The sequence below is a fragment of the Schistocerca americana genome, chromosome 2, assembly GCF_021461395.2.
Source record: "Schistocerca americana isolate TAMUIC-IGC-003095 chromosome 2, iqSchAmer2.1, whole genome shotgun sequence".
NCBI lineage: Eukaryota > Metazoa > Arthropoda > Insecta > Orthoptera > Acrididae > Schistocerca > Schistocerca americana.
The window spans coordinates 103,922,775-104,211,132 of NC_060120.1; the positions used below are offsets into that span (position 1 = coordinate 103,922,775).

The 288,358-nt window shown below is 42.5% G+C and overlaps 1 protein-coding gene and 2 pseudogenes across 1 annotated transcript; 1 reads left to right on the forward strand and 2 right to left on the reverse strand.

Moving 5' to 3' along the window:
• Positions 1-4,644: 4,644 nt before the first annotated feature.
• LOC124595947 (clavesin-1-like) lies at positions 4,645-224,955 on the reverse strand. The gene is made up of 8 exons (XM_047134869.1): positions 224,814-224,955; positions 167,234-167,384; positions 116,534-116,628; positions 80,578-80,728; positions 37,406-37,599; positions 32,833-32,943; positions 10,752-10,896; positions 4,645-4,933 (listed from the first exon to the last, which is right to left on the reverse strand). Exons 2-8 carry the CDS (start codon positions 167,370-167,372, stop codon positions 4,872-4,874), a joined length of 897 nt encoding a protein of 298 aa, XP_046990825.1. The 5' UTR covers positions 167,373-167,384; positions 224,814-224,955; the 3' UTR covers positions 4,645-4,871.
• Positions 81,116-81,233, reverse strand: LOC124597477 (annotated as a pseudogene).
• Positions 224,956-285,578: 60,623 nt separating the features above from the next.
• LOC124597191 lies at positions 285,579-285,692 on the forward strand (annotated as a pseudogene).
• The last annotated feature ends 2,666 nt before the right edge of the window (positions 285,693-288,358 follow it).

The following is a 288,358-nucleotide window of genomic DNA, read 5'->3' on the forward strand; positions in this document are numbered from 1 at the left end:
TGTATAAAGTGTGCACATCATTCAATCGTTAACATTTCACCATCATGCTCTGTTACACGATGTACTTCAATCCTTCTCAGGAATTTTTCTGGGAGTAATAATTCAAAGTTGGACATACACAACTCTAGGTGCCCTTGATCAGCATTCATGAAAAATCGGCATTCAAATCTTTACAAGCAATGATGCTGCAGTTGAATCTACATAACCGTATTAAAATGTTGATCACTATGGCCACCAAAAGACATATGGCATCAAACATGAGGCTTTGCTGTTGCCAGCAGCTGATTTGTTGCAGTCAGTGTGTTAAAACTGTTTCTAGCTTCTTTATGGAGCTTAAGATATTTCCAGTTTGTGGCCTATATGTCAGTACTGTAAGTCTTTGTTTCATCAATCAGAATGGCCTTGCACTTCACACTCCTGTTTTGCATTTGTAGCCAATCCTCTTTCTTGTTATTGGTTTTACAGTAGTATATTAGGTTGTATTCATCAAGAAGATTCTATAAAATTTAACTGATTTCCGTGTGGTATTCTGCTCTTATTCCATTTATCATTTTTTCTGTATGGATTCATTAAGTTCTTCCTTTTTATTAATAAGGATTCTGATACCTTCATGGATGACTTCAAAAGAATTTTCTTATTACCCATGACTTTGCTCAAGCTATAACATCTTGTTTTGCAACTACATGTTTCAACTATAACCAATTTATTCTCCAGCTCCATCATTCAGATATGGATGTAGAATTTACCCTAAAAAGGCATACACAGCATTTTGGAAATCATTGGTGTGAAATGGATACTGCTTTGATGAGACTGGACCTTGTCCATTGTTGAATATCTTTTCTGTATACAAAAAATATTTAGCAATTAAGGTTTAACAAAAACTTATTACATGATCTTTTGCCATCTACGCAACAAAAGAGAATGTATTATTTTATAAAAGAAACATTTACATGTTGTATGCATCTTACCAAGTCAATTAAATGTCAGACCACTATGTATTTTTAATGAGAGATAATTCATATAAGTGTTTAGCTGACAGTGCACTAGTGGTTGGGATTTGGTTAAGTTGTATTCCCAACATGAGTTTAGCATGTGCAAACATTTCAGTAAAACACATTAACACAGTTACTTATTTTTCATGCTCCAAATAAACTGAAAGCTGTCAACTCTCTTTACAAATAGCTCTTTATGGAATACAGATCACTGTTACTTTTGTACTTTTTTCCTTGGGAAACATTACACCAAATTCTAGCAATGTATAACAAAGTTTTATTCTCTTTCTGAGCTCAAAATCTCACTCATTATGGTGGGATGCTGACTCAGTTTTTCAGAAAAGCAAATGGCAAGTTGCAGTGTGCAAAATTAAAACTTGAGGTAAGCTGATACACTGATAGCAAAAACGTTATAACCCCTGCTTAACAGCATGTTGATCTACCTTTGGATCTCAATACAACAGCAGATTTGTGCAGCATGAATCTGTCAAGTCCTTGGTAAGTTTCAGGAGGTAATCAGTATCAGATGACTACACAAGTCACGCAGTTCCCATGGCATAGGCTAATGGTTTGTGTGCATGGAGTTGGTGCCCAAAAGCATTCTGTAGGTGTTCTGTTTGGTTCAGATCAGGCAAATTTAGTGGCCAAGACATCAGCATAAATTTGTTGACACACTCCTCAAACTGCTGCAGCATGATTGTGGCCTTAAAGAATAGACAGTTATCGTTCAGTAAGATGTCATCTCCATCAGGGACCACATCAACCACAAAGTTATGTAGGTGATCTGCAACGATGTTCAGCTGCTGTGGTGCCTTCAATTGCTGCCACAGGTCTCATGGAGCTGAGGTGAATGACTATTCCCCCTCCCTCTAGTGTAGTACTGCCCCTACTAGAATTTGTTCATAGAGTAATGAGCGTACTGAGCAGCCATTTGCCTCGATGACATCTCCGAGGAGAACCATCGACCTGGCACAAGAAACATTATTCATCCAAAAAGGAGTTATTTCTATTGATCTACAGTCCAATCTCAATGATTCTGTGCCTACTGCATTTGTAAATGGGTCAATTGTCTGCTGCAGATCTCCATATTCAACAATGCACACAGGACGGTGTGCTCTGAAAGACTTGTGCTTGCACAAACATTTTACTCTTATCAGATGTGCCACAGACTGCCACCTATCCTGCTTACAAGTGTGGACAAGCCTCTGACTTCCATACTCAGTGATGAGGCATTGACATTAAAACCTTGTTGGCTACTTGTCGTTTCACTGGCCTTCGACAGTTTCCATAGATGTGTACCACAGTAGCACAAGAACAGCTGACCAACTTCACCATTTCTGAAACAAGATACGTAACTTAGCCTTGTAGCATGGAAGAGAATATTCATTAGTGTCCACAACAATTGGGAAGTAGCTTGCTGCATCAGTAATTCTGGGGTATGTGAGTGGCAGCTACCACTTTGCACTAGTGGCACTTCTGTTCAAGCTGTTGTGCCGATGTTCTCTTGGCCTGGCATGCTGTTGGGTTAATGTTTTAGTCACTCTCTGTGGTGCATCCAATATAAACATTCAGGGGAAAGTTGCTTTACTCTTAAAAAGTTATTTAGTGGCAAATAATTGAAAATGTGACAAAAAGTATTAATAAAAATTACAAATCTAGTTGTATTACATTTTTTCCATTCTTAACTTACACATCTTCAAAATTAAAGTGATGGTACAAATCTTCTTGCTGTGACGTCCTTTGAAAAATTTGGTCTTCTTACTTGGAATGAAAAGAGAATAAAAAATCAGGCCTTTATCAAAATCAACAGTAGGGAAACTTAAAAATAGTATTGTTTTTAAGAGAATGATCTTATATTTGGAAAGATGAGATCTCCAACCCCATCCAGCCATCTTAATGTAGGTCTTCTAAGGTTGTATAAATTACTTCAGGTAAATGCAATGATGGTTCTTACTATTAGGACCCACAGACTATCTGCTTATTCTTGTCAAACTAGATTTGCAGTAAAGCGAATGTCTGTATATATGACAATTCTTTTGTTTTTAAACTCTAATTCTGTAACTATTCATGCATGCTTTTAAATGTGATCCACAGACGAATAAAACTATTACTACTATAATACTTACCTTTGTTGTCCTTGTGATGATGTGTATTCTATTTGACAATTACAATAGGAAAGTTCAGATAGAATGTAAATAATTTAGGAGTAAAAGGGACAACTCATCAAACAGCAGAAGCATGGAGTTATGAACAGGCTCACACAAAAGAGAATGAAAACTTGCTAGCTTGTAGCATAACTCCTTTGTTGAGCTAGAGTACAAAAGCAAATGATTCATTCAAAATGTGGCAAGTTTTCTCTCTCTTTTGTGCATGCTGATAACTCAACGCTTCTACTATTTGATTAGCAGTGTCCTTTTCTCCTAAATTATTATCAGTTACTGTAAGAATATGCATCCTGACACTTCCATAGCTGCACAAATACTAAAATTCGACTTATAATTAACTACTGCTTCTATAGTAATTGGGACTGTATGGTTTACACATTAGTTGAGCTATTAGTTCAGCTACAGGGAAGTTAAATGTGTTAAAAGCTGCACATAGTGTACTTGATACTGACAAAAAAAAAAAAAAAAAAAAAAAAAAATCACTTGCCCAGGGCTTGATGAAACTGTTATGTTTAAATAATATTATCATCACAACTTGTGAGTCTAAGTGCACCTCTGAACTGTTAACTGGTGAATATTTCCAAGCCTGAGATGGTATAAATTGAGATTTGTGGTGATTAAGCAAGTTCTGAGATTTATGAAAATGAGGTCCAAAATTTCTAAAAGATAAATTTTTAGAATGGGCTGTTCCACTCACTTGTCATATCATTACTTGGTTTCTTCAGGCACTCTGAAATAATGAGGTGTTTGAAATCATGTGTAATGGTTCATTTTCAATATAATCATTTTATAACATGAGTGAACCTTTCTCTGGAACTGTATGAGAAACACTAATGCAGTGTAAATAATTGAACAGTTTACTGTACTATTTAACAACAGCAGATGCAATATAAATTTTCAGTATATTTCAGTGATACTCTACCTATTATTTCATTTTTTTAACTTAATTTTTATATATGTATGAGATAGTCTGGAAATGAAACAGTAACAAATGCAAAGAGCATTTTTCATTTGTATTCATTTAGAAGCATTTGAGAACAATTTTTTTTTTTGAGACTTAAATACAGAATATTTCTGGTTTGTAAAACCCTAAAATAACCAGTGTTACAAAAAACAGTGTTTTCCTGTTGTTATGACAGTGGTGGGGGTGTAATAATGCCATATAAGTTATGAATAACTAAAACTGATTTTTGGCTGCAATACTTTTTTATTTAAAGAACAATTTAACTCAGCTGAGAATTATTCTTATGGATCATTACCAGATGTGTTTCAAAATTTTAACTTTTTTCCCTGGTATATGTGCTGTCCACCTCCACAGACAGTGTACTGCTGTTCACTAATAAACTGACATTCCATTCAAAGAATTATGATGCCTTACAGGGGTCATATCATGTACGAGTAATATGTAATATGGCTGTGGGGTAACTGTCACTAAGAAATTAATTTGGTAGTAGGGCTGAAGTCTGTATATTTACAATTCAAACTGATTTTTACTCTCATTAAATATTTATTAAAATACACTTGTAACAAAATTACTTATACTCAGTATAATACAAAAATTAAATTTACAAAAATCAGGCACACTTGGCAATGCAGGAAAAGATTCATATACAACAGTTGCAAGACTAAGATATATAGATAAGGCACTACTTAAAGGCACTTCAACATTGGCCAGCATTGACTATTGTACAGTAATTGCTAAAACATGTTGAACTCAGGAAGAATCTGATGGGAGTTCTTCCTCATCTCCTCTTGTGTACCCAAGGGACTTCAGCTCTGAAACACAATTTACACTGTAGTTAATTAAGGTACAATGATGTGAAATTGGGATAATTGTACTTGTTATTGGGAATATTTCCATTTGAAATTTACGTATTTTAAAAAACTTTGTCTCCAAATTGTTTTGTGTGTGTGTGTGTGTGTGTGTGTGTGTGTGTGTGTGTGTGTGTGTGTGAGTGATGGAGAGGTTTCAAATTAACATGGTGCAGCATCCAGTTTAGTGATATGTATTAATACAAGAAGAATGACTCCCATTCATGCAGTGACTGAGTAGTGTTGTTGATTAACAGTAGCAGAGACAAAGTAGCATGGGCAGTGCTGGCAAGAGATGGGGTGAATTAGGCAAGCAACACAGGATGAATAAATGTTTGGCAAATTAATAAGTGCTAAAGGATATTTTTTTAAATCTAATTTGGTGATGAACTTATTCTGGACCACTCTCAAATGGACACACAAAATTCCATTTACAAAATAGTTATTTGTAACTGAAAAACAATGTTTTTCATTGACAGTTAGTGTAGTATAGAACTTGTGATAAGGAATATTCATTTGGGCTGATTTCGTCTACTCACTGCAATTATCTGTATTCAACATCTCTTATTAGTTCAGAAAATTTAATAATAATAAAAATTACTTAATAATACTTAGTTTAAGTTTGTTCACATTTTTATAGCATACAATAGCAACTTGTTACATTAAAGCTAATGGAAATTATTCAGAGACTGCAATACTTACCAACAACATCATCAGTGGTACCTGTATCATCATCACAGAAAGTATCTCTAGGAGTGACTAATGGAGAATCAGATACAGTAACAGAAAATGGAGCAGAAGTACCTAAAGAAGCAATACTAACAGAAGTGGAATCAACAGCAGCGTCAGAAGAACCACGTTCAGTAACAGCAGAAGTAACTCCTCCAGCATTAGAGCAAGCTCCTACAGCAGTAACACCATCTCCCTCACCAGCAGTAACAGCACAAACTACTTCACCAGAAATAGCAGAAGAAACACCATCAGCAACAGCAGAAGCAACTCCTCCAGCAGTAGAACCAGTTCCTATAGCAGCAGCACCATCTCCCACACCAGCAGTAGCAGAACCAACTCCTTTACCAGTAATAGCAGAAACAACTCCTCCACCAGCAGCAACTAAACCAACTTCACCAACAGCAGAAACAGTACCAGCTCCTCCTCCATCACCTTCAAGAGTAGCAGAAAAGAATACACCAGTCACAGTAAGTAAAGTATCATCTTTGTCTCATGATGAAGGGATACCAAATGATTTGGGAAAACATGTTCCTATAAAACTTGTGGACAGTAAAGTGAAACAAACTTCCAACCGTGTTTCAAACAGACCTAAAAAATTACCAAAGAGAAATGAAGATTTTTTATGGTTTATCCCAAGGAAGTCCAACCGCCACCTAACATAGATTCCAGGGCTGAAAAAACAATTAAATGTTCTCCATTGCCCCATAATACTGTACACCTCCCCTCCTGTGACAGTAACTCTATCTTATTTCTGCACTTAAATGTCAGGTCTCTGAAAAATAAAGCTGATGAGCTTGGTATACTATTAAAAAGTAAGAAAAGAATGATTTTATGTACAAACAAACATTGGTTAAAGGAAGAGGATATAAAACTGTATGTACCATCAGGTTTCAGATTAGCTACGTACTTCTGCAGACCCAGTGAATCCTATGGGGGTTCATCCATATATATTAGCAATGATCTAGACCTAAAGTTTTCTGTTCTTGAAGTTAGTGACCTATGCACTAAAGGTGTTTTTGAAGCAGCTGCTTTTATTATACCTAGTATACAGCTCATAACTGTGTCTTTATATCACACTCATGAAAGTAATGTAGAACAATTTATAGAACGTTTAGAAAAACTTGTGATCAGTTTACAAAAATATACTAAATACAAAATTTTAATCTTTGGGGATCTAAACATAGACATTAGGAAAATGACAGCCAGAAATGTTAAGGTCCTATAATCTCTTTTGTGCTGATGAAAGTCCTACAAGTCCTACAAGGCACTCCTCCTGTCTTGACAATCTAATAACAAATGTGTACAAATGTGATTTTGAGCTAGGCTTACTTAATGTCGATTACCTGTCAGACCATAGAGGTATATGAGTGAAACTAATTACTAAAAAACCAAAAGAAGACGAGGAACAAACTCAGTGTGTCAGACTATCTACAGATACAAATATTAGCAAGTATAGAGAAGAACTTAAGTCTATAGATTGGAATACTGTTATACATTCCTCCAGAAATGTTGATGAAGCCTTCAGCACATTCCTCAAAATCATTTCTGAAATCTTCCACACATGCTGTCCACTGGTTAAAAAACAAAAAAACAAAAAAGTTAGGAAAACTAACTACTCAACTTTACAGAAGTGGTTTTCACCCCAATTACAAAAACTGAGACTATTGGTGATTACTTGTCATGATAAGGTCAAAAAGGGAGCAGTACATAAAGAAACTTACAAAAACCTGAAAAGAAAATATAGATCTGAAATTAAAATAGCCAAGTGTAAGGCAAATGGTGATTTCATTAAAAAATCACACAATAAATGTAAGGCTGCATGGAAAGTAATAAAAGCAGAGCTAGCTATGGATATAAACTACAAAGACAACACAAATGCTGCTAACGTCACTGCTGATGATTTCAATCACTTTTTTGTCAACTCTGCCAATCTTAGCCTTCCAACCCATAGCAACCAGAATTCCAATTCAACACATACACCTATTTCTCACCCCATATCTGGCAGAAATTTTCAACAAAACATTACAAACATAGTGTCAGCTTGTAAATGGAGAGAAGTACAAGTAACTGATATAATTAAAGCAACCTCTAAATTAGGATACTCTAGATCTGAAGATGTGTATGGCCTGTCAAACTATGTAATTAAAAAAGTTGTAGATCTCATAACATACCCTCTTTGCATACTGATAAACTGGATGCTCTCGAGTGGACACTTTCCAGAATGTCTCAAAAAAACAGTTGTCATACCATTATACAAAAAGGGTGACAAGTCCTGTATCAATAATTATAGACCAATTTCACTTGTGCCTATTCTCTCAAAAATAATAGAACATTGCATAATGCAGCAAATATGCATACACCTATCAGATAATAATATATTAAATGATTCTCAGTATGGATTCAGGTCAAACTTATCAACAGTCAAAGCAGTTGAAAACCATATCTCTTTTGTACTAAGCGCATTTGAGTCAGAATTATCTGCTGAAGCCATTCTAATTGACTTGAGTAAGGCTTTCGACTCAGTTAACCACAAATTATTATTAGATAAACTGTGTTGCTATGGAATCAAACACTTGGAACTCTCACTAATTGAATCATACCTCAGCAATAGAAAACAAATAGTAAAGCATAATGACCAACAGTCACAGACTTTAAGTATAAAACGAAGTGTTCCTCAGGGCTCAGTGCTTGGCCCTCTACTATTTATATTGTTTGTAAATGACTTTCCGAACAACTTACCCTGTAAATCTATCCTCTATGCTGATGACACAACATTAGCTAATTCTGGAAAGGATATAAACATATTGAAGGAGGAAAGTGAAGAGTGTCTCAAAATATCTAATATCTGGTTTAAAGCTAATGACTTATCTATGAACCATGAAAAGACTGTCAAGATAATCTTCAGTTTATCAAACAGTAACATGGAGTTATCATCTGTTAAACTACTAGGAATACACATAGACTCAAAATTAACTTGGGACACACATACAGATTATGTATGTCGAAAGCTATCACGAGTTATCAACCTACTAGCCAAACTACACACATGTGTTACACAAGATTTATTGCTTCAGTCATACTATGCCTTCTTTCATTGCCATCTACAATAAGGCATTCTTTTATGGGGTAACTCTCCAGGAGCCAAAAAAATTTTCACTTGGCAGAAGAAAGCAATTAGACATTTGTACGGAATCACTGACAACAAGACCTCATGTAGACCTTATTTTAGAGACTTAAAAATTCTCACAGTCCCATCTCTTTACATATATTGTTGCCTATTAAACATAAAAGAAAACTTAAACCACTACACTATAAGGAAATCAGTTCATCAACACAATACTCAACAAACAAATATGATTGATATACCCACAACCAGGCTTAAGAAAACCCAATCTAGCTATGAATACATAGGCATAAAATTATTCAACACTTTACCCGTACAGGCTCAATTGGTTTCAATGGATATTTTCAAAACTAAAACCAAAGTGTGGATGAAGAAAAATACTTTCTACAGTGTAGAATAATTTCAGAATAGTTGTAAAGATGATCTAATTTATTGATAAACTAAGGCTTACTGTTATGTATAGTTATGGATGTAGAGGCAGCTAGCTATAAGCTAATAGGGTACAACCCTATCTTTTTTTTCCATGTAATATTTTTGTTGTATGAAACATAATGTACAAATAGCTGTAATACTTCTGACAACATTGATTGCATGTTAATGCTGATAAATTATGGCTTACTGTTATGTATGGATCTAGGTGTAGAGGCTGTTGTAAGCTAATAGTTTACAACATTACTATATTTTTACTATGTAATATTTTGGTATGTAAAACATAATGTACAAATAGCTGTAACTCTTCTGACGACATCGATTGCATGTAGGTGCTGAAAGATGGATAAAATAAATAAATAAATAGCGCTGCACTTGCCCTGCAGATGACACTGTTTTGAAGATGACTGCAGTTGGCTTTAAGCAAACAGTCTTCTTGAGAACTAAAAGTGTTCATAGCCTAAGGAATCAAGGTAGCTATAAAACAGCAGCAGCAGCAATGAACTATTACTATTATTATTCACTGGCTCACTGATTTCTACCCATGTACAGGCCTTTGAAAATTCAATTTTGAGAAAGACTTTTGTAAATGTTCTCCAGTACTTAAGAATTAGTAATGCACAAAATACTACTGACCTTACAAGGGAGCTGCACTTTGACATTAATAATAACAGTTGTTGTAAGTAATAACAGGGAAACTTGTAAATTTAGTAGACACTTGGCTCCAGAATTTATTGAGCTATTAAAATATATTTAGAAATATTTCTATCATTTACATCCCAATTGTGTTTATATGTAGGCTCATAGTCAAATCTGAGAGAGCTGCAGAAGTCACATGGACCTGGAGTCATGGAATCACACACTGATTGCAAGAACAAATCTGACCAACAATTGTACCAATAGACTGACAGCTAAGGAAAATGAAGATTACTGTTACTAAAAGAAACATTCATTTAGATGTGTTTCATGAGAACCTTTCTTGTCATCACATGTAACATCTGATGTCTTCATCATGTGAAAAGAAGTATTTTGGCTGCTTGTAGTGTGTGTTTTTATGTGAAGAATAATTTACTTTGAAAGAAAAGTGTCAGTAGTTATTTTAATTAGATTTTCTGAGGATGCACTTTGATTCACAAGAGATGATCCAAACCACATTAATAATTGTTTTAAATACATAAAAAGATAGAAGATTCTTCTTCAGAACCAGAGAAATTTTGTCCACAGTAGCAGTGGAAATTATGTTTTAGTACCATACAATTACAATTTTTGTAAGTTGTTAACAGCTGTGTTTCCACTTAATTATGCAATTAGAAGAGGAAGAAAGTTAACCTTAATCTATTTATTCATTTTACTTTCTTTAAAATAAGTTTAGAAAGTAACAAGAAATAAAATTTTATTCTATGGTTGTAGCACTTACAATGGAGAGTTCCTCAAGTCATATCCAAGGCAGAAGGGAGGGAGAAGACACGGATGCAGTGTTGTGTGAAGAGAACTTACCCTTGATGATCAGTGGGTTTTGGCTGAGTGAGTCCATCCACTGTCGGTAGGAGTACTCTGGCCTTGTGCCGCCATACTTCTCGGGCAGGAACTTGGGGTCAATGTGCGCATGTAGGCTCTCCAGATTGGATCCATGTATGTGGATCTGTAACAGCCAATAGACAGTCTTCCTTCAATATTCATGGTTATGGCCCTTAAAGAGCTTGATGGTGTTGGGAATGTCTCATAAGGCCATTGTTTATTAAACTGTATGTGAAATGCAGAAGTCATGAATTAGTGGTGTGAGATGTATTCAGTTCAAAACCAACTATGTGGTGATGAGGTAGTGCAATTAGGTCTAGAGCAATTTGAAGTGATGTGATTCAGGAAGCACTTAAACAGCAGTTAATTGCTTTTCTTACTGCCACTTGTGATTCTTATACCTAGTTCACTAGAATAGTAGGAACAATTATCCTGTAGAATATGACAATGTAAGCTGGAGATTTTCATTCCTTGCAACTAGTAAGTACCAATTTAACAGAATTATTAGTTTTTGTTAATTATCTTTGCTTTCAATGTCATGTTAATTCATGATTTATTACTGATTTAATTAATTCCCCCATGTTAGAGCATTTAAGTATCTTGGTAGTATGATCAGTGAAGACTTGAAGTGTAAATTGGGACATCTGGATTGCTAAGGAGGAAATTACTATCTGGCAAACTAGAAAAAGGCCTAAGGGAAGGCTTGGTAAGTATTTTGTTTGGAATGTGGCACTCCCTGGGACAGGAGCGTGAACACATACAAGAGGGTGATAGACGTGAGACAGTAATAACAGTGTTGTGTGTGTGGCCGAAGAGTAGGAAAGAATACTTGGTAATCAATTCAGTGAGATATTGCAAAGAGATAGTACTGAGTTGACAGCTATTTCTTTTAATTTGATAAGATAGTAGAAAGTGAGAGAACATAGATTCTAGTTGAGGACAACATCATTTTAGGTGAAATGTAAATAATAATGGACAGAGGTCAATAAGATCCACTGGTGTGATGTACTACAGCTACTGACAGTCCAACATTGCCTTTTGCTGGGATGACAATATTTTACTTTTACAGCAGTTTAAAATACATTTATAATCGTACTTCATGTAAGGCCTAGTTAAAGGTTGGTACTACAGCATATGCACATCTATGTAGGATGGGGAGAGGGGATGTGATTTCCTAAGTTCACAGGTAGAACCAGCAAACGATAGGAAGATGAGCAAAGGAAGACAGAAAAAGAAAGAACCTCAATTAAGAAAATAAACAGAAGACTGGCTTATTTAACATAGGTGCAAAGGACTGAAAGAATCATCATTCTCTCTAATTACAAGCTCATGTAGCCGTAGACTTCAGACCTGTGTTCACAGTCATGGTACTAAGTGAAGTACTGCTAACTTTGATTGAACACTTCAATTTTATACTGTGTAAATCATGATGTTGTCAAAGTTAAAAGAGCTTGTCAGTTTTTAGTTCCTAAACTAAGAGTATCAGACATCCTCATTTCAAATTTTTGGGCAAATTCAATTTCTTGGATTCGCCAAATACTAACCCCTCCAGATTTGAACCTTGAATCTGTTCCTGTAACACTAGCATATGTAATCACTTGGTCATTATACATTATGGTGGACTGATCTACAAGTAGTAGATGAATTTTGCCCTTAAGCAGAAAATAAGTGACAAGGGCTGAAGTTAAAAGAATATAAAATGATGTCTGGCAATAGCAAGAAAAGCATCTTTGGAGAAGAGAAGTCTGGTAACATATTGTTTAAATTTAGGTGCTAGGAAGCCTTTTCTGAAGGTATTTATCTTATGTGTAACTTTACACAAAAGTGAAACATTGACAATAAACAGACATGAACGGGCCAAAAGCTTTTTGAATGTGATGCTACAGAATAATGCAGAAGGTCACAGAGATATATCAGGTAATTAATGAGGAGGTACTGAATCAAACTGGGGAGAAGATAAATTTATGGCACAATTTGACTGAAAGAAGGCATCAATCAACAGAATATGCACCGAGGCATCATGGAATTGTTGATATGACAAGGGATGGATATGTGGGGGTACAAATTGTAGAGTGAGACCATGACTTGAATACAGTTAGCAAGTTGAAATGAATGTAGGTTGCAGTAGATATGTGAAGGTGAAGCTTGTGTAGGATAGACAACTGTGGAGAGGTACATCATACCAGTTTTCTGACAGAAGATGCAACAACACAACATTGTTCTTCACAAAATGAAAGCATTGTGGCATCATCCAGAGATTGCAATGCCACACCAATCAGCTGCAACCAATGGGAGACACTCCTGAAGACATGCCCTTCGTCTCAGTATAGCAGTGGCTTCATGCTTAGGCCAAGCATGCAAGAGCTCTCTCCAGTTTGTGACCTCATCTGAAGTACTCATCATAGTGTAGGACCAATGAGTTGCTAAAGTTTCTGATGAACTTTTAGTTTAGGAAATGTTGGACAGTGTACCTCAAGAGGACAGTTTGTTAACCTGTGCATCAAATGATGCATACATAGTCAATGACAGTTGTAAATTATCCAGTATTCCTGTGGCAAAGAAGTGTATCAGAGTTAAATAAATAATTTATTAATTAATGTAATAAAGTCAATTAATATTTCTTGAGTTCAGTTCTTATGTGCCATCTCACCAAGCAATCAAAAAACCCATAGTTATGGCCAGACGAAAGTAGTTTCGCTTGGTCATAACAGTCCTACATATAAAAATTCCTGGTGTTGATATGGAAAAACTATGATGGATCCAAGATGTGCATAAACTGATCATGAAGTTCATTATACTCATTTGAGAGTGTTGCTCTGCTTCATTACACAGTTGCCTCCCACAATATACCAAAAGATGAAGCAGAAAATTAGGAATCTCCACAAACTCTACATACAATTGGGAAAATAAGTCATCAGTCACTGCTATAAGTTACCCGAATGTAAAGCACTAATTAAAATACCAAATGATAAAGCTCATTGTCAACAGGCTTGTATCCATACAGCAGGTAGATAACTCTAATAATCTCTGATAATTACAATTGTGCTCATGCAAATAATAAAGGGTGGGTCCCACTGAAAAATCCATGATTGATATCTATTCGTGGCCAATGTGAGTTGCAGTCACCTCTCTAAAATTGTGCCATCTACATCTACCATAGTTCCTTCCTTCAATATTCAGCACAATGTATGCAGCAGCTACTTAATGCAGCTAAGGAAAAAGCTGCTTTTTTTACCGAGTAGCGCCTTTCCTGCTAGTCATCACATCCACATTTACACGCTTTTCAGTGGAATCTGTTAACTCTTTCAAGCAACTGGGTGTCCAGTTTGTAGCGATGGAACAGTCACGTAGGTTCAGTTGTAGCTAAAAGTGGTGGATTTCAGCCCACTGCCAAAATACTATGAAGATGCAACCAGTCTATAAAGAAGATTGCTTACAAGATAATCAGGTGACCCATCTTATAACATTGCTCAAAAGTGTAGGACCCATACCAAACAGGACTAACAGGGGATATTGAATACATACAGAGAAGAGTAGTGTGGAAGGTGACAGGTTTGTTTGACCCGTGGGAGAGTGTGACAGATACTGAAGAACCCAGAGTGGCAGATACTCTGAGATAGATGCAAACTATCCTGAAAAAACCTACTTACAAAGTTTCAAGAACCAGCTTTAAATAATTGATGTAGAAGAGTACTACGACCCACTACATGTCACTCCTTTAGGGATCATGAGAAGAAGATTAGATTAATTACAGCCTACATAGAGATGTTTAAACAATCAGTTCTTCCTGTGCTCCATAGTTGAATGGAATGGGAAGAAGCCATAACAATTAGTACAGTTGGATGTGGGAAGTCCTCTCTGCCATGCATTTCAGACTGATGTGCCAAGTACTGATGCACTTGTAAACAGAAGGCACAGCAAAATAACTTTTAGATATACTTCCTTTGGTATAAGATGCATTTATGCATGAATGAATGAAATTATAGAATATAAATGTATGAAGAATATAGAGAAAACCAAGTGCAATAGTTGAAGCACTGATTATACGTCTACTCTGAATGAAGAAAGAAATCATTAAAAAATGGACGTGCATTCAGAAGGAAGAAGACAAACCTCCATCCACCGAATATACAGATGTGGGTTTCCAAAAGAAATTCTGCAGGTCAGGAAGCCGCATCAATAACGCTAAGACAGCTTCACGACCTAAGGCTGTGGTCGCAGGGGCGCCAATATTGGTGGATTCTGCATATGGCCGACATTGGCTGGAGACAGCCGATTTTTTCACATCAGTACACCACTATGTGCACAGCCACACCGTAGCTGATCTTATCTTCCGAATGTACAGACTTCAAAAGACAATCGGCAAAATTCAAATCAGTTTGTTTTCTTCAGTCAAATCGACAGATGTTCTCCCACACTAAATATGGAGTGTGAGAAACTGATTGTAGTCTAAGAAAGAGTGAGTTTGTGGGTCCTGAGAATGAAAGTATCGTAATTGGGTTATAGCTTGGAATCTACGGACCGAAATCGCGCGTTTGTTCGAAACCTTAAATACGCAAAATCTTTATTGAAAATTTTAGGTGTAGATTATAACCTCAAAAAATAATTTGTTCAAGAGAAAAGGGTCACGTATCTTATTTGCGTATCACAACTGAAGCGTACTGGATCTTTTTGTGGTAGGTTGCCATTAGTTGTCAGCAAATTATTACTACTGCTAAGTGGTGTTTTATGCCAGTTGGGTAGCGATTCTGTTAATATGAAGTAGTTTGCAAATTTGGAGACTATGGCGGTCAATCGAGGCTCGTACGCATGGTATCTGGGTACCCCAGAGCCAGAATGCGGTCCGCTAAGTGCTCCTCCAGGACATCAGACATTCTCCTGCTTCAATGGGTTCTTGCATGAACAACATCTTGTCGAAATCAGGGTCACTTTGGGTAATGGTGATGAAATAATCTTCCAAAACCTTCACGTACCGTTCGGTAGTCACCATGCCATCAAGAAATATCGTACCTATTATTCCGTGACTGGACACTGCACACCACACAGCCACCCGTTGAGGGTGAAGAGACTTCTTGATCGCGAAATGCGGGTTCTCAGTCCCCCCAAATGAACAAAATTTGCTTATTGACGAATTCATCCAAATGAAAGAGGGCTTCGTCGCTAAACTACACCATGCATACATACTAACTCCCATCATGCCCCGAGCCCAACTCTGCAGTCTGAACGCAAACCGTTCAGAAGTGATGACGATTTTATTTCATATAGCTCAATAATTGTCACCCAGTATTTAAAAAAAAAAAGAGGACATTCAACATTCTGGCCGTTACCCGTAACTAACGTACAAGCATTTCACATTTGCAGTGGCTTATCTCCCCCTACCATTAACCTGTGATCTTGCAATGTTAATCACTTAAATATGTTATCTAGAAAATGTATTCCCGAAACTTCATTACCCTACATTAATTGCTTTTTTGTGTTGCGATTTGTTTCGTCTTTGTAACCAAAAAAATCTTAAACTTCATTTTATTTACGATGTAATAATAAACTTGTCACAAAACTTGTGAACTTAGAATACACTGAGTGCGTATGGCAATTCTTATGTTAATGCAGACACGCATCATCAAACAGACAATCGCTTTACAACACTCGTTTGTACTAATCACATTACTGTACTGAAGATCTGCAGAAGTCACAGTTTGCATAATACTAGAGTTATTTTGCTCATTATTGATAACATATACATAAATCGGTTCCACCTCGTCCATGGATGATCTGGTCACCACTAAGTCCTTTAGGCTCATTTTAAACTGCACGTTATTTGTTGCTGAACTTTTTATGGCTGCTTACAAGTGTGTGAAAATGTTTGTTCCTAAGACATTCCAAAGCTCCCTTCCTTGTGCGTGAACACTTGCTACAAGACAGAATATTTACTTGTGCTAATTTTCCGGTGAATAACGTGCCCCGCACGCCGTTTGTCCTATAACCCTTAACTGTCCCTGGATGTAAGTGGCTAATTGAAGGGCGTAATGGCGTTACGCAGTGCATTAACATACCAAATAGGAGGTCGCAGGTAACAGCCGTATTCACTAACGGTTCTTGCTGAGTCAACGACCTCGGAGCCTTAAACCCGCACAACGCCGCAAAGTAATCCAGACGCACATTTGTTTTGTCTATGAATACAACACGCACGTCATGCTGAGACTACTTGTCCAGATAACACCACCTGCAGCCCGGTGCCACTATTACCTGCGAGTCCCGTTACAACACACTGGCCCCAGGCGCGGCGCCTCGCGTCTGACGTCACAGCTTCCTGCTCTGCAGGTTTCGCGTATTTGGGACGCTGACCCATCGTATGCTTTTCGTGCTGGTTCATCTGGACGTAAATGTGTGTGATCCACAGGGCAGGTCACTTACGTTTTTATACGAGGAAGAGGGGCTCTACAACTCGTAGCATTCTGGCACCGACCGGCCGTCACCGTCGGCGAAGTTCGTCTGAAAACGTCGGCCGTCATTATGGTCATATTGCGTCTGATCGCCGTCAGATTTCGGCAGTGTCAAGGAGGTCAGGTTAGGTCAGGTCAGGTTACGTTATAATCTATTTTATGTATGAAGTATGTTAGATTTTAACCTCTTAGGGTGGGATGGATACCAGGAGGCCTCTGTCCTTGGAAAGAAGTGCTGCATAGCGGCTTCTGCTACTAAAGAGGCGCCAAATGCATGTGAATGAGCTTTCCTGTCTCGTAAAGAACGTGGCTGATACTACACACTCTGTCCTCTGTTATCGGAGTAACAAGGCAGGTTTTATGAATATGTGAGATGACGTGAGAAACGTTCTATTACATTCTTGAGGCAATTCGTGGTGACCTTGAAAAGCAAATTATAAACACACTGTTTTGCAGTATATGTTTAAAGTTTTGCAGGCGTACGTCAATAAACCTTCAATGACTGCCATTTAGCACACGTGTGAAGGACAAGCCTAAAGTGTAGCATAACATACTGTGAAAACCATTGCTGAGCGGGAAACAGCCATTCAGAAGGTCGTCGACACCATCGATGTCCCGACACTTCAGAGGGTCAGGCAGAATTTCGCTATTCGTCTGAGCCACATCACTGCCAAAGATAGCAGGCATATCTGTAGTGACGTTTACATGTTGATTAAAATGTGTGGGGTCGTAGTTTGCAACCAATTTACGTTTTTTTTCCCATATAGTTCAATAATTGCACCCTGTATGCACAATGCTTCCTTTAAGGATTTTTCGCTTTGGATCTATGGTACTAAAGTGTCTTCATCTGTACTCTGCAACACACCGTGAAGTGCTTGGCAGAGAGTACGTCCCTTTGTACCAGTTACTAGGGTTTCTTCCCATGCCACTCACATATAGAGCGCGGGAAGAACGACTATTTTAATGCCTCTGCGAGTGCTGTAATTATTATAATCTTGTTCTCATGATCCTTGAGTGTGCGATACAGAGGTGATTTTTGTGTACTCCTAGTTTCATCATTGAAGTCTGGTTCCTTAAACTCAGTAAATAGGCTTTCTCGGGATAGTTTATGTCTTTCTTCAAGAGTCAACCAATTCAGTTCGTTCAGTATCTCTGTGACACACTTCCGCAAATCAAATATTCGTGCTCCCTGCCTCTATATAATTCAATATCCCCTCGTACAGGTCCCACATACTTGAGTAATATTCTAGAATGGGTCGCACGAGTGATTTGTAAGCAATCTTCTTTCTAGACTGATTAGACTTCTCCAGTATTCTGCTAATAAATATATGTAATCTAGATGCTACAGGGATTATAGTCGAGATGACATTTGAAGAGATCAATGAACTTAAAAACTATTGAAAAATCTGATTACAGGTTCCCAAGGTTGCCCTGAATCAGTCCAAGTGAAAGCCAGGATTGCGCTCTTAACATTCCAAAATAAATTTCTTTTCCTTTTCTTGCTCATTATTAGGACTTACAAAATTCAGTTCTTAAACTGTGTTTATTATCATCATTCATATTACTGTTACTGTTGGCATCGTCGTTTTCAGACTTAGTTTACTTTTAACGTCTCACAGTTTCAAGCTTCGTTACTCTGTCTTGTTCTGTCTTTTGTGATGTGACTGTGTTTCACTAACACCGAGATGTCCGAAAGAAAAATAAAAAATGTAAGTAATTAAATTAAAATGTTACACAAAAAAGAAATACATCTGTTACCAGTCCCTACCTGCACAATTTATTCAGAAATACTTGCAAAAGAAGTTTTGGAAGGGACGTATACAATATGAAGTTCGTATTCTCATATGGAAACTAAACGAGGCGCTTGCAGGAGGAAAGCAGGTTATTCAGACGTATTGTAGATCAAAACTAAACGCTTGAATAGAAAAAAAATGATCCGTTGTTCATTGCTAATTCAAAATCTTTCTCGAAGTTTACTCTTTTTTAGGCTTCTTTACAGAAAACTAATTAACTAGAAAAAGTACAGCCCTGTACTGTAAAAACGGAAGAAAGGACGAATCTCACGATTCTCTTGTAATGAACATACATTTACTCGACTGAACATTAGAGATATTCAACAGGCTGTGACTCTAAACACTTTTAGCATTCTTTTTTGCAGACCTCTCGCGAGAACTCTGTTTTCTATTGTGCCTTTTCTTGTTTGCATTTTATTTCCCTCGTGATAATTATCATTTATAGCTTGGCTTCTTACGTATGTGTGTTTCTAACTTTTTATTATGAATTAGCTGCACAACCGCATCGTTTGGTAGTTGGTGCATGAAAAGAAAGAACTAATAAGTAAATAATATGTCAAAAATAAAACTTCTCAGTTTACATTAATGGATGCATTTTGCCACTGTTTTATCATTATGGTTTTATTACATATCTGCTTTAGTTACTAAAATGTTTTTTTATTAATCCACGACCCATTTCAAGTTTTGTATTGAAGTTATTTTCCAGTGAAATCCGAGAACTGTATTTTAGTGAAGTAACGTAAAAAAGGTAAAGAAAATTAACACCGACTGAAGTTTAACGTTCCATCGACTTGAATACCTCTCGAAGCTCTAGCTCAATGGAAAAAGGGTGGTCAGAAGCGGCCATGCCGATGGAACCATGCCGTCATGCGCCGCACGTTGTTTAGGAATTTAGGAAAGCAACAGAGAAACCCATCGGTAAGTCGAGAAGGGAATTCTGTCTCCTCCTTCCAAAACCAATCTGCCACTTCGTACAGTCCCACAATAAAATATTTTAGTCTGCTCTCGAGCCTTGTCATATTTTTTTAAAATTTAGAGTTATGCAGTATTTGTTGTATTGTACTATTGCTGCACAATGAAAATTTTCGATTTGACTTCAATACACATCGCACCCAGAAATATGCCTGCTCAGATGTCAGAGCACGGTTATCAGGCCCAGTCAAGTGGTTGGATCTGTTACCGATTCTCCTTCCTCCCAAACAAAGCAACAGTCTCCTCCAAATCTACAGGAGTGTCTCTCCCAGGAGAAAAACTAAAGCACTGCTTCGCAGTAGTTACTCGAATGAAATATTGTCCTGCGGGCTTGACCAGGAAACTTACGAAAATACGAGTACGGACAGCTAACGAGAAATTTATGAACTTGCAAATCGCAATCTCGATTCACGCCTTCCACAGTTTCAATGATTCCCTTCATGAGAATATTATAAGACCGCTCTGGCTTGACCCAAATCCTTCAACTATGTAAGAGTTCCGTCTCCAGTGACCTCTACGTCGATAACCTCTGAACTCTAGCATTTATTCCGTCTTCATTCTTTATGCTTGCAATCTAATGGGGAGGCACAATGATAATACACTTCATCCATATTCGGCAGGGCGGCGGTTCAAATACCAGTACGGGCGTCCAGATTTAGGTTTTCTACAGTTTTCTTAAATAGCTCATGGCAAATGCCTACGCGGTTCCTTTGTAAAAAACGACGCCAATTGTCTCCCCTACCCTTGCTGATTATCTCTGAGACTGTACGCATTCGCAGCTGACCTGTTGACGTGGCTGACCCAAACAGGTGACTGACATGGGATTTTTCTTGGTTTGAGAGCTAGGACGTGACTAACTATGTTTCATACTAACACCAGAGCAGCCCGAAAGAGGTGGAGAGTTTCTGGCTTCGAAACCAACTGTATCGATCGGACGAGCTAGCCTGTCACGCGCAATTCTCTTAATTTCGATGCAACTACTGTGGTCTAACCACAAAACTAAAATTTAGATGGTCTTCCAGCAATTTATGTTGTTACGAGACATGTTTTTTAAGTGAGTACCGTTTTGAAATTAAAAAAAAGACGTGCTAAGATATCTCAATTTTATTTTTACATGAAAGGCTGTACGTTAATCTACTTTTCTACAGAATTTCCGTCAATAATGAGGCACTTGTCATAACGTTGTACCAGATTTGAATACCCTCCTCATAGAAGTCTGCCGCTTGACTTGTTAACCACTGCATCACCACTGTTTTGACTTCGTAACCGTCTTGAAGACGCTGACCGCCCAGGTGTTTCTTCAAGTGCAGGAACAGATGGTAGTCACTGGGCGCAAGATAGGGGCTGTACGGAGGATGATCTAGAGTTTCCCATCGAAAAGATGTGATGAGATTTGATCTGATACGCCACATGCGGACGGGCATTGTCTTGCAACAAAACGATGCCCTTACTCAACTTCCATGGACTGTTGCTTTGATTCTGGTGTGACGTAGGCCACCCATGTTTCATCGCCCGTAACAATTTGGCATAAGAAATCATCACCGCCGTTGTGGTACCGCTCAAGGAAAGGCAACGCACTGTCTAAACGTTTGGTTTTGTGCACATGCGTCAATATTTTCGGTAGCCAACGTGTGCACAATTTTCGGTAATTTTAATGCTCGGTCACAATGCCATACAAAACACTACGAGAAACATTAGGAAAGTCATCCAGCAAGGAGGCAATCGTAAATCGTCTGTTTTCTCTCACTTTATTGTCCACTTCCTGCACCAAACTTTCATTAACGACCGAAGGACGCCCACTCCGTTGTTCATCATGCACATTTGTGAGGCCATCTTTAAATGCTCTCACCCACTTTCTTACCATTCCATCACTCATAATGTTTTCTCCGTAAACTCCACAGATCTCACGATGAATATCGATCGCTTTTAGGCCTTTAGCACTAAGAAATCTTATAGCACCCCGTACTTCACAGTCGGCGGGACTCATGATTATCGGAGGCATCTTAAACACTCAGTACACAACGTAAACAAGGAAGGATCAGACTGTAATGGCGTCAGTGCGTGGATTAAGGTACAGGCTTTCATGTGAAAATAAAATTATTGAGATATCTTAGCACGTATTTTTTCAATTTCAAAACGGTACTTACTTAAAAAACACGCCTCGTACAACCGAACAGTCCAAGTGTGAGACGTCATTTCTGAAACACAGCAGGGTTGCGGTCGCGAGTGAAGAAGAAATCACATTATTGTATTTGCTTGAACAGGTGTGTGATGTAATATGACGACAATCCGTTTCACAAAATGATCTGGCACCGAAGTTTTCCCAAGGTTTCATGTGTTTCCTGTTATGTCTTTTCCTTCTTCCAAGCTCAACATTAATCATCCAGATTCACTGTTTTATTCTGTCTATGTCCTTTCTCCTACAACCCCACTCCCACCTCCCTTAATCTCCGTCACTAAAATTGTGTGACACGAATTAGGGATAGAAAAGAAAAGTGTTAACGAAAAACATTCATTAAACAGTCACTAAAATACAGTTTTTAGCAGTCACCAAACGTTTCGGAGCTCTAGCCCCATCTTGGTGATTAAAGAGTGCACATTTGTAAGACTGTTTTTGGAATCTTCTCGTTCTTTCAACAGTTTCAAGTACGACCACAAACGCAGCCTTTATTATAATATTGTTGTACGCAAAGAACAGGTAAGTTTAAGTGAAGCTCTAAATATGTAGAAGAGAATGGAAAAACAAACGTATAGATCACAATGTGAAATAAGGAATAACGAATACCTTCCGTAGACCTTAGGCGTAACATTTGCGACAGTGTTGGAGCATTCTATTACATGCCACGGAGGTAAATCTCGCAAGCCTTTCACTTTGCGTCACAGAGAAGTAATGTTAGAGTGGCTGGGTAACATTTGGCGAGTGAAAGCAACCGAAATGCTTAGCAGACAAGATTTATCCGATGAATCGCCGCAACATGGGAGACTGGGCTGTGACTAGAAGGTGGTCTGGCAACTATTGTAGAGTTTACAGTTAACGCCAAAGACGATGATGACACTAACAGGCACTGTTCAGCCACAACTTTAGGTCCTTTTAGTGATATTTTGAACTCGCCAGGAAAGGAACCAGGCGTTGTTCGTCGTGCTGTGAACTATCATGTTTTCACAAGTGATCAGAAGTAAATGCTTAAATTATCTGTGAAATATTATCGCAACTCCTGTAGAGCAGTAATAATTTGTGAACTCTGAGAATGTACTTTATGAAATCACGAATAGTTTCGTGGGAGTTGATAAATGAGGAATGTGGGGGCCAAGAAATCTATTTTCCCTCGATCTACTCTGCTTTTGGAAATTTGAAAATAAACCATCTGAAGCAGTACTGCCACACGAATGAAGTTTTAATCAACTGCAAACACAACCGTTGCTGAGGAGAAAAGAAGCTGTCATATGTCATAGCGAATAGCTACTGATGTGTCAGAACTACGTAGAAACGGTACAGAAGTGTTAATTGACTGAGCCAAGGGGCAGGCCAGTTTATGGAGAACGAGAAGGTCTATCAGCTGGTAACGAACGCAGCTAAAAATGGAATACAACGAAGATTTGTTCCAGAAGATGAACTAAATGTTCTAGTCGGAGACGTGGCCACGATAAGTGGGTGACCAAAGATCTACACATGGGTTCAAAATGGTTCAAATGGCTCTGAGCACTATGGGACTCAACTGCTGTGGTCATCAGTCCCCTAGAACTTAGAACTACTTAAACCTAACTAACCTAAGGACATCACATACATCCATGCCCGAGGCAGGATGTGAACCTGCGACCGTAGCAGTCGCACGGTTCCGGACTGCGCGCCTAGAACCGCGAGGCCACCGCGGCCGGCTCTACACATGGGCATCAGATACAGGCAAATCCACTAACTTACACCGAAAGCACAATGGTTCAATGAAATGCAGGGTATGAAACGTGGCTCTACTGCCGAAGGGGAGAAGTGGTTTGTAATGATCATTGCAGCTGCTAACATCACTTCCATTAAAATTCGCGCCGTGCTATTACAGCATTGCGATTGTGGGGAGATCTATGACGTCAAACGCATATACTTTGGCTGCTCTAGACACAGAAAGGAATCTGACATGCTACTTAACGAGCTGGTAAAGCCGAAACAAGAATTTTCCATCGAATGAGGTGATAATCTTACCGATATTGATTATCAACATTTATAAAGATCTTAAGGAATTCTTGTTAAAAGCTGGCATTAAAATAAAAACTCGTTTCTTGATTAATCTAAGACAGACACACCTTCGGCTGCTGTACTTGTTTAAGTATTATCATTAATGTTAATGAAAACTGTTTTGAAGTACCTAGCAACTGGTGGAAATGTAACTCTTATAGTCTGAACAGGCCGTAGTGGCGTGTCCATATATGGGAAGACTATCTTCGTACAGTAGTTTCTGTTCTTTTACAATATCCAGTAACTACAATCTCGTTCCGCGATCATGTATACAGTATGTAACGCCGGAAATGCATATCCTTCTATTTCTATCTGCTGCACTATAAATTTTTTCCTTATTTTGTTACCTGAAGATACAACATTTCTGTGTCTTTGTATATTGTAATTGTTTTACTATTTGTATATCTATGCATTTATGTCGATGTATAATTGGTTTGTTTTGTGAATATTATTTGTATTTATACGCTGGGTCTGGCCTAGGGAAAACTATACTATCGAACGAATACATATATAGGTCGTGTGGAGAACCCAAGTGTTTAGGATCTTTGGTAGTGTTAACTCTGTCGCGTGGAGCGCGGGCAGAGAGAGGGAGTCTGGCTGGGGTGGTGCAGTGGAGCAGGTGTGGTGTGTGACGCTCTCGCGAGTTGCCGCGCTTTCGGGATTGGGCAGCATGTAATTGCGCTCGACTTGCTATGATAGTTTCTGACACGGTGTCGCGGACGGGAAGCATTAGCTGGCGCAAATCAAGAGCCCGTTTCGCCTGGTGACCGTGTCGAGAAGAAGGCGTGCCAACATCGAGCTTCTGCAACAGCGACGGCCGATAATGAGTGACTGTCGCCACCTCCTCGATCGACGGCTTCAAACCTTCAATCAACCAACAAGGAAGACTGGAAGCACGTAAAGTTTTAGAACTGTATGGCAGACCTCAGCTTTTAAAACTGTTCAAATCACAAAATTACAGCAACGTAGCATGAACCTTTGTTGCTCATTGTCCCAATTGCATTACCAAGCAGGGTCGCTTCCTTTTCCGGAATGAACCCGAGTGTCGTTGAAATTCAAACGCCAGCATCATTCGATTTCACTGCTTTAATTTTAAAGTTCAGTTAAGGTATTGATAGCTGGCTACAATATTTAGATTACACAGTCATAAATTAAGAGTGCGAGTTTTGTTACCGTATTTTAGATTACCTGTGACTGCAGCTCAGCTTGGTACGTACTAAATTTTACTATCGTTAATTGTTCAGAATCATTTAATTCAAGATCAAAGTTAAATCTCTTATTTCTAAATTGCGTAGATTCAAGTAGCTTTTGAAATGATTGTTGAAGTAGTCCAAGACTAACCGTATTTTACTGAATTTCGATGTGCTTCAGAAAGGAAGCTCACTATTAACTTCAGTCACTAAATTAACTTTCAATTTTCCGGTTTTATTAATTCTTTTGCTAAATTTGGTCAGAGTGTAGCGAAATTTATTACTTCTGACAAACTTTCAGTTTTCACACTACATGTGTCAACCTTCAGTTGCCACGCTTCTAGTGCTAATTATATGTGTAATAACCTTTCTTTTTCAGTTACTATAGTAATTGTCCATAGGACTGGCGACCGTAATTTCCCCCAAATTTCAAATATCTAATTACCGCTAGTTAATTGTTAACGTAACGGCCGCACATTCACTTTCTTTATTAACTTTACCCCTTTTCAAAATTAATTTCCACCAGTTTCATTGGCATTTTTCCTTTCATTTAGATGTAACCCTTTCCTCCCTCTTTACCGACAGATTAACTTCGGTGACGATTGCTTTTCCCCAAATTTCCATTAGGTACATGCGGTTTAATTTTTCACTGTCATTAAGGTCGATAAGTGAGGGGGAGGTTACAAGTAGGGACAATCAGACGTATTCAGTGCAATTTTGAAGGTGATTATTCCACACTCCAACTGTTGCCGCAGTTGGTAAAGCAGTACTGCTGGACCAGATACCATGTCTTGTCTGGTGATCAGTTTAACTGGGTAGTTCACGAAACTGCGTTACCGAATGCGCTTTGGAAGTAGACTGGTATTGCACTGAAACAGCACGTCACCCTGACGTCATAGACCCGGCAACAAATTGGACTAGATGGTGGCGATGACGCGTCTTCCACTCTCTGGTGATCCCTCAACAAACGCCCAATATGCACTGTCACGTATGCCTCTCCATCAGCCTGTCTGCTAACTCTCCGGTAGTTGCACTCACGGACTGTACTATGTTGCACTCGCAAATGACCACTACTGCCGCCATGCGATACTGTGCTCTCATCAATGTTCAGACCAGTTTCATTCATCTCACCACGACGTCCTCTCCTATGCCAGTCTTTGATCTCAGACGCATTTACAGCCAACGGCGTCAGTCATTTGAGTCGCTTATTTCAACAGCTGTCTTCGACTACAGCTTTTTCCCCTCTATGGCTATCTCTAGCACCATCGAAGTCATTCCCTGGTGTGTTAAAGCATGTCCTACAATCCCGTTCTTTCTTCTGACCAGTATTTTACACTAATTCCTTTCCTTGCCTATTATGGGGAGAACCTATCTCTTACCAGTCCATGGTCTGGCGCAACCCGCCACTATTTATTTTATTTTGAAGTATCAGTGCCTTTAGCATGAAACCGCCGATGCTACGAATGTGGGGTTCCGTAACATCGGTGGTTTCATGCTAAAGGCACTGGTACATCAAAATAAAATGAATAAAATGGGGCATTGCAGCAAAAATCACTGCAGCTCAAAGCGTTAACTTGCAGTAACTTTTTGCAACTCTACATCTCGAACGTTTAGATTCTCTTTTCCCGCTTTCTCCCGGCACATCATTCACTTCCAGATGTACCTCATCAGAAATTTTTTCTCACGCTAACGCTCATATTTGAAATTACAAAACTTATTTTGTGGGAGCCATGTTCTTTGGCTGTTAGTTTGTTTCATATCCACTGCTTCGCTCGTCCGTTACGGGTTATTTTGCTCCCAGACACAGTTTTACGCAACTCGTACCTCCAGTGTCGTTACACCATTAGAATCTGGCTACACAGTGATGGGCTGAGAGTGAGTATGGAAAGAAGCGTCCATGCTCGAAGACCAACTGCGAGCAAGCAGTTTACATTCTTTGATAACACGTTGGTCCTAATCCGCGCTGCGGTTGCCGTGCGATGAACTATGGTCCTCCATGTGTGATACTATCTGTCACGACAGTCCGGAACCAAAATAACGCACTTATGCCGCTCCCTTGGACCAATGGTGCTAACAGTGATACACAGCTGATACCCCACATCAAGCACGTTGGGAAGGAATGAAGGAAGGAAGGAAAGTTAAGATCATTCACCTAAGATGAGTTAGGGAAATCGCTTATAAGTCACAACCGAATGACCAGACGAGGAAATGAACAACTGTCCTCCAGAAGACGAGTCCTGTGCCTTATTACTGAGCCACCTTGCTCGGACTAGTCCGTGGGGCAATCCGTCATTATTGAGTTTCCAGATTAAGGCATACTCACAACCTTGTGTATCAAAGGTTAATACTTGGTCCGATATGCGTAGGGTTGCAAAAATTCCCTTAAAACACGGAATAATCATTTCTGATCAGAAGCATTGGGATGCAAAACGGAAGTATGGAAACTACTGCATTAAGAATATGGAAAGCATATACACACAGGACATCTCCACTGATCCATTGTGGATAAGCTACAGTGGCCGGTCAAATATTTACCAAGGAAAAACGTATGTTTCGATAAGTTATTTTACTTAGACAACCATCTTCAGGTCCCTGCATATTGTCACGTAGAAGGTGTAATCAGATGAATGACGAACACTAACTTCACTTACGAAGGTTTATTCAGCACTTGCACATACAAGAGCGCGGAGCGAACTGCCTCCGGCCAGAACACATACAGTATATATACAGCTACAGAACATTCGAGTACAACGATTCTTCACATTTGTGGATCTTCTAGAATGTACTCGAAACGAATATAGAAATTAAAATTGTTCAGTCCACGCGAGTTTTGAACTCTCGACCCTCCATGCAACAGTTTAGTAACATAACCACTACACCACGGTGCTACTCAGCTTTTTCTGCGACAATATTAACGAGTACTAACGTGTAAGGACCTGAAGATGGCATTAATGATGTGCCGAAACTGGATGTCTAAATAAAATAACTTCCCAAAACATACGGCTGTTGAGCAATTTTCCTTGGTAAATAAACATACAGAACTTGTGGCCACTAACTGAAAAAGTGTTGTGGTGTCCTCTCCGTTGGCAGTATCTCTAATAGTCTTCCATTTAGGTCATCACCAGAAAAGGAGAGGGTCGAAATTCCCAGTAGGCAAGTGTTCATACAGGAAGACTGATATGGCAACGACACGAGGGAAGGAAGGAAGGGTTTAACGTCCCGTCGACGTCGAGGTCATTTGAGAGCGAGCACAAGCTCGGATTGTGTCAAGGATGGGGAAGGAAATGGGTCGTGGCCTTTCAGAGGAACCATCCCGGCATTTGCCTGGAGTGACTTAGGGAAATCATGGAAAACTTAAATGACAGGGTACGGGTCTGAACTGTCGTCATCCCGAATGCGAGTCCAATGTGTTAATTGCTCGGTTCTAACGAAAGGGTAGCATTCTTACAGTGGGAGTGTGGAATGTGAAAAGCCTTAATACGATATGGAAGCTAGTAAATCTGGAAGGGGACATACAAAACGCTCAACTTGAACATAGTTTCTAAAGGAACAGATGTCAATATCGATACGATGTCGGAATCTTATCTTTATCCTTCTCGGTTGGACCCAAGATCACAGCTAACTTGGGAGATAGATGCCCCTTTGCCTCAGAAATGGGGAGCGAGCATCTGCCGATTGCGGGAAAGGCGTGTTAGGCCGCTTGTCTTAGGGGTGTGCTCACTCAGTGAACAAGTACGGCTAGGGGGCGTGGATGGCGTGGATGTGACGGAGTGAATAGGAACGCGAAGTACTTATTTTATGATTATTACTGTGCAGTATTCTCAAAACATCCTCTTTTTACTTGTCGCTTCAAATCTGCGCAAAATCTCTAACTTTCGGCGAAATCTTCCATAGTCTTCCTCAGAAACGAGTGACTGTCGTGGCTGTGTGACAATCATTTACTCGTATGGGCCGCAGACGGCTTGTGACTGATCAGTGGACGTCATAATTACGTCATGCTGCCAGAGATTGTCTGCACAAGTGATTCCAGCCTTCTCGGAGGAACGTTAATTGGAGACTGTTCAGCAACTGCTGGTTTCTCAAGTTCTAGAATTTTGGTGTTCCTTTGGTGTCTTGCACTGCAGTTTGAAGGGCACGCCAAGGTTCGTCAATGTCGTTGCTTCCACACTCATAATCAATCACTACGGCGGCCGAACGCAGTAAGAAACGGCAATGATTAACTCAAGTGAAAATGGGAATGGTGTACGTGTTCATGAACCCTGAATTGACATAAGATCGACGTAGGGACCTTTTCATACTCTCAAGACGAAAGCAGCCCAGTGTTAATCATAACATGGTTTAATTTCAAGTTCTTCTTTCATCATACTGTGATAATTGATTTAGATATATTGAAGCGTGGCAGTAACAGATGGAGAATGCATACTTCGGCGTTCTGTTATGGAAATTATTACAGTTGATACGTGGTGAACGCAAGTTGTCCAGAAATGATGTCTACAAACGATTCGATAACGAGTCAATACAACAGTAACCAACAGATTAAAAGACATAGTGAGCCAAAGAACAGGTTATAAAATCGTTAAAAGACCGGGCAACTTACCAGTTGCAATAAGTGAAGTGAAATAGAAAGAAAATAATGTGGTCAGATGAATACAGACTAAGTTACACATATCACATACACACTCAGATCTGAAATTAGTAGGCTGAAATTTCAGCGGAAAGTCAGGAAGAGTCAACAAACAAAGGAGAGAAATACTGAAGTACTGAGGAATGACGATGTGTGTACTAAGGTCACTGAGGCAATAGATATAGTGATAACGAATATCAGAGGCCACGGAAAACTCTAGAAAGGGATCATCAAAGAAGTTGGATCCGAAAAAAATAGATATGAAGAAGGTAACTGGAAGTAAATTGTTAGTAACCGAAGAAATATATCAGTTGACTGACGAAAAGAAAGAAGTGCAGCATTGAGAAATAAAATCTGTAGGATATTCAAGAAAAGTAAAGCGAAATGGCTTCAGGAGAAACGTGACAATATCGAAAGAGAAACGGTAGTCTGAAGGAAAGATTCAGCGTATCGATAAGTCAAATAATTTTCTGAGAATTCGAACGCAAGAACTTCAAACACTAAGAGTGCAAATGGAGATGCGGCAACTACAGTGTCAGGTTTGTAGCTGAAGTATCCAAATTGCTGAACAGAATAACATACAATACGGTAAGGAAAACTGAAGGTCTGTTAAATGACTATCACTCTGCATTTAGGACATGTGACGACACGGGGGAGGCAGTTCTGACGTTGCGCTTAATGGAGGCAATACCTAAGAAAAAAATCAAGAAGTCCCCTTTGCGTTTGTCGATCCAGAAGAAATGTTCGTAAAACGGGGCAAGATGCTTGAGAGGCCCAGAAAAACAGGTAGATGAGGTCATCAGTCCACGAGAACTCAGAACTACTTAAACCTAACTAACCTAAGGACATCACACACATCCATGCCCGAGGCAGGATTCGTACCTGCGACCGTAGCAGTCGCGCGGTTCCAGACTGTAGCGCCTAGAACCGCTCGGCCACTTCGGCCGGCAAAACAGGTAGACTTTAGGGGGTAAGAGTGGTAATATTCAGTATGTACAAGACCCAAGTGAGAAGTGCTCGGATTCGAAGGGGCTTAAGGTAAGGATACAGTCATTCTTCACTACTGTTCAACCTGTTTATCGATGATGCAATGACGGAATTTACAGAAATTCAGGAGTAGGATAAAACTAAGGGCAAACGTATATTAATGGATTCGTTAATAACATGCTGTCCTCTGTGAAAGTCAGGAAGAATTATAGGGTCTGTTGTGTGGAAACTGGTTTGAGCACAGAATGTGGTTTGAAGATAATCCAAAGAAAGATGGAATTGTTGAGGGGTACTATAAACGAAATTAATGACAAACTTATCAAACTGAAGAACACGGAGCAGAGAAACCGAAGGAATGCCTCTACTTCGGAAGCAAAATTATGAGTGACGGACGAATAGAGGATGATACAAGAAGCAGGCTTGCACAGGCGAAGAGAGCGTTCCTCGCTGAAAGAGGTCAACTAGTATTAAAAAAATCTGACCTAATTTGGAAAAGAAATCGTTTAGATTGTACGTTGAGCACAGCACGTTTTATGCAAGTTAAGTGCCCTGTAGGAAGACCAGAAAGAAGAGAATAGAAGCAACGTGTAAGGTTTTATGGAAAAGTGCTGAAAATTAAGTCAACAGGTAAGATAAGAAAATGGTTCAAATGGCTCTAAGCACTATGGGACTTAACATCTGAGGTCATCAGTCCCCTAGACTTAGAACTACATAAACCTAACCAACCTGAGGACATCATACACATCCATGCTCGAGGCAGGATTCGAACCTGCGACCGTAGCAGCAGCGCGGTTCCGGACTGAAACGCCTAGGACCGCTCGGCCACAGCGGCCGACGGTAAGATAAGAAAAGTTGTCTGCACAATCGGCGAGGAAAAGGAAAATATGGGAAACACTGAGTAAAATTATGGAGAGGATGAGAAACGTGTAAATACGTCAGGGAAAGAGGTAGATTTGACTAAATACATGACATAATTTAGGCTGTTGGATGTAAGTGAAACTGCGAGAGGATGAGTTTGGCACAGAAGAGGAAATCATGTCGACGGGCATACATGTCCGAGGACTGATTACAAAATGGTTGCCACGGCAACACACGTTATCTCTCTTGGTCACGATGCTTTCAGTAATAACTGCATTTTCTTCCATGTATCAGTGCCCCTTGGACAAGTTGTGACTCATTTTTCTGTTTCACGTAGTGTATAAAAATTCTAGACATGTCGTATGAACATCTGCCCTAATCGAAAACAGCGTATGTGGTGAAGTAGATATTGGTCATCAAGGGAAACAAGCGATCAGATAATGTTCTTGACGTAATTTACAACCTTTTGTGGGTAGAGCAAAGGAGATTCAGCTGAGTTTTTCCTGTGCTATAATACTGCCAATACGCGCCTGCATCTACCCACGCTGTCAGTGTCTTACACGTTGTCCTTGACGAGGTATCCCAACAATCATGGAGTTGCTGTACGAGGATGGCCGGATAACTCGTTCCACTGTTCAATGGTCTTATCTCAAAATCACCATATTCACACTGATAGTAACTGACGATGTCATTATCTCTAGAAGGGCTCATATATGTATTTCATACGAAGGCCCATTTGTTACAAGATGCCATTTACGGCATGCTACAATGCGGTATTGTTTGAGTAATTGAGGGGGGCGGGTGCTATCTAATTACTTCAAGTGTAATGACTTTTCACAATCTTTTTTCGTTACTGCCGTAATCTTTAAGACTATGTTCGTTACTCTGTCACATAATTTGAAATAATGGTCTTACTGAAGTAGCTCAAATCAACATTGCATTTCACTAGTGATAACCGATATACTTACCCTCTCACGCATCTTCTCTTGCAGGAATGGCTTAAACATAGAGAACACTATGTCGAACAGCCACGACTGGTTGACTATATGGATGGCGTGGATCCTCATAGGAAAGGCCATCTGCAACAGATAAAAAAATATCGAGTTAGAGCAGGAACAGAAATCTGTCTGCTGCAAGTAAACTTCTGTCAGTATTTGTCACATCAAATTTAATTGCTTACTAACTCAGCAGACTATAAAGAATTTTGTGTCATCAGTCTTCTGACTGGTTTCAAATGGTCGATCGTGCCAACATCATCATCTCAGAGCAGCTCTTGCATCCGATGGCCTCAATTATTTGTTGGATGTGTTTCAGTATCTGTCATCTCTTATATTTTTTAGCTTCTATAGATCCCTGTAGTACCAAAAAGTTATTCCCTAAGGTCTTAACATATAACCTATCATACCAATAATCAAGCCACTTGTTTGTTTCCTCTAAACGATGCCGTGATCCAAACGTAAATTCTTAGAAATATCTTCCTCAAATTAAGGTTTTTGTTTGATAGTAGTAGACTGCTCTAAGCCAGTAATTGGCTTTTTGGTGCTGCTAGTCTGCTTTTTTATATCCTCCTTACAGTTCATAGAGAAGAAATAAAGACGTTGAGGTTTGCGACGATATTTTAATTAGAGCAGAGACGACAAAGAACTTAGGAAATAAAAGGAACGGAATGGTTCGAATCTAACAAGTTTCGAGAAACTGAAGCAAAAAAGGGTAATGGAATGCATCCTAACTGATTTGACGATGCTGCGTGAGAGAGATAGACGTAAGAGAGACTGAAAGCAGTACGTGAGCTTTGCTATTTGAGCAGCAAAATAACTGACAACAGAACCAAATAGCACGTAAAATGCAGACTGACAATACCAAAAAGCGAAAAATATTAATATCGAATACAAATGTAAGTGCTAGGAAGTCTTTTCTGAAAGTATTTAGTTGGAATGTAGCCTTATGAAGCAGTGTAGGATGGAATACGGACAAGATAAGTGTACAAGAATGCTGAAGATAAGAGGGGGTAGACAGGATGACGAATCAAAGAGGTACTGAATTGATTCAAGACAAAGGATCCTTATGTAACACCGAAAATGCAGATAAAATACATTCTCTACCATCCAAAATTTTTGGCCGTTTAATAACCGTTGATAACTTATAATGTACTTCTGATTGTGCATATGTAAACTGTTTTACAGGAACTGTAGTTAATATGTAATGGATGTAATAGGATATTTCTGTCAATATATAACTGGTTGTAATTATAGTGTCGCTATTGTAAATTGCTGGGTAATAGGCAAGGGAACTTTATTTAAAAGTATCGGCAGCAACGATGAAAAGGCAGTAGCTGTGCCATTGTTTATCTTTGCTTATGGGAGTCTGTCGCGCTGCGAACAGGGAGGGCAGAGCAGCTTGAGTCATGAAAGAGTGCGAAAGTGTGTGCTGGGCGCTCCCGCGGATGCAGGAGTGGACAGGCGAAAGCAGCTGCAGTTCTATTGCCTATCCCGTAATTATCCGTGGCTCTGTAGATGACTCGTGCTTCATAAGCAGCAGCAGCAGCAGCAGCAGCAACAACAGCAGCTCAGCGTTGTCGTCAGCACAGCTACAGCATCGTAATACTCTTTAAGGTACGAAGTGTAACTAATATTGTAGAGGCATTACTCAGTGGCATTTCTTTCACAATTTTCGACTAATTGTAATTAACAATAACCAGAAATAGTTAAAACATGTAGGACTCTTGTGTTATTGTCCTCAGACATTATTACCAAACAGTCCGCCGCTGGAAGCTGAGTGGTCAGCGCGGTGGAATGTCATACCTAACGGCTCGGGTTCGATTCCCGGCTGGGTCGGAGATTTTCTCCGCTCAGGGACTGGGTGCTGTGTTGTCCTTATCATCATTATTTCATCCACATCGGCACGCAAGTCGCTGAAGTGGCGTCAACTCGAAAGACATGCACCAGGCGAACGGTCTACCCGACGGGAGGCTCTAGCCACATGGCATTTCCATTACCAAGCAGGGTCCCTTTCTTTTCCATGCAGTCACCGAGTGTCGTAAAAATATGAACATTGATTAGCTACTTACTGCCAGTACTATTGTTTGCTAATGACCAGTTTCAGCCTAAATTTTGTCGCCTCAGTAACTGTTCACTCTTGTACTCCATAACAGAAACTTCGCTACTTATTTTCAGTTTTAACTTCACTCACTTAAAGCAAGGTAAAATTTCACTGGCAAGACTAACAAGTAAAGATAAAGCAAAAATTAAGAGTGCACAATTTTACTTAGTCTGTGTTTAGCTTATCGAGTGACTTCTGTTGGCTTGGTGTCTTATTGTTCTGATATTAAATCAGTTGCCCATTTTCTTCAATTCAGTAGTTCAATAATTAAAAATAAATTGCTTGCCCTTTTCCAATTTTGTATTACGTCAAGATGAGGTTACTGAAAATCATTTTTTACGAAACCAAGTTTCTGTTACATCCAATCATTTATTTAACCAGCAACTTCATTTAATTTTACTTTCAAAATGTAGTATTTCAGAATAAGTAACTGCAAGCTCAGTGCTTTCTGATTCATTTATTTTCTCGTGAAATTTTGTGTTGTGGAAAAGCGACACAATATTTTGTTGCCACGCCAGTGATTATTTGCTTTACTTTCTTTACCATTATCCTTCCTTGGATTTAGGATATTCATTGCTCTAGTAGGCTGGCGACCGTTTAATTATCCCTCTTTTGCTAATCAGTATTTTTTTATTATCAATATTTCCTTTGTATTAAAAATATTACATGCTACCGTTTTCCCCCATGTGGCTCGTGAGCGACTGCACTAAATTTCCACCCATTTCCAAATCATCAATGTTTAGGTTAGGTTTAGAATAGATTCTTCCTTCAGATGGGTCTGTTGTACACTTTCCTACTACTATCTGGTATTATTCCCCTTCGGTAACGATAGCCTTACTCACTGTAAAAGTTCATTAGACATACGCGATCCCGGTCAACTTTATCACAATGCAGTAGGCCGATTAGGAAGGGTCGATTTGGTTATGGGCAGAAGTATGGGGGTAAAATTTGCGGGAGACGGCCAAGGATCTACTACCTTAAGCAAATTTTCATAAGCTGCAGTAGCTATACATAACTTCATCACAGTATTCTTAAGACTGAGGATAACAACATGGACAAATGTTGGTGTACATAAAGCAAGAGATGTACACTGCTGGCCATTAAAATTGCTACGCCACGAAGATGACGTGCTACAGACGCGAAATTTAACCGACAGGAAGAAGATGCTGTGATATGGAAATGATTAGCTTTTCAGAGCATTAACACAAGGTTGGCGCCGGTGGCGACACCTACAACATTGCTGCTCGCGTTGGTCGAGATCCAATGAGTGTTAGCAGAATATGGAATCGGTGGGTTCAGGGGGGTAATACGGAACGCCATGCTGGACCCCAACGGCATCGTATCACTAGCAGTCGAGATGATAGGTATCTTATCCGCATGGCTGTAACGGATCGTGCAGCCACGTCTCGATCCCTGAGTCAACAGATGGGGACGTTTGCAAGACAACAACCATCTGACGAACAGTTCGACGACGTTTGCAGCAGCATGGCCTATCAGCTCGGAGACCATGGTTACGGTTACCCTTGACGCTGCATCACTGACAGGAGCGCCTGCGATGGTGTACTCAACGACGAACCTGGGTGCACCAATGGCAAAACGTCATTTTTTCGGACGAATCCTGGTTCTGTTTACAGTATCATGATCGTCGCATCCGTGTTTGGCAGCATTGCGGTGAACGCACATTGGAAGCGTGTATTCGTCATCGCCATACTGGCGTATCACCCAGAGTGGTGGCATGGGGTGCCATTGGTTACACGTCTCGGTCACCTCTTGTTCGCATTGACGGCACTTTGAACAGTGGGCGTTACATTTCAAATGTGTTACGACCAATGCCTCTACCCGTCATTCGATCCCTGCGAAACCCTACATTTCAGCAGGATAATGGCCGACTGCGTGTTGCTGCTCCTGTACGAGCCTTTCTGGATACAGAAAATATTCGACTGCTGCCCTGGCCAGCACATTCTCCAGATATCTCACCAATTAAAACGTCTGGTCAATGGTGGCCGAGCAACTGGCTCGTCACAATCCGCCAGCCACTATTCTTGATGAACTGTGGTATCGTGTTGAAGCTGCATTGGCAGCTGTACCTGTACACGCCATCCAAGCTGTTTGACTCAATGCTCAGGCGTATCAAGGCCGTTATTACGGCCAGAGGTCGTTGTTCTTGGTACTGATTTCTCAGAATATCTGCACCCAAATTGCGCGAAAATGTAATCACATGTCAGTTCTAGTATAATATATTTGTCCAATGAATACCCGTTTATCATCTGCATTTCTTCTTGGTGTAGCAAAATTAATGGCCAGTAGTGTATTTTTGAAACTTCAGATGCAAGTGACATCGAGATATTTATGCAAACCAGTGACATGATTGGTGTTAGCGTGTCTGTATTTCGTCTCTTTGATCGCCGTTAGAAAATACAGAAACTGCTTTCGTTTACGCACCCCCATGAGAGCCATGACCTTGGCGGCGACGGAGGGCGTGAGGTACCACGTCTGCGACAGCGAGAGGCCCTCCAGGTCGAAGATGGCGATGCCGCCCAGGATCTGCGCCCTCTGCTCCAGGATGCCCAGCTCGAGCACCGCCAGCGACGCCTTCAGCAGGTCCTCCACCGAACACCTGCCCGGGTCCCAGTTCCCTGCAAACACACACGCGTTGCACACTCCACTCAACAAATGAGGCTGTTGCAAGCGGTACTTATCCCATATACATAACGAAACGTGGGCAACACAAGATTATACGTTTCTAATTTACTAGTGTTCAGCAAATAACTGTGTAAAATTTATGTTGACTGGCATAACTGCATTTTCATTACGTATTGTACAGAGCAATTCAGTTTATTTGCTAATTTCTTACACTGTCGTATTACTTGTACTCTGGTGAGCAAGATGTATGAAACAGGCGAAATACCCTCAGACTTCAAGAAGAATATAATAATTCCAATTCCAAAGAAAGCAGGTGTTGACAGATGTGAAAATTACCGAACAATCAGTTTAATAAGCCACAGCTGCAAAATACTAACATGAATTGTTTACAGACGAATGGAAAAACTAGTAGAAGCTGACCTCGGGGAAGATCAGTTTGGATTCCGTAGAAACACTGGAACACGTGAGGCAATACTGACCTTACGACTTATCTTAGAACAAAGATTAAGGAAAGGCAAACCTACGTTTCTAGCATTTGTAGACTTAGAGAAAGCTTTTGACAATGTTGACTGGAATACTCTCTTTCAAATTCTAAAGGTGGCAGGGGTCAAATACAGGGAGCGAAAGGCTATTTACAATTTGTACAGAAACCAGATGGCAGTTATAAGAGTCGAGGGACATGAAAGGGAAGCAGTGGTTGGGAAGGGAGTAAGACAGGGTTGTAGCCTCTCTCCGATGTTATTCAATCTGTATATTGAGCAAGCAGTAAAGGAAACAAAAGAAAAATTCGGAGTAGGTATTAAAATCCATGGAGAAGAAATAAAAACTTTGAGGTTCGCCGACGACATTGTAATTCTGTCAGAGACAGCAAAGGACTTGGAAGAGCAGTTGAATGGAATGGACAGTGTCTTGAAAGGAGGATATAAGATGAACATCAACAAAAGCAAAACGAGGATAATGGAATGTAGACGAATTAAGTTGGGTGATGCTGAGGGAATTAGATTAGGAAATGAGGCACTTAAAGTAGTAAAGGAGTTTTACTATTTGGGGAGCAAAATAACTGATGATGGTCGAAGTAGAGAGGATATAAAATGTAGACTGGCAATGGCAAGGAAAGCGTTTCTGAAGAAGAGAAATTTGTTAACATCGAGTATAGATTTAAGTGTCAGGAAGTCATTTCTGAAAGTATTTGTACGGAGTGTAGCCATGTATGGAAGTGAAACATGGACGATAAATAGTTTGGACAAGAAGAGAATTGAAGCTTTCGAAATGTGGTGCTACAGAAGAATGCTGAAGATTAGCTGGGTAGATCACATAACTAATGAGGAAGTATTGAATAGGATTGGGGAGAAGAGAAGTTTGTGGCACAACTTGACCAGAAGAAGGGATCGGTTGGTAGGACATGTTCTGAGGCATCAAGGGATCACCAATTTAGTATTGGAGGGCAGCGTGGAGGGTAAAAATCGTAGAGGGAGACCAAGAGATGAATACACTAAGCAGATTCAGAAGGATGTAGGTTGCAGTAGGTACTGGGAGATGAAGAGGCTTGCACAGGATACAGTAGCATGGAGAGCTGCATCAAACCAGTCTCAGGACTGAAGACCACAACAACAACAAACATTATTTGTACAAAAGACTTGTTTGAATCGTCATATTACCCCTCAAAGTATGGAACATTGTGCTTAACATATGCTTCAACCACTTAAAAATGGCGACGATATGTATGCATTTTAGAACACACAAAAAGACAGATCTTTTTCATTTTTTAAATGTAAGCTCTGCAAAGCAATAGGTTTCTGTAGATGAGCATTCATTAATATCACGTTGTGCTGTTCGTAATTTAGTATTTGAACATTTAATAGATTATCATAATGATTGTAAAACACACGATATACACGAACGTTATGCTCCAGGTATGAATGCATGAACTTTATAAAAGTTTCCTAGTGAACCCATAGCTAAGCGTAAATGAATGTGTAGCAACACGCCACAGATCTGTTAAGTGATAAACATACTTTAATTGTCCTTTCTGATTACAGGCACATCTGTAAGAAGTGGAAAACAATCCCTGAATCGAAGATTATAAATTGACAAGCATAGGATCACAAATTGATGTGCCAACACAAAATAGCACTGCGTGGGTTGACGTATGATCCAACGATATCCAGAAATTCGGAGTTTGTAGTTATGTACAGAAAGTTTATTCCCTATCTCTAAATCAGTCTATTGGAAATGCAGCATTTTAAAGTAAATATTAACACACGATTCTTATTTTGACGGAGTGTGACTTCATTTGAGGGACTCAGTCCAGTCAGTCGAAACAAAGCAAATCACTGTGTTACGGTCTACAGGACGCTTTGCTAGTTCTAACCTATGTACAACCTTCAGAGCTATGGCGTATGGTGATTATTTTCTGTGACAGAATTTAATGTCACCAGGTGGCATGAGTGAATATACAAGATGATAACCAAGGTAATGAGTAGAGAATTGAAACATAGTTATAACTTTTCGCAACTGCAAGAAAGTCTGTATTTAGACCAAAGGCATATTGGTTTTATATAAAATGCTAGAGAGCAGTAACAGTTGTGATTTGGCCAACAAATTAAAAATGTATTATTTGCGCGACTGTGGATGTAACGCAATAAAATAAAAAAAATATAGTCATTCAATGTTTCGCAGTATTATTCACAACCAGATGCAGTATGTTTCATTTTGAGAGGGGTAAATTATTTGGTACTTTTTTCAGGTGGCAACTGACACAGAAAATTCGCTTATACTGACCACTATAACATAAATTTTTAATATTTTGAGCGTTAAAAGAATTAATAAGCGTTTCGCCGCAAAAAGATTTTCCTTTAATTTTGAAAAAACTCAGTACGTTCACTTCTAGACAAGAAATAGTATGATATAACAATTAATGTCAGGGGTCAGTGTATAGGGCGAATGCACCAGTTTTGGATGTATGGATGAAACCCTGAAATGGACGGAACATAAGAAGTTTCTCAATGCGCTTAATTCAGTAACTTTTGCGTACTGCTTAATAGCTAGTTATGTAATACTTCACTGATTTTACTCAGCGTCTTACGACTTGGTTTCCTGTTATATCTTTAAGTCATCACTTAAGTAAGAAGTACTTATTGTGCAAAAGTGAAGAGTGAGAATTAACATAAAGTGTTAATCAACAACTATCTGGTAGCTGCTTCTTCAGCTTTATGCGTTCTGCTAGCAGCTTCACAATGTGTGTTAAGGATCGCCTGACGCATTCTTTCTGCTGTTTCGGCAGACACTTTCAATTTAGCATGTTTTTGTAAAGCGCAGATGCAGCTCATCTGAAGAAACATTTCTCATCATGCGTTTCATGTGACGCCCACGGTCAGCGAAAAATGTCGCTTTGTTTCTCCTTACAAACAAAATATTTTTAATTGAAATTGTATGTCCCAATTCGATAGAAGTTTCTTCAACAAGAGCGATATTCGGTTTAACGATGTGTGTGAAGAGGACAACAAAACACGAAGAATGACCGGTGCTTCAGCAGCGGCCGAGTAGCGCCGTTGCAAGGCTGACAGACAGACCATGCGATGTGAGCGAACAAACGATAGAAGGGACAAGTCGCATACGAAAGCAAATGTTTACCAATCTTTATCAACTGAATTAGAGTGTGATGGAGAGTGAAAAAACGTAGCACTGAACAAATACAGTCCGATAGAGTTTAACTCTAGATACCGTATTTGCCCCACGGAGTCCTGATGTTTCAGTTTTCAGACTCCTAACATGATAATATCTCCTGTATTTTACTGAGCTTCTGGGCTGTAAAAAAACTAGCTCTAGTGTTATGGCGCTCTTCATATAGGTAAACATCTGTTGACCGCACTTTTAGTAGCAAGAAACAAACCGACATCCGACATTCTCAGTTAACACGGACCCTCAGATGAAACGCTAGAAGAGCATTATTTGTTTGGGATGATACGATCTATGAATTTCAGAAAAATTGTAGATATCGGCCAAAAACGGGAGAAACTGCGCCTGGCCTCTTTTATGAGACGCAAGTACCAGCTGACGAAGTTAGTTATAAAATAATATATCTAAATTTCAGAAGTGTGTTAATATTCACAGATACAACTCTTGAACAACTGATCTCTGAGTCAGTATTAAGCTCCAAAAATCTTTTTAATCGTTTTCAAATGGTTCAAATGGCTCTGAGCACTATGCGACTTAACTTCTGAGGTCATCAGTCGCCTAGAACTTAGAACTAATTAAACATAACTAACCCAAGGACAGCACGCACATCGATGCCCGAGGCAGGATTCGAACCTGCGACCGTAGCGGTCACGCGGTTCCAGATTGAAGCGCCTTTAACCGCACGGCCACACCGGCCGGCTCATCGTTTTCGCAACAACATGAAATGCCTGTTGGGTAGCAAAGCAAATTTTAACTTAATCTCAATTCGTTTCTTCTGGAGAACTCTCTTACAACAGTAGGATATTGAATTAAACGCTGGCAGTATGTGTAGTATTTAGTAATGAATTTGTGTTTCACTTTTACTATGAATAATGACGAAGACTAGTATGTTCATTTCCTGTTAAAAGTTATGCCGCTGTGCTATTTTGCAGTTATTTATAGCTAGCATGTGGCTCTACCCACAATCAATCGTGTACGAGGATCGCTCAATGAATAATGCCCCTCATTTTTTTAAAAGCCATTAGTATAGACAGGCAAACGTCCTTGGTGGTGCTTCACATTTGATGTTTGTTCTGTGCGCCGGTGAAGTTTCGAACCGTTCTGGCAGATGGCAGAGCCGTAGTACAGCGTCAAAGTGGCGTCCACATACGGCCCACGTTACAAGCAGCGTTCTGTTATTGAATTCTTGTGTGCAGAAGAAGAAACCGTGGTAAACATCCATAAACGTTTGTGTGCATCGTGTGGCGATGTTGCAGTTGATAGGAGTATAGTTGGCCGATGGGGAAAGAAAGTTACAGCCTCAGGAAATGGAGAAACAGAGCTCCATGATCAGCCACGCTCGGGGCATCCCGTCACAGCCACTATTCCAGAAGTGCTGAATCGTGCAGATGCCATTATTTGTGCCGAACGGCCCATCACAATTCGACAATTGGCTCTACATTTCTCGGTCAGCATTGTAACTGCGTCTGAATGATCAAGACTCTCGAATATTTAAAGAGGTGCTTACGATGCGTTCCACGAATGCTCACAGCAGACCACAAGATTCATAGAAAGGCCGCCGAGCGAGGTGCCGCAGTGGTTAGCACACTGGACTCGCATTCGGGAGGATGACGGTTCAATCTCGCGTCCGGCCATCGTGATTTAGGTTTTCCGTGATTTCCCTAAATCGCTCCAGGCAAATGCAGGGATGGTTCCTTTGAAAGGGCACAGCCGACTTCCTTCCCCGTCCTTCCCTAATCCGATGAGACCGATGACCTCCCCCCCCCCCCCCCCCACACACAAAGAAAGGCCACTGCGCCGCGCGGGGTAGCCGTGCGGTCTTAGGCGCCTTGCCATGGTTCGCGCGGCTTCCCCCGTCGTCGGAGGTTCGAGTCCTCCCTTGGACATGGGTGTGTGTGTTGCCATTGGCGTAAGTTAGTTTAAGTTAGATTAAGTAGTGTGTAAACCTAGGAACCGATGACCTTAGCAGTTTGGTCCCACGGAACTTACCCCAAATTTCCAAAAGAAAAGGCCATTTCATCTGAATTGTTGGAGCGTTTTGAGACCGACGGAGAGGCCTTACTGCCACGGATCATTACGGGGGACGAAAGCTGGGTGCACCACTTCGCGCCGGAAACAAAAAGGCAGTTCATGCAGTGGCATCATCCTCATTCACCACAAAAGAAGAAATTCAAGAAAACCCCTCTGCCGGAAAAGTCATGGTGCCAGTCTTCTGGGATTGTGATGGCGCCATTCTCGTGGATGTGATGCTAAGAGGGTCAACCATCAAGTCAGAGGCATGCGACAAGAATCCAGCAGAAATCTTGTTGCAATACGATAATGCACGTCCAGCTACAAGTCTGAGAGCCCGGGAACCAATCGCCAAATAGGGTTCAGCGTCATTGCCTTATCCACCCTACAGTCTAGACCTGGCACCCTCGGACTTCCATCCCTTTGGGCCGCTTAAAGATTTTCTACGGGGAACACACTTTAAAGTGTCAAGTGATGCAGTGAAAACGTGGCTACGCCTACCGGACAAGAGCTTTTACCAGCAGGAAGTACACGCGCTTCCACAACGTTGGCGTACGGCCATAGAACGTGATAGAGACTACGTAGAAAAGTAGGACATGGACATGTTGATTTATATTGTCAGCAAATTCTGACTTAACAATAAATATGTTCTGTGAAAAAAATGTGGGGCATTACTTATTGAACGACCCTGGTATATGCGGCATGTAAACTAACTAATTCCATCTCATTTTCTGAAGAAATCGAGCAAATTATCCAGAGTCCGTGTAACGAAACTAAGAAACTAGATCTTAAGTAAACCAGGTCAGGAAAGCAAATTCCATGTGCAGCTCATCAAAAATGGCTCTGAGCACTATGGGACTCAACTGCTGAGGTCATTAGTCCCCTAGAACTTAGAACTAGTTAAACCTAACTAACCTAAGGACATCACAAACATCCATGCCCGAGGCAGGATTCGAACCTGCGACCGTAGTGGTCTTGCGGTTCCAGACTGCAGCGCCCTTAACCGCACGGCCACTTCAGCCGGCCTGCAGCTCATCCATCTTATATTGACGTCTGCATCCGCAAATGAGGTCGCTTCTTACGTATCTTAGTGTGTTGTCACTTGACCAGAGAAAATGTGGATCGAGTCCTAGATGTGGATAGATTTGCATCGCAACTAGTTTGAGCTTAGAGATGCGGTGGCACGCAGTCTCTGCTTTCTAGACAGTATACTGATATCCCGGGTTAAACCACAAACCTATCCGCCGCGCCTCCAGGAATGAGAACAGCTGCTGCTGTTGTTGTTGGTGCTCCGTCCTTTGGACTTCTATTTTAATTGGCGTACTGATGCATCGCAGCGTTTAACATGTGGCCCATCGAAGTGCTTTATCAGTGAATCAACGAAATTTAAAGTGTGCGTGTTACGTATGCATGTAAGTGTGAAACAAGGAGCTACAAGTTACAGAATGAAAGGCAGATTCAGCATTCAAAACAGTCAACAGAAACGTAATTTTGATGAAGATGTAAATGTTTTATGTCAGCAGAAGATGAATACCTGATACAAAATGGTTCAAATGGCTCTGAGCACTATGGGACTCAACTGCTGAGGTCATTAGTCCCCTAGAACTTAGAACTAGTTAAACCTAACTAACCTAAGGACATCACAAACATCCATGCCCGAGGCAGGATTCGAACCTGCGACCGTAGCGGTCTTGCGGTTCCAGACTGCAGCGCCTTTAACCGCACGGCCACTTCGGCCGGCAATACCTGATACAAATCTTGGCATACATTACGTTATGTTGAAACTAGGTGGTTGCTGTATTTCTTCAATTAATGTAATCTATAGCCATGGAACTCAACCACTATTGTCATGGATAAATTAATACTGAGGAGTTTAGCACTTTTGAAGCAGTGTTTAGCGTAATGGCCCTGAGCACTATGGGACTTAACATCTGAGGTCATCAGTTCCCTATAACTTAGAACTAGTTAAACCTAACGAACCTAAGGGCATCACACACATCCATGCCCGTGGCAGGATTCGAACCTGCGAAGGTAGCGGTCGCGCGGTTCCAAACTGAAGCGCCTAGAACCGCTCGGCCATATCGGCCGGCTGTTTAGTGTAATCATAAACGATAGTGACTGAATTGAAACGACAGTGACAACGGCTTAAAGAGACTGCTTCGAAATAGGACGCTGTAGATAAGACAGTCGGATCTTAGGACGGAGGAAGAGGCGGAGAAGGTTGAACTGGAGTCAGTTGTTAGCCGAATATGTGGATGAGATGGCTATTGTGATAAGTGAACTATTAGCCCTCTCTTGAAGTTAGAATGGAGATGGAGATTTTGAGGAAGATCGTTTCCAAGTTGGATTCCTGAAGGAGAAAATCATTTTGGAAACCATGGCATACCTAAAACTCACGTTCACACCAGAATCGGTAATCATAATCACGTCAGTTCCTACACTATGGTGGCCACCTATGCTGGCGCTGAGTCTGAATACACTATCCTTTCGCTTCTACTGTCATCTATAACATCACAGAATGTACTCGGGAAGCATTCATCACAACCGACCACAGGACGACATACGTACACACACACAGACACACACACACACACACACATTGAAGTACTTCCCACGAACACCATTGAGAAACATTTAGTTTGGATTCGAACCACTGACTACGCGTTATTCTGTTTATGTTTGTTCCTGGGTTTTGCTCCATCATTTAATTTAAGCACAGTACTTAGATTTCGAGTTTGCTGCAGGGAAACATGTACTGAAAGTTATCACTGTCAGTCATAAACATCACGCTAAGCCTGTTCTCGGAGAATGAATTCAGACTTTTAATCGACAATGGCTTCCCTGTGTCACTAAACTGCCTTTGGCCTATGTTACACATAACATTCGGCATTGTTGCCCAGTATCTTCCTGTAGATGTAAAGTGAAAAAAGAACCTGAAACAAAGTTGGTAATCTTACGCGACTGTGACAGTTCGTTCAAATTATGGCATTGACAGTGAGTAAGAAGTCCACACTGTCGCACCATCTAGAATACAGTTGCGTAACAATTTTTTGTACCTAAGCTGCAGACATTACAGCAGCTGTGATTGGCGCATACAAATTACTAAATGACTGAATCACACACTTAGTTATTTCCAGTACCGGCTGATCCACATTGCAGAACAATTACTGACGTGTTCATCCTTGAAGGGACTGTGGAGTACTCATGCTTGACACTGTGCTATGATAAGCTTCATAGTGTAATTGACGGCGTTTCATACTACTGTATCGTTGCCTGATGCCAAACTGTCACCACAGATTCTTATGTGGTAGAATGGTTCGTATCGTGGTCTACTGAGCCTCATGTCTTCGACGTTGGAACTTGCAGTTATACGGAAGAGTAAACTCTGCACAGTGCTCCCCCCCCCCCCCCTCTCTCTCTCTCTCTCTCTCTGTGTGTGTGTGTGTGTGTGTGTGTGTGTGTGTGTGTGTCTGTCTCCCGCACACGTCTTCAGACTTGGTGAACATTATAATGTTTTCCACGACAACTTACCCGCACGAGAGCTACTTTATGAGGTTCACTTATGAGCGTGTACGAGGAAAAGTTGAAACTAAGCGACTTCTAAGGTTCTGACAGGAGAATTGCATTAGGAGCATGTTTATTATGGCGACCTGTGTAGTACTGATGAGGTGTCGGACGCGAGATGTCGTTTGCAGCAGGTAAAGGATCACGTGGAAGGAAGGAAGGAAGGAAAAATTCGGGTTGCCGTCCCGCTGACGAGTAGGTCATATAGGCCAAGCACAAGCTCGGATGGGGAAGGATGGGGAGAGGAATATGGTCACTTCCATGGAATCCTGCGGCAGTTGCTATAAACAACTTACGGAAACGAACGAAATCTTAAATCTGGATGGTCAAATAAGGATTTTAAGAGTCGTTCTCCCGCGTACACGTTAATCTTACAACTGCATCATTTCATTAATAAAATAAAGAGGCAACCATTGTTTCAAAGTTCTGTCCTCAAGTCCACACTGTCCATAAATAGCAGTGTTGGCAACTTCTTTTGGGGAGCACAAACTTATCGAACTGGTTCAAAGAGTTTAATTCTTAATGTTATTGTTTGCAAACTCTCCGTACCTCCTCCCTCCTCCTCTCTTTTCTTCCCTGCTACAGTATTAAAGGACTACACAAAGCCAGTTCCGTTGTTATATATGCTTGCTTTGTAAACATGCACTTAACTATACTCTGGCTTCGAAGTTTTCTTTATGGACGGCGAACAACAACCTCCTTATTCGCTAGCAGAGCTACTGAGTAACCGCTAACTGCCATGCACAACAGTGTCGAAGCATCAAGAATATGGTGCATGTACAACGTTGTGTTGTCGACAAGCACCGCTGTCGATTGAGGAAAGAGCCACTTGCAGTTCGCAAGCCGCATTGTGACCACCCCTGTTAATCAGGGTGAACCCTATGCTGACAAAATTTCGAAGACTTTTGGAGATAATTTTCTGAGTGTTTTGGCATCAGGAATTTGTGCTATCTCGTGGAGCCTTACAGAGTAATTGCATTTCGCTAGATTCTTTATTTACGTTTTTCTTTGTATCTGTACCGCACTGAAAATTTCTGCACAACTGTGTAAATGTCGACGGTATGCGCTGTGTGTCTTGGTCGCAAACAAACTTCGTTCTTGGCAACAGCGACGCCCACTCTACTCGTACATTTCGCTCTCAAGTTTGCATTCACTACTGCGCGGTTCTGTCTAGGGCTTATTTTTTTGGAATGGTTAGTTCTATGTTAACAGTGATACACAGCAGAATGGACAGGCTTATTGTTCGAGGGTTGGCGGGTAATCGCACCGTGTATGGGTCAGTGAATGCAGTGGAAGAGCTGCGCTGAATTGTTTCCGTAACGACGGTAACCACAGTACTTTTGCTTCTGTACATAGGAGTATAATAGAAACCGTGTCATCCTGCTTTTTATTGTGCGTTTCGATCGTTGCACGTGACAGACGTTTTCACCGTTGTGCAGTTACTTTCATGGGAACAAAAGTAGCTGGTGTAAAAAAACGAATAAATTATAATTACATTATGAATGAAACAACACGTGTAATATTCTTCACTATTTATTATTTATTTCACAGACCGGATTTTAGCTGTTACGCCATCATCAGGAACGAAGATGAGTAGGTGGTGCAGTGAAATTTTGTTGGATCAAAGATTATAAACTGCTTCATCTACAGAGAATCTCCATTTCCTTAGATGAAAAATGTTAATGTTAGAATTAGGAATAAAACAAGAGGGATTATTTCAGTATACATGTGATGTAAGATTATTTAACTACGATGAAATACGTGACACAATAACTAATGAACTACAGGCAAATTACAAGTCTTTCATAGAAGAAGCGAACTGAACAAAGTTTGGTGACGTATTCCACAGATGTGGCTGAACAAAATAATCTTGTCTTCAATAGGTCTTAAATTACAAACAGATAAGATATAGTACTGATATTAAGTGCCGGCCGCGGTGGCCGTGCGGTTCTGGCGCTGCAGTCCGGAACCGCGAGGCTGCTACGGTCGCAGGTTCGCATCCTGCCTCGGGCGTGGATGTGTGTGATGTCCTTAGGTTAGTTTGGTATAAGTAGTTCTAACTCTGGGTGACTGACGACCTCAGATGTTAAGTCCCACAGTGGCTAGAGCCATTTGAACGATTTGACAATATTGTAATATCTGTGGTGGTAGGTTTCCTACAAATCTCGGAAGTGTGAATACGGTCACTTACGTCTACTGTTAGATGTGAATAATTTATGCGGTTACCCAAAACTCCATTGTGAATTTTATACCGTTATATTTAGAATTCAGTTGCTTGAGGAATTTTTGAAGTTGTGAGGTAGTACTTGTCCGGGAGCACAACACATCATCAACATACCCAAACTAGTATCCAACCATGGGGGAGAGTGGATTATTTTCCAAAACCTGTTTTTCAAAAGTATCCATGATGATTTCAGTAAGGACTGGACTGAGGGGGGCTCCCGTACCTAGACCATCCAGCTGTTTGTATATCCTGCCATAGAAACTGAAATAATTTTGTGTTATGCAAGTTTATGTAGTTAACCTTATGTTATCTGTGAATACCAGGTTAACTCCTGATTTACTTAGTAAATCTGTGAGAATGTTTAGGCATCCTGAACAGGCATATTAGTGAAGAAGTTGCCGACATCAAAAGAAACTGCGCTTGGCGCTAGGGTGGATTTGCAAGTCTTTTAAGTTGTTCACTAAGTCAACTAAACTAACGAAACCATGACTAGGTTTGAACTTTGTTTTGATCTTATCAGGTCATTTAACGCTCTGATGATGGAGTAACGGCCGAAAACCTGTGTGTGATATAAATAATAAATATTGTAGACCATTACATCGGTGTTATGTGTGTTTCATTCATAATGTATAAAATATTCTACTGAGAAACGACGGAACAGTCAGTCTATATAATTAAATAATTTACTGCGTAATGATCCACCAGAGATCACAACTCTCTTGTACCAAAATATTCAGGAAATATCGGCGAAAAAATCCAAGTTTTGTAAACTTAGTTCAGGTTCACTCTGTGAATCTAAGCACTACTCACTTCTGATTCCATTCTCAAATTGCCTTTGCAAATATAGCCGTACAACCAGTTCATAGTTTTTGCTACGTAAAATAAGCAAGGATAATTATCAACAAATTCACTCTGTTTGCTGCCATTTAATCTCATTAGTACTTTGGAAACATTCTTTGACGAACTCATTTAGGATGCGCGACGAGACACGGCAACTCGCGATTAACAGGGCAGCAACACCGCTTAAGTGGCCAACACCGCCCTGTAGGATCCAAGTTCATCAAAACACTGTCGTTATTCCGTAAGTAGTTCGAAAGCTTCTCACGTGGAACACCTGAATGTTTTTCGGGGAGTGGTGACTAACGTCAGCTGTAAATTTCGACATAGCATTTAACGACGGCAGTTTCCATCTCCGCTGTGGCACTCAATAACAGTCGGTAGTCCTGCTCGAATGGTCCGTCACAGGCACGAATGTTGGTAAAGAAATGTCAAGTGCATTATGATGTTTCTCTACGGTGTCTTCTTCTTCCTTCTGTTACAACATCTGCGTCTGTATCTGTATTCCGCAAGCAACCTTACGGTGTGTGGCAGAGCTTGCGTCTGGTCCCCCCTGTCTTTTCCTGTCTTCTCTCTTCCAATCGCGAATGGCGCATAAGAAGAATGATTGTCAGTGAACCTCTGTATCAGTTCTAAATTCTCGGATTTTCTCATTTTCATTTCGCGAGACCTGCGCGGGAGGAAGTAATGGTTGTTTGGTTTGGGGGATGGGACCAAACAGCGAATCCATCGGTCCCATCGGATTAGGGAAGGGTGGGGAAGGAAGTCGACTTTGCCCTTAAAAGGAACCATCCCGGCATTTACCCGAAGCGATTTCGGGAAATCACGGAAACAGGATGGCAGCGCACGGCCGGCCGGAGTGGCCGAGCGGTTCTAGGCGCTACAGTCTGGAACCGCGCAGACGAAATTTCAGGCCAGAGCACCACAGAAGCGACCACGACCAGATAAAGTGGTTTCCAGAATATTAACAACCGCGGATGTGGATACCAATAGCAATTTTCTGTTCTTCTCAGACCTCTATCTGCTGTCTGTTCCCTTAACTATCGCATGACTCGGGTCTGCTTAGGTGGCGACCAAGGTCGTGGCGCTTAGCAAACGACCGGAGCGTGAAACCAGCTGGCTGTGCTGGAGGAACACGGAAGCTCGTGAACACGCAGTAATCTGGAGGCGGACGACAATTTGTCGAAGTGTTCTGAAGGATGCGTTATATAAATTGCGGGACCAGCGATTTTCCGTCGCTTGGCTTCTTGAACAATGGCTTCCCCCCAGCTTCAGGGTCAAGGTTCCCGGAGCACCTGTGGAGACGAGTATTATCCGTCGTATTGCATGTTATGTACATTGCATGACCGACTCTATGGTTACAGCAGTAGTGCTCTAACTGTTAATAACGACAATTGCTACTTACCTTCTTTCTTCTGTACCTACCGTACCGTGAGTTTGTGAGGAGATTTCAATGGTGGTGATTGATGAAACAGCATCCTCAGCTGTGAAGGTTGAGGCCGGAAAATGACAGACTTTCATTAAGACGTTCGTCTCTACAAGTCTTTTGCAGCTTAAGAAATCACACAGAATGCAATGGAGGAGAGGACAAATATGCAGTGAGCCTTTTATACAGTATACGAAATCCATCCTTGCCGAACTCTGTGGTGTACCAACGAAGTTCTACTAAAGAGGTTGCACATTAGTGTACCTTTAAGAGTTACTATCAAACAGAGCAAAGCATGTCATTTTCAAGAGAAGTCTTCAGAAGCAAAAATAACTTCAGGCGCTAATGCTATAGCACAAATACCTTCCATTATACACGGTGAGTCACTAACTATTGCCACCAATAATAACTCAAAGTATGATAGGAGCTGAAAAGTTTGTGGGACCAAAGTTGCATGAGAGAACTGGGGCCATAATATGACGTTGGTTTTTTGTTGCTAGGTGGGATCGCTTCAGAGATACGAAGGTCAACTTTTTTTTTTTTTAAATGGGATGCTATAGTTTGGTATTTATTTTCTGATAGCGGTTATCGAGACGTCGAGACGAATCCAATGATGTGTAACAGTAAGGTCTTTGAAGGTCAACGAAGGTCACAAAGGTGGCATGAACATCCATTTACAGAAGGTGTTCGAAGTGAAACCCATTGCTGTGCTGTGCTGCAATCTTCTTATTATGGATTGAGTGGTATTTCTTATCACATCGGCACTTATCGAAGCACATGCTCTGACAATTCTCTCTCGCATATCTTCAAGTGTAGTTGGAACGTTTTTATAGACAATGTCTTTTACGAATCCCCACAAGAAAAAAATCCAGAGCCATCAAGTCTAGCGAACGAGGCGGCCATGACATATTTCCTCCACGTCCAATCCTAAGATTTGGGAATTGTCTCTGCAGCTGATTTCTAGCTATCAGCGAAAAGTGTGCTGGACACCCATCGTGTTGATACCACATTCTATTCTTTGTTCCTAAAGGTATTTCTCCCAGTAACAGGCCTAATGTTTCTTGCAGGAATGTGGTTTACTTCCTACCATTAAGATTTCCTTTGATGAAATACGGGCCTGTAATTCTGTCCTCCAGAATGTCACACCATACATTCACCGACCACGATTTTAGGTGTGCAACTTTCCGCAGCCAACATGGATTTTCAGTTGCACAATAATGCATGTTATGCAAGTTAACATTTCCATGGCTCGTGAATGTATCCTCGTCAGTGAATAAAATCAAGATGGTAAATGTTTCATCCCTCTGAATCTGAAGTCGAGCCCATCGGCAGAATTCAATGCGACGCATACAACCCGTACCAGTTAATTCTTAGTGGAGACTGATATGGTAACGATGATATTTATGGTGATGCAGAACACGAGCAATACTACTCTGGCTCATGCCAGATTCCCTTGCGATTTGACGTGAACTAACACAAGGATCTCGAACCACAGTGGTGAGAGTACCAATTTTCGTCTCCTCGTTAGTAACTTTCCTTTGACGGATATGTTTCCGATGCGTTAAAGATCCAGTTGTTCTCAATTTATCATACACGTATTTTAATGTACGACGTGTAGGGTGAGTACATTGAGGATATCTTTCAGCGTATAAGTCTGTAACTCTCACTGAATTTCGTTGGCATTCTCCGTAAATGAGAAGCACATAAGGAATACATCATTCACATTCGGTTGATTCGACGATACTAGTCTTACCGTTCCTATTAGTCTTGTATTGCGAATACCACTCAATCCATGATAAGAACATTGCAGCACTGCACTGATACCAATGGTCATCACTTCAAACACCTTCTGTGAATGGACGTTCATGCCACCGTTTTGACCTTCATTGACCTTCAAAGACCTTACTGTTACATCATTGGATTCGTTTCGATAGCCGCTATCAGAAACTAAGAACAAACTATAGCATTCCATTTTTTAAACAAACAAAGTTGACCTTCATATCTTTGAAGCGACTCCACCTAGCAACAAAAAAACCAACGTCATATTATGGCTCCCGTTGTCCCAAGTAACATTTTCCCCACAAACTTTTCAGCTACTATCATACTTTCGGAGTTATTCTAGGTGGCAATATCTAGTGACTCACCCTGTATATAAAAGGCCTACTACATAAGGTCCGAAGTCCCATGAAGCTCTTGCGGATGATGCTAATGCAGGTAGACCCACATAGTGTAGACGCTTGGTGCAGGGAGTGGCAAGTGATCCACAAAATAAACATAGCCTAGTGCACCTACACAGACATAAAGACCATTTGTTGCATGACTACAAGAATGCAGCACAACCAGGGGAAGCAATTCCTTCCACAAAATATCTAGATGTACGTGTAATTGCGGTTGAAGTAAATGCCCGACATATTCACTGAATGAATCCTCAGGAAATTTAATTCATCAGCATAGGAAGCAGCTTACAAAATACTTGACTATTGGTCGTGAGTTTAGGATCCATACCAAATTAAGTTGGTAGAGGAAATACAGAAGATCCAAAAATGAGGAGCACGTTTCGTTACAAGTTCATTCGGTTAGCGGGAAAGCGTGAAACACGTATGTAACATAGCAGCGATGGCGAGGCATTGTAGCATCTGTGACCAGAGAGTATGCGCTTGACCGCGCGAGTGTTGCGAGCGGTTCTCAGTCAGTAGTCTGTCGTTGCGAGTCAGTCAGTAGTAGTCGTTGCGAGTCTGTAGCTCTGTCTAGTTGAGAGCAGTACTCAGTCTGTAGTCGTCATGCAGAGCGGTCGGTCAGTAGTAGCAGCCCAGTGCGGTTGTGTGATGTAGGCGGTCGGCAACACTGGTCAAGATGAGGAATAAGGTATACTGTTAATTAATATAATCATTAGATAATGAAAAATTTTATTTATTGTAATTATTCTCCAACAAGTCTCCCAATAATAATTTTTTTATTTCAAAAGCATTTTCTCAAAAATTTAATTTTTTATTGAACTCAAGATTTCGTTGCACTTCCCATTTCATTCCACTTCTTTTGAAGAAAAATTCCACTAAAATCACAAAAAAAGAGAATATTATTATTTGCAATGCAGTTCCTCCAAGCGGTGCGCAACAACAAGAGCAGATATGTGACATCCATTTATTCTGAGGTAAGACTTTAATTCTGATTGTTTTACACAGGGCCAAAGACCGATATTTCGGTTTAATTGAATTTTCTTGTCACTGAATGGACTTTAATTTTTTGAAGGATTTATATTTGAGTCAGATTGCGAATTTCACATTTTTGTTGCCATTGTCAGTACATTTCATTGTGGGCAGGTTACGCATAGAGCCATGTCCATCAGCATTTCTAATTAGTACCGTCCTTTTCTTTTAAAATTTTTGTGGGGAGGTTACACTTGGCTCCCATTTCTATTAAGTATTGCTTTATTTTCTTTTAAAATTGCGGTGGGGAGGTTACACTTGGCGACACCCAGTCCAGGATCGTATTTCGTTGAGAGTCTTTTGAGCAACAGTCAGATATCTGCTCTTATTTGCTTAAGTATAATTAGGATTTGGCGCTACGCTTTTATTAATCTTGTGACTTTCTCTCTACAGGTCAACGGCAATTTGTGCTTTGTTGTATTTGTGTGTTGCTTTTGCATTGTGTTGATTTGTTTTGTGAAAAATTTTGACTATTGTAAAAATGCCGCGAAAGACTGTGAATAGTGTATCGCGAAGTATTGTGAATGAAATTACCGACTTAAACAACATGACCGATAGTAATTGTGATACGCAGCGTAATGATGACAATCCTGCGTTCACTAACAATCAGTGCATTCCAACCACTAATGATGACTTTCACCTTAATGATGAACAAACGAACTCAATTGTCTCGTGTGTTAACTTGACGACAATTGATGACGCGGAGCGGTCTATAGTAATGAGCGCTGCCGAGCTTAACACACCCGATTTAGAAAATCCAAGTAATGTACAGACAAATTTGTCTAATGAAAATGAACAGGATACTGAAAGTACGACGGATTTATTTAATTCCGAAATAATGTCTGACAGTGTACATCCGACTGCTCAGAATAACCAAATGGTTACAGTAAGCGTGAAAGTTCCAGATCCACCACTAAACAGCACAGAGAGTATAAACGCTAACTTTGGCTTTGAACAAATCATGGTAAGATTGCTACAACAACAGAGTGAAGATATCAAACAACAATTTAGTGAACAGGATAAAAAATTTAATAAAATCGATGAAAATTTCAAACAACAGAACGAAAAACTTGACAATAATGACAAAAAACAAGACAAACTTAGTGAACAGGTCAGACAACAGAGTGAAGATTTTAAACAACTTAGTGAACAGGTCAAACAAGATAATGAAAAACTCAATCAACAGTTAAATGAAAAATTAGACGACAGTTCCAGACAGCTTAGTGAACAAATAAGAGCCGTTGCCGCGCAGTGTCATGACACTAAGGAACAGTTGCGAGTGGAAATTGAGGCTTGTTCACGAAAAAATAGCGAAGAAATTAAGTCTGTTGCGCAAGAATTAAGAGAAATGCAAACAGTCGCAACAGAAACACTCAGAGACGAAATTAGCGGAGTCGCTAAACAATGCTCTGAAAAAGCTGCACAATTACGGGACGAGTTTAAAGCAATGACGGTAGAACTTTCGCGCACTATGGACGCAAAGATAGACGCGAAATTCGAACAGCAGAACACTCAGATTAACGAGCGCTTTAGTCAGCACATACAGAACAGTGATACGCGTTTCCGCAGATTTATTCAAGATCAAAACAAAGTAAAACGACAAGTCATGGAAACAATCACTGTACAAAGACAAGAGGACAAACGTAAAATGTTCGCGAAAGCAAAGACGTATGTAGACAATAATATTACCACAGTGTCCGACAAAATTAATACCATAGAACAATTGAACGCGGAATTACGGGATGAAATTTCTGACCTTAAATCAAAAACAGATACACACACAGTAAATATTCAAACAGTGACAGATAGATTCGAACAATTAGATCTAACACAGGATTGTGATGTTATCAAAGGTGATGTTAAAAAACTGAGCGAAACTACGCGCAAGTTGCAAAAACAGATTAATGCGTCTGATTCTAAAACCGATGATCAGGTTAAAATACTGACTGAAAAATGTGATGAATTGGCCAGTCGTATTGATGCTATCGAAAATACTAATGACAATAAATCAGACGATACTGCACCGGTTTCATTTATCCAAACGCCTGAATTTCAAAATTTACAGCAGACAATTAATGAGATCGATTCATCTAACAACACGTTACGTAGGAAGTTATCAAATTTACAACAAGAAGTAACAGAAATGAAAAACACTTCTGTTAATAATACACAACAGACGCCACTTTATGAACATGTGTCAGACTCACGCAGCGCGTATAATTTGGGTAATCTGCAGAGAGTACGGGACTTAGATTCCGAACAACCACAGTTCAATAGATACTCTTACGATCCTGAACCTGTTCCATCATGCAGAGATGATAACTTTGACTACAAACATTTTCTGTCAGTGAGAAAGTTTAAGGTTTTCAAAAACGATAGAACGCAGATTCACCCACTGGATTGGATTCAACAGTTTAGTTTTGCTCTTCCACCGACTTGGCCTGTAACACATAAACTTGAATTTATTTGCAGTTTTTTGGAAGGCGAACCGGCAACTCGTATGAGACCGATCGCGAGACAGTGTTACTCGGTAGAGGAATTTCAGAATGCTTTTCTGTCAGCGTACTGGTCGAAGACGACACAGCGCGGAATTAAAGACCAACTAATTAGTTTGCCAAACTACGAGAACTCAAATTTTCCCAGTGTAACGCAATTTTTTGAGCACATGGTACAACAAAACCAGTACCTAAGTGAACCGTACAGTGAATCTGCACTTATACAACTATGCATCTCTAAATTACCACGGTCATTACGAGTGTCACTTCTAACGGGCCAGCAAAAAGAAAACATCTCAGCATTCAGAGATCTTTTACAGCTCTTGGAAGTACAGCAATCCGATTATTCTTTTGTAAACAAAAACTTTTCGAGTAACAACCAAGGTCAACAACAGTACTGCAATTATGATCAGGGACGTAATTCCAATCGGAAAGATAGCAGACGCTTTAGGAACAACAACTACCAAAACTTTAATAACAGGCAAAATTCTAATTATCAATACCGTCAAAATTTTCAGCAACAGGAACAACACTTTAGTAACAATAGAGGTGTTTCACAACAACAACATCAAAACCAGCCGGTTAACATACCTAACCAACAATGGAATACACAAGGTCAACCAGGCTTTAATGTTTCGCCGCGTGGACGTATAGCCCCTGGTCCAACAAATAGTAACGTACGTCAGCAAGGAAACAACTACGTACAAAGAAGACAGTATTTCAATTCCTATCGTAATGCACCGTATAGGAATGACTATTACGACAGACGTAAAAATAATGAGGACAATTTTCAGCGAACATCTAACAACAGTCGGTCATACCAACAGCAAAATCATACGCAAGAACATATTCTCATGAATGAACCCGACAGTAGGTACCATCCAGAGCGTAACACGCCTGGAAGAAGTAATAGGACAGTTCAAATAGTCGAAATGCCACAGAATCCTCCTAATAATAATAACACGTCAGATAGAATCTGACTAAATACTGCACAGGACGCATCTTCTAATAACACAAGCACTACCTTAGACACGCAAAATGTTGTTCACGAAAATGTAATTACTTTTGACGACATCAGAGACACTCTTTTACAGGAAAGACCAGTTATTCAGAAAACCATTTCACATCCTGTTATCGAAATTAAAATTGGTTCATCGAAATTTTCAGCAGTAATCGATTCTGGATCACCTATATCAGTAATTAATGAGGAGACTTTCAACGAGTGCAACAAAGAGAATACTTATCCGACGTTACCTTTAGGCAAAACAAAAGTGAAAGGAGCAGTATCGAGTAAAGGTGTAGACGTTAAATTACAGACGCATTTATCATTTTGTATTGGAGGTCATACTTTCCACTCTAATTTTTGGATTGTTCCTTTATTGACAACAGACATAATTTTAGGCACGAATTTTCTGGTACAACACGACGCAGTTATCGACTTTCAGAATTCTTATTTAATGTTAAAGGATGAAAATGTACAATTGGCTTTAGAATTTCAGCACTCTTTATCTGCGGAAGAACAAACAATTAACCGCACAGAGGTGATTTCCGCAACACGTAACATAGACTGTAATCCCACATTGTTCACGGATACGTACGTACATAACTATAATACTCCAGACGAAGCTGACTACGACGTTATGCAGTTAATTTCTGATAAGGTTAAAGAGAGCAGTGCAACTACAGACGACGAACGAACGCAATTACACAAAATTCTTTTACAGCAAGCTCCAGTTTTTGACAACATTCCTGGTACTATGTCCGGCTTTATGTATGAATTTCAAGTCAAACCGCACGACACATTTAAAGCAAAGCATTATCCCATTCCATATATTCACAGAGAACAAGTTAAAAAAGAATTGCAGGATATGCTCGACCAAGGAATTATTGAACCGGCAGTTAATCCGTACATAAACCCGCTACATATTGTTAAGAAAAAAGATGGCTCACTTCGCCTTGTACTTGATTCACGTCACATTAATGACATTATTATTAATGAAACAGATCGACCACAGACACTAGAGGAACTTTTACAGAAATTTCACGGTACAGCTATTTATTCCACATTAGATTTGAAATCGGGATTTTGGCAAATTCAACTTCATCCGAATTGTAGAAAATATACAGCTTTTCTCTGTTTTGGTGACTGTTATCAATTTTGCAAATTACCATTCGGCTTAACTATTTCTTCTGCAGCTTTTATTCGCGGTTTGAACACTATACTTCCGACAGAACTTAAAGACAGAATTACGACGTATGTAGACGACATTCTTATCGCAGAAGCTAACTGGTCTGAACACAATCTGATTCTTGAACAACTGTTACAAACTTTTCATGCACAAGGACTTACAGTTAATCTTAGTAAATCACACTTTGGCAAAACTTCCATAAAATTTCTTGGACATGTAATTTCAGCAGAAGGCATTGCACCTGATCCGGAAAAACTTCAGGCTCTACGTGACATTACTGTTCCTACAACAAAGAAGCAATTACGCAGTTTTTTGGGCTTAATTAACTTTTTTCGCAAATTTATTCATCACACTGCTTTAGACACACCCAGATTATGCCAATTAACAGGTAAAAACACTATTTGGTCTTGGGATAAGCAAGCTCATTCTGAATTCATGAACCTGAAACATGCTCTGTTGAATGCACCACTTTTATCGCACCCAGATCTTGCCCGAAATTTTTCCATTGCCACCGACAGTTCCAACACCGCTTTAGGCGTACACATTTTCCAGGAAATTGAAGAGGATGGCTCAATAGCAATTAAAAACATCGCATTTGCGAGTCGCATTTTGTCACCTGCTGAGCGAAATTATTCTGTTACAGAACTTGAAACATTATGTGTTGTATGGGCTTTTACGAGATTTCGGCACTTTCTTTACGGCAGACATACCACAGTTTACACAGACCACAGAGCGATACAATTTTTACTCTCGGCTAAATTTACTCACGACAGGTTAAGCAGATGGAAACTATATTTACAGGAATTTAATTTTACGATTGTTCACATTCCCGGTACACAAAATGTTATAGCAGACGCACTATCGCGTTCTCTCGGCAACAATCAGCAAGACGTAGCAACCAACTTCTGCAAAACAAATTTCAGTGTCATGTACATTCAGCAAGTCGCATTTGAAAACTTTATTTCATCGTCACTACAGGACATAGCGCAAGAGCAAAATAAGGACAATGTGTGGAAAGGAATTAAACACCTTTGGTTAGATAAGAATAATGTTACGATTAGAAACCACTACACTGTACGCAATGACGTTCTGTTTCGCCGCTCTCATCCTGACAGCAACAATTGGTTATTATGCATTCCTGACGAACTGGTTAACAAATTAATTTGGTACACTCATTTAAGTTACGCACATTACGGAGCACGAAAATGTTTTCTTATACTGAGACAGAACTGTTATTTTGCCAACATGGAGAAACGTATACGACGAGTTTTAGCGTCTTGTAAAATTTGCCAGAAAGCTAAATCAGACACCACTTCACATATTCCTCCTTTATATCCCATTATACCTGTTAAATTAAGACACATGGCCGCAGTAGATATTTTTGGTCCGATTCCCAGAACTAACAGAGGTTTTTGCTACATATTTGTCGCTGTTGAGCTCACTTCAAAATTTGTTACTTTCACTCCGTTACGCAAAGCTACTGCTAAAACTGTTTCGAAAGCATTTGTAAAACATTTTCTATCTCATGTAGGGCATGTGATGAAAGTAATTTCTGACAATGGATCACAATTTCGTAGTAGTGTATGGACACGCATGTTACGAGCCAGAAACATTTCTCCGATCTATATATCCAAGTACCACGCTTCTTCGAACCCTTGTGAAAGATTAATGAAAGAAATTGGTAAGCTGTGCCGAATATACTGCCACAAAAGACATATTGATTGGGATACGCACATACTCTCATTCCAAGATGTAATTAATTCCATTCCAAATGAATCCACTATGCTATCTCCGACTGTTATACTGAAAAACGTTGAACCACCGAACAAAATTAAAGAATTAATAGAATTTCCCAAAAGTCGTCGCCTACGACACCACGAAATAATTGACATTGCGCTGAACAACATCAAACGTGCCGCAGAGCGCCGGAGAAGACAGCAAAAACAGGTTTGTACACGCCGCGTCTTTCACGTTGGACAGAAGATACTAGTACGTACACACTATTTATCCAGCAAATTAAAAGGTAAGTGCAGTAAATTTGAACTTCTATACACAGGTCCATATCGGATTCGCAGCATCCCTCACCCCAATGTTGTACACGTCGAAACTTTGAGAACCAGAAAATCGAAAGGCAATCACCATATCTCAAACATTAAACCGTTTATTGAGTGAAACCACTGTATGATTCAACACACTATGATGCCATTTACTAATGCAATTAATTCACCTGACTAATTACTGATGATTATCGTATTTTTTCTTGGCAAGTGCCCGGCAAGGTAAGGTTAGCAGGTCGCTCTTCTTGTCGTTACACATCAGACCGTGCATATTTTTCCAAATGAATTTACACATTTATGACTATTTCTGCAATTATATTTATGTGACTACTTATTGATGATTATCGTATTTTTTCTTGGCAAGTGCCCGGCAAGGTAAGGTTAGCAGGTCGCTTTTCTTGTCGTTACACATCAGACCGTGCACATTTTCCATTTTTTTGTGTATGTGACTGTACTCCAGTTTTGTTTGTATGGACTATGAAATAGTTAAGATATAACACACACCAGTCGATTTTGACATTTTTTTTGCCTTATGACATCTCAACATCGTGACTGTTTCACATTTTTTTTGCTGCTGCATTGTATTATTCTGTGTATAATTTTGTTTTTGAACACTGTCAATGTTTTTGACATATTACGTTTTCTGTCATGTTATGCTGTAGGGTTAATTATGTTACCATAAACCAGTCATTATCTAGAGGGTATATGATTTAAATGCAGGACATTAATCTTTGTTCATCAATTTCAGAAAGGAATGATGATTCTAAGAAATAAATTTAACATAAATGGGAATTTCACCTACGGAATAAACGAAAGAAGATGCAATAACTTTATGAGGAAGAGTAAATGGATCAGGATTAACAAACATTAACAAGAATATACTATACTCATCGAAGAATAGCAGTCTTAACTAATTTTTTCTTTCAGAATACAAGGTGATTGATGCAGGCTGTCAGACTGAACTACACATCTTAGTTTTAGTGATGAAATATGCTAGAGATAAGGAATAGTTATGAAATGAGTAATGAAGTGATTTTTTGCAGATGATAATGAATACTGATGAATAATGATGAAGGTTATGATGATATGGATAATGAAGTTTTTTTCTTTACAGATGAGGATAATGTTGAAGTAATGTATTTATGCTACGTAGTTATTTAAGTATTTGTTGCAGTTTGCTTTGACAGCAGGTGTTACATTGCATAGTAGGATGACTGAAAGTTTTGGAAAGGACAGCTATGGAACACATTTTTATACACACTTCACTGCCTGTTAATTCGAAGTTCACTACTTTTCAGCATAGTGTGCGTTTCTTCTTTCAGGTCAATAATCCGTTTTTGTATTTTTTTTCCAGGAGAAGTTTTTCATGACACTTACTAAACCTGTTACTTATTGTACCTGTTCTAGTACTTGCATTTTTATATTTTTTACCCATTTGTGTTTATCATTTATAAATGTGATCACATGTACTGCCTTGTTACATAATCTTGCTACAGCTGACTCATGACGAATGACGTTACCTATCCTCATTTGCAGCAATAGGTCAAAAGCAAAAAGTATTATGCCTCAGCAATTAATTATCGATCCCAACGCAATGCATTGCTACCAAAAAAATGTATTACCAGTCCCACATAATGTCACTAGTTTATGATAATTCTGAATAATACTGATCAACTCTGAATAGCATGTCACTTGAGTAATGACCTCTTAATGAGACTATATTCAAAATAATGCTTTGTCACTAGCTAATAACTGCCACTTTTTGTTGTAATGATACTACTTATAATGCTTGTGATTACTAATGATTTGACTGTAATTAACTGATTTTAATAATGCCTTTGTAATGATCTGAATACTACTGAATGAGGAACACTGTTTATTGTAATGAGTACTTGTAATGCCCATGATTATTAATGATTTGACTGTAATTAACTGATTTTTAATAATGACTTCGTAATAATCTGAATAATACTGAATGATGATTCTATTCAATACTTGCTGGCCACTGAGTGCCAATAATTAATGTCACTCCACGAATTGTTATTAATTATGCCATTGATTAGCTCTTGTTTCCAATGTTGATACTTTGTAATTTGAAATGAATGTGACTGTTTCATAATGCTTTGTAATTAGGAAAAGACTAATGATTCTTAATAGATTGGAATGACACATAATTAATTAACTATGGTACTGTTTAATAATGCTTTGTAATTAATTAAGGCTAATAATTCTTACTATATTGAAATGACAAATGATCAATTAATTAACTGTAATTAGACAAATGATTAATTAACGACAAATGATTAATTAACTGTAATTAGACAAATGATTAATTAACGACAAATGATTAATTAACTGTAATTAGACAAATGATTAATTAACGACAAATGATTAATTAACTGTAATTAGGCAAAGGCTAATGATTATTATTGGAATGACAAATGATTAATTAACTGTAATTAGGAGAAGGTTAATGATTCTTAATTATACTCTGTAACTGAAAAGAATGCGATTATTTCATAATATTTTGTAACCAGGAAAAGAAGGCTACTGATTCTATGTAAAACAATTAATGAACATTTTTCTGTAATACTACATACTTGGTACAGAAATGTTCAATAACTGGGCTATGAATGCCACAAACTAATTAAGTCTCTAATTGTCAATATTATGTGACTTGATGTCCTTCACCTCATAAGCTAACTACCCTGAATTACTGCAATGTCCATTTGTCCTGTTTATCCTAGTGATCATGGAGCACTATATTTGGTTTTGCACTAATTCTACGTTGGTGTGCCTTGTAAGAGTGTGGTGTTGACACGACATGCTGTCCACCACCATGAGCGATGAAGACATTATTATGGTCCCACTGTTTGGTGTACCTAATGTACTGCCAAAATGAAAACATGGAACATTACTACGACAGTTCAGTGTCTTGGCTACACTGATAAATTCTGATGGGAAAAGAACTTCAAGTTGTGTCACTTGGTGTTGTACTTCTGTGGAAAGATATGGACTTTCAGAGCAGCTGTGTGCAATCTAAAGTGCTACAACCATGATGCAATCCTTCCCTTTCCTATCCTGATTCTTGCCACATAGTTCATAGGTTATACATTTTTCGATTCGCTGAACTCCAATGCGAATACACTTATGTCACTTGTCAATATAATATTTTTGCCAGTCTGTTTATTTGTTCTGAATATGCTAAAGAATTTTTTCAGTGCCTGTGCACTTTATCTGTCAAATAATTTGTATATACTTTTCTGATTTGCTACTATGTTTTGTACTCACATTTTGTCTTTGTCTGATATATTTTGTACTTAGTGCGTGTGCACAACATTTACTTTATGTACTACATCTAATTATTCTTGCCAGTCTGTTTATTTGTTCTGCATATGCTAAAGAATTTTTTCAGTGCCTGTGCACTTTATCTGTCAAAAAATTTGTACATACTTTTTTTCTGATTTGCTACTATGTTTAGTATTCACATTTTGTCTTTGTCTGATATATTTTGTACTTAGTGCGTGTGCACAACATTTAAATATTCTGTAAGTTGTAGAATTTTGTTAGTTAAAGAAAAATTTTGCCGCGCTTGGCAAGTCCAAATGACTCACCATCGCTGCCAAATTTTTTCCCCCCCAGTGGAGGGTTATGAAACACGTATGTAACATAGCAGCGATGGCGAGGCATTGTAGCATCTGTGACCAGAGAGTATGCGCTTGACCGCGCGAGTGTTGCGAGCGGTTCTCAGTCAGTAGTCTGTCGTTGCGAGTCAGTCAGTAGTAGTCGTTGCGAGTCTGTAGCTCTGTCTAGTTGAGAGCAGTACTCAGTCTGTAGTCGTCATGCAGAGCGGTCGGTCAGTAGTAGCAGCCCAGTGCGGTTGTGTGATGTAGGCGGTCGGCAACACTGGTCAAGATGAGGAATAAGGTATACTGTTAATTAATATAATCATTAGATAATGAAAAATTTTATTTATTGTAATTATTCTCCAACAAGTCTCCCAATAATAATTTTTTTATTTCAAAAGCATTTTCTCAAAAATTTAATTTTTTATTGAACTCAAGATTTCGTTGCACTTCCCATTTCATTCCACTTCTTTTGAAGAAAAATTCCACTAAAATCACAAAAAAAGAGAATATTATTATTTGCAATGCAGTTCCTCCAAGCGGTGCGCAACAACAAGAGCAGATATGTGACATCCATTTATTCTGAGGTAAGACTTTAATTCTGATTGTTTTACACAGGGCCAAAGACCGATATTTCGGTTTAATTGAATTTTCTTGTCACTGAATGGACTTTAATTTTTTGAAGGATTTATATTTGAGTCAGATTGCGAATTTCACATTTTTGTTGCCATTGTCAGTACATTTCATTGTGGGCAGGTTACGCATAGAGCCATGTCCATCAGCATTTCTAATTAGTACCGTCCTTTTCTTTTAAAATTTTTGTGGGGAGGTTACACTTGGCTCCCCATTTCTATTAAGTATTGTCCATTTTCTTTCTTTTAAAATTACGGTGGGGAGGTTACAAGCGTCACAGAGATGCTGCAGTGAGGCGTTACGCATCACTTTGTGGTTTACTGTTAAAGTTCCGGTAGCGCAAGTTCCTAGAAGAGTCAATCAATATGCTGCTTCCTTACCAGCAGCTCTTCTTCCAGAGACCGATGCGCGACAGAGACAGGAACAACAAAAAGGGGGATGTGACGCTAGTAAACGAAGTAACCTCCGTGACAATCTGTGGGATGGCTAGCCGAGGACTGATGCAGATGTAGATCTTCGTCGTTATTTTCTGCCTTGAGCAAGTCTTTGTAATTCCGCATAATTTCTTTAGAGAAACTGAGACAGCTAACGCTGAGTGGTATAAAATGTTTTTCCGAAAGTTACAACTGCAGTCAGGAAAAATAACCGGAAACTTCGCATCATTCTTCATCGTGAAAATTCCAGCTGTCATATAACAAATCAAATGATAGTTTGACGTAGAGAAACAGCGAGTTATGTCCCAATGCCCGTATTTCCTGATTTATCACCTAACGACTCCTTTTTTTCTCCTCATGTCCACAAAAAGAACAGCCTGGGTAGCACTTTTCGTCAGATCTAGAAGCTGATGAGTCTTTCGAAAAGGATATCTGTAGTACAAACAAGCCGGCTGGAGTGGCCGAGCGGTTCTAGGCGCTAGAGTCTGGAACCGCGCGACCGCTACGGTCGCAGGTTCGAATCCTGCCTCGGGCATGGATGTGTGTGATGTCCTTAGGTTAGTTAGGTTTAAGTAGTTCTAAGTTCTAGGGCACTGACGACCTCAGAAGTTAAGTCCCAGAGTGCTCAGAGCCATTTGAACCATTTTGAACATACAAACATCACAGTGGAAGAATGTAACAAATGTATAAATTTTAAAGATGAAGACTGAGAAAACAAGAGGTTTGTATAAAAAAATATTTTCTTTCACGTGGTCGTCCTAAGTGTGTGAAGTTCAGATTTTCCCTTGATCCACTGTGAATCACGTGCCGTTCGACTAACTTTCCGTCCACCAGCAGCAACTGTTGATGGCAATACAGCAGGAAGAAAGCAATGTCATTTCATTGTACACAACGAGATATGGTTAGTTTGACTGAAGCATTTAGTGACTTAGCACTACAATTAAATCGCATTAATGCTCCATGATCATAATTAGTATTTTCGTTTACGTTCTTTGTCGTCCATGTCCTCACCCATACACTGCTGTGCAAAACTATAGCATGAAAGCAACTTTCGCTTGACGTGCCACTGCCTATTAACATAGCTTGATCACAATTGGATCACACAAAGAACGAACTGTTACAGTACAGCACACAAGGTAACAAAGAAATACGCACTCAGACGAACATGAACGATACTTTTACTCAACCAACCGTTACACTGAAGTGTCTTGGCACTTATGATGGTCCCCTGGACTTGCGTAAGTCGGGAAATGATTCGTAATAGGATGTGTGACACCATGGATAGCAATGCATACTCTGGATTGTAATCACATACTGGCCACAAGGTTGGTAAAAAGTTGTTTTGGTACGGCACTTCGCTCCTCCATCAGCGCAGTTGACAATTGCTGAACCGGCCTTGGTGCATGTGAACGTGCTCCAATACCTCTCTCCAAGCATTCCACACGTGCTCTATGGGTTTGAAATCGGGGAAATGGGCATCCGTCGAGTGTCTTCTCCTTCCAACAGCTTCTGTACCGCCGCGCGGGATTAGCCGAGCGGTCTCAGGCGCTGCAGTCATAGACTGTGCGGCTGGTCTCGGCGGAGGTTCGAGTCCTCCCTCGGACATGGGTGTGTGTGTTTGTCCTTAGGATAATTTAGATTACGTACTGTGTAAGCTTAGGGACTGATGACCTTCGCAGTTAAGTCCCATAAGATTTCACACACACTTATGAACATTTCGAGCTCCTGCACCTGCGCAGTTCGATGCGTCGCGCTTCGTCATCCATAAAAGTGAAGTGAGGCCTAACGTACCTCTGAAAAGATGCACATGGGGAAGGAGTACAGTGAAGTTAAAATCTTCTGGGTCATTAGGCCGCGTCATATTTCTACTAAAATGGTCGACGTTTCGACCCCTCTGCTGGGATCTTCCTCGGGATCTTATGATGTCCACTACTGCTACAACACTGTGTTCTAGCAGTACTGGACACCATAAGATCCCGAGGAAGATCCCAGCAGAGGGGTCGAAATATCGATCATTTTAGTAAAAATATGACGCGGCCTAATTACCCAGAAGATTTTAACTTCAGTGACAACGGCCACGAAAGCCTGCAGAATTACATAGGGAGTACAGTGTCAGGATAACATTGGACAGTGAGTGTACCGTGTTCGAAAGATTTGGAGGTCAGTACGGCCCCACAACATTATGCCCCCACACCAAAGCATCTGGACCACCAAAACCATAATTTTTGACAACGTTCCTGAGTGCATTACGTACTACCACCTCCGCCATATGAGGGTACGTAGTGCCCCAAGGAACAATGTCGAACATGTCCTGCCGGCCGCGGTGGCCGACGGTTCTAGGCGCTTCAGTCCGGAACAGCACGACTGCTACGGTCGCAGGTTCGAATCCTGCCTCGGGCATGGATGTGTGTGATGTCCTTAGGTTTAAGTAGTTCTAAGTTCTAGGGGACTGATGACCTCCGATGTTAAGTTCCATAAAGCTCAGAGCCATTTGAAACATTTTGAACGTGTCCGTACATTCATATATGCAACAGGAACTGAACAACCACCTTCTGGTCAGCAATGGGGCACATTGCGGAAAAAGCACTGTCGTCTATGAACAATCACTTTATTAAAAAAACCATATCCCGTCTTTTGTAATGTCCAGGCAAGAATGGTGGTAAATTCAGTGTAATAATTATTGTTGTTGAATAGAAATGTCATTTCTGTTTGACTCATTGCATATTACTTTCAGCTAACTTTCGTGCAATAATGTAGCAGTTCTTTCGTGGGTGATCCAAGTTCCATAGAGCTGTGTTACTTGGAATAACACATCGTGCGAGAGTTACTTTCGTTCGTAAGTTTTGCACACCAGTGTATTTGACTACTTAGCTCGTTATGCATCCCCTGCAGAGAAATGTATGTCATCTTCAGACTAACGTTGAAAGACAAGCAAACTGCAGACATGGCTGTCGCGCAGTACCATCACTGTGTGTTGGTGTGCACTCAAACTCAGGATACGTGTGAGGGTCGCCCAACCATTCTAAATATGTTGATATTTTATAAAATATTTTCTTGTATTATTCAGTTATAATTCTTTACAGACGATTGGAAAAACTGGTAGAAGAAAACCTCGGGGAAGATCAGTTTGGATTCCGTAGAAATATTGGAACACGTGAGGCAATACTGACCTTACGACTCACCTTAGAAGAAAGATTAGGGAAAAGCAAACCTCCGTTCCTAGCATTTGTAGACTTAGAGAAAGCTTTTGACAATGTTGACTGGAATACTCTGTCTCAAATTCTAAAGGTGGGAAGGGTAAAATACAGGGAGCGAAAGGCTATTTACAATTTGTACAGAAACCAAATGGCGCTTATAAGAGTCGAGGGGTACGAAAGGGAAGCAGTGATTGGGAAGGGAGTGAGACAGGGTTGTAGCCTCTCCCCGATGTTATTCAATCTGTATATTGAGCAAGCAGTAAAGGAAACAATAGAAAAATTCGGAGTAGGTATTAAAATCCATGGAGAAGAAATAAAAAGGTTGAGGTTCGCCGATGACATTGTAATTCTGTCAGAGACAGCAAAGGACTTGTAAGAGCAGTTGAACGGAATGGGCAGTGTCTTGAAAGGAGGATATAAGATGAACATCAACAAAAGCAAAACGGGGATAATGAAAGGTACACGAATTAAGTCGGGTGATGCTGAGGGAATAAGATTAGGAAATGAGACACTTAAAGTAGTAAAGGAGTTTTGCTATTTGGAGAGCAAAATAACTGATGATGGTCGAAGTAGAGAGGATTTAAAATGTAGACTGGCAATGGCAAGGAAAGTGTTTCTGAAGAGGAGAAATTTGTTAACATCGAGTATAGATTTAAGTGTCAGGAAGTCGTTTCTGAAAGTATTTGTATGGAGTGTAGCCATGTATGGAAGTGAAACATGGATGATAAATAGTTTGGACAAGAAGAGAATAGAAGCTTTAGAAATGTCGTGCTACAGAAGAATGTTGAAGATTACATGGGTTGATCACATAACTAATGAGGAGGTATTGAATAGAATTGGGGAGAAGAGGAGCTTGTGGCACAACTTGACTAGAAGAAGGGATCGTTTGGTAGGACATGTTCTGAGACATCGAGGGATCACCAATTGAGTATTGGAGGGCAGCGTGGAGGGTAAAAATCGTAGAGGGAGACCAAGAGATGAATACACTAAGCCGATTCAGAAGGATGTAGGCTGTTGTAGGTACTGGGAGATGAAGAAGCTTGCAGCATTGAGAGCTGCATCAAACTAGTCTCAGGAGTGAAGACCACAACAACAACAACAACAATTCATTGTGATATACGTTCCAAGAAATGTTGTCGCCTCGGCAGATGTGGTTTGTTCTCTTGAAATACTGATGTATTCTTTGTGTATAGCCAGTAGGGGACAATGGGTTGGAATCATTTGCTGACTGCTGGCTGCCGCATGGAAGTCAACCGAAACAGAAAGCTCTCTCGAGCGCCGTGTCCTAGGTACCTAGTATGCGTTTCCTTCCTGATTTCACTGTGGACCTAGTTCCAAATTTCTATACTACGACTCAGTCCCGCAAAAGCTTGCTGGAGGAGGACTTGCAAACCGGTCGCGCCCAGCTGTAACACATAAACGGCTCGTCCAGGAAAACTTAATCTTCTATATAAACACTCCTCAGATAAGCCCACACCTTTCCTATCCTGACCACGCACCCGCTGTACCTGCACACACCACGAATCTCATAACGTTTTGCAGCCCCACTACAAATAACAACGCCTCACACGTATCCTACTAGCTGTCTCACGGAAACAAACATCTAATCGTGGTTTTCTTCTGTGACTAAATGGAAAGACTACGTGTTCAGCTTGGTGTAAGCACAGCCTCGCGGAAGTGTGCTATAATTTGTGATCATCGTATACCGCTCTTGCACAAAAACTCCCTTAGTTAATACGCGTTCGAAAGCGCAGCAGTAATTCCAGCCACGGTGCCGCTACCTTGCATGCTGGACGGTTGGACGCCGTTCTAGTAGAGCGGAGTGGCTGTGCGGTCGGCGTGTGTCACTGGCAGGCTGCACAACGAGCGGCCTTGAGCCGCAGCTGTCCGCGTGAGTCTGACTGTCCAGGCAAAGTCAGCTGTGCGCCACGCGTGCAGATGTGTCACAGGCGGCCTCTCTACGGCAGGCAGGAGAGCGCCAGGACAGCGGTTACGGCGTAAGCGCTAACAAAGTCTCCTACTTAAGTACCACGCCTACTTGAGTTTTCCAAATAATTTCCGCATCTATTGCATTCTGTTACATCTACTTCTGGTGCTGATCGTATTTTGTATGCATTGCACGAGATTTGTCAAAGTAAGTATTATATTTCTTAATGCGTCTTGGATGTTTATTTTGGGACTCATGCGAGGAGGCGTTTGCGAAATGCTTATAACTGGATGGTTGATACGGGGGAGGGGACCAAACAGCGAGGTCGTCGGTCCCACTGGATTAGGGAAACACGGCGAACGGAGTCGGCAGTGCCCTTTCGAAGGAACCATCTCGGCATTTGCCTGAAGCGATTTAGGGAAATCACGGGAAACCTAAATCTGGATGGCCGGATGCGGGTTTGAAAAGTCGTCCTCCCGAATGAGAGTCCAGTGTGCTAACCACTGCGTCACATCGCTCGGTAATGCTTATAGTATTTCTGATATTGTCTCCCATTGGAGTTTGTAAGCTTCTTCCCCCACTCCGACCTATATTCAAATGACCACTATCAAATTCAAGTTTAATTAATGGAATCGGATTTTGTTTACTTTGAAAGGGGGTATGTTGAACTTGCTACAAGAATAGAAGAAGGGTGAAGAAGGTGGGGGGGGGGGGAATAGTGCCAGATCTATTGTGTTCCGTAGTGCTGTCACGACGAAAGCACTACGCGTTTGGTACAGAAATAGAACATAATACTTTTAGGACTTTTTCCACAGGAGTACGTATTATCACAGGACACTCGCCGTATGCTGGACCACGCTCACGATATACTCTTCTTCTCAGACAACCAGTTTCCTTTCGCAGGGACATCATTATCTTCAGTCACCATCGTACCCTGTAGCTTGGTTTGAATGTCGTGTTAAAAGTTCCAACTATTTCTTTCAACCACGACTTACTATGCCACATCTTGTGCTCTAATACACACAGTACTACGTACAATAACGTGTCACAGCGATGTCAGCTGCAGCTTAAGGCAGAGCGAAGGAATCTTAGTTTTGGTAATGTGACATACACGTGTCTTTATCCAACTGTTGTTATTCTGCAGTACCATTACCCTCAGTGATAAATGAAGGCGCCGCGGCTGGTCGTGGGCTCTTCTCTCTAGTTACAAATGGAGCGAGTTTGTTTAAATTCTGCATTCTACAGGCCGCGGTTGTAAAAGCAAAATACAGAAATTTTGTACGGTACTCATCCAAATGAAGAATGAAGAAATCACCTGAGTTTTTCCCTTCGTATCGAATGTCCAAATAACTTACGGGAATGCAGCCTGGTAATGTCCTCGACAACCGCGTTATTCTATTTCTTTAATTCTTTTGTGCCTTTAACATTGCAGGGTGCTCATCTGCCGAAATACCGGCGGATCTCGAGGACGTTATCCTGCTGCATTGCCCTAAGCTCGACAAACATTTTGAAAGTGAGCGAATCAGTTGCAATAAGTGAATAAAAAGAACAAGGTAGACACTAGAAATTGAGGTACGACCCAAAGGGGAATTTAAAATAAGTTTTGACGCCGACAGCTTGACCCTGAGAGTTAATTTGCCTCTCAGTACCATCTGAATGTGCTTAAGCCATATGAACAATCTTGTCTACGATCTGCGCAGCCGGCTACTGAGGCCGAGTGATTCTAGGCGCTTCAGTCCAGAACAGCGCTGCTGCTGAGGTCGCAGGTTCGAATCCTGTCGAGGGCATGGATGTGTGTTAGGTTTAAGTAGTTCAAAGTCTAAGGGACTGATGACCTCAGATGTTAAGACCCGTAGTGCTAGGAGCCATTTGAACCATTTGATATGCGCAAATTCTCTAGAAGCACTTACCGACTACCAGCACAATTGTAGCATAATTTTCTCCTCAGGTCAGGAGACAATTAGTGCAAGTTCAAAAAAATGAATGCGAAATATAAAAGCAAATCACATAAAATCTTTAAAATTTCAGTATACCCTAAAATCAGTATTATCGTATTTATAGCCGTAGCCTCTAATCGAAAAGACTCACTTTCAACCGTACTTTTTGCTGCATTAAAGACTATTTAAAATCGAAGATTGCTACGGTCTTTTACAACACAGTTTTGTGTTGAGAAAACTAAAAATATCTTTCTACTGATAAGAATAAGAATAATCGCATCCCCATAATGTAAGCAGTACTCTCCACAGACAAACCAGTGTATTTGTGTTATATATGCATTGCAGTCATTCATTTAAATTGCAATTTTTTTCGATCTTCTTAAGGAAAATTATACTGCAGAGTCCAAGTGATTCATGAAAGTAAAACACTGAATCGATGCAAGAACTGCTGTGTGTATTAGTGATCCAGCTCAAGAGAGAACTCATGGTTGTCGTCTTTTTTAATCGAAGGTTATGAAGACAACAGACTGGAACATTAAAATGTACTGCGTCTATGGTCACCGTTACAGTAACAGTTAACTAATACAAATATGTTAAATATTCTCAGATAAAACGCTGTCCAATAATATAGCATGTTTCTAAACCAAATTCTATCACCTGAATGGGATTTTAAAGGCATTTATTCATCACAAACTGTCATATGCATCATTTCTGCAATTTAAGGTATGGAAACTGTAAAACCATAAATGAAGTATACGAATGATATACATGGTGAGTCACCTAACGTTACCGCTGGATATATTTCGTAAACCACATCAAATACTGACGAACCGATTCCACAGACTGAACGTGAGGAGAAGGGCTAGTGTAATTGTTTAATACAAACCATACAAAAATGCACGAAAGTATGTTTTTTAACACAAACCTACGTTTTTTTAAATGGAACCACTTTAGTTTTGTTAGCACATCTGAACATATAAACAAATACGTAATCAGTGCCGTTTGTTGCATTGTAAACTGTTAATTACATCCGGAGATATTGTAACCTAAAGCTGACGCTTGAAACCTCCGACGTTCAGTTGCGTGTTGTAACAAACAGGGGCCACGGTCGGCGAGCAGCATCTGCAGGGACATGTTTACGATGACGACCGTGTTTACGAGTGTGGCTGTAGTGCACTGTTGTGGTTTGGTCTAGCTGTCGCAGTGTCCGCATGTAGCGCTTGCTGCTATTGTTATTCTGCATTCGTCTCCGCACGCAGACCAACTGTAGTACACCGTGTTACCAGACGTCTGTGATAGTGTAGTGTTGTAGGAACTGTGACCGTGGTGTATTTGAACTAATAAAAGGCAGAGATGATACTCAACTATGGCGAGTGTCAACGAAATGCAGCTGAAGCCTGCATTGTGTATGCAGAACAGTACCCGGACAGAGAGCATCCAACGTGCCGCACATTGCAAAACATCTACCGCCAACTGCATGCAACAGGTATGGTCGTAGCACGCAAACAGGTCCGTAACAGGCCCGTCACAGGAGAAGCGGGTGCAGTTGGTGTGTTAGCTGCTGTTGCCATGAACTCACACATGAGTACACGGGACACTGCGAGAGCCGGTGGACTGAGTCAAAGTAGTCTCATGCGCATTCTGCATCGCCACCGCTTTCACCCGTTTCATGTGTCGCTACATCAGCAATTACATGGTGATGACTTCAATCATCGAGTGCAATTCTGTCAATGGGCATTAAAGGAGAGTGCGTTGCAGTTCTACCTGTTTACCGATGAAGCGGGTTTCACAAACCACGGGGCAGTGAATCTACGGAACATGCATTACTGGTCCGTGTACAGTCCTCGCTGGCTCAGACAGGTAGAGCGACAGCGACCGTGGACTGTAAATGTCTGGTGCGGAATCATTGGCGACCACCTCATTGGCCCTCACTTCATTGCAGAGGCCCAAACAGCTGCAACATACATCGCGTTTCTACAGAATGATCTGCCAACGTTGCTCGAAAATGTCCCACCGGAAACGCGTCGAGGTATGTGGTTTCAGCATGATGGTGCACCTGCACATTCCGCAATTAACACTAGGCTGACCCTTGACAGGATGTTCGACGGGCGTTTCATAGGACGTGGAGGACGCATAAATTGGCCAGCCCGTTCTCCTGATCTTACACCTCTGGACTTCTTTCTGTGGGGTACGTTAAAGGAGAATGTGTACCGTGATGTGCCTACAACCCCAGAGGATATGAAACAACGTATTGTGGCAGCCTGCGGCGACATTACACCAGATGTACTGCGGCGTGTACGACGTTCATTACGCCAAAGATTGCAATTGTGTGCAGCAAATGATGGCCACCACATTGAACACCTATTGGCCTGACATGTCGGGACACACCCTATTCCACTCCGTAATTGAAAATGGAAACCACGTGTGCACGTGTACCTCACCCCTCATGGTAATGTACATGTGCGTCAGTGAAAAAGACCAATAAAAAGGTGTCAGCATGTGGACGTAATGTGCTGTTCCAGTCTCTTCTGTACCTAAGGTCCATCACCGTTCCCTTTGGATCCCTACGTAATTCGGTGCTCTCCGATACACACGATCGAACAGCGGTGGAGTGGTACTCAAGCGTCAACTTTAGGTTACAATATCTCCGGATGTAATTAACATTTTACAATGAAACAAACGTCACTGATTACGTATTTGTTTATATGTTCAGATGTGCTAACAAAACTAACGGGGTTCCATTTAAAAAAACGTGGGTTTGTGTTAAAAAAATACTTCCGTGCATTTTTTTCTGGTTTGTATTAACCAATTACACTAGCCCCTCTCCTCACGTTCGGTCTGTGGAATCGATTCGTCAGTATTTGATGTGGTTTACGAAGTACATCCAGCGGTAATGGTAGGTGACTCACCCTGTAAAAGTTATATACCAATGAAAGAGGGGTACGACTTCTGAATAGGCAGAATTAAAAACAGATGTGGTGCCGGGATTGGAAAACACCTTAAGACAGCCAAAAATATCCATTTACACGACAAAGAACTACTGAAGAGTGCTGAACGACGCATGATGTGTTTAGCAGTGGTCGTAACACGAGAAGTCTCTCTGGCTCGTCGATCCCGAGGGGAGTCATTTGAGGAAGTATCAGACTTTATACAGCAGCGAATAATTGACCTTTGTAAATATCGTATACAATATAGAGAATAGCAGCCAATACAAGTTGTAATGATACTACACATAAACCGTACGCAGGTGGTAGACGTTATAAACCGGTGAACCTTATGAGCCTTAATTTAACGTCAACAGAAATATTACTCTCTTCCTCCACATAACTGTAATAGGTAGAAGAACTTCAAGTGGAGTGTTCATGCAGAGACTCTGCATGTATATTTGAGAAACAGTACAGGGTTGCATTATATTTTAGAGTGCGTTATCCAGCATTTCGACTGGTCCAAACTCAAGGTACTTTGGAAAGCAAAAACTACATCAAGCTCAACGTCAATTAGAGCAATCGAACTAGTTCAGAGGTAGGCATGTTTAACACAATATTTTGGGCACTGGTTTTCACTGTTCCAGGGGTATGCAACGTGGTGAGATTTGTGATAATGCTTTATAAGGTAACAACAAGTTTCCTTGTCTCTCATAACGTAAAAACATAAAACTTCACCCTCAAGCCCCCGTTAGCCCATCGGTATCGACCGGCCGCTGTGTAATCCTCCGCCAATTACGTCATTGGATATAGCATGGAGGTGCATGGGGTCAGCACATTGCTCTCCCGCTCGTCAGTTTTCCAGACCTGGAGCCACCACTTCTCCATCAAGTAACTCCACAGCTGGCATTACGAGACACAGCAGCCCTTTCCAGTCCTCCCACCTAGGAAGACTCCCTGGCAGTGCCGGGAATCAAACCCGGTTCTTCCGCATGGCAGTTATCTGCGCAGATTGTTACGGAGGCGGACTTGTCTCCCATTAGAGATAGAAGTGAACTTATGCCACAACAGACATTTAGCATAACCTTCTAATGATGTGTGGTTTTTTCCTGGCTTCCGAATGGCTCAGTGAGAACGAACAAAGGCCCCTACTAAAGGGACGAAAAAGCGTGCACACACACCAAGTTTGGCGGTCATAGTGTGCGGAGGTGTTAGGCGCATCGAACAGCAGAGATTAGTGTACTTAAGTGAATACATATTTTAACAACGCTGTGGAATTTCCTGCAATTTTTTTAAATTTCCAGTTGAAAGAAAACACGATGGCTGTTGATGGTTTTATTTGTTTTTCCAGGTGTGTGACCCGTTGTCGCACAATAAAAAATTGTCTCGACATCCTAATTCATTAATTAAAATCGTAGTAATGCATTTTATTTCTGTAGGTTGACTTTAAGTGATCGATACATTGCAAGATGCCGAGTCTTTACTCGTTCCCTGTAATGGCAGTTACGTCCTCCTCAGAACTGCCCAGTCTTCTATATTCAAATAATCACAACAATTGGTAAGTTTTTCAGAGATGTTCATACACGATGCTTCAATGCTTCACCAAAACCATAAGTTCGTACTTAACTAACAACGAAAACCAGCTACGCCTATTTTATAGTAAAACTTTTATTCATTTTCATGTATTTAGCAGAACGTCTCGCCTTTCCTTATGATACTGCTTCTCTTATCAGTTCCGTTTGTAAATATTTTTAATGGTTAACTATGAACCGGAGCAGAAATATTATAGTCTGTGTGTTGCCCTGTCTTCTATGAAGAGGACTGCAAAGCATCAAAAGCGGCCAAAACCCAAGAAACTGCTGAAGATTCGTCGACGGTGCTCGTAATCACGTTTCAAGCGTTGCTGTTGCGTGGTAGTTACACAGATGGCCACAATTTACCGTTAACTAGCGACCTCGGTAGCAGTATTTCGGGAATTATACGTTCTGAGACGAGTGCAGTAAACTGCCCCTGTTATTATATAAATTCACTTGCGCGCCTTGACTGCTAGTTGTAATGGTAGGTTCCCACTTTTGCACCCCCCCCCCTCCCCTCCTCTCCTCGCGTAATTGTGTAGAAAGATCGTTCGCTAAAATCTTGACGGAGAAGGGCCCTACATAACGAGACTGAGGAAGGACTGCACGGAGTATGTCCACCAAGTGCTCACTGTGATTTTCTGATAAATGGCACCCAACGACAGCCAGTGTTCTTCCCAGCAGACTGATCTCGTGCCCGTGGTGACAGAAAGGTCACGTATTACAGTTCTGCCAGCAGTATGGGCGTGGAATTTCAACACTGCGATCCGGCGAGGTTTCGCTCTTTTTTTAATTACATTGCTGAAAATCTCTCACTGGTGTATCAATGTCTGATACCGCAGGTTACAAGGGGAAATGCTTAAATAAGCATAAATGCTTAAATAAGTCACGAGGTCAATGCAATTTTTTTTGGGCATTATTACTTTGATGCTTGGAAGAATTTAGAGTTCGTTTCTTGTGCCATGTCCCTCACTTTGTTTGCAGCGAGCATGGAATTTTCTTGATCATCTAATGGAACGCCAAAATTGGCAGCAAGCGAGAGCTTGTTTTATGGCCAACATCCATCAAAAACTAGAAGACCCTGTTGAGGAAACTCGTAAGGCACTGTTTTCTGTCCTGTCAATATCAGGGGATGAGATCAAGTTCACGAACTTCCATCCTAAAGGTGAAATATGATGCATGAAAACTAATCATCTTCCAAACTGGGATGATACTATATGCGATACGATACGATGCAGTTCCCCATATGACAAGAAACAAGAAAGACAGCACGAATCACGTTTCGGTGTCAGTTTCAGTTACAAGCATGAGCTCTTTTGAAAAGACGTTATTGTGGCTTATTATTCAAAGCTCAAGAAATTGAGAAAAAAAAAGAAATTTTAGGTGCAAACGTACAATGCTATAAATATCGAACATTGAACAATGTGGCTTCCTGATAGTTCTCCACACATCAACACACATTCCACGAATTCTACGGAGTGAGTCCAGTTTCCACTTTTCGAGCAACTACAGTCAGCTACTCTGACATAGCGGGACACAATTTTCTACTTGCTATTTCTCCCGCTGAGAAGCCACTCATTACAATAACGTAAGCTGCTGAAAATGTGTGAAGAAAGATTCAAAGATGGAAAGTTTATTTTTTGTACAAAAATCTATTATGGTACTTCACGGTTGTACACACATAAATAATGGTTATAGACTGGTAAAGCTAGGATAGTATTTCGAGAACTATTTGATTTGAATAATAGTATATAATGCAGTTCGAGGCGTATTCAGAATGTCTTTTCATTTCAGTAAGTTTTTCCATCTCTCTCTCTCTCACACACCCACACCCACACACACATATACACACATACCAGTCACCTAATTTCCTAATTTCCGTAAATTCCGGGGTGGAGAGGGGCGGGTGGGGGGGGGGGGGGGCGACGAGCCTTGACGCCACGTTCAATCACATCCCAGGTGTGTTCCATCGAGTTCAGATCTGGAGAGTTGGTGGCCCAGCACAGCAATCGCCATTGTGTTCCTCGAACTACTCCACACTCCTGGCCTTTTGGCATGGCGCATTGTCTTGCTGAAAAATGCCACTGCCGCCGGGAAAAATTATCGGCATGGTCTGCAACCAGTGTACGATACTGATTGGCCGTCATGGTGCCTTGCATTAGTTCCCATGGATACATGGATGTCCACTTTGATGTTCCCCAGAGCATAATGGAGCCGTCGCCAGCTTGTCTCCGTCTCACAGTACAGTTATCAAGGAACTGTCCCCCTGCAAGACGACGGATTCGTGCCCTCCCACAGGCATGAAGAAGAAGGGATCGGGATTCATCAGACCATACCTCTAGTGGCTGCCTCTGGATCACGGAGTCCCGGGTTCGATTCCCGACTGGGTTGGGGATTTTCTCTGCCCAGGGACAGGGTGTTTGTGTTGTCCTCATCATTTCATCATCATCATCATCATCATCATCATCAGACCACACCATGCAACGCTCTGCCACTGCGCCAACGTCCAGTGCCAATGTTCATGTGCCCATCATTTCAGTCGTCGTTGCAGATGTCGTGGTGTTAACACTGGCACATGCATGGGCCGTCGGCTGCGGAGGCCAATCGTTAGGACTGATCGGTGCACCGTGTTTTCATACACACGTGTACTCTGCCAGCATTGAAGTCTGATGTTAATTCGGTCACAGTTTTCCACCTGTCCTGTTTTACAAGTCTGTCCAGCCTACGACGTCCGACATTTGTAGTGAGGGGCGGCCGCCCAACCACAGGACATCTGGACGTGGTTAAGTAATTACTACTACAACCTAGCCGAACATTTTTCGCACCTAGCGCCTCTCCTGCGGTCTGTCCCGTTCCGTTAACTCTTCTACGTGACCTCCCCGCCCGTTACTGTGTGTTTACATCAAGAGCGCATTGCAGCAGAGCGTGTTGTAGCTGCATCTCGCGGCTCGTGGCCAGCGAGGGAAAGTGTTCTGCCAGCTGCAGGCGATGGATGCAACCTTGCTCCGCTGGCGCCTGGGCTCAGCTGCTCACCTATGCGGTAGTACATGATGCGGCGGCCCGTCTGCTCGCGGTACGGCAACACGCCCAGCACGTCGTCCTCGCCGATGAAGTCCAGCTCCAGCAGCGACACGCCCTTCTGGATGTACGGGTTCTCCTCGATGAACTTGTAGTAGCTCACCAGCTGCAACAAAGTCAACCACTTGTCATCTACTAGAGCAGTGGTTCCCAACCTGAGGACACAATGAAATTTTCTGAGTGGTAAAAACTAAACGATTCGATTCTGCTTCGGTGACGAAATTAAATTATTTTCAAAAGATCATTGCTATTATTACAGTTTTGTAAGACTCTAATATGCGTTGTATATGAGCGCTCCGTCTTCAGGCCACAATTGGCCCTTCGGGACCATCCGACCGCCGTGTCATCCTCGGCTGAGGATGCGAATAGGAGGGGCGTGTGGTCAGCACATCGCTCTCCCGGTCGTTATGATGGTTTTCTTTGACCAGAGCCGCTACTATTCGGTCGAATAGCTCCTCAATTGGCATCACGAGGCTGAGTGCACCCCGAAAAATTGCAACAGCGCATGGAAGCCCGGATGGTCACCCATCCAAGTGCCGGCCACGCCCGACAGCGCTTAACTGCGGTGATCTGACGGGAACCGGTGTATCCACTGCGGCAAGGCCGTTGCCAATATGCGTTATGTAAGTTATCAGTAATTACTTTTCCTCAGTTGGCAGCGTTAATGCGATGGAGGTTACAGGTTTCTCACATAGTCCACCCACTACAGACATATGTCGTACTTTGTCCCGTACATCGTTGATGATAAAAGTAAAGAATACACGTAACAAATGCTAAATATCCCAAGAAAATGTATTCTCCATGTTGTAGACAGTACCTGCAGTAGTCCAGAAATTCCTTCATTACTCGCTTCGGAACAGATAAGTGAATTAATTGACAGCACGCCACTGCAGTAACTACATAAGGGCTACTATAGTGCTGTACAGAGGATGGTGAACACAGTGGTATTACTACTACTACTTCTACTACTACTATTAGTGGCTGTGGGCAGGAACAAAACATTAACAGCCTGAAATTGGAAATTTCTGGTAAGTCCCTATCTATGGGACCAAACTGCTGAGGTCATCGGTCCCTAGGCTTACACACTGCTTAATCTAACTCAAACTAACTTACGCTAAGGACAACACGTACACCCATGCCCGAGGGACGACTCGAACCTCCGACGGGGGAAGCCGCGCGAGCCGTGGCAAGGCGCCCTATGACCGCGCGGCTACCCGGCGCGGCATTAACAGCCTGAAGTCTTCCAATTTCTGCCAATTGAGAAGTAAGCAGTGCAGTAATCAAGTGATCTACGAGCAGTAAGTATAGTGCACACATTTTAACTCGGTTGATTTTAAATGGGACTGCAGTGTGCAGCTCAAGCAAGTATCGCAACGGAGAGCAAGAACGCAGGGGAAGTTGTTTTGTAACAAGTGTCTACCCTCACTGTGGATAATTACCTTTCCTATCTGAGAAAGCGCGACTGGTACGGTCGCAGGTTCGAATCCTGCCTCGGGCATGGATGTGTGTGATGTCCTTAGGTTAGTTAGGTTTAAGTAGTTCTAAGTTCTAGGGGACTGATGACCACAGATGTTAAGTCCCATAGTGCTCAGAGCCATTTGAACCATTTTATCTGAGAAGAAGTTGTGGGTAGCACTTGCGATGCACCATGGGTACCTTCGTCTTTCATTCTAACCCCCCCCCCCCCCTCCCTAACACACACACACACACACACACACACACACACACACACACACACAAACTAAGTATCATTCATCCTTCATCATTTTAAAAATAAATGTGTTCCAACACGAAAAATCTTTCATCCTACAGTTTAGTTAAGTGCTAAATTTGGTAATAATGTGGGAGAGGGGGGAGGGGTGCAACAGACCGCAGGAGGAGAGGGGCAGGGGGTACTATCTAATGTCTGGTTGCACTCAAGGGTAATGTGCTAAGAAAGGTTAGGAATCACTGTACGAGAGCGAGTAAGTGGACACACTAAATACACTGACGGGAAAACATAATTAATGTAGCGTAAAGAAATTTCGAGAATACGTTTGTCTAGGTAACACATGTAAGTGATTAACATTGCAAGATCACATTTTAATCGAAGCGCGAGATAAGCCATTGCAGATGTTATATGCTCTTCCATTAATAACTGGTGTAACCGAAGGAATGTTGAGTGCAAGGGTGAAACGTGCATGTATTGTGTTGCGCAGACGCCTGACGTCAGTTTGTGGAATGGAGTTCCATGCCTGTTGCAATTGGTCAGCCAATACAGGGACGGTTAATGGTGTTTGTGGAAGACGGAGTTGTCGTCCGGTGATGTCCCAACATGTGCTCGATTGGAGACAAATCTGGTAACAGAGCAGGCCAAACCAAAATGTCGATACACTGTAAGGCTTGTTGTACTACAACACCGGTAAGCGGACAAGCGTTATCCTGTTGGAGAACACTTGTAATGCTGTTCATGAATGACAGCACATGAGGTCGGATCACCAGACGGACATAAAGATTTGAAGTCAGGGCGCGTGGGATAGCCACGAGTGCTTCTGCTGTCATACGAAACCGTACCCCAGAGTGTAACTCCGGATGTGGGTACAGTGTGTCTAGCACACAGATAGGTTGGTTTCAGGCCCTTTACTGGCCTCCTGCTAACAAATACACGGCCATTACTGGCACAGAAGCAGAAGCACGTTTCATCAGAAAACACAAAAGACCTCCACCCTGCTCTCTAGTGAGCTTCACACCGCTGAAATCGCATATGGGGGTAGTTCGGGATAAGTGGATTGCACGCTACAGCGCTTCTAGATAGGAGTAGTCCTTAAAGTAACACATCTATAACAGTTTGTTGTGTCAAAGCAGTTCCAGCCGCTGCTCAGATTGGTGCATTCCTCCAATATCGCAGAAAGAACATCCACCTTCCTTTAGCCCTATTACACGACCTCTTTCAAACTCAGTGACCTGTTGATAACGGCATCTTTGTCGCCTGAAAGGCATTCTTGACTAATATCAACTCACCATGTCCAATCTCAAAGTTAACTAACGCTCACGAGCGTTACAGCGCGTGTTTAAAGTAAACCTGATTTGCATCCTCATACTGGCCCTACTAACGCCACTTTTATGCGACTGGCGCGGAATCTGTAAAGACATGTTTCAGATGTAGAAATACGCCTGCCAACTTTCGTCTGTCGAACAACTCCTCCTTGGTGCTACGATTTTTTTTTCCGCAGAGAGGGAAGAGAGGCGTGTCTCACTCAAATGTAAAATAGACTGCAGTGCTAAAATTTCACGATGGATTAAACCGGTATACCAAGCGTGAAGTCCAATCCGTACCACTACCAATAGCTGGCAAGAATCTCTCAGAGTGAGCTATGTGAACATTCATGAACGTCCAGCTAAAAACTTCGATAAACTTCGATCTGCCAATGTTGTTGCTTTCATGGCGCTGTTTTATTGTGAAGACTGAAGACTACTCTGTTACTACATTTCCACTCAGCCGTGTTTATTGTTTTGAATTATTTGTAATCCACTTCGAATCAACTATGGCATTATTTACATGAACTGAGCAATGTTACCGGTGTGATTCAGTACCGCAAGTATATCCTGCTAATACACCTCAGCGTCCTCTAGTAAGAGAACTCCTAGTTTTCAGGACAGAGATTCTGGATTACCTCAACGGAATATACTTCCTGAGCTGTATCATATAGATAACAACGTTCCAGTACCTGAAGTTAGAGGCGAATTTGCTTCGAAATCGAGTTCACATAAATCATAACAATAAATCATAACAAACACTTGGGTGGAAAAGTAGTAAGAAGATAATCTATGTCCTCTATAGAAAACTGAATTTGCAGTAAATTTCATCTGCATTCCTAGTTTCAAAGTGTCTCGTCTGCTTGTCTTGTATGATTACTGTGCTTTGGAGAGTTCTAGTGACAAATAAGAGCTTAGGCCCAGGTCGTTAGGAATGTTTCCCCGAGCCATTTGGTGACAGCATTACTAGCGTGTGTCCCGGATGCTTGTCTACCACACAGTTTTACTCTGTCACGAAATTCCATTTTAGTATGAAACCCACTCTAAAGCGAAAGAATCATTCTTGCAAAACTTGTTTTGCAAGAAATAATTTTTCCACCTGTGCTGCAAGTGTATCAGTCAAGGAAGTCTATCGACTTTATTACAGTTGAAGAACGCAGTTGCCACTGAGATGCCAGTGCATTAAGTGAAATCAGATATTACAGATCTCGGTGTACGCTCAGAACTATACGTTCTCATTGAACTCTACTTGACTTCAGTAGATGTAGTATCCACGAACAATTTTTTCCTCTTCGAAATTGGTGTTGCTTGGTTGGCTGCCGTAGGGAGGCGGAGGGAGAGGATTAACGATTTAAACAGCAGTCCCTCGTTCAGGGAATAGCAGTAGTATATCTGGAGTTGGTGACAACAACCAGGCCGGCCGGTGTGGCCGTGCGGTTCTAAGCGCGTCAGTTTGGAACCGCGTGACCGCTACGGTCGCAGGTTCGAATCCTGCCTCGGGCATGGATGTGTGTGATGTCCTTAGGTTAGTTAGGTTTAAGTAGTTCTAAGTTCTAGGGGACTGATGACCTCAGTATTTAAGTCCCATAGTGCTCAGAACCATTTGAACCATTTTTTGAGCAACAACCAGGAATATCATCGAAATATCATAGTACGCAGCAATGGTAAAGTCAAGTTGCCGAAAGCAGGTGAAATGTAATTAGAGATGAGAGAGCAAAAATAAGTGTTGGGCTGGTCTGCGAGAAACGCCCCCCCCCCTCCCCCCCCCCCCCCCCCCCCCCCCACTCAGTGCCTCAACTGCGGCGAAAGGCACCACTCCACGTCTGATGGCGACCGACTGGATGCAGTGGTAATAAAATAAAGTGCAGTCGCAGAAAGAGCTAAGCATCTGAAATTAAAACAGAGTAAAAGAGAAATCAGTCCGACTGGCGGAGGAGATAGGGTCGTTCCTAACATTAAAGGTAAGGAATCCGGAAGAACATGACTGGCGTCGAGAGCAAGGAGGAAGGGGCAGTCCAACATGATATGAGCTAATATCTTGTAATGCTCCGCTACGGCAACGTGACTCATTACTAAATATAGAACTATGGGTTAATCTGGTATGGCCGATAGGGTGGCGACATACGACGGTGGATTCCTTGCGGGAGGAATGGAAGGAGGGAGTGCCACGTAGCCCGTCTCCTTCTTTGCGAGTATTTTGTTAGAGGGAACAGTAGCGCATCAGATTTTCCATCTCCGTATCTGAGATGGAGGCCGTATCTGTAAAATGTTGGGCAAGAAATCTTTTCTCTAACCAAACGGTCGGCCAGTTCGTTCACGAGGATATCCACATAATTTGGAGGAAGGAGCTGGTGTCAAATTCACTCTGGGCTACCTTCAATAGCAAGCAGTAGCAACCAAAGATTCTTACAAAGAACGAGCCTCAATCATAAAATTACTGTTACGTCATGGAAGTAGCGAAGTCATGTCTCCGTGCCGGCCGGTGTGGCCGAGCGGTTCTAGGCGCTTCAGTCTGGAACAGCGCGATCGCTACGGTCGCAGGTTCGAATCCTGCCTCGGGCATGGAGGTGTGTGATGTCCTTAGGTTAGTTAGGTTTAAGTAGTTCTAAGTTCTAGGAGACTGATGACCTCAGCTGTTAAGTCTCATAGTGCTCAGAGCCATTTGAACCATGTCTCCGTATAGGTAACTGCTTGTACTTTTCGAACACTATCTGTTTTAGTCATAAAGCGAGTGTCAGTTAGGCTGTTAACTTAAAACATTTCCGTCATAATGGAACATATCGAAACAAAGTTGTCAAAAAGCCATAGCTGTAAAGTTTCGAGTATTTTCTGTGTGGTCGATGCTTTGACATGGGACACCCCAATGTTCGCAGTGGAAGTTACTTTACGAACAGTTTGTAAGCATACTGAATGTGAGGCGTAAATGACGTCACATTCAGCTTAATCCCCGTCATGTTAACATTTTTACATGGTAATGTGCCGGTACTGGGATCCGTCAACCTGACATCAACCTCGTTTCCAGATAATTTTGCAGAAAGTATCTTAAGGTCTAGAGCGTCTTCTCTACAAAACACCAGTACTGCAAAAGAAAACATTTTTAAAAATGACTTCTCTTGGTTGGAGTTCACAGTCATGTCGAATTTTTTTAAGTGCCATCATATTCGCCGTTGACCGTAGAAATTATTTATTTCATAATTGAAGTTTCGGCCTTTGGGACATTTTCAAGTGGTGCTGCGAAAGATTTTCCTTCAGCACATGTTAGACTTTAAAATCCTACGGTATGTATACATGTCATCGTCAAAAATAGGCCTCTTGTTTTCTATCTGGGAAGACTTAACAGGTTATACGCGCAGTTAAATTTATCGAATAATTAAAACAAACTCTAGCGGAGAGAAGATATTTAGTAAATGGCAGAACACCTAGTACTGTCGCTGATGACAGCAACCAGAGCGGAAGAAATCGTGATGTAACACGTGAAAGTAGAATGTACTCGTTCTCTCGCACTAATTCTCACAACTGCAGAAATAATTGGACGTTATCTTTCTTGAGCTTTTGACAGCCTAGTATGTAGAGAAGGTGAGAAATTCCTCTCAGTGAAAGCACTTTACTTTGGTGATGTCAGAAAGGCAGGCAGAAAACTGTGAACTACCAGATGAAACAACTTCACAACTTAAATGGCAAACTTTTCAATAGTCTGGAATTACATTTATGAGAAAATCAAGTTCGGTCTGCGAAAGAGGCAGACATGATTTGTGCTTCAGCTAGTTTTTCTCTTTGAGATACGTCAGAAAAGAGGACGCAGTGAAAAGACGACGACAGAAAGCGCTTTGAGCCCTGCCTTGCGAGCCTTGAAGCGCTGCATGCCTGACATCAGCAAGGAAGAAGCTAATTAGCCTAGCCTTATTCTTTGTAAGTATTCTGCTGTCATTTTCATTGTCGCCTTCGTGCTGGGGAATACCATTTCTTACTTTTAGTGTTCATGATGGATGAATTATTACGCCAAAGAAAAGAATGGGCTGATGGGCGGAAAGGTGGGATTTGGAAGACTGCTATATTTAACTGCAAACGATGTGAAAACTCTCAATCACGTTACCTGGTATTACCGGACTTGTGAGCTCTTCGTATTATTTACTGAAGCAGATATGCTCCATCATACGTCAGTTTCACGTACCCTACTGCTCTACAGTTATGTAATACGCTACTTACATTTATTCAGTAACTCATGTGTGGCGTAATAGTTGTCAAGGTGAAACAACTGTAAACTGTAAACAATCACTTTGTTACTGCTTTCAGTTGCCCTGGGTAGACCTCAATTGTATTGTCGAGAATGTTTGTGGTCTGATTAAGACACTGGATTCTTATTCGGGACGGCATTTAAAATCCCTGTTGGACCATCCTTATTTCTGTTTTCCGTGATTTCCCTAAATCGCCCGATGCTAATGCCGGGATGGTTCCTTTGACGGAGCACGGTCGGTTTACGTCATAATCCTTCTCCAGTGTGTGCTTGCACTGTCCTTAATGACTTTCGTCGACGGGACGTTAAACCATCTTTTTTTTCTAATATACGTATAGTTCAGCAAAATACTGGTGTGAGACCGTAGTCAAGATTATATACTGCTTAAATGCGAACTATATGTAGCCTACACATGCGAATCCAAACGGTGTTAATTATTGTGTTTACTAATTTATCGATTTTACTGGTTTTTGAGCTGTGGATTATTTTAAGAAATACAACACCAGCCACATTTTTATACATTTTTTTTGCAAGAGGTGTTTCGAGCTTTCACCCATCTTCAGTGACGTAATACATAATTAATCTTCAATTGGTACATCGCTAAAACAGATTTCTATTCTGCTTGTTGTTCTAATTTTTCGCACTTGCAATGGTGGCATGAACAGAATATTTTTGAGTATTATTACGAAACATAGCGGTATCAGTAAAGTTGCAGATTAATAAGTAATACATTTCTCTTTCCTCCAGTTCGATTAAATACCTCGTCATTTGTTATTCGATCTACCAATCCATTCTCCGCATTCTTCTCTAGTATCACATTTCCAAAGCTTCAGTTCTCTTGCTGTCTGACTGCTTATCGTCTACGTTTCGTTTCCGCCTATGGCTTGACTCCATAAAAAAGCCTTAAAAATATATTCTGACACTTCAGATTTTACTAGACGTTAACAAAGTCCTGCTTTTCAGAAGCACATTCTTCTTATTGCTAGTCTGCGTTTTGTATGCGCTCTACTTCGGCCATCACCAGTTATTTTGCTATCCAAATAGCAAAACTTATCTACTTTTATTGTTTCATTTTCAGATTTAATTCCCTCAGAACCGTGTGATTGAATTCGATAACTTTTCTTTAACCTTGTATTATTCTGTTCGCCTTTATTTTATAACATCTTTTCAGGAGATTGCCCCTTCTGTTCAACTGCTCTTCCAATTTTTTGCCATCTATGTTAGAACTACAATGCCATCGTCAATTCTTGAAGTTTTTATTATTTACCCCTGTACTTCAATTCACTTTCCAAATCTATTGTTGTTTTCCTTTACTGTTTGCGCAATGTACAGATAGAGAAACATTGGAGATAGGTTGCAACCATGTCTCACTCATCTCAAGCAAAGCTCCCTTCCATGTCCTACGTATCTTGGAACCGCTGTCAGGTTTCTGCACAAGTTGTACGTAACCTCTCGCTCTTTACATTCCACGCCTTGCACCTTCAGAATTTCAGAACGTTCTTTAAATCCACAGTTGCCATAAACTTGGATTTGTCTTTCTTCATTTTGATGATGGTGATTTGAGGGGCACTAAACATCACGGTCATCAGCGCCCTTATGAAAAGTCAGCATGCCAATCTCTTGGGTGGGGATGAAGGCTGTCCCCACATGCGGAGCAGTGAGTAATTTTTTAAGATCTGCCTCCCTCTTCCAGCAATTCAGGGATGAGGCTTGACAGTTCACAATATTTCACCACTCTTTTAACACTGGAATTAGTATCGGTGAGGATGGTGGGCAGATCTCCGTAGAGACTGAGGTCTCCCCTAATATTATTATATAGGACACACATTGCCAAAACTTTCCGAACTGAAAGTGGCACACCACAAACTTCGTAGAGTGGGGTATCCTCCCGCCCATGTGTCAGAGGGCTATGTACGATGCGCAGCCTGATGAGCAGAACCTCCCTCCAGTGGAGAGGCTGACATGAAGTTCTCTATGCCTGTGTGGTCGGTTTAATCTACCACAGTGTTTTCTGTCTCCTGCAACCATTCTTCCTTCATTGTGTCTGCTAAGGTAAGCAGTACGGTCAGTATTCCCTCATGTGTTCCTACTTTCCTCCGGAACCCAAACTCATTTTCCCCGCGATCACCTTCTACCAAATTTTCCATTCTTCTGTTTAGTGCAAATGCATATGTTTTGTCACTGAAGCGTTATACGAATATAATTTCAGAGAAGTTATCAGTAGACGACATTATAAAAAATAAGCTGACTTACTGATTTTTTTGTCTCAACAGTAGCGATTAATATGAAGGCAAAAATAGTTGCAATAGTTACCATCTGCAGCTGGTACTGCCCTTATAGGTAAATCTTCTAGCACTGTCTGTAGAATATCTTGCAGTTCTGACGTGTCCATTCTAAACGTACTTGCCATTGTCAACCCTGTCCACTGTACATCGTGACAATTCGGAATCGCACATAAAGCAGGTAAATAGGGTGATAACGTTCTACTGCACCGTATGCGAGATGCGTCGACTAGCAGTATGTATTGTAGCGTACGGCTTGATAATGTCACTCTAATGCATCGTCGTAAGATCTCTACTGTCCTCTGCAAAACCTCAAGCATGGCTGTTGTCTCCTAGGTGGGTCTGTGTTGTTACTATTACTACTTCAGACAATTATTAGTATTTAGTTTCACATAAGGTTTGTTCAAGATTAGAATCGCATGCTACTAAACAATTGATGTAAACCAATATTTTCTGTATTTGTGGTGGCTGGCTCTGGCTCTGAGCACTATGGGACTTAACTACTGAGGTCATCAGTCCCCTACAACCTAGAATTACTTAAACCTAACTAACCTAAGGACATCACACACATCCATGCCCGAGGCAGGACTCGAACCTGCGACCGCAGCGGTCGCGCGGTTCCAGACTGTAGCGACCAGAACCGCACGGCCACACCGGCCGGCTGTATTTGTGGTAATTATTTTTACTCAGTCTAGGCAGTGAATAAGACTAAGCTCACCCACTCAGCCATCAGCGTTCCCAGGTGGAAGACTAATGTGTAGCGCTACAGTATTTTGTTGCTTCCCCGAGTCAGACGGTAGCAGTCTTAACTGGGCACTTACAGAACTAACGACCGCAGTGTAAACAATGCGGAAGTCATTGCGTCGGTGGCTCAGAGAACTATCTGCGGTCGAGACACCGGCCCTAGTCACTGCTTTTCTCGTTGTTTTGTATCTGTAATTTCCGTTCACTTCAGAGACAGCTGAAAGTTGAAAGTGTGGAAGATGGTAGTGGGCGAGAAGAAATGCACAAGCTGTTTGCGTGGTTGCGGTAGAAATAGAGAATCGTCGTTCAAGTGTACAAACATTTTCTAGTTTAGTGCATAAATTTCACTGCTACTGACTTCTATGTGTTATGATTTCACATGCCAAGAAAGTGAAGAGCTAGACGGAAATTTCTGTTTGCCTGCTGCAGCTATAAAGTATAAACTTCATCGCATATGGAAAACATGGTTCATATAACAATTATATAATTTAGACTGGAAACATCTGGTTAAACCGAAAGAACATACAGAGTGGTTATAATTAAGCTTACGCTACTTGAGAGGGCCCCCATGAAAAACGAGTGATAGTATGTCAACGACACTTTGTGGAAATATTTGTAAGAACATGCGGAATAGAAATAACGAATAAACCACTGAAAGAAATATTTTAATTTCCGCATGAGAGGATAACATTGTGTAACTGTGCATCATAATTACCTTGGACCTGGCGGCTTGCTTCTCTACACCAGCATCGCCTACCATAATGTTCTCCATACGCAAGTCTGCGCGGCACTCAAACGACGGTGTGGTCAAAAGTATCCGGACACTGGCTGAACATGACTTACAAGTTCACGGCGCCCTCCATCGGTAATTCTGTAATTCAATATGGTGCTGGCCCACCCTTAGCCTTCATGACAGCTTCCACTCTCGTAGGCATACGTTCGATCAGGTGCTGGAAGGTTTCTTGGGGAATGGCAGCCATTCTTCACGGACTGCTGCACTGAGGTATCGATGTCGGTCGGTGAGGCCTGGCACGAAGTAGGCGTTCCAAAACATCCCACAGGTGTTCTATAGGATTCAAGTCAGGACTCTGTGCAGGCCAGTCCATTACAGGGATGTTATTGTCATGTAACCATTCCGTCACAGGCCATGCATTATGAATAGCTGCTCGAGCGTGTTGAAAGATGCAGTCGCATCCCCGAATTCCTCTTCAATAGTGGGAAGCAAGAGGGTGCTTGAAACAACAATGTAGGCCTGTGCTGTGATAGTGCCACGCAAAACAACAAGAGGTGCAAGCCCCCTCCATGAAAAACACGACCATACCATAACACCACCGCCTCAGAATTTTACTATTGGCACTACACACACTGGCAGATGACGTTCACCGGGCATTCGCCATACCCACACCCTGCCATCGGATTGTCACATCAGACTGCCGCGTTGTGTACTGTGATTCGTTACTCCACACAACGTTTTTTCACTGTTCAATCGTCCAATGTTAACGCTCCTTACACCATGCGAGGCGTCGTTTGGCATTTAACGGCGTGATGTGTGGCTTACGAGCAGCTGCTCGATCATGAAATCGAAGTTTTCTCACCCCCCACCTAACTGTCTTAGTACTTGCAATGAATTCAGATGCAGTTTGGAATTCCTGTGTGATGCTCTGGATAGATGTCTGCCATTACGACCTCCTTCAACTGTGGGGGGTCTCTGTCAATCGGCAGACGAGGTCGGCCTGTACGGTTTTGTGCTGTAGGTGTCCCTTCATGTTTCCACCTCACTATCACATCGGAAACAGTGGACCCAGGAATGTCTAGGGGTGTGGAAATCTCGCGTACAGACGTATGACAAGTGACACCCAATCATCTGACCACGTTCGAAGTCCGTGAGTCCCGCGGAGCGCCCCATTCTGCTCTCTCACGATGTCTAGTGACTACTGAGGTCGCTGATATGGAGTACGTGGCAGTAGGTGGCAGCACAATGCACCTAATATGAAAAACCTATGTTTTTGGGGTTGCCCCGATACTTTTGATCTCATAGTGTATGTGCGATGCTCCTGGGTAAACCATTTGTTAAACGTGAAATTTAAAATTTCAGCTTTTCTTTTGCTGTCTTCTATTGCCGCACCAGACTGATCAACGAGTGAATGGATAGAAGCTTTCGAAGCACATAGTGATTTTACGTGTGATCAGAATTTTCTCGAACTCTCGGCAAGATCTTTCGGGAAAGTATGACTGGAAGCAGTTGTATTCTTCGCCTGTGATGACATCATCATCACTAACCGCTGTCTCTAAACTGACACCATCGATAAGGTCGCCGCGCGGGATTAGCCGAGCGGTCTGGGACGCTGCAGTCATGGACTGTGCGGCTGGTCTCGGCGGGGGTTCGAGTCCTCCCTCGGACATGGGTGTGTGTGTTTGTCCTTAGGATAATTTAGGTTAAGTAGTGTGAAAGCTTAGGGACTGATGACCTTAGCAGTTAAGTTCCATAAGATTTCACACACATTTGAACATTTTTTTGATAAGGTCGAGCCTGTTCGTAAATATAAAGTGTAAAATATTTCCATGGCTTCTGGGTTGTCTAACGACCTGTTCAAGGTCGTTTTCGCAAAACGTGTTCAAAATTACTTCACCAGACTCCCCGTACCACCTGTTGTGAATCCATAGGCGTCGTCGTCTGTACTCGACAGACTGAAATCGGCTCCAACTAATATGCACGATATGGGTAGCTGTTGTGGCGGAATGGGTTGGACGGTAGAAACGTTTAATAATTAACTTGAGTTCACCTAGGCCTGCTAGTCGTGTCGAGGTCCTTCAGTCAGATTCGGTTCCGACCTTGATAGACAATATTTTTGTCGATAGCAATGAAGGTTCCACCTCATATGCCGTCTAACGGCCTGACTAGCCAGCAGAAGTAGCACCCGAAGACTCTTAGAAGGAAAATAGCACCGGAGCTGTCATCATAAAACCTGAGGAGTTCCCTGAAGGGAAGCAACCTGGCTGTCAAGGGCGACTGCTTGAGTGACGTTGCGCGAGACGTACTGCCCTACTCTGCGTAACACGAGCTTATGTTGGCTTGCTGAACATACAGGGTGAACATGAATTTCATGACTTGCTCGGAGATATTTTATGATTAAAAATCTTATACATGGCTGCGAATCAGCAACTGTGCAAATCTGAAGAGACTGAAAAATCAGCCAACCAGTTGCAAAACAGAAAATAAGCCAGTTTGAATATACACAGTATGCGGCGTGTGTCTTGTTTGGAATCGAACTTTTTCGACTCACTCACGGTACTTGCGGCTGCCAACAACAATATTCATTTTACTCTTCATCCTCAACCTGATCTTTAGTACAGTTTGTTTCTTTGTGGGGTATATGTCCCCGGCAGTATCAGCTGTCCGTTAACACTGATGCTCAGCAGTATGGATACATTTACAGATGAACATTTGGCCGGTAGGGATCTCATGCATGGGTTCTACATCTACATCTACATCAATACTCCGCAAGCCACCTGACGGTGTGTGGCGGAGGATACCTTGAGTACCTCTATCGGTTCTCCCTTCTATTCCAGTCTCGTATTGTTCGTGGAAAGAAAGATTGTCGGTATGCCTCTGATCTCCCTGATTTTATCCTCATGGTCTCCTCGCGAGATATACGTAGGAGGGAGCAATATACTGCTTGACTCTTCGGTGAAGGTATGTCCTAGAAACTTCAACAAAAGCCCGTACCGAGCTACTGAGCGTCTCTACTGCAGAGTCTTCCACTGGAGTTTATCTATCATCTCCGTAACGCTTTCGCGATCACTAAATGATCCTGTAACGAAGCGCGCTGCTCTCCGTTGGATCTTCTCTATCTCTTCTATCAACCATATCTGGTACGGATCCCACACTGCTGAGCAGTATTCAAGCAGTGGGCGAACAAGCGTACTGTAACCTACTTCCTTTGTTTTCGGATTGCATTTCCTTAGGGTTCTTCCAATGAATCAGTCTGGCATCTGCTTTACCGACGATCAACTTTATATGATCATTCCATTTTAAATCACTCCTAATGCATACTCCCAGATAATTTATGGAATTAACTGCTTCCAGTTGCTGACCTGCTATATTGTAGCTGTATGATATGGGATTTTTCTATGTATTCGCAGCACATTACACTTGTCTAGATTGAGATTCACTTGCCATTCCTTGCACCATGAGTCAATTCGCTGCAGATCCTCCTGCATTTCAGTACGATTTTCCATTGTTACAACCACTCCCCTGCGGCACACCTGAAATCACTCTCACTTCGGAAGCCTTCTCTCCATTGAGAATGTCATGCTGCTTTCTGTTATCTAGGAACTCTTCAATCCAATCACACAATTGGTCTGATAGTCCATGTGCTCTTACTTTGTTCATTAAACGACTGTGGGGAACTGTATCGAACGCCTTGCGGAAGTCAAGAAACACGGCATCTACCTGTGAACCCGTGTCTATGGCCCTCTGAGTCTCGTGGACGAATTGCGCGAGCTGGGTTTCACCCGATCGTCTTTTTCGAAACCCATGCTGATTCCTACAGAGTAGATTTGTAGTCTCCAGAAAAGTCATTATACTCGAACATAATACGTGTTCCAAAATTCTACAACTGATCGACGTTAGAGATATAGGTCTATAGTTCTGCACATCTGTTCGACGTCCCTTCTTGAAAACGGGGATGACCTGTGCCATTTTCCAATCCTTTGGAACGCTACGCTCTTCTAGAGACCTACGGTACACCGCTGCAAGAAGGGGGCAAGTTCCTTCGCGTACTCTGTGTAAAATCGAACTGGTATCCCATCAGGTCCAGCGGCCTTTCCTCTTTTGAGCGATTTTAATTGTTTTCCATCCCTCTGTCATCTATTTCGATATCTACCATTTCGTCATCTGTGCGACAATCTAGAGAAGGAACTACAGTGCCGTCTTCCTCTGTGAAACAGCTTTGGAAAAAGGCATTTAGTATTTCGACCTTTAGTCTGTCATCTCTGTTTCAGTACCATTTTGGTCACAGAGTGTCTGGACATTTTGTTTTGATCCACCTACCGCTTTGACATAAGACGAAAATTTCTTACGATTTTCTGCCAAGTCAGTAGATAGAACTTTGTTTTCAAGTTCACTGAACGCCTCTCGCGTAGCCCTCACTGAATGCAGTGATAGAGGCAGAACGACGGTAACGTATCTATATCTTGATGTTATGACTACTCTGCAATTCACAATTAAATGCCGGGCAAAGGCTTCTTCGAACCACCTGCAAGCTATTGATCTATTGTTCAACTTTCGAAAAGTGTGTCGGAAAACGGAACGCTTAAGTCTTTCCATGTAAGCTCTGATTTCTCGTATTTTATTATAATGATCGTTTCTTGCTATGTAGAACGGTGCCAACGAAGTATTTTCGCATTCTGAGGAGAACGTTGTGACTGAAATTTCCTGAGAATATCCTAACGCAACGGAAAAGACTTTCGTTTTATGAGTGCCGCCTAATTTCACTTATCATATGGGTGGCACACTCACTCCTGTTTCGCGATAATACAAAACGAACTGCACTTCTTCGAACATTTTCGATGTCCTCTGTCAATCCCGTCTGGTAAAAATCCCATACAGCACAGCAATACGCTGGAAGAGGACGGAAAAGCGTAGTGTAGGCAGTCTCTTTAGTAGATCTGTTGCGCTTTGTTCTGCAAACGAAACTTCGTCTTTGATTTGCCTTCCCCACAACATCGTTCCCTTTTAAGTTCTTCACAATTATAATCCCTTTGGTGAAAATTTCGGAAAACCGTGTCTAGTAATTCTTCTTTAGCGGCACTGCCTTTAGTAACATTACCATTGCTACCACGCAGTGAAGGTATTGTTTGTGTCTTTCTGTTGGTGAACTTATACAAACGACCAGAACCGCTTTGGATTTTCTGCCTGATTTAGAGACATCTGATCTGTTTCCGCAGTGACTGCAACCACACCAAAGTACTGTAAAGTTTCTTTCGTCCGTACTTGGGAGCTCGCGTAGCGCCGTGCGGAAACACACTCGCGGCCACGGCTAGAATCCACGCACTCTTGGCGATGTGCGTCGCATGAGCAAAATTTAACGTACTGCTCCGTGGAGTTAATGGGAGAAGATTACTGGTGGACCCGGCTTAATCGTCTGCACCATTACACCACACAAGCAGTTTTAAATGGGGTCGCGACTCTTGCTTTGTCCCGAGAGACAGGGTTAAACTTCTCGTTACTTCGAAGTTAATAATTAGAGGGCCTGTAGCACTCTAGCCACTTTTGGAAAGATACCGAGATAGGACAAACTGACTGGATCATTTACACCGTTAACAGTTCACACATCACCGTAAACTGAGAACAGCACAACAGGAACGCAGTTCAGAGTTAGTAGGGAAACAACCATATAGAAACAGCACTTCCATGGATTGTGACCGGAGCTTACGTGACTGGCTTACAGGTCGAGTAACTTCCCGAGACGGCTGCTGTGTTACAGTATCTTTGGCAAAGGAACTAAGAGGTGCATTCAAATTGTAACATCTTCGACTTTCCTTTTCAGGAGTCGAAACAGAAACTGGTTGTTTTGAAAAGAGATACGAGCTGGTTGTAAATGTGTGGCAGAGATGGCAGCACTGTACGACACAGAGGTCTCTGGCGGCAGCTGCGAGATTTTTTTTCTTTTTTCTTTATTGATTTTCAATCCCCCCCCCCCCCCCCCGCCCCGAAGGGGGCGGGGTGGCAGCAGCTTAGTACGCTGCTCTACAGCCTACAGAAGAAGAAAGAAACAAGAAAAACAGGCGATAAAATGGTGACTTGAAGTGTAAAATGGCGTAAAAATGCGAAAAGTTAAAACAGAAAGCAAAAGGGGTTGGCAATGTTGATGACATACACAGGAATCAGACAAGTAACATAGTAGACACACAATTAAAAAACATGGCGACAGTCTGGTTGCTGTTCGCAAGAGGTAAAAAATCACACCCAGCGACAGTATGATGGCTGTTCGCTACACTTCCCAAAAGACACAACAAAGAACACTCACTGTAAAACACTGCACAAAAATGGCGGCACAAATATGACACTCCCGAGCCAAAGGCAGATGGGGGGGGGGGGGGACCTGGAGGAGGGGAAAAACAAGGAGGGAGGAGAGGAAAAAACGAAAATGGGGGGGAACCAAGAAGGGAGAGGACTCATAAAGAGGGGGAGGGGCAGGGCAGACGCGAGAGGGAATGAGAAGAGGCAGAGGAGGGAAATGCAAAAAGGACTCGAGGGAGAGAAGGGGGCAGAGAGAGGGGAGTTGGGAAAAAAGAGGAGGGAAGGGGGGGGGGGGGAGAGGGAGCCTGGGAAAAGGACAGAGGAAAGGAGGGGGAGTGAGGATCAGAGTTGATAGGAGGGATAAATGGAGGGAGAGAGGGCATCATCCGGGAGGGGGAGTTGATGGAAGCCACCTTGGGAAAGGAGATGAAGGGTGTGGAGATGGAGGGCATGGGGGACATAACAGTGAAGACGTGGCACGGGGTGGGGATGGGAGAGGAGAGGAGCAACCAGGGGGTGAGGGGGATCAAGGCGGCGGGAGGTGTAGAAGATGCAGATATGTTTGAGGAATAGGAGCAGATGGGGGAAAGGAATGAGGTCATAGAGGATCCGCGTGGGGGACGGGAGGCGTATACAGAAGGCGAGGCGGAGTGCATGATGCTCAAGGATCTGGAGGGACTTATAGAATTTGGGGGGGGGGGGCAGATATCCAGGCGGGACTGGCATAACAGAGGATGGGACGGATTAAGGATTTGTAGGTGTGGAGGGTGGTAGAGGGGTGCAACCCCCATGTCCAGCCAGAGAGGAGTTTGAAGAGTCGGAGGTGGTTGTGGGCTTTGGATTGGATGGAGCGGAGATGAGGGATCCAGGTGAGGTGACGGTCAATGGCGAGGCCAAGCTAGGTGAGGGTGGGGGTGAGGCGAACAGGACGGGCGCAGACAGTAAGGGAGAAATCCAGGAGCCGGAAGGAGCGAGTGGTACGACCTACGATGATTGCCTGGGTCTTGGAAGGATTGATTTTCTGGAGCCACTGGTTACACCATGCAGCAAAGAGGTCAAGGTGATTCTGGAGAAGGCGTTGGGACCGTTGGAGGGTAGGAGCGAGGGCGAGGAATGCGGTGTCATCAGCATATTGCAAGACGTGTACTGGAGAGGGGGGGGGGAGGGGTTGGGGCATATCTGCCGTATACGGAGGTAGAAGAGAGGGGAGAGGACAGAGCCCTGGGGCACACCTGCAGAGGGGTAGAAGGTGTGGGAATTGGCATTGTGGACAGTAACATAGCAGGGGCGGTGGGACAGGAAGGAGGCCATCAGACGGATGTAGTTGATAGGAAGGCGTAGGTTTGGAGTTTAAACAGGAGAACGGGATGCCAGACACGGTCGTAGGCCTTTTCGAGGTCAAGGGAGACAAAAATGGCGGAGCGACGGGAGTTAAGCTGGAGGGAGAGGAGATGAGTGAGGCGGAGGAGTTGGTCATCGGCAGAGAAGGAAGGTCGAAAGCCACATTGGGTGTTGAGGAGGAGGTGGTTTTGGCGGAGGTGGTGATGGATGCGCCAGGAAAGAATGGATTCCAAGAGCTTGGGCAGCGGCGAGAATAAGAACTGTTTCTTTATACCTAAATAGTGACATTTTAGTTACAAGAACAGTGGATAATCCATGGTTTTCTCCGTTTGCATGGTGTGCCACTGACTGAAATTCGTAAATGAGAGATGTAGTGACGGAGTCATGGATACGTCTGATGTGGGCTTACATTCGTGGGTGCAACAGTTTAAAAAAGGGAGCACGTCGCGTGAGAACAAACCAAAACAATCTTGGCTTCGCACGAACCGATCTGACGTCGAGATAGAGCGAATGGAGAAAGTTGTTCTTGAAGATTGCCGAATGAGTGTGGAACACGTCGCTCCCCACGAGAACAGCACAACAGGAACACAGTTCAGAGTCAATAGGGAAAGAACCATATAGAAACAGTACGCTCATTTGGGCACGAAAACAAATGGAATTTATTGGCCTGAATTAACCCGTCACGTTTAGCGTATTAACACCTCCTTCAGCTTGCTAGTGGCTTCACACACTGCTCTAATCTGTGTATCCTTTACTGAAGAGGTACTAGCTCACTATACCACAACGCTTTCCGTGAAAGACGATTAAGTACCTAAGCACAGTTCTCCTCCCGCCCCGCGAAAACGCTTCGTGTTCTCTTTCTGCTGTACTGCAGCAAGTAACCCGGTTATTCACGAAGGATCAGCTACTCTAGCCTTCAGGAATTCACTACGAGAACACCAGCTCCGCCACCAAGGGCACACCACCCTGTTTCCACACCCTACGAGGGCTACTAACCGACTTCTCGATCTCATGAGCTCCAAGCAGAACGGCGTCTTTTCACTGGCCATTTGCTACTACCGCTAATAGTGCTTGTGTATCATGCGGCTTCCTGGTAGCACTTAATACGAGGTGCGTTCAAGTTATAACACCTCCAATATTTTTCTCACGTGCTAATCACATGAAAACAAACTTGGGTCACTTCTGTACCTAATCCCCCTCCAGCCGTACAGATCTTTCACAACGTAGAAGTCGTGATTCCCTCATCGCTGCGAACGCTTTTTAGTAGTCTGGTTTGACCACTGGAAAATCGCTGACACAATAGTATGGGAAGGGAGACTGCCTTTCATTGTTGGAGACAGCCAAAAGTCGCTGGGAGCCAGATCAGGTGAGTAGGAAGCATGAGAAACCTTTTCAAAGCTGTTGTCACGAAGAAACTGCAACGTTCCACCTGGAGGACACTTCGTATCTTCAGGTATCCCCACAGGATTACGTGCACAGATATCACGGAAATGTCAGCGCTGGGAGCGATGTGTTCCACACTCATTCGGCAATCTTCAAGAACAACTTTCTCCACTCGCTCTATCTCGTCGTCAGACCGGTTGTGCGAAGCCAAGATTGTCTTGGTTTGTTCTCACACGACGTGCTGCCTTTCTTAAACTGTTGCATCCACGAATGTAGGCCTACATCAGACGTACCCATGACTCCGTCACTACATCTCTCATTTACGAATTTCAATCAGTGTCACACCACGCAAACGGAGAAAAGCATGGATTATCCACTGTTCTTGTAACTAAAATGTCACTATTTTAGGTGTAAAGAAACAGTTCTTACTCTCGCCGCTGCCGCGAGATATCTCTGTGTTGTGTAGTGCTGTCACCTCTGCCACGCATTTACAACGAGCGCATATCTGTTTTCAAAACAACGAGTTTCTGTTTCGAGTTCTGGAAACAAAAGTCGAAGATGTTACACTCTGAATGCACCTCTTAGTTCCAGAATGAAATTTTCCCTCTGCAGCGGAGTGTGCGCTGATATGAAACTGCCTGGCAGATTGAAACTGTGAGCCGGACCGAGACTCGAACTCGGGACCTTTGCCTTTCGCGGGCAAGTGCTCTACCAACTGAGCTACCCAAGCACGACTCACGCGCCGTCCTCACAGCTTTAATTCCGCCAGTATCTCGCCTCCTACCTTCCAAACTTCGCGAAGTTCTCCTGCGAAACTTCCAGGTTCAAATGGTTCAAATGGCTCTGAGCACTATGGAACTTAACATCTATGGTCATCAGTCCCCTAGAACTTAGAACTAGTTAAACCTAACTAACCCAAGGACAGCGCACAACACCCAGTCATCACGAGGCACAGAAAATTCCTGACCCCGCCGGGAATCGAACCCGGGAACCCGGGCGCGGGAAGCGAGAACGCTACCGCACGACCACGAGCTGCGGACGAAACTTGCAGGAGTAACACTACTGGAAGAAAGGATATTGCGGAGACATGGCTTAGCCACAGCCTGGGGGATGTTTCCAGAATGAGATTTTCACTCTGCAGCGGAGTGTGCGCTGATATGAAACTTCCTGGCAGATTAAAACTGTGTGCCCGACCGAGACTCGAACTCGGGACCTTCGCCTTTCCCGGACAAGTGCTCTACCATCTGAGCTACCGAAGCACGACTCACGGCCGGTACTGACAGCTTTACTTCTGCCAGTACCTCGTCTCCTACCTCCCAAACTTTACAGAAGCTCTCCTGCGAACCTTGCAGAACTAGCACTCCTGAAAGAAAGGATATTGCGGAGACATGGCTTAGCCACAGCCTGGGGGATGTTTCCAGAATGAGATTTTCACTCTGCAGCGGAATGTGCGCTGATATGAAACTTCCTGGCAGATTAAAACTGTGTGCCGGACCGAGACTAACTTTTGTGAAGTTTGGAAGGTAGGAGACGAGGTACTGGCGGAAGTAAAGCTGTGAGGACGGGTCGTGAGTCGTGCTTGGGTAGCTCAGTTGGTAGAGCACTTGCCGGCGAAAGGCAAAGGGCCCGAGTTCGACTCTCGGCCCGGCACACAGTTTTAATCTGCCAGGAAGTTGGCCTACAGCCACAGGAAGAGCACAAAGGTACGGCCAGAAAATATTTACAGAGCTTTTGTATCTGAGAGTTGTCACAGTATTTTGTCTTTTGCGTTTGTACGTATTTTTGATTGCACGTAACAGACCTTTTTGCGTTTGTGAAGATAGTTTCACAAAAACAAAGGGAAAATCGAATGAATCAATTACAAAATTTACTTTTTTGTTAATGAGGCACTGGAGACTGCGGCTCGCTTGTACCAAAGTATTCAGAAAATGTCAACAAGTTCCGATATTTTGTCAGTGGAGTTCGGAGTCACCCCGTAGATGCACAGCTCGGGCGCCAACCCATGCATTCAGGTGGCGCACGTACTGTAATTTTCCGCTTATGCAAGGCGTCCAGCGCGAAACAAATTGCTCGCATAAAAAGTTAGAAACTGATACTTCCGGAAGGGAGACAGAGAGAAAGTGTGGAGGAGGCTCGCCTCTGAAGTCGGTCCTGAGGCTGCGGAGTGTGGACGGAAGTAGGAGGAAGCGAACGGCCAGCGGAGAAAGCAGTCGCGCAACTCGCGGAGGGCGTGTGGAACCTGCTTGCGTCGCCGACAGCAGCCCGGCGAACAGCGCACGGGTCGCTACACCCGCTGACCCCTCCACAACGGCGCAGAGATACGAAGGTCACTGTCCCATCTGTCACAATGCGCGGTTCGGGCATCCGCTACGCCATCTCGTGTGCCGAGTAGAGATGGGTCGAACTCGTTCATTCCCGTGAACTACTTCATTCATTTCACTCTTTGCCGTGAAGCGTTCAAATGAAGTAGTTCATTCATGAAGTACGAAAGCCTGGCGAAGTTGCCCAGTTCGCCGCTCAGCCGCGGCTACGCTCGCTTCGCCTCGCTCGTACAATGAAGCTTCGTAATACTTCATAATTTTACCAACAGATGGCCGAACTATGCAGTAACGTGCACGCAACGTTTTAAGCTCTTACAGCGTCTGAGTTAAATAGAGCATGGTCGAAGGGGACAAAGGAAAAATAAACAGAGAAGCCTGTCACATATAAAGAAGGTATATTGTATTTAATCTTGCTCGACATTTTCTCATGAAGCGCCCAAAAAAGTCTTTATCTGCCGAATGAAACATTATTTGTTGTATTCATGGACTGAAAACTAGGGCTACCAACGAAATGCAGTCCAATTGTATGTTCCTTTTAAAATTTAATCCAAAATAGAATGAGTATGTTTACCACTGTCACAAAGTCTATGTACCTACGTTAAGTAATTATTCAGAAGTTTTCCTGTAGATTTTATTTTTGTTGAGAATAGTAACCCTCCTTCAAAACGTAAAGTGTCACCTGTAGTCATTGGTACGATTTCAGGTAAAAACCCTTTTTCAGTGTTATTAAGAAACCTTTTATTTTCATGTTGGCTGTGCGTGCTCACACAGCCAGCCTCTTCGTTTGTATCTTTAATATTCATTTGTCTGCAAGCGCTGCCAACGGTAGGCTACCCGTAGACGCTAAGTATAACTGCACAAATAGTCACGGTTAATAATGTCAGCACTGCAGAAAGCAAACTGACGCCGCTTTCCCCTCGCCCCTCACCAACCCAACCCTCGTAAACCTATCGTTCTCCACAAACACCGCGCGATTCGTCGACAGGCAATAGAGGGAGGATTGAAGTGAAGGGAGGATGAGTGACGTAGCGCAGATGTAGTGGGAGAGGGAGAGGAGAAGAGAGTGAGTGAACTAGAAAAAAGTGAGGAGTGTGCTATCTCTGAAGAGTTTGAAGTACCAGTTTATTGAAACTGAGTGGTTAGTTCACACTTCACTGGAGTGAAGCGTTCATTTGAACGATTCATTCACGAGCTCCCCACCACTAGTGCCGAGCTCTTGCACGCGTGACACGTAGCTTGTGTCCCAGGTGTACTGTATTACGATGAGGATTCTGCTTCACTGCCAGGAAAGGGTAAAACCATCAGCAATGACGGCCGAAGATTTCCGGCACACCGTCTTACTGCCAACGACCTCATCAAAGAGGACAAAGGAGCTAACAAAGGTTCAGGGCATCCTTTAGCACCTGCGGAGAAAAACTGACCGTAAAAGGCGGAATAATAAGCAATGATCAACGACATGAAGATGCATAACCGCAATGGAAACAATTGAGGTACATATTCCAGAATGAGATTTTCACTCTGCAGCGGAGTGTGCGCTGATATGAAACTTCCTGGCAGATTAAAACTGTGTGCCGGACCGAGACTCGAACTCGGGACCTTTGCCTTTCGCGGGCAAGTGCTCTAGCGTATTGTGTATCCGCAGAGCATGTGGCCTGCAATTGGAAAGTGTCATTATGATTTTTTGTTGGTGAAACATTCCAGATTAGTCCCCCATTCGGATCTCTGGGGGGGGGGGTTGTCAGGGGGAGGTGACAATGAGGGAAAAACTGAATAACCGGTAACAGGATAATGGTCTACGAATCACAACGTGGAAAGCCAGAAGCCAATCTGGTATAGAAGCTAAAAAATCTGAAAGGCAGATGCAAAGGTTCAGTCTAGATATAGTGGGAGTCAGTGAAGTGAAAAAGGGAACAGGATAAGGATTTCTCGTCAGATCAGTATAGGGTAATATCAACAGCAGCAGAAAATGGTATAATGGGAGCAGGATTCGTGATCAAAAGGAAAATGGGGCAGAGAGTGTTATTATGGACAGTATAGTGATAGTGCTGTTATTAGATTCGGCTGCAAACCGACGCCAACAACAGCGGTTCAGATATACATGTCGACGTCACAAGCAGAAAGTGAACGGATAGAGAAAGTATATAACGGGTAGTTCAGTAAAATTTAATAGTCCTGGGGACTGGAACGCGGTTATAGGCGAAGGAGTAGAGGAAAGGGTTACAGGAGAATATGAGCTCGGTAGTGGGAATAAGAGAGGAGAGAAAGGTTCAGTTCTCCAATATATTTCAGCTAGTAACAGCAAATACAGTGTTCCAAAATCACAAGAGGACGACGTATAATGTGAAACAAACTGGACACACATTAAGTTTACAGATGAGTCAGTCCCACTGAGGCAGAGATTCAGACGTCAAACTGTGCACTGAAAGCCGTGAGCACGAACAGATATAGATTCACATCACAATTTAGTAACGAAGAGTAGACCTAAGATTAACACATTAGTCTGGAAGAATCAACGTGGAACTGAATTAGATACTGTATCACTGAGGAATTATGATGTGTTTCAAGCTGCCTAAGGCAGTAAATACTATGATATTCGTTATCACAGCAAGCAGTTCAGCTGAAGAGGAGTGGATATCTCTTACGAGGGCATCTTAGAAGTTGGAAAGAGGTATTTATGCCTAAGGAATATAACTGAAAAAAAGAAAAAAAACCTTTGGGTGCCAGAAAAAATACTTCAATTCATCGGTTGAATGAAATAAAAACATGCTAAAGAGAATAGTAGAATACAGCAGTGCAAGACACTTAGGAATGAAATAAACAGAAAGTGTAGGAGTTCCAAGGGGAAATGACTGCAGGAAAAATGTGCAGAAATCTGAAAAGAAATGATTGTCGGAAGGACAGATTTAGGACACAGGAAAGTCTTAACAGTCTTTCTTTGAAATTAAAAGCGAATGCGTCACATTAAGAATGCAGTAAGGTTTTCACTGTTAAACGCAGAGAAATAGCATATAGGTGGAAAGTACACTGCCTCTACGAAGGGGAAGAACTGTCTGATGACGTGATAGATAAGGGAATGGGAGCCAATGTGGAAGAGATGGGGGGATCCAGTATCAGATGGTTCAAATGAATCTGAGCACTATGGAACTTAACATCTGAGGTCACCAGACCCCTAGAACTTAGAACTACTTAAACCTAAGTAACCTAAGGACATCACACTCATCTATGCCGGAGGCAGGATTCGAACCTGCGACCGCAGCGGTCGCGCGGTTCCATACTGAAGCGTCTGGAACCGCTCGGTCACAACGGCCACTGCCGCACGGCTTGTACTGAGTACGGCCACTGCATTGGAATCTGACCTTGACGCCGAAGTAGTATCCTGGGACAAAACGCTTCTATACGCCACGATTTCTCGGCTGTTTAATTCCGACGGATGCTAATTGACGATTCTGCATGTTAGACCAGCCATAACACGACGTTCTCAAAAATTTTACTAATTTGAAAATAAGATCACATAAATGGATTACAATTTTGTTTAAAATTTCCTGTCTTTCCCCACTCAGACATCAAATGGGCCATGTTTGTCAATGAGGTAACCACATACTTCGCAGAACAACTAACATGCTTGGAACAGCTGTCACACGCATTGCAGGGTTATATCACCTCTTTTTGAGCAGCACCCGGTAATTGCATGACTCAGCACACCGAGGGCAATCTAGACTTGCAACAGTTACAGGGCGGCAGTGGGTGTAGGTGCGATTTAATAGCGGGCCTGTTCGTCAATCTCCGGCATTTTTATGACTAATTAGGACAAGGAAGTAAGACTGCTGTTTTTCAGAAGTGACATTTCTACAGCTATCTCTGCTGTCTGGAACCAATTAGCTTAATTTTTATTCTGTAGAACATAATCGCCAATTAAACTTTTAATGAAAAACCGAAGACGAAGATCGAACAGGAGGGAGCAGGGGCGGATGCACTGGGGACATATTTTGGAGGGCTATAATTCAGCTCCACATCCGGCCACGCAGATTTAGTTTCTCTAGGATTTACCCTAAAACCGCTTAAGGCAAATATCAGCATGGTTCCTTTGTAAACAGGGTCAATTCCCTTTTCCATCCAACCCCAGAATCCGTGCTTATGCTTCGTCCCCGATGATCCGATCGTCGACGGGACATTAAACCCAGATCATCCTCCTTTTCGAAGACCTAGAGAGAAACCACAATAGCTTATGTGCTACGTAAGTACTTTTAGCGTCTATTTTGCATTAGTGATCATTACACTGAATAGCTCGCTACATAACTGTTGAAACTTGCGGTCGGATTAAAACTGTGTGCCGGACCGAAACTCGAACTCGCGACTTTTGCCTTTTCCGGGCAAGTGCTCTACCGAGTTCTAGTTTCAGTCCGGCACACAGTTTTAATCCGCCGGGCGAGGTGGCGCAGTGGTTAGCACACTGGACTCGCATTCGGGAGGACGACGGTTCAATCCCGCGTCCGGCCATCCTAAATTAGGTTTTCCGTCATTTCCCTAAATCGATCCAGGCAAATGCCGACTTCCTTTCCCGTCCTTCCCTAATTCGATGAGACCTATGACCTCGCTGTTTGGTCTCTTCCCACAAACAACCCAACCCAACCCCAACCCAGTTTCGTTCAAATGGCTCTGAGCACTATGGGACTTAACTTCTGAGGTCATCAGTCCCCTAGAACTTAGAACTACTTAAACCTAACTAACCTAAGGACATCACACACATCCATGCCCGAGGCAGGATTCAAACCTGCGACCGTAGCAGTCTCGCGCGACAGTAAGTGACCGCGAGTCGAGTGACATGGTCTGAACACGATAGTAGGTGCTGTTGTAAAAACATTTTCATGAATGCTACTACTTGAAAATTGTCACTGACTAACAGTTTTGACTGACGTAAATATATCAGGTTGTGCTAAGTCTTCAGTGCGCCAATACTTCCGAAAAGATATCGGTCAAATCCTCCAGTTACATGTGTAGGTACCACTAACTGCAGCATCAACAGTTTATTAAGACTGGTGCTGTGTAGGCAACTACATAAATTATTTTTTTGCTACGATAAATGTTTCGTTTTAGTCTTTTCAAAATAGCCAATGGTAGGATTTTCTCGTCCATTTATTTTATTTAATGTGGATGATACCTGCATTCACGTTTCACTAGAATATTCCGCTTCAGCTCTGGTGCTGTAAATGAAAAGTGAACGACACACAACAAGGCGGACGTTACAGCCTACTGGTAAAGTAGGAGACCAATAACACAAATAGGTCTATGGACAGTCGCGGGACGGAGAAGAGAGCGATAGGAGGGACATGCTCCTCCGGGCCTCTTATTACCCCTTGCAGTCAACCGTATCAGCTGCCCACCGTACCCGCTGTCTGGACTCCAGCCAGACTGAAGCAGTGCTACCGTCGCACTGCTATTTATGGGCGAGTATGACTTCCGGTGCGCACTATGCCCACTGATACATCTTCGCAGAAAATCTGTTTTTCAAAGCTCCGCACTGTTATTCCTTGAAACCAGCGTTCATTCTGTGTGTTGCAACTCTGATAAATGAGATGGTCGCCAAGATCTTAATAAACTGAAGGGCTTTCTTCAACTGAAGCCCTCCCCATTTATTGGGTTTTCTGACGTGTATGTTTCCATAAAATATTTAATTGCGTTGTCCTAGAATCTTTACATTTGTACCACGATTATGTCTTCTTGCAATTCATTTCACGATTATACTCTAAGCAGTGCTCGGTGACAAAGTTTTCTTCATTGTCTTAGTCCCGTGTGGCATTGATCTTTCTGCACATCTCCTCAACTGTTCTAACATTCTGCCTCACTTAGGACAGGCCACACTCGCGTCGAGTGCGGTACACGCCAAGCTTTCGGAGACCTACACCGACTTTCATATTTTAAACGGAGAATAAAATACATATAGTGCCACGTTACTGCATAATTAGTCTACAGTTTACACTAAGGTATTTGATACATCGTGTATAACACCAGTTTCAGACCACTTCTAGTAGCATGTGAGAAAAGGGAATACACAATTCCGTGCGATCTGTTGTTTCTCTTATCACGATCCTAATTTCTCCCTATGTAGATGGGAGCCACCCAAATATTTTGGCATTAGGAAGACAAAGTTCGTGATCGAAATTTCTTGAAAAAGCTAGTAGCAATGAAAACTGCCTTTTTTTTTGTGAATGCCACCCCAAGTTGTTTATCGCCGGCCGCTGTGGCCGAGCGGTTCTAGGTGCTTCAGTCGGAACCGCGCTGCAGCTACGGTCGCAGACTCGAATCCTGCCTCGGGCGGGGATGTGTGTGATGTCCTTAGGTTAGTTAGGTTTAAGTAGTTCTAAGTCTAGGGGACTGATGACCTCAGATGTTAAGTCCCATAGTGCTCAGAGCCATTTGAACAATTCTTTTTGTTTATCACATTCTTGACACTTTCTCCTAGTTAGTGATAACGTAAAACGAGCTGCACTTCTCTGTATTTTTCGACATCCTCCGTCAATCCTATCCGGTACAGAAATACTCCAGAAGACGACGGACAAGCGTAGCGTAGGCAGCCTTTTCTAAGTAATTTTTTAATTCGTTGTGTTGTTCTGATGACTTTACCTTTGACGGTCAACTACAGCATCATCTGTAAACAACACAGAGAGCTACTCAGATTGTCTCCTAAATCGTATATACAGGGTGATTAGGAACAGTCTGTAGAGCTTTTAAGCTTGTTGTAGGGGACGTTGTGATGAGAAATAATTTTTAAGAAAAAAATAGGATATTTTGCCCTTTTTCCGAGTTATTTAGCGTTGAAGTTAGCCAATCAGGTTGTTACGAGCGCTATTTCAAGCACTTTCAAGCGTTAAAATGTGGTCTCTCTCTCTCCGTCCGAACAGGACTTGGAAGGCCCAACGGTACCGACGGCCGCCGTGTCGTCCTCAGCCCATAGGCGTCACTGGATGCGGATGTGGAGGGGCATGTGGTCAGCACACCGCTCTCCTGGCCGTATGTCGGTTTACGAGACCGGAGCCGCTACTTCTCAGTCAAGTAGCTCTTCAGTTTGCCTCACAAGGGCTGAGTGCTCCCCGCTTGCCAAAGCGCTGGGCAGACCGGATGGTCACCCATCCGATTGGTAGCTCAGCCCGACAGCGCTTAACTTCGGTGATCTGACGGGAACCTGTGTTACCACTGTGGCAAGGACGCTGGCCGTTAAAAATGCGGTAATGCACAGAAATCTATAGATCCCTGAGTTACCACATGTTCAAATGCCCATTTCCAGTTAAAAATGTGCCGTTTTCTAAAGTGTCAGTTTTAAGCTAGTTGTACGCAAACCACGTTTGTTCGGTTTGAAGAAATTTAACTAAAGAACACGTTTGGCAACACTGTCTCTGGCAGGCAGCCTAAATTTCTTAAATTTATTTAACTTCAATGTTAAGTAACTCAAACCGCGCAACGCACGAAGCTTGTTTCGGAATAGTTGCTTCCCAGCACAGCCTCCCCTACAACACCCTAAAGGTTTTCGGACTGTTTCTGACTACCTTGTATAGATTAACAACTTCATAGACATATACCGATCTTTGTGAAGGTTGGGCCAGCATGAGGCAGATAAGTTATCCTTGTCTTTTTCTTTCTCGGTCTTATCCTCTTCGTTGGTCGTCGTTTATTTAGACTGCAACGCCAGTTCAGTTTACCGATCTGAGAACCTATTTCTTCGTAACACTATCCTTGTTTTAATTTTGTAGTCTGTATAAGACTGTATGAAAGCATCCGAGCTTTATGGCGCGCTGAGTCTGTAACATGGAATTGTTTGTGACGGGATCCTGTCAGTTATGTAAACAGCAGTCTGACACCAAAAATACGTCACTGTTTGTGAAATATTCACTATCGCTCGAGGTCTCCAGCACCACTTACACTATATTTTGGAACGAATGCAGCTACACCAGTTAAAACTGTAATGTAGGAGATGAGCTCCGTCATTGAAGTCTGAAGCATTTTGTCCCTGTCCATCTGTCATCCACTCACCCATCCACACTGTACATAATACAGGGTGTCCAGCCAAGGAGACCGTGATTAATGTCAAAGATGTTACAATTTTATACAGAAGTTGTGCAGAAGTTTCGAAATAGTTCGAAAAGCTAATAGACGGCACTGTACGCTGTCCACTTTTTACAGTATCAGCGTGAATAATTGAACTTGTCCTCTGCAAGCAATCTTTGCTGTCTCATCGCAGTCTTTTCGACAAGTCCATCACTCGCAGAACAGAGGTGGAGCAAACGAACAACGAAATTTGCCATTACAACCTGTAGTGTCTCAATGGAAATTTAAGTTCGTCCAGCATGGTGGGATGGTTCCGGTAGAGAGTGTCTTTTGATGTGCCCCCACAAAAAAATGAGCACAAGAAATCGAATCAAGTGAATACGCAGCCCGATCCATCCCTGCGCCAGTGAATTTGCAATAATCCGACGCAGTGACTCTATTCTCGAAGTAGGCCTATTCATCAAGAACACAACACACCTGTTCTCTGCAACGTGATCTGGGCCCATCCTTCATGAATCACTCCGTGGCTGGTCGATCTTCTGATGTTAGCTGTTTTGAGACAAAATGTTCCAAAATTACAACGCAACGTTCACCAGCAATCGCTTCTCCCTTGAAAAAGGGGCTAATAATGCGCCTGCTGCATCAAGAAACCCAAAGAGTAACTGTCGGAGAATACAGTGGTTTCGCTTCACACAAATGCGTGTTTTTTGGAACTCCAAAATCATCAGTTTTGTTTCCTCACGACTATTCAGGTGGGAGAGTGCTACATCTATGAATCAGATACAGCCAATATCAAATCCACCACTATTAACCATTGCGATAATCTGGGTCGCAATGTCAGCCCTCTGTCGTACAGCTCGTATACGTATGGTCTGGTGCCTTTGGATTGAAACAAGTTTAGCCTCTTTCTCACCATTTTCTGCGTCCTGGAGCGCTTCAAATCAGCATCTGCTGCTGTTCCGACAGATTTCCTTGGCTTTTGCTCAATAATTCCAGAAACTGTGTAGACATTTTCAGGAGTAGCTACGGTTTGCCTGGGGTCAACATTCCACGCTAGATCTGTGGTGTCACCGCCAGACACCACACTTGCTAGGTGGTAGCTTTAAATCGGCCGCGGTCCATTAGTGCATGTCGGACCCGCGTGTCGCCAATTTCAGTGAGAGCAGACCGAGCGCCACCACACGGCATGTCTAGAGAGACGTACTAGCACTCGCCCCAGTTGTACGGACGACGTAGCTAGCGATGCACACTGACGAAGCCTCGCTCATTTGCAGAGCAGATAGTTAGAATAGCCTTCAGCTAAGTCAATGGCTACAACCTAGCAAGGCGCCATTAGCCTTACATAGCTTGTATCTAAAGAGTCTCACTTGTAGCGCCACAATCTCCAGATGTACAACAAGGATGGATTAAAGTTAAGTATTCCAGAAGCTACGTACTTTTCTTTATAGCATTCATTACGTATCCTGTTTCAGACCTCACGCCATCCTTCGTGAGCTTATAGCGTGCATTGCGGTCCCCTCAAACCACACTGTGTCGGCACTTCTGTCGACACATCAAGATCACCAACCACGCTGCCTGTCCGTTGGAATTTACCATACAGCTTGCTAATGTTTTTCGCATCCTGGCCTTTTGGAACATTAAATAAAATTTGAAAATTGGCCTTGTTGCTGTAGGACTGTGTTCTAATCTGTGGGATTCCAGTACCCGAGGGACACGTTAACCTTATCTCACGTTTCAACGGTGAAATTGCCGTATTTCAGCAGCGGCGCACTGTCTATAGGCGCTACGTATTGTGATTCTAGCACGATCTGTTAGCAACTTTTCGAACTATTTCGCAACTTTTGTATAAAATTCTGAAAGCGTTCACAATCAACGTACCGTTTGACGCACTCGTCTATCAATATTAGTTTCCGAGATACTTAATTTTGAAATCAGGGACTCCCTCGCTGGACACCCTGTACGTAAAACTCATTATCCACACGTTCTGGCACTCGACAAAAAAATTGTAACATGAATACTGGAACAACATATTAAAAAATACTGTAACCATATGAATATTTCTACAACCAGTTTTCAAGTATTAATGTCAGTAGTTAATGTTTCATCGCAAAATGGTTTATTGATATAATGCAGAAAAGCTCCAATGAAAAAAAAAAAAAAGTAACCGCGTTTATATAAATGAAGGCGCAGTGTTGACATCAGTATGAAACCAAATTTCAAACATAGCATTTTCAATATAATCACAACAAAAGGACTGCTGACTGCACAAATTTCTGAAGGACGGTAACAATTAACCACAAACAATGAGGAAAAATCAACTGTCTCCGTCGTGATTTTACAGTTCAACCGAAAGATATTCCGCTGCAAAACTTGTCTAATAAAGCAGTTCAGTTCCTGATGCGCTCCTCAAATAGAAATTCCAGTTACTGGGAAAGCCTGTGTTAGTGCCAAGGACGTACCACGCAAGTAAAAACGTGGCTCATTTCTTCTAATAGAATTGAGCGTAGCGGACGTGCCCGCTCATTACGTGGAAAATGGAAAATACCAACAGGCTATGGGTGTGAAGGACAACCGTCACAAAGCCGAGGACTGCGTCATGAAGATTAAGCAGAGAATTAAAACGATGTACGACTGCAGCTTAGATGTCTGTGTGTGAACGCGAATAATAAAAATCTTTCTTGTGAGAAAAGGCGACCCTAACTGCCAGAGTAGCACATTAGCATCAGGAAAGAACATAAATCTTGACCTTTCAGTTCCACAAGTCAACATGACTTCTGTGATTCTGTTCTTTGTGTGACTGCTTCATTTTTCCCTTATGTAAAGGAAAATATAAGTATTTCCTTTTACACAGAAGACATTGCTTTGTATGATTTTTTCGGTTTATTTACTGAATGTTTTGGAAGTTTGTATTCCATATTCTCAAAGAACAAGGTTTAGAGAACAAAACCACTGCAATTATTGGCGAAACACTGAACAGGAAAAAATGTAAGGTAAAGGTCAGGGGAGATATTTCGGAACATTTTGAAATCAATACAGGAGTCAAACAAGATTATGGACTCTCTTCATTACTTTCCAAATGTGTTTTAGGAGACGTAATCCAAGAGTGACGAAACTAAAATTATGCTTAAAACTGACGAAACAATCGAATCAGCAACAACCGATATTAAGATAAACTGCCTAGCTTTCGCAGAGACCTAACGATTCTACGCCAGGACTTTCACTCAGCACAAGACAATATTCAAATAAAAGCAGAAAAAGCAATTCTCAAAATATCATTAAGAAATTACATGTCTGGCAATAATTTGGCTGTCTTACGCCTAACAATATGCACTCCGTCTTCAGGCCACAAGTGGCCCATCGGGACCATCCGACCGCCGTGTCATCCTCAGTTGAGGATGTGGGGCGTGTGGTCAGCACACCGCTCTCATGGTCGTTATGATGGTTTTCTTTGATCGGAGCCGCTAATATTCGGTCGAGTAGCTCCTCAATTAGCATCACGAGGCTGAGTGCACCCCGAAAAATGGCAACGGCGCATGGCGGCTGGATGGTCACCCATCCAAGTGCCGGCCACGCCCGACAGCGCTTAACTTCCGTGATCTCACGGGAACCGGTGTATCCACTGCGGCAAGACCGTTGCCACGCCTAACAATATAATCCTTCAAAACTGAGAGAGAACCTCACTTCAAATCATTTTAGGAGTAACCATACAGGAGACTTGCCTAGGAAAGATTGATCGTGAATTTCGTCACCACAAAATGGAAACAGTTTTTAGGAATGCAAACAGATATCTGCAACATGAAAATTCATCTTAAAACACACAAAACAAACACTACGGCACAGCAACGAAATCAGAGTTTCTTTATGGGGCTGGAAACTCGTTCTAAACTTGGAGACATTGAAGAAATTTAAGTCCAAACTAAAGACAATATGAATATACAAAGAGCAAATACAGAAAGAGGAAAGTACTCCATCGTTTTTTCGGATGTGAAAAAATCCATTCCGGGCAGTGATATTTTGCGGAAATCTGTAGTAAAACTGAAACAGTAAAATGGATCGGTGCAGTAAAGGAAGATAAGGATGATGAAGCGCATTCATAGAGAACGAAAGTAATATAGGCACAAAGAAAAGCTAGAACAGAACTCTGAAAATGACCCTGTTGTACATCGGAGGCTCGAAAACGTGAATAATAATAATAATAATAATAATAGATCACATCACAAGCGGATGTACAATACTAGCAAATACAGAATACACCAGAAGGCATGACAATGTAGCAAAAATAATACATCAACAACTTGCCATACAACATAAACTAATAAAACAACACGTTCCCACATACAAGTATGCACCACAAAATGTACTAGAGAATGATGAATAAAAATTATACTGGAACAGAACCATTATAACAGGTAAAATAACACCACATAACAAACCTGACATCATACTCACCAATAAAAAGAAGAAATTAACACAACTAATCGAAATATCCATACCCAATACAACAAATATACAGAAGAAAACAGGAGAAAAACTTGAAAAATTCATCCAACTGGCTGAGGAAGTCAAGGACATGTGGCATCAGGATAAAGTTGACATTATACCAATTATACTATCAACTACAGGAGTTATATCACATAATATCCATCAGTACATCAACGCAATACAGCTACATCCAAACGTATATATACAACTACAGAAATCTGTAATTATTGATACATGTTCAGTGGCCCGAAAGTTCCTAAATGCAATGTAACATATACCGTACAATTAAAAGGAAGTCACGCTTGATCAAGGTCCGCGTCACTTTCCATTTTTAACCAGACATAACGTCTGAGAAAGGAAAGAAATGATAATAGTAATAAGAATAATGTTAGTAATAGGTGTTATTTGTGTTGGTAATTATCTCTTATCACCTTTACAGGGACACAAGTCCAGGCAGAAATATAGAATGATACTTCATATTTTTTAGCATGTACAGTTCCTTGTCTGACGTAACACAGAGCCTTAATGCCCTAATGTAGTGAGGCTAAATGAAATAAATAAATAAGTAAATAAATCACATGTAGAATGTTATTCAAAGATGGCGACAGGAAACAGGAATTTTGAACGTGCACAAAAGCTGAAGAAAAGGCTGATTTTTGCATCAAATGACGCAAAAAAAACAAACAAATGTGTGTGAAATCTTATGGGACTTAACTGCTAAGGTCATCAGTCCCTAAGCTTACACACTACTTAACCTAAGTTATCCTAAGGACAAACACACACACCCATGCCCGAGGGAGGACTCGAACCTCCGCCGGGACCAGCCGCACAGTCCATGACTGCAGCGCCTGAGACCGCTCGGCTAATCCCGCGCGGCTCAAATGACGCAAATCAACATTGCGTTCTAATACGTAACTGGTTCTCTTGCGCAGTCTGCAGTTGAAGAATTAAACGAGGATAATTACGATCACACAGCACAGGCGCACAATGTAGGGAAACAGCAACAGAGCCCCAGTATGACACCAGAGGCTGCCGCAGTACTCACCAGCTTGTGCGCGCGCTCCACGTGGAAACAGCGTGCCCTGAGGAAGCGCAGCAGGAACAAGTCGTCCGTGCGGTGTGGTTCCACCTCCCCGCGCTCTGAAACACCGAGCCGCCGGGTCATAAAAACCGCCCGCAGCTGCACTCAAGCTACTCACGTCATACCTTATTTACATACAGTTACTGCGTTTTGGTTACAGACGTTTCAAGGAGGTAAGCTTCGCTTCAGTGTCGCTCGTACTATTTGCTTTTTGATTCTGCTGTTGTGTAATAGATAGAAACGTTACCCGGGTGGAGAAGTTTGGTGCCCGATACTATAGGCGTACATATTGGTTGTCATTAGCCGACCTACAACGAGACTTCTGAAAATACAATGACAAAAATATACTGGGTTGGTGCGTAAGTTCGGAGCGTTTTTGGCAAGGTTTAATAAATACAAAAGATGCACGTAACAGATAATTTAGTCGTCATTAATATATTCTTCTTCACTTTACAGTCTTCCTGAACGTGAAGAGTCACTAAAGTCAAAGCGCCGGCCGGTGTGACCGAGCGGCTGTAGGCGCTTCAGTCTGGAACCGCGCGACCGCTACGGTCTCAGGTTCGAATCCTGCCTCGGGCATGGATGTATGCGCTGTCCTTAGGTTAGTTAGGTTTAAGTAGTTCTGAATTCTAGGGGACTGATGACCTCAGATGTTAAGTCCCATAGTGCTCAGAGTCATTTGAACCATTTTGAACTAAAGTCAAAGCGATCCTCTTTAAAACGAGGTAACTATTTTCTTGTCGTGCTCTGTCCATTGGCGTTATCCCCATACACGGGGCAAATGTCCCTGGGTTGCTTCCGCTGCCGTCAGCCCCTGTTTTGAACTCAGACAGAAGAACATGTAGGAAACGTTCGAATTTCTACACTTGGCACTTCATTTTCTAGCTTCCACAGTTCCATTCACTATATCCAAATGACAATATGAATGATCAATTCTGAACCAGAAATAAAAAAATGACAATCGATAAATGAACACTTATCTCTCGGAATACCATCTCGCGTCGCGTAAGACGTAACACCCCGTTTATTCCGGGGGAGATTGCACGTATCGGCTTGCGGTTTTCGGCGAATCATAGCAGACTGTGGGGCACATACGTTGGTACATGATGCACCATAATCACAACGTTTATATTGTCCTAGATAATGAGTCAAGTACATGTTTTTTAAATGGGACGCTATACTTTTTTTTACCATCATTCGAACGCTCTGGAAAAGACGCGTATAGTGATGTAACGCACGTTGCTATTGTGATTCAAACTTTTCCTAAAAGAGGGCGGATGAAGATTTACCGACGTTGCGTAGGCCGTGCATGCTGCACAGAGCACGGCAACTCTGCCCATGGGTCGCGCGAGGCGTGTTTACAGTCTGCAGCCACTTTCGACCGCCTCGACCTCCAATCGTACAATTTTTCCCAGCGTCTTTTAAGCGAAGTTTGAGTTACAATAGCAACATGCGTTACATCATTATACGCGTCTTTTCCCGAGCGTTCGAATGATGGTAAAAGAAGTATAGCGTCCCATTTAAAAATCATGTACTTGCCTCATTATCTCGGTCAATATAAACGTTGTGATTATTGTGCATGTACCGAAGTATGTGCCACATAGTCGGCTATGATTCGCCGAACACCGCTTGTCGATACGTGCAGTCGCCCCCGGAATAATGGGGGTGTTACTTCTTAAGCGACTCATCCTGTATATAAAATTAAAAAAAAGAATGCTACGAACTTACGGAGCAATCTAATATTATGCTCAGGTCGCTAGGAGCCTGAACACTCCAACATACATGTGCCCGCTACATTTACTGTTACCAGTCACATATTACAAATACTTCTAACACAACTTTAGGTAAGTAGGCCCCACTGCAAGTATGAGCGTGTTTAGTACGATAGTCGTAACAAAATATATATCACACAGTAAGATAGTGCAAAATAATCTCACAACTCTCAATGGCATGTAAATGGATGTTCGAACATCTGTAGCAGTTACCAAGACGGCATACGATTCCACCTGTAAGTCACCTGCATTCCGCCGCCCTCCACTAGAAATGGAGGCCGCCAAACCTACGTGACAAGTGAGTTGTACAATGTCTACGTGTTAGAGTAGATGGGACATTCTGCTAAACAAACACTTCTTGAGAAGCGCCAGCCAATCACGCGTTTGACACGCTCCATCCTGTCCGTGGTACTACTTCTGTCGCTCAGCCAGCTATTTCTCTTATATACTTTAGTTACCGGTGTATGATTAATGGCTCTAAAATGGTTCAAATGGCTCTGAGCACTATGGGACTCGACTGCTGAGGTCATTAGTCCCCTAGAACTTAGAACTAGTTAAACCTAACTAACCTAAGGACATCACAAACATCCATGCCCGAGGCAGGATGCGAACCTGCGACCGTAGCGGTCTTGCGGTTCCAGACTGCAGCGCCTTTAACCGCACGGCCACTTCGGCCGGCTTATGATTAATGTCTTTTCCGTTTTCTCAGACAGTATTTGGCACTCAGACTCGGTTAGCCACCCCCAGGAGCACCTGTAGCTGTCCTCGCTGCTGAGTGATGCACATTCGCGCTGATGTTTTGGTCTCCTGATGGCAACTTCCGACGCACCGGCACTGTGCGTATGGTTTTTGTCCTGTAAGCGGTGACGCTCTCTCGCATCGGCCACCATACGCAACGCACATAGAAACCAACGAAACGACTACCGTGTTCGTTGTAGATTCAGTTTATGTTCAATAGCTGCGTGGGAGGCTTTCATCATTTAAAATGTTAAATGTTAAAAGCGTCACCCCAATGGAGGTGTTAGATTTCACAAAAAATTTACATGTGTTGAAGTGTCAGATTTGGCGTAGTAGAACACCATCAAGTTACTAAAAAACAACCGAATACATTTTCTTTGACAATACTGTGAAACGGGTGGTTTCTTTGTGTCAATGGTATCTACAGTCGAAAATTTCTCCTAGTGATATCTGATCGCTGTAGCTTCCTGTTGAAGTTATTTACAGGTGTAAAACTACACACATCAAAAAAAGTTTTGCATCACTTCGGTTCCGAGAGTTCCGGAACCTGTACAGAAAATTGGAACAGGGATCAACATAAACATCATTTCCGCCCTCTTTATTACTTATGAGAACCACACACTGTATGTTGTTCCACCATACAGCGAGACCTGCAGAGTATCACGTTCTCTTGAATTTAGGCATGCCTGTATTCGTCGTGGCATACTATCCACAAGTTCATCACGGCACTGCTGGTCCAGATTGTCCCACTCCTCAACGGCGATTCGGCGTAGGTCCCTCAGAGTGATTGGTGGGTCACGTCGTCCATAAACAGCCCTTTTCAATCTATTCCAGGCATGTTCGATAGGGTTCATGTCTGGAGAATATGCAGACCACTCTAGTCAAGCAATGTCGTTATCCTGAAGGAATTCATTCACAAGATGTGCACGATGGGGGCATGACCTGTCGTCCATGAAGACGAATGCATCCCCAATATGCTGCCAACATCGTTGCACTATCGGTCGGAGAATGGTATTTACGTATCGTACAGCTGTTACGGCACCTTCCATGACCACCAGCGGCGTACGTCGGCCTCCACATGATGCCATCCCAAAACAGCAGGGAACCTGCACCTTGCTGCACTCGCTGGACAGTGTGTCTAAAGCGTTCAGCCTGACCGGGTTGCCTCCAAACACGTCTCCGAGGATTGCCTGATTGAAGGCATACGCGACACTCATCGATGAAGAGAATGTGATGCCAATCCTGAGCGGTCCATTCGGCATGTTGTTGGGCCCATCTGTCCCGCACTGCATGGTGTCCTGGTTGCAAAGATGGACCTCGCCATGGACGTTGGGAGTGAAGTAGCGCATCATGCAGCCTATTGCGCACAGTGTGAGTCGTAACACAATGTCCTGTGTCTGCACGAAAAGCATTATTCAACGTGGTGGCGTTGCTGTCAGGGTTCCTCCGAGCCATAATCGATAGTTAGCGGTCATCCATTACAGTAGTAGCCCTTGGGCGGCCTGAGCGGGGCGTCATCGATAGTTCCTGTCTCTATGTATCTCCTCCATGTGCGGACAACATCGCTTTGGTTCACTCCGAGACCTCTGGACACTTCCCTTGTTGAGAGCCCTTCCTTGCAAAAAATTAACAATGCGCACGCGATCGAACCGCCGTATTGATCGGCTAGGCCTGGTTGAACTACAGACAACACGAGCCGTGTACCTCCTTCCTGATTGAATCAGTTGTCTGACCCCCTCCGTCTCATAGGCGCTGCTCTTGCATGATTGTTTACATCTTCGGGCGGGTTTAGTGACATCTCTGAACTGTCAAAGGGGGCTGTGTCTGTGATACTACGTCCACAGTCAACGTCTATATTCAGGAGTTCTGGGAAACGGGGTGTTGCAAACTTCTGATGTGTGTAGATGTAAGTGCTGAAAAACATTGCTGCTGCGGTGGAGAAAGACATATGTACTGATGGAGAACAAAAAGTCGTTCGAGTAGAATAAACAGAAAATGGAGATTACTGTGTATTTTTCATGCACTCGATGCTGTTGTTATTTTACACTTTCGTATTCTGGCAGCCGCGTTAGACACGCCCGTGAAAGACGTCATAGTTACATGTGGTATGTATGTAATGGTCAATGGGCATTCTCATGGGTTGCGGGAGTGTGGGGAGGGAAGCTCTGAGGGCTCCAAAACTTGTAAAGGACTTCATCCAGAAGTAGCCGCCCCCAGTGTATACAACGGAAGAGACTAGATCAGAACCTCACTGAGTTACGCCTGAGTAGTCGATTCTAGCAGCCGTACGTTTCAATTTTAGTTTATTTCTGGGATATTTCTGCGGAAAGTTTAAGTGTCAACATTAACAAGCGTTGTTACTCCATTCGTCTTTTTAAGCGGTTACGTATGTCACAAAAATTAAGAAGTTATGAAATATACTTGCTTTACTACAAAGTTGGGACTATGAAACGAACAACGACAAATGAGAAAAATCGGCGAACAATAACATATGGCAAGCATTGACGAGGGAAGACATGACAGCATGATAGGACATGTGCTAAGACATTTACGGATTACGTCCTTGGTGCTAAAGGGAGCCTTAGAGGGTAATAATTGGGGGGAAAGAGAGAGACTTTAAATGAGGACGTAGGATGCACGTGCTTTTCTGAGACGAAGAGGATGACACAAGAGAGGCGTTTCTGACGGCATCATCAAATCAACCAGAAAACTAATGACTAAAAAAAAGAAGACCATATTACATTCCTGTTACTCCCGAAATTACCTTCACATCTATGGATTTCCCTCCGCTAAGAACAGCAGGCTGAGTTCTATGTGCTACGAAGTCTTGAGTTCAGTCACAATTCGGGCCCAGTACTCTGAAAATCTGTATTTTTTCGCGATACGACAGTACGGAGATGATCGAATGCCTTCCGGAAGTCAGACAATACGGCATCAACCTGCGCGCAGTTGTCTATGGCGTATTGTATCTAACGAATGAAAAAAGCGAGTTGACTTCAAGATTTCTGTTTCGGCAACACGTGTTCATATTTACAGAGGAGATTTTTTCTTATGAAGATGCAAAAACATTTCTATCACAGAAACAAAGTAAGACAAAAAAAAGATAAAATGTGAAATCAGTAGCAACTGTAAGTCATTAAGTCTTTGCAGAGTTTGAGTTCCTGTACCTAGAGCGGTACACAACTATTCCATAGTAAGGGTCTACGACGAGGTGAGGAAACCTGAGAATATCAAGACTAATTCAATAAAAAACCGGAATTTAAGAGAATCTATTACGAGAATGGAACGGAATACTTATTTACAATGCAATCCTTTTCAAGTTCTATTCACTGATGCCAGCGCTGGACAAGCTTCTCAATTCTACGTGCAAAGAATTTTTGGGGGCTTGTGCGTAACTTCTTCCTGGTCTTCCTCATCATCCGTGAATCTTCATCCACTAAGAGGTTTTTTCAGCGAGTTAAAAATGTGATAAGCTGAAGGCGGCAGATACGGGGAATATGCGGGTGTGGGAAGCAGACGAGCTCCAGGTCTCTGAAGGTATATAATGTGACTCAGGCAGTGTGTGCTCTAGCGTTGTCACGCACTAACAAGTCGCCGCTGGACACCAGTTCACGACGTGTCCTCAAAATTGCTGGCTTCTGTTACGTACTCCTCAGTACACAGTGGTAACGGGAGGTGGGCTACAGAATGGTGCAGCAGCTGCAGTCGTAGATAAGTTGGACAGGGCAGAAACGATTAGCGATCGCGTAAATTCAGCAAACAGAAAGTTTTGCTTCACATGTAGCCTTCTCCAAGCTTTGCGGAGAAACTTTAAAAAAGAACAAATAGCAGTGAAGTGCAGCTATTACAAGACGCAACAAAGGCGCACAGTGGAGAGTGAAGCTCCTGCTGCTAATGCATAAGCGAACTGTCGAGGGTTAACAGGTTGAGGACTATCAAATACTGCGATTGAACCGACCTTGTAGCATGGATTTTGTGCGTTAACCTGTTTCAGTCCATTCTTTCTAAATTCCCCATGAATTGGATTCTTCTCATCCGCTTTGTGTCTTATTTTGGAGATTTTTATATATATTTCGCATTGGGTTTTGGATAATGCACGCCACCTTTAGTTCTTGGTCCTAGGATTTTCCTCATTATTTTACGTTCTTTCACTTCTAATTCCTCTTTTAGTGTTCTTTGTTGGAGATTTAGTGTCTCAGACGCGTAGAGAGCTTCGGGTTTAATTACTGTTGCGTAGTGTCGTATTTTGCAGTTCCACGTGAGACTCATTTTGTTGTAAACTTTTTTGTTAAGTGAGACGCCGTCTCCATTTCCTGGACTCTTGATCTGACAGATTTCTTTTCATTACAATTTTATGCAATCCATTCACCTAAATATTTAAATTCTTTTACTCGAGAGATGTAGTTATTACCAATTTTGAGATCAGAAGGTGCATCTTTGATGTCAGTCATAAATTTTGTTTTTTCAAATGAAATTTTTAATCCTATTTTTGCTGCCTGTTCTTATAATAGTTCTAGCTATTTCTGTGCAGCGGAAATGTCTTGGGCGATCAATGCCATGTCGTCAGCAAATGCTAAACAGTCTAATTCTGTGCCCTCACGTTTTGGTCCCAGTCTGTGTGCTGGCGCACCTGCTTTTCTCCATTCTCGAACAATTTTTTCAAGAGCACAATTGAAGAGCACTGGGGACAGTCCATCCCCTTGTCCTTCTCCTGTGTCTATTTCAAATTCTGTGCTCAATTCTCCCATGGGTTTTACTTTGCATTTCGTCTCCGTGAGTGTTTCTTTTATGATGTTTGTTGTCTTTTGATCTAGTCGAAATTCTGCTAACACTTCAAAAAAGGATTCTCGGTCTATACTGTCATATGCTTTTTTTAAAGTCGACAAACGCTATGACGTAACTTTTGTTTGAAGTACTATGCAAATATTTCATCGAGTTTTTCAAGTTAAGGATTTGTTCTACGCATGATCGACCTTTTCTGAATCCACCTTGGTATTCGCCTAGTTCTGAATCCAGCCGAGGTTCTGCTCGGTTTAGTAGGACTTTAGACAGAATTTTCTGTGTTATTGACAATAGATTCCACGATAGTTGTTGGGGTCTGATTTACTTCCGTTTTTGTACAGAGGATATATGATTGCTGTCTTCCAATCTGTGGGGGTTTGTTCAGTTTTCCAGATTTCATCTATAATTTGAGTTTTGCAATAAGATTTTCTCCTGCATTTTTCCATAATTTTGCGATGATTTGGTCTTCTCCTGATGCTCTGTTATTTTTTAGTGACTGAATTATCTCTTTAATCTTCTGTAAACTTGGTGGCTTTGAGTCTGGGTTTCGTTGTATATGACGGAACTCAAATTTTTCTGCAGGCTTTCCACAATTCAGTACTTTAGAAAAGTATTTTGAAAGAATTTCACAGTTTTCGGTGTTGGTATGCGCAATTTCCCTATGTTCATTTTTCAGTTGGAGTGATGGAGGAGAGTAATTTGTTAATTTTTGTTTTAATACTCTGTAGAAATTTCGGGATTTGTTTTTCTTGAAATCATCGTCTATGTCTTGCATTTTTTTGGCTTCGTGTTGTTTACGGACTGATATCACAGTTTCAAATTTCACGCGTAAGGGTTTCATACGTAGCACTGTTCCCTTTTTGGCCCTTCAGCATGTAATGCTCAACAATTTCTCTCTTGTGGTCCCAAAACAAAGTCAGCAATATCAAAGCATTATTCAACTTCCAGTTCAAAATTTCTTGGATTTTAGAGAGGAAGAATGTCGCCACTCCACTGAAGCCCACTTTCATTCAGATTCGTAAAAATGCAGCCAATTTTCATCTCCTGTTAAACGATGAACAAATGCCTCCGCCTCAGCATCGTAGTGTCGCTTGCGCTCCCTACACATAATGATGCGCCATTCTTTCATTTATCACGTCAGATGTTTTGGAACCACTTAACACACACTTTCCTGAACATCAGTACGTAATGAACAATATGGTGGGCTCATCACGCAAATGTTCAGCGTTGCTTCAGTATCACTCAACCATAATACGCCCGTTTTCCTGTATAAATTCATCAACTCAGCTGTTCTCCGTGACTGCGTACTGAATGTAGCGAATCTTTAACACTCATTACACTCCTTTTGAGCTTATCTGACCACTCATACACTTGTGTGATTCACAAAACTTTTACCATACTGCACGGTCATCCGACGGACAATTTCTATTGGTTTTAACCCTGCAGCCAACAAAAATCTAATGATACTCCGCTGCTCCAAGTTGGTGCATAGCTGCAGGATTCCCGCTATCTTTGTTCACTGAGTCCTAGCACCCCGTTCGTGAGGCAGGCATGCCAGGCGCATCTGGTAATAGTTCTAGTACACCACCAAAAATAGCAAAGGAGCACCAACTTTGTCGAATTTTCGTGTTTTTTTATACAACTTTTCCGGTTATTTATTGAATGGACCGTGCACCTGCGAACATATGTACTGAAAGTTTTAGTATGACTAATTATAAAAAGGTAGCTACGCTACATTTTATATCCTAAAAAGTATAAAATGTAGACAGGCTATGGCAAGGAAAGAAGAGAAATTTGTTAACATAGAATATGGATTTAAGTGTCAGAAAGTCTTTTTCTGAAAGTATTTGTATGGCGTGTAGCCATGTATGGAAGTGAAACATGGGCGAAAAATAGTTTAGACAAGAAGTGAATTGAAGCTTTTGAAATGCGGTGCTACAGAAGAATGCTGAAGATTATATGGGTTTGAGGAGGTACTGAATAGAACTGAGGAGAAGAAGAATCTGTGGCACAACTTGAGTAGAAGAAGTGATCGGTTGGTAGGACACATTCTGAGGCATCAAGGGATCACGAAGTAGCTATTGGAGGGAAGCGTGGAGGGGAAAAATCGTAGAGGGAGACCAAGAGACGAATAGAATAAGCAGATTCAGAAGGATGTAGGTTGCAGTAGTTACTCGGAGATGAAGAACCTTGTTCAGTAGCATGGAGAGCTGCATCAAACCTGTCTCTTGACTTAAGGCAACAATAACAACAACAACAACAACAACAATAGCTTGGCTAACAATATTGTGTGTGTGACCGTTGGCGCACTGAAGTATGACACTTGTGTAGATGATGGCTTGGTGCTGCGAGAGAGGGGAAAAGAGAGAGAGAGAGAGAGAGAGAGAGAGAGATTGCACGCGCCAGGTGAAGCGAGACGACCGGGCAGGTGGCTATAGTGACCGAACCACTTTTTAGCCAGGTGGCGGTTGGTCTCTAGCCTGATGCAAGCGACTAAGCCCATGTATATACTGGCACTTTCACGGCTAGTGTCTCGGCTCTTGAAGAGCTACTTCAGTAGTTTTGCACCCACATATGAGCTGCTCTTACTGTGGTGTGTTCAGCTCTATTATTCAGACTTTTACTATATCTGTACTATTCTTTGAACACAAGGCTGCACCACTCCGTAGCAACAACGCAGTTAAACTTTTCGCTTTTAATGTCTTTGATGTCTTCACTTCTATCTCGGATGTGAGATGCTCTGGTTGCGTGTCTATCATCTCAAAATTTACTTAACTGCAAGGGACGTTGTCAAATAATTTTGATACACTGGGAAATAATCTAGCCAGACCTAAGAAGCTTTGACAGTGTGCAGTGTTAATACTTCTAAAAGAAAAGAAAAATCAAGCAGAATAGCGGTTTCAAAGTAGTCCTTATAGAATTTACGTTGGTGAAAGTAACGGCCGATCTTGCGAATGGAGAGTATCTACAGTAGTAACCGTGACAGGACGAAGTCTCCCATTACCAGATAGATTGGTCGCTTTTAAAACGGTTTAGACGGTGTGTAATTGGTACCTTGTCAAAGGCCAAATCACGACTGAAATTGCCCAATGGGAAGAGACCTGCATACTATGAAAAAAAAAAAACTTCACTCACAGCGGCATAAAGAGTATCATTAATGAGCGAACAACACAAACTGGATAACAGCTGAATGGAGGCGTGTTGTGTTGCCCGACAACTCGCGATTTGGCCTCTTTTCAAGCGATGGAAGCCGTCGAGTGCAGAGACGACCCAATTACACGTTTAACGAACAGTGTGTGGAGAATATAATTCAGGTCGGAGGTGATTCTGTGATGTTTCGGGGGTGTTTCTGGTAGTACGATTTGGGCCTACTCATAGTGGTTACTGTGGAAAGAGCATGATTATTTCAAAATTTCTTGATGACCAATTGCTGCACCTTTTTCAGCTTCTTCACAGAGAGTATGATGCGGCCACCGCCAACTTATGAGATGTCAAAAACCATCTTCACAGGACAGCACACGTTCTTTCCTGGTCTAACGAATACTCAGACGCATTTACGCATCTCGACTGTCTTCGCAAACCATCCGATGAAATCTCATAGATAATGTTTGAGACTACTTGGAACAGCGAGTGACAATCAACATCCCTGCAATCTGGTAACCTTACGAGATCTGATCGTCAATATGTGGCATACCTGAAGAAACATGTTGACCATTTTCCTCGAAGGATTGAGGACATTATATGTGCTAGAGGCAGTGTTACGTGGTATTAGGAAGTTGTATTCTGGTGTGATTAGTTTGTCAGATGTGTGTGTGTGTGTGTATTGCTGTACGTTTAGGACAATTATTACTCGCTATTTATTTTCGTCAAATGTTTTTAACTTTGCATCACGTCGGCGATGATGATGATGATGATCATATACGTGGAACTTAACTCCTCCTGCGTCAGACAACGGCTGGAATGTAACCCCGACATTCAAAGAGCTGAAATCGATAGCGTTTAACAAATTTCTGGGGCCGGATGGAATTCCTGTCAGATTCTATGCAGAATTTGTGTCTGTTTGTCCTGCTTTAATTGTAATTAGATCTAGTGAACAAAAAGCTGCTCCCAGTTGTTAGAAGCAAGCGCAAGTCGCACATGTTTAGAAGAAGGGCAGAAAAAGTTATCCACAAAACTGCCGTACAATATATTCGATGTCCATCTCCTATAAAATCTTAGAAAATATTCGGAGCTCAAACGTTATTATCTACCTCGAACAGAATAACCTCCGTGCCAACCAGCATAGATTTCGGAAACGTCTTATGCGAAAGCGAGCTCGCAGTTTTCTCGTACAACATTCTGAAGGCCGTGGATCAAAACTGTCAGGAAGATATAGAATTTATTGACTTTAGCAAGCATATGGCATATGTCATTCTCAATGGAGAGAAGTCTTCCGAAGTAAGAGTGAATTCAGGTGTGCCGCAGGGGAGTGTCATAGGACCGTTGCTATTGACAATATACATAAATGACCTGGTGGATGACATCGGAAGTTCACTGAGGCTTTCTGGAGATGATGCTGTGGTGTATCGAGAGTTTGTAACAATGGAAAATTGTACTGAAATGCAGGAGGATCTGCAGCGAATTGACGCATGGTGCAGGGTATGGCAATTGAATCTCAATCTAGACAAGTGTAATGTGCTGCGAATAGATAGAAAGATAGATCCCTTTTCATTTAGCTACAAAATAGCAGGTCAGCAACTGGAAGCAGTTATTTACATAAATTATCTGGGAGTACGCATTAGGAGTGATTTAAAATGGAATGATCATATAAAGTTGATCGTCGGTAAAGCAGATGCCACACTCAGATTCATTGGAAGAATCCTAAGGAAATGCAATCCGAAAACAAAGGAAATAGGTTACAGTACACTTGTTCGCCCACTGCTAGAATATTGCTCACCAGTGTAGGATCAGTACCAGATAGGGTTGATAGAAGAGATAGAGAAGATCCAACGGAGAGCAGCGCGCTTCGTTACAGGATCATTTAGTAATCGCGAAAGCGTTACGGAGATGATAGATAAACTCCAGTGGAAGACTCTGCAGGAGAGACGCTCAGTAGCTCGGTACGGGCTTTTGTCAAAGTTTCGAGAACATACCTTCACCGAAGAGTCAAGCAGTATACTGCTTCCTCCTAAGTATATCTCGCGAAGAGACCATGAGGATACGAGACTGGAATAGAAGGGAGAACCGATAGAGGTACTCAAGGTACCCTCCGCCACACACCGTCAGGTGGATTGCGGAGTATGGATGTAGATGTAGATGTAGATGTATGGCGCAGCACCACACCAATGCCAGTTTGCGTGAGTACGATCCATCAGTACCTGTTTACGTAAGTACGGTCGTATGGGGCATCAAGGGAAATTTTTGAATGAATTGACAATTTATTCGTAAGGAGGACATGGCAAGTTATCTTCGATGCAGTTATCAAAATAACTTCCAGCATGGCCTAGGAAACTGTGAGGCAACGCTTGTCGTTCATGTTGTACATTAATGGTAACAGCCGCTTCATACTTCATGCAAAATACGCAATTATCTACGTAGAGGGTGGGGCAAAGAAAAGTAGCCCGGACGAGTGGATACGCTTGGACGTGAATGTATGCATACAAACTACGCTCCGTGGCGCGCAAACCTCGTGTGCGCCAACCGCGTGATCCACACGCTTCAGAGCGTAGAGCGGTATGTGTCAGGATGGGTAGTGCAATGCAAAGGGGACGATGGTTCAGTGGAACTGCGGGTGTTGTTATGGAAAGTTATGTGACAATAAAGTCGCGGAAACGGAGGATCTGTTTTGAACAAGTAAAAAAAAATAATTCTGAAACGTACCCGCGCACCAGAAAATGCGGCTGCAGTTCACCAGAAAATGCTTCACAGTCCTACCAAATCTACGCGACGCTCGTCGCAAGAGAGTGGCATATCACGTCGATCATGCGGACGAATACTCTACCTGAACCTGCATATGCATCCCCATCGAGTGCACGTTGTTCATTTATTAAGACCAGCAGATGCTCCTCAGCTCCTCCATTTTGTTAGTGGCTGTTCACTGAGGCAACACTGAATGGCTTGGACGTGGGTCTGATCTTTATTTGTGCTGAAGACTGGTTTCATCTAACAAGGAGACGGCACGAGCGTGGGGTCGGGGATTTGTCCGAAATTTTGTGTGGTGAAAGAGGACCCCTAAAACCTCACGTGGTTAAAATATTAGGACGCACTACCCGGAAAATCCAGGGAAAAACAGATCCAATGTTTCTTAGGTGCCTTATGAGTATAAAATGTTAGTCCATTGCCCGCATCTCGTGGTCGTGCGGTAGCGTTTTCGCTTCCCACTCCCGGGTTCGATTCCCGGCGGGGTCAGGGATTTTCTCTGCCTCGTGATGGCAGGGTGTTGTGTGACGTCCTTAGGTTAGTTAGGTTTAAGTAATTCTAAGTTCTAGGGGACTGATGACAATAGATGTTAAGTCCCATAGTGCTCAGAGCCATTTGAACCATTTTTTTTGTTAGTCCATCGCCGAGCCGCCGTCTGGCCTAGATGTTTAGGGCTCGGACTCTTACGCCAGAGATCTCGGGTTCTATTCCTCCTCTGTCACTTTTTTTTCTTCTGTTTCATTTTCTTTTGTTGGTCCACCAATTATTCAGAAAGTTTCCCAAACCTACATTATCTTTAGCAAATTAGTTACATTATTGAATAAAAAGTATTTTCTTTTTGTCCAACAACACAATTCATGGCGGTGGGTTTTCCAATTTTCATTGTAAAGTATATGAGGAAAAAACATTGGGTTTTTAATCAGAATAACAAATTCGATTGGGAAACATTCAATTTTTATACAGACAATAATTATAAACAAGAACTGCAGTGGTAATTATCGTGAAAACAAACAAAGAAATAATTTTTGCGACATCTTGTGCAACATATAAAAGCGGATTTTTTACAATCACAGGGCGTTTGCAATAAATTTGTACAAAAATATGCCCCATTAACATTTACGAAAATGTTTTGAGTTTCTGATAATTTTGAGCCAAACCAGGCATATTGAATCATGTCTCGGAATATTGGTGACGAGAACTGATGATGAATTACAGAATGAATTTTCGTACAGCCAGAGGAGGAATCGAACCCGAGACCTCTAGCGCAAGGGTCCGATTGCTAACCGTGTAGGCCAGACGGCGGCTTTGCAATGGACTAACATTTTATACTCATAAGGCACCTAAGACACTTGGGATCGATTTTTCTCGGGATTTTCCTAGTAGTGCGTCCTAATATTTTAACCACGTGACGTGTTAGGGGTCCTCTTTCACCACACAAAATTTCGGAGAAATCCCGGACCCCAGGGTCGTGCCGTCTTCTTGAAAGTGGTTAAGTCGGTTCACAGAATAACAGGTCCTGGGCACCGGGAATCCGCTTAACTTCCACGAAACACCATTGCGTGATCAGAAGATTGTTTGTACGCCGCATTATAGGTCCCATCATCTTTCATGAGATACTTGCTTCGGCGCCTTACATTGCCAACAGTTTGAAACCATTTGTGGTAGCATCAACGGGGGAGGAAAAGACCTACAGTTCATTCCAACAGGATGGAGCAACTACCCATAAAGCCCACCGAATCTTGGAGAACATTTACACGGTCTTCCTGATGTCAGAGTTGCTAGCAGAGGCCAGTCTGGTGGCGACCTTATCTGGCCACCCAGGTCACCTGATCTGTCGATGTGCGATTACTTTGTGTGGGGAGCCCTCAAGTCTAAGGTGTATCGCAGCAACCCTAATAGTCTTCAACAACTGTAGCAGAATATTTCGGACGATAGTGCAGCAATTCCAGCAGTCCAGTTTCGGACCGCCTTCAGCAGCTTGCTGAACAGGGCTCAAAAATGGCAAGGAATGAATGCTGGTCATATTCAGCATCTGCTATAGTCACGTTAGTACTTTATTTACTTTCGTCTGCTGTGTTTCGTTGTACCCTGGAACTCTGTACTCCGGGCCACTTTTATTTGTACCACACTCTACACTCCTGGAAATGGAAAAAAGAACACATTGACACCGGTGTGTCAGACCCACCATACTTGCTCCGGACACTGCGAGAGGGCTGTACAAGCAATGATCACACGCACGGCACAGCGGACACACCAGGAACCGCGGTGTTGGCCGTCGAATGGCGCTAGCTGCGCAGCATTTGTGCACCGCCGCCGTCAGTGTCAGCCAGTTTGCCGTGGCATACGGAGCTCCATCGCAGTCTTTAACACTGGTAGCATGCCGCGACAGCGTGGACGTGAACCGTATGTGCAGTTGACGGACTTTGAGCGAGGGCGTATAGTGGGCATGCGGGAGGCCGGGTGGACGTACCGCCGAATTGCTCAACACGTGGGGCGTGAGGTCTCTACAGTACATCGATGTTGTCGCCAGTGGTCGGCGGAAGGTGCACGTGCCCGTCGACCTGGGACCGGACCGCAGCGACGCACGGATGCACGCCAAGACCGTAGGATCCTACGCAGTGCCGTAGGGGACCGCACCGCCACTTCCCAGCAAATTAGGGACACTGTTGCTCCTGGGGTATCGGCGAGGACCATTCGCAACCGTCTCCATGAAGCTGGGCTACGGTCCCGCACACCGTTAGGCCGTCTTCCGCTCACGCCCCAACATCGTGCAGCCCGCCTCCAGTGGTGTCGCGACAGGCGTGAATGGAGGGACGAATGGAGACGTGTCGTCTTCAGCGATGAGAGTCGCTTCTGCCTTGGTGCCAATGATGGTCGTATGCGTGTTTGGCGCCGTGCAGGTGAGCGCCACAATCAGGACTGCATACGACCGAGGCACACAGGGCCAACACCCGGCATCATGGTGTGGGGAGCGATCTCCCACACTGGCCGTACACCACTGGTGATCGTCGAGGGGACACTGAATAGTGCACGGTACATCCAAACCGTCATCGAACCCATCGTTCTACCATTCCTAGACCGGCAAGGGAACTTGCTGTTCCAACAGGACAATGCACGTCCGCATGTATCCCGTGCCACCCAACGTGCTCTAGAAGGTGTAAGTCAACTACCCTGGCCAGCAAGATCTCCGGATCTGTCCCCCATTGAGCATGTTTGGGACTGGATGAAGCGTCGTCTCACGCAGTCTGCACGTCCAGCACGAACGCTGGTCCAGCTGAGGCGCCAGGTGGAAATGGCATGGCAAGCCGTTCCACAGGACTACATCCAACATCTCTACGATCGTCTCCATGGGAGAATAGCAGCCTGCATTGCTGCGAAAGGTGGATATACACTGTACTAGTGCCGACATTGTGCATGCTCTGTTGCCTGTGTCTATGTGCCTGTGGTTCTGTCAGTGTGATCATGTGATGTATCTGACCCCAGGAATGTGTCAATAAAGTTTCCCCTTCCTGGGACAATGAATTCATGGTGTTCTTATTTCAATTTCCAGGAGTGTATAATGAAGAAAAAAGCTGTAGATACACCCAGTCACGTCTTGACAAGATTTGAAAGAGGTGCAAAGATCCAAAACATGCTTTAAACATCCAGATCTGTGGAACAGTGCCCCTATCAGAACATAAAACATGAGTATTTTAGTGCTACAAAATAAATGAGTCGCAACTGAAAAAGCTCAGCTCATATGGATAGCTGGGTGTAATAGTTTCTAGGAATGTGTAATAGAATAATGACAGCCTCAGACTTAGGTAGAGCATGTGGCAGACACCGTGTGCGTAGTAGGCTACTTAGAAAATACAGTCAATATATAAAAGAAGTTGCTTGAAAACACTTAACTGCTCGTGAGAATATTGCTGATGAATATGGGGCCGGTACCAAATAGGGCTAATGTGGCGGCGTGAGAGAGTAACTGAAAGCTTTCAAAAATGGTAGCATGAATGGTTTGTTTCACTCCCGGCTGAGCGTCATGGAAATACTGAAAAACCTTAGCTGGCAGATGGCATAACAGACGCCAACTACTCCGTGAAAACTTTCAAAGTATCAAAAATCAGCAACTTGTGAGGAAACTAGGAATATGGTACAACGCCTTATGCATCGTTCCCACGGGAGCCATGGAAGAATTGAAGACCGAGAACCAATTATTACCGGCCGCTGTGGCCGAGCGGTTCCAGGCGCTTTAGTCCGGAACCGCGATACTGTTACAGTCGCAGGTTCGAATCCTGGGGGCATGGATGTGTATGATGTCCTTATGTTAGTTAGGTTTAAGTAGTTCTAAGTTCTAGGGGACTGATGACCTCAGATGTTAAGTCCCATAGTGCTCAGAGCCATTTGAACCAATTGTTCAGATGAAACAATGTGTAAGATAGGATGCAGTCTTTCTCCACTACTGTTTAATCGAAGGAACACTGAAGACAATAAAAGTAATTTTAAGGAGCTGGATAATTCGGGGTCAGACGTTACGATGATAAGAATCGCTGGTGAGACTGGTATACTTACGGGATTTGTTGAATTAAATGAGCGGCCTACGGAGTAACGGAGTACAGAGTACGTATGAACTGAGAATAAAGCGATGAAAAACTTAAATAATAAAAAGCAGAAATAAAATCAGTGGAAGCGCAACATTGTAACTGGCGACCACGACGTAGAAGAAGTTAAGGAAATGTGGTATTTTGGAAGTAAAGATCATCATGGGCGAGGCAAGGATATAAAAAGCAGCTCACCATAGGCAAAGACAGTGTTCCAAGCAAAGGAAGAAGAAAAATTCCTGAGAACATACATTTGGAGCACAGAGATGTCCTGAAACAGAACGGTGGGAAAACCGGAAACGAATCATAGCGATGGAGTTGTGGTGCTATGGAAGGACTTTGAGAATGTGGTGGACTGATTAAAGCAATGAGGGGGGAAGTTCTCCGAAGAATTGGCAAAGAAAGTAACATGTGGAGAACACTGACAAGAAGAAGGGACAGGAAGGTAGGAGATGCGTTGAGGTATCAAGGAATAACCTCCATGGTGAGGGTAAAATCTATAGGGAAAGAGAGAATGGAATATACAGGGCTATTACAAATGATTGAAGCGATTTCATAAATTCACTGTAGCTCCATTCATTGACATATGGTCACAACATACTACAGATACGTAGAAAAACTCAAAGTTTTGTTCGGCTGAAGCCGCACTTCAGGTTTCTGCCGCCAGAGCGCTCGAGAGCGCAATGAGACAAAATGGCGACAGGAGCCGAGAAATCGTATGTCGTGCTTGAAATGCACTAACATCAGTCAGTCGTAACAGTGCAACGACACTTTAGGACGAAGTTCAACAAAGATACACCAACTGCTAACTCCATTCGGCGATGGTATGCGCAGTTTAAAGCTTCTGGATACTCTGTAAGGGGAAATCAACGGGTCGGCCTGCAGTGAGCAAAGAAACGGTTGAACGCGTGCGGGCAAGTTTCACGCGTAGCCCACGGAAGTCGACGAATAAAGCAAGCAGGGAGCTAAACGTACCACAGGATGGTGCTCCACCGCACTTCCATCATCATATTCGGCATTTCTTAAACAGGAGATTGGAAAACCGATTGATCGTTCGTGGTGGAGATCATGATCAGCAATTCATGTCATGGACTCCACGCTCTCCCGACTTAACCCCATGCAATTTCTTTCTGTGGGGTTATGTGAAAGATTCAGTGTTTAAACCTCCTCTACCAAGAAACGTGCCAGAACTGCGAGCTCGCATCAACGGTGCTTTCGAACTCATTGATGGGGACATGCTGCGCCGAGTGTGGGAGGAACTTGATTATCGGCTTGATGTCTGCCGAATCACTAAAGGGCCACATATCGAACATTTGTGAATGCCTAAAAAAACTTCTTGAGTTTTTGTATGTGTGTGCAAAGCATTGTGAAAATATCTCAAATAATAAAGTTATTGTAGAGCTGTGAAATCGCTTCAATCATTTGTAATAACCCTGTACTCAACAAAAACCGAGGTTGAAGAGTGCAACTGCTAGCTCGAGATGAAGCGGTTGCCACAGGAAAGGAATTCGTGGCGAGTTACATCAAACCAGTCAGAAGGCTGGTGAGTTAAAAAGATAAAAAGCAAAAGAAAACGAAGGAGACTGCCAAGAGCAGGTTAGACTAACTGCAGCCCGCACAGAGGCAGCTAAGTACTCATTTTTTCCGCGCTCCATGCGCAAATGTCACGCAACGTAAACACGTTGTACAATGAAAGGCATAAATTGTGATGAAGTTCAGAATGCTTTACAGAATGTGGCTGCAGATAAGGAATAATGGCTGTGACACCAACACAAAAAAAGAAGTGCTCAATGGACTTATCTGACGACTGGTCAAAGATCAGCAGCCAGTAGTCAGAATTATCTCAAACATCCAGTGTTCTCGCCGGATAACGTGAATACCACTGACTGAAGCAGAGCAAAAGACAATCGAATCAGGAAAACGTGGAGTCAGAATAAGAGAATTCTGGCACGTCTAGCAGATGGTTGACAAGAATTCGTATGCTCACTAACAGACACAAGAATCGTGGAAGAAGGAGAAGGCCTTTAATGCTATCATCTTGCACTGATTTCGTAAATGCGGGTCCAGTACTGCACATTTCCGTCAATACATGACAGAATAATCATTTCACACGGTCGTAAAATGAGAAATAGAAGGTACGGAATTATATTTTTTAAACCTTTGCCATTGCTACAGCGAAATGTGTGTGACGATATCTAGGTATGGGTTAGTTCAGTGGAGCCCTGCTCTTGGAACAGTGAACACCAATTCGAGTATTTCACTGTCTGCATACATCCTGAGTAGCAAACTCGATGTATTTCTATTTTTTATACCCGACTGTGTTTCGGATTCCGCGCGTAGCAAGGACGTGTGCATGTCAGGGGAACTAAGGCCGCGGGCCGCCGTCGTTAAGGGGCGTCACCGCCGAGATACGTGCGTCACGTGACACCACCCGGTGCCGACTGTTAAGCCCGTCTCACACGGAGCAAGGTTCGCCGCAAGTTTGCGAGATGGCGTGCACGCCTGCCGGCTTGCAGGGAAAGGAGCCGGCTATCTTCCATGCCGAAGCTCTCCCACGGTGCAAGATCGGCAGCTGGTTGTGTTGTGATCGGCTGCAAATTGTATCGAACGAAGATGACTGCTTCAGGTAAGATGTTCAGAGCAAACTGGCGTTATTAGCTGTTTTGGTGCTAAACGATGCAGAATTGCATGCTAATGAGAGAAGAAGAAAGAAAGAAAGAATGGACGGAAAACTGGATTAAGAGGAGAAACGCTGGAAAAGGAGTGCTCTCCATGCTTCACAAAGAGTTGAGGTTAGTTCCCATAAACCTACTTTTGCTTGAAAAGTATCACCATTTCATTACTGTTTGACTTAAAAATGTACCAACAATGACTGTTATATACGACTTTATTTTATAGGATACAAGATTGTACATCCTTAGCAAATTTTATACGAATGGATGTATTGGTATTTGAAGAACTGCTTTGTATGGTTTCGTCTCTGATTCAGAAGAAAGCTACATCGTAATCAATTATCATTCAAGATTATGTGGTTTCAAAAATCGTGTGAATATTCAGTGTGATATTTCTAGGAAATAGTCTTAAATGTGTCCGATTTTTGCAAGTAGTAGGTTTCTACATTCAACACAAAATTCATAGCTTTTTCTACATTCAACACAAAATTCATAGCTTTGTACTTACGTCGTTCGTCCCAGCGCCACTGCTTTTCGATGATTTTACTTTGGCCTACTCCACTTTCAATTGAGTACGTAAATTGTACATTTTGCTATAGCACTCCTTGCTCGTCGTATATGGTCGAACAAGACAAACGGCACTTGCAACGCTTTCGAGTGCTTCTGCACGCAAGTGTTTATTATAATAGTTTGCGCTTTTCACGACGTACAGACACTGTTCTTCCCTATAAGTACATATCAATGCTTCAATCGCTTCCTTGGACCGCTGCGGTGCCATTCTTTAATAATTATAAGAACTTCCTACCGCACCTCACAACAGCAGAATACCGACTATCAACAAAGGCTTCCCACCCAAGCTTTCCGCGTCTGACGTCACAAACGAAACGTCTCATTACTGGCCAACGCAGGTAGCACACAGGGAACCTTGCAAGAAAAATAGCACCGGACCTATCCTGGAAATCTTACAAGGTTCCCAGCGAGGTAGCCCGCTAGCAGACGACGGAGCCCGCAAGGTAGCCGTCGCGCGAGCCAGCAAGGGAACTTACAGCGAATCTTGCTCCGTGTGAGACGGCCCTCAGCTGCTGAACCTGTGGCCCGGGCTCACGGCGCGGCTGCCCTTTGTAGCTGTTCGTATCGCGGCACTGGAGAGCCATGTTAACTTTGCTAATTCCGGTCTCTAGCGTTTACTAATTTGCGACTTCTCTTAATTGCTACGCCGACTTCGCCTGGTCCTGGACCTTTTAGTGATGGTTGGTTGATTGGTTTGGAGTGAAGAGGACTAAACTGCAAACTCATGAGTCCCTGCAACAGATAAGTGGCAAACCAGGAGTGGTCGTCAAAGGAAGGGAAAGAAAGGCAAATCCTGAAAAGCCTAACAATTTTAAAAGAAAGATAAAAGCCCAGAAAAAAGACGTTAAAAGATCAGTCAAGACAAGGCATTAAAACCAAGAAATGAAAAAGAATAAAAAGGTGGAAAGTGTGCCGGGCTGGGCCGCCGACCAAGGGCCGTCAAGGAAACACGGAGGGCGAGGGCAGGAGGGGAGAGGAGGAGAAAGGGAGAAGGGTGCCCTCCAACCCCTCAGGTGGTCAATGAGGCCAAAAGGCCCTATCTTACAGGGATGAAAAGAAATCACTCTCGCGGGCAAAACTTTACACTAGGTCAGCCGAGTTGGCGTCGTCTGCTAGCACCAGAGGTAGTGTGTCAGGAAAATCAAGATGCCGCCTCAAAATAGCCACCTTGTTAGTGTTTCGATCACTTCGTGATCTCTGTTGTGGACTTAAGTAAACGTCTGTTCGTTTCCCTGTGTTTTGATATACCCATCAGAGCAAGTGACGATAAACAGTTTCTATCCATTCCATGCAGAAGAATATTCACCAAATCGTCTTGTTGTCAAACAACCACCTAAAGTAGTTGCTGTTGTGGAGGTGGCTTGCTAGCACGTTGTAATTATACAGTCTCGTCACAGGGCCAAATAGGTTTAGGCAAACTATGGCAGAAATTATGGCAACACAGATTAACACAATTTACAATAATTTATTAAAGGGAGTTATGCATTACGTTTCTTTAGTGTTTAAAGTTCACTTCCACTGATCTACCTGAGAACTCTGTATCCAATGAACGTAGACTATCGGGCTCTTCTTAACGGCGACTGATTTTAAGTCCTACGCTGCTTTGCGGTACTGTGTTGACACTGTTTAACTAAATGTTGATCCATCCACAATGAGTAGGGCCGTGCGTCTGCCTGTATCTGCGTTTGGCGGATGACTGTTAATTTGGGAAGTACTTGTGTGATGTAAGGTGTAGGTATAACAGTCATGAGGTGTACACCCTCTACGGTACCCATAACTATATTATGCGTCTCCGGATATCGGCCTTGCTGCGTGGCGCCCTTTCTGTATATGGTTCTGCTTCGCGGCGGACACAGGAATGCCAGTTCGAATTATGACCAGTGTAGAAATGAGTGGAAGGTAAATTTAATAAAATATTGTACCAGCAGCATTTTAAACAATTTTTCTGTCAACTTCTCAAGAAAGTTGTGGTATTAAGTTACACAGACACCGGAAATCACTATGATTTACGAAAAGAAATAGGTATTTCTCTATATTACTGGTCGAAGGCACCAGAAACCTAAATGCCAGTTTCACTTAGGAACATTTGCAAGTACAAAATTCAAGTAGAAACAATGCCATGTATTAAAATGCAGTTTTTGTGCTCATAAGGACAAAAGATATGGAGTTGGTAGTATTATCTTACTGAAATTTCCTACATCCGACAACGCATGTAGGTGCCGGACAGTTCTGATTATCATGTGAACGACTAGTCTGTCGATCCCATTTCCCTCTCGTTGCTGCTGTTAGTCAATTGTTCGCACTGTTCCCCTTCGTGAGGACGATGTCGAGGTACTGACGAACGAAAATATGAAAGCTACAGCTCCGTCATAAACGAATCTAGTAGTGGCTTAAGTCATGTGGATGAAGCAAAATGTTCTGCAGAAAATCCAGATACTTTTTCCCGTCAGAAAGTCACGGGAAAGCAACTTATAAAAATAGGTGCTGTCAGAAATACTTGTCTAGATTACTGATGTGACGTCATGGTATCAGTGGTCTCTTCAGTGTTTGAACGATTGGGGACAGAAGAGCTGAAAATGATAGTGGCTAGTTATAAAAAGTGCATAGGGATATCTGCACGCGATGATCTCTGACCACGAAGCAATGGCTCTGGCTCTGAGCACTATGGGACTTAACATCTACGGTCATCAGTCCTCTAGAACTTACAACTACTTAAACCTAACTAACCTAAGGACATCACACAACACCCAGTCATCACGAGGCAGAGAAAATCCCTGACCTCGCCGGGAATCGAACCCGGTACCTGGAGCTATAGAAATACACAGTTTACAGCATAAATGTGCCTTTCAGAGACGGAAATGACAACTGAGTATGTCCACCGGGTTTGAAGATTTCGGGATCAGGAGATTTATACAATGACGATGCAATGCTTTCAGAGAAACATTTTCTTCATAAATATATGTGACTGTTCAGAGTGGGGAAACAATTGGTTATGCAGCATCTATGAAAGTTGTCAAATAATACAATTGGCGAATACAAAAAGCTGGTCTTGCCCATCAGTCATAGGTACTCACCCATAGGCAGCCCCGCAGTAGGCTAGGGGAGACAGTTTGCCAGTGTAAGAGACTTAACTGGGGCGCTCGCGCAAAACTGCGTACAGGGCTCTTAGATCGCACATTACATCGCTCTGAGCACAATGGCTAGCAGAGTCATGGCTGTTAGATGGCAGGCCGGCCACGGTGGTCTAGCGGTTCTAGGCGCTCAGTCCGGAACCGCTCGACTCCTACGGTCGAAGGTTCGAATCCTGCCTCAGGCATGGATGTGTGTGATGTCCTTAGGTTAGTTAGGTTTAAGTAGTTCTAAGTTCTAGGGGACTGATGACCACAGATGTTAAGTCCCATAGTGCTCAGAGCCATTTGAACCATTTAGATGGTAGTTACCTTTCATGTCGAGCCCTGAGACGCAGCTGAAAGACAGGCACCACTCACAGAGGCTGCCTTTCATCAGCGTGCAGCACGGTGAAAGATGTGTACGAGTTAGGAAAGCTGGCCGGACTACCCATATAGGTCGTCGCAAATAAGCCTTGATATTTGAAGATATGCAGAAAATAAATTTTATTATACCCAAGAAGAAACGAATAACACAATCTGATTCGAAAATAAGTACAGAAAATAGCCACACAGCACATATGGTTGGTTCAAATGGCTCTGAGCACTATGGGACATAACTTCTGAGGTCATCAGTCCCCTAGAACTTAGAACTACTTAAACCTAACTAAACTAAGGACATCACACACATACACGCCCGAGGGAGGATTCGAACCTGCGACCGTAGCGGTCGCGCGGTTTCAGACTGTAGCGCCTAGAACCGCTCGGCCACCCCGGCAGGCACAGCACATACTTTCATCAATTTAGCTCATCGGAAACATCGTGAGCTTGCGTATCTCACATGTGTATCACTAAAATTAATAAGTTCGTAATTGCAACAGATCAGCATCAGCTGTTCAACGAGTCAGTCCAACCATTTGTGTGTGCATGAAATCAGAAGCCAGAAAAATAGTTAACCGAAGGATCACTTGTAACGTTAATTCGCTTTTAGCACATGGCTGCATAAGGTCAGTGAGGCATGGAGAAAAGGAAAAACTGTAAAATCTTGTTGCGATCTCCCAGCCTACATTCAACTTTACAAACCAATGCAACACTATCTGAAGTAATCGATTCTAGCGTTCTGAAAATCTTATCTTACACTCCATGAAAATTAACATCTCTGAATTCAAGATAGCATTGAACTGAACCAAGCAGTCAATAAATGCAATAACCAGCTTCCAGTCATGTCTTAATAGGAACTCCGAAACGCCTATCAGACAATGTAGAAACACGCAGACTTACCCCTACGCACCGGACGGAGCGAGATAGCGGAATGTTTAGTGACCTGGATTCGCATTCGGGACGACGGCGGTTCAAACCCGCGTCCAGTCATCGTGATTTAGGTTTTCCGTGATTTCCCTGCATCGCTTAAGGCAAATACTGGGATGGTTCCTCTGAAAGGCCAAGGGCGCTTTGTTTTTCCGTCTTTCCCTGATCCGAACTTGTGCTCTGTCTCTTATGGCCTCGTTGCCACCGGACGTTAAAAACTCACCTCCTCCTCTTCCTCCTCCGCACGAAGTAACAATAGCAAATATTCACAGAGTAAACTCGCCTCGAAAAACTAACCTTCAAATAAATGGATTAGATTCCACGTGCTCCTTATGTGTTCTAATCTCTGCTCAATGCTGCAGACCTCAGCTACACGATATTGCCCTCTGAACTTCAGAAACATGGCACGGCACAAACTAACTCTTCGTCTACACGATATCAGTTTAACACCAGAATGATCAGCATAAATGGCGGACTCACAAGGACTGCTTTCAGACGAAAAGAAACCTCACGTCACATGCCCGCAAACGAAGTGAAACTGGTCGAGACCAAACGTGTGCTCAAAGGCTACAGCTTTGTCACAGTGATGCAGAAAAGATGTTTCTGGCAATCTCGTGTCGATATGTCCAAACTTGCTAGAACTGGGTCTCATAGATTATAGTAAATACACTAATGACCATTAAAATTGCTACACCACGAAGATGACGTGCTACACACGCGAAATTAAACCGACAGGAAGAAGATGCTGTGATATGCAAATGATTAGCTTTTCAGAGCATTCACACAATGTTGGCGCCGGTAGCGACACCTACAACGTGCTGACGTGAGGAAAGTTTCCAACCGATTTCTCATACACAAACAGCAGTTGACCGGCGTTGCCTGGTGAAACGTTGGTTCAAAAAATGGTTCAAATGGCTCTGAGCACTATGGGACTTAACATCTATAGTCATCAGTCCCCTAGAACTTAGAACTACTTAACAGCACACAACACCCAGCCATCACGAGGCAGAGAAAATCCCTGACCCCGCCGGAAATCGAACCCGGGAACCCGGGCCTGGGAAGCGAGAACGCTACCGCACGGCCACGAGATGCGGGCGAAACGTTGGTGTGATACCTCGTGTAAGGAGGAGAAATGCGTACCATCACGTTTCCGACTTTGATAAAGAGCGGATTGTAGCCTATCGCGATTGCGGTTTATCGTATTGTCACACTACTGCTCGCGTTGGTCGAGATCCAATGACTGTTAGCAGAATATGGAATCGGTGGGTTCAGGAGGGTAATACGGAATGCCATGCCGGAGCCCAACGGCCTCGTATCACTAGCAGTCGAGATGACAGGCATCTTATCCGCATGGCTGTAACGGATCGTGCAGCCACGTCTCGATCCCTGAGTCAACAGATGGGGACTTTTGCGAGACAAAAACCATCTGCACTAACAGTTCGACGACGTTTGCAGCAGCATGGACTGTCAGCTCGGAGACCACGGCTCCGGTTACCCTTGACCCTTCATCACAGACAAGAGCGCCTGCGATGGTGTACACAACGACGAACCTGGGTGCACGAATGGCAAAACGTCATTTTTTCGGATGAATCCAGGTTCTGTTTACAGCATCATGATGATCGTATCAGTGTCTGGCGACATTGCGGTGAACGCACATTGGAAGCGTGTATTCGTCATCGCCATAGTGGCGTATCACCCGGCGTGATGGTATGGGGTGCCATTGGTTACATGTCTCGGTCACCTCTTGTTCGCATTGACGGCACTTTGAACAGTGGAAGTTACATTTCATATGTGTTACAATCCGTGGCTCTAACCTTCATTCGATCCCTGCGAAACCCTACATTTCAGCAGGATAATGCACGACCGCATGTTGCAGGTCCTGTACAGACCTTTCTGGATATAGAAAATGTTCGACTGCTGCCCTCTCCACATCTCTCACCAATTGAAAACGTCTGGTCAATGATGGCAGAGCAACTGGCTCGTCGCAATACGCCAGTCACTACCCTTGATGAACCGTGGTATCGTGTTGAAGCTGCACGCGCCATCCAAGCTCTGTTTGACTCAATGCCCAGGCGTATCATGGCCGTTATTACGGGCAGAGGTGGTTGTTCGGGGCACTGTTTTCTCAGGATCTATACACCCAATTTGCGTGAAAATGTAATCACATGTCAGTTCTAGTATAATATATTTGTCCAATGAATATCCGTTTATCATCTGCTTTTCTTCTTGGTGTAGCAATTTTAATGGCCAGTAGTGTATCAGTCTCGTGATACACGAAAGACAATAATACAATGTGAGGAAATTAAAGTGTTGATCAATAGGCACGTTTCCTGGACAAAGCGCAACACTCACACCACCATCACGACATTCATCAGCTGGTAACGACAAACACTTACGCATTCGCGTCAGTCCGTTCCTCAATGTTACCATTGTCGCTCGCGTTCGTTAGGCTGTGGTGAGAGGTAATGCCCTAAATGTTGTATTCTAGGCATAGTCTTGACACTGTGGATCTCGCAACATTGAAGTCCCTAACGATTTCCCAAATAGAATGTCCCGTGAATCTATCTCCAACTAGCATCGCGCGTTCCAAGTCTGTTGATTCCCTCCGTGCGGTCCTAATCATGTCGGAAACCTTTTCACGTGAATCAATCACCTGAGTACATATGACTTCTCTGCTAATGCACTGCGCTATTATACGTTGCATACCGAATACCACCACCACCTGTTATGTGCATATCGCTATGACATGATTTACCATGTCAGTGAATAACAGTATTTGGCTAGTGTTCTCCTGTATCTATCGACTTTGACCTCTCTCTCTCTCTCTCTCTCTCTCTCTTCTCTCTCTCTCTCTCTCTCTGCAGAAGAGCCCTACGATGTGGCGAGAGCTGCGCGAGATAAAGCCGAGATAGTGACTTCCTTATGAGACTTTGATGTGTTTGTAGCTCTGTGCGTGACGATAGCTGCCACAGAAGCACATGTGGCTGATGACCACTGCAGCAGCGAACATAAGCACTCGCTCTGGTTAACTTTCAGTTTGACTGCTTCAGTTAATGTGTGCTTTCAAAGGAGCACTGAACACCAGTTCCACTCTGTCACCCAAGCGTGACGTATTCGATTTTATGCCTACCATTTAGTTGTTCCCAGTAGTACACGAAGCATGAGATACAGGGATCTTCCACAGTAAAAAAATGGCACAGAGTTCTCATCACTAGAGTCCATATCCGTTTATTACTCTGACGACCTGACGAATTGTTTAAAGAGTCGAATTTGGCGAAATTTGGTTTGCTCAATGTTATACGTGTTCCAATGAAAACAAGCGACCCAATACAACTAATGGTCTCTTCTCTCACAATCCGCCACCCGAATTTAAGAAAAGTTAAGTTCTTGTATTGTTCGTATTTCTTTGACAAAGCGCAGTAATTATCCAGTTTATCGTAGAAACAATTTAACTCTAGAATCGTAGAATAACAATCTTGCAGCGAAGGAATATAACACCGTCAAACAGGTGGTTATAATTTGTTATAATTTCAAATACATTGTCAGGAAGTTCGTTAACGAAAAATAGCACCATCAGTGAATTCATATACAAACCCCACTTATTTTTGGGAATATCGTGGTTATAAGGGGGAAGGCTCATCACTCGGGTGATGCTGAGGGAATTAGATTAGGAAATAAGACACTTAAAGTAGTAATGGAGTTTTGCTATTTGGGGAGCAAATAACTGATGATTGTCGAAGTAGAGAGGATATAAAATGTAGACTAGCAACGGCAAGGAAAGCGTTTCTGAAAAAGAAAAATTTGTTAACATCGGGTATAGATTTAAGAGTCAGGAAGTCGTTTCTGAAAGTATTTGTATGGAGTGTAGCCATGTATGGAAGTGAAGCATGGACGAGAAATAGTTTGGACAAGACGAGAATAGAAGCTTTCTAAATGTGGTGCTACAGAAGAATGCTGAAGATTAGATGGGTAGATCGCATAACTAATGAGGAGGTATTGAATAGAATTGGGGAGAAGAGGAGTTTGTGGCACAACTTGACTAGAAGAGGGATCGGTTGGTAGGACATGTTCTGAGGCATCAAGGGATCACCAATTTAGTATTGGAGGGCAGCGTGGAGGGTAAAAATCGTAGAGGGAGACCAAGAGATGAATACACTAAGCAGATTCAGAAGGATGTAGGTTGCAGTACGTACTGGGAGATGAAGAAGCTTGCACAGGATACAGTAGCATGGAGAGCTGCATCAAACCTGTCTCAGGACTGAAGACAACAACAACAACAACAACAAGGGGGAAAAGAACGGTAAGTGGGATAAAATACGTGGAGCAGGAGTATGCTCCGTATGGAAAGGAAATGGGCGTTCAGCATTAAGAAATAAAAGCTTTAAAATTTCCCGTTAACATTTTAATTCTTTCAGGTATGGCAATGGATATGGAAGTGCAGCTGAACGAAATGGATAGAGTCCTGGAAAGATGATGTAATAGTAACAACAAAAAAGAAAAAAAAAGGTGGAATATAGTCGAATTAGACGATCCTCAGGGAACTGTATCAGGAAAGTTGATACTCAACCTAATGGATGAGGTTTTCTGTTTGGATCGTAAAACTACTGAAGACGGCCGAATTGAGGATATAAAATGGCCACTGGCAGTGGAAAGTGTTTCTTGAAAGCGAAATTTGTTACCATCAAATGTAAGTCTATAAATCTAAATGCCAGGAAGCCCATTCCGAAAACATTTGTTTAGAGACTAGCTTTATACGGAAGTGAAACATGGCCAACAACCAGTTATAACAAAAAGAGAATTACGAGCTTTTCATGTGTTGTTACGAAGAATGCTGAAGATTACACGGCTAAGTCGAATAAGTAATGAAGAGATACTGCATCGAATTGAAGGAAATAAATTTATCGTATAATGTGACTGAAAGAAGACAATTTTCGATGGGATGCATCCCAATATATTGTCGCTTTGTTATTGGTAATGTGGGGCCGGGAAAGGGGGGGGGGAGATTGTAGAAGACCAAGTCTTGACAACTCTAAGGAGGCTCAAGTGGACTGACGTTGTAGTAGTTATGTAGCGATAAAGGAGATTGCACAAGATTGACTAGCTTGGGGAGCTACGTTAAACTTCGCAGTGGAGACTACATCATAACCACCACCACCACCACCACCATCTCGTCCTCTTGAAATTAAAAAGGCGTGATATGTGAAGAAAAATCAGGTAAGGAAAACAAATTAAAGCCCAATGGAGATGGAATATGTGTTATATGATAAATTTTGACAGGTCTCCCATTCCACCCCCCCCCCCCCCCCCCCTACGTTTTCTCGATTGCTTGTAAGAACTTCTTCAGTTCAATAGATATCAGCTGGAAACTGCTGCGTTCTAAGCATGCAGTCAGAATTTACGTTTCGTCAACACGACACGAACTGAGAAACGACTGTCTGCAGCTCGTGGTCGTGCGGTAGCGTTCTCGCTTCCCGCGCCCGGGTTCGATTCCCGGCGGGGTCAGGGATTTTCTCTGCCTCGTGATGACTGGGTGTTGTGTGATGTCCTTAGGTTAGATAGGTTTAAGTAGTTCTAAGTTCTAGGGTACTGATGACCATAGATGTTAAGTCCCATAGTGCTCAGAGCCTTTTTTTTTTTTTTTTTTTTTTAGAAACGACTACTGAGATTGACCATCTTCCTGTTTATGTGTGTGTGAATTCCTAAGGGACCAAACTGCTGAGGTCATCGGTCCCTAGTCTTACACACTACTTAAACTAACTTATGCTAAGAACGACACACACACCCATGCCCGAGGGAGGACTATAATCTCCGGCGGGAGTGGCCGTATCCTGTTTCTGTATATTGTGAAAATATGAACTGCGTCTTCATACTGACGAACTTGTGTTTGTACTTTGAAATCTTAAGCACCTTAGAGCTAGCACGCGCTGTCGGCGAATGTTTCCATGGATAAAACGTAGGATTAACCCGTACTAAGTGGGACACGTACTGCAGTTCCAGCAGATAAGGATGTGCGAACGTAGGATTAACACGTACTAACTGGGACACGTACTGCAGTTCCAGCAGATAAGGATATGCGTATAACCTCGATTGTGGTTAGTTCTGGGCAACACGGATCCTAGGTCACCATTCTATTTATATGCTTCGGCGGCATAATGTAAGTGTGGTTTCCCGCAGGCACCGTTCGGCGGTTTAATAATAGCTGTTCACAGGCTAGTGCTCTTCCATCTTGTGGAGTACGGTTTTTCGAGCTGTTTTGAGTGGCCTAGTAGAGCCTTGTTAATGGATAACCAGGGACTTGACAACCGACAAAGAACTGATCGCCGTCAGACAGTAGACAACAGGTGCTTATACTCGACACGATTTATCAGCCGATATAATCAGTCTGGGAGATCAGGATCGGTACAGATATCTCCGTTAGCATGTAGTGTCGAAAGATTTCCCGGGCGAGAGAACACGTCAGATTCTTCTGTTTGCCGAGTCACAGTGCTTCGAAACATATCGAGGAATCCGATCCATTTCATCGGTGCAGATATGTTATTCTGCGTATAGCATTTTTCTACTTCAGACAAGATTTATGGAGAATAAATAAATGGATGAACTGGATTGTTTAGATAGTTTCCGTACTTTTGGACTATGCGAATGGAAACATGAATCGAATAGTTGAGAAATTAGCCGAATAAGGGAATAGTTTGAGAAAGAAAGCACTGTAGCGAACGTAGAACAGAAGCAAGAAAATGAAACGGCTACAACCGTCCTTATGTTTTTATTTATTGTGTAGCTAGCAGTTCCGGTGCTTCAACGTGCCGTTTTCAGATGTTAGTTGATGCTGAAGGGGTTCTCACGATTCATATATACGAAGCCTCAGGGCCAACGTAACTGGTTTACGCAGACTATCTGTAACTGTCACATGAGTCAGCTGACAGCAGATGGTTGGAGTGACGACGTCACAGTTACAAGCAGTTTCTGATGCATCGTGTATATGGATCGTGAAACCTCTTCAGCATCAAGTAGGGCCTGAAGATGGCGCGTTGAAGCGCCGAAACTGGTAGACGTACAATAAATAAGGTCGTAAGGACGCCTATAGGCGTTTCATTTTCTTACAATAGTGAATGGCCGTGGTTCGGCAGACCTCCAGTCAAAAGGATGGTCATACAAAAGTAGAACAGAAGATCCAAAGGAGCGAAGGAAGTTGGGGACAAAAGGAATAGGTGCTGATGAAATTTATTAACAATGTTTACGGTACTGTGGCTTGGTTGTATATATATAACAAAGATAAAGAAATCTGATCTTTATGAAGATAAAATTGTCAGCTTTATCGCCATTAAACATCGCAAAGAAACAACAGATTTATCTCAGTTATCATATCGGCCGAAAATCCGCCTAGGGTATAAGCAGCTAATACTCGACACAAGAAGTTTAGAAAGTCAGGTAATTTCTGAAGACCACCGCGGTCCTCGCAAAACAAATAAAAACCATTTCGTGCGAATATTTCAAATACAGATGGAAATTTACGTCTGTTCAGAGATACCATAAAGTAAATCACGAAACTACATGTTTCTCAAAATGGTTCAAATGGTTCTGAGCACTATGGGACTTAACTGCTGAGGTCATCAGTCCCCTAGAACTTAGAACTACTTAAACCTAAATAACCTAAGAACATCACACACATCCATGCCCGAGGCAGGATTCGAACCTGCGACCGTAGCGGTCGCTCGGCTCCAGACTGAAGCGCCTAGAACCACTCGGCCACTCCGGCCGGCCATGTTTCTCAGTGGCTACAGTAATTTGTAATGGGTATGTGAAATCTCACACTCCCTGACAAAGTCTTGACACAGAATTATTTTGCACGTAATTCACAAGAAGTATCACTATTATATCACAATGAAACAGAGTAGCTAAGAGCAATTACTAAGTCCTTGAACCAGTTCAGAAAAATTTGATTTCTTATGTTATATTTTTTTAATGAACCTGATTTCAGTAAATTAAAGAATCTTTTCGAATACCACTTTCAGTCTAAAAGAAATTATTTCATGTGCGATGCGTTTAGAGCAGTAAGAGTTTTCGGTCAAGTGTATTGAGTTTTAGAAATGTATGTTAAATCAGCTGTGACAGTGAAAAATCTGTTGGGTATTGTAACGGGACATCCTCCTCTAGCATTACTTTCCTTCAACAGTAGTTGTCAATACCAGCATTACTTTTCGAATTTTGGATAAGTCATTATTATTTCAGTGGAATTTCTGAAACATTTCATACAATTTTATACACAGTATGTTATATTTCAAGCTAAAATTTATGAAAAGGAATTACTTTATAAAATATTTTGGTTTCGATGTTATAATCGATAAGTACTAGTCCTGAATGTACAGTTAAAATTATTTTTTTAGAAACATTTGAAATTACGAATTATTGGCATACTAAAAATTTCTATTATTAATTACGCAAGCCTGTACTGTTTGCTATATTTATTTCTTGATTTATTTATGAAATAATAATTAAAATTAATAATATAACGGAAACTAGTAGAAATTCATTTGTTAACAAAAATTGTGAACTCTTTGGAATATTGTTATTTCCGCAGAGTGTGAGAGTCGTAGGCTTGCCTCTGATTGGTCGGACGTATTTTTGCGTGAACAATATAATTTCGGCTTTGTTAAGGTGAAAAATCAAAATGCTGTATGATACACCAAAATGTGAGACAATATATTTACGTAGAAAATGCAGCAACAACAATCTTCAGATTTATTTACTTCAAACCAACCGCGAGGACCTGATGTGAGATTTTCAGCTTGAAGAATCAGACCCCTAGACAAGAAGAACTGGAGCCAACTCAACATGACAAGCTAAGTAAACTTGAAAGTTTATTGTAATCTCCACTCCTCTAGAATCTTCATAAAAGATTTTGCTTATTAATAATTTGGACTTGACATTGTTTTCTGGACAATGGATGGAATCAGGAAGGAGGGCGGAGATTATAGCATGTACTATGCAAGTTTTTGTCTGTTCGCTGATGAACTAGCGATCTCACAGAGTAACTAGTTTCTCTCTGGCATAGTGAGACTTTGAAACTTAAGAAAATTTTGAGAGAAACTTTAAGATAATTGCACCGTACACTCTGCACATGCAATAACATGAAAATTGATTCAAAGAGCATAAATGTAATCAAGGGGTGATTCTGAATTAAAATGGTGTAAGAGAAGGTGTTTACAGCAACACTGTTAGATGTTTCTACTCTCTAATATTAGTAAGGAGGCCATTTAAATAGTCTTAGGGAACAGTGTCATGCGTATTCAATCTGTAAAACACATTTTCATTATCAGGAGCTCGTTTCCTTAACGGTCAAAAAATGGCAATGGAAATTCTTGAGCAGCTAGAAACTTAATTTGGTACACAGATAAATATCAGTACACTGTTACAATTAGTAGCATAGCTTGCTGTGCATCAGAAAGTACGAACAGTTATTAACAATTAAGAGTTGCGATTCAAGAAACTACTTTGAACAACACGATCGGGGAGCAATCATACTTCGATCGGTAAAAATTCTGGTGACAGTAACACTATCATCCCTCACACTGCTCATAATTCACACCACATTCAACTTTACGTCTGTACTCCGCAAGCCATCACGGCATGTGGCGACGGATACTTGTGGTTTAATTATTGTCTCTTCCCTGTTTTCCTGCCATCGAAAATTTATGGGACATAATCGGGAGGTTAGATAGTGCACAAAATCCTGCACCGGCTACACTTTCGCTGTTACGGAAAGCTATAGACGCAGAGTGACTCTGTATTTCTGCAGTAGACTTCCGACTTGTTGAGTCCATGGTATGTCTAGTTGCGGCACTACGCCGGACAAACGGTGGTCTGACACGATATGAGGAGGTGTACCGTGACTATTGTCACGTCAGTGTACAAGACTTGCAGCTATACTGCCATATCTCGATCGTTAATGTTTTAGAGGATATGTTATGTTGGCTATGGCATTTTTGTTCTGCTTACTGATTATTGTACATTTGACAGCACACCAATGATTTTTATATGTTTACAATTGTTTTAATGTATTAAAATATGCGTTTCTATGTATAAGTGTTCTGAATTTTGCCGTTACTTTTATCTTTTCTCGTAAAATATTTTAGCTATGTATGTTTATCCGTTACATACATTTTGGGTTTCCATAAAATTTTCATTATAATGTGTGTTTCAGATTAGTTTCTTTGTTTAGTATGCTCTGTGGGTAGCTATATGCGTGCATATAAATTTCTATTTTTTACAAGATATTCATGGTTAGTCCCTTCGGGATTTTATCTAATATTTGTTTAGTGAGTCTGTCTGGTTTACTTTGTAGGTTTTCTATTTTCATGTGTTTGAAGACAGTGGATACATTTGTATCGCTATTTCTGGCATGTTCTCGGTGTCTAATTCATAAATTTCATCCTTGTTGTCTTATATAATATTTATCGCAACCTTGGCATTTGATTTTGTATATGCTCGAATTTTTGTGGACTGATAGTTTTGTTTTCCATAAATGAATTTGAGTTTTAGTTTATGTTTGGTTCAACAGGCCAATTTTACTCCTATATCTTTCAGTAATGCATTTAATTTGTCGGATTTATTTCCTATGTATGTGTGTACATATGTATAAAATTTTATGTTTCGCTGCTTGTTCTTTTAGTAGTTTTGTGTCCTTATGAATGTCACTGTGTGTTTATTTGGCTGAGTGACAGACAACGCCATAAATGCAATATCATGTCACCTTAAAGCACATAAACACATTTCCATACAATGATGTATACACTAACCGATCTACCACTACAACTAGCAGTGATACGAAAGGAACTAGCACAACAAAGGAACTAACACAACAAAATGATTACAATCCAGCAACGTCGTCTGTTGATAGACTCCCGGAGCATCCGACATTATCCGCATGTTCATTAATGTAACTTGTTAGTAGCGGCCTCCCTTATAACGAACTTAGTTCTTAGGCTTACAACGTACTCAGTCCTGTCACAAATCTGGTCGGATATTCCGTAATCTCGCTTTCTGCTCTATAAACGTGAAACAATGTCTAGTGTCTTCCGAGGATCAAGCACTCGGAATTTGAGGGATTAACGCAGCGATCTATGTTTCGCAAGATCTCTGTTAACAGAATCGATGTTAGTTTTTACGTAAGACGTTTTCGGCCTCCAGTGATGTCGAAATGCGTGAGCATAATACATGTTCCATAAAATCCTAAGAAATTTTGGTCTTATGTCAAAGCGGTAGGTGGATCAAAACAAGCTGTCCAGACATTCTGTGACCAAAATGGTACTGAAACAGAGGATGACAGACTAAAGGCCTAACTACTAAATGTCTCTTTCCAAAGCTGTTTCACAGAGGAAGACTGCACTGTAGTTTCTTCTCTAGATTGTCGCACAGATGACAAAATGGTAGATACCGAAATAGACGACATAGGGATAGAGAAACAATTAAAATCGCTCGAAAGAGGAAAGGCCGCTGGACCTGATGGGATACCAGTTCGATTTTATACAGAGTACGCGAAGGAACTTGCCCCCCTTCTTGCAGCGGTATACCGTAGGTCTCTAGAAGAGCGTAGCGTTCCAAAGGATTGGAAAAGGGCACAGGTCATCCCCGTTTCCAAGAAGGGACGTCGAACAGATGTGCAGGACTATAGATCTATATCTCTAACGTCGATCAGTTGCAGAATTTTGGAACACGTATTATGTTCGAGTATAATGACTTTTCTGAAGACTAGAAATCTACTCTGTAGGAATCAGCATGGGTTTCGAAAAAGACGGTCGTGTGAAACCCAGCTCGTGCTATTCGTCCACGAGACTCAGAGGGCCATAGACGCGGGTTCCCAGGTAGATGCCGTGTTTCTTGACTTCCGCAAGGCGTTCGATACAGTTCCCCACAGTCGTTTAATGAACAAAGTATAAGCATATGGACTCTCAGACCAATTGTGTGATTGGATTGAAGAGTTCCTAGATAACAAAAATGGTTCAAATGGCTCTGAGCACTATGGGACTTAACATCTGAGGTCATCAATCCCCTAGAACTTAGAACTACTGAAACCTAACTATCCAAAGGACATCACACACATCCATGCCCGAGGCAGGATTCGAACCTGCGACCGTAGCGGTCGCGCGGTTCCAGACTGTAGCGCCTAGAACCATTCGCCCACTCCGGCCGGCCTGATAACACAACGCAGCATGTCATTCTCAATGGAGAGAAGTCTTCCGAAGTACGAGTGATTTCAGATGTGCCGCAGGGGAGTGTCGTAGGACCGTTGCCATTCACAATATACATAAATGACCTTGTGGATGACATCGGAAGTTCACTGAGGCTTTTTCCAACGCTGCTGTGGTGTATCGAGAGAAATGCAGGAGGATCTGCAGCGAATTGACGCATGGTGCAGGGTATGGCAATTGAATCTCAATCTAGACAAGTGTAATGTGCTGCGAATAGATAGAAAGATAGATCCCTTATCATTTAGCTACAAAATAGCAGGTCAGCAACTGGAAGCAGTTAATTCCATAAATTATCTGGGAGTACGCATTAGGAGTGTTTTAAAATGGAATGATCATATAAAGTTGATCGTTGGTAAAGTAGATGCCATACTGAGATTCATTGGAAGAATCGTAAGGAAATTCTATCCGGAAACAAAGGAAGTAGGTTACAGTACGCTTGTTCGCCCACTGCTTGAATACTGCCCAGCAGTGTGGGATCCGTAACAGATAGGGTTGATAGAAGGGATAGAGAAGATCCAACGCAGAGCAGCGCGCTTCGTTACAGGATCATTTAGTAATCGCGAAAGCGTTACGGAGATGATAGATAAACTGTAGTGGAAGACTCTGCAGGAGAGACGCTCAGTAGCTCGGTACGGGCTTTTGTTGAAGTTTCGAGAACATACCTTCACCGAAGAGTCAAGCAGTATATTGCTCCCTCCTACGTATATCTCGCGAAGAGACCATGAGGATAAAATCAGAGAGATTAGAGCCCACACAGAAGCATACCGACAATCCTTCTTTCCACGAACAATACGAGACTGGAACAGAAGGGAGAACCGATAGAGGTACTCAAGGTACCCTCCGCCACACACTGTCAGGTGGCTTGCGGAGTATGGATGTAGATGTAGATTCTACAACAGATTGATGCCAGCGATATAGGCCTATAATTACGTGCGTCAATTCTAGGACTCTTGTAGAAAACAAGAATGACCTGTGTTTTTTCCCAATCGCTTGGTACTCTTCGTTGTTCCAGCGACCTATGAGAAACTACTCGTAGATGTTAGGGGACCACGTTCTTTCGCATCATCTCTGTAGAATCTCTCACATATCTCATCTTTCCTTGATCCCTTTTCACTATTGAGTGATAACATCAAGCTTAAACTGAACATGATGAAGCATTTCATGGCACCTAGACCTTCCACAGTTTAACGCAAGAGTAGAGTGCCTCGCGTGCGAATTACGAAGCCTTGTTCAGGAAGCTCTTACAGGAAGCTGTTACGTTACCCAGGCATGTGCACAAGCTTCAGGGCCCATTTAGCCGGCGTCAGTTCAGTCCTGCACGCCGGCTCGCCTGACCTTGTGAACAAGGCACACCTGTCTGGAAAGTTGCGTATTGTACGTGACTCTGCAACTTCCGCGTGTGGGATGTCCGAGAATCCCTCGAAATATCAATGCAAGGTGTGAAGAGAGATCCAGCTAGGAAGGAAGATAACATAGAATTATCAAGGCGAAAAAGATATGAGAAATAAGTACATACAGACGAAGGAAACCTTTCTTGATACTGTAAAACATCTAATGATATCAGATATTGATATGAAGCTGTGGATGAAGTCTGTGAAAGCACACATCTAGAACAAGCATCGTCAGCATTGTTTGGCGGCATTTGCCGACAGGTCGGCAATGGCCTTCGATTATGGACTAGCTTGGTTCGCACTGCAACAGGATTATACGACGTACTAGCAATTACTTTTTCCCCTCAAAGTTGTTTTATAGCGGCCGGCCGGGGTGGCCGTGCGGTTCTAGGCGCTACAGTCTGGAACCGCGAGATCGCTACGGTCGCAGGTTCGAATCCTGCCTCGGGCATGTATGTGTGTGATGTCCTTAGGTTAGTTAGGTTTAAGAAGTTCTAAGTTCTAGGGGACTGATGACCTCAGAAGTTAAGTCCCATAGTGCTCAAAGCCATTTGAACCGTTTTTTGTTTTGCAGCGGCTCAAGTCTCATACTTCTAGAGTAGTGAAATGAAGTAAGGTGTTACAGCCGGTCCAAAAAGGAACAAAATTGAACTCGCTGCTGGCAAATACGATGGGCGTTCAGTAAGTAACCCAACATTTTTGTCTCAGCCGTTTTCGGTTGAGTAAGTGCGCGATTTGTTTTGGGACCATCGTAATTTATGCTTCAGCCCCTGTAGTTTCATGAAGTTCCGGTAGGTGGCGGCGGTGTGTAACGGAGGTGTGTAACTGAGGTCCGTACGAAGCAGAGAGCTGTCACTGAGTTTTTTTTTTTTTTTTGGCGGAAAACCAGATCATCGCATATATTCATAGGCGTTTGCAGAATGTCTACGGAGACCAAGCAGTGAACAAAAGCATGGAGAATCGTTGGACGAAGTGTCTGTCATCTCAAGGTCGCGCAAAATTCTCCTACCGCCCGCGTGCCGACCGGCCGCACACAGTTGTGACTGCAGTGTTGGAACATGTGGACACGCACTCGACGTGATCGACGGATCACAATCGGACACCTCGCTGCTCAACTGAACGTCTCTGTTGGTAGTGCTGGTACTTCCACAAATTGGGGCACTCAAAGGTGTGTGCGCGCGCTGCGATTCGCCGCCAACAGGAGGCCATTAAGAACAACGAAGGACCATCTGTGCGGAATTGCTTGACTGGTACTTGGCTGATCGTGACAGTTTTTCTGAACATAGTTACAGGTGATGAGACATGGACTCTTCATTTCGAACCGGAAACAAAACGGCAGCCCATGGAATGGCGCCACACCACCTCTCCTCCTCAGTAATTCGAAGCCTAACCTTCAGCCGATAGAGTCATACTGACCGTCTTTGGCACTCTGAACAGGTTATTCTGTTTGATGTCATCCATCAAGGTGCAACGATCAACTCTGAAGTTTATGTGCTACGACCAGCGAATTGAAGAAACGACTTCAGCGTGTTCGACGCCACAAAAATTCAAACGAACTACTTGTTCATGACAACGCAAGACCTCATACAATATTGCGCACCTGATAGGAGATCACAAAATTACAATGCACTCTTCTTTCTCATCCACCATACAGCCTGGATCTTGCACCTTCCATCCGTTTGGCCCAATGAAGGATGCACTCTGCGGGAAGCAGCAAGACGTTGGCCCCGACGTCGTGCAGTATAGTGGTACCGTGCGGGCATACAGGCCCTCCCAGGAAGATGGCGTAAGGCCGTCGCACTGAACAGATATAATGTTGAAAAATAGGGTTTTGTAGCCAAAAGAGTGGAAATAATATGACGTACTGGAATCATGAATAAAATCAACCTGCTTTCCGGAAAAAGTATTGTAATACTTGTTGAACGCCTGTAGTATCCCGTATCCCAAAATAGCATCGAAGGGACAGTCGGTGAATCAGCAGAAACGGTGTTATGTATCCTCGTTCCGTAAGAGGGTGTGGAGAGGTTTTGGATTTAATGCCGGACATTGTCGCGTAGTCTGGTTATCCGCACCTTACCCTACCAGCTCTCCTAGGCGTATCACACAAGTAGTGGTGAAAATTTTTTTCACCACCCGAGTTAGAACTGGCTAAATAGGGATAGCATGACATTTCACTAGCACACTATAGGTCTGCGGAGGCAGATACAGGAATGAAAAAAGTTTTATCTGGTGACTTGCTACTAGTAAGTTTTCTTATCTACACTACCCTCCGTAATTTTGGAAACACCTAGTAATTAGAGACAATTGAAAAGAAATACAGTATAAAAAATGCATTTTGTTGTTTTCCAAATGTTTACTAAGCTCAAATAATACACAGAAAGGTGCAAAAATTAAATTTTCGATTCTTCAAAATAGCCACTCATTGCTTTCACCATTGCCTTGCACACTCTCGGCATGCGCTGCGTAAGTTTTGCCAAGGTTTCAGTTGGAATTAATCTCCATTCTTGCTGCAGAACCTCCCACAATTGTGAACCACTCATGATTTTCCGTTTTCGGATCCTCCTGTCAAATTCATCCCATAGCAGCTCGATTGGGTTACAATCAGGGGACTGCGGAGGCCATTCCGTGTTTTTCAATATTTCACGAAACTCTAGAGACTTCACATAGTTCTGACACAAGCGAGACGTATGTTTCGGGTCGATGTCTTGCTGCAAGAGAAACCCTTTCCCAATCAGACGCAAACCAGATGTCTTAGCATGTCGCTGGAGAATGGTATGATAATCCTTTTGGTACAGTTTTCCATCTATTTTCACCGAATCTCCGACTTTATTCCTTCCAAAGGATCCCCATACCATCACAGGACTCCCTCCACGCCTTACAGTTGGAATTATGCACTGAGGATTCAAGCGTTCATGGGGTAAACGGCGTACAAATTGGCGGCGTTTACTTCCAAATATTTCGAACTTGGATTCATCACTGAATAAGACTCCTTCCCAATCCCCCGCTGTCCGTTGTTGGTGTGTCTTAGCCCACTGGGGCCACTTCTTCTTGTTAACAGGGCGCAACAGTGGTTTCCTTCTTGTTACATAACCTCGGAGGTGGTTGTGTGCCAGGCGTCGTCTCACCGTTGACTCACTCACCGGTGTATTGCGTTTAGTTCAGCAGTCAATTCACGCACAGTTGCGTTTACTGGTCACTACCAATTACTTTTCCTGGCGTTCTGATATTTTCCTGGGTGCTCTTGAGCGAGGACGATCTCCGTAGGATTCTGTTTCTCGATGCCGGTGTATGGTTTTGACAACTCCGCTGATGGAAATCATTAGTTTCTTTGCTGTTTGTCGGACGCTATTGCCTTCTTGGTGCAAAGTGATTATCATTACCCGTTATTCATAAGGAATCTGGCACTTTTGGGCCGTTCTGAATTACTTTCGCGGCGTGTTATACCTTTACCTTTATGTAAACGCAGCTACAAGTGAACAGAAATGTAAACAACGTACCTCTACATAGCCATGCGGTCTACTCGCGCCACCTGGCGTGTCTAGTAGAACTTCTTGGACAGGTAACGTCGATTTACATAAAACTGAGCAATACTAGTATGTTCCAATATGTATATATATGTACAATAATTAACTTACAATACTGTACTTGTCATTATTAACCGTTATTTGAGCTTGCTATTCCGTATTCTAATCAATAACTCACATAGATCACTTCCATCTTGCTCCATTGTAATACGCAGCGTGGCGTTTCCAAACTTATGGAGGACAGTGTACGTAACCATGAAAGTTGGAGCACAGTATTGACAAGTTACGAATTTCGCGTAAGGAAAAGTTCCATTTCTACAAACCAACCCATTTCATTTTTTGACTTTATTCTTGTATTGTATCATGCACGCAAACGAATAGACGAAATTATTTTCTCCAGGAGTGGACGAAGCTCACCAATACATTAATCTAATATAAATTTGCTTCGTCCCTGACAGTCTTAGAAGAAAGAATTTCAATTCGAAATTTTGATCTTCAGCTAAATAAACACTGACATCGGTGCAAATCTACCTTCACGGACTCTGACTGGGTGGTAATACGATACACTGATTCATTTCCCTAAACATTCACATTCATCTGGTCCTCCATAATCTCATATTCGCAAATGTCCATATGCACTGGGTGAATATATTCTGAACTCTAAACAAAGAATCACCTAGTTCCCAGACAGTAGCTCTCTTTGCCTTCCTGGCTGTCTAGAGAAATTATGCGAAATTCTTTTTTCCTACAGTTCACCCTAGGATACGATGTACACGTAGAATAAAAAAGTCTTCCACATGGTAGAGCTACAGTATATCGTCATATCCTTAATTTCCTTCTCCATCCCAATCGAGTGTAACGCTGCACTGCCTTATTGCAGAGTTTCTTGGTGTTATGCGGTCCAGCGTGTCCTTCAGTAAGAAATCGCCTCTTATTATGTAGCTGACCTTGCTGGACCTTGTTGGCTACTCCTGTCCGAACTCTTACAGTTTACACAGCTGTTTCCCGTCGTGTTATCGAGCGAGGTGGCGCAGTGGTTAGACACTGGACTCGCATTCGGAAGGACGACGGTTCAATCCCGCGTCCGGCCATCCTGATTTAGGTTTTCCGTGATTTCCCTAAATCACTCCAGGCAAATGCCGGGATGGTTCCTCTGAAAGGGCACGGCCGACTTCCTTCCCCATCCTTCCCTATTCCGATGAGACCGATGACCACGCTGTCTGGTCTCCTTCCCCAAACCAACCAACCAACCCGTCGTGTTTCGTAACGGGTCAGTTTACCCTGCCTGCTTACGTATGCGAAACAATGGCGGCTGGACTGGAGTCAGTATGTACACCGAATTTTGCAGTTTAAGGTCATCGTTCGCATCGTTACCTCTTGTAACAAGGAAGAAAGGAACGAAACAAGGCCAGAGCTTGACGTCGAAGTGACTGGCAGAGCTGATCCTGAAGTGTCAGCCAGCTGTCTCCCATACCGATGGCACTGCCTGTCACCATTCTTGTTTATTGCTGCGGAATTTACAGCCTGTGGTAAGGAAGGGAAAGAAGGCTCTAGAGTGTCACTGAGTACCTGCCTTTCACTCGTTAGCAGAGTACGAGGTCAGACGGCACTACTGCTCAGCGAGTGTGGCAGGGAAAGAGGATTTTTTTGTTTTGAAATTTAGTGTAAAAAATGAAAGTTTTATTGTTTTTTTATATTGCGTTAGAGTATTTCTACATCCACGTCTAAACACTGCAGACTATTGTGGGCTGCATGGTTGAGGGTATTTCCTTTTGTGCAATGTGTTAGAGAATGTCTGCTTCAATGTGTGCAGTAGATAAATAATCTTGTCTTCACAGTCCCTGCGGTAGTGAAACATAGAAGGCTGTGTAGTACGTTCCTACATTCCTCACTTACTACTGGAGCTTCAAATTTTATAGCTAAGCTGTTGGGAGATAGCGATTGTCTGCAAGTTCTTTGTTTTTGCTTATCCGTGGCCCTCTGCGAGTCATACAAGCCTGTGACCATTCGTGTTGCCCTTCTTTGCGTGAATTAATATGCTCTTACTGCTCCTATTTGTAGTGTGTCCCACATACTTAAGCAATGGAACGCACGAGTAATTTGTAAACAGTCTACTTTGCAGATTGATTGCATTTTCTCTGTATCTGTGTGTGCTATATCTGCTGTCTGCTTTTCCTAAAGATGGCCACTTTCTGTGACCCCACAGAAATCGTTACACCCAGGTATTTCTATAAGTGGTGACTAATTCCAGGTGTGACACATCTTTATAATGTTAGAATACTACTTTCCTGCATCTCAAAAAGTGCACAATTTTACATTTGTAGTTTAAAGTTAAGTTGCCAGTCGTGGTATCGCTCTGATGTCTTATGAAGGTCCGACCGCATATGTGTGCAGATTTTTTCAAGTACTATTTGCTTACATACCGAGCCATAAAGGCCATAAAGATTTCGAATTTCTATTGTTTCCCTAAATCGCTCCAGGCGAATGGCAGGATGTTTCATTTGAAAAGGGCACGGAGGATTTCCTTTCCCATCTTTCCGTAATCCGAACTTGTGCTCCGTCTTATGACTGCGTTGTCAACGTAATGTTAAACTCTAATCTTACTCCCTGTATTACATATGAACAGCCTGATTTACCATGTCATTAATATGCCACATGAACAGCAAGTGTTACAATGCACTAGCCTGGGGCTCAACTGACAGTACTTCTACATCTGTCGATGACACCGTCCTACATACCACGACGCGTCTTCCCTAGCAAGAAAACATTCACAAATTTAGTTTGGTGTTCTATATAGCCGTACTTTCGTTAGTAAGTTTTGGTGTGGTACTGAGACGGTCGTTTTTCTGAAATCGAAATAATCACTTAAATGAAAATGATTTTCATTATACTACGTGTTTAAATTTGACTAACATGTTCAAAAATTTCTGCTAGAGCCATACAGATTCCTTACCACCATACTCATAGTCCCAAAAATTTGTGATTAGGAATTTTTAATAGCTATGAAAATATTTTTGAGGTTTAAAAAGAGGCCGGCCGGGGTGGCCGAACGGTTCTAGGCGCTTCAGTCTGGAACCGCGTGACCGCTACGGTCGCAGGTTCGAATCCTGCCTCGGGCATGGATGTGTGTGATGTTTTTAGGTTGGTTAGGTTTAAGTAGTTCTAAGTTCTAGGGGACTGATGACCTCAGACGTTTAGTCCTATAGTTCTCAGAGCCATGTGAACCATTTTTTTTTAAAAAACGAGAAGAGTATTGGGGTGGGGAGCATGCAGTAGGTAATTAGTAATTCTTGTAATAGTAAGGAGGTGAACTATTCATGCATCGGTTGTGTTTTGCATGCGTCCCGTGTTTTTCCTGTTAAATCTTACAAATATTTTCATAACTATTACAAAATCAAAAGCACACATATTCATGTCTATGTGCATTAGGTAAGGAATCTGTAGGGGGCTAGAGTTCATTTGTATTTAAATTAGGCTGCATTTTAGTCTTGTGTGGGTGATATTTTTCAATCAATTTCAGATATTTTGGTGAGATTACAACAGCGGTCCGTGGTAAAGTTCGGATTTATTTGACTTTCTGTTCACCTGACTGAACGAATATACTGCTTATTTAAATTTCCAGAGGCGGGTAGGGTCTGACAACACATTACTTCCTTCCACATACCTCTCGCGAAATGACGACGACGAGAAAATTCGAGAAATTAGGGCTGATTCAGACGATTACTATCATTCTTCTCACGCACCCTTCGGTGTTGGAACAGAAAAAGAGAGAAATGATTGGGCTACAGATAGTTCCCTCCACCACAAGCAGACAAGAAAGCGAGTTGATATTGCATTCTAATTCAGTTCTGAGCTATGTTCAAAATTTCACAGCCGGCCGAAGAGGCCGTGCGGTTAAAGGCGCTGCAGTCTGGAGCCGCAAGACCGCTGCGGTCGCAGGTTCGAATCCTGCCTCGGGCATGGATGTTTGTGATGTCCTTAGGTTAGTTAGGTTTAACTAGTTCTAAGTTCTAGGGGACTATTGACCTCAGCAGTTGAGTCCCATAGTGCTCAGAGCCATTTTGAACCATCAAAATTTCACGTGTTGAGCTAATCGTGAAGTTAGTTTAATATCAATTGCAAAGTTGGTTCGGAACGGACCCAATGACAAGAAGCGACGAATTAAAAACGTGGTAAAATGCCTTGACCAATAGCTGAATTTCACAAGATCGATATTTCTGGGAATCCATCCTAGTTGTCATGTGTTATTTGTCACAAATAATACAAAGAAAACACGATAAAAATGAATGACTGAATGTGGCGAATGGAGGTATAATGAGTTGCCATGACATCAAAGACTGAGGCGAAGTCCGCTATGTCAGTTGCTCCAAAAATTATCTTCCGGTGGAAGTCTTTTGATCAAAAATGAAAGTAATGTTGTGATAATGTGGTCTGAACTGCAAAAGTATCATTTCATTCGTAAGTGGATTTGTTCAAGTAATTTTATCTTTTATATGCATTAATTTTGGTTGTGCTGTTTACTTTTACTGTATTGGTTTTATTTCTGTCATTTGACTTTAGATTTGCTATAAATCCAACTCGAAAAACACTCTGAGTGAGCGCTCTGAGAACGAAAGGTTGGAAATCGACCAAACACAGCAAAGCATGTTCTCGCCATTTTCGGGAAGAGAACACAAACCAAATATCAGTATCGTCATCCCGGATCAAGGAAAATGCTGAATTACGAGGACAGTCTTTACGCATCCCATACTTCTCTTCTTTATATCCGAAACGTCTAACCAGAAAAGTTAGAAATGCATCCTATTGCTGGATCAAATATGCATGTAAGACCAGAAAAACATCAAAAAACGCAATGAACTGTGTTATTCACAAAAGCATTTTGACATTTACTAATTACCAGGTGTACTGGTATGAAATGGGCGTTTTTTTGTGAAAATGAAACACTAATTTTGAACTGAAAAGTAAAAACATTTTATTCAAAGTACTGACCAATGCTTTCTATACATTTTGACCACCTTTCTGGCAATTTCTGTACACCGCGCCAATAGAAATGTTCGTCTTTTGAAGCAAACCAATCAGACACCCAATTTTCGACTTCTTCGTAGGAATCGAAGTGTTCCTCAGCCAATGCGTGTCCCATTGATGAAAACAAATGGTAGTCGGAAGGGGCCAAGACTGATAAATACGGCGGGTGGTGTAGCATCTCGTAGCCAAGTGTTTAGATTGTATCCTCAACCAGTTTTGCTTTGTGTGCAGGTGCACTGTCGTGTAAAAAAAATTACTTTGCTATGTCTTCTGGCCCATTCTGGTCTTTTTTCGATCAAAGCATAGTTCAAATTGATCATTTGTTGTCTTTAGCGATTAGTATTCACAGTTTCACCAGGTTTTAGAAGCTCATTATACACCACACCTTTCTGATCCCACCAAACACAGAGCATTGTCTTCTTGCCGAATCAATCTGGTTTTGCAGTCGATGTTGATGGTTGTCCCGGATTAACCCATGATTTTTCCCGTTTAGGATTCTTAAAATAAATCCATTTTTCATCGCCAGTAACAATTCGATGCAAAATTGATTTTCTTTCATGTCTTTGAAGCAAAATTTTTACAAATGGTTTTTCGGTTTTCCATCTGTCTTTCATTCAATTTGTGTGGCACCCATTTTCCACACTTTTGGATCTTTCCCATAGCTTTCAAACGGTCAAAACTTGTTTGTTATGCAACATTTCGCATTGCTGCCATTTGATTCTGACTCAAAGTATCATCTTCATCCAATATTGCTTGCAATTCGGCGTCTTCAAACTTTTTTAATGGTCTTCCACGTTCCTCATTTCTTACATCAAAATAATTATTTCTGAACCGTTGAACCCATCTTTTGCATGTTGCTTCTGATAGAGCATGATCACCATATGCCTCGACAAGCATTCTATGCGCCTCTGCAGCACCTTTTTTTCTAAATGAAAACAAAAAATTAATGCTTACCGCAAATCATCACTTTCTGGTACAAAATTCGGCATGTTGTTTGTTCCATGACTTGATGTATACTAAGTATCTTTGACAGATGTCATACCGACCAAACAAAAAAAAAATTAGGCTCTACATCTACATCTACATCCATACTCCGCAAGCCAACTCACTTGACGGTGTGTGGCGGAGGGTACCTTGAGTACCTCTATCGGTTCTCCCTTCTATTCCAGTCTCGTATTGTTCATGGAAAGAACGATTGTCGGTATGCCTCTGTGTGGGCTCTAATCTCTCTGATTTTATCCTCATGGTCTCTTCGCGAGATATACGTAGGAGGGAGCAGTATACTGCTTGACTCCTCGGTGAAGGTATGTTCTCGAAACTTCAACAAAAGCCCGTACCGAGCTACTGAGCGTCTCTCCTGCAGAGTCTTCCACTGTAGTTTATCTATCATCTCCGTAACGCTCTCGCGATTATTAAATGATCCTCTAACGAAGCGCGCTGCTCTCCGTCGGATCTTCTCTCTATCCCTTCTGTCAACCCTAACTGGTACGGATCCCACACTGCTGAGCAGTAATCAAGCTGTGGGCGAACAAGCGTACTGTAACCTACTTCCTTTGTTTTCGGATTGCATTTCCTTAGGATTCTTCCAATGAATCTCAGTCTGGCATCTGCTTTACCGACGATCAACTTTATATGACCATTACATTTTAAATCACTCCTAATGTGTTCTCCCAGATAATTTATGGAATTAACTGCTTCCAGTTGCTCACCTGCTATATTGTAGCTAAATGATATGGGATCTTTCTTTCTGTGTATTCGCAGCACATTACACTTGTCTACAATGAGATTCAATTGCCATTCCCTGCACCATGCGTCAATTCGCATATATATATATATTGTGAATAGCAACGGTCCTACGACACTCCCCTGCGGCACACCTGAAATCACTCTTACTTTGGAAGACTTCTCTCCATTGAGAATGACATGCTGCGTTCTGTTACCTAGGAACTCTTCAATCTAATCACACAATCTGATAGTCCATATGCTCTTACTTTGTCCATTAAACGACTGCGGGGAACTGTATCAAACGCCTTGCGCATGTCAAGAAACACGGCATCTACCTGGGAACCCGTATCTATGGCCGTCTGAGTCTCATGGACGAATAGCACGAGCTGGGTTTCACACGATCGTCTTTTTCGAGACCCATGCTGATTCCTACAGAGTAGATTTCTAGTCTTCAGAAAAGTCATTATACTCGAACATAATACGTGTTCCAAAATTCTACAACTGATAGATGTTAGAGATATAGGTCTGTAGTTCTGCACATCTGTTCGACGTCCCTTCTTGAAAACGGGGATGACCTATGCCCTTTTCCAATCCTTTGGAACGCTACGCTCTTCTAGAGACCTACGGTACGCCACTGCAAGAAGGGGGGCAAGTTCCTTCGCGTACTCTGCGTAAAATCGAACTGGTATCCCATCAGGTCCAGCGGCCTTTCCTCTTTCGAGCGATTTTAATTGTTTCTCTATCCCTCTGTCGTCTATTTCGATATCTACCATTTTGTCATCTGTGCGACAATCTAGAGAAGGAACTACAGTGCAGTCTTCCTCTGTGAAACAGCTTTGGAAAAAGACATTTAGTATTTCGGCCTTTAGTCTGTCATCCTCTGTTTCAGTACCATTTTGGTCACAGAGTGTGTGGACATTTTGTTTTGATCCACCTACCGCTTTGACATAAGACCAAAATTTCGTAGGATTTTCTGCGAAGTCAGTAGATAGAACTTTACTTTCGAATTCATCGAACGCCTCTCGCATGGCCCTTCTCACATTCATTACGCTTCGCGTAATTTTTGTTTGTCTGCAAGGCATTGGCTATGTTTATGTTTGCTGTGAAGTTCCCTTTGCTTCCGCAGCAGTTTTCTAACGCGGTTGTTGTACCACGGTGGCTCTTCACAACAAATGTTCCCAATCAACACATTTGTATCTTAACGCTCATTTCATACCGGTACACCTTCAAAACCAAGTGCAACTTAAGCCCGTAGCGCCATCGCCTCACTGGTGTGGGGGTTCACGAATGTGAGACAGCAGGTACGTTGCCGGCGGGAACTCACCAAAGATGAGGTCTCTGAGCTCCTGGAGCGCGGCGGCCCTCGTGTCCGGGGACTCCCCGAGCTCCTCCCTGGCGAACTCCACGAGCTCCGCGGGCGGCTCGCCCAGGTCCAGCTCGCACGACACGTCGTCCGGCTGCATCGCGCCCCGATCCTGCGGGCACAGAGACGAGCTCACTGCAGGGCAGCACGTAGCGCTCACAACGCTACATAAACTCACCACACTTATCGCTTTCTTTCCTGTTTCTTCAATACGGGTAAATCCCCGATTCTTTAAATCAATGTCTGGATCTCGTCAGAATTTTAAATGTTTAAATTCGCTCACTATATATATGAAATACTGAAAATAAAATTTTTATGTACCTGGAAACCGTTAGATACGCAACCTGCAACTGGGTTTGGGTTCCGTGCCCAAGATAGGCGCTTACTAACACAGATGAAAAATGGGTTACATTGTACAGGGTTTCGAGAGCGATGGGTACTGCTTATTTGCTACAAAACGACATTACAGTACCAAGCAGAAGGAATTTTAACTTTTAGATGACAATGAAGCAGCAAAAAATTAAAACGAGTAAGGGATGGTGAGGCGTAGCGCCGTATACCGATGCTCCCTTGGACGCGGTTAAGTGGGAGATCTGTCTCAGAGCTGGATAGTGACAGATGGTGACGCGAGACTGGACGTGCACGTAGTTTATGTATCAGCCGATAGAGGACAATATTGGATAGGGGGACTGTGATTTTAGTTTCGATTGTGTCCATTAGAGTGCAATAAAGTAATAGAATGTTTTTCGTAAACTGTTCTAGTATTTTCATAAAGTGTTATTATGTCTTTTTGTGTAGGTAAAATGTTATAAACGTGTTTTAGCAGTATGAATGTTGCGTAAGTGTGGTTTAAGGTTAATATGAAGATAATTGTTTAACGAATTATGTAGTGGGATTTAGTGCGGGAGCCGGCCGGTGTAGCCGTGCGGTTCTAGGCGCTTCAGTCTGGAACCGCGTGACCGCTACGGTCGCAGGTTCGAATCTTGCCTGGGGCATGAATGTGTGTGATGACCTTAGGTTAGTTAGGTTTAAGTAGTTCTAAGTTCTAGGGGACTGATGACCACAGATGTTAAGTCCCATAGTGCTGAAAGCCATTTGAACCATTTTTTTTTTTTTTTTTTTTTTAGTGTGGGAACATTTCGAAGTAGTATGGATGTGGACAAATTTATTTTTGTAGAATAGATTTGTAAAGTAAGTTTATGGTAAAGGGAAAGTTAATTCAGGTAGAAATAACAACAGTAAATAACTTTATGCATAAACAAAACTTCAGCATATTAGATAATTACGTCGGTAAAAACTGCAGTCGTTAGGTTTACTATTTTGCGACTGGTTATTGATTAAAAGCGCGGACTGACGCGGGAGAATGTTGTTTTGCTATTGGCTGTTGAGTGAACTGACCAATGGTAAAGCAATATTCTTCGCGCGCCTTTCTCTGTTGGTAGAGAAGACAGAGTATTCTGGGGAAGAGTCGGAGCCTAGCCATGAAACAGTGCGGACGTGTGTCGTAGTAGTTCCGATGGAAATGATAAGTTGCCGGATCTACCAGTGTTTCATACGTCAAAAGTGTGGTAAAGTGACGACCTAATTATTCCGATGGGTGTGTAGAAATTTCGGAATTTTTAAGTAAATTTTGTGACGAGAAAAGACAAATTCAGCGTGGCGTATTGAGCAGGTAGGTGACTAAAAACTGTGACTGCATTAGGTACCGACAGACTTAATATTTGGCGAGCATTCTCAATCAAAAACAATCCGTAATTTTGTAGCTATTACGTTTTCGGGAAATGCAACATCATAAACTTGCTAACGTGAGTGAAAGGGATTGTGAGTGACTGTGTTAAGACTAGCATGGGCTTGGCAGTGATACTTGTTCACCTAAGTTTCAGAATATATTAATTAAGGACAAAATTTCCAACCTTTCATTTCGTGTGAAAACTTTCTTCCGAAACGTAGATTAGTGACTTTAATTGCAGCCTGGTTCACGCCGAAGTACAGTAGGTTTCGCTCGGCTTCCCTACTGATGATCTGCTGAGACAATGTTCACAGGTAGGTGCAGGTACGTCGTAAACGGACGGAAAGAACCGCGCCGCCGCAATGGGATTCATTGCTCTGTACATGAAGCATTTTGTGCTAAATTTGCAGACATGGAGCATTGTAAGAGATTTGTGGTACGAAATGTAAATGTTTTGAAGTCCGACCCGTTATTATAGTTCCAGTTGCACCATGTTTCAGTGGAAACAAAGAGTGTACAGAGTTCATATATTACTGAGAAGTACCTTGCTTAAGTCAAGGAGCATGCCTGGAACGATTTTTCGATTTAAATCTCGCTGTTATTGAATTTATGAGAGAAAAAGGAGCGCAGGAACGAAAATTAGAACATTCGGAATGGATTGCAAACTTCGTATTTTAAGTGGACTTGACTGTACACTGCCCAAAGTAACACATTGCAGATTAACTTCTGATTTGATGGGGATGCATTCAAAAAGAAAATCGCGTTGTGGATGGGACGCCTTCTGACACACAATCCAATTCCCCAAGCTCACTGGCGTTAAATGAAGCGCGAGGTCTGAAGAATTCATTGTGTACTTGCAAGAATGTCAGTGATAGTTTTATAAAGGTTTTGAACACACTGTCAATCTTGGAGTCTGTTTTCGAACTGCTTTTGAGACCATTTGCCGTTTCAGTTCAAAGCACCCCTGTACATGTGCAGATTTAACTAACTAACCTGCAAGGTAATTCCAGTTTTAATTACAAATCTTTTTACGTTAAAACTGACCAGGAGGTCTACATTGCTTTTCTCAGGTACATTTTCCAAGTCTTCATAATGAGGTTGCAAAAGTGCTACAATATTTTGATCGACATATTTGTGTGGAGGAGTCGGAGCAGATCAAGGAGAAGGTACCTGGATTCGGTTAAGAATGATTTTGAAGTAATACGTTTAACATCAGAAGAGGCACCAATGTTAGCACTGAATAGGGGATCATGGAGGAATTTTATAAGGGGGCTATGCTCCAGACTGAACGCTGAAAGGCATAATCAGTCTTAAATGATGATGATGATGATGGTATTTGTGTGACTGACCTTCCTTCGTTTATGAAACTGAGTTATGATTACATGGCAAATTGAGTGCGAAACTCTCTGAAATTGTCTTCGTCTGTCGTATGTCGATAGTTTGTACCAGATAATTATGTCTTCAGTGCCCCGAAAATAATTAATACAGAAAACTGGTTTTGTTTGTGACATGTGTCACTGAGAAATGTGGAATAAGTCGTATGCAATAGGACTTTATTGACATTTAAATTCGGCGCGTTCGCTGTTTTCCCCTCTTCTCCCTCCTCGTTCTCAGACAGCGCAACGTGGCACTGGGGGAAACGTGAACCGAGGCTCCGAGGCTGAGCGCTTTGGCATTTGCGCTCGGGCATGGCCCGCGAGCTTGGCCACCCCTGCTCTACATGAACAGGGTATCCGTGGAGGAGCGTAGCTTTAAGCAGTTTTTGAGCTTGAAAGGGAATGTCTATCTCTAGAAAGAAAGTCTCATTGCGCAAACGAGTGCAGGACTTCGGCGGACATGCAGTTGTATGCACACCTTCCTGAATGATGAACAGGTTCACTGTGGAAAAGTTCTGACCTCCTCCTATGTGTGATTCCACGAGATAGCGAGTTGCATCTGGAAGATTCGTGTTATCTTTGGCCTTATTCCATTCCCGTTTGTGAGACAGAGGTTGCATTGATGGAGAGATGCATTGATGATCCCCCACGATTGCCAGCGCCTCCGATGACATGCTCCTTCCTTCCGGAGGCCCTCACAGAGGAGCACACCTGCCTTAGGTGATTGTTCACACCTGAGGTCACATCCCCCCCGAACTCCAGACACAGGAATCAATCGGAAATTGGGACGGTAACATTTCAGGCAACCATCCCTCCCTGGGCCTGGCTTTTACCAGGGGTATGCGCGAGTCGTGTGTGTGTGTGTGTGTTGGGGCTTACGGGCGCTCAACGTCGAGGTCATCAGCGCCCTGACGCAGTCCTACCTTTCGATCCGGGCGCTGGGAGTTACGCCTTACCCAGTCGCCCTTTGTGCCTCAAACGTACGTGCCGGCCTTTAGACACACACATGTGGATTTCATTTTTGTCTTTCGTCATCCCTAAGTCTTCCAATACCTTCACAAGTTTCGATTTCCCTAGTGTTCACAAGACATGATACCCGAGGGAGGGGAGAAAGAATAGGAGGACAGACGCGCATCGCGGAAAAGGAAGGAGTACTGCAAGGTAGGGCCACGCACGTACTCTCAAAAGAGTTGTTGGTCCACAGGGGGGAGGGGGGGCACTGTGTCAGTGTTGTCAGTACCGAGTACTTTGTTATTGCTCAGCAATAAGTGAGGTGAGGCTGAGCACATTCAGTGAATCATTGGAAATGAAGCGTCTATATCTAAATTTTCATATTTATAATTTTTAAATGCGAAACTTGTTACACTTTTGTATTACTTCTTCTGTCAGACGTTACAAACTATATGAAACTTTGACAATTAGTTGTCCTTCAAATAAAATGATTTTTGACATTAATCTGTCATGTTTTTTCCAGTTATGTATCTTACAGTTTGACATTTCGCTCTTCCAGTGTTTCTCATTTCCAGTCTGCAATTAAGCCAAAGGCTTGTAGGAAAATGAAAGGGGTGGGGGCAGGAGGAGGAGTGATAGATGGGTGGTGTGTAAAAGCGAGTGTTATGTTTTGATAACTTTACGCAAATTTGATACAAATCTACATCCAGTACCAACACATTGTCCTTGAAATAACGAAATTAAAATTTTGGTTTAAAACGTATTGGGATACATGTACACCAACAGAACAGAAGCTGGAAGGGTAGAAATTCTGGAAGGATGATTAGTGACTTAACAAAGCCCAAGAGCTGGGAAGTTCTGTGAATGATTCAAAAGAAGAGTGTGGTGGGCACAGCTCAGCTGCAGTCAGTCACTGGCAAAAGCTCGCTCGTAGAGCGTTAATAGGGAGGCGTGCGAGTGAGTCTTGGATTTGGGAGGCGTTCCTTAACGCTGATCACTGCAGATTGCACCCTCCTTTATTATAACTTATTATGCGTTTTAACGCCGTATTTTATGTCCTATACGTACAAAAACTAATGGAAAGATGATTTTCAACACTAAATATTAACGACAATGTACTAAAAAATTAGGTGGTGATGTCCAGAGGACAGTTTTACCATCGTTCTCCTTTAATTCCGCGATTGCAGCGTGGAAGGACAAAGAACATAGACTGCAACGAGGACTCCGTTGGCGAACGAGAACCGAAAACCACTTTTCCGAGCACAAGAACTTTCTGCTAGTTGTCACATCACTGATTAGCTGTTATACATACACATTATGATCCTTAAGAAGTGTCACCTTTTGTCCTCTACAGCCAAAATTAAGTAGATGTTAGAGGATCCTAAATGGAATATTTTGTGATAGTGAAGCAGCGGTCGTAAATGCTCATTCCTCGCGGTACGGAGTCGCATTAGGAATGAGAAATGCTGCAGAGTTTTCAAACACCTTTTTTACAGTAGCAGATCGTAGCACATCACTATCTAGGCGAATAGTAACCCTCTTCTAATAATACACAATGGAGTCAAGGTACTGTTCCCCGAAAGAGCTACGCTACATCCACGTCTAGTTCTCACGGATCCCGTTGGGTAAATCTGCGCCACCATTACACTATCACCCATGTATCTCTCGCACGTATCAAAAGATGAGAGATTTAAGCATGTAGATAGGCATGTAGACAGCCACATTCAGTACAAGAAAAGAAGGAAGAGACTAACGTACCGTAGACGACGAAATCTCTGGAGATGGACACTCGTTTCCTGGACTGAACCGCAAAGAAAATCGATGACGTTAACACGATGAACCTTCCGCTGTGCGCTGTAGAGTGGCTTGCGATTTTCTGTCCTACGCCACTCACGTTCTGAGAGAGTGTCTACAAGTCTCTGTACGTGCTCAAATCGCTCTTATGTCGTGACACCTACGTGTGATATTCGATGGTGGCAAGGTGCACAGTCCTCACGGGATAAAGTTCTCTAAATTTACCCAAGTGGGTTTCGCGAGAACTTGATAGTTCACCCAAGGAATATTTTTGCTACACTTTGACATGGGTTACACCGACCTATTAAGGTCCTAGCAACACGTGTCTGGACATACTCAATGCTTATCGTCAAGCCTACATGATGAGGATAGATAGCACTCGTGTCTTGTGATTTCCTTTACATATTCAGTGTATCTTCGCAGAACCCTTCCACCAAAGCTAAGTCTTCTAATGGACTTCCCTTATACTGATTGTGAGTGAGTGTGCCATCTCATTTGTTCTTAGTATTACCGCTAATTAATTAATTAACATGCTCAAATTCTCATCCTTATAGCCGACCGGAGTGGCCGTGCGGTTCTAGGCGCTACAATCTGGAACCGAGCGACCGCTACGGTCGCAGGTTCGAATCCTGCCTCAGCATGGATGTGTGTGATGTCCTTAGGATAGTTAGGTTTAATTATTTCTAAGTTGTAGGCGACTGATGACCTCAGAAGTTAAGTCGCATAGTGCTCAGAGCCATCATCCTTATACTTTTAATCTGATACTATCCGATCTGAATATTATTTGTGTGCTACCTTGTATTACATTCCTCAAAAAAAGCACTAATATTTACTGTAGCTTAATGAAAAGTCTAGCTAATGCCACAGAGGCTGCAGAACTCATAGCGGACCTAGGATGGCAAGTACTTAATGTTCTACATGTGTCATCTCATTACAAAAAATATACATAAAATTCGAAAATAGCGATTGTGGACACCTTTGTATTACTCTTAGTCCTGAGCAAGGTGTCATTTGAATCCCTCTCGAGCTTTTCGTACTAAAATATGAGAGTCTATGGTGGCCCAACTTCAAGCAACATTTGGTTATGTTTGGCCACTGTACACAAATAAAACACCTTCACAGTGAGAACGACAACGTAAGGAAACAACAGATTTTGTTATTTGTGCGTCGCTTAACCATGGATAAGTTGTTGGGTAATTACGGGATCTTTAAATCGAAGTCAAGTCTCTGTATGACATTTTTTATTCAAATGGGGGACCGACGTCGCCCGCAGTTGTGCACTGAAATAATTCAACGGTGAAATTTGAAAATTTTTGCCGGGCCAGGACTCGAACCCCGATTTCGCGCTTTACGTGAGTGGTCTCCTTAGCGCCTCTGTCTTCCGGACACGCTTCCCGTCCGACCCTAACTCTCGGCCGGTCGGAGTGGCCGTGCGGTTCTAGACACTTCAGTCCGGAACCGCGCGAATGCTACGGTCGCAGGTTCGAATCCTGCCTCGGGCATGGATGTGTGTGATGTCCTTGGGTTAGTTAGGTTTAAGTAGTTCTAAGTTCTAGGCGACTGATGACCTCAGAAGTTAAGTCGCATAGTGCTCAGAGCCATTTGAACCCAACTCTCGGCTTGCCACTCGCTGGTAGTCTCCACTGTCCCGTCGTACCTGTCCGACAGGACATAGTAGATTTTTTATTTGCTATTTATGATGCTCGAAATAAACGAAACTGACAGAGCAAAGGTCTCAATTAAAATTTCGTAAAATAGGATACATTGTGTGCGTGTGGGAGGGAATACAAAATTATATGGAAGACTTTGGAGAGAACGCAGCAATATTTCCTGGTTTGGCCAGCTAGTGAGCGAGAAATCCGAAAATAGTTGCTTCCGAGCAAACATATTCCGTACTCTCAATAAAATAAGAACGAAGCAGTGCCAGAAAAATGGAAAAACATCACAAAGCAATATATAGCCGTCATGTTACGAAACTCACACCCTATGTTCATGCGAACACGTCAGTGGTTTACTAGGCATGTTCCTACTGGGGGTGGTACGCGTCTGGTGGACGCTTGCGTTCCAGCAACCCCTGTGTTCGCTCACCGATCAAGTAACGGGCGGACCCACGGCCTAATGTGAACTACGAATCATAATGCAAGTTGGTATTGTTCACAGAAATGTCAGACGTGAAAAAAGGGACGACGATGGATTGTATCTGTGTATGTGAAAAATGCTGTGTTACCCCGCGGTTCTGAATTCACGTTAGACCATATACACTACTGGCCATTAAAACTGCTACACCACGAAGATGACGTGCGACAGACGCGAAATTTAACCGACAGGAAGAAGATGCTGTGATTTTCAAATGATTAGCTTTTCGGAGCATTCACACAAGGTTGGCGCCGGTGGCGACACCTACAACGTGCTGACATGAGGAAAGTTTCCAACCGATTTCTCACACACAAACAGCAGTTGGGCGGAGTTGCCTGGTGAAACGATGTTGTGATGCCTCGCGTAAGGAGGAGAAATGCGTACCATCACGTTTACGACTTTGATAAAGGTCGGATTGTAGCCTATCGCGACTGCGGTTTATCGTATCGCGACATTGCTGCTCGCGTTGGTCGAGATCCAATGAGTGTTAGCAGAATATGTAATGGGTGGTTTCAGGAGGGTAATACGGAAAGCCGTGCTAGATCCCAACGGCCTCATATCACTAGCAGTCGAGATGACAGGCATCTTATCCGCATGGCTGTAACGGATCGTGCAGCCACGTCTCGATCCCTGAGTCAACAGATGGGGACGTTTGCAAGACAACAACCATCTGCACCTAACAGTTCGACGACGTTTGCAGCAGCATCGACTATCAGCTCGGAGACCGTGGCTGCGGCTACCCTTGAAGCTGCATCACAGGCAGGAGCGCCTGCGATGGTGTACTCAACGACAAACCTGGGTGCACGAATGACAAAACCTCATTTTTTCGGATGAATCCAGGTTCTGTTTACAGTATCGTGATGGTCGCATCCGTGTTTGGCGACATCGCGGTGAACGCACATTGGAAGCGTGTATTCGTCATCGCCATACTGGCGTATCACCCGGCGTGATGGTATGGGGTGCCATTGGTTACAGGTCTCGGTCACCTCTTGTTCACATTGACGGCACTTTGAACAGTGGACGTTACATTTCAAATGTGTTACGATCCGTGGCTCTACCGTTCATTCGATCCCTGCGAAACTCTACATTTCAGCAGGATAATACACGACCGCATGTTGCAGGTCCTGTACGGGCCTTTCTGGATACAGAAAATGTTCGACTGCTGCCCTGGCCAGCACATTCTCCAGATCTCTCACCTACTGATAACGTCTGGTCAATGGTGGCCGAGCAACTGGCTCGTCATAATATGCCAGTCACTTTTCTTGATGAACCGTGGTATCGTGTTGAAGCTGCATGGGCAGCTGTACCTGTACACGCCATCGAAGCTCTGTTTGATTCAATGCCCAGGCGTTTCAAGGCCGTTATTACGGCCAGAGGTGATTGTTCTGGGTACTGATTTCTCAGTATCTATGTACCCAAATTGCGTGAAAATGTAATCACATGTCAGTTCTAGTATAATATATTTGTCCAATGAATACCCGTTTATCATCTGCATTTCTTCTTGGTGTAGCAATTTTAATGGCCAGTAGTGTATCATCCAGTGACTGGTTCCGTCAAAAGAAAGATTGCGGGAAGGCAAGAGTTTCTAAAGGGAACGGGTAAAATGTACAGTGAGCTGAGGGTAATTGTTACTAATTATTAATTTACAGACACACAAAGCTCTATTTTAATATTCTGTTGGGAGTGATGTACGATTAGTTCGTGTACATGTTGCGTGCGGCATGAAACGGTATTCCAGGCGTGGGGCAGGACGTTTCGCCAGCACCGGCGCTGCCTCCGGCAGCTGCGGAGGAGTCAAGGCGAACCGCAGCTGCAGGCAGGCTATCGCGTCCACTGGTCGTTCCCGCCTCTCATTAAGGCGGACCGCCTGGCCGCCAACTTCTTTCGACTTAACTTAGCACACGTCTGAACGAGGAGCTGATATACTGTAATGGCAATCACGTCAGCAAGACGTAATATCGAGATAGCGAGGACGTAACTACTGTTACGGTCACTGTGTAGCAAAAGGAGTCTGAACGATTGCGATCGCGTTTCGCAGACGCATTAGCAATTAGCGAATTTCTCGTTGTATTAAGGAGGAGCGGAAATGAAGTAAAGGGGTGCTGAGAGGTGGTGGTGGTGAAAGAATCCCTCTCAGCATCTCATATAGGGAAATTCGTTTGGTGTAAATGCCAAATGCTGTGAATATTTTTCATGAAAAAGGAGATAATGAGAGGAAATGAAATCCCGCATACCCTCACGTTCAAAATGTAGCTTGTCTGACCAGAGGCGAACTAGTGAGCTAACGGAGCAATCTGCATCTGGAAGGATGAATGTGGGAATCATATGCCACGAGTGACAGGATAAGCCACTCATCGAGGTGTGGTACGCCATAAATGCTACTTTTTTTTAAAAAAATCTTTGTTACAAACCATAATAATTATACAATATCAACCCACTTCCTTATCTGATTAGTGGGTCATAATAATTATACAACTGGTACTTATATTGCAGCTAGTTACAATTTTCAGGTGAGCTACAGTTAGTATTACATACAACGGGCATTTAATGTCTAGTACCTAGGACTTATATCTATTTCTTATAACTAGTTCCTATCTCCTGCAGCGTCACATGTATGCCAGTGAGATATAAACCTACTTTGATAGCCTTGCTCACCGAGCTAAAGCCGAAGAGCGTGCCCCTGGCACTGGGCAGGCCGCGATGTTGATTCGCTGCAGTTCCCTAGCACAATTTTCGTTAACTAAGTCCTACAAACTAACTTATCCTACGTCATATCCGGTCCATGTCCTTATCGGTAGCATTGACCCCCACTCCCCCTAATCCTGCTATTTACAAAGTAGAGGAGTTTTGCTATTTGGAAATCAACATAACTGTATATGGCAGAAGTACAAACTATATAGCCTACAATTCAGACTGGCGACAGCAATAAACGCATTTCTGAAAGAGAGAAATCTGCTGACACCTTATATAAATTTACGAATTAGTGAGACTGGTGGAAGTATTTATCTGGACTGTAGCCTTATATGGAAGTCCAATGTGGACGATAAACAGTACCGACAAGCAGATAGTAGAAGCTTTTGATATTTTGCTTTGTTGCAGCGTGCACTATTCGAAAGAACCGAAGAAAGGTGGGCTACGGAGGATGATGTGGGCAAGAACCGATCGTCGCATTGTTGAAGGTACTATACCAGAATTCGCCTGAAGTCATCCGCGTAAAATTCGACGAACCAGTGTCAGATCAGTGCGACGGACATCAAAGCTCCACAACAATGGGAAAAATTCACTGATGGGCATAAGAGGGCTTAACAAGCTAAAGTTACCTAAAACGGGACTGCTGTTTCATGACAGTGACAACATATGCCTCGAAAGAACAAACAGTAAAATATCAGACTTCCTGTAAACCGGACAACTGCAATGTAAGAACCTCAGTGGTGGACTGACTGAAACACTGTGTACTTAGTAACGTAAACATGCAGTTTTGCCGCCTTTTCCATACAGCAGAATACATCTGCAGATGGAAATTGGCAGAAAAGCGTACTTCTGCCTTATTTAAACCAGAAGTATGGCCAAGTTTCTTTACTAGTTTAATCAGACGTATCGTCATTTTCAATGGATAACCACAGCTTCACTTAACTCTACATTAGCCAGATTTGACTATTTTAGGGCATTTTTCGCCTACATTGAAAAATTAATGGCTATTGTCCTCTCCCAAAACATTTTTTTATGGATATGATACATTCCCAGGAACCAAAGTTGACCCAGGGTCATATAACGTGGGTACAAGCCGTTATTCACCTAGTTGGATGTGGGAAAACACCTAAAAATCACATCCCGACTGGCCGGTACATCGGCCCTTGTCATTAATCTGCCGTACGGTTTGGATCTGGGGCCGGCGCACCTCCCTGAATCTCGAATGTGGCGATCAGCAACGGTATTTGGTCGTGGATTTTGTATTTTTGTATTTTCCTGAGCCCTGTAGTTCTTACGCAGAAAAAGTCTATCACACATTGTTGTTGACTGCGAGACAACAGAAGACTGCTCAGATGACTAATCGTTTCTTTCTTCGCACTCGTGTTTGAGTGACAGAGATGACAATACTTACTGTCAGCACACTGCCTTCTTCTCTCCATCAGCAGCCAGGTAGCCGTTAAACTAACTGATCACCTTCAACACTGTCACAGAGCAAAACTCCATAAAACGCTTTGAGATGTTTAAGCAACTACAGTTGTGTACCAGTATGGTGAGTAGAGACCGTGCGCCAGCAGCTCCCTCTTTCTCGCAGGCCAGGGACGGAAGATTCCGTTGGGATACAAACCAGCTGCCGCCAGGAACGAGTCGACACTGTCGAGCTACGGAGGCAAGCCAGTTCTTACATAAAGCAGCTGACAGTGTGCCGGTCAGACGTAGCACTTAAAGGATGCTGATCTAGTTTGTCGCTGACTTTCCACAATGGCCCACATGCGTGGTAGGACGGTCGCAGATGCATCGCACAAAAAAGATGCACGATAGAAAGAAAATGTCTGCGTTTACGAGCTTCACGATCAATGACTGAATGCGTCCTCTCTTTATGGCATTAGTGCAGCTGTGAAAGATACTGAAAGAGCTTGTACTGGTCGAGACTGCTACCTACCTCGTGATGTTTTAGTTTTTAAGACTCTTACTTCGTATGATACTAAAAGACCATCTTCTTAAAATGGTCGTTGTATTACGATTTGTGACACTCGATCACATTTGCGCTTGTTTAAACCAAACATGGGTGCACGTTTCTTAGAGCGAGGTTAACGTTTGGTACAATAATCACATTTTTCTGTGAAATTTATCAGTACATTCACAAGGGAAGAAATGTCGTGCAGCAACATGTCTCCCTCATCTGTCATCTTCGCACATTTCAGAGGCCCCCACTTCGAATGTTTCACTGATACAAGGCTTGGAACTTTAATAGTGGCAACTATTTATTTACAGCTCGTACAGAATAGATACTTGTTTCCAAGTTTTACTGACCTTCAAAGTAGTCACCGGCATTGTGTATAACTCGTTGTCAGCGATGTGGAAGTCGTAGGATACTCTTAGCAGTGCCAGTTGTGTTGACAGTTCGAGAGACGCGGTCTATTGCCCGACGAATTTTTAGCTCTTCTGAAGCGAATGCCGTGAAGCGTTTCCTTCAGTTTATAAATCGAGTTGAACTCGCAAGGGTTTAAGTCAGGGGAGTGCAGTAGGTGGTATAGCAATTAGCAGCCCCATCAGTCAAACAAATCAGTAAAACCTTGCACTGGACGTGCTTGAGCATTGTCCTGAAAAGTGATGGTCAGGTCCTACAGAAAGTGTCATCACTTTTGTCCCTAAGCTGGTCGTAGGTTGTGTTCCAAAAATGAAAGGCATAGAGACAAAAGTGATGACACTTTGTGCAGGACCAGTCCATCATTTTGCAGGACAATACTCAAGCTCCTACAGTGCAAGCTGTTACTGATTTGTTTGACTGATGGGGCTGCCAACTGCTAAACCACCTTCTGCACTCCTCCTGACTTAAGCCCTCGTGAGTTCAACTCGATTTCTAAACTGAAGGAAACACTTCACGGCATTCGCTTCAGAACTGTTACAAATTGGTCGGCAATACACCGCGTCGCTCGAACTGTCAACACAACTGGCACTGCTAAGAGTATCCTATGACTTCCACGTCGCTGGCAACGGGTTATACACAATGCTGGTGACTACTTTGAAGGTCAGTAAAACTTTGAAACACGTATCTATTTTGTACGAGCTGTAAATAAATAGTTGCCACTATTAAAGTTCCAACCTTCGTATTAGTATTTTAGGAATACGCCACGATTTTAGTTTACATGTGATAAGAATATACCAAAATTGCAGCATGACTCCATCACTGAAACTTGTAAAGCAAACGTTATTCTGTAGAGGTATGGAATGACAATTAAGCTAGCATAGATTTGCACGGAGTTGCAGTACCTGAAGCATTGCGCATAACCGCAGTAAGAAGACACGAGGACATGAAAGAGACATAAAGATTATGAACATCTTCAACGTCCGTTCTGGGATTAGAGTATACGAACCTCTGGTTACTGGCAACTCACAGTAGTTATAACGGCCAATCAGAGTGTTCAGTGAAGGTCAGTGACGTCTAGGACAGACCTGTGATTTCTACAATTCTCTGTGAACTGCAGATGAAACTGAATTCAAAAGGCACTCACAAAAAAATGAAGCTATAAAATTGAAAAAGTCGTTGCAAGAAATGCTGTTCAGGTTGCTGTAATTATAAAGCTGCGAACAAGCTGCTATGTAATGGGAATGCAAGCACGACCAATTTTAATCTCTTGTATAATCCAGTATGAAATAAAACGTGATAGTGATGAAAACAAAATAATGAGAAGTTCAAGAATTGAAGACAAGGAAACTGGATGTAGGTATGGTTCTTGAGCTGAAAGACTGAATTTTGCTTTTTAGTGCAGAGTATAATTTACTATGGGCACACTGGAAAAACATCTCTAACCAGAAGCAGACAAAACATAACAGTTGAAAGGCTAATAACACACTTTAGAATATCCCCTCCAATAACTGTCTTATTTATGGCTGTGTGGGAGGTATTGCCACAGTGGAGAAGTATAGAATATGAAAATACGGATAGTGGTTTCGCCATCGGGTATCACAAACACCCAGAAAGAGACGACATAATCAGACACCAATGTGTTCGTAGCAACGTAAAGTTCGTTCGCACTTGTGTGTAGAAAATTAGATGAGAGACAAGTCAAGATACATAAAAGTGTTTTAAACACCGTCAATACTGAGTTTGCCCATTAACATTTACAAGAAAGATGAGTGGTCACAGAAAGACTGATGGTGCCAATACCGAAGAAAACAAATCCGACAACGTGCAGCATGCAGGGCAATTAGCGTTTGACAGGGCTCCTTGGACTAAACTTTTAGATGTTCTGAAGATCTGAGTTAACTGGAAAGAAAAGAAGACTAATAAGCAACCTGAATGAGATTTGCTCTCTGCAGCGGAGTGTGCGCTCATATAAAACTTCCTGGCAGATTAAAACTGTGTGTCGGACCGAGACTCGAACTCGGGACCTTTTTTCCTTTCGCCGGCAGGTGCTCTACCAACTGAGCTACCCAAGCACGACTCACGCCCGGTCCTCACAGCTTTACTCCTGCCAGTATCTCGTCTTCTACCTTCCAAACTTCACAGAAGCTCTTCTGCGAACCTTGCAGAACTAGCACTCCTGGAAGAAAGGATATTGCGGAGACATGGCTTAGCCACAGCCTGAAGGATGTTTCCAGAATGAGATTTTCACTCTGCAGCGGAGTTAATAAGCAACCTGTATGTTACAGAGTAAAAGTATGTATGCATAGAAGATGACAATCGAAATTGGGGAAGGGTTTAGGCAAGGTCGTCGTGTTTCCCCTGTTCAACATGTGTTTAGATGATAAAAACTGCTACAAATAAAAGAATGTGGCAATAGGAAGAAGGATAGTGAGATTAAAATTAACAGTACATGAAAAGAACTAAACACCAGTTGTGAGTAAAATGTAAGAAGATAAACAAAGAATACTAAGGTAATGATTTTTACACGCCAAGTAACGAAAGAAAACTTAAATTTTGTGATGAGTTAATGGAAGAAATAGTTTCAGATACCTAGGCTGCAAAATTATTAGTAGCACGTCATGCAGTCATGAAATAAAAATGAGAGTAACTATTGAAAATGTCTTGCAGAAGCAGTAATATTTTCTGTGTTGCAGTAAAGGAACAATTAAGGAAAATATTAATGAATTGTTTTGTATACAGTGTATCACTGTCTGGTACCGATACAGGGATATTGCTGCGTAGAGGAGAAATGTGTAAGGTATTTTGAGATGTGAATTTAGAAAGGAATGGAAGATGTGGAATTTACAGATAAAATAGTGAACATGATTGTGTTACAGAAGGCGTAGGAGAAAAGAAAAATACTGGAAGCAATGAAGCGGACGAAAATAAATTGGTTAGGGCACAGTATCAGAAGAGACTGAGTAAGGAAAGATGCACTAGAAGGAATGGCGACAGAAGAGGGCCAGAGGAAGAAGAAGATATTAGGTAATTGACATCAAGATAAACACAGCTACGAAATGTATGGCGGAAAGCCTGGAGGATTTTCGCAATTGCTCTGCTTTGTGGACGGAGCACACCACCACCAGCACCACCTCCACCTCCACCACCACCACTGGCAGTCTAAAGTCATTCCCAAGTAATGAAGTGTCTACAGGGCACACCTAAGATGAGAACGAAACGCCAAGGGTTCATAGCTGTATAACTGTCGGCATTCATGGTCGAAGGAAATCATTATTGTGAAAACATGTAAAATGGTGTCTTTTATTCAATATATCTGAAGGACTAACTCTGGCAAGTAAATTGCGAGGAAAGAAGTATATGTCAAGTATATGCGAAGGGACTTCAGGGTGTAAGTTAAACTCACACTTCCACGTTAAGACCACCGCGCAACAAGAGCAGTGCCGCAGTGCAGTATTCAATAAAAGTTACTTGTGCTGCTATAATCAGGTGTAACTTACTTTCTGAATACCCTCGTGCATTCACAGAAACCGTTCCATGTTTTTTAACATGAGGAATAAATTTGCATTTTCACAGAACTCCATTAAGCGTGGTACAGAGGGGAATGCATTACTCAACAGGTTTCATTTTCAATAAGCACATCCAGTAGAAATGAATAGTTAATTGACTAACCCCAAACCTTCGACTAAGTTCAATAGTTACCTTGAGGCACACTACTAGGATTCTGTACAGGAGTTCCTCGCAGTAGTTGATAACTTATTAGTAATTTATTATTTATTCGTATACTCAATGTTTTTAGTTTTATTCTTTTGTCTGTAAATTAGCTAACCACTGAACTACGTACAGGCTCGTTCCATGGTCAAGAAGTCTTGGTTCGCATGGCTAGGCGGAACCCGATAAAAGTGAAAGAAACAGTTAACAGTCATGTCGACGTTTCCCGCGTGAATGTAAACAGTATAAGTGACTGTTACTTACGCAATGTCTGAGGGTGATAATTTGGATGTAACGATGGCACAGATATTCGAACGCCGACCTTTACCCACTTTGATCGCAGAAACCTCAGTTTGCGAGCGGTGCCCGCAGCAGCGCGCCGGACGAAGGTCACGTGCCAAATTGGGACAGCGACGTGATAGTCCATTACGTTGCGCCACACAAATGTTTTTTTTTTTTTATCTCGCTCCGGCTGTACGAGAAGTAGCATTGCACAAGCCACTCGGTACGGAGTCATGCTGCAGCGCCTCCGGGGCGGATCTAGCTTTCTTCCGACACGGTTTTTAAGCGATTACAGTACGAGATTGCTCAGTGCGAACCTAGCCACACAGTGAAAATAGTAGGGAGCTTGCTTCTGGACGAGATGGTGAGTCATACCTGGATTAAATCTGGACATGGATTAACGACTCTTGATCTAGTACACCGACCAGACTAACTGTGAGTGTAATGGGTCTAAGTAAGAGACAGAGTGGGGCCTCCTATCCGATACATAAATACAGCTGCAAAGTGTAAAATAACGAAAAGGTACAAAAACAATTTGTGTACTTCGCTGATATATGCTATTCATGTCATTCTCTCCTTCCCCTCCCCCTCCCCCCTCCTAGATATTTAACGTGTGACTGTGTTACAAGAAATTTATAAGCTCTACAGTCAGTATGAACGAGTACCCAAATGTGGAGCATAAGAGAAATGGAAAACGGCTGAACAAAAAGGCTGGGCACGTCAGTGCGACTGCACACTACTTCGCTGCAGATGAAACGTTTCCCACCGTTTTGTAACGCAACTTTGAAGTATTCTACAAACTACTAATCTTACATCTCGTTCAAATTGAGGTGAAAAGTAAATTAATTAAATTTATCACGTTCCCATAAGCTTAAGCAATGTTATACCAACGGAAAAATGCTCTTGACGGAGCACAGGAAAGACAGATATGCTCCCGTTTAAAAGAATCGAACTGAAAAGTGTGGTACCAGCTGCCTCATTCTGTCTTCCTCAGCACCTTCAAAAATTTTCACCAAAATTTTGGCTCGTGAACATATTCGCACTGCTTTCAACATGCAACTCACCTCATTGCCACAAGCTCCCCTAACTAACTCGTTCAGCCGGCCGGAGTGGCCGTGCGGTTCTAAGCGCTACAGTCTGGAACCGGGCGACCGCTACGGTCGCAGATTCGAATCCTGCCCCGGGCATGGATGTGTGTCATGCTCTTAGGTTAGTTAGGTTTAATTAGTTCTAAGTTCTAGGCGACTGATGACCTCAGAAGTTAAGTCGCATAGTGCTCAGAGCCATTTGAACCATTTGAACTAACTCGTTCAGAACCACTAATCCTTTGCTGTAAGTCGCTCACACCCATCCAGGTCCACCTGCGCATTCTCTCTCTCACATTCACTCATTCATTCATTTCATTCATTCAGCCCACCTCGTTGTCATTATCTCTTTTGTCTCTCTTTGTCACTGTCTCCCGTTCCACAGCCATAGTTTCCTTTCTTTCCTATCACAACTGTCTCCTCCCACTGTCACTGTTTCCCTCTTGCTCTTTCTTTCTCTCTCTCTCTCTCATTGATATTATCTCATTTATTTCTTCCCACTGCTGCTGTCTCTTCTCACTGTCATTACCTGTTCTCCTCGTTGTGATTGCCATACACTGCATACACTGTCATTACTACTATCTATTACCCATTTCCACTTTCTCTGTCTCTTCATTCGTCTCCTTCACTCTTTTCCCACCACTGTCAACTATGTTCCACTGCCACTGTGTCCCTCTCTTTCTCTCACACTGTCACAGTCTCCTTCGCTCTTCCCAAACCACAACCACTGTCTACTATTTTCCAATATTTATTACGTTTCCGTCTCTTTTCTACTGCCACTGTCTCCATCTCTCTCAGCATAAAAAGCGCGAATAAGTTCACATGCCAAAATTTTTGTGAGAATTTTTAAAAGTGCTGAGGAAGGTAGAATGACGTAGCTGGCATCCCACTTTTCAGTTAGATTCTTTTAAACGTCAACATATTCGCATTTTTTGTGTTACTTCTTTTCTCTGCCACAGCAGGGCAGATGATCCTTCTGTTGGGTATACAAATGGTCCCTACCCCAAAGCCTATCCAAAACACTTGACCGTATCTATCACCAACAGAACCCGAGGTATGAGGCGAAAGAATCCCCTTTTTATGCGACGCGTTTTGGAACATACGAGTATTAGGTGGCGTATGCGGTCGCATGCATATCGGTAGCTCAATGTGATGTTAAGACACTGGGGCTGGAGATGTCGAATACACTTCGTCGTCATCAGTAGTAATAGTAGTAGTAGCAGCAGTAGAAGAACAGAAGAAAAATTTGTTAATCAGGGGAGGAGTTGGCTTCTCTTTTATGAAGGTTATCGAGATTTGTTTGTTTCACTAAGAACAGGTCTGGCGACTGGCAAAATAACTCGCTTGTCAGGAAAACAGTCGAATCTTCACTGTGGAAGGTGTTTCTCTTCATTCCAAGATGCCCCTCTGAATCGAACACAGAATTTCAAAAAAATGGTTCAAATGGCTCTGAGCACTATGGGACTCAACTGCTGAGGTCATAAGTCCCCTAGAACTTAGAACTACTTAAACCTAACTAACCTAAGGACAACGCACACATCCATGCCCGAGGCAGGATTCGAACCTGCGACCGTAGCGGTCGCGCGGTTCCAGACTGTAGCGCCAGAACCGCTCGGACAGCGTTTCAAACGATATTGCTAGCAGAGCTCTTGTAGGCAACCATAGACAACGAACATGTTGTCGTAGTCTTACTATCTAAATCTACTATTTGTGTTGAATAGTGATACCACAATCCAGAAGTAAGGTGTTGACTACAGACCGTCTGAAACAACTTCTCGTAATTTCAGAGCGATTTATTCTTGATAGTGGCTAAATAGCGTTGGCAAGTAAAAAAAGTTTCGATACTGCGAAACAAATGTGGAGCCCAGAGAAAAAGTGAAAATGTTAGCTATATGCCAAGGGCTTCATCTTAAAATACCTACGTTCACCATAATCTACTGAGTGCGGTTTTCTTTAATTAAAAAGTACAGTAGCAGTTAACCGAAAGTTGATCTAAACGCGCATCCTGTTCAACGACCATAACTTTCATCCGACAATCTTGCAATCTGATGAGGTTACAACGTGACTTTTTGACTTCAAGTAGTTTCACGGTTTGTTAAAGTCACGTTAAGTGCGCAGAAATATCCGGAGACCGACATGGCAATCAACTCTAAACTTCAGAGTAAATAAGAGTAATTAAGATTTTAGCCTCTTCTTCTTACCGTACTTAGACTAACTAAAATCAGTCTGGGTTTTGTAATACCTCACCGCTGGGCATTGTAGACAGGAGGTATGTTCGCAGCTGGCGCGTATTCTTTTCTCAGGTCACTCACGTACTTATGAAGTGTGTGGCTCGTTTGAGAAGGGTTGCCATGCACAAAGTCGACGGGCGGCAAGTAGGATCCCGGTAAGTCAGGGACACCTGCAGACACTTGCACGAAGCACAGGCATCCCGTTACAGCGAGCAGGTTGGTTGGCGTGTGGATGCTTTCTGGACTACTCAGGAAAGCAGCCAAAAATTCGAAACAGTCTGTTGGTGCGGACATCACAGCGAGTGTTAATAGGAAACCGCACGGCACTGAACACATGAGAACAAGCGGGAGTTCTCTAGTCATACAGCGGCCGCCACAAGTTCTGAAATTTTCGCTCTGGGCAAAGACAGAGGCATGGTCACGAAACGTCTGTCAGTCATTGGATGGAACTGTAAATTCGGTCCGCCCATGACAATGCCGATGTGGCGGATGATTCGGGTTGTCTATGACTGCCTGAAAATCATCCTGTTCTTTCGCCTTATGGAGGCCTGTCAATCCATTGCTTAAAATTTTCCGATGTCAGATACCTACTTCCATTAATATTCACTGTCACTTATTGACATATTCCTTTTCGCTCTATTGTGAGTGGGTTTAACTTGCAGCTCAGTGCTTGTGCACTGTGTTTATCTCGTCTGACGCCCACCTCCAAACACTGCAGTAACACCGCTTCTGCGAGACAATTACCGCGGGCAATAGCCTCTGGCAGTGCACACACAGGAACGCCACGCTCGGCAGCCGAGCGTGCAACCTGAAGTGGATAGCGGACGGCGGTCAGTCACTGTGGAAACCACTCTGGGCCGTAGCCTCGAAGCCTCTGAACAACGAAGATGAAAGCTGTTGACTGTCAAATCGTCGCCAAACAACAAAGAAACATTCGACGCACCACGTCAGACTCCCCTTCACGCAAGAATGGACCACGTCATGTCGTGAGATGGCCCATTTTCGACTCCCACTTGACAAATACTGAGTCATGTCTAAGCCCAGTGAAATCGGTCCCAAGATTTATAAATGTATTTATTTCATGATAAGCGTACATTTATCGAATGTTTTAACCCTTTCGTTAATTTGTTTCATCTGCATCTCCATATCTTGAATTTAGTACATTTTTGCGCCCAACATATTGGCAGCTAACCTAGGGCCCTTTATATGAGGTGCGACAATGAAGTAATGAGACTGATTTTCTTTGCAAGATGTGGCAACCCTGCAGGCTTGCGTAGGCACAATATCTTTGACCTTGGTCTATAAGCTGCTTCTAGTCCAAGCGGCACATCGATGCAACTGCTCAGTCGTGAGTTGTGCTGTAATAAGTTAACACGTGTTTGTGTCTCTCGTCACGGAAATGGAACCACATAATACTGCACAACGGTATGCCATTTCTTTTTGCGTTAAATTGGTTGAAAACGCGATGACAACTTATGGTAAGCTTCAGAAAACTTTTGGATAGGAGGTTATGTCAAGAGCTCAAGTTTTTCGTTGGCATAAAATGTTTAGTGAAGGCAGAACGAATGTTGAAGATGGAGACCGCAGTGGACGATCATCAACCTCACGGATGGATGTGAACTTGCCCACGGCGCGCGAACTCGTACGATCTGATCGAAGATTATCCGTGAAAATGACTGCAGAAGAACTGAACATCAATCGAGAAACTGTTCATCTAATAATAACTGAAGACCTTGGTATGAGAAAGATTTGTGCAACAGCGAGAAACACGGAAAAATGTGGCAACCGATCTGTTACAGCAAACGGAAATCACTCCAGAATTGTTGAGCCGTGTTATCACTGGTGATGAAATTTTTTTTTTTTTTTCACTACGACCCAGAGACAAAACGCCAAAGTTCACAATGTTGCTGAAAGGGTTCACCTAGACCAAAAGAAAGCTCGCATGTCAAAGTCAAAAGTGAAATGGATGCTTGTGCGCTTCTTTGATTCCAAGGGAATTGTTCATAAAGAGTGGGTGCCTCCTGGACGAACAGTTCACTAATATTATTACAAAGAAATTTTAGAAAGACTTCATAAAAGAGTTCTTCGTGTCCGTGCCAACATAGTTGATAGTTGGATTCTGCATCACGATAATGCGCCATCCCATACTGCTCTGTCAGGACAGCAATTTTTAACCTAAAAAGAAATTTCAGTACTACCACAGCCACCTTATTCACCAGATATCGCTCCGTGCGACTTTTTTCTATTTTCAAGAGTCAAAACGGCAGTCAAGGGACACCATTTCCAAACAACACAAGATGTCCAAAACGCTGTGACGAGGTTCTTGGAGGATTTTACAGAAGATGAGTTCCAGAAATGTTACCATCAATGGCAGAAGCACTGGAAAAAGTGTGTGCAATCAGAAGGGAACTACTTTGAAGGTGACAACACTAAACTTGACTAAAACGGTAAACTTTTTTTTCACATCATCGCACCTCGTATGTTAACTCATGTCTCAATTTTTTCCAGTTCAATATAGTATGCTTCCGTGTCACCCTATAAAATGCTAAAATACTAAAATGATAAGCTAAAATACTTAAATTATAAAATACTAAAATGTCCAATCCCTTGGTCATGTTGCAGCGACCTTCCTCAGGGTGTAGAATGTCTTCGACTGCTCACCTGAATGTGTCTTGTAGGTGCCCAGATACAACAGTAGTAAACGACGGCCGGCTGCACTCTCCAGTCAACAACGAATGCTCACTGCGCCGAAAAAATTTTAAGGAACACACAGAACTATCATCAAGCAGGCAGTTCCAGTTCGTGCTGCTGGATTGGTAGCAGGACGTGTGTTCCTGGCGCGAGTGAAAGCTCCGCCTGGGCAGTGTCACGCTCCGATCTCCGTCCTTGGCCGAATGGCTCCCGTGAACTGCCGCTGCGCCGTCGTCTGCATTTGCGAAAAGCACTTTGAGCAGCATTGAGGTAGTCCTCAAGATAATACGATTACTGCTATGGTCATTCTCATTTTGCCCGTGGAAAGACTAAGCTGGGAAAGTAAAACTGTTCCTTGCACGTGATGTCGCCCCTCCACACATGAAAGGAAGTCTTCCTGACAGGTTCTCAAGCATGTGTTTCCATTTGACACAACAGCTTATCATGCTCCTAATGTGTCTGCCAAGTGCACTACTTGATATTTATGTACTCTATAACTCGCGAGCAGCCGTAAAGTGTTTGGCGGAGGGTGACCCGCCTCTGTACACGAGGTAGCTTATACGTAGGTCTATGCGATGGCGCTGAACTCTTGAGGTACATCGGTATGAAAAATGGTGGTGGGAAATTTTCACTATCAGTATTTAGCCGACAAGAGGAGGAGAGATGTTGCCAAAGTTCCTGATCGCTGGACTTCGCTCCATTGTTCCGGATTAAATTTCAAACCTCTCCACAGTGTCTCATTTAGCGGGGGTGTGTGACACTTTAAGACCTGTCCGTCGGGTAGGGATCTCATTAGCGCTGTCAGGGAGGAGTGGGCTATGTGCCGGCATCGGCTTTCATCTTTTTCCTTTTCTCATTGTCGTCGTCGTCGTCGGTATCGTTATCAACACAATCTTATCACTATATCAGTGCTTAATTTTAAAAGTTTCAGGTGTTGGAACGCACCTCATCAACCATACAACACACAACACGTCCTTCCTTCCCCGTGCCATAAAAATCACGTCTCAATTTGTGGAAGCCTGTGATAGAACGTAGGGTGAGGTAATTTTTTACACAATACTGTTCTCAAACTCAAACAAGAAAACTGTAAAGTTTAATACGAAGACGATTTGTACCGATCACAGTTTCGGAACGAAGCTCAATTTATCCTGGTTATACTGTGGATCTGAGGTTGCTGGCAGTCGTAAACAACAGATAATCGATACTCTGTCACGTTGCCTGGTGCCTGTGCAGCGGCAAGTTATAGTAACGCTGTGCTATTTTGATCTCCGATGCCTATTGCCCCATTGAGTCCAAAAAAGTTCCCTGGGAGGTGCCGGAATGCCGTTCCGGCGAGTTCCGTCCGAAATTAAGGTCAGGACTACCCTACACTATAAACGCATTCATTATACTCACCTGTAACCTACACACAAACAATCGACAATATTCGCGCATATAAGAAAGGGGCCGATGTGCACGGAACCCATCCCGTGGTTGCCCAGCCAATAATGCCATACGACATGTACATTTTTTACTGTTTTCTATTTCCTAATATTGTGAGGCTGTCATCTATTCGAGATTTTTCTCACTACATTGATATGCTGATGATATGAACGTGACAGAAAATCTTGCTACACTCCGCGGTTTCCATCCGGCTATATTGTTGATGATACCGGAACCACCAGCCGGAAATACTTTTAAGAAACTTTAATTACCATTACCAGCTACCCTTCATTTGGTACACTTGGCTCAGTACAGTGTCGGTATCGTCAACAGCCTGTGGTCTGCCACTGTACTCCATAAGAATATTAGTACTGGACCAGAGGACGTGCTGCTGACGATTCTGGCACTTATGAAACGAGTGGGGCGAGAAACCCGTCACGATAATAAAGTAAAGGTCATTAAACCTGCCTGTGGCAGGTTGTTCTCTCCTTCAGTTTTTAATGCCTTTTGCGAGACCATCAGGATTGTACTGTCTTTCTGTGACGCTCAATTTCTGAATAGTTGCTAGCTTGGTGACTGATCACGCATCTTCTATCTCAAAACACACACACACACAATGAACTTATTTCCGGAAATGCATGGTTTCCATGCTAGAGGGCATTTGTTCAGCCATACATTGTCACAGAGACTGAAGTCTAATACGCATGGTACTACGCAGCGACAGTTACATTATGTGTTTAAGTGTAGAAGACAGCATGAATACGCTGCCCGCTCCTGTATCTCCACATCTGGAATGGACCCTACATACACGATAGTTTTGAGATGGCCCCGTAACCAAGACTCGCACTGGTTGAGATTCGGTGAACTAGCAGGCCGTACAACTCGACCCCCCCCCCCCCCCCCCCCCACCCCGTCCGATCCATCGACGCGGGAAGACACGACTGAGATGCGTCCGGACGTTAGCGGCGAAGTGGGCTGGAGCACAATCATGTAGCAGCCGCACAATCCTTTGATCATCACTGGCGCCTCTTCCAGCAGGGGAGGCAAAGTCATCCGTAAGAAACGGAGATATTTCCGGCCTGTTAGGCGACGTGGGAGGATGACTGGTCCAAAAATACGGTCGCCAATTATTCCGCCCCACACATTCTGGCTGCACCGATGCTGATGATTCGCTGTCATCATACCATGGGGGTTCTGCATACTATCCCACAGACGGCTTATGGAAGTTGAAAATAACACTCCACGTAAAGGCCGACCGATGTTGCCGTACGGTTCTAGGCGCTTCAGTCTGGAAGCGCGGGACCGCTACGGTCGCAGGTTCGAATCCTGCCTCGGGCATGGATGTGTGTGATGTCCTTAGGTTAGTTAGGTTTAAGTAGTTCTAAGTTTTAGGGGACTGATGACCTCAGATGTTGAGTCCCATAATGCTCAGAGCCATTTGAACCATTTTCCACGTAAAGATGGCCTCATCTGTGAATAGGATGGATGACAAATCCCGGAATCGTGGCTTTCTGGTGAAGAAACCGCTGACAACAGTGCTCTAAATGTCGAATTTCTGTCGTTAGTAAGCACTACACATAATGTGAGTGATACGGGTAGTAACAATTGTCATGGGGAATGTTCCGCATGGTCGTCGGGCTTAGCCTGTACCGGCATGCCGACTGCCTGGTACTGACACGGCGGTCGCTTTCCACAGTGTTCATCACATTTTGTCCCAGGTCAGGTGTCCTAACATTGCAGCTACGTCCTCATGATTTCCTGCTTCGCGGCTTTTAACTCCGCAGACGTTCAATAGACTGTTTCTCGGCGTGTTTTGGTGCTGCGTGTGAACTCCGAATTTTAGACTTACTTCCGACACTGTTTCAGTAATAAAATTTAGTTCTCATGTAAGTCATTTATCATAACCGAACGACAAGAGTACAAGCTGCATTTCCTTTCGTAATTTTTCCCATTTTTCTTAAACATTAATATTATGGCGATAGCGGCAGAAATAAAATCATGCAACCATAACTTCAGAACTGTCAAACAGCGGAAAGCTCTTATACCTGGAATCCATATCAGTTCCTGTTTTCAAGCTAGGCTGTCGACTGGTTTCACAATTACGTTCAAACACATTCAGTAAATAACTGCAGGAATATTCTATATGAAACAGGGTTTTTATAAAGAAATGTGGATTTAGATCGAACATGATCATTTTAACGTTGTCATGGCCGTAAAGAGTATTTCGTGGAGAAATTTAAAAAATAACAAAGGTCTCCAGGAAACCCGAAAAAAGCATGATGTTGTAGTCAATCTAGACCTCCTATCCTTAATCTATAATTTTTAATAAAGTTAGAAAAACGGTGGATTTTACCTTAACACGCTGCGGAGCGTGCATTTCAGGCCCTTACGGCGTGGGAAGCCAGCTAAGAGAGGACGTGGGAGTCAGCAAGAGGGATTACGTCCGCAGCCCGGCCACGTGTTACGAGGCTACTACTCCCGTTCCCGCAGCTGCCACAGCGAACTTGGCGCCTGCGGCGGCGCGCTTCGTAACACCCACTCAGAGAGGCCACAGCCTACGACAGCCCTCCGTAGCTAAAAGTGCTGTTACACTGACAGACTGAGTCTCTAACAATTCTTCGGGTGCTTCATAATACAGTCCGATCGTCGGCTGATACCCGTATCCGAGTTTTCCTTTCTCTCCTGAGATTTCCTTTGTCACGGTTCAGGCGTGGAAGTGTCGTTGATGGCTTAGCAATCCAATCCTAGCGTGGAACAGGCGGCCACAGACATTACAGCTGATGGAAGGTGGAGGACGTGGCTGAGCCTGGAGGAGTTTACGTCTCCGGCGTTTCTCATCCTCCATTCTTCGACGTTCCAGCTCGAAGTTTTGAAGAGCATTTGAGGTAACTGAGCGCCAGCGACTTCGATCTTCTGCTATTGTGGACCAGTTACTCGGATCGATGTTCAAGTTTTTCAGATTTTTCTTGTACTGATCCTTATAACGTTTGAGAGGGGCACCTCGTGGCCTTTTACCTGTGCTCACTTCGCTTTACAGCATTTGGCGTGGAAGTCTGTCATTTTTCATCCGCTGGACATGTCCGACCCATCTGAGTTGATGCCCAATGATAAGAGCTTCCATGCCATACATTCTTGCTTTCTCAAGAACAGCCGTGTTGGATATGAAGTCATCCCATTTCAGGTTCATGATATATCTTAGCTTCTGTTGGTTGAAGCGTTCTAGTTTCTTCAGATCTCAGCGATATAACGTCAAGGTTTCGCAACCATATTGCAGGGTGGAAATGACTACAGCTTTGTACACCATCAGTTTGGTGTTCAGTGTTAGGTCTTTATTCAGGAAGACACGCTTTGTAACACGTCCAATGCTACATGGGCAGCACGTAATCTATTCTCCACATACAGTCCGATAGTACGTAAGAAAGTAGGAAGGCAGCTTACAGTTTAACATCCCGCGACGACGAGGTTAGAGATGGAGCACTGAGTAATGAAGAGCAACAAAATTCGTCGTGCTTTTTCAAAGTGACTTTCCAGACTTGCCGCAAGTGATTTAGAGAATGACAGGAAACATTTATAGGGATGGCCATAGGGGGATACGAACCTCCATTCTCCTGAAGACGAGTCTACTGTCCACTGCGCCCCCCATTTGGTCGACACTTAACTAACGAGAGTCGTGAGCCAACGAGATTGTCGTATGACCACTACCACGATTAAAACTTAACAAAAAGAATAACATGGGTTTGTTTGTGGATACTACTTTAAAGTGTTTGTAGTCCAACGACCTTTATGCCTAATTCCATTGTCGTCTTGTGTAAAATTTTTTGAATCGTAGTGGAAGTTAATTATACAAAAGAATATGCGAAAGAAAGAGTTTGTCCTACACTCCTGGAAATTGAAATAAGAACACCGTGACTTCATTGCCCCAGGAAGGGGAAACTTTATTGACACATTCCTGGGGTCAGATACATCACATGATCACACTGACAGAACCACAGGCACATAGACATAGGCAACAGAGCATGCACAATGTCGGCACTAGTACAGTGTATATCCACCTTTCGCAGCAATGCAGGCTGCTATTCTCCCATGGAGACGATCGTAGAGATGCTGGATGTAGTCCTGTGGAACGGCTTGCCATGCCATTTCCACCTGGCGCCTCAGTTGGACCAGCGTTCGTGCTGGACGTGCAGACCGCGTGAGACGACGCTTCATCCAGTCCCAAACATGCTCAATGGGGGACAGATCCGGAGATCTTGCTGGCCAGGGTAGTTGACTTACACCTTCTAGAGCACGTTGGGTGGCACGGGATACATGCGGACGTGCATTGTCCTGTTGGAACAGCAAGTTCCCTTGCCGGTCTAGGAATGGTACAACGATGGGTTCGATGACGGTTTGGATGTACCGTTCACTATTCAGTGACCCCTCGACGATCACCAGTGGTGTACGGCCAGTGTAGGAGATCGCTCCCCACACCATGATGCCAGGTGTTGGCCCTGTGTGCCTCGGTCGTATGCAGTCCTGATTGTGGCGCTCACCTGCACGGTGCCAAACACGCATACGACCATCATTGGCACCAAGGCAGAAGCGACTCTCATCGCTGAAGACGACACGTCTCCATTCGTCCCTCCATTCACGCCTGTCGCGACACCACTGGAGGCGGGCTGCACGATGTTGGGGCGTGAGCGGAAGACGGCCTAACGGTGTGCGGGACCGTAGCCCAGCCTCATGGAGACGGTTGCGAATGGTCCTCGCCGATACCCCAGGAGCAACAGTGTCCCTAATTTGCTGGGAAGTGGCGGTGCGGTCCCCTACGGCACTGCGTAGGATCCTACGGTCTTGGCGTGCATCCTTGCGTCGCTGCTGTCCGGTCCCAGGTCGACGGGCACGTGCACCTTCCGCCGACCACTGGCGACAACATCGATGTACTGTGGAGACCTCACGCCCCACGTGTTGAGCAATTCGGCGGTACGTCCACCCGGCCTCCCGCATGTCCACTATACGCCCTCGCTCAAAGTCCGTCAACTGCACATACGGTTCACGTCCACGCTGTCGCGGCATGCTACCAGTGTTAAAGACTGCGATGGAGCTCCGTATGCCACGGCAAACTGGCTGACACTGACGGCGGCGGTGCACAAATGCTGCGCAGCTAGCGCCATTCGACGGCCAACACCGCGGTTCCTGGTGTGTCCGCTGTGCCGTGCGTGTAATCATTGCTTGTACAGCCCTCTCGCAGTGTCCGGAGCAAGTATGGTGGGTCTGACACACCGGTGTCAATGTGTTCTTTTTTCCATTTCCAGGAGTGTATTTATTGTGGTAGCCTTTTTCGAAAAACAACTTCGGCCAGCTCAAACGTGGAAGCTGAGGTAGGTGAAACTCTTAAAAACTCGTGTTCTGATCGTAGGGGGTACGTTCACTTCTGGCTATTTGAGCAATGCCGCAATTACTGTCTACGGAGATTTATTCCGCATTTGTGTTCAGTTCACAACTGCAAGCCGTTTTTGAAGTTTATTAATTTAAAAGTAATGCCTCTTTCCAAACACTTACAGGAAGAAAGGCAAATAAAACAATGGATACAAGGCTGCCGTTCCTGTCAGGAAATAGACGAAGTAGGAAAATAGTTCTTGTATTGTAGGCTTCCGCTACATACAGTCTAGTATTTATCAGCACGAATTATATATATAATTTTAGTGACGAACGTGCTCTTGAACTGTTTCAAGAAACGCGTTTAAAATTTTTGTGCTATTATTCTCCACATCTAGCGTCCACATTTGTTTATTTGTTATACACGGTGTTGGGAAAATACCGTTACAGACTTCTAGGATTTACAAAAGTGATTGAGCACATAATTTTTTGAATAAGAACGAATGTCCGACTACGTACCGTTTCCGTTCTACGACCGTTTGAGTTAAGATGTTAAACTCCACTTCTGCTCGAGGAATTTATTAGGTAATAGTTCGAAAGGAAACATGACTAAACGTCCATTTATCACTGAAGCACGTTTGCATGTATTAACACTTAAACATTATGTGTTTACAGTGTACCGAAACAAAAAAGAACACAGCGTGTTGTACGTACAGAGCAGCACCGATGCATTACAGCAACGGCTGGTTGTGGCGACCACCAACGATGTTGCAGATCATGAGTTGACACACTCTTTCCAACTCAGCTGATGTCTCTTCAATTTCTAGTGTACCGGTCAGAACCCGAGCCAGCAGATCTTCCTCTGTCTCCACAGGAGTGACGTAAATTAAACTTTGCATACGGTTTCACGAGAAGTACTGCACGTGGTCGTATCTGCCCTATTGCGTTCCAGGGCAAGCATGTCACACTTTTTCTCTCTCTCTCTCTCTCTCTCAGCAGAGGGTTACATATACCCGAACTGAAACCATCGCAGATCGGAAACAGTACGCTTCCGGACATAGGTTCCTGTTCAAAATATTATGCACTCTCTCCCCTCTACAAGTCCTAGAAGTTTGTAATTGGAGTTTATGAACATCCTGTATAATCGTTGATGCAGGTTTAGTTCCTATTGCCGCGCGGGGTAGCCGCTCGGTCTAGGGCGTCTTGTCACAGTCGGCGCGGCTCCCCCCGTTTGAGGTTCGAGTTCTCTCTCGGGCGTAGGTGTGTATGTCTTCCTTAGCGTAAGTTAGTTTAAGTTAGATTAAGTAGTGTGTAAGCTTAGGGACCGATGACCTCAGTAGTTTGGTCCCATAAGACCTTACCACAAATTTCCAATTTAGTTCCTATTGGAAATCGTATTTAGATTTATATGCCAGTTTCATAAATGGAAGCCCTAAGCTTGCACTGTAGGTACTTCATAGGCAATGTCTCACGACCACCTGTAGGGGGGGGGGGGGAAGTGGGGGAGGGCGAAGCATTCAGTAATAAACATACGTAATGAAAAACACCACAACACTCAGCGCTTGCGCAAAATGTAACTTCCAAACCAGACAGCGTGACATGCAATTAACAGGAGCTACACTGCGCAACCATTGTTTGTGTCACGCGAGACGTCCAAAGGTGTCAACATAACAACTTTATGGAAAAATTACTTATTTGTAAGTGGAAAACAAGCCACTGTTAGTGCACGGCAAAGTGCTTGTAACATGCACTAACTACTGTGGATGTGCAATTACCATTAGAAGTAGGGCATTTCGAAAGCGTTGTGCAAAGCACAGATGATGGTTCAAATGGCTCTGAGCACTATGGGACTCAACTGCTGAGGTCATTAGTCCCCTAGAACTTAGAACTAGTTAAACCTAACTAACCTAAGGACATCACACACATCCATGCCCGAGGCAGGATTCGAACCTGCGACCGTAGCGGTCTCGCGGTTCCAGACTGCAGCGCCAGAACCGCGCGGCCACTTCGGCCGGCCGCATAGATGATGCCAGGAAAAACGTAATAGTGCTGTAAGTCAGAATGTTATTCCAGCAAGGCTACTGGTCCTTGATGAAACCAGGGATTGACTTTTTTCAGTTTTTGTCCCTCAGACTTTACCTCCACCCTTACCAGCACCACTCCTCTGAACCTTAACAATCCTATGAAACAATTATTTGGGACCACTATCTAAAACTAGCACACAACATACTGAAATTACATCTACTCCCTTTCAAAAAACTGCGCTCAAAGAGCGGTGTGCGTGAAAATTCCGAGTGCTCTAAATGGCAAACAAGGTAGGAATGGCATCAGTTATTATAAAATGTGAGAAAAGGGAAGGTAATGGTGTGTTGAGAATGAAAGTGTTGAACAAATAATTATTACTGCGAATGTATTGTCCTGTCTCGTGGGCCTCTACCACCACGGCACAGCGCGTCCCCAGGTTGCGGATAGGGGATACGGCCTTCAGATATGAAGGGTAGCTGCGAATACAAAAAATAAGCAGTCGTGGACAGCCGGTGGGGAGCAGGCGATGGCGTGATGAACCATCCCTGTTTCTTCTTCTCTTACTATCAAATCTATTCATCAAGAATCAGCAACATTAATGGGCATGGGTCCCTTTGAAGTAAAATATTCCGGAGGTAACCTAGGTTCCCATTCGGATCTCCGGGCGGAACCTACTTCGAAGAGATTCAGGCCGAAAGGAACTTTCAGGTTGGGAACATGGAACGTTGAAAGTTTGAACAGGCCAGGAACGTTCCAGACGTTATTAGACGAATTAGATAGATACGATGTAGACAGTACAGCTATTCGAGAAACTCGGTGGCAGGGGCAGGGTAGCATAAAGAGGGGTAACTATACATTTTTCTATGGAGGTGCGGAAGCTCACAGTTTCGGAACAGGTTTCGCAGTACAGAGAAAAGTGCTTCACGCAATCAGAGATATAAGGTTCACTAGTGACCGACTGTCAGTTATAGTGTTGTCCGGCAGGTGGAATAGACTAGCAGTAATTAATGTACACGCACCAACTGAGGACACTGAAGAGGTTGTTAAAGACGGCTTTTATGAAGAACTAGATCAACTGTGGGATGAGTTCTCCTCATATGATACAAAATTAATCATGGGTGATTTTAATGCGAAGATAGGGAAGGAGGAAGCATTCCGGCCTACAATTGGGAGATAAAGTTTGCATAACATTTCGAATGATAATGGCACAAGGGTGATTAATTTTGCTGTTTCAAAAGACATGATTGTTGAGAGCACATACTTCAAAAGAAAGGACATTCATAAAGCAACTTGGGTCTCTCCGGATGGACACACCCGAAACCAAATTGATCATGTTCTTGTAGATCGGAGATGGCACACTAGTATAGAAAATGTTAGGACTTTCAGGGGGGCAGACTGCGATTCTGATCATTTTCTTGTAGTTGCCAAAGTTCACCAGCGGCTATCTACAGCAACATCAAGGTGTCACAATGTAGAACTTGTTAGGTTCGATACTGACAAGCTAAATGATGAAAACTTTAGAAGAAGGTACACCATAGAAATTTCAAATAGGTTTGAGGCTCTCAGGACACACGAAGATCAAGACGAGGATGTAAATAAACAGTGGGTCACTGTGAGGAATGATATCAAAGAGGCAGCGAAGGTCACAATAGCTACTATTAAGAAGAACAGGAGGAAACCGTGGTTTGATGAGGAATGCAAGAAATTGGTAGAGGAAAGGAGAAAAGCGCGATTAGATTGGGATAGAATGGGAGACAGAAAACGAGAGCAGTTCTTGAACTTGAGAAGGGAAGTTGGTCGTAGGTTACGGGCAAAGAAGAAGGATTATTTGAACAATCAAATTACAAAAATGAAAACAAACAGTAAAACAAAAAACATAAGGGAACTTTACCTAGAAATAAATGGCTATAGGAAGGGCTTCAAGGCTAGGACAAATGCACTTCGAGGGGATGCTGGGGGAATACTGACAGACCCCAGTGCTATATTAAGTAAATGGAGGGCGTATTTTGAACATCTGTTAAATGTACACCAGGAAGCAGGAAATGAGCAGGCGTACGAAATACATACAGCAGAACCCCAGATACCTGAGCCAACATTAAAGGAAGTAAGAGATGCAATCAACAAATTGAAAAACCATAAAGCACCAGGATCAGATTGCATAACTGCAGAATTAGTTAAAAATGGGGGACAGAAATTGGTGGAAGTAGTCCACCAAGTGATAACTAAAGTATGGAACTCAGAGATGATACCCGAAGAGTGGCAGGAGTCGATTCTGATCCCAATTTTTAAGAAAGGTGACAAAATGGATTGTAGTAATTATAGAGGGATATCGCTATTACCACTATGTTCCAAAATTTTCTCGAATATTCTGCTAAGCAGGCTTACACCATATGCAGATGAAATTGTGGGGGATTACCAAGCCGGCTTTTGGAGGAACAGATCAACTATAGACGAAATATTCACCCCGCGTCAAATTTTGGAAAAGAAATGGGAATACAATAAACCAGTTCATAATCTTTTCATAGATTTTACAAAAGCATATGATTCAGTATTGCAATCAAAATTGTACAGAATTTTTTTGGAACTTGGAATACCAAAGAAGTATGTTAGACTTGTAGAAGCGAGTTTTAAAAACACAAAAGGTAGAGTACGCGTGGGGAAATTGGAGTCAGAAGAATTTGTAATAAAGAACGGACTTAAGCAGGGAGATGCCCTGTCTCCGCTACTTTTTAATTTAGTCCTAGAATATATTGTACGAATGGCAGCAGATAATCCAGACGATGTGGAGTTAAATGGAAATATTAAGATATTAGGGTATGCGGATGATCTAAACATCATTAGCGATAGGAAAGAATCTGTAACAGCAGATGCGAATACGTTAATCAAGGCTAGTGAAGATGTAGGTCTAAGGATAAGTGAAGACAAAACTAAATACCTGGTTACTACTAGAATGCCAGCAGCAGTAGATCAGGAAATGTTAAGAGTTGGAGACATGCAGTTTGAAAAAGTGAACACATTTAAGTATCTAGGCGTGGACATCACTTCGAGAAATGAGATTGAATCCGAAGTGAAGAAGAGATTACGGGCGGGAAATGCGTGCTACCTCTCACTGAATGCATTACTTTCATCACAGATATTGTCTAGGAATTTAAAGATTAGAATATACAAAACTATTAATCTACCAGTTATGCTGTATGGGTGTGAGATTTGGTCTCTCACTGTGCAAAATGAAAAGCCGTTTCGAGTATTTGAAAACAAAATTTTGAGGAAAATTTTCGGAGCGAGAAGGGATGACATTAGCGGAGAGTGGCGAAAACTGCATAACGAAGAGGTTCACGAACTCTATTCAAGCCCTGACATAATCAGTATTATTAAATCACGTAGGCAGCGATGGGTGGGTCACGTAGCTCGAATGTAGGAGGACAGGGCAGCGCGCAGAGTACTGGTAGGGCTCCTAGAGGGAAAACGTCCTGTGGGGAGACCGAAGCGGAGATGGGAGGACAATGTGAAGGCTGATTTGAGGAGTCTAGGTATTGAAGGTGAATGGATGGAAATAGTCCAAGACAGGGACAGATGGCGAAAATATGTTGCTGCTGTAATGGCCTCTCGAGTCCGGTATGACCAGTGAGTAAGTACGTAAGTAAGTAAGTAAGCGAATGTATTGTCCATCATTTTCAGCCGTCATCCTCCATCGGGGATATTTGCGAATCTCTTCACGCATATTTTCCATAATTAATGAAAAATGAACATTCCTCCTATATCACGCAGCCTATAACATGCTTACGATAGGCCGTGCAGCCGACTACACAAACCAGGAAATTATTGCTTAACTAACAGACACATTCAGCAGGACTTAACAGACCATGCACCAATTGGATCCTTGTTTCGTAGTGATGTGCAGCAATGTAACATGGCGAGCTTTTTCCCTGTTTATCTCTCTGCGTACCAGTTCCAATGTCCTAAATACGTAGGTAGATTTTGTACAGGTTACTATTCCTTCGAGTGTAAGGGTTCTTTAGAATTGTGTCCTCAGATGTTTAATAGCTCTGACATCGTACAGAGTAAATCTCAGTAAGGTCTGGCATCCTTATGCAGCCACAAATTTGAAACGCTTCCAATTTACGCTTCTTTTTTTCAATGGTTCCTTGTTTAGTACCCGTCACGTGATCTTTACGACTCTTAGATAGAAGAATTCTTTAATGTCTTGTTGAATCATCTTTAATTTTGATGCTTAGCAAACTTTTAGGTTTCGGAAGCACACTGGACGCAACATTAGCACGCCGAATATTTCCCTGCCCCCCCCCCCCCCCCTCTACACACACACACACACACACACACACGCACACACACACACACACATACAGGAAATATCACCGCCTCTAGAGTCGACACGGTGTAAGAAGATCCCAGGTCGCAGCACTGTTCCCACCTTTCAGCTGCGAAGAGCTAACGGCTGCAGGCGAAAACGTTAGGCGTCTACAGGGGTGTGATGACAATGAAGCGTTGCCAAAGATAATTTTACAAAATCGAGTTACGTTATTGGTTGAGATAGGCCCAAAAGCTGCCACGCCCAGCCTACTGCAATTGTCACAGATCAGCTTACGTTGACTGAACTACAGACTTGATAAATATTTGAGTTCAGCGAGGGGAAGCGTTTAGTTTCTTCATGTACGCCATTTCAAATGGCGGTAACCCATTGATGATTGTACGAATGAGAAGCTGATTGCTACGATTTATCCGCCTATGACTGAGACAGGATGATTTAGCGCATCACAGTCGAGGTGCCATAGAGTACCCGATTGTTGTTCAAAACAGGAATGTGTGCTTGGAACGCTGTGAACACGGCTTTTCCAATCACCATGGAAATGTCGTCGAGTGAAAAACACTTGCCCATCAAGAAAGTTGAAACAAACGTCCTGGTTCATTTACATGGTAACCTGAATGCGTGGCCCCAAGCCATGATACCGATGCAGCCATTATGTAATCTCTAGAAAGTAAAGTACATCAGAACACTATCAGAATATAAAAAAATCTCTCTTATTCCCAGACTACGGATTATATGAAGGAGCGACAAGGTCTTCAAGTCTAACAATTTGTCCTACATCTACATTTAAATTCCTCAGATCGGGAGAGAAGTCCTGCATAGCAGCCCTTGAAATACCGATAGAGTCGACACGCACTCTCAGTAAATCCAAATGTGGCTAGCGGATACATTCTTGGAAAGAGTAAAAAGACACGAGGAAATATGCGTAACGTCTGCGGCGTTTATGCTGGCGTGAGTGTATGCCTCTCAGACTGCGAGAAGGGAAGGCTTAAGTTGCGACATTAAGTCGCGCAGAAGGCTTCCTGAGCACCGATCTCGAGAATTTAAATGTTTGGTAATACTATGCTTTAAGGCATTTTATATTATGTACTGATGATGGGCTATGCGTCTGTATAATTAACAACTAATCTGTATGATTTTAGCAGCCTAGTGAAGTATCTATGTAAGATGTTCAGAAAGAGGGAATGAACACGAAGAGGCAACAGATGAAGTCGATAGCAAATGAGCGCAATGTACTGTCAGTAGCGTCGTACGAGATCCCTAATTTAAGACAGCCACAAAGGAATACTTTAGATGGTAGCAAAACAAAAACAAAGGCTCGAAATATCGAGATCGTGAGTTTCATTGACCTGTCAATTTCTGAGTTATCAGTCCTGACGCGAGATGGCGTCTAAAGATAATGAAAATCTTGCTATTATGCATTTCCGTTTGTAGACACACAGTTTAAGTTTTTGTGCATAAGACCCGTTTGTATCAATAACATAAGAAGAATGAACCGATAACCCATCTGGCATAGTCAGAGCATCAAATTAAACATACGGAGCTGCATTGATTCATAAGACTACGAAAAGGAGATGGATCTTAATTAAAGACCAAGTAAAAAGAGAAATTAATCGAGCCTTAGCAAGTTACGACAATGAAAATGATGCGAGCTAAAGAGAACAATCTCAGTAAGACGATGGTAACCAACTATCCCAGACATCATCTCTCAACGCTTTTTACCGTTAGATCTCTTACACTCCCTTACGCTCTCCACTAATTGCACACAGTTTCTAAACACTGGAGATCTTAGTTAAGGAGTACTGTCCATGGACACCGCATGAATAAGTGACATTCTGTACAACTGCAGTTGCGGCTGCACCGGAACTACGCGACGGAGTGTGAATGAACTGGGCCTCAGGCTAAAGATTGTCCTCTGTCAACTAAGTGAAGACGTGAACAGACATTTCACAAACCCTGACAAGTGCACAACCGTAAGTCATTCATGAAAGTGTCAAGTCATTTTAGCTACTCAAATAGAAAATGCCTACCGTAAAAGGTGGCGCACGTCGTCTCAAAGCAAGCAGTGGAGGCGGGGACAGCTGTCGCGACAGGCGAGGGCAGCTGGTTCAGCTCGGCTTTCGGGATTTCACTACTTCTGAGACAACAGGCATGTAGCAGCAATAGGTGTGACAAAGGCTGTTTATAAGAAGACTCGTCTGAAACACAACTAAGCGAAAATCCACCACACAAGCGACAGCGGAGAGACACATGCAGTTAGCTGACTCATGTCAAGTGGAAGAACACAGATTACAAAGATACTGTGTAATATGAACATGGCTGCTTTCTTCTACAATCACTGTGGCCGTGAAAGCAGCATGACCAGCAAAAAGAGAAAGGTCTTCAGAGGACGGTTGCAACGAGCTTTTGTAGAACAACTTTTGGAAATTAAACATTTAAGAGAAATCTTCACGAAGCAGGATGATTAGCTTAACATATAAAATGGCTCAAACGGCACTGAGCACTATGGGACTCAGCATCTGAGGTCATCAGTCCCCTAGAACGTAGAAGAACTTCTTAAACCTAACTAACCTAAGGACGTCACACACATCCATGCCCGAGGCAGGATTCGAACCTGCGACCGTAGCAGTCACGCGATTCCGGACTGAAGCGCCTAGAACCGCTCGGCCACATGGCCGGCGGTTAACATATAAAATATGTTTACTTGTCCACATTATTAGTTAATGACCACTTCTCTGATTATTACTTAGTAATGATGATAGGCCAAGTTTCCTGCATGTTATCACGTCTCACACATGTTATCTCCTTAGCTAGTAGATGTCAACTACTTTCTCACAAACATCACAAATTGACCTCATATTTTAAGGAGGAATCATCACACTAGCAAGATATCCGAACATTTGGCCCATAGCTCTGATAGTACGCAGTTATGACCTCCTGAATGTAGAGCTTTCAAACTTCGCGCCCACCGATTGTTTCTCACTCACTCCGCTCCACTGCAGCCGCCTATTGCCCGAGCGCCAAGTACTGCTTTGCAGACTGACAACCTGAGCCCTCCTATTCGCAAGATGTTGAAGGCGACGGAAGAGGACCGTGGTTGAACAAACCAGTCTAACGTTTACTGCAATACTGTTCGAGAAAAAATGTTACGTAACGTGAAAGAGAGGTGAGTAATATGAGCACATGAGAACCTCACGCACATATACGTTCAATATTATTTTAACAATATTCTCATACCGGTATTCTGCAGCAGTTATAGATCAAAGTCAACATAAGTAACTGGAGAATCGTTATGAAATGAAAATGTTTCTCGATTCACATTTTGCCGGCCGTTGTGACCGAGCGGTTTTAGGCGTTTCAGTCCGGAACCGCGCTGCTGCTACGGTCGCAGGTTCGAGTCCTGCCTCGGCCATGGATGTGTGTGATGTTCTTAGGTTAGTTAGGTTTAAGTAGTTCTAAGTTCTAGGGGATTGATGACCTCAAACGTTAAGCCCCATAGTGCTTAGAGCGATTTGAACCATTTGATTTACATTTTAATCACTCCAGTCACGTTGAAAATATAACTCCTGAAAATGCACTTATTTTAACAGCGTCAGCTTTGCAATTGAAAGGAAACAACGCGAAACAGCGATGTTAACAATTACCTAGAGCTACACTACTACTTTAATGACATTCATTTACACTCCATTTGTGAATCGCTACATGAATTTCAAAGTAAAGTAATCTCTGACATCAGCTATAGATTAGAAATATCGAACTGACCACGAACAAACTACATTACCAAAGTCAGAAAAGTATTTCGCTGGATGTTCATAAAGTACTACACTGCTGGCCACCGTAAATGCAACACCAAGAAAGACAAGAGGTAGCACAACAAAATTTATTTTGCAGATAACATGTTGACCAAGTATCAAATGATTACGTTTACAGATGTCTGTGACATGTGGTTCCTGCCAGAATCAGTAGCCAGAGTAGCCGCCATTGTTGGAGATCACCGCTGCCACACGTCTCGGCATTGAGTCAAAGAGACGTTGGATGTGTTCCTGGGGTACAGCAGCCCAAGCAGCTTCCACACGTTGCCAAAGATCATCTGGTGTGGCAGCTGGGGATGTCATCTGGGTCACTCGTTGAGCAACCATGGACCACATGTTTTCTATCGGCGAAAGATCCGGAGAGCGAGCCGGCCAGGGAAGCACTTCAATCTGGTTATTGCCGAAGAACCTTTGGACAATGCGTGCCACGTGTGGTCGCGCATTATCCTGTTGAAATATGGCTGTGGCCGAGCCCTAAAGGTAAGGAAGGACAACTGGCTCCAGCACCTCGGATATGTAGCGCCGGCTATTTAAAGTACCGGCAATGCGTACTAGAGGCGTGCGAGAGTAATATCCAATACCGCCCCATACCATAATACCCGGTGCAAGACCAGTGTGGCGGTGCATAATGCAGCTGTCCAGCATCCTCTCTCCACAGTGTCTCCACACTCGAATCCGACCATCGTGGTGCTGCAGACAGAAGCGTGCCTCGTCAGTAAAGACAACGTCATTCCATTCTGCCGTCCACATCCGTCTGTCATCACACCATTGGCGACGGAGACGTCTGTGGTTCTGCGTCAATGGTAGACGAAGCAATGGACGTCTTGCGGACAGACCACTCTGCTGTAAACGGCGTCGAATGGTACGCGCAGACACTGGATGATGCGTTACAGACGCAATGTGCTGTGCTATGGTTCGGGATGTCACTGAGCGATCCGTCACTGGCATGCGCACAATTTGCCTATCAGCACGTGCAGTGGTGCACCGAGGTGAATGCGATCGACCACGTCGGTCCGTCGTACCCTCCTGCATCCAACGGTCACATATCCGCTTTACAGTTGTTTGGTTTCGTCCAACACGACTAGCGATTTCTCTGTATGATAATCCACAATCCCGGTAAGCCACTATCCTTCCTCTGTCGATCTCGGATACTTGATCAAACGATGTTCGCTGTTGTCTACGAGGCATAACTGATCGTCTTGTGAAACAACCACAAGGTAAACACACGTGCCGAACGTACACTCGTCGAAATCGCCAAGCCTTAAATGGCGCTATGAGGTGGCGCCACAGGCGCGCGTGATGTGCGTCTGCGCTGAAATTCTAATCAGTTGCATATCTCATCGCTGCAAACTCATGGTGTAAATTTCACTTGATTCGGATGCTTCCTTCAGGGTGTTGCATTTACGGTGGCCAGCAGTGTATATGATCACTGGCGTAGCCACCTCGATGCCATACGTAGTGGAAGACCGGCCGAAAGAACGATGTTTTTCAAGAAGAGATCGCATATTATTGTGCTTTCAGAAGTTCGCATCGACACCCAGAAGTCGTGCCGAGTTGTTAAACCTATGGCCAAAAAACCCTTTAATACATCCAGCTGTTGACAGTACCTTATTGCACACGACGGTGTCGATAATTCAGATGATTCAGGGGCTTCTGCTGCGTGTTTTAATACGCATAGATCCTCTTGACCGTCTTGAAAGACAGGTATCCTTTCTCTCCACTTTTCCAAAAGGTGGCGGCTCGTCTCATACAGTCATCTGTAACGGACAGGGTAAAGTCGTAACCGACGATATGACGCTTGCACAGCAAGCTTGCTCTGCCTCGTGATGACTTGGTGTTGTGTGATGTCCTTAGGTTAGTTAGGTTTAAGTAGTTCTAAGTTCTAGGGGACTGATGACCATAGATGTTAAGTCCCATAGTGCTCAGAGCCATTTGAACCATTTGAACACCAAGCTTCATTATAACTAATTACCTCTTATTTACATCCTTGCCCCGTTGTACCAGTGAAGATGTTCGACTCTTCACCCTGGTGAAAGGGCAACCTCATTATCGTCATTGTCACTTAAAGAAGCATCGAACATCAATCTACTCTATTGCTCTTTATCGAGCACGTCTTCATTCGTGAAGTTGTTTATGACTGCTGCAACGAAACTGGAACAGATAAGTAACAGCACATTCGATTTCGTTCGCTTTGTACAGAAATTAGTCGAACAGCGGCATATAAATATGCTTATCGGTCACGAGTTTCAGGAGCTCTCGTTCTTTGACGATAAGACGTTGCAATTTAAACGTCATTCCGTAATGCTCCTGAAGTTTCCGTATTTCTATCGCTTGTTGGTTCATCGATATTATGGACATAAACCTAGTACTCACTCTACCGTACAATACTTCGCTCTCGGGCATTACGCGGCTTCGTTGGGGCAGAGCGATTGACGAAGAGTCAGTGCGCGCGAAGCTTAAAAGCTGTACATTCTGAAGGTCATAATTGCGCACTACCAGAATTATGGTCCAAATTTTCGAGCAGGAGTGATTCCTCTGGCTTTTATCTTATAACAGAGCTTTTTTCTACCGAAAATAAGAAGTTAAGTTGGTGAAGTTTTCTTATCACATTTGAAACTTGCGGGGTCTGTTCAAAATGTGGTGTCACCGCCAGACACCACACTTGCTAGGTGGTAGCCTTTAAATCGGCCGCGGTCCGCTAGTATACGTCGGACCCGCGTGTCGCCACTATCAGTGATTGCAGACCGAGCGCCGCCACACGGCAGGTCTAGAGAGACTTCCCAGCACTCGCCCCAGTTGTACAGCCGACTTTGCTAGCGATGGTTCACTGACAAGTTACGCTCTCATTTGCCGAGACGATAGTTAGCATAGCCTTCAGCTACGTCATTTGCTACGACCTAGCAAGGCGCCATTATCATTTGCTATTTATCTTGTGATGCATGTACCGTCAGACCGATGTTCACCAATTATGGATTAAAGTTAAGTATTCCAGAAGCTACGTACCTATTTTGCTAGTCTCTATTCCTTTTAACTGTTCCAGACCTCACGCCAGCCTGCGTGAGCTTAAACGCGTGCCTTTCGGCTACCTCCTAGTGGCTTGGCTGTCTTGCCAAGTCACAACACAAAATATCTACGTTATATGCCTCCATGAGTGAAACTAACAATCGCATACATTTTACATTCTAAATTGTACGGCCGTTCAGCTCCATTGATTTGAACATGGGAAATTTCGTAATGCTGATGTGCAGTTGTTGGTCTCTACCCATTCTGTTTCACAAACACAACGTAAACCACAAAGAATAATGCCAAGTTACTTACGTGTGATAGCAATATTAAAAGTTAAACAAAGGCTGAGCTGCATAAATCTCAGACCTTCAGTTCTAATAAATCTTTCAGGATTGAGAATTAATTACTTGACCACCCACACGCTCGTACGTTTCTCAGTGATTACCGATTCCGCGAATTCGCCCGCGTCTCCTTTTATTCTTGCCCCTGGTTCTGCCCCCCTCACTAATGCCCCCGACATGGGGCTGAGTGCTTAGATAGTGAGAACTGGGTACAGAGATGTAACTGCCGAGGCAGTAAGGTTGTCTGCTTATCAGCGCGAGTTACAGCACGAACAGACGCTCCCGTGCGGTCTGCAAGAGCTGCGGTCAGGGTTCACTGAACACCGCGGAGCTGACACGGAAGAGAACGCCTCTCTGAAGCGGTCAACGACCACAATGCTCCAGTGAGAGACGCTCTCTTCTGCGCACGGTGCTTTGTCCTTTAAATACTCCAACTTGACACTCATTTTTCATTGTTCCTAAGTGTCACAATGGTTACTAGCTCTGGCGTGAGCAGCGGCTTGTGCGCTGCAACGAAAGCCACTGGTAAATTGAAACACTGTGCTAATTCAGATTTGAGTCCAGGTCTGATAAACGAAATCACTCATGAAGTTTCAAATAGGAGATGTTTAGTGTTTTTGCCAAGAACGTTAAAATTCTACATTTCACTTACTGTACGTAAGACGACATCTCTCCATGAGGTTCGACCAGGTTAATTCAAAATTTTACTTTAGTTGCTTTTCTTTCTGTAAACCGCAAAGCTTTTTCATGGTAAACAAATCTGCCACAGTTCTAAAATGCTTTTTTAAGTCTTTCATCAAGTATATGTGAAATCTAAAGTAAAACAATAGTTGTAATCTACTCCTTCAATCAACTAAAAAATTAAGCAATAAAATTTACAAAGTAATAAATAAAATGATTAAAAAATAGTCTACCTAGCAGTAGTAGGACGTCATGTCCGTGCCCAAACAAGTGGTTAGCAAACATGTACCGTAGTAGGATCGTCATAATAGCATCCCAAACTGCAAGTAACGCTAACTTTCAAGAGGGCTTTGGGAGAATGCCTCTTACACAAAAATTGTCAACAGGAATGCGCACAGCCTACAAAAATAAAGCCACCACAGGACATCAGGTGGAAATCACGTGCTAGATCAAAGTTAGAGCACAAATCACACTACGGGTTACAACTATTTTGTACTTTAAATTTCAGATACACATGATGATGGGGCTAATACCACGAAACGTGGCGGTATATAGCGACTTTTGTCGTGTTAGACTTCGGTCAATAAAAGAATTTTACAAATGTGGTGGATACGTTTACCATGAACATGTTGCAGAACATGTTGTGGATGTCCTAGAAACAAATTTATGCAATGATTTTTTATTAGAAGTCCGCAGCTTGTGGTCGTGCGGTAGCGTTCTCGCTTCCCACGCCCGGGTTCGATTCCCGGCGGGGTCAGGGATTTTCTCTGCTTCGTGATGACTGGGTGTTGTGTGCTGTCCTTAGGTTAGTTAGGTTTAAGTAGTTCTAAGTTCTAGGGGACTGATGACCATAGATGTTAAGTCCCATAGTGCTCAGAGCCATTTGAACCATTTTTTATTAGAATTCTGAAACAAAGACGCTTATTCATGATTTTTACAACACGTGCTCTGAGATAAGAAACTATTGAAGAAATGCATTTCCATCAACGCTACATTATTTAGCAGAAACTTCCACTGCATCTGTTATATCGAACGAAAACCTAGGTGCTGTTGTTGATTTTGTAGATAGTAGTTTCTGTGCAGTGCAGATAAAGAATATGCCAATAGGAACAATGAAAATAATGGTATCGGCAAAAGGAGATGGGGGGACACATCCACGAAGATTTTTTCTGGAGTAATGAATTCCCCAAACGTTGCGAGCCTTTTCCTTTTTTAGTGTTCCGGCTTCCTTAAGAAATGTAGATTAGAGTCAAAAGTCAGGTCGAGGACAAGGTACATACGTAGGTACAAACTACATACGTATGTATATGACCAGGTGTAGTACAGGGCATGGCGGAGTGTACGTTACCAGTATTCTAGACTTACTGTCTCATTCCATTCGCGTATTGAGCGAGGGGAAATTATTCATCTCTGTACACGATTTAATCTCTCTCATCTTATTCTCTTAATCCCTTCACGAGGTGTACGATGGTGGCAACATAATGGTCTTCGAATATATATTCTTTGTAGTACCCAACACTTTTTCGTGAGAACAGCTTTATTTTTCTTCCATGAATTTTAATTAAAATACGCCGAGCATCTCTGTTGCCTTTCATGTGCACCATACCGATTCGTTAAGATCCTGGCAGGGCGTCTCTGAATTCGTTCAGTGCGTTGTCGAGCTTGCTTGATAAGGACTAACCTAAGGGTAAGAAAGGTTCGAGGAGAGAGGGGAAAAAAGCGGTGAAGGTGGATCGTGAATCGTACTGGGTAAGAGCGTTCCTCGCGAAAGGCAATGTCCCTTGTTCGGGTTCCGACACGCCACAATTTAATTTGCCGGGAAGTTTCACTAGGAGAATTCTCTGAAATTTGTCACACTATAGTCTAGTACGCGATATTTTTTAGGAGTGCATTACATTTCCCACAGTATCCTTCGACACAGGTTGGGGAAGGGCACAGTCTCTGACAGGGTGATGGAAATAGGCCGTGTCCCTTTCAAAAGAACCATCACAGCATTCACCTTCATTTAGGGAAAACACGGAGAACTCTCAGAACAGATTCGCTACAATCTCTGTTCCTACCTGCTCCAAGTCGGGATACACCGGAAACGTACACGCCTGCGAGACAGTGCTCAGCATGTCGGTAAAAGCAACATTGGCGAATATGGAATCACCGAACAGCCTCCGCACCGGTGATGCTAGAGGCAGAGACAATCTGATAAGGTGTCGTTTCTCTGCGGAAGGAACGCAGGTGAAAGTCGGTAGAATAGATCACCTCCCACTTGCGCTTTTACGGAACGTATACCTTGTCTTACACACAAAGCTTATGTCAACTGCAAATGCTGTAGGTTTGTCCCTTTGTCAGTTGATTATGTGGTTTACTCAAGGGCTATTTTCGTTTCTTTTTCTTCACGTTTCGTCTCTTTAGATTGTGCAGAATGGCGTGCCGCCCTCTTTAACATGGAAAAGTAGGAAAAGCAACTGCTGACTGACATTAGGGGATTCCACTTGCCGAAGCAGCAGGGATCCACGTGAATAACACTTGGTATCAGTACAGCAGCACTTGCGAGCTGTTGACGAGCTGAGTATTTTTTTCCGTTAGATGCTAAAGCATTCAAAACATTTGTATTGTCATAGGTTGTAACAGTTAATACCATACGCGTTTGTCTATGTCTTCAAGGGGAATGTGTAAATTTGAAACTGAAGAAATATTACATGTATGGGTGAAAGAGCGACTTGCAAATTTGAAATTTAGCTCAATATTGTACAGTATATTTTAAACATTTTAAAATTGATCTGCGTTATTAGTGACCTGTAGCCTTAGCCGAGGCTTAGGTTCAGTAATGGCAGGGTGTGAGTGTACGAAACGACAAAGTATAGAATGTGTTTATTCCCGTGTGGTATTCATTATTTCTTTATAATGCTGACAGTAAGCGTTGTTGGAGGTTGAGAATGGGGAGACAGCAGATTTATCGCAGGGATAACAAACAGAGAAGCAACAATTCTGTCTTTTTTCGATGAATAAAAAAAGACTTATTTCCTTCCTTAGGTTGCTCTTCACCCGTCGTGCCAGAATTGCTGATTTCAACAGAATTAATGTTGACTGTCCAGTGCTTTTCCACCATGAATAAACGAAGACACATTAACTCAAGAATTGTAATGACGGACGAATTAATAAGGCTCCATACGCCCACTTTACAGGACGAAGTGCTTTAAGTTCTCTCAGTGCATTAATGGGGATAAGGAAGTTTACTATGCAATATCTTGTCAACAGTAAAATTTTAGAAACTGAACAATAGCTCAACTGAACTGATTAGCAGAGGGAATTGTTGGTGGCTCGTTTAATTCGTAGTTGTAGATTTTGCATAAGATAATTTAGAAATAATAATTTAGAAAAACCAACAAAAAACTGGATGGCCGAAAGGAAAGGAAAAGAAGGTTTTGTCAAACATATTTATTAGGCCCGTGCTACTGATCTTTTACTGCCGATTAAGACACTACTGTATGAAGGCTACATCGGAGGATTGGTTTTTGAGACACGAGTAAGCTGTTCACACACTTATTGGGTTGATAGAATAATCTTCCTTTTCGTGTTGAAAATGATAATTCAAAAATGGTTCAAATGGCTCTGACCACTATGGGACTTAACAACTGAGGTCATCAGTCCCCTAGAACTAAGAACTACTAAAACCTAACTAACCTAAGGATATCACACACATCCATGCCCGAGGCAGGATTCGAACCTGCGACCGTAGCGGTCGCGCGTTTCCAGACTGTAGCGCCTAGAATCGCTCGGCCACTCTAGCCGGCGAAAGAGATAATTCCTCAATGCAGCCGTGAGACGTGTTTTGTTGACCTCCGAGGAAGAATAGCTGCGAAAGTCTAAAATTCAGTTTCACGTCCCAGCAAAGCCCAAAACTTTAATTTTTAATTTGCTACGCAAGGGCAGATTTCGACTCAGATACTTACAGTACTTCCACACACGAGATATAACCATAATCTGTTTGACAAGTGCTTTTGCACTCTCTCCACTAAAATTATTGTGACTGGAAGAAAGGCTGGTTCGCGGTAGTCATTACTTAGTCCAGTAGTGAGTTATTTAGTAACTTGTTTGGAGAGAATTATTCAGACAAGCAGTTTAGTAAAACGAGTTCGTTGAATTTACCACTGACGTCCCAATCGACATGTCTGAATGCAGGTACTTGAGTTTGGCTCTGAGCACTATGCGACTTAACTTCCGAGGTCATCAGTCGCCTAGAACTTAGAACTAATTAAACCTAACTAACCTAAGGACATCACACACATCCATGCCCGAGGCAGGATTCGAACCTGCGACCGTAGCGTTCAGGTACTTGAGTTTCTTAATTTTGTTGTGAATTACTGGATTACCAACAAGGTTTGTTAGAGTGATAAGACGTTAATCGTATTTTTTAGTGCCTATTTGGATCATGAGTACTTGTGACATGTGAAAAGACGGATGTCTGTCATAGTTGAAAACTGTGTCAAGATGTATTTATTTATTTATAGAACCGGGGACCTAAAAACAACGGAGAGGCTTCGTCCCCGCCGTATCCCTTAGTGGTTCACAACCGCACAACAGGCTACAGCAGTCCACTCACCCCACCGCCGCCCCACACCAAACCCAGGGTTTTGCGGTTCGCCGCCCCCCCTCCCCCCCTCCCCCAGTGGAGACTCCTTAATTCAACGCAAAACTCTGCTAGGAGTTATAGGGTGGTCGTAAACTCGTCCTTTCCTTCAACAATATCAACTTACTCCGTCAGTTATTGGCTGACATAAATTTTAAAGACGCCTCTGAGCCACTGTGCAACTTTCTTTCACGCCACTTCCGTAAGTGAAGGAAGCGATAAATGACGGAAAAAGTCGTAGGGACAATTTCGAATTTAGTCACTGAATGTCACCTTGAGCCTCCTAAACATTCAATGAAGAAAGTTAACGGAAAAATCTAAGTCGATATGGTTGGGGGGGGGGGGGGGGGGGGGAGCCGGCGGAGGGGTTTATACCCGCCCAGTTACTCCTGAGTCCAGAGTGTTAACCTACTTTGAAACAATCACAACCATGTACTCAGTTTTTTCATTGAAGTTTTGTTCTGACTAAACAGCTCATTTAAAATATTGCTATATTTTCTGCTGTTCCAGAAAGTAGTTTTTGAACACCTAAATTTTGCGTTTCAATACTGTCCTATGAACAGATTTGTCTTGAACTCCACGTAATAGAACTATCATTGCTGTTGCGTCTCATATGTTCCATAAGAAAAGAAACTAGTGCAAGGTCACATAGTGCGGTGAGGTGACATGTATTTAACTTAACATGAAGGAAGCATATACAGAAATATCCATCCACATCTACACCCGCAAGCCACCTTATGCTTTGTGGCGGAGTGTACGTTATAGACAATATGCATTTCCCCCCATTCCTATTCTATACGCAAAAGGTGTTCGGGAGGAAGAACTGTTTACAAGTCTGTTATAGCTTTAGTTTACAGGATTTTATCATCCTTATCGTGCGAGTTGTGTATGGAAGGATGCAGTATGTTGCCTGACTTGTTGAAACGTTCGCTCTTGGTGTTTTAACGAACTGATTCGTAACGCACAACGCCATCTGCCAGTGGAGTCGAACGAGAATCAACGGAACTCTCGCAATAGCCTATACTCTACAGGTCACTGCTTAGAGCATAGCGGCAGGTATTCGACACCGGTATCGACTTTTCGTTTTCTTTCATTTCTTCATTTCTTGTCTGTTAAATGCGTCAATACACGGCCTACTATCGGTTACGATCCTTGCACCTGATATGCCACAGATGTAGCAGAACTATTGTATAGTTTTTCCAATACCGAGAGTCCAAATTTACTCAACCGCATTTTTTTTTTCATTGAGAATCCCTACTGCGTTTTCGTAGGGGATTCACTGACCTATTACGATCCCCGTAGTACGACTTTGATCCGTTCAGTTTGCTGTTGCCATGCGTAATTGGTAAATTCTAGCTAATACTAACATCTCTAAAATGTGGCACAATCGTTTTTTATGCTGACCCCTTGGTGGATCCTCGCAATAAATATTTAATTCCGCTTCACTATTAGTGTGCTATTTCCATTTCAAACAGCTTCGTAGTGTTATTTTCAGGTCCCTAACTTATGTGCCAGTTTTTAGAAGCTGACCTCTGATCTTGCCTGGATACTCAAAGGCTCTTTTCTTTGTCACGGGTGCTGCCTTCCACATCAACGAAGTTGTCTTTCGTTATACCAGATTTAATTACTATGGAAGTCGTTCGCTTCCTTACAATCGGCCGGCCGCAGTGGCCGAGCGGTTCTAGCCGCTTCAGTCTGGAACCGCATGTCAGCTACGGTCGCAGGTTCGAATCCTGCCTCGGGCATGGATGTGTGTGATGTCCTTACGTTAGTTAGGTTTAAGTAGTTCTAAGTTCTAGGGGACTGATGACCTCAGCTGTTGTCCCATTGCGCTCAGAGCCATTTGAACCTTACACTCGTCCAAGAGCTATAGATAAGAGCGTCAGCAGCAAGCAGTATTTTAGTGTTATGTACTCCACCTGCCAATCGCTCTAATATGTTGAGAACATTAGCGTTTTTATTACGTTTTCTAACGCTATCTCATACTACTACGTTTTTGTTGAACATTCACCATCCAGCGTAATTTACTAGGTTCTTTTAGTCCAGTCGGTCTTAGATCTGGGGAAAACGACATAATAGGTATCGGTCCAAGATTAGCAAACTCCCCATAGTTTTCAGATAGGGATATAATTGAATTGCTTTATCTTGGACGATCAGAAAAAAAACAGCTACGCATACTGCCAATTCGGATTAATGAAACAAATTAAGTAGATTTCTTGTTCTATAGACATATTTTTAGAAAAGCTTCCATGAATGATCATATTGTTTAAGCTCTTAGATCTCTCAGAAAGCTGATTATTCAGAGTAATTTGTCTTTCACCGCCGTAAGATTTCCGGACGTGATCTTAGTTTCCATCAACGCTGTCAAAGAAACGTATTTTAGCGGTCTTTCCTTGAGAGAGTGGTATGTGCAGCGAATCACTTCTATGTAACTGATTCCTATGTTAACTGCTTAACTTCGTTATACAGCCATTTGGTTTATTAGAGGGCAACAGTTTCGTGGTTACAGGGGTTTCCTTCTTTACTGACTGAACTGTTGGCTAGCTGATGAATTTAAAGATACTTAAGACACAAAGGAATTACAGACATTAGCTACAAGCAGGCATTGATTGAAATCAATTGGGAAAGTTGAAAATTTGTACCCATTGATTTCAATCAATGCCTAATCGCAGCCAATGTCTAATTCCTTTGCGTTTTTATTCATAATGACTGCTGGATCATCACAAATTGTGTATTTAAAAAGAATTGGTGTGCAACAGAGCAACTGCAAAGGTTTGTTGCCATTAACTGTGGCATATGAAATTTATTGATGCCCTTTGCACTGAAGCGACAAAGTGGTATAGATATGCGATTTCAAATACAGATATATGTAAACAGGCAATACGGTGCTGCGGACGGCAACGCTTATATAAGACAAAAAGCATCGCCGCATTTGTTAGATCGGTAACTGCTGCTACAATGGCAGGTTATCAACATGTGAGTTTGAACGTGGTGCTATAGCCGGCGCACGAACGATGGGACACAGCATCTCGGAGGTAGCGATGAAGTGCGGATTTTCCCGAACAATTATTTCACGAGTGTATCATGAATATCAGGCATCCAGTAAAACATCAAATCTCAGACTTCGCTGAGGTTGGAAAAAGGTCCTGCAAGAACGGGACCAACGACGACTGAAGAGATTTGTTCAACGTGACACAAGTGCAACCCTACCGCAAACTGCTGCAGATTTCAGCGCTGGGCCATTAACAAGTATCAGCGTTCGAACCATTCAACGAAAGATCATCGATATGTACACATAATGACTGCACGACACAAAGCTTTACGCCTCGACTGGGCCCGTGAACAGAGGCACTGGAATGTTGATGACTGGTAACATGTTGCCTCGTCGAACCAGTCTCGTTTCAAATTTTATCGAGCAGATGGACGTGTAAGGGTATGGAGACAACCTGCATGCCAGCAGCGGACTGTTCAAGCTGGTAGAGGCTCTGGAATGGTGTGGGTCGTGTGCAGTTGGAGTGATATGGGACCCCTGATACGTCTACATACGACTCTGGAAGTTGACAAGTACGTAAGCATCCTGTCTGATCACCTGCATCCATTCCTGTCCATTGTGCATTCCGACGCACTTGGGCAATTCTAGGAGCACAATGCAACATCCCAAACGTGCAGAATTGCTACAGAGTGGCTCCAGAAACACTCTTCTGAGTCAAACAGTTCCGCTGGCGACCAGACTCCCCAGATATGAACATTATTGGACACATCTGGGATGCCTTGCAAAGTGCTCTTCGGAAGAGCTCTCCGCCCACTCTTACGGATTAATGGACAGTCCTGCAGCATTCATGGTGTTAATCGCCTCCAGCACTACTTCAGACATTAGTCGAATCCATACCACGTCTTGTTTCGCCACTCCTCGGTGCTCGCGGGGGCCCTACATGTTATTAGGCAGGTGTACCAGTTTCTTTCGCTCGTCAGTGTAGGGCATAAAGCTTGTAAAACAACAAATACGAGTAAGCTTTGCCTCCATTCTTCAAGGAACAAAGCTTAAGTCGACATCCACACAAATGAAAACAGAGTAATAAATGTCAACTTCACGTAGGAGGGGATCTCTCAGAACCGGAAGACATTATAAACGGTTAATTTCAGCCGTTTTTTCGTGTGAACTGCCTCCATTGTATTTAGAACTACGGCGGCAGCGTTGACAAAGCGTCCCATTATATGAGTGTGTATTTAGCCTCGGTGATCCTGTCAATCGTTTAAATAGTTGCAAACACGAACTGCCGAAACAGTCTTTGCCAGAATATGATAGCGCCCGGTCCACTCTCAAACCTAGGTTGTGATGATGCATTTTTAATGCATCCTGGAGTGTAGATTAGGACGCAAGGTGAAAATTTGGTTAAGAGTTAGCAAATCAAACTAAAGCCAATGCAGAGTAAAGGTTGTGGTAATTTAACTATATTGTGACCCGAAGTCTACGTTCGCAACATTTAACGCATTTTGAAATTGAAAACAATTATGTTAAGTAAGACGGATCTCCGGCAAGTATTTTGTCATTATGATTTACATATATTTTATGTAAACTACGAAAAATGTAATGGGGGAAGGAGGGGGGGGGGGGGGGGAAGAGCCGGGGGGAGCACTACCTAGTTGCTCATATTTTTTTTTTCGTATTAGAGACTTATGTAAATTGTAAAAAGATATTACTTTAAGGCCAGTAAACTGTCATAAACAAACGTAGAGTTGGATTTGTTTCCATCGAAAACATAAAAAGACTCAGTGCTTCTCACCGCCTTTTGCATACTTTACATGTTAGGATCAAACGACAAATCCCTCTTCGGTTACGTAAAGTCCAGGATGAGCCAGAACGTCGACAACAAAAATTAGGATGTTACTCAGGAATATTTTCTGAGTTTTCGTTACAAGTGATTCCTGGTCTCACGTGGCTGATCACGGAGCAATTGCATTTCGTCCTCTCTTTCACGCGCTTTTATTTTCTCTCTTCGCTTTCAATCTTGCATTCGGTGCGGCTCGCTTAGTTCTTTCGGTGGTGTTTGTTGCACGTTGACAATGTTATTCAACAGTCTGGATAGGCTTATTGATGAAAAGTTGGCTAGCATGCAGCTCATGGACGCTGTCAGTGAATGCAATCAAAGATCACAACGCCGCATGTTGGACTAATCTTGCAGCGACTGTAACCACGTCCCGGTTCCTTTCCATTTGTACATAACGCCTACGAGAAACCGGATCCTGTATTGCCGCTGCACTTTTTTATGGTTGCGTATTACAGACTTTTCCACCGGCCTGAAGTTATGTTCAGAGAAACAAATGCAAATGGGGTAACACACCGAATGCATCATACTTACGTTATTGCTGTATAGCTAGCCACCGGAGATCACGAGTTGCCTGTTCCAAAATATAAAATGTTCACGAAATTTGACCATGGACATCGGGTTCATCCAATATAAACACGAGTCGTCAACCCATAGTCATGTATATAGCAACTTCACCAGTTATTTAATGTGTGTGTGTGTGTGTGTGTGTGTGTGTGTGTGTAACAGCTTACAGTGTATTATCGAAGTGTATATCGTTTTCCTTCTACAGTTCACTAAATGAGAGTCTATATTGTCGAGAAGAAATCCCATGCTGGAATATATTTACAGGGATAGTCAAACTTGCCGTGACACTTAAACAACAGCCTTCACAAAGTTCGCGAACTGACACCACAGGTCAGCCTGACCGCGCTTTTCTGAGCTAAGAATATACTTGCTGAGTGCACCGAATTGCCCCAAAACGTAACACCACACGAGGTTGTAGAGTGAAAGCAAGTGAAGTAAACAAGCCTTTGCGATTCAGTTCCAGACAATGGAAATTATTTTTATAGTAAAGACAGCATCATTTAGTTTCTGCACGAGATCTTGAACGTATGACTTCCAAGAAAACCTTCCATCTGTCCTCAATTCTTCAATGATTGTTTGATCATCTTTCGACAGTAAAACTTCGCTTTTACAAGAGCCCCGTATCAGAAAATGCATGCACTGATTTTTTTTCCCCCCCTCATTCTCTCTCTCTCTCTCTCTCTCTCTCTCTCTCTCTCTCTCTCTCTCTCTCTCAGTCTTTCTTTTCTCGCTGCTACGAGTTAATATGTTCTCTCAAAGCCAGTACTGATGTCACTGACAACCCTTTGTATTACGTTCCACGCCTTTCACAGCAACACTTGCGTCATCTGCAAACATAACAACTTTGTCATCTTTCATGTTTAGTGGTAAATCATGACGTACAAGGTATTTCAAAATTACACCGACACAGTTCAAGGGGACATAGAAGTTTCTTAAGGAAGAAAATGCGGGTAGGAACTTGTGTCAGGAAACGTCATCCAACGATGCTACAGAACGTCAAAGTTACAGGTGCCGGCGCCTGTATATTATGTATACACAGGGAGATTCCGTGATACTACAGATTTTCTGGGTTGCTGGAGAATGATAAATGTATCAACGTGATGAAAGGGACCCTGTGGTCCATAAACGAACGAGTGGAAATTTGTTAGTGAAAACGATTCTGATACCTTTAATAGTGGAAAAAATGGTTCAAATGGCTCTAATCACTATGGGACTTAACAGCTGAGGTCATCAGTCCCCTACTTAAACCTAACTAAGGACACCACACACATCCATGCCTGAGGCAGGATTTTTAATAGTGGAATACATGTAACAGTACTGTTGTTGATACGGTTGTAGGGCAGGCTACTTTCGGAGCAGGTAGTATGGATCACAATAAGAAAAAATATCTAATAAACAAGGGCTCTAAAATGCTTATTTAGGAGCTGTAAGTAATTTTTCGATAGATGAGACGTGTTTCACTGTAGTGAAGATGAACAGTGCTTATAGCTCCTCAGGTACGCATTCTTGAGCCCATGTTTACTGCAAATTTTTTCTTGTTTTGGTCAGTACTTACAAATCTGAAAGTAGCCTACCCAGAAATCTAGCAATCTTAGCAACGACAGTACCCGTACATGTGTTCTATTGTCAGAGGTATCAGAAGGATTTTCGCTTATAACTTTCCAGTCGTTCGTTTCCGGATCAGGGTCTCTCAACTCAAATTGATACACTTATCCTTCTCCATTATCTCGAAAGTTTGTAACACCTTCATGGAATCGCATAAACATACACACACAGGCGAGGGTGCCTATAATTTCGACGTTTTGTAGCGACGTTGGATTACGTTTCCGGACACGAGTTCCTACCTTTATTTTCCAACATCCTTCTACATCTCCTAGAAATTAGTCGGTATAGCCTGGCCGGGTGGCCGAGCGGTTCTAGGCGCTACAGTCTGGAACCGCGCGACAGCTACCGTCGCAGGTTCGAATCCTGCCTCGGACATGGATGTGTGTGATGTCCTTAGGTTAGTTAGGTTTAAGTAGTTCTAAGTTCTAGGCGACTGATGACCTCAGAAGTTAAGTCCCATAGAGCTCAGAGCCATTTGAACCATTTTTTTAGTTGGTATAATTTTGAGACACCCTGCGTATCTAGAAAAGCGATGGATCCAGAACAGACCCGTGTGGTAACCGATTCCAGTGAAACAACGGCAACGCTGATGAACAATCAGGGGCTTACGAGTCCTCGAGGTGGGAACTGTAGAATTTTGGAACACGTATTACGTTCGAGTATAATGACTTTTCTGGAGACTAGAAATCTACTCTGTAGGAATCAGCATGGGTTTCGAAAAAGACGGTCGAGTGAAACCCAGCTCGCGCTATTCGTCCACGAGACTCAGGGGGCCATAGACACGGGTTCACAGGTAGATCCCGTGTTTCTTGACTTCCACAAGGCGTTCGATACAGTTCCCCACAGTCGTTTAATGAACAAAGTAAGAGCATATGGACTATCAGACCAATTGTGTGATTGGATTGAAGAGTTCCTAGATAACAGAACGCAGCATGTCATTCCCAATGGAGAGAAGCCTTCCGAAGTAAGAGTGATTTCAGGTGTGCCGCAGAGGAGTGTCGTAGGACCGTTGCTATTCACAATATACATAAATGACCTTGTGGATAACATCGGAAGTTCACTGAGGCTTTTTGCGGATGATGCTGTGGTATATCGAGAGGTTGTAACAATGGAAAATTGTACTGAAATGCAGGAGGATCTGCAGCGAATTGACGCATGGTGCATGGAATGGCAATTGAATCTCAATGTAGACAAGTATAATCTCCTGCAAATACATAGAAAGAAAGATCCTTTATCATTTAGCTACAATATAGCAGGTCAGCAGCTGGAATCAGTTAATTGCATAAGTTATCTGGGAGTAGGCATGAGGAGTGATTTAAAATGGGATGATCATATAAAGTTGATCGTCGGTAAAGCAGATGCCAGACTGAGATTCATTGGAAGAATCCTAAGGAAATGCAATCCGAAAACAAAGGAAGTAGGTTACAGTACGCTTGTTCGCCCACAGCTTGAATACTGCTCAGCAGTGTGAGATCCGTACCAGATAGGGTTGACAGAAGAGAGAGAGAGAGAAGATCCGACGGAGAGCAGCGCGCTTCGTGACAGGATCATTTAATAATCGCGAGAGCGTTACGGAGATGATAGATAAACTGCAGTGGAAGACCCTGCAGGAGAGACGCCCAGTAGCTCGGTACGGGCTTTTGTTGAAGTTTCGAGAACATACCTTCACCGAGGAGTCAAGCAGTATACTGCTCCCTCCTACGTATATCTCGCGAAGAGACCATGAGGATAAAATCAAAGAGATTAGAGCCCACACAGAGGCATACCGACAATCGTTCTTTCCACGAACAATACGAGACTGGAATAGGAGGGAGAACCGATAGAGGTACTGAATTTACCCTCCGCCACACACCGTCAGGTAGCTTCCGGAATATGGATGTAGATGTAGATGTGGGAGCCGACGGTTACCTGTAGACGGCGTGGTGCGGCTGTGCGGTGGCAGGGACAGCGTGCAAAGTGGCGGTCGTGGCGGCGGCCGGCGCGCGACTGTCGACTGCGGAGCGTGGGCCGCGGGCGCTCTGGCCGCTAATGCCCGCCGCCGCCTCCACCACGCAGCCCGGCCTCTCTGCCCCCACTACTCGCAGCAATCTGCGACGCCGCGCCGCACCTCGCCGCGGCACTCACGCGGAATACCGGCCGCGTGCTCGCCTTCCGCCTCAGGGTCACCCGCAACCGTCCCTACACGCGTTTCTCGTTTTATTCAGGAGGTAGTATGGGGCGGAGCTAACACTGAAGACCCAAATAAACTGGTACAACTGCCTAATGCAGTTAATGAAGCAGGCAAAAAGGAATACAAACGTCTCAAAAATGAGATCGACAGCAAGTGCAAAATGGCTGAGCAGGGATGGCTAGAGGACACATGTAAGGATGTAGAGGCTTATCTCACTAGGGGTAAGGTAGATACTGCCTACAGGAAAATTAAAGAGACCTACCCCCATGAACAATTGACCTTGCCGTTGGTGGAGAGGCTTGCGTGCCTCAGCGATACAGATGACCGTACCGTAGGTGCAACCACAACGGAGGGGTATCTGTTGAGAGCCCAGACAAACGTGTGGTTCCTGAAGAGGGGCAGCAGCCTTTTCACTAGTTGCGGGGGCAACAGTCTGGATGATTGACTGATCTGGCCTTGCAACACTAACCAAAACGGCCTTGCTGTTGTGGTACTGCGAACGGCTGAAAGCAAGGGGAAACTACAGCCGTAATTTTTCCCGAGGGCACGCAGCTTTACTCTATGGTTAAATGATGATGGCGTCGTCTTGGGTAAAATATTCCGGAGGTAAAATAGTCCCACATTCGGATCTCCGGGCGGGGACTACTCAGGAGGACGTCGTTATCAGGAGAAAGAAAACTGGCGTTCTACGGATCGGAGCGTGGAATGTCAGATCCCTTAATCGGGCAGGTAGGTTAGAAAATTTAAAAAGGGAAATGGATAGGTTAAAGTTAGATATAGTGGAAATTAGTGAAGTTCGGTGGCAGGAGGAACAAGACTTTTGGTCAGGTGAATACAGGGTTATAAATACAAAATCAAATAGGGGTAATGCAGGAGTAGGTTTAATAATGAATAGGAAAATAGGAGTGCAGGTAAGCTACTACAAACAGCATAATGAGCGCATTATTGTGGCCAAAATAGACACGAAGCCCACGCCTACTACAGTAGTACTAGTTTATATGCCAACTAGCTCTGCAGATGATGAAGAAATTGAAGAAATGTATGATGAGATAAAAGAAATTATTCAGGTAGTGAAGGGAGACGAAAATTTAAGTCATGGGTGACTGGAATTCGACAGTAGGAAAAGGAAGGGAAGGAAACGTAGTAGGTGAATATGGATTGGGGCTAAGAAATGAAAGAGAAAGCCGCCAGGTAGAATTTTGCACAGAGCATAACTTAATCATAGCTAACACTTGGTTCAAGAATCGTGAAAGAGGTTGTATACATGGAAGAACCCTGGAGATACTATATGGTTTCAGATAGATTATATAATGGTAAGACAGAGATTTAGGAACCAGGTTTTAAATTGTAAGACATTTCCAGGGGCAGATGTCGACGCTGACCACAATCTATTGGTTATGAACTGTAGATTGAAACTGAAGAAACTGCAAAAAGGTGGGAATTTAAGGATATGGGACCTGGATAAACTGACTATATCAGAGGTTGTACAGAGTATCAGGGAGAGCATAAGGGAACAGTTGACAAGAATGGGGGAAAGAAATACAGTAGAAGAAGAATGGGTAGCTCTGAGGGATGAAGTAGTGAAGGCAGCAGAGGATCAAGTAAGTAAAAAGACGAGGGCTAGTAGAAATCCTTGGATAACAGAAGAAATATTGAATTTAATTGATGAAAGGAGAAAATATAAAAACGCGGTAAATGAAGCAGGCAAAAGGAAATACAAACGTCTCAAAAATGAGATCGACAGGAAGTGCAAAATGGCTAAGCAGGGATGGCTAGAGGACAAATGTAAGGATGTAGAGGCTTATCTCACTAAGGATAAGATAGATACTGCCTACAGGAAAACTGAAGAGACCTTTGGAGAAAAGAGGACCACTTTCATGAATATCAGGAGCTCAGATGGAAACCCAGTTCTAAGCAAAGAAGGGAAAGCAGAAAGGTGGAAGGAGTATATAGAGGGTCTATACAAGGGCGATGTACTTGAGGACAATGTTATGGAAATGGAAGGGGATGTAGATGAAGATGAAATGGGACATACGATACTGCGTGACGAGTTTGACAGAGCACTGAAAGACCTGAGTCAAAACAAGGCCCCGGGAGTAGACATCCCATTGGAACTACTGACGGACTTGGGAGAGCCAGTCCTGACAAAAATCTATCAGCTGGTGAGCAAGATGTATGAGACAAGCGAAATACCCTCAGACTTCTAGACGAATATAATAATTCCAATCACAAAGAAAGCAGGTGTTGACAGAAGTGAAAATTACGGAACTATCAGTTTAACAAGTCACAGCTGCTAAATACTAACACAAATTCTTTACAGAGGAATGGAACAACTGGTAGAAGCCGACCTCGGGGAAGATCAGTTTGGTTTCCGTAGAAATATTGGGACACGTGAGGCAATACTGACCTTACGACTTTTCTTAGAAGAAAGATTAAGGAAAGGCAAACCTATATTTCTAGCACTTGTAGACGTAGAGAAAGCTTTTGACAATGTTGACTGGAATACTCTCTTCCAAATTCTGAAGGTGGCAGGGGTAAAATACAGGGAGCGAAAGGATATTTACAACTTGTACAGAAACCAGATGGCAGTTACAAGAGGTGAGGGACATAAAAGGGAAGCAGTGGATGGGAAGGGAGTGAGACAGGGTTGTAGCCTCAACACGATGTTATTCAATCTGTATATTGAGCAAAAAGTAAAGGAAACAAAAGAAAAATTCGGAGTAGGTATTAAAATCCATGGAGAAGAAATAAAATCTTTGAGGTTCGCCGATGAAATTGTAATTCTGTCAGAGACAGCAAAGGACTTGAAAGAGCAGTTGAACGGAATGGACAGTGTCTTGAAAGGAGGATACAAGATGAACATCAACAAAAGCAAAACGAGGATAATGGAATGTAGTCGAATTAAGTCGGGTGATGCTGAGGGAATTAGATTAGGAAATGAGACACTTAAAGTAGTACAGGAGTTTTGCTATTCGGGGAGCAAAATAACTGATGATGGTGGAAGTAGAGAAGATATAAAATGTAGACTGGCAATGGCAAGGAAAGTGTTTCTGAAGAAGAGAAATTTGTTAACATCGAGTATTGATTTAAGTGTCAGAAGTCGTTTCTGAAAGTATTTGTATGGAGTGTAGCCATGTAAGTGAAACATGGACGATAAATAGTTTGGACATGAAGAGAATTGAAGCTTTCGAAATGTGGTGCTACAGAAGAATGCTGAAGATTAGATGGGTAGATCACATAACTAATGAGGAGGTATTGAATAGAATTGGGGAGAAGAGGAGTTTGTGACGCAACTTGACCAGAAGAAGGGATCGGTTGGTAGGACATGTTCTGAGACATCAAGAATCACAAATTTAGTATTGGAGGGCTGCGTGGAGGGTAAAAATCGTAGAGGGAGACCAAGAGATGAATACACTAAGCAGATTCAGAAGGATGTAGGCTGCAGTAGGTACTGGGAGATGAAGAAGCTTGCACAGGATATAGTAGCATGGAGAGCTGCATCAAACTAGTCTCAGGACTGAAGACCACAACAACAACAACAACCTGCCTAATATCGTGTAGGGCCCCCGCGAGCACGCAGAAGTGGCGAATAACAACGTGGCATGGACTCGACTAATGTCGGAAGTAGTGCTGCAGGGAACTGACACCATGACTCCTGCAGGGCTGTCCATAAATCCGTAAGAGTAGGAGTGGGTGGAGACCTATTCCGAAGAGCACTTTGCAAGGCACCCCAGATGTGCTCAACAATGTTCATGTCTGCGGAGTTTGGTAGCCAGCGTAAGTGTCTAAAATCATAAGTGTATTTCTAGAGCCACTCTGTAGCATTTCTGGATGTCTGGATGTGTGGGGTGTTGCATTGGCCTATTGGAATTGCTCAAGTGCGTCGGAATGCACAATGGACATGAATGGATGCAGGTGAACAGATAGGTTGCTCACGTACTTGTCACCTGTCATAGTCGCATCTATACGTATCTGGGGTCCCATATCAGTCCAACTGCACATCCCCCACACCATTAGGGAGCCTCCACCAGCTTGAACAGTCCCCTGCTGACATACAGGATCCATGGATTCATGAGGTTGTCTCCATGCCCTGACAAGTCCATCCGCTCGATAAAATTTGAAATTAGACTCGTCCAACCAGGCAACATGCTTCCAGTCATCAACAGTCAAATGTCGGTGTTGACTGGCCCAAGCGAGGTGTAAAGCTTTGTGTTGTGTCATCAAGGTACGCGACTGGGCTTTCGGCTCCGTAAGCCCATATGAATGATGTTTCGTTGAATGGTTCGCACGCTGACACTTGTTGATGGCCCACCACTGAAATCTGCAGCAATTTGCGGAAGGGTTGCACTTCTGTCACGTTGAACTTCATTTCTCGCTGGTCCCGTTCTTGCAGGATCTTTTTTCAGCCACAGTGATGTCGCAGATTTGACGTTTTACTGGATTTCTGATATTCACGGTACACTCGTGAAATGGTCCTACGGGAAAATCCCCACTTCATTGCTACCGCGGAGATGCTGTGCCCCATCGCTCGTGCGCGGGGTATAACGTCACGTTCAAACTCACTTAAATGATAACAACCTGCGATTGTAACAGCAGTAACCGATCTAACAACTGCGCCAGACACTTTTTGTCTTATACAGGCGTTGCCGACCATAGCGCCGTATTCTGCCTGTTTACATATCTCTGTATTCGAATGCGCATGCCTATACCAGCTTCTTTGGCGCTTCATTGTAGTATGGGGTGGAGCTATGAAAATCTGCCGGTGCACTTCGCCTCATCTTCCGGGCTCATGTGGACTCCGGAGGCCGGTTTCCGGTAGCCGGTGGACGGATTTTTCCATTCTGAAAATAATGATGATCATCATAATGCAAAGCTCCACTTTTCGTAATCCTAAATGGGTTGTGGTCGGGAACCTCTGGTGTGGAGAAAACAGCTGCAAGGGAAGTACTCCGCGAGATTATAGACCGTGTACTTACTCAAGGTTTTGTTAGAAATAACCTAATTGAGACGATGTCTGATTACTCGTATTTCATCCCAGAAGAGCTCGTTTCACTTCAGTATTGGGTGCACGTGGAGAATGTGATTCCATCTGATCACTAAATTATGTAGATCACACACAATACTGCTACTAATCGCATAAACAATGTAAGATTAAACTACACATTGTTCACTTATGTGTGTATCAGCAACTACCGTGTTATTGATCGTGAATGATTTGACATTTATCACATTCAATCCTTCGTCACCGTGAATCTTGGACCAATAGCGAACAAACAGCTTTAATGCCATTCGTCAGTGTCTAGAAACTAATTGCGGACGCACCGATTTCCGCGCTCGACCATATCAAACATTGAGGTATACCAATTCACTCTGCCGGCCGAAGTGGCCGTGCGGTTAAAGGCGCTGCAGTCTGGAACCGCAAGACCGCTACGGTCGCAGGTTCGAATCCTGCCTCGGGCATGGATGTTTGTGATGTCCTTAGGTTAGTTAGGTTTAACTAGTTCTAAGTTCTAGGGGACTAATGACCTCAGCAGTTGAGTCCCATAGTGCTCAGAGCCATTTGAACCATTTGAACCAATTCACTCTGAAAATACCACTGCACACGTGTTTGTAGCACATCCCCTCAAGAGGCACACAAAAGCATACAAATTATAGTAGCATTAATTTAAAAGGAAGAGACAGTTCAAGTGAAAGAAAAATACTTATAACTAATGGTGGGTCACAGCAAAGGTACACTGAATGTTAATACGAGGGTTAGACCTTTAATTGTGGCAACTATTTATTTACAGCTCGTACAAAACAGATACGTGTTTCAAAGTTTTACCGACCTTCAAAGTAGTCACCAGCATTGTGTACAACCCGTTGCCGGCGATGTGGAAGTCGTAGGATACTCTTAGCAGCGCCAGTTGTATTGACAGTTCGAGCGGCGCGGTCTACTGCCCGACGAATTTGTAGCAGTTCTGAAGCGAATGCCGTGAAGTGTTTCCTTCAGTTTAGAAATAGAGTTGAACTGACGAGGGTTTAAGTCAGGGGAGTGCAGTAGGTGGTATAGCAGTTAGCAGCCCCATCAATCAAACAAATAAGTAACAGCTTGCACTGTACGAGCTTGAGTATTGACCTGCAAAATGGTCAGGTCCTGCAGAAAGTGTCATCACTTCTGTCTCTACGCCGTTCATTTTTGGAACACAACCTTCGAACAGCTTAGATACAGAAGTGATGAGACTTTCTGCAGGGCCTGACCATCATTTTGCAGGACAATGCTCAAGCACGTACAGTGCAAGGTGTTACTGATTTGTTTGACTGATGGGACTGCTAACTGCTATACCACCTACTGCACTCCCCTGACTTAAGCCCTTGTGAGTTCAACTCGATCTCTAAACTGAAAGAAACACTTCACGGCATTCGCTTCAGAACTGCTACAAATTCGTCGGGCAATAGAACAAGCCGCTCGAACTGTCAACACAACTGGCACTGCTAAGAGTATCCTACGACTTCCACATCGCTGGCAACGGGTTGTACACAATGCTGGTGACTACTTTGAAGGTCAGTAAAACATTGAAACACGTATCTATTTTGTACGAGATGTAAATAAATAGTCGCCACTATTAAAGTTCCAACCCTCGTAACTCACTTCAAGTTATTTTATTCATGTATCAAAAGTTATGAGAAGAATAAGGAAGAAATTAGTTTTATAATAAAACAAACGATTTACAATATGAACTGCTGAATTCTATTAGTCTTTAACTGGGAAGAGTGCACGGTAATGAAGCTTATTTGTTCGTTGTTTTGCGCGGCCCTTCCCGTCGGAGGTTCGAGTCCTCCCTCGGGCATGGGTGTGTGTGTTGTTCTTGGTGTAAGTTAGTTTAAGTAGTGTATAAGTCTGGGGACCGATGACCACAGCAGTTTGGTCCCATAGAAATTCACACACATTTGAACTTTTTTGTTCGTTGTTGGAGAGACGGCGCGTTGAGATGACAGTGGCGGTTTGTGAAGTTATAGATTAAGTTATTATAGTAACTCTGTTTGCCGGCAGCGGTTCTAGGCGCTTCAGTCCGGAACCGCGCGACTGCTACGGTCGCAGGTTCGAATCCTGCCTCGGGCATGGATGTGTGTGATGTCCTTAGGTTAGTTAGGTTTATGTAGTTCTACGTTCTAGGGGACTGATGACCTGAGATGTTGAGTCCCATAGTGCTCAGAGCCAGTAACTCTGTTTGTCCTATTTCCACAGCGACGTATGCTGGTGAAGCCTCTTTTCGATTATGCTGCAAAGTCATCCGCAGTGGCGTTTGACAGGCCACTGGCTGAGTAGACGCTGTTGTTGGTGAAAATCCTCAGGTTCAGCATGTGGACTTTAATTACTCGTTATACACATTAAATTCTCGTTTCAGTACTTTGCCAACCGTTCGTGGTAATTTCGTCATGTTTACAAATGACTACCGCGATCGCGAATTCACGATCAGTAAAACCGCTCGTACACTTGATCCATAATTCTAATTATGTTCACCGCGACAATTACGGCTTCAAAAGACTCGGCTACTCATTAAGAAGACAATTACAACACACAGTTTTATGAAGTCTTGGCTCTCGCGTTGCGGTTAAATAAAAAAAAAAAAATAAAAAAAAAAAAAAAAAAAAAAAAAAACAGTTTCACTCACATGATACCAATAACTAGTGTTTACTCGCGAAAGCATCGTCAGTACCTGTTGAGACACATTCCATTTAGTATTACTCAAACCCTACGATCCTTCTGCTCATAATGATCACTTCAACTTTAATTGCGCTCTGCGACTGTAATGTCAATAGTCAGTCGTTTCTTGCATCTCAAATGAACAACGCATGTCTCGCCTTATTGCCGCAAACGCACTGATTAATATTTCCTCACTATATATAGCGGCTCCACTGCCACTCTCGATATTTGTCTCAATGGTTTCATGCCTGCGATTTATATAGCAGTTCTTCAAATCACAATTAATATTACAAATGCTGAAAAAATAAACAAAGAATTTAAAGTCTTTCCATGTTCAGGTAATAATAAGAAAACAGATTTACCCTTTAGAGAAAAAGAAATAAACTGTAGTTATCTTTTAACATTATTACCAAAAACAGCAGTGCTACATCATCAAAGACATGAATATTCAGTCCAAGAAAGCGAAACAAATGACAGAAAAGGAGAAAAACATTATCTATCACTAATGGCTATGTCTTCACACTGGTTAGGCTGTAACACAAAGTGCTAGAGAATTTCACGTGAGGGGTGTCCCTAGGCGCCAGATGAGCTGGTTGCTGTATTACTAACCTGTAAATCTTTGTGACTATCGTTAAGCTATTGGAAGCTGCTTCGAATGTGTTTGCCAAGAGACCACAAATAACGAAGGTATCTAAAGTACTATCCTCTCCTATGAATACTGTGAAACCTCCCTTTAGAAAAATTAATGAATTACTGTGCTGATAAACCTCTACGTTATTTGATTTTCAAACAGCTGAGCAAAACTGAAAGTACTCAGACATTACTCTCTTTACTTATTCTGATCAACACTAAACTGACACACAATATCTTTAGCGCAACGCAAGCTGACTTTCAAAAATCCCTACAAAAGAATGGCCCTGACTAACAATAACCTATACCTTTCATGAATCACTTACCTCACAAAAATCTTCGTTAGTCGAACTACTGCAATACAGTGAGCGCCAATACTGCCATCTAAATAAAAAAATTCTAACTACTCAAGGCACTAACTACTGATAGGCAAAGTTAGCAAATGAAAGATTTTGATAGAGAACAAACAATGTATTTACCTTAATAGTGTTCAATAGTCCTCAGTTCATGATATCCAGTACTAAAAAATTTACTCTTTCTGATGGACACACGTCCAGATCGTCCGCTCTCAAAACTCCGCCATCTCTTTCCCCACATCCACCACTGCTGGCGGCTCACCTCGAACTGCGCAACGCTACAGGCTGTTCACATCCAAACTGCCCAACACTACAATAGCGAATATTTCAACAATGCCAACCAGCCACAGTCTGCACACAGTACAGCCAGTGATTTTCATGCAGAGCGCAACGAGACATTACCAACATAAAAACCTAAACAGTCTACTTACAACTGCACCCTGTAAACGAAGTACAGGATCTATTACCACTCGTCTGCTCGGTTGTGAGTGGTGTATGGATGAGACAGGGACAAGGTAGAATTCAGGGGGGTTCACCCATCCTCCAACCAAGAAGTTCGAACTGTTGTCTTCCACTGAAACTGAAACTGAACCAGTAAGATACACTTCATCTGTTGGGTAGTTCCATGTAAGCGAAAGCCAAACATAAAAGGATAGGTGCCAGTTCGAAGACACAGCGAATAATGGCACGCATTAATAAATCTGCACCAAGGGATGGGAAGGACTACATTTTGCACTCAATATCTGTGGCTGAGGACCTCGTTTTGCGTGTTGAAGAAGGTGTTCCGAGTCAAATGGAAATCTCGAGCCAGAGACTTTGAAGATCGTTTAATGTGCCAGGCTATGACTGCCTGGACTTGTGCGATAGGATTGAGAACTGTAAGATCCCCTTAAATTGACAAGGTGATCACGACACATCAGAGACTGCTACCCCAGCTAACTGACGGTGTGTGGCGTCCACTCAAGTGTTGTATAGATCTGGTGGCTCACCCTGCAGTCCAGATAATGCTACCCGTAGCAGATCCGTCGTATTAGTGTAAAATCCAAAGCTACTAAAATCCCAGTGATAACTATCGAAGCATACGCAACAACGAACCAGAGTTCGAAGCACTCCTAAAAAGCAGTGCAGCTCACATGATATTAGCTTCAGAAAATTGCCTAAAACCTGAAACTGACAGCAGTGAGATTGGTGGTAAATCTATGCGTATAGCGAAACAATAAGCTAATGGGAAATGTTGGTGTATTCGTCGCAGTAGATAAGAAACGCCGGTCGTTGTGGCCGAGCGGTTCTAGGCGCTTCAGTCTGGAACCGCGCGCCGCTACGGTCGCAGGTTCGAATGCTGCCTCGGGCATGGATGTGTGTGATATCCTTAGGTTATTTAGGTTTAAGTAGTTCTAAGTTCTAGGGGACTGATAACCTCAGATGTTAAGTCTCATAGTGCTCAGAGCCATTTGAACCATATTTTAGATAAGAAACCCAAATACACCGAGACAGAAACTGAAACTGCCTATAAGACTGTTTTGGCATGATTCGGTAACAAGGTTGGGCATACGCTCATAAGACTGTCCCTCAGATGTAAGCGAAAACTGAAGTGAAAATCTCAGTTCTCTAGTACGTATGTTTCACTTACGTTGTAAGAGGCTGTAATAGCAAAAATCACTGGGGATAATTACAGTTTTGTAAGTTGTGTGCATCACAAGACTTCGCGCAACCAGTACCAAGTATCTTCCGTGAAGTCCATTCGTGATGGAAATTCATAGACCTGCTGCAGCCTACAGACGTGACTTCCATCAAGAGTGCAAGTTGAAAACGGAATCAGTGATCATGAGTTAGTTGTAGCAACAACGAGTATAAGGATTAATATCTTCAGCCAACTAAGTAAAGATGCAGTAGTTTATATCTCAATGAAGACTTTGAAACACTCAACTCTGGGTAAGGGGTGATACAGGTAAACTGTCGCAGAGGTTTAGGTAAATGCGAGGGCTATCCTAAAAGTAACAGGACTTTCGAAATAAAAAATTAACAATATGGAAAAACCACATTTTATTACATACAAGTTAAAGATACAGTTAAGCTATTTTTCTAGATAATCGCCGTTCAAACTGAGCAAATTATCATACTGTGGCACAAGCTTTCCAATACTGTCTTTTTAGAAATCTGCCGCTTGCGATTCCAACCACTGGTTAATACTGGCCTGCTCTTCGGCGTCAGGATCAAAAACGTTGCGTAGCAGGCCATGTATTCATTGCTGGGAAAAGGTGGTAATCGCTTGGCGTCTAATCAGGGCAGTGCGGTGGATGGTCAAACACCTCCAATCCACAACCATGTAGAAGCTCTTGGGTATGGTTGGCCAAATGTGGATGTGCGTTATCGTGAAAAAACAAAACTTTTACGCTAAATTTCCCCTAGAACTTGTTTTGTATCGCCCGCCTTAACTTTGTCAATCTTTGACAAATTTCAATTCGTTAGCAGTATTTTGCCAACAAAAACATGATCATAGAACACACCTCACAAACACGGGATTTTCTACTGCAGTGCACATTTTAACAAGTCACAGAAAGCAAGTTAGCAGAGGCACAGACCACACTCTACCACCGCTGAATGTGTAATGAGTGTAAGAACCTACCGTTGTGCCGTCTGTGGTGACCGTATACCCTATTAAGAACCATGTCCTGCCTTTTGCAGTGTCCAGGCGGCAAAACATATATCACGGTACTGCAGGGTAATTATTGTCTTTGTAAAGTGTCATTTCTTTTAGTCTCATTGCGTGTTTCTTTCAGTTACATTCTGTACTATATTGTAGCAGTTCTTTCTGAGTGTAGTCTAAGTTACATCGAGGTCTGCTGCTTGGCAGTGACGCATCATGTGGAAGTTCCTTTCGCCCTTCCGTTTTGCACACCGGTGTACTTGTCCAAGAGCTCCTGCTACATAACGTGCACCAGAAAAATTGGAGTTCCACAAACATATAAAGGTTTTCTTCCTACCTCCAAACCCCTCTTTCTGCCACTTTGTTATTAGGGAAGGAAGAGCGGGAGATTCTGATTCAAACCTATCGTGTTTAAAACTAATTTTACACTTATTCTGAAATAAAACGTCAAGAATTGTCTACTGTTATCAATACTAAAAAAAAGAGCCCTGTGTTGTCCGAATTCGAGAAACAGTGTGGTTTGTAACACCTCCGTTTATTATCCCGACCTGATCTGATCGAATAGCAGTCCAATATTTATTAGTAACATGACCGTGAACCTAATGGGGCTGGCAATCGGAATTGACTGCTACGGAAGTTGTTACTTTCCAGTTCGTCCTGTTCAATACTATAATACTGAATGTCTGGTAAAGGAACACCAACACAGTTTTACTAATTACGAACTTATATTCTTCTCAAAACACAAAAAGGAGATAGCCACTGCCTTCGTCATACATATCTAATGACGGCTAATCTCAGCACAGGGTTTCTTCATTTTCCATTATCGTCACACGCTAATCCATCACTGCATCCAGCACTGCAATCCAAAGTTAGTCCGGCGCGGTAGACGCGAAACCAAATATCGGCTCTAGTAACGTCACTGATCACTTTCGTAGTGATACTTCATCACTTTCCCGGTATTAATCTATTACATAGGGGTCTAACCACGGCGATGACGACACCCTTCTCCGTTAAATCCCTGTATTTCAACAATGGCCTTCACACACATACACCCGCCAACCACACTGGCGCATCTCGACACTCGCTCTCGCAACACGTCACAATCGATTGTTCGCCCTATCGACCTGTGCCGAGTGCAAAGTTATAGTAAGGGCCTATGGACCCCTTACAGGTTGTACACATGTGTCCCACAAACCTACCTAGGTCTATTTTTTCATTTGAACCTAGGATATTAAACATCAAATTTTTGTTAATAAAGAGAGTTTATCAGGATGATAAATACGGAAAAATTATAACAAATTTGTGCCAAACATTTCGCAAACAAAAACATGAAACATCGCATAAAAATTTGCATAAAAAATTTAAGGTGGCTTGACATACCACGTACGATAAAAATGTGATTTACATTCTGTGCCGCGAAAGGAAAAGATTCCGAGTTCGAGTCTCGGTTCTGCACACAGTTTTAATCTACCAGAAAGTTTCATATCAGCGCACATTCCGCAGCAGAGTGAAAATTTCGTTCTGTCGACTGTAGTATTATTTCAAAACAATGTCTGTAATGAATAAGACCGCCATATACGTAAATGTATGCTTGACGAGCACATATGCACAGCCTTCATGTTTGATCGAATTTCGATTATGCATGCATGTGCAAACCTTCAAGCGTGTGCATGATTGAACGCAAATACCAAAAGATTGTACTCTAATATAGGACAAGTCAAAAAACACACTATTATTTGGATAAAAAGCGTTCTATATGTCTAGCCCATGGTCTGTAGCATTTTTCTCCAAGTTCCAGAAGATTTTCGCTAGGTGGTAGCTCTAGAGAGAGATAGGACTCAGACATCACAGTGCTGAAAACTACGCACTACTTAAGTGGAGTATATATGTTCAGTCGACCACGAAAGGGTTAACGTGTTGTCAACTACGAGATCATTTAAGAAAAAGCGTTAACTCGGATTGGGAGAGTCATGGAGAAGGCCATCGTCCGCAACATTTTAAAGGACCATGCTGCTATCCCAGGGAAACCGCGGAAAAACTCCTTAGGATAACCCGACGGCGTCGAACCGCGGTCCTCCCCAAAGCGAGTGAAGTGCCTTGCCAATGCCCCATGTCGCTCCGTAGTGATGGTGATGGAAATCAGTTCCGAGCAGGAATTAACACCGGTTAGGTGATGAATATCTTCGCATCTCGCCTGCTTTGTGGTGTAATACTTTCCGTTTCTGTCGGTGCATATTACCGTTTTCCACATTGTTTTTCTTCCGTGTTTTCGCAGGTCGCCTCAGTATAAAGCTACGTGCATGAATTTGTTTTTAACGTATTCATTGTTGGGTTACTAATCCCTCGCAGCGAGGATTTATTCCTGAATACAGCTGTATGTTTGTTTAGTTTCTTTTTGGTGCCTGCCATTCAGCGATTACATTAATGTAGCTTCTTCCGCCACGCTGTACTTTCTTCAGATTTTAGAGGACACGATGTTGTCAAATAATATTATCTGTAGCTTACTCAGCCTTTGCTAAGCGATATTTAAACGTTCCGTTTGTACGTATACGTCACTTACTTTTATATATATATATATATATATATATATATATATATATATATATATATATATGTTAAGTATGTGTATGGCGATTTATGTTTCTTATGCGACGCCTGGCTGTCTGAGAGATGGCACGTATTTGCCTGCGCACTGGAATCATTACGCTTTTTCCATAAAACGACAGAATATATTGTGAAAATTTATGGGAAGACGTTCTCCTCACAGAATCAGTGAATTCAGAATTTCTGTCAAGTGGCATAGTGGTCAATGGCCTCTTTGTGCTGTGCTACTGGTCGTCTTTTTAACACGTCCCACAACTGCTTAGCGCGGGCTCTATTTGCTTCGACTGCTGACAAACAGTGCTGATGGTGCCAAGTGACGCAGAAACCACAGCAACAATGCTGCGTCATCCTGATGACTGAAATCCAGTTACCGGCTTTTTGCCAGTCAGCAGCATTATTCGCGACTCCTCCCACACACATGGAGCCGTCTGTTTAGCTCCTACCGCAGACGGTCCTGCGCAATGTACCTTATCGTGAGTCACGGTGTTTATAAGATGTCCATTCAGCTTCTCCGCCGACGCCAGGTAAACTGTTATTACGTTTTATACTGTAATTCCTTAGACGTAGAGCTTGTTTCCGATGAGGCGGCATGGAAACGGAGTAGTTGCAGTAACCCGTTTGCATGGAAAACAGGTTTCTGCCGTCCGTCTATCTATCGTGCATCGGGTCTGTAGTTCATGTCCGAGGCAAAAACTACATTTATCTAAAATATTGTCCGTCGCTCGTGGTCTCATGGTAGCGTTCTCGCTTCCCGAGCCGGGGTCCCGGGTTCGATTCCCGGCGGGGTCAGGTATTTTCACCTGCCCCGAGCTGACTGGGCGTTGTTGTGTCGTCTTTATCATCATCATCATCATCATCATTCATCCCCATTACGGTCGGAGGGAGGCAACGGCAAACCACCTCCATTAGGACCTTGCCTAGTACGGCGGTGCGGATCTCATGGGACCTCATTTCATTTCATCTAAAATATCATGGAAAGCTTCTTATGCTCAGATAAATTAAATTACTTGTGACTATGGCATGAGACATGAGCCGTCTCTTCTCTAAAGCCGACGTGGTTCAGAAGTTTACCAAACACGGCGAGTCAGTCTTGTGGCACCAAGTATTCCACATGGTTCACTCTTTTTTCATAATGCACACACAAATTTGTGTGCATAAATATTGTCCAATGCTACATTTTGCAACTCGGTATAACAGTGTGGATTAATTATTGGCGTAAAATCTAACGAGCAAATAAATGAGAGGTTTCTACGTCACTTAAGTTATACCCTAGTATTTGCTGGGATTACTGTTGGTGTAAGCAATCCTTTGCATTTTAGGTGCCCAGAGATAACCTCCTACCATATGAAGTGGATCAAGGTGAATGAATCCGGAGGAGAATGGAGGGCTCGATAAATTTTGTAGTCTCGGTCACATTCTTAGGTGACGGGCTGAATTTACACCATAAGAAAAAATAAATAAAATAAAAAAAACGAAACTGAAAATCAATGCGCCACGAAGGAACTATGCGAATTGAACAGAAATCGATAGAAGTGATTCACATGGACAGACAAACAAATGATTATAATTTCACAAAAATTGGATGATTTCTGCCGATTTCCATCCCATTCGGATAATTCCTTCGTGATGCATCTTTTCTTCTCTTAGAGTGTATTTCGTAGCTTGCCTCTCAATCAAGCGTCTGACGATTTTTGTCATTAACTGAAAACTTCAACTTGTGGAGGTATCTACCACGGGGGATGGGATGTTATATCCTAATTTTCCATCCTACCTTCTTTTCAGCCACCGCAACAATGGAACTGAAAAGAGTTTTTGGAATTAATTTGGGTAAACGTGAATCAGAACATAGCTCCCGAATTCCAAGGTTCAGTCCCAAATTGGGCCTGGGAGTTTTTTTCTTGTAATTTCTTTCGTCTCTATGTTGATGTGTATGTATGAAAATGCCAGGTTGCAGTTGCACCGTAATTGAGAGTCTGTATCAACTGAACGACCTCCACTGTTCTTGGAAAATTTATTTTAATGCGCGAAGATAATTTTTTAAAATAAATAATTGAAATAAACACTTTATTTCATTTCATTTAGGTTTAGATAATTTCACGACCTTGTTCATTACGAAGTAACGTCACAAAAAAGAAAAGAAAGAAACGCTGTGTGCTTGCACCGCGCTCTTTATTTATAGGTGGCGAAATTAGTTAATCGCAAATGAAATGAAATGAAGTGTTTAACTCAAATAATGAAATTACCTGCAGCAAGAAAACTGCTTATTTCAAAATATTTTCAGCGGCTGTGAATACAAGCAAAAAACACTGTTCCCCTATAATTGACTGGATAAGTCACTTCTAAGGTCGTAGGATGGCAAGGGCATGCAAAATCCTACAGAGCCGTGCCTAGTAAAGCACTGTGCTGCTCAAATCAACCTTCACACTGATGGCAATCTTAACTTACCAGACTGAGGTCGGTGCATCACTTGAAGCAAACACGAGAAACAAGGGCCAAATACCCATCCACTCAATTAAATTAGATTTTATATATTTCCCCAAGTCACGTTCAAAATAAGTACGTCTCGTCCTTGTGCAGGACTAATTATAGAGAGGGAGTTCGGGAGAGGGATGAAAGTAGAACGTAAACATGATTACAAACCACATTTGTAAATTCACAGTATTTAGATATATATTGGAAAACTGCTTACTGCTGTAAGTCGATGTAGGGGTCTTACGTAACGGTGTTTTATTGCGTCGGCGTGAGCCTGAGAACCTAAAAATAACTAAGTAATTCATCTCTCTTGGAGACGGCGGTAATGCCTCTCTGCATACAAGCAAAAGGTGAAATATTGACGGCCTCTCCAGAGATGACGCTTGCCGGATGCGAGAAGAAGCTAACCATCGCTGAGTGCTGTTGAGGCTAAGCATAGCGAGTTTCAACGACGATCTGTGTTCACGAGCGCATGTTATGTTGATTGTATGGCAAAGGTATATAGATTTCTGTCAATAAAGACCAAAATATAAACGTATACTCATTTCATGTTTGATAAATATTCGAATGTAGCAGAAATCTTGCTAATTCATGAATATACTGGAATGACTACTTTAACACCAATACTGTCGTTTGTTTCCCTTACTCTTTTCTATTCTCCATATAATGACTTAGACTGGAGAAGCACGCTGACAGAAATGGAAAGTGTTACGTCATGAACACCATGACACCATTAGATACTCCGGTACTACCATGTCTGTCTGGTAAGTTGAGTAAAATTAAAATTTCATAATTATGAGAGTTTGTTTTTAGAATTATCAGTACAAGAAAGTACTGTATACAAGGAATGATGTTAGTTTAAAGAGGAAAATGTGTATGTCTACGGGTTGACTTGACTAGTAATCTAAACATCGCGAGTCCCTTGTTCGATCTCAGGTACTACTTAAATTTAGTGTATAAATCATCAGTAACGGTGGCTCCAAATTTTTTTGCCAGTGGCCTTGTCAGAGAGAAGCGAACGGAGGTTTGGGGCGCCCTCTTGCCGTTGGGGTGGGCGGGTAGAAAACTGCCCCTCGTTGGCGGAATAGGCAACAATGATGGACAGAGTGAAAATGCAGAAGGCGTTGTAAACGACGTCATTAAAGAGACATAATTTTTATCCACAGGATATGTAGCCTGCAATTGAAGAACTTCCAGGATGATAATTCCATTGGCAAATGATCCCTGGTTAGTCTCCGATTCGGATATTCGGGGCTGCCAAGGGGGAAGTGACCACGAGAAAACTGAATAACCAACGAAAGCATAACATGCCACGATTTGGAGAATGGGATGTCAGAAATCTGAATGTGGTTGGGAAGCTAGAAAGGAAAATGCAAAGCAGTGCGATTCAGAGATGTGAAATGGGACAAAGACAAGGTTTTCTGGTCAGAGTAATATTGCTTGTTTGTTTTGTTTTAGGGTGCAAAAACAACTATGGCCATACGCGCCCATATCAAAACTGTAGAACACGAAGAGGGGAGTTAAAAACGACATCAGCTCCAATCGAACTAAGAGAAGACAGCTAAAAATAGGGACGAGGAGAAAGGTCTGTTTAATACGCCATAGATAAACGGAGCCCCAGAACAATCAACAGCAGCAGAAAATTGTGTAACGAGAGTGGTATCCGTCATGAATCGGCAAGCAGCACAAAGACTGAGTTACTGAGAACAGGTAGAGTAAGGGGGATAACTGATCATGTATTAAGTTCCGGTTCAAGAAAAAAGGTGCATATATACTCTAGTAGTGGCCTGTCCAGTTAAGTAAAAAACCTATGATGAAGTTTAAGGTGTAATAGCTCATTGCATCCAAAGGCCTAGAAACGGAGAAATAACTCGGTTTTACTGATATTCACAAATAATGCAAGAATAAATGGACCGCAACCCATTAAGACCATTTCCGGCATTTTCCTGACTTAAGGAAATCAATTGCAAGCCTAAAGACAGTTCCTGAATGGAGATTTGGTTGTCAGTTCTCCAGCATACGAATTCATTGCGTTAATCACGTTGCCCCATTCCTTGGTGATTATTCGCTGTCGCTACATTCACAGACGTAAACAACTTGTCCATATAAATAATTACACTTATCTTAGATACTCGCGAACCCGCATGCTAATGCCAGTAGTAGATAACTGTCAATTGTTATGTATGACGATCTTTCCAAATACATTTTTTGTATAACATTTAAATAATACTTAAATCATTATTAATAATAGCACCAATCTTTTTGCTACGAATGCTTTGAAACTATAGCAATTCCGAATCTGACCATCCGCTTACAAATTAACGATAAGGAGGGTTTTTTTTGCCACTGAAGGGCATTATGCTACCCAGTATCATACGTGGTCTTATTTAGAAGTTTGTGGTATCTAAATGTTGCGTCATTTCCTCTATTGTCTCATATTTTCGATTACTTCCGGTGTACTCTCGAAAGAGTCCAAAAATATATAAATATGATAGTAAATGTAACAGATACATTTTCCTAAAGGCAAAGCTGCCATCAACCCGAAGGTTGGGTGGAACATTGCATTGTTGTACTAAGCATGGTCCCATTCGAGCAGCCGACTTAATGTACCCCTTAGTTATAAGGGGAAGTCAGTGGTGCAGCTCGGCCTTTATGAGATTAATAATCTACTCGGAGATGAAATAATTAATACGAGACAGACACAGTCGCAGAGCTGATCGGGGATCGAACCCGAAGTGTTTAGATCAGCACTCTGCCACTGAACCTCACAACCCCTGTTCTTCTGTTTCATTATAATTTTTAAATTGGCTTTAGTGAGATTTGAAAATTTCCTCTTTTGTCAAATTATATCTGTGGTTTCCTAACCAATATGTCAGACTGTTTCCTGAATAAAACCACGCCAATATTAAGGCATCACATTGTAGTTACCTCGTAACGTCATATATTTTTGTCTTTCGTGTCGCGTCCGCTCTGTTTCATGCCGGTGTCAACTACAGCAATGCCAAGCTCCTCTCACAGCGGACTAAACTGTCGGTTTATTTGCCGTAGATTTTATACTCCGGCCCCGTAACCGCTCTCACGAGTCCCAGTGGCCTCGCAATACAACCTACAGCCAGTGGCGTTCTCGTAGCTAATTATTAATTCAAGGCTTTGTTTGGATCTTGACCTTATTTTTAGAGAGTATCGTGTTTCTCAAACACTCAGGAATATACGTATTCACTGTTAAACTGATGTTAGCCACCAAACTGATGACATAATAAAGTAGTTTTCTTGCTCTATGACACTACCTGTTTCGAACAGGATGTTCAAATTCAGACGGCTGCTGTGTATTTATGAGAGGGAACGTTGATCATCTCTTACATTTTTTGTTCCATGCACTGAAGCAGAAGAGTAAAAAAATATTTTTTTAAATTATGTAGATGGGAAGTTTAACTTCATGTTCACAGCCAGTCACTGTCGTATTTTCTAGTGGAGGATACCTAGGCACCTAAGCGCGTTATAGGGGACCCGCATTTATCCTTACAAAGGCACTGCAGCCATATGAAGATTAACAGACTGTTGATAGCAAAAAAAGCAAATATTTAAACATTAAGTTTAGTGGGTGGAAGCTGTTTCACAACCACGTGTATTCCCCACACAACTAAGCTTACCCTTAATGTCATCCATTATTTGAAGAAATACAGCAGCCAGCAAGTGGATGATTGTTGCATTTCTTCGATTAATTGTATTCACAGCCACGGAGCTCAACCACAAATAACATGAATAAATTAATGTCATCAATTAACCAAATACCTTTAAATGAACTGAACTGAGCGACTGATGCTTAAAAAAATTTAAAATTACTCGAAGACTTTTTGAAATAGGCTAAACTTACGATTTGTTTAAAACAAAGAAGCGGAAAAATTACTGGGTTATCACTTTAAATAAAAGAAATGTACCTGAGCAGCAATACGAATTATAAGATCATAACAACACACATAACTCCGACACATACAGGAAAAAGACAACTTCGAACATCACAATACCTGCCACATCAAGTTACCCAGTTGGACACGAGAAGCCTAAAACCATGGTACATAGTCAACAAAGTTCCATTTTACAAAGAGAATAGAGAGAGGGCATTGGACATCACAATGGAAAATTGCACTGGCTAACGACGTTCCCAGTTAATTACAGAGAAAATGAAGAAACCAATAGGAAAAATGGAACAAAATACTGAATCTGTGAAAGAAATTAATGGTGCAAGCAGATGTGTTGCCAGTATTCATTTCGTAGCTAACATTTGCAAAAAAAAACCGAAACTACGTAAGTCACGTAAATTGAATATAGCGTTGTCCGCAAAATAAGCTACATTAGAAACTAATTCAGACCATAAGCAGACAGAAAAGTTTACAAATTTAGGAATCTATAAAATCACGTGAAAAAACCTTTCTGAAGCTCTAAATGGTACGCACAGTCACAGCAACATATATGAAAGGAATACTTAACACGTACTGACAAACATATAGCAGATCTTAGGAACTCAAACGCTTTCAAATGTCGTCTGCAATGGATTTAACGCATGTATCGCCCAAAGTAAGTCCTGTCGCTTTTACGTTTAGTTCTTATCTCCTGGTAGCAATACATAACAAATTGTGTCTGCGTAAACATTCAACCTTTGGAGTGAACATATCTAACCAAGATGGAATTAAACGTTTCTTGACTGTAATAACTGCCAATGCAAACATTCGTTATATCAGACTAAACAGACTTTATCTCAAACATTTACTACGATTTTGGTAAACTAAATTATTTTGACACATCACTCTCGTAAAAATTACTTTCCTATACTCTTATTCTCCTTAATATTCAGTTTATACTACCAAGTATAACGGTAGTGTTACATAAATGTATGGGCGCTGATGACCACGCTGTTTAGCGCCCGAAAACCTCAAACCACACACACACATAAATGTATTTCTGCACGTTCAAAAATTAAGTACGACGCTTCAAACGCTTCGAAACAGTTGTCATTATGTTATACGATGAAAAATCTCTGACTGCAAACATCGCTTAACTCATTCTATTTATAAATGTTGTCAACTCGATCTAAAAAAGAAAAAAAAAGAAATGGCTTTTCTTTATTTACCTTAGAGCAGCACGATCGTCTTTAGATCCTTAATTCCACTAAGAAGAATCAAATATTGCGTTAGGCTAATGGCTCTTCACGTAGCTAATATCTTTCGTTTTATTAGCGAAGTAATAACTCAGCGGTATTGTATCTAGTCAGAGAACACTCACTAACTCTGGATTATACTTACTAAAGCGATTCTTTCTAACGAGCTTAAAGGACATAAAACTAATTATATTCCTTTAAACTTTATCAAAATTATTTTTTATTGAATTAACTTTCATCTTACCGTAACCTTGTAATATCTTAGTTACTTCTTTTCACAATACCAGAATACGCTACTAGTTTATAGATACTACGATCTTTATTTGTTAACTTACTGACTCTTGTTTTGGATTATATGTTACATTTATGTTTGACAGTTGAAAGATTTCTTATCAAATGGGAGAAAAATCTATTTCTCTTTCTATTCCCTACTCTCATTATTTCTTGAGAATAATAATAACGTAGGCTACAGAATCAAGAGTCAAAGTTTCGTTTTAATAGTGCACGTTAGGCCACAGTTTAATTTTTCTTTCTTTGAGTACACGTTCTGCGCTCGAGTTCCACAGTGTTTCCCCAAATTCTAAACTTGGCCTTTCCCTAAAAAAAAAAATAAAGTTAGTTGCCACCGCCACTTTTTCCCTATAAATTAATACAATTTCAAATAAAGCTCAAGTACTTCAGGCGTTGGCATCTCATAATGTTAATTTTCCCATATGTATATTACATTAATAAGTGGATACTCTAATATGCACCTGTATTAAGTGAATAATAATGTTGTTCCATTGACTTTCATGGTTCCACAGGACCACGTACTAAGACGTACTAATTCGACTATTAGAAGTTTGACTGATTATTCAAAGTAATCACAAAGCAGCTCAACTTCCCGCTATCACGACAGTAGCAACCGATTTACCACCAGCAACGCACTAACGTCTTATCGGAGCACTCAGTGCTAACAAAAAAACGGCTCTGACCACTATGGGACTCAACTTCTGAGGTCATTAGTCCCCTAGAGCTTAGAACTAGTTAAACCTAACTAACCTAAGGACATCACACATATCCATGCCCGAGGCAGGATTCGAACCCCCGACCGTAGCGGTCTCGCGGTTCCAGACTGCAGCGTCTAGAACCGCACGGCCACTTCGGCCGGCTCAGTGCTAACAGTTCCTCCTTCCAACATCACGTAAATAAACCCTTCTCTATAGTCAAGAATCTGCCTAGGAAAGCTACTATGATCCGGAAACCTATCGGATATGCTTCCGACCCAAACTCCTGTTCCGTACAAAAAACTAATTAAACAACTTGAGTCGCTAAGGACTAAACGAACTATCAATAATATCTCAGCATTTTTCGATTCATCCCATTTCACGTAACTACCACATGTATGCTAAGACTAGTCGAAGTCGGGTAACAAATAAATTTAGCAGTTGAACCAAAAATTCCTTTTTTCGTAACTGCGCTAGGGTTACATTCTTTTTTGCTCCACTGACCCAAATCGTCTTTCTTTGCTGACACGAATTTATGTAATTTTATAAAGCCCACTAACTCGTTCGTCCGACTCCGTACCAATTCAGTTTCGGAATCATTAAAAGCGACAAATGAACAGCGTTAACGTTCCTTTTAACGATGTATATACTGTAATCATTGGTTGCCGGTTGGTAACATTGCAGTCAGCTTCTCTACTGCGAGTCAGCATTGACAGCCAAGGGGCGTCAGCTTGTTTTGCTCCTATCAGCATCTGCATAGACGCAGCTTCTCCCATTTTTGTCATTACCTATCATATGATTACTAAAATTTACATATTACGTCAAAATTACATAAAATATCATTAGGCCTATTACCACATTAATCTTCACGCTATAACCAACAAATTAATACAGCTTTTTCCCTTACCGTTCATCTGCACCTAAGGTGGTGCGACGATTATTCTCGTCATGGGGAACAATTCTTCGCCCGTCACAAGCAGCTGTAAATTTTTGTAGTTGTAAGAAATTGGAAACGATGTTAAATTTCTAAAATTTTAGGTGTCGGAACGCACCTGTTCAACCATACAACTTCAACTCCTCCCCAGCCATAAAAAACACAAATTTAGAGTTTTGAAAACTTATTGTTTATTTCTCACTGTCACACATAACACGAGACCTCGCCATTCTATTAGATCGCTGAAGTTGCTGGCTGTCGTAAACAAGACAGTTGACTCGAAGGTTACACACACATACACACACACACACACACACACACACACACACACACACAAAGTTGCTCTCTCTACATTCCATGCCCCGGTCCATCGCATCCCCACCCATTGTGACGTTCATTGCTGTCGCCGCAGCGCCAGTTATAGTTACGTTATGATTTAATACACATGTACTATTGTAAATCTCCAGTGCCGACTTGTTACAATGATAAGTTTCCTATAATTTACGTCTATGGTCAAACTACTGACAACATGACTCGTGCATGTGATGTTATTGATATGTATTTGACGATGCTGGTGCTGATTCCGCATTTAACATTTGACGATGCTACTATGGCTGCAGTACATTAGGACTTTGTTTTTATGAAACAGATCTGATGATAGCCATTAAAGACCGAAACCGGTAATCTGTTAACCAAAAGTTTCTTGACCATAGACGTAAATTAAAGGAAACTTATTACATATACAGGTCACTGTGTCTTTTCGCGACGATGTCGCAGCTTGTTCTAATGAGTTAAAAAAAAATCCCTGGAAGGTGCTGGAACGCCGTTCCGACGAGTTCCGGCGTAAATTAAGCCCTGTTCGGAAAAACGTATCCAAGCTCGATAGAGAATCCATTAACTTTCCAAACGTTGGCTCGTATACAATAGACATAGTGAATCAGTGAATCTGTAATTGTATTAAATTTTCGAACATTTATATCGCACTGGTATTTAATTACTATAACCACAGAGTAAGGATCACAAGCAGCGTAACAGTAAAGAAGTTGAATTTAAAGCTTACTTGGTATTTGAAAATAGTCATTGCCACTAAGCTTTTCTGTAGTAAAATCTTAATTTAAATGAAAAAATTTGGTACACTGAAACAGACCATCTTTTTCCCGCAGCACCTCATCGCTTGAACTTAAGTGATATTGATGTACACTACTATAGTGACCAGGGAGAGGGAGATGTTAATCACTTGCTTTATAAAGTAGGAAGTACGCGGGAGACAGGAAGAATATGACATGAAATTAATAAAGTAAAAGTTGAAACAACACTTTCATGTCAATATTTACCAACTTCTAGCGTTAAACATCCATAATGTTCACAGATAAGCCTCTTTTTATGATATTTCCTTCGGACGTGTTTTAAAAATTTTAATTCAAAATTTATAGTTTTGAATCCTGAGAATTATTATTATTATTATTATTTTGTTTTCTCTCGGCGTTAAGTGATGTATTTTCCTTAAGTATTTGTAATGTAGTTACTATCGATGTCTTGTTCAATTATCACGGTACAAACAGAATTATTTGCAATCACTGCCAATTTATTGCGAAAGTCACGTGAATATGCCTGGGCAAGATTTTATCAATATCTGTGTAATATTAATGTTTGTTGTACATAGTAATACATATATCGCGCAGCAGCGGCGGATGGAAAACAAACGTGATCCTTTTCTTGTCATCAGCCTTTTGACCAGTTTGTTGCGGTGCGCGACGAATTTTGTGCTAACCTCTTCATCTCAGACTAGAACTCGCTCCGTATGTTCTCAGTTATTTGTTTTACGTATTCCAGTCAGTGTCTTCCACTTTAGTTTCTATCCCTTACAGCTCCCTCTAGTACCATGGCAGTTAATCTCTGATGTCTTAACACATCCTGTCCTTTCTTCTCGTGAGTGTTTTCGATATGTTTCTTTCTTCACCGATTCTGCGGAGAACCTATTCATTCCTTATTTTACCAGTCCACCTATGATTGCTCCCAGCTGTTTGGCAAGTAAAACTAGTGCGAATCTTTGTGTTATATGGTCACTGAACGTGAGCGCGTTGCGTGTTCCCACAGGAATACACTGAGGTGACTAAAGTCGTGGGATACCGCCTAATACCGTGTCGGACCTCCTCTTGTCCTACGTAGTGCAGCAACTCGACGTGGTACGGACTCAACAAGTCACTGGAACCCCCCTGCAGAAATAATGAATAATACCGCATCTATAGCCATCCATAATTGCGAAACTGTTACCGGTGCAAAATTTTATGATCGAACTTACCCATCGACTATTTCAAATAAATGTTCAAAAATGGTTCAAATGGATCTGAGCACTATGGGACTCAACTGCTGAGGTCATTAGTCCCCTAGAACTTAGAACTAGTTAAACCGAACTAACCTAAGGACATCACACACATCCATGCCCGAGGCAGGATTCGAACCTGCGACCGTAGCGGTCTCGCGGTTCCAGACTGCAGCGCCAGAACCGCGCGGCCACTTCGGCCGGCGCAAATAAATGTTCAATGGGATTCATGTCAGGCGAACTGAGTGGCCAAACCATTCGCTCGAGTTGTCTAAACCAACTGTGAACATTGTGACTCGGTGACATGGCGCATTGGCTCGCCTCCCATGCAAGGGGCCCGGGTTCAATTCCACACCGGGTTTGGAGATTTTCTCCGCTTGCGGACTGGGTGTTGTGTTGTCCTCATCATCATTTCATCCTCATCACCGCCGCGCAAGTCGCCCAATGTGGCGTTGAATGAAATAAGACTTGCACTCGGCGGCAGAACTTCCCCGAATATGGGCCTCCCAGCCATCGATGCTATACGCTCATTTCATTTTTTGTGGCGTATTGTCATCCATAAAAATGCCATCGTTGTTTGGGAACACGAAGTCCACGAATGGTTGCAAATGGTCTCCATGCGGCCGAACATAACCATTTCCAGTCAGTGATCGGTTCAGTCTGACCAGAGGGCGCAGTCCGTTCCATCCAAACACGGTCCACATCATTATGGAGCCATCACCAGCTTGCACAGTGTCATGGGTCCGTGTCTTCGTGGCGTCTGCGTACGAACCCTACCATCAGCTCTTATCATCTAAAATTGGGACTCATCTTAGCAGGCTTAGCAAAGGCGCACGTGCCAGTAGCCTGCTGCCGTAGCCCATTAACGCCAAATTACGCCACGCTGTTTTAACGGATACATTCGTTGTACGTCCCACATTTATTTCTGTGGTTATTTCACGCAGCGTTGCTTGTCTGTTAGCACTGACAACTCTACGCAAACGCCACTGCTCACGGTAGTCCTCTTCTTTCAAAGTGAAGGGCGACCGCAATTCCGTTTTCCGTGGTGAGAGGTAATGCCTGCAATTTGGTGTTCTCGGAACACTCTTGACACTGTTGACCTCGGAATATTGAATTCGCTACTGGTTTCCGAAATGGAATGTCCGTCATTTGTAGCTCCAACTACCATTCCCCGTTCACACGTGCGACCACAATCACGTCGGAAACCTCTTCACGTGAATCACCTGAGTACAAATGAGACTTCTGCCAACGCACTGCTCCTTCATACCTTATGTACTGATCCTACCGCCACCTGTATAACTGCATATCGCTATCCCATGACTTTCGTCACTTCAGTGTACTATGCTACAACATCGGCATCTAAATTTCCATATACTGTTGATGGATTTCTTCACGCCAATCTATCCTCTGCGAAGCTCTTCATCTCTGCGTAACAACTGCAACCTAAATTCATTTGGACCTGCTTACTGTACTGAAGCCTCGATCTTCCTCTGCAAGATTTACCCCTGCGTTACCAATTTGACGGTTGCTTTATTGATTCTTGTTTGTCAAGATGTCATAAAGTAGTTTTCTCCCCATTTAGATTGTGCATCTCTACATTATTTATCACATCTTCCCTTTCAGTCTGAAGCGTTCTTCTGCAGGACCATATTTCAAAAGCTCTTGCTGTCTTCTTGTCGGAACTGTTCAACTCGTTAAACTTCGGTTACACGATAAATCAGTCTAATCTAAAAGCCGTAAATTCAACTAAATACCCAGGTATTACAATTACGAACAACTTAAATTGGAAGGAACACACAGAAAAAGTTGTGGGGAAGGCTAACCAAAGACTACGTTTTATTGGCAGGACACTTAGAAAATGTATCATACGTGCTAAGGAGACTGCCTACACTACGTTTGTCCGTCCTCTTTTAGAATAGTGCTGCGCGGTGTGGGATCCTTACCAGATAGGACTGACGGAGAACATCGAAAAAGTTCAAAGAAAGGCATAACGTTTTGTATTATAGTGAAATATGGGAGAGAGTGTCACAGAAACGATACAGGATTTGGGCTGGAAATCGTTAAAAGAAAGGCGTTTTTCGTTGAGGTGGAATCTTCTCACGAAATTCCAATCACCAGCTTTTTTCTTCGAATGCGAAAATATTTTGTTGACACCGACCCACGTAGGGAGGAACGATCACCTCGATAAAATAAGGGAAATCAGAGCTCGTACGGAAAGCTATCGGTGTTCATTCTTTCCGCGCGCTATACGAGATTGGAATAATAGAGAATTGTGAAGGTGGTTCGATGAACCCTCGGCCAGGCACTTTAATGTGATTTGTAGAGTATCCATGTAGATGTAGATGTTTGTAGTTCACGTCTCACTTCCGTAGAAAGCTACACTCAGACAAAAACATCCAGAAAGCACTTCCTAACACATTTATGTTCGGTGCTAAGAGTTCATCACATCCATTTAGATTTATTTGCACTTGCGTACACGTAGGGTGTAGTCTCTTGATAAAGTTTACAAGTAGTGCCACAAACCGCCATTAGGATCGTGTTTTTCACGGTAGGATCCTAGAACGCCATGAAGTAGATGAGGGACAGCCCACAGACTCAGAACGTATCACTATCTCATATTCCAGGGTTATTTCTATGGCTTCGTGACGAGTAAATGTCCAGTTCGTGGAGGTGGGAAGATGGGCGCGTTTGCACTGAGGTGACAAAAGTCGTGGAATAGCGATATGCAGATATGCAGCTGTACAGACATCGCGTATACCAGGTGTAAAAGAACAGTGCATTGGCGAAGCTGTCATTTGTACCCAGGTCATTCACGTGAAAAGGTTTCGTCCTGATTATGGTCGCACGGCGGGAGTTAACAGACTTTGAACGCGGAATGGTTCAAAATGGTTCAAATGGCTCTGAGCACTATGGGACTTAACTTCTGAGGTCATCAGTCCCTTAGAACTTAGAACTACTTAAACCTAACTAACCTAAGGGCATCACACACATCCACGCCCGAGGCAGGATTCGAACCTGCGACCGTAGCCGTCGCGCGGTTCCAGACTGTAGCGCCTAGAACCGCTCGTCCACACCGGCCGGCGAATGCGGAATGGTATTTGGAGCTAGACGCATGGAACACTCCATTTCTGAAATCGTTAGGAAATTCAGTAGCACTGCGAGGTAAATGTTCGAAAATTTACAATAAGCATGTGTCCATTACAGTTACTGCATACGAGAAAACATTTGGAAAGTTAATGGATTCACTGTCGAGCTTGTCATGTAGCATATTTACCTCCGAGCAAGGCTTAATTTAGGCCGGAATGGCGTTCCGGGACCTCTCAGTATATTTCATGCTCTATGTTTTATAAATGTTAGAAATTACTCGTGACCATATCGTTTGAACCACGGACGATTAGGGAGTCCGAGGCCTGGTCAGATGAGCCGCGCGGGGTAGCCACGCGGTCTTAGGCGTCTTGTCACGGTCCGCGTGGCTCCCTCCTTCGGAGGTTCGAGTCCTCCTTCGGGCATGGGTATGTGTGTTGTCCTTAGCGTAAGTTAGCTTAAGTTAGATTAAGTTGTGCGTAAACTTAGGGACAGATGACCTTAGCAATTTGGTCCCATAAGACCTTACCACGAATTTCCTGGTCAGATGAGTCCAGATTTCAGCTGGTAGAGAGCTGATCGTTGGGTCCGAGTGTGGTGCAGGCCCCACGAAGCCATGGAGCCAAGTTGTAAAAAAGGCACTGTGCAAGATGGCGGTGTCTCGGCAATGGTGTGGACTGGGCCCTCTGGTCCAACTGAACCCATCATTGACTGGAAACGGTTATGTTCGGCTACCAGGAGACCATTTGCAGCCATTCGTGGACTTAATGTTCCCAAACAACGACGGCATTTTTATGGATGGCAGTGCGCCATGTCTCTAGGCCCCAATTGTTCGCAGTTGGTTTGAAGAACTTTCCGGACAATTCGAGTGAATGGCTTGGCCAACCAGATCGCCTGACATTATCGAGAGACCAGTTCGTGCACAATATACTGCATCGACAACGCTTTCCCAGTTATGGGCGGCTATAGAACCAGCATGGATGGAAACACAGTTCTAAGCAAAGAAGGGAAAGCAGAAAGGTGGAAGGAGTATAGAGAGGGTCTATACAAGGGCGATGTACTTGAGGACAATATTATGGAAATGGAAGAGGATGTAGATGAAGAGGAAATGGGAGATACGATATGAAACGTCCCCTTTTTAACAACTTATACACGACTGTGCTTAACCTGACACACAATATTTTGTCAGCGCAACGCAATATGACTTTCAATAATCCCCACAAAAGAATGGGCCCTGACTAACATTAAACTATACCTTTCACAAATCACTTACCTCGCAAAAATCTTCGCTACTCAAGCTACTGCAATACAGCGAGCGCCACTACTGCCAGCTAAATAAAAGATTCAAACTACTGAAGGCACTAACTACTGATAGGGATAGTTAGCAAATGAAAGATATTAATAGAGAACAAACAATGTATTTACCTTGATATCATCATATATAAATATAGCAGTTTATGACAAATTTCGAAACTCCGCCATCTCTCTCCCCACATCCACCACTGCTGGCAGCTCACCTCCAACTGCGCAACGCTACGCGCTGTTCACATCCAGCTGCCGCTGCCCAACACTACAATGGCAGACAACAATGCAAACTAGACACAGACTGCACACAGCACAGCCAGTGATTTTCATACAGAGGTGGCGTTACCAATAAAAAAACCTAAACAGCCTACTTACATAGCCCCCATGCTCCCCACAAAAAGTTTTACAAATTGGTTTGGGTAGTGGCCAATACAGATTTGAAAAAATTTTTCATAATTACAATAACAAAGAAATCAAATGCACACACTTATTGATACAATGTTGGTCAAAAGCTAAAATTTTCTCACAGTCTATAAAGACAGTCCTGATTCATCACAGTAAAATTACAGTGTTTTTCTTTTTTTTTCAAAGTCTGAACAGTAAAAGAGAATGCACACAGAAGTAGTGGATTTCCATGCAGTCTTGAAGAAGTAGTGTCCTTACATCGGAAAGACAGTGCTGACTCTTGACATGCTGACAGGTAATGGGCCACAACATAGCAAACCCACAGCAGAGTCATTCGACGTTTTGAAGAACATTGGTAGGTAGGTCATCAGAGAGTAGACCCACTGCAGTCCTGGTAGAGATTACGGTATTAGTGGGCCATCAGAGGCGCAGACCCACTGCAGTCCTTGCAGAAATAATGGTACTGGTGAGTCAGCAAAGGTGTAGACCCACTGTAGTCCTAGTAGAAATAATGGTATTGGTGGGCCATCAAAGATGCAGACCCACTGTAGTCCTTGTAGAAATGTCCAGCAGCCATCTGTTGCGATTGTGCAGGTGCACATTCACCATCGAAGAGTCTTGCGGAGAATATAGCAAGTCCATAAACCACCACTTGTGCACTCACAAAGTTTTTGGAATTGTCCTTAGAACCAGCAATGCTGTTATCCAGTCCCTTGCTGAATTAGTAACACACGTGCAAACACTAACAGTCCCAACTTCTCACATATTGTCCATATACTATGACCAACAGAAACGTGTGCAGTGAAATGTAACTCACAGGTTACTTAATTTGATGAACTGGTGTCAAGTACAAGTTTATAACATGAGAATACAATTACAAAGATACAGAAAACATCATTGAAACATAATAATACAGATAACATTTGTAGATAATAGGGACTTTACAAAAGAATAGAAATAAACATATACATCAATATTACAGGAATTATGACATGAGTACATACATAAAAGATCGGAATAACTTTCGAACCATCAACTTCACACATGAGCATTAACACAAAACAGAATAAATAATGTCTAACATCTTTACAAAGTAAATAACATATTATTAATGCCAATTATATTCGAGGATAACAGTATTCCTCATCATAGTGAATGTAGCTTAGTATTAGAAAAATTCTACAATGTAAGTCTTATCAGATAAACATATAAATACAGGAAAAACATAAATACCCAAGGGTACACAAACATATAGCGGAATAATACAAGGAAAGGACAGGGTTTGTTTTACTGCAGTATTTTGCAAACAAAACTTTCTTTACTTCTCGGAGATCTCCCTTCGTTCTTCATTATTTCCAAAAGTCCTATCTATACCTGCTTTCTGTACTTTTCTCGTATAGCCTCTCAGTGCATTTCTTCAAATTCATCGCAACTCATTCTCTTATAGGCTACCCCCTCTTAAGCTAACTTAAATCTACTGAGCTCAGATGCTAAACTAAGGGACGAGGCAATGCAGCAGCACAAAACAATTAACACAAACAGCAATGACAAAAAAATGGAAATTTGCAAAGCAAGCTACAGTAAATCTAAATTACCAAGCAATGCAACATTACAACTAATATGAGCCAATGTGCAGCAACAAGAAAAATAAATGAGTAGTAAAACTAGCTTAACAGAGTAATACAAAGTGAAATTTAGTAGCACTATGCCTGGTAAACAGCAGCAGCAAATGCAATAACTTATATCTGAACATGACATAGCTCAAGCAGAAAAAATATTACACTAAAGACAACAATGCAGACAAGGGAAATGTATATTCACATCTTAATGTCTATGTAATTAAAGTGGTGCACCACAACAACTTATTGTGTTGCATTTCTTCAAATTCATCGCAACTCATTCTCTTATAGGCTACCCCCTCTTAAGCTAACTTAAATCTACTGAGCTCAGATGCTAAACTAAGGGACGAGGCAATGCAGCAGCACAAAACAATTAACACAAACAGCAATGACAAAAAAATGGAAATTTGCAAAGCAAGCTACAGTAAATCTAAATTACCAAGCAATGCAACATTACGACTAATATGAGCCAATGTGCAGCAACAAGAAAAATAAATGAGTAGTAAAACTAGCTTAACAGAGTAATACAAAGTGAAATTTAGTAGCACTATGCCTGGTAAACAGCAGCAGCAAATGCAATAACTTATATCTGAACATGACATAGCTCAAGCAGAAAAAATATTACACTAAAGACAACAATGCAGACAAGGGAAATGTATATTCACATCTTAATGTCTATGTAATTAAAGTGGTGCACCACAACAACTTATTGTAAAAGAAATATTACCATGTACTTGAAAAGAATATTATGTATGCAGTTACTGTTACTAGTCCATTCTTATTGTTCTTTCCTTTCCAAATGCTCCTTTTTTGAAGAATGTGGATCACAAAATTATTATTTAATAGAGCTGTTGACAGAAAGTGTTCACATTAGCAAATGCATTTAATTTTATTTTATGAAACCAATGCTGCAACACAGCTGGAAACCAGATATTAAACAAAATGAGCAATCTCTTAACTACAAAGACAATAGATGTAAAATGTTTCTAATCATTTCATTAGGCATTTTAGTAAATATCATAAATTACGAGCTCCACAGTATGCTTTCAACAAGGAAATGTCAATAGCGAGGATAATGGCCTCCCCTTTTTTTTTTTCTACCTGTGCCGCTGAAAGGCTAATGGCTTTTTTTCGGGCGGCTGTCGCCCAGGTGGGTGCCCGCGACGCATTACGTGCAGGTGGTCACTTAACTTTCTTACGGAAATACTTACGACAGCAGTTTCTGCTACTGTGACAGTCTCATATACAAAATTTCACAGGTCAAGAATTAGCGTTGCAAATCTGTAGAAAGAAAATCCTATAAATATAAGTGTCCAAATAAAATATTCGTCAGCATTGTGATACAATCACGCATTTACGCACATTTCATAACTCTTAAAGTACGATTCTTGGTTTCCAACATACTTCTTATTCCTCATATACGGTAGCATCATCTTATTGATCATAAACATATCTCAACAGCATAGTACACATCGTCGTCGTAATAATATCATAACACCTCAGTCAAATCTCAAAAACGTCGTAGCTTTCTCCAATAATTTCAAAACCTAAAAAAAATTCTCTGCTCATTTCAATAGTGTCATCCGCCTAAAACGTACTTTAAAATCATGATCCCATACCAAATACATCATTCAAAGCTCTCATAGTATCACAGTGGTTCCGAAAAAATATGAACAGTTCACAAAGTACAAACAAAATACAGTTTCATAAGTGTGAAGTTATCCAACTGTGTAATTACGTAAACATCTGTCACTGATGTAATAAAAAAGTTTATTTCTCTGTTAAATGATCAGATAGCTGTGTAATTTGTGTGTTAGAGAAATATGGTACCGATGTGTAAAGTTGTATAAGCAAATACCATATTAGCTAGGGTTCCTTGTGGTTGCCACACACATGGTACACAAAGTAGGCGTGTACCCCCCTGAGGATTAATGTAATTATACCCTCAGGTGTTACAGATTACAGCAATGGAATGAAATGTATCATGGAAAACTTTCTTTGTAATTCAGAAATCTTTAAAAATAAATGTTTTAAGTACAACATTAATCACTGAAATGCGTGTCCTGTAGCGCTAAATGTGCATCTTGTTGTAAGATAATCTCTGTGGAAGTGTCGTAGTTATCGTCCTCCAAAAGCTAAGTTCTGCAGAAGCCAATGTACTTACCTCATGATAAACAAAAGTGAAATGCTTTGCGTGTAAATGTCTTAGTTATTACGCTTATTGCCGTGATGAAGAAATTACTGTGCTGTATCGTATTGTTGTGCTACGGAAAAGGCTGTCTCATTGTAGCTGTACCACAAAAGTTACTATTAAAACATGTTTTACTTTCCAGAATAATACAGAAAAACTGTGCAGATATAAAACAGATACTCCGCAAAAGCAACAATGTAAATTGTGTCACACATTAGTAACGTCGTGATATAATCGTGTAGCTGTCACGTAAACTAACCACTGTGTCATCTGGTATCTCTCAGAAAGTACTTTAAATCCGGTATGTATTTTCAAGTAAACCAAAATGTTGCATTAAAATCTCATTAGCAGTACCAGTATATGTCCTAAGTATATAAGCCTGATAGTCGTTACGTAATCGTGCAACTAACAAGCAAGAATGTACAAATACAACACTGTGTCGTCTGTTCACTGTAACAATGCATTCGTAATTTCTGTTTAAAAATGTTCCCTAGGTTCTAGACTGGATATTTAACTTCAAACATTGTTGCATGTTAATAGTTTCTTAAGTCTGACAAAGCATACTAGTAGCGTCAATTGAAAAGTTTTATGGCAAAGAAAAAGTTAAAAAGCAGATTATCTTTCAATAATCGGTTTTACATGTGAAATGTGGTACAATCTTTTACTCTTCAAAGTACTCAGAATTTCAGCTTGAACGCAATTATCATGCAGTATACGTCGGTAAAGAATACTGGAATTTTTCACAAGGTTAGCGTCTATGTTATTTTTCTCTGAGCCAGCCGGCGCACGTGGGTGCCTGCGGTGCGAGTCATTGTCTGTCTCTTTGTTGGCGCGTGTTGTTATTGGGATTAGGAGACCTAACTTCTACAAATTCGCCTTGCTGAGAGGGCCCAGCTCTGTTAGAATCCCGCCAGTTCTGATGAAATTCACGTCTGTCGTTTTGTCGGTAGTTTACGTAGTTTCTTGTTTGTCGGTCATGTGGTGGAGAATTTCTCCCTGAGTCGTAACTGCGCGCTGGACCGTTGCGTCTAAAGTTATTCTGTCTCCCTTGATAGTATTTATTTTGGTTCCCATATTGTCTGTTTCTCGTATTGTCTCTGTGATAGTCATTACCACGGAGAGGTGATCTTTCCCTGTAGTTATTACTACTCTGCCAACGGTTGTCATACGGGTGGTGTCTGGTTTGGTCACGATTTGTGTTGTGAGAATAGCCTTGTCGTGTCAAGTTATTACTTCTTTCATCGCGGAATTGCGACGGATGTGACCTGTAATTGTTGTGTTCCTGGTTTCGCGTTCCGCGATTGTCAGTGTCAATTTCTAATTCTTGTAAGGGTCCCTGAAATGCTTCAATGTCGTCTTTGCAACGTCCTGCCAAAATAATATGTCGTAAATGTTCAGGCAGTTTGATTAAGCAAATGCGGATGAGTTCTGAGGGGCTGTATGGGTTTGAAAGATACTGATTCTTATGCAACATGTCTTCAAAATATTTCATAAGACTGGAAAATTCAGATTGTTCGAAACGTTTCATCATTATGATGCTATGTTTTACTCGGTATTGTGTGGCTTGAGACCAATATGCTGAGAGGAAGGCATGGTAAAACTCTCCTTCACTGTGGCAATCGTGAATTACCGATCGCATTCTTACAGCTGGTTCATTCTCCAAGTAGCCACACATAAATTCTAATCTGTGTTCTAACGACCAGTTGGGAGGAAAACAATGCGAGAATTGATGGAGCCATGCTTGTGGATGAATGTCGTTGCCAGAATTCTTAAATGTTTTGAATTTACGTGTAGTAATGAACAGCTTATAGTCAAAGTCATAATGTCGGCGAGTCGCATATCGGTCATTGTTACGTCGTTTCGGCGGTTCCATTTCAAAATTCGGTGCACCTTGCCAATTTCTTTCATAATTTCCGAAATGCGCTGTGTTATTATTTTGTGGCTGTTCCGTATTTCTATGTCCCTCTTCCCGTATTGGGGCGAGAGTGTCCTCTGAAATACGTAATTCTTGTACTACTTGTGCCAACTGATCTTGCACTTCTCGGATTTCTCTTTTGTACTGTGTATTGATTTGATTTTGATTTTGTTTGAATTTTCTAATTTCTACATACTCTTCAGTGTCAGTGAAGGCTACAGGTGTTGTGTTGTTCAGATCATCATCTACCTTTGTAGATAAGTTAGTGAACTGCTCTGAAAGTTCGGCTACTTTATCCGATAGTGAAATTATTTCCTCTGTATGTTTTTCTGAACCAAGTTTCAGAGTATCTACGGTGTCCTTTAAGTTTTCCTGAGTTTGCTGTGTTTGTCTCTGATTTTGTTCCATTGTGTCTAACTTTTGAAGATTTTGTCCCATTTGTTGCATTAATTGTAATAACAATGCATTAGTGTCTGGAATCTGTTCCTCTGTTCTTTTAGGCAGTGAATTTGCACCGGCAACATTCACATTTTGACAAGCAGAAAATGTGTCTTGACTCATTTGAGAAAACGGTGAGGACGCAAAACCTGAATCTACAGTATTTGCAAAATTGTGTCCTGTCATTTCGGATTCCTGAGGCGAGCTGTTGCCGACCGATCGATCGATAATGCTTCCCTCTTCACTAATTGTTTCACTGTCCACGCCATTGTTTGCCACCCGCTCCATTTCCCTATGCACAATTACCAAATTACTACTTTGAACATCAGTTAATTCATTACTCGGTGGCGCTAACATACTGCTTTCATTTTCGCTGTCATTTCTCAGTTTACTTTGGAGCCTAGTATTACGTTTTTCACACGCCATTATTGTCACAGTATTTCACACAACACAGAAAAACACAATTTGAAGATCAAAAATAAGAGAACACATTAACATAGCACTGAAAATAATATCTAGTTAATTGCAGCTGCGAAATACTTGGTGCAAATCTACATGCATGCCACAACTGTTTTAATGTACAACAATGAAAAACTACAACTACAAAGGGAATTCTCTCTATGATTACGCGCTAGCAATAAACAAAATCTACACTAATTACACAAACTACAAGAAAAATCAGAAGATTCCAGTGAGGTATCCTAGGCTAAGGGTCGACATATGAAACGTCCCCTTTTTAACAACTTATACACGACTGTGCTTAACCTGACACACAATATTTTGTTAGCGCAACGCAATCTGACTTTCAATAATCCCTACAAAAGAATGGGCCCTGACTAACATTAAACTATACCTTTCACAAATCACTTACCTCACAAAAATCTTCGCTACTCAAGCTACTGCAATACAGCGAGCGCCACTACTGCCAGCTAAATAAAAGATTCAAACTACTGAAGGCACTAACTACTGATAGGGATAGTTGGCAAATGAAAGATATTAATCGAGAACAAACAATGTATTTACCTTGATATCATCATATATAAATATAGCAGTTTATGACAAATTTCAAAACTCCGCCATATCTCTCCCCACATCCACCACTGCTGGCGGCTCACCTCCAACTGCGCAACGCTACGCGCTGTTCACATCCAGCTGCCGCTGCCCAACACTACAATGGCAGACAACAATGCAAACTAGACACAGACTGCACACAGCACAGCCAGTGATTTTCATACAGAGGTGGCGTTACCAATAAAAAAACCTAAAGAGCCTACTTACACAGATACTGCGTGAAGAGTTTGGCAGAGCACTGAAAGATGTAAGTCGAAACAAGGCCCCGGGAGTAGACAACATCCCATTAGAAATAATGACAGCCTTGGGAGAGCCAGGCCTAACAAAACTCTACCATTTAGTGAGCAAGATGTATGAGACAGGCGGAATTCCCTCAGACTTCAAGAAGAATATAATAATTCCAATCCCAAAGAAAGCAGGTGTTGACAGATGTGAAAATTACCGAACTATCAGTTAAATAAGCCACGGCTGCAAAATACTAACTCCAATTCTTTACAGACGAATGGAGAAACTGGTAGAAGCCGACTTCGGGGAAGATCAGTTTGGATTCCGTAGAAATGGAACACCTGAGGCAATACTGACCCTACGACTTATCTTAGAAAATAGATTAAGGAAAGGCAGACCTACATTTCTAGCATTTGTAGACTTTTTGAGAAAGCTTTTGACAATGTTGAATGGAATACTCTCTTTCAAATTCTGAAGGTGGCAGGGATAAAATACAGGGAGCGGAAGTCTATTTACAAATTGTACAGAAAGCCGATGGCAGTTACGAGTCGAGGTGCATGAAAGGGAGGCAGTGGTTGGGAAGGGAGTGAGACAGGGTTGTAGCCTCTCCCCGTTGTTATTCAATCTGTATATTGAGCAAGCAGTAAAGGAAACAAAAGAAAAATACGGAGTGGGTATTAAAACCCATGGAGAAGAAATAAAAACTTTGAGGTTCGCCGATGACATTGTAATTCTGTCAGAGACAGCAAAGGACCTGGAAGAGCAGTTGAACGGAATGGACAATGTCTTGAAAGGAGGATATAAGATGAATATAAACGAAAGCAAAATGAGGATAATGGAATGTAGTCGAATTAAATCGGCTGATACTGCCGGAATTAGATTAGGAAATGAGACACTTAAAGTAGTAAAGGAGTTTTGCTATTTGGGGAGCAAAATAACTGATGATGGTCGAAGTAGAGAGGATATAAAATGTAGACTGGCAATGGCAAGGAAAGCGTTTCTGAAGAAGAGAAATTTGTTAACAACCAGTTTAGATTTAAATGTCAGGAAGTCGTTTCTGAAAGTATTTGTATGGAGTGTAGCCATGTATGGATGTGAAACGTGGACGGTAAACAGTTTAGACAAGAAGAGAATAGAAGCTTTTGAAATGTGGTGCTACAGAATAATGCTGAAGATTAGGTGGGTAGATCACATAACTAATGAGGAGGTATTGAATAGAATTGGAGAGACGAGAAATTTGTGACACAACTTGACTAGAAGAAGGGATCGGTTGGTAGGACATGTTCTGAGGCATCAAGGGATCACCAATTTAGTATTGGAGGGCAGCGTGGGGGTAAAGATCGTAGAGGGAGACCAAGGGATGAGTACACTAAACAGATACAGAAGGATGTAGGTTGCAGTGGGTACTGGGAGATGAAGAAGCTTGCACAGGATAGAGTAGCATGGAGAGCTGCATCAAATCAGTCTCTGGACTGAAGACCACAACAACAACAACATAGAACCAGCGTGGATGAATATTTCTGCAGGAGACTTCCAACGACTTGAGCCTGTGCCCAGTTGAGTCGCTGCACCACGCCGGGGAAAAGTAGGGCCGATACGACAGTAGGAGTTATGAGAGTTATGATATGACTTTTGTCGCTTCAGTGCATTGTCAAGACGTGGAAAACCCGAGATTGGGTCGGAAGAATTGGAGGAAACTGCTCTTTACAGATCAATTTTTCTGTAGTTTGTAGTTTGGTTATCGTTCTACATGATCAGTAAGGGAGTATGGTACCCGATCAAAGTGTAAGAATGTAGAGGAAAGAAAACAATTATGTGGCAGTAGGAGCTTAACATTTTCGCTGATGGTCGAAAGAATACTGTTAATGGCCGAAAATACAGAGATTGACAGCCACAGTTACTTATGCGACTTTCCATCGGTCGTGCCATACATGAATTACTTATCGTCCACATATTTGTAATCAGATGGATGATTATTTTTATTGCTCGCAGATGGGCTGACCAACAACTTCTGCGGGTATGAATCCCACAGAGCTTGTCAAGGATGCGTCGGGGACTTTATTTGTGGCCGTTAACTGAAACAACAGGGTCTTAAAAATCTTAGATCTTTCTCGATAGTCGCCGGCCGTTGTGGTCGTCCGGTTCTACGCGCTTCAGTCTGGAACCGCGCGACCGCTACCGTCGCAGGTTCGAATCCTGCCTCGGGCATGGATGTGAGTGATGTCCTTAGGTTAGTTACGTTGAAGTAGTTCTAAGTTCTATGGGACTGATGACCTTAGATGTTAAGTCCCATAGTGCTCCGAGCCATTTGAACAATTTTTTTTCTCGATAGGGTATCAACTGACCATAATTTGTAATTTGTCCATTAGGTATGGGGACGAGCATATTTCGTGCAGTGTATTTTATAAATATTCGAAATTTCCGTTTGATTTTGCTGATGTTTTTCTGTTAATTATACCTGCGCTGCTGCTTTTTGGCGTCTATGACAGACCGCTGATTTTTAATGGCCTGAAAGTATAAAAATGTTGTGTTTCCTAAATAGGAGACAGGAAAACAAGACGTGTAGCATACGCCCGAAACTGTCGCTTATTCTTTACGGCCAGTGCTTATGTCTGGCGAATGGCTAGTGAAGTGTGTTGGGCGATTACTGTAAACTTCACACAAACAAGACACAGCTACTGGTTAAGGAAGTTTACGGTGTGTTAAAAGCAACTTGTGATTTTCCTGTCCATGAAGAGTAATTTCAAAATCGCTCTCTACTATTCAGTTAATGTGTGGCTGCCGTAAGAAAACGTGTGTAGTATCAGTAATTACACCTTTGAGCAAGCATGGAAAATTGTAAATGCTCCGGTAGCGTCGGTACATTTTTCACAGCGAAGGTGAGACATGAGCGTCAAAGCCCTATATGAACTTCTGCGCAACTTCCAGGACCTCAGCTGTTAAATTGCCATTTCTGTAAATTATTCGGTAGGAACAAAATTTGATGTTCCTTGGCAGACCATTCGCTGTAATTAGCCGTTTCCGTTTAGAAAGCTTTCCATCAAGCACAAAAATTGCGGTAGAGAGTGAAGCGCTGCATTTTTGACATTAACTGCGGCACCTTCTAAAATTTCAGTACAGAAAAGCGTGTCAAGCAGGCTGTTATTATCTCGTGGATGCGAAATCAGCGAGCAGAAAGTGTGGTGCGGATTTTAAAAGGGAAAGGAAATGAACTTCTTTTAGGGGGACTCCCCTGGCCAGTCTCTTTTCTTGTGACCTAAAAAGTTTTCCAACCACCAGACGTTAGAGATCCTTGAGAACAAGGAAGTTCGTATTCAATTCTTCATCCGAATCATATTCCATAAAATACTTAGCTTTTCGACTGCCTGTTCTGTAACTGTAACTCAACTCGCAGGTGGCTGCATGTCATTATCTTTTAGCGTGCTATGGGAATACACTACACGACAGTAATATAATCCACACAGAAATGGTGAGATTCATGCTCGCGCGCGCGCGCGCACACACACACACACACACACACACACACACACACACACACAGAGGGAGGAGGGGGGGGAGTGGGAGGAAGGGAGCAGGTGATAGGAAGAAAGAAGTATTACGCATGGCAGACGATGAAGGAATATTGTATCACGTGTACTGTGAATATGAATATTTACGCTCTATCCTAGTCAACATTCTTGTAAAACGGTAGTACAAGTGAAGGTATGTACTTCATGGGTGTTTGCTCTGTGTCTTGCGTCATTCTTATTTTTCTACCAGTTTCAACTTTGTCAGGTTTTTTGGAAAACGTAAATGCTACTTGATTTTCTTTTGTAACTGATCGAGCTTTCTTCTTCGGCATGCTGTACTTGAGATGGATACTTCTATGTTTACAGTATATGCGAACTGTAATCGTTAAACGAATGAAATTAATACGACTACATCGTTTAACTTCAGCGTTCAAATTGCACTCAGATGCACAGATAAAGAGTAGTTGTAGTCAACGCCTCTTTCAGAAATGCAGAGCAAACGAAAATGTCGTGACAACAAAAGGAGTTTTATTGGCTCGCTGTTCTGCACCTGTCTGCGCGTTTCTGGTAACGTAAGTGCTAGTAAGACTTAAGATTACTACTATATGTTTTTATACTTATTATACGTTCAATAGCGTAATCTTTTCGTGAGTGAAAGAAAGACTTCACTTTGTTGCTCTTTCAGAGAAATGTCACCGACAAATTTAATGTTTCATATCGTAAGCATCATCCCGATTACATAAAGGGCAATTCTAGAAGCTACTTTTGGTTGAACAGGAAAGGCTTTCACTAGCTGGCGAAGTGCGTTAGTCTGGAGAGTAACTTTTAAGTCCAGTAACCCTTGTTTAGGTTTTCTGTTTCCCCACATCACCACAGGCAAGTGCCGGTAGAGTTCCAGGCAGCAAATGTCACCGGTATGCTCCTCAAAAACAGTTGTGTATCTCTGTCAACTCGCGCAAAAGAATTACTGATTAACAAAAAGAGTTAGGTTGTAAGTAGGCTGTTTAGGTTTTTATGTTGGTAACGCCACGTAGCGCTCTGTATGAAAATCACTGACTGTCCCGTGTGCAGTCTGTGGCTGGTTTGCTTTGTTGGAATATTTGTAACTTGTCTGCTAGAGTAAGTTATCGTGATGCATCACTCTAGTGTTAAGATGTGACATAGGTATTAGACATGGCCATCTTTACTGTAATATTTTTTCTGCTTGAGCTTTGTCATGTTTCCGTATAAGTTATGGCATTTGCTGCTGCTGTTTGCCAGGCATAGTGCTACTAAATCTCACTTTGTATTACTCTGTTAAGCCAGTTTTACTACTGATTTATTTTTCTTGTTGCTGCACATTGGCTCATATTAGTTGTAATGTTGCATTTGCTTTGCTAATTTAGATATACTGCGGCTTGCTTTACCAATTTGCATTTTTGTCATTACTGTTTGTGCTAATTGTTTTGTGCTGTTGCATTGCCTCGTCCCTTAGTTTATGCATCTGAGCTCAGTAGATTTAAGTTAGCTTAAGAGGGGATAGGCTATATAAGAGAATCAGTTGTGATGAATTGGAAGAAATGCATTGAGAAGTTATATGAGAAAGATTTGGGCCAAAATGAGTAGTGTACAATGAACATTAATTATTTTGAAAGAGGATATGAACAAAACAGTAGCGTTTCGGGACAACAGCTATAGATAGGACTTTTTGGGAATAATGATAAATGAAGGGAGATCTCCAAGAAATAAAGAAAGTTTTGTTTGCAAAACACTGCAGTAAAACAAACCCTGTCCTTTCCTTTTGTGTTATTCCGCTATGTGTTTGTGAACCCTTGTGTATTTGTGTTCTTCCTGCCTTTATGCGTTTATCTGATAAGAGGTATATTGTAGAATTTTTCTAATACTTTGTTATTTATTTTGTAAAGATGTTTAGACATCATTAATTCTGTTCTGTTTCAATGCTCATGTGTGAAATTAATGTTTCGAAAACTATTCTCATTATTTTATTTATTTACTTACGTCATAATTCCTGTAACACTGATGTATATGTTTATTTCTATTCTTTTGTAAAGCCTGTATTACTATAAATGTTATCTGTACTATTATGTTCTTTAATGATGTATTTTGTACCTTTCTAATTGTAATCTTATGTTGTCAATTTATAATTGTATAGACACCAATTCTTCAAATTAAGTTTCATTTCAGTGCACACATTTCTGTTGGTCATAGTATATGCACAATATGTGAGAAGTTGGAACTGTTACTGTTTGCACGTGTGTTAATAATTCAGCAAGGGACTGGTTAACAGTATTGCTGGTTCTAAGGACAATTCCAAAAACTTTGTGACTGCACAAGTGGTGGTTTATGGACTTGCTATATTGTCCACAAGACTCTTCGATGGTGATTGGGCACCTGCACAGTCGCAACAGATGGCTGCTAGCCATCTCTACAAGGACTGCAGTTGGTCTGCACCTTTGATGACCCACCATTACCATTATTTCTACAAGGACTGCAGTGGGTCTGCACCTCTCGTGGCCCACTAATACCATAATCTCTACCAGGACTACAGTGGGTCTGCTCTATGTTGATCTACCTACCAATAGTCTTCAAAACTTCGACTGACTCTGCTGTGGGTTTGCTCTGTTGTGGCCCATTACCTGTCTGCACGTCAAGAGTCAGCATTGTCTTTCCGTTGGAATGACAACACTACTTCTTCAAGACTGCATGGAAATCCACTTATTCCGTGTGCATTTTCTTCTACTGCTCAGATTTTGAGAAAACTGCAATTACCACTGTGATGAATGATCAGGACTGTCTTTATGGACTGTGAGGACAATTTTTGCTTTTGACAAACCTTTGTTATTGTAATTATGAAATTTTTTTTCAAATCTGTATTGGCCTCTGCCCAAAACAATTTGTAAAATTATTTGTGGGGAGCATGGGGACTATGTAAGTAGGCTGTTTAGGTTTTTACGTTGCTAACGCCACGTAGCGCTCTGTATGAAAATCACTGACTGTGCTGTGAGCAGTCTGTGGCTGCTTGGCATTGTTGGAATATTTACTATTGTAGTGTTGGGCAGTTGGATGTGAACAGTGCGTAGCGTTGCGCAGTTGGAGGTGAGCCGCCAGCAGTGGTGGATGTGGGGAGAGAGATGGCGGAGTTTTGAGAGCGGATGGTCTGGACGTGTGTCCATCAGAGACAGTAAATTTGTAAGACTGGATATCATGAACTGATATATATACATATATTATGACTTTTGAATACTATTAAGGTAAATACATTGTTCTCTATCAAAATCTTTCATTTGCTAAGTATGCCTATCAGTAGTTAGTGCCTTCAGTAGTTAGAATCTTTTATTTAGCTGGCAGTATTGGCGCTCGCTGTATTGCAGCAGTTCGAGTAAAAAAGATTTTTGTGAGGTAAGTGATTCATGAAAGGTATAGGTTATTGTTAGTCAGGGCCGTTCTTTTGTAGGGATTATTAAAAGTCAGATTGCGATGCGCTAAAAATATTGTGTGTCAGTTTAGTGTTGATCAGAATAAGTAAAGAGCGAAATGTCTGAGTACGTTCAGTTCTGCTCACCTGTTTGAAAATCATATAACATAAGGGCTTTATCAGCAGAATCATTCATAAATTTTTCTAAGTGGAGCTTTCACGGTATCTGAATGGAATCTAATGAAATTCTGTAGTTCTTTTTTAGTGGGTACCTTGGCAACATACTATATTCTAGCATGAGCAAAGAGAATATTAACACTCAGTCATTATGGAACATTTATTTTCCAAGTTTTTTAACAGCAGTGAGACAGGAGGGAAGGGGGGCTTTCCTCACCTATAATACCTCACAAGAGTGTCACGAATGTTTGGTTAGAGTGGTACTATCTTTATTGGTATGAACGAAGGCGTTAGAGATGGGGCACAAGCTCACGTCAATGGTGGTGGAAGGGAGTTCGTCGAGGCCTTTGAAAGGAACCATCCCGGCTTCCTCCTTACCCGAGTTAAAGAAATGGAGTAAAACCTAAATCTTGGTTACCGAAAGAGGAGTTGAATTTTTGTCCTTCCGAATGTGGGCCTTGTATCTTCCCATTGCGTCACCTCGCTCGGTTTGTTGTTGTTATTGATGAATACGGAAAGAAAAGGTTGGTGGAGGATAAAATAGAGTGCTAGAATACGACATACTCCTACAGAACAGTATCCCGTCGGGCATAAGGTCCACTTTCAGCGGACTGATGACCACAATGACAGTTGGTATACTCCCGCTCGTGTAATTGTAATTTTTCTTGTGTTCCATCGGCTATCATTACTGTTACTGTAAAATTTCGCATTCGCGCTAAGAAATAGTAATTGAAGCCTAAAAATCTTGATGACGACAGTTCGTTACTAGAACGTCAAACACGAACTTATCCTCGCCATGTCGACTTATTAAATTATGAACTACAGTAAAATTCATTTTGCCAAAACGTAAATGAGAACACTTTGTGCCACACTGTAATTCCGTAATCAATGCGATATGAAATCACACTTTAATTGGTTTAGCATCGAAATTTCCTGCATAAGTGCCAAGGTGATCCTGACGGTACGTAACCAGCTACATTCTTAAACTTGGGCTGATGCATACCCTGCACAACCAGTACAGTTACGATTAAACTAGCTCGTATTTTTAAGCAACGGTTCCTGATTTCAGTATTCCGTTGCTGTTATGGAATGTTCTGCAAGTGCAACACTACCAGACGTGCACAAATAATTATATACAGTTAATAAAACAGCAATAAATAAATGGTACCTTGAGGAAGGGATGGTCACGGAATGCAATATAGTCGTAACCTCACTTGCCGAGACGCTGTATCAAACTTTCGTGTGTAACTCGGTACGTGGGTGCACAGTCCGAAGCTATGCACCCCCGACTCTTCTCTCCCTGCCAAGCAAATAATGGCGATGAAAAGTTCGTCTGTTACAGCTGACTACATCCTTCTGTCTCCGCGATGGATGCTATTCTACCAAATGACATTTTATAAATTATAGAGCGCAGCAATCAGTCGTCTTTTTTGTAGGTTTTATTACTCAAATCCAGATTTTGGCTAGTGCCTAGCCATTATCAATGCAACATTTTCTAATCTCGATGCATGTAGTATTCAAAGAACTGTGACTAACGCCCGAACAGCAGGGAACTAACATGCATAGAGAGTAGAAAATGTTGCATTGATAATGGCTAGGCACAAGCCGAAATCTGGATTTGAGTAATAAAACCTACAAAACAAGAACGACTGATTGCTGCGCTCTATATTTTATATATGACATAATAGTCGCTGAATGCACCCACTTTCCCAGTGGAAGGTAACCTGATAAAATGGTATTTTCTACTTCGCTGATTTCTCCTTAATGTTTCCGACTCTACAGTGAATATTATTAGCTAGGAAGATATTCGCCTGCTTCGACGACTTACTCATTTGAGTTATCCAGGTGATCAATATGTTACAGTTTCCCTTGAAACTGATTTTGTGAACGGGATGGCGCAGAGATTACGATACTGGACTGGTATTATGGTCGTTGCGGAATTCAAGTTCCTGTTCGTTTACCCTCGTTTACATATCTACATTGTCCGCAAGCCACCTGACGGTGTGTGGCGGAGGGTACCTTGAGTACGTCTATCGGTTCTTCCTTCTATTCCAGTCTCCTATTGTTCGTGGAAAGAAAGATTGTCGGTATGCCTCTGATCTCCCTGATTTTATCCTCATGGTCTCTTCGCGAGATATACGTAGGAGGGAGCAATATACTGCCTGACTCTTCGGTGAAAGTTTGTTGTCGAAACTTCAACAAAAGCCCGTACCGAGCTACTGAGCGTCTCTCTTGCAGGGTCTTCCACTCGAGTTTATCTATCATCTCCGTAACGCTTTCGCGATTACTAAATGATCCTGTAACGAAGCGCGCTGCTCTCCGTTGGATCTTCTCTATCTCTTCTATCAACCCTGTCTGGTACGGATCCCTCACCGGTGAGCAGTATTCAAGCAGTGTGCAAACAAGTGTACTGTAACCTACTTCCTTTGTTTTCGGATTGCATTTCCTTAGGATTCTTCCAACGAATCTGTCTGGCATCTGCTTTACCGACGATTAATTTTATATGGTCATTCCATTTTAAATTATTCCTCATGCCTACTCCCAGATAATTTCAATGATACAGATAATTTCAATGTTACAGAAATTCAGTTTATCAAATCTTAATTAACAACATAATACAATTTTTTACAGACCTCTGTGCTACGAGACATCAATCACGTCCGATCAGTTCGAACAAGAAGAAGGATTATTCTAGAAGAATCACAGATAAAAAAAGATGAAGATTTCCAATATCTTTTTCCATGAGTACTTTCTGAGATATGATTTTCACAGAAAATTAAATTATGTCACTGACAATAATTATTTACTATTATTTTAGTATCGATGAAGTCCTTTTTTATTAATAGCACGAGAATGTTCGCTCAAATTCCACACACAATGCTGTCGTGAATATTGTTCTGAATAAAATATAGTCGTGGATATTACAACAGCCTTAGTACTGCACGGCAACTGGCATCTGACCTCGCAGCATCCACTGGACGTGTTGCAGCGAGGGAAAAGGTGTGCAGAAGGCTTCGCCAGAATGGCCCTTATTGTCGGAGACCAGCTGTGCGTGCACCTCTGACGCATCTTCATAGAGGGAAACGTCTAGAGTGGAGCCGTCAACATGCCACCGGGACTGTCGAGCAGTGAGCCCATGTTCATTTCACAGATGAGTCCTGATTTGGTCTGGAGAGTGATTCTCGACGGAATCGCATCTGGGGAGATTTCTGGACCCAAATATTGTGGAAAGAGTCCGGTGTCGAGGAGGATCCCCAATGGTGTCGGCAGGGATTATGTGAACCACTCGAATACCTCTTCATGAAATTGTATGGCTGAATAGCAAGGTTTATCTGTTGTCTGGTATCGTGACGAAATCTTGGGACCTCAGGTGCGGTTGTTGTGATGTTCTGCGAACCAGGACTTCGTACATAGCCGATAATGCTCGACCTAATAGAGCAAAGGTGGTTGATGTTTTCTTGTTGCTCGCTCTCCCTATTTCAGTCCCGTAGAGCTTGTCTGGGGTGCACTAGGGAGATGGGTTGCATCACGTCAATATCCACCAACCGCTCTCCAAGACGTGCGAACAGATCTATAGGAAGAATGGGCTTTATTGACTCAACATGACGCTGATGTCATCATTCAGGCCTGTATGGTTGCCAGAGGTGGTCACCCCCCCCCCCCCCCCCCCCCCGTATGAGCACATTAACCAGTTGCCGGAATGTCTGTCCAAATCCGTTAGGTTGAAAAACCGAAGAACATTTTTGTCTGCCGTTATGCACGTTGCAGTTGTTTACGTTCTGCATTCTTTGCAATGTTTCTGCTTTCCTGTCACCCGTTCATATGGTTTTGTGGAAAAATGACCGCATCCTTGCAAAATTTCCGTGTGTTGCTTTAATTTTGGGCACTAGTATGTTTCCACGTCGCACTTTCTACAAGAATAAGGCGGTTTCTCAAATTGTTTTGGTTACAGCAAACGACGAACCTTCCCACAGAATGGCTTTCTTTTCGTGAAGAAGACTCAGAATCAGTGAAAAGTGCTTTCCTCGTAGTCGGAGGAGGTTTTCCTCTTCCCGTCGACGACCTACTGATACCATTCTTTTTCGCTATGAAACTCGGACACTGACACGGTTTCTCACTGACACGGTTTCTTCTCAAAATAAATAACACGAGACCCCGTTAATCGTACATCCACTGCGAACATATTTTTATACGATGCATTGTTTTGGCCGGCCGAAGTGGCCGTGCTGTTAAAGGCGCTGCAGTCTGGAACCGCAAGACCGCTACGGTCGCAGGTTCGAATCCTGCCTCGGGCATGGATGTTTGTGATGTCCTTAGGTTAGTTAGGTTTAACTAGTTCTAAGTTCTAGGGGACTAATGACCTCAGCAGTTGAGTCCCATAGTGCTCAGAGCCATTTGAACCATTTTTGATGCATTGTTTCATCTACACACTCAGTTGCCCTTGGTATCATGTCGCATTTGATTACTGCTCCCATTCATTGATTGTTGCCCAAAAAGCGTTTCGGTTTCTGTTTTTCCAGAGTTCTTCGCTGGTCCGCTTTTCCAGTTGATACCATTTCAGGTGTGTAGCGTGTGGGAAACATACATACGTTTCTTCTGTCATCCTACTTCACTGCCATTAGTATGCTCGGTCGTGCTAATTTTTAGCTCTCCTCACGGCAACCTGAATTCGAGATTTTGCATTTTTTTTCACACGAACTGTACCTACTACGTTAGTTCCTCTGTCATCTAAATACAGGAACACATCTGAACATATGATCCAGTTGTGGTAGAGTTCGTCCTCTTCCAAAGTAAGGTTCTAGGAGCGTTGTTACTACGAGACGCGTGAGAAAAGCAATGAGACTGATTTTTTTTATCTACGTAAGCTTTTTTCCAGACAACAGCATTGTCCCGTTCAAAGTAGTCCCCTTCGGCAGCTACACACCGGCAGAGTCGTTATTCCCAGTCTCTGTAACAGCGTTGAAAGGCTTCAACTGGTAACGCGTTTAACTTATGTGTCACATTCTTTTGATCAGTTCCTTGTTGGTCAGTCTGGTGTGGCTGTTGAAGACAGCAAAACGAAAGCCGATGTTTCAAACTTCGCGTTCAAGAATCGTACGAACATACCGTCATTTGACCATCGGTCAGACTCCCGTATGGACGACATAGTAATAAGCATACCTGGTGTAGAGAAACGACTGAACGATTTAAAAGCAAATAAGTCACTAGGTATGGATGGAATCCCAGTTCAGTTTTACAAAAAGTACTCTTTGGCTCTGGCCAATTACCAAGCTTGCATTTATCGCGAAACCCTCGCCCAGCACACAGTCCCAAGCGACTGGAAAAAAAAGCGCAGGCGATTCCTGTCTATCAGAACGGACCCGCAAAATTATAGACCAATATCCCCAACGTCGGTTTGATGCAGAATTCCTGAACATACTCAGTTCGAATATAATAAACTTTCTTGAGACTAAGAAGCTTATGTCCAGAATCAGCATGATTTTAGAAAGCATTTCTCGTGCGAAACTCAGCTTGTTCTTTTCTCACAGATACACAGCAAACTCTAAATGAAGGGCAACAGGTAGATTCCACATTCCTAAATTCCCGGAAAGCATTTGATACGGTGCCCCATTGGAGGATGTTAACGAAGATACGAGCATACGGAATAAGTTCACAGATATGTGAGTGGCTCGAAGACTTCTTAAATGATAGAACCCAATATGTTGTCCTCGACAGCGAGTGTTCATCAGAGACAATGGTATCGTCAGGAGTCCCCCAGGGAAGTGTGATAGGACCGCTGTAGTTCTCTATATATATAAATGATTTGACAGACGGGGTGGGCAGCAATTTTCTGTTGTTTGTTGATGATACTGTGGTGTACGGTAAGGTGTCAAAGTTGAGTGACTGCTAGAAGATATAAGATGACTTTAAAAAATTCCTAGTTGGCGTGATGAATGGCAGCTAGCTCTAAATGTACAAAAATGTAAGTTAATGCGAATGACTAGGAAAAACAATCCCGTAATGATCGGATAACGCATTAGTAGTGTACTGCTTGCCACAGTCAAGTCGTTTAAATATCTGACCGTAACGTTGCAAGCGATATGAAATGGAACGAGCATATGAGAACTGTGGTAGAGAAGGCGACTGGTCGGCTTAAGTTTATTGGGAGAATTTTAGGAAAGTGTGGTTCATCTGCAATGGAGACAGCATATAGGACGTTGGTGCGACTTAGTTTTGCGTACTGCTCGAGTATTTGGGATCCATACGAGGTGGGATTACAGGAAGATATCGAAGCTGTTCAAAGGTAGGCTGCTAGATTCGTTACCGGTAGGTTTGAACATCACGTAAGTGTTGCGTAAATGCTTCGGGAACTTAAATGGGAATGCCTGCAAGAAGGCCACGTTCTTTTCGAGGAAGACTATTGAGAAAATTTAGATAACCGAGCATCTGAAGCTGACTGCTGAACCATTCTACTGCAGCCGACATACATTGCGCGTGAGGACCGCGAAGATAAGATACGAGAAATGAGCGCTCATATGGAGGCATACAGACAGTCGTTTTTCCCTCGCTTTATTTGCGAATGGAACAGGAAAGCAAATGACTAGTAGTCATAACGTTTCCTGGTAAAACATGCTTTATAACTATAAAATTACAATTTTATTTATATATAGGGACTGATTACGTCTGTAGACTCTGAATAATAGTAGAATAGGGACAATTATTTTATATTTTGTATTTGTAAAGGATTATGTACTAGTTCTGTGAAATAATATCTGTGTCGGCGAGCTCTGAAACCCCCACAGAAAAGAATTAGTAAAGAAAAACACAGAGATTTCATGACAAACAGCTTTTATATAAACAGTAGTGTAAGAATAATAATGTCGTTGTCTTCTTGGAGTCACGTAGAGAGGAGGAGCCTGTGACGCTATGTTTAACGCATAGGTAGCTTTCATTTGTCAAGATTGTAAGAAGGACGCCATTAGGCACTGATTATATAGAAAGGTGTGTGAACTTGTTATTAGAGTTTTAAATATAGTTATTTAATGAGAACTCGCGTGGTATTATTAGAAAGCTTGCCTGGTATTTTACCCACTTATTTAAGACATGTTCAGCTTTTTAAGTAGTGTTGGTGGTGCAGAGCTGCGACACGGCGGAACGAGCCGCGGTCGGGGTAGATTCAAATCTGATAATAAGGGCAATCATACCGCAGTAAGCGGTCGGGTAAAAAGTGAATTTAAAATTATTTCTTACAGCAGTTCGAGATCGGAGTACAAAGCAGCAGATTTTACGTTGTTTCACAGGCGGACGCGGGCTGCTAATATTGTAAACTTTAACAGTGCCAAAAATAAAATACTTTCATGCTTCAAAAGGAAACCTTGCTGTGCTAAATTCTGGACTGGTAAAAGTCATAGAAAAATCATTTTCTGGTTAATAATGATAGTCTCATGCTCTAGTGTTAGCCGTGGTACTGATTAATAATTCATGTTGACGAAAAATCCACTGCAAGGTTTGAGGTTCTTTAAGCACTGCGTACTGTAACTTCATTATTTTTGATAACAGAAATAAGTTCAGAAAATTTTTACGATAGTTGTAGCAGAGATGGATATGTTATGCATTCTATTGAGTTACAGTAACAAAACAGTGTTCATTTAATAAGAAGCCAGTTCCAGTATAATAATAATTAATCTCATTTGTTCACAACAACACATTTTAGCACATACAATTAACCAAAGTAAACCAGTGTACAGAAAAAATATTGGAGCGCGAAATAGTGGGACAGGGTACCCTCCGCCACGCACCGTACAGTGAGTTGTGGAGCATCCACGTGGATGTAGAATGTTCTCCAGAGTCCCCAAATGACACTCTTTTAAGATATTTTCTACTTCAGGAAAAGAAAAAGTCATAATAACTCAGGTTTGTTGAATGAGGGGGGGGGGGGGCTGTGGAACAACTGAAATGTCTTCTGAGGTCCAAAATTCCGTGATGAAAGTGGCTGTAAGACATGGGGAGTTGTCGAGATGTAGCACAAACCTTTCGTATCTGCAAAACTTTGGTTAAAATTTGATGTGCAGTGAAGGTGTTTTAAGTTTAACAGGTCTCCCATCATCCTTATTGTTAAACATCGGTCCGATCTCATAAGATCAAGCTCACGTCCGACGTTTCCCCGGGTATTTGAAGTTGAAGGTTCATCTTCTACGTGTTCTCACTCAGCCTTCCAAAAATGATTGTGCCAGCGGATAGCTTGTGCTCTTGATAAGAAATGTTCCCCACTGACCTGTTTCAACTTTTAAATATCACACTCGCGAATTCTCCAAGTTTAACACAAAACTTGATGGCTTAATGTTGCTCTACATTCCGCTGTTCTATTTTCGTAACACACAACAAAAACACAATGTCAGTTATGGTGCTCTCAAACATCATGTGGTGGCTGTACAGATGTGAAATTCGCAGTTAGTATCTGGAAGGGATGAACACACCGGTCTACATCAGTACAAAAAACACACCGTTGCCAGTTCGCTCGCTCGCAGTGATGTCAGTCTCGTTACTATTCTCAGACACCTGGTATATTGCCCGGTTTTCCGAAATAACTTTCAAAAGCTAGTGTATATAAAGTCGTTGAACCATTGTAAACTAAGAAATCCAATACAAACGCAGTTTCATACTCAGAACGATTGTTTTTGTTACGAACGACTTCTTTTCGACGGAATATACTGCTTGAAAACCACGCAAGCTTTGAAAAGGCCTTTGTCAGCACTTACGTTATGAAGTGGAGCGATAGCATATCTGACGTTTCTCTTGCATACCCACCAACAGACATTACTTTGAACATTTTCACTCCTGGAAGGGTAGCGCGGATACGCGAAGAACGATTTTTACGGTCTCGAGAGCAATCGCAGCCAGGATCAATCACGGCCACTGTATTCTCATCCGTGGGCGAGCGAAAATTCATTTCCTCCTCTCTACCAGTGTACACAAGTAGCTTTCAGACAATCTGCACATGTACATCTTCGAACAGTTTCGTTAGACTTTCCGGCACTTTAATCACATCAAGGGTGGCGAATGGCAAATAAGAAAGCTTCTTTTACTAGCAATGAGCAATATTAATAAAGTTATTACTATGATAAATACCCACATGAAGCCTTGTAGGTCACGTCTGTATTCATTTCTCGATACAACATTGAAACCTGTACATCCCACAATCGAGCTCCTGGCACTTCAGACGCGTTCTACTCACCCTGTCAGTCCCAAATCTGTCGAGACGAGGTTAATAAAGAGTAGGGAAAAGTCAAGATGGTGGTTTTAATGCTTCAGATGTTCTACATAGTCTTCCCCCACTTGCGTACAACGCACAGAACGTTCATACAACCATTTTTTAAATCAGGAAAGTTCTTCTTTCGGATCTTGTTCAACTCATGCGTCACAGTGATCTGAATGACGGTTAAGTCGTCAAAGCCTTCACCCTTCATGTGAAATTCTGCACTTAGTTGTTTTGTGGAAGGATCGTATTGACAACACCAAGTCTTGTCACCAGTGCTGACATTTTCCAGAAATGAACTGTATGCGTTTTGCATTTCAATCAAGTCGCGCCTGGTGTCCACGGTGGTTATTTTTGTTTTGGATTCAAAGTGTGCTGGACAAACTTTGCACTTTCTTCTTCAAAACAGTCTGGAGACTTGATTTAGAGATGTTACTCCACTGCGGTTTTGGCACTACAACGCTGAAGACTCCGGTTGCACGTCCACTAGTTAACACTGCCTGTTCACAATTGACAGGTCGAATGCTCACCTGTTGTTTACATTTGGTAGTTCAAGCTAACGTCTCTTATTCACCAGGAAAAATATCAGTCTCGGAACTTTTTGGACGGACGGTATATACACGGTGGTCCATTGATCGTGACCGGGCCAAATATCTCACGAAATAAGCGTCAAACGAAAAAACTACAAAGAACGAAACTTGTCTAGCTTGAAGGGGGAAACCAGATGGCGCTATGGCTGGCCCGCTAGATGGCGCTGCCATAGGTCAAACGGATATAAACTGCGTGTTTTTAAATAGAAACCCTCATTTTTATTACATAATCCTGTAGTACTAAAGAAATGTAAATGTTTTAGTTGGACTACTTTTTTCGCTTTGTGATGGATGGCGCTGTAATAGTCACAAACATATGGCTCACAATTTTAGACGAACAGTTTGTAACAGGTAGGTTTTTTAAATTAAAATACGGAACGTAGGTACGTTTGAACATTTTATTTCGGTTGTTCCAATGTGATATATGTACCTTTGTGAACTTATCATTACTGAGAACGCATGCTGTTACAGCGTGATTACCTGTAAATACCACATTAATGCAATAAATGCTCAAAATGATGTCCGACAATCTCAACGCATTTGGCAATACGTGTAACGACATTCCTCTCAACAGCGAATAGTTCGCCTTCCGTAGTGTTTGCACATGCATTGACAATGCACTAGCTCATGTTGTCAGGCGTTGTCGGTGGATCACGATAGCAAATATCCTTCAACTTTCCCCACAGAAATAAATCCGGGGACGTCAGATCCGGTGAACGTGTGGTCCATGGTATGGTGCTTCGACGACCAATCCACCTGTCATGAAATATGCTATTCAATACCGCTTCAACCGCACGCGAGCTATGTGCGGACATCCATCATGGACAACAATCATGTTGGAATTACATCGCCATTCTGTCATGCAGTGAAACATCTTGTAGTAACATCGGTAGAACATTACGTAGGGAATCAGCATACATTGCACCATTTAGATTGCCATCGATAAAATGGGGGCCAATTATTCTTCTTCCCATAATGCCGCACCATATATTAACCTGCCAAGGTCGCTGATGTTCCACTTGTCGCAGTCATCGTGGATTTTCCGTTGCCCAATAGTGCATATTATGCCGGTTTTATTTACCGCTGTTGGTGAATGACGCTTCGTCGCTAAATAGAACGCGTGCAAAAAGTCTATCATCGTCCCGTAATTTCTCTTGTCCCCAGTGGGAGAACCGTACACGACCTTCAAAGTCGTCGCCATGCAATTCCTGGTGCATAGAAATATGGTACGGGTGCAATCGATGATGATGTAGCATTCTCAACATAACGTTTTTGAGACTCCCGATTCTCGCGCAATTTGTCTGCTACTGATGCGCGGATTAGCCGCGACAGCAGCTAAAACACTTCTTTGGGCATCATGATTTGTTGCTAGTCGTGGTTGACATTTCACATGTGGCTGGACACTTCCTGTTACCTTAAATAACGTAACTATCCGGCGAACGGTCCGGACCCTTGGATGATGTCGTCCAGGGTACCGAACAGCATACATAGCACACGACCGTTGGGCATTTTGATCACAATAGCCATACATCAATACGATATCGACCTTTTCCGCAATTGGTAAACGGTCCATTTTAACACGGGTAATGTATCACGAAGAAAATACCGTCCGCACTGGCGGAATGTTACGTGATACCACGTACTTTTGATGCTTATTTCGTGAGATATTTGGCCTGGTCACTACTAATGTTCCGCCCTGCATATATACAGGGTGTCCCAGCTACCTTGTCCACCCAAAATATCTCTGGAACAATAACAGCTATTGGAAAACGACTTTCACCGGTATCAATGTAGGGCTGGGGCCCATGAATATACATATTTGTAAACATTCTAAAACGAAAGCATATGTGTTTTTTAACACAAACTTACGTTTTTTTAAATGGACCTCCTACATTTTTTTCTTCAGCAATCCATAGCATGACAAAGCACATACACAATGGCGTTGATTGCATCACAATATTCCCATTATATCCCGAGATATTAAGACGCGAAGTTGACGCTTGAAGCACCCGACATGCGCTGCTACCGCACGTCCTGAGGCTCAGGCGTGAACCCCATGCTGCCCGTAATCTCGATGTGATTGACATGCGTAATCACACTTCCATACTTAACAAGAGGTTAGAAACGAATAATACGGTCTGCTGCCATCCTGCTGTGATTACGGGCAGCATGGGGTTCACGCCTGAGCCTCTGGACGTGCGCTAGCAGCGCATGTCGGATGTTTCAAGCGTCAACTTCGCGTCTCAATATCTCGGGATGTAATGGGAATACTGCGATGCAATCAACGCCATTGTGTATGTGCTTTGTCATGCTATGGACTGCTGAAGAAAAAATATTGGAGGTCCATTTAAAAAAACATAAATTTGTGTTAAAAAACATATATGCTTTCGTTTTAGAATGTTTCCAAATATGTACATTCATGGGCCCCAGTCCTACATTGATACTGGTGAAAGTCGTTTTCCAATAGCTGTTATTATTGCAGAGCTATTTTGGGTGGACAAGATAGCTGGGACACCCTGTATATACAGTGGCGGTCAAAATAATAGAGCCACCTGGCAAAGGTTTGGAATAAAGTGCACATTTATTACTTGACATGTTTGAACTATGATGGAAACCATTACAACCGAGTCACATTGTACTATAGTCAGTTATATCGATAACACAACACAAAATAATCAGTAATAATCGATAATATTCAAAAGAATACCAGACCACAGGGTCAAAAAAATAGAGCCAATTGAAACAAATATATTGTACTTGATCTCAGTCTTATGAAACGTACAGGAACAGTCTTTTTTGCATAGGACTGCATTAGTACTTCGTGGGGTAACCCTTATTTTTGAGGATTGCCCTGCACCTCTTACCCATGGAGTCTACTAAACGCCTGCATTCGTCACTACTGATCGCATACCAGGCTCTCTGGATTTCTTCCCACAGTTTTTCTGACGATGTAGCTTTTGTGCGGTCAATTCTCTTGTCTAAGATCTCCCATAAGTTCTCAATGGGTGATGCGTCAGGGGACTGAGGTGGCCACTCTAATACTTCGATATTGTGCTCTTGAACAAACTGCCTTATGATCCTTGCAGTATGCTTTGGATCGTTATCGTGCTGAAATTTCCATTTCAGCGGCATTTCCTCTTCAGCATAAGGCAGCATCACATTTGCCAAGATGTCTTTGTACATTTCTGCGTTCATTATGCCGTTGATACGGTGTATTGGACCAATGCCGTACCACGAAAAACATCCCCATACCATAACACTTCCGCCACCGTATTTCACAGTTTTTAAAGTGTACTTGGGATTAAATTCCTGGTTTGGTGGGCGGCGCACATAGACTTTTCCATCTGAGGCAAACCTATTAAACTTTGATTCATCGGACCAAAGGATGTTCCTCCACCAAGTATTAGGTTTTTGTTCATTTCTCCGGGCAAAGGCTAACCTTTTCCGAACATTAGCTTGTGAAACATGTGGCTTCTTTCTTGCAATGCGCCCATTCAATTTTGCAGATCTCAGTCGTCTTTGAATCGTTGAGGTTGATGGTTGAACATCATGTTCGTCGCTAAACAAAATGGCTTTCAGTCGTGGTGTTGACAAAAATGGGTCTTTCTTCACTTCCCTAGTGATGAGTCTGTCTACGCGAGGAGTAGTTACACGAGGTCGCCCCCTGTTCTCCACCTGCGGCTTTGTTTGTTTTGACCGTCTCATGGCGTTCTGGACTCGTTTTCGCGAAACGTGCAAGACATTGGCTATTCTATTCATGGACATCCCACTTTTGAACATCCTGAACATTACTATACGCTCATCTTCACTGGTATGCTTTGCTCTGCCCATCTAGACGAATGTAAACGAAACCACACGTCAATTTACATACAAAACAACTGCATAAAAATCAATTTAAAGGCACATGTGTAAAGCGGCTCTATTATTTTGACCCATAAGATTCTTACCTTTATGCCTCTTTTCACACGTCTAGCTCAAACGCTTCCTTTCGGACGACTAAAGATAGCAGCAACGTCTTCCCTGATGTTGTCTACAAGGGACTGACAACACGGCACTCGTGGCGATTTCGCGAACTAATAGATATCCTAGTTCTTAATCTCGTCAATAGAGGTGGCTCTATTATTTCGACCGCCACTGTATGTCGTTACCAGAAGGTGTGCGCACTTTCGCTCTGGATATATTGCACCCCGGCAAGAAAAGTAACACAGTTCGAAAATCGGCATCTCTAGTTTATGTCAGTGAAAAATACATGTGAAGTGCCCCAATGTGTACGAAGAAAAAGTGGAATTTACTGCTAACAACACTTACTAGAAATTTAAAGAAACTTATACTATGTCAACATAGGTTCTACAGAATTAATACCTTACGTCGAGTTTTCTCAACTGTTGCATTTTTGAATTGTGTCGCTGTTCTTAGCAGGGTGCGATATGAGTCGCTAGCAGTTTAAGGTCTCCAATGGCAAAACACGTTAACATAGCCCTGGAAGGATAGAATTATACACATGCTCGTTGTCACAGCGGGTGCTCAGTTTCCCAGTGAATCAGCTGTTCTAGGTAACTTCCTGGCCTGTCAGAAATGGTTGCGTCCGTCGGTTATTTCGGGCGCCCTCAGGTTGACAGAGCCGCGCCAGCAATGTCTGCCGGAAATAGCTGCCCAGCTGTAGCACGCTTAAGAGACTCTGCACTGCGAAAGTAAGGCAGACTTGGCTCTTTTAGAGGAAGTATCACTGGTTTGTCCGAGCTCACATCGCGCTGTAGTTGCCAGCAACCTGTTTTTCCAGGTGTCACGTGTTAAATCGCGGACTCTGGTTTTACACGCTTGTCTGCCTTCCGTACTTTACTGAATGTGACACTCTGCAATTTGCCTGTATTACGCTGCCAACTTTAGATAAAGCAGAATGTCGTGTCGATTTCTCTCGCCATATATCCAAGGTCATGGACAGTTTTCCACTTGGTTTACACCTGCTGTGTCTACTACCACTGCAACCCATCTATTACAACGTGCTTCTCCTCGTCGAGGCCCTGAAGGCCCAAGTGATGTACACCGGCCGTCGTGTCATTCTTTGCCTTGCGGCTGTCACGAGGATGCCTTATGGCGGGGCAATTGGTTAGCACACCGCTCTCCCGGCAGTTTTGCCAATTTACCAGAACGTGAAGCCGCTATTACTCGGTCAAGCAGCTCCTCAATTGGCATCACAAAGCTGATTGCAACACTTACCAATCCTCCCACCTAGAAAAACCCTTGGCATTACCGGGAATCGAAACCAGATTCTCCGCATGGCAGCCACCTACGCTCACCGTCTAGGTTTTTTTTTTTTTTTCGGACCTTCCTGGGACGCAAAGGGACGGGTGAGGGGGAAAGCGGGCATGGATCGCAACCCGAGGCATGGCCAACATGTTCCGTTCCCATCCTCCAGGAACCAAGGAAAGCTTAGGGGACCTGGAGTAGAGTTATAATGAACATCAATGGTTTATTTACTTATTTTCCCTTTTTCGGTTTTTTTCAATTAACATTAATACCACCCAGAATAGGCAACGGCCTTGCCGCAGTGGATACACCGGTTCCCGTGAGATCACCGAAGTTCAGCGCTGTCGGGCATGGTCGGCACTTGGATGGGTGACCGGGCCACCATGCGCTGTTGCCCTTTTTCGGGGTGCACTCAGCCTCGTGATGCCAATTGAGGAGCTGCTCGAACGAATAGTAGCGACTTCGATTGAGAATACCATCATAACGACCGGGAGAGCGGTGTGCCGACCCCACGCCCCTCCTATACGCATCCTCTACTGAGGATGACACGGCGGTCGGATGGTCCCGGTAGGCCACTCGTGGCCTGAAGACGGAGTGCTTTTTTTTTTACCAGCGAGAATAGCATGTAAAGCATTCAGCTATGGAGACTGATAAGGAAGTTACAAGGTTGATGATAACAGTATCTACTGATGTCTTAATCTCATAAACTGGATGATAGCTTTCTCACCAGGCCAGACGCTGAGGAGAAAATGTAGAATCATCTATTTATTTGCGACTACAAATTATTCAGGATGTTCCAAAAATATTCATCCGATTTCACAAGCTTACACATTCAGCATGAATGATGTTAGGAGCTTGGTGTAAGTCGTAAGATTCACATATAAAGGAAAAGTTTACCTTGGCGCCAGTTGTGAGTTGGCAGTTAGCGTGGTTGCCGTTAGTGGTCTTCGTGGTGCTGATACCGCATTCGGTATGCGCCTCCTACAGCTGAAAGCACTCAACAATGGCACCAGCAATACGTCTTTTCCTGCGATTTTAAGAACATTCAGAAAATTTCGTTTTTCAACAGGTCGGAAGACCACTGACCTACTTGCAAGAGATTTTTTTAACTACGAGAAGCCTTAACGATGAATCGGCCGCAAGACGTGTACAAATCTCGCATTGGGCCATTGGCCTCCAAGGTCGCCTGATTTCATAATATGTAATTTTTTACGGGATTTTGTGATAGACTCCGTCCATGTATCTCCCCTTCTAACAACTCTGGATGGATTACGATGTTGGATAGCAACAAAATGAATACAGTAAGTCCAGACCAGACCGCAAAGTTTGACTACTGTCTGGATGTTTTAACTTGCGTTCGATGGAGAACACATGTAACCTCCCCACAAAAAATTATTATGTATAATAACCTCCCAACAGTAAAAAATATAATTATAACACTGACATTTAGTGTAACTGCCCAACAGTAAATTGCGTAACCTATCAATAATAAAAAATGTGACTAATCTCTCAATAAAAAATTGTGGCTCACTTATAACCTTTCAACAATTGACTGTGAATTTAAACTGGTAAATTTTGGCCCTGATAGATCATTCTGAAAAAATTGAAAGTTCTTACCTCAATAAGGTCGCCGGATAACACATATATATCTGCTCCTATAAGAAATTATTCTGGCACAGCCGAGTGCAACGCCGGCCGATAGATTTGTCACGTATAAAAGGAAACAACTGATTTTTCTTTTCAATAATCGGGATGACCAAGGATTGGAGAAATTAGTAAATTCTTTAAATTGAAATGAATGATTATCAAAAGTTACTTTTTATGAGAAAGATTATTATTAAGAGATTTTTTTAAACATTTACATGGGACTTGATATAACAATACTACATATGCGCGAGGCTGCTTTTACCGCTCAGGCTCCGCCATCGCTCCCCCGCGACCGGCCCAGCCAACTCGATACACACGACTGCTCCCTACTACTACACAATTCCTGCTGCATACAACACTGCTCTCTGGTCTGAGATTCTCTTACAGCTTACATATCGCAGCCAGCGCGTGAGCAATCCATCGAAATTACATCTGCTCGAGTGTGCTAGCAACAAATTCTTTAGCCATGGAACTCTTACACACAAACGACTCGCGAAAGGTAAATGGAATATTTGATCCTAGATGCAACTACATCAATAACCTCAAGGTTGTATATGCATGCGCGTAAAATATATAAACATAGACTGTCCACAGGCCCTGGCGGTACCATCGGCACCGACCGACCGCCAAGTCATCCTGCGCCAATGTCGTCACTGGCTACGTTATGTAGGGGCGCTGGGTCAGCACACCGCTTTTTCGGCCGTTGTCAGTTTTTGTGATCTGGTGTGTAAAATATATGCCCTTGTAAAATTGGACAGTTCTTTTGAAAATAAAAAGTTTGTAATCATACTCATAGATTGAAATTTACCCAGACTTTCTATCTTCACCTACGTTGAAGATGCAATGTTGCAAAAGCTGATTTGTCTTTATGAAACACTCTCATCAAGGAAGACCAACTTTTTGCGAGTGTACCTATCCGGATATCTGTACACAAATACGCTGGAGGTGATGAGGTAGCTCTGCACATCACCTCAACCGTTACTGTGGACGCCGGTTCTCAGACTTCCCTAGATGAGAATCCAGTCAGTAAGCATTTTAATGCGCACAGCATAACAGAGAAACAGTTTGGAATGGTTTTGTTTTGTGGGTGGGCACTACATAAGTGAGATTATCATTATGATGTTAGATACTGGGGGTGCGCCCTGATGAACCGATGAAGTAGACACGAGTGCTCAACTTGTCTGGCAGCAACCCATGTTGCTGGCTTAAGCACTGACATCGTCAAACAGACAGATGTTACAGATGTAGCGCGCACAGACATTCAAGGCGGGTTTCAGCCGTCTGGTGTTGTTATTACACACGACGTATTGGATTAGATCGCAGCAGTGGAGTTTTGGCAGAAAGAATGATCGTACAAGTGTGCGTTTTAAATCCTGTGGAAATATGGGGTCAATTCTAGTCCCCGATTCCATCGAT

What these genes read in the sequence shown, in the direction of transcription:
- LOC124595947 (XM_047134869.1), bottom strand. Translation starts at nt 167,372, where the DNA reads ATGCAGCCGGACGACGTGTCGTGCGAGCTGGACCTGGGCGAGCCGCCC. An exon ending in CATCATGTACTACCGCATAG is followed by an intron (nt 37,600 to 80,577) that starts GTGAGCAGCTGA and finishes GTGTGTTTGCAG; the next exon opens with GGAACTGGGACCCGGGCAGG. An exon ending in AAACCCACTGATCATCAAGG is followed by an intron (nt 4,934 to 10,751) that starts GTAAGTTCTCTT and finishes ATTGTGTTTCAG; the next exon opens with AGCTGAAGTCCCTTGGGTAC.